Consider the following 288,358-nt stretch of genomic DNA (forward strand, 5'->3'; position numbering starts at 1 on the left):
GATTTTCCTTGGTTTAATAATGCGGTTAATAGGGAGCGAGTTGGGCCTTCATCTGTCCTCACAACTGTGTTCAAATCGCAGGTGGGAACACCACTGGCAACTCAAGTCTTCCAAGCCGTATGGGAAGGAGAAATTAACAATTACTCTTCATTGCACATTAATTTCACACTTAATCATGTCATCACTCTGGAGTTTAAATTTCAGTCCTTACTTTGATGTTTTTTTTTTTCTTTCACAAATCCCTTCCACGTCCAAAAGAAATTGTGAAGAAGGGTCTATACAGTTGGCTTGTCTGCTATCACTCTCACAGTTTAACTGCTGATGCCTATTTTACAATATTCATTCAATCAATTTACTATATATCTGCTCACATTTATGTACTAAACCTTTATTTAAGACACGGTTTTGAGGTGGGAGAGCCTTCTACTACACTCAGTCAAAATGCACCGTGAAGAAAAATAAACCCACTAAATATAAAATGTTTCTTGTGAAACATAGACTGTGGACATGTTGCTTAATTTCAACTGTCTGCAATCTTTCCATCATATATGTGTTTGTAGATCACACGTGTTTGCACGGCATTGGCTGAAGAAATGTGTGCATTCTACCATTTTGTGTGCAAAGTTGATCTCCAAACAAAGTAGAACATGTTTCCCTCTGTGGAAACATAATTATATTGAAAAGAAGAGCTTACGGAGAGAAACAGAAGGGGTACTGAGTGATGCTGCCAAATGCTTTGAGGGCCACCTGTCCATAAATATATAAATAGAGACACAATCCCCATTTGTTTGTGAGGCAAACTAAGAAGGTTCATGCTTTCCAGTGAAATATTGTGCCTTCCCGTTAAACAAAGTATTACCTCTTCCAGGGCATCATTTGTTCTCACCTTTTTTTTGCGTGGTGCACGGTGACAAGTTGGAATGCACACGAGGTCAACTCCTGAATCTTGATTATGCTGTTTTTATTCCCCTGCGCCCAAGCCATTGATTTGTACATCTAGTTTACCTTGTTTTCTTATCCATTTGTGACATTCTACAACGGCCCCCATCGAAAAAAGTGTCATATAAATAAATTACAGCTCGGGATGTATGCATTAAATAATTTTATAAATGAACTTTAAAAAGGAGGCAGCGGGGGTGGGGTGATGGGGGGGGGGGGGGGCTAGCGCGGACTTGGTTTACCGCGGCTGGTCCCCGGGATCATTTTGATCGTGTTGTCATGTGTAATGAAGCAGGGCCCCATCATTAATCAAAGGAACCGATCGGATAAGTAATTTAGGCAATAGTACTTACCACAGGACACGCTGGTCACTGAGAATGCATGGAAATACCCAGAGATCAATAGCGCTCCCCCGGACTCCAGCAGTCGAAAATCAGTTTCTAATTTGGCATATTAGAAACATAATAGCAGTTATGGGCCTCATTCACGGAGGAACAGGGAGGTTAATTAACACAATGCACTTGAAGTTTGAAGCGCTCGGGCTCGTGCTCTGGCTTTAATTACCAGAGTAAAATTAAATGCTCATTTCGCGTATTGAACAACATCAGGCATGAACACAGCAGATACTGGGAAGCGTCCTGGTGCCGTGTACAAAGAGCAGAGAAAACAGGAAAATGCAGGTACAGCACATGCTCCAATGCCCATTTTAAGGCCTGTTAATGAATCACACTGACCCTACACTTTTTTTATAGTTAGTATCATTTATTTACTAATCACACATCCTTATTGTGTGTGACTTACAGTAGCTATTGTCATACTTGTATTTTTCATGCAAATAAAATTCAACAAAATATTTGATATAAAATCAGAAAACCACACTCAGGAGTACCACATCAGTGCCCAAAAGGTGAAGTAAAGCTCTACCCAAAGTGAAACATTGCACAGTGTAATATTTTGCTCTTACTGAGTCAGTGCGTGTGTGTGTGCGTGTTCGTGTGTGTGAATGTGTTCGTGCATGTGTGTCTGTTTGTGTCTGTGTATGTATGTGCATGCGGGTGTACATGTGCCTCTTTGTGACTGTGACTGTGCCTGTGTTTGTGTGTGTGTGCACGTGCGCATGTGTGTGTGTGAATCCTTCATCTGCAAACACACTGTGAACACAGAGGGAAATGCAGAGTGTTTTTCAGTATGTTCAGCGTGTGTTGCGGGGGAAATATCTGACACCAGCTGATGCGTAGCAATGCCGTTCACCCACCATAACTAGCTGTGCGATTTATTGATAGCGCGCAGAAGTGACAGAAGCCGCATGGTGGGAGGTGTCATGTTGGCAGACAGCCTGTGAGGAGGACGAAGGAAGGAAGGAAGGAAGGGAGGGAGGAAGGAGGGAAGGGATCTTCTCGCTGGCACGCTCCGCACTGGCCCGCCGGCGTCAAAGTCAGCCGACGCTCCCGCCTCCACCTCGGGACTCGTGCTCCGAAAAACCTCCCCGGTTTTCCAGGAAAACTGTCTGGAATGTGTTGATTCTTCCCCGTGATCATTGTCAAGAATGGTTGAAAGCTTTTTAATTGGAGAGGGCGAGGCGGGTCTGCCGGGCTTAATGTATGGCACAGTCAAATCTTATAACGACCTCTCCAGGGACCCGCATCTCGCGAGCGCTTTTAATAGACAGGTGATTTTTTTTAACGCGGCGTTTGAGGCGCGTTATATTCAAATGAGGGAGTTGCGGGAAGGTAGCGCTCATTTGGTGATAAGACGTTTTTAACGCGCTTGATTGAGATTACTGTCAGCCTCCGCTGCGAGCGCTCCCGTCTGTGATGAAAACCCTCATTTTAATAAGGAGCCGCTGGATCACCCATCACCTGTCACGCGTCAGAACTGTACAGGGTCTTATAAAATACGTCTGATAGACTATTATGCTGCTTTAGCTTTACTTTTAATGCCATATACTGTATATATATATATATATACTGTATATTTAAAAAAAAAAAGTATTTACATATGTATATAATTCTCTTTACACTCTCTTTCTCTATATATAAAATGCATTGCTAAAAACCCTCAACATTCATTTTACAACAGTACTAATTATGTGTAATTTTTCATGCGCGGGCTTTAGTGTGAGAGGCCGAGATTACAAGGCGAAGTTGTGTGCCGGGACGATGATGCAGGATCTTTTCATTTGTTCTCATTACAGCGGTTGTCATATTGTTTCCTTAACTGATTCAGGTTGGCTGGGCGCACGCGGCCGGCTCCTCGCTCGAGCCCGGGCCTTGCTCAAGTTTCCAGGGGCCAGTAGGAAGCAGTAGGACCCAATTTGTGAGGGAGATAATGAGGGGAGGGGGAGAGCACGTCCCAGGGTGGCGGGGGGCGCTCACGTGCTGCCGTGCACTTTCGGACGGAGACTCGCGATCGTCAGGTATGTCTCAAAAGTCAGATCTGTATTTCCTGTTTTGTTTTCCCCCAACAACGATGTGACTCCCGTCTAACTTAACCCCCCTCCCCACCCCATCCCACCCCACCCCACCCCCCCCCCCGTATCCCAAACATGTCAGACTGGGTACATTTGTTATTGTGACTGGTCCACCGTGACAATTGGTGGTCTACGTGTCGGTAATGGTGTTTGCTTGTTAGGCGCTGGAGACAAGCTATTTATGGAAAGAGAAAATGGAGATTAATAAACAACGTAAACATCATAAAACCTCATTATAAATGGACAAGGTGAAGGGACATTTAATAGAAACGTTCGTGCATCGGCGTTCCACATTGCGTGCGGTTGTCAAAAACAATTAATCAAAATGCTAAACCTGCAAACGGCGATGCGAATGTGACTTTAACCACCCGAGATCCCGGCTCGCGTCATCTCTGCACACGTCAAAAAGCACACGGCGAACGATCCGCTCGGCGGCGTGGCTCTTGTTTAAAGGCCGCAGGTAGCGGCAGGGCCTGTCATTTGCGTGGGGTGCCATTCTGAACAAATTCGATATCTCTGTCATTGTCTCCTTTTACAATTATACCCTCACCGCACGACAGCACGAGGAGATGACGGCTGCAACATTTATCATGATTAGGTGTAATTAATAAACCTGAAGCGTTCATTAAGCAAAATGCTTTAAAACTAATTCCACTTAATGAAGAGCATGGTGTGACAGCCCGGGTGATTTATGCCAGGTGGGGGAAGTGACAGTATTTATTTGAAGACACCGGGTTTCCACCCTCCCCTCACCCCCTCACCCCCCCGGCTGAAAGTTTCCCCGGCCAGGCGCCGGGCCTGCTCTGTCTGCAGGGTATTGACAGGTCTGACAGGACTTTGATTATCCAGTCAGCGGGAGTCTGAGTCCTGTCACCTGTCAGGTGTGAGCGACCTGCCGCTGGGCTGATGAAACAATCGAGGGGAGACGGGCCTGAGCGGGGGAGGGAGGAGGGGACCGGGGTCATCAGGCACATGACAATAAGCAGCCTCCGCGCACGCAGAGGAGCCCGCTATGAAGTTCGGCGCGCCGCTGATTAAGATCCCCCGCCCCCCCACCGCCCCCGCCCGCACCCCGCACCCCCCACACCACCCCTTCGTCCGCTCGCAGAGATCCACCCTGCCGCTGTAAAAGCGTGCATGCTAACGCGCTAGGGCGCTTCGGGCTGTGGTACACAGTGAATACTGGCACTGCTAGGGGGTAGCAAGGAGTGCCTTGTGTGCCTAATGATGCCACTAGCTGTGCCAAAATTCACAGTATACCACCTTTTTTGCTAGCCTTATACGCTTAAATTCTTGTTACGTAAAAGCATATATGTGTAAGTCGCTCTGGATAAGAGCATCTGCTGAATGCCTGTAATGTAATGTCATTCTTTAAATGCAGATTTTTTTAAAGAGTAAACATTTCATTTTCAAAACTTTGAAAGATCCTAATTGCACTTTTAACTGTATTATATCAAACAATATAGATACATTTCTTAAAAGGAGAGTTCGTTGCATATTATATTTTGTAAGATGCTGCCCTTTGTTCTCATTTTAGTATGAATACAACAACATATATGCACTTTTATCAGACATTAGAATTACTCTTAGTGAAATGAATGGAAAGACATTTTTCTATTCCTCTTCAGCTTACTGAAATGATAATCACCCATGATGCATTTCTTTCTCTGTTGCCCACAACAATGCAAATACCACACACTGCAGTCCAGGGCAGTGGGAGAAATAAAATAATGGATCATTTCATTGAGTAAAATTTAATGGAATATCGATGTTGTCCCCGCGATATGAATGGCTTATATATAAGTCCAGGACCACTGTGGACACGTACCATAAAACCACATAGTGCACTTCGGCTTTCCAGACGTGCTACAGAGGGAGTAAAAGTGGAACACCCATTCAGATCAGGAGCTCATTACTGGTATGAAGGGTCACATTACATCATTATATTTTGCCATTTAGCAGACACTCTCATGCGGAGTGACTCACACAGCTTTGATTTTACATACCATCCATTTATATTGGGGGATATTTATTGAGGAAATTCAGGTTAAGTACTTTGCTCAAGGGTACAACGACAGTGCCTCACATGGGAGCCAAACCTACAACCTCCTGACTTACAGGCCCAGTTCCATAATCATTATGCTACGCTACTACGCGTTAATGTGTTTCAGTAACTTGGGAACTTCCTGATGAGATGTCTAGAAAAGATGGTGAATTTTTTTTCACATGCACCGTGGGTATAGTCAATTCAAGGTTTCGGTAAACGTATAGAAATTTCCTTCATCTTATTAAAAAAAAAATCATTCATAGTTTATAAAATTTAAATGAATTTTAAGGTGAAAGGTGAACATTGCCTATGTCTTGTTGACTAGCAATTATTACTTTATTTATTGTAGTTATAATCTTCATTTAAGATTGGATATATTATACTATCAATCTTTAAATTAAGGGTTATCACCTATCAAATTCCCATACTTCATGTATCAGTAACTTGCTAGCAAAGTAACACAAGCTAGCTCACTAAACTAAGTGCATTAACTGGCCATACATACCAATGACTCAATGTTATGGACCACATTTTTTAAATGCTGAATTTGGACAGATGTTTGGACAAGTGAAGCAGCACGCTAAAATACAATTCCCACTTTGTGAAACACAGTGTGTACCTACAGCACAAAAAGTGGGGATTTTGTTTCATTCAAAAGCACATCCAGGACAAGTTTATGAAACAAATACAGTTTTATAAGTAAGCCATCAAATCACTGTATAACAGCTTCAATTAATCAGTAATTATTTGTAATTAAGAATAACCTTTTTGTGTAATCAGGCATTTCACTTCTTAAGGAAGAACTGTGTTTGCATCTGTGAAATGTGACATTTGCAGTGTTCTGCTGTTTTCATTCTGGCAGCGCTACCATTGATTTGAGTTGTAGGAGCTGTTGCTGCTCGTTTCAGATCTGTCAAGTCTGGCTCTGAAGCAAACAAGGTCCCGCCTTCCAAGGAGTAGAAGTTCTTAATCATCCACTCTTAAATGTGCAAATCAGGACTGACACCCGGATCTGCCCTATCAGCTGCAGACCTGACTGACATATCACAAAAGGCAATTATGAGATGATTATAATCAATTAACAGCGGTGTGTATGACTACACTCTTAATCAAGGAGCCAGTAGCCTCGACAGAGATTAAATAGGCTGGATGTTAACTACATGTTTGCTGGAGGGTAAAGTTGGTTCTCTCATATCCTAAGACCACAATAAATATTCAATGTCTGCCTGTCAGATGCTCCCCGTTGCCCTTTATCGTTCAATTTCTTTCATTTTACTTATTATGTTAACTTCGTGGAAGAAATGTAGTCATATACTGGGCCTGTTTAACACCAGAAAGGCCAGAGGCAACACCATCAGGTGTTTGGACTTCAATAAAATTGCACAAATGCAATACACTCCTCCTTCCACAACTTTTCCTAAACATCTGGGCTTAAAATAGCTGTGTTTTTTAGAAAGAAAAAAAAATACATTAATCATTAAAGAAATACAGGCAATTTTCTTCTCAAACACCCCCCACCAGACAATGGGTAAAGTGCTGGTACCCAGGCGTGAATGGGCTGCTCTCTACTCCGGCACTATTCAGCACCTGAACGACCAACGTTTTGATTTGTTTGATCAAGTGCTATCGAAACAAATTTTGTGTGCCTGCAAGGTTCCTTGACATGTTTTCCCTTAGCCTATATAAGAAAACCACTATAATTCAGAAATAAAAATGTTGTAGTGGATACAGTTGTGTCCTAAATAGTTTTGCAACATATGGTTTCATAATCTTTATGAAATTAGGTCGCTGTGGGTGCAGACATTGATGCTGTAATGCTGGATCAACCTGATGCCACTGGGCGTCAGGCTTGGCAGTAGAAGGTAATAAAAACCATGGCCTTTCTAGTGTTAAGGCACAGATGACATAGAACGCACTCCTGTGGATATATAAACACAGAGGGCGTGGATCATGACTCCAGGCTGGAGGAGGCCTGTTGGCAAATTCTGACAGACCAGGACGATATGATTGGCTGAGCTGCTTTGGCAGGACAGGGTTCGCAGGCGACAGTTTTGGGACCGGCCCCTGGACAGAGCCGGCCCCTGCGCTCGCGCGCGTGTGGCTGGACGAGCCGTCAGTCGAGAGAGTGAGAAGGCGCTCGGGTGACACGCGCGGCCCCCGGATAAATGATGGCCTGTGCTGGAAGTACATGTTTCTCAAGGACCTCTGATGGGCAGCGATAATAAAAGTGATGTCGGCCCACGGAGAAGTGTTTTCTCTTCCCCTCCCCTGTCATAATCTCAGCCCTCCCCAGCCTATTATCCCGCTCTCCGCGCAGACGGAGCCGGAATGGCTCGGAGGGAGCCCAGCGGTTATCGCGTGCTGCATATTTCGCTCGCCATGAATATTGAATCGCCCGCAATTTGTCAGTTCTCCGCGGCAACGGCATGTAAATATGGTCAAGCGCAAGTCGCCCTCCCCTCCCCAGTGCAGTGTTCGCCCTACGCGGCTTTAGCATTATGCGGCTACTGAGGTCATCTTATGGGAGTAACACGATGCAGATCAAACAGGGGAATAGAAAGAGGCCTACCTTTATTCCACTTTGTCACTGGATTTTACACTGTAAGACTCTGCCTACAATTTGTATGTATTGTTTGTATTGATGTTACTGTGAGATAATGAGAGACAATATTTGTGTTTTTCAGCTGTATCTGCATGAACATTCTTAGGTATGTCATATCTTTGTGTGTGTGTCTGTGTGTGTTTGTGTGCGCGTGCATGTTTGCGTGTGGGTGCGTGTATGCGGGTGCATGTGTTTGTGTGTGTGTGTGCGTGCGTGTGTGTTTGTGTGTGTGTGTGTGTGTGTGTGTGCGTGTGTGTGTATGTGTATGTGTTTGTGTGCATGTGTATGTGTGCGTGTCAGTGTGTGTGAGTAACCTGAGAGAGGGATGAGGCAGCTCCGCAGTGCCAGGAGAGAGGGTGTCTCTGGGGGAACAGAAACAGGTCAGTGGACGGGAGGAGGGAGGGGAGCTCAGCGCCGGTCCAAACCCGTGGAGGATAGTGCTGGCAGAGCTGGGCTCAGAGAGGGGCTGTGTGGGACCACGAGCCAAATGTGTTGACTCTCCTCTGATACACGCAGGTCAAAAATCCCATTGTGGCTCTTTTACAGAGGGCAAAGTTCTCCTTAAACACCAAATCAAAGCATGACAGAAGGCTCGCTGCCACTGTGCATGTTTGTGCAGATATTAGCAAGCTTTGCCAGTTTCCATTCTCTCGCTCTCTGTCTCTCTCTCTCTCGCCCCCCCTCTCTACCTCTCTCCCTCTCCCTGTGAGTATGTATATGCATGTAAAGCAGAAGTGTGTGTTTTAAATATTAATCAAAGAACAGAATGTGCAAATGGATGTAGAGCTAAATATATTAGCCATCATTGTCTTGTAATTGATTTTCTGTAAATGCAAAACAAAACGTAATTTGAGGCCTGGAATGGTGACACACACGCACACACACACACACACACGCACACACACATACATACACATACAACAGGGTGTATGCAATCCATGTGTTTCAGTTTCACTTTGTGCTTCTAATAAAATGATAGATTCACGGTGGATAGCAGATTTCATAAACCCTGTGCCTGGCAAATTCCTATTGCTGACACGAATGCAGCTCTGTAATTGTCATTAATATCACTTAAAATGGGGGATTGAAAAAATAATTAAATGTGATCCATTTCTGGAGAGGGACAAAATAAATAACACTAGCTCTCATTATTAAGTTTTAGATAAAGCCAAACCAACCGGCTGCTTGTCTAAAACACAAAAACAAAATCCAAATGGAAAACGGAAACACAAATTTTCAGTTATTAGCATTTTTTCAATTATGTATAAGACAGAGATATGCACATTAAAGATGAAACTAAAACACTCATTAAATTTACATAGAATGGCATCTGAACAGTGTGTATATAAATAGTTTAATGGAATCTGATAAAACTGCATTAAAAATCAAGAGCTGGAGTATCTGTGTTCACAGAAAAAAAAACACTTTATCTAGCTGAATCACCCTTCAAAACAAAAATTAATTTAATTGACTTTTAATTAATCCCCTTGATATTTGCATCAGCGAATCTTAGCAACAGGTGTTCTTTTTGAAGTGTTGCATTATTAAACAGGTATTAAAATGGTTGGTGATTAAGGTGTTATTTCTCTGCTACTACATCTGATGAGAAAGTTAAATGTAAGGTGTAGGTTGGCTTTTAGATTGCTCAGTGGATAGTTGTTTTCCCCAGTGGTACATTACATGGGAAAAGGGAGATGCGGGATTACCTTTGGAGATATAAAGGCGAGCTTAAGAGTGCCACTAATTTGGTGTTAATTCTCCGCAGCTATATGAATGTGGAAGCATTATCTACCCTCTGAGGTTTCTGTGTTAAAATAAAGGCAAGCAACCCGAGCAATGAAAGACTTATGCACTGAGCGTTGTCTGTGCTGCTTCAAAACCTCCTCATTTTCTGTTTTTGGGGCAGAGAATTCTAGCGTTAGCCTCTGGCTGTTGTCGTGTGTGTGGAACAGAACGACTCCAGGCAGAGGCCGCATGTCTACACACACTAACCCCACCCTCTAACGTGAACCAAGCCGAGAAGACAAACGAATGACAAAATGCCGAACCGTGGACAGAGCGAGGATCTGGAAAACGAAATGTAACCCTTCTGATGTTTCAGAGCAAAGACAAACACATATTTCTGGAGGGAAGGGAGTGGCCTGCTCTCAGTAAAGGATAGGAAGGTGGTGGTGGGGGGGGGAACACGGTTGAGAATGCACCGCGGCATATTGAGTGAGGGAGCCGGAGAGCTGGAGCTTTGACAGACACGTCTCAGCCGGGCTGACAGCTCTGTCAATAGCCCGGGGACAGCCGGCTGATTGGCAGCTAGCAGGTGGCGGCTGAATGAAGTTGTCAGCCGGGCTGCTGATCAGCTGCGCGTCGCCGTAACGACGGGGGAAGGCTGCACAGCTGCCCAAGGTGATCTCTTGTTTTACAAGGGAAACATTACAGAACACCCACTGTTCCCGCGCGCGCCAGCTTACCACCGGGAGCCCCGCGCCGGGAGGCGTCTTTACAGCGCCTTTCATACCCGCGGGAGAGGGACGCCACCTCGCCCGCTCTAACGGAGCGCTTGTCTCTTCTCCCCTTGTTCCGTAAAATCCAGAATCAAAGACAAATTTGCATGGAGAGAAGAGAGAGAGAGAGAGAGAGAGAGAGGAGAGAGAGAGAGAGAGAGAAGAGAGAGAGAGAAGAGAGAGAGAGAGAGAGAGAGAGAGAGAGAGAGAAGAGAGAAGAGAGAGAGAGAGAGAGAGAGGAGAGAGAGAGAGAGAGGAGGAGAGAGAGAGAGAGAGAGAGAGAGAGGAGAGAGAGAGAGGAGAGAGAGAGAGAGAGAGAGAGAGAGAGAGAGAGAGAGAGAGAGAGAGAGAGAGAGAGAGAGAGAGAGAGAGAGAGAGAGAGAGAGAGAGAGAGAGAGAGAGTGAGAGAGAGAGAGAGAGAGAGAGAGAGAGAGAGAGAGAGAGAGAGAGAGAGAGAGAGAGAGAGAGAGAGAGAGAGAGAGAGAGAGAGAGAGAGAGAGGGAGAGAGAGATGCCTAACGTACCGCAGTAGGGCCGGTGCTGAAAAGCCCACATTCAGCGCAATAACGCAAGGCAGGAGCTGAGCGTTGGAGATCTTACAGTACCATTCCCTCAGTTTAGCTCTGCAGAAATGCCTCGCATGGCGGTATCGTTTACGACAGAACATCCTGTCGGACAGTTCTCTGTAAGGAAGATTTTTGGTTTAATTTAGTAGGCTAATGATGCTACCATTCTTCAGGTTTTAGCATGCTACAACATCATTAATAAAGAGATGTGTTTCACAAGCTTGTGTCAAATTGCTTTTTAAAACAATTAAACTGTTTTATCGTTTGTTCCTGCCGTAAATTGATGTTTTGATACGCAAGCGGGAAACAGACTTTTTTCTAATGACAGTAATTGGGACTGCAAACTTGAATTTCATGTCTGCCTCTATTAGATGAGTTAACTAGTTTCATAATGAGTGCATAATTACATATTAATTATCGGTACTTAAGAAAATCTTAGAGTTACATCTGTTTTAATTACTGTGTGTAATCATATGATAGGGGATGTGCCTAGCTCTGTATGCAAATTGTCCCGTGTTTTCAGCTTTATGTAGAGATTCATGCAGTACAGAAGGAGCTGAGTGTTTATTTCTGAGAGGGTGAGGACAAACAGAAATATTTTGTTGGATTTGGTTAGGATTTCTTTCACAATGGCATTCATTTAAGAAATGTCTTTATAATGGTAAGTGATAATGACAGGCTCTCACAATTGTCAACTATATGGCTTGTTATTATTATTTTTAAATACAGAAGACCTGGCCAGCGGAATGTGTTTCTGCTTTCTGAGAAATAATGTAGTATATTTATAGAGCTGGGGCTTTCAATGACAGACAAAAAATGGCATGGCAGTCATTCTGTAGCACATACATGTCCCAATCCACAAAATGTCTGACATTTGATTTTTCCCAGATTCAACTGAGCATATTTGGCCAAGAACATCTGCACAGTTAAGGATACATTGGCAACTATGATAAAAATGAATGCTAATTCAAGTCATCCTGTAGCAAACAGAAATTGTAAGTGTTGTACAGAATGGGCAATGTTTCTTTCTCATACAAATATCTGAGGATGTGAAGAGGAAAATAAATAACATATCAGGACAAAAATGATGTAACATTGTTGATACTTGATTCTGATACTTGTATTTCTGTTCATTGTATTGTTTACTTTATTCCATGTGTGTATGGTAAATAGGTTATGTGAAATATTTATGTTCTGGATATCAATTGCATGATTAAAAAATAAAATAACAGAAAACTATGTAGGCTATATTTAGATAAATCCTAGAGTTTGAACAGTGTTAATAGCTTATTTTTAAGGCACAGCTTGTCTGAAAAAAAGGTGTCTTTCTTTTCTTACTTTGACACAACTTCCATGTATGTATGTCCTAATGTGCCCCAATGATATTCAACAATGACAACATTCGTTTTCAAAAATACACTACATGGCCAAGAGTATCTGGACACCTGACATCCGACGTCGCATCTAAAATTATGGCCATTAATATGGAGGTGATCCACCATTTTCAGCTATAACAACCTCCACTCTTCTGGGAACATTTTATACTAGAAGAGCATTAGTGAGGTCGAGCAATGATTGGGCAATTAGGACTGGCTCGCAGTTGGCTTTCCAACTGATCCCAAAGGTGTTGGATGGGGTTGAGGTCAGAGCTCTGTGCAGGCCAGTCAAGGTCTTCCATACCAAGACCATTTCTATATGGACCGCACTGTGTGCACAGTGCATTGTCATTCTTAAACAGGCCTTCCCCAAATTTTTGCCACAAAGTTCAAAGCACAGAATTGTCTAAAACATGATTGCATTACAATTTGCCTTCACTGGAACTAAGGGGCTTAGCCCAAACCATGAAAACAACCCCAGGCCAAGGGGTGTCCAGATGGTCATATAGTGTATATGAGGAGCAGGTCCGTGCACCTGCCCCTCAAAAGGTCTCTGCAAAGCCCTTATGAGGACAACATATTTTCTAAAGAGTAATAACTAGCAGGGTAAGTATATGATTAAGGTAGTAGTACATTTATGTAGTAAATGTAAAACCCTTTCACAAGCGTACCCAGCATGCACAATGCCATCCAGAATCAGATAGTATGGATAAGCATACACATTTGTGCCATATACAGGAACACACACACACACACACGCACACACACACACACACACACACATATATATATATATATATAAACTAGGGTTAGCCTAATTGCCAAGGAGTGCCCATATCAAACAGACAAAGCATTGTTGCATTAAGTGGGTGATTTATGCACTGCTCTTTTAAGCAAAAATCCATGGAATCTTGTTTTTATCCAAAGGAAATGCCATCTCTTTGAAGTTCCAACTGTTTTTTTTTCTTCCCTTTTTTAATTGAATGCACGGCTACAAAATCATGATCTTGCTGCAGTGCTTGAAGCCTACATAGCCCCCATGATGCCAAGTGCCTAATGACCCATCTTTATTTAGCTGCCTGTAACTGAATTCAGATAGTTTCAGAGCTTTTCTCAGCCAATGTCTCTTCTCTGATGTTTTGTATTGTCTTAAAAAAATGCAATACATCCACATATCCACAATGTTATTTTCATTCATTATAAAGCATGAATTATATTTCATTATAAATTATAAATGCCATTAGATTCCTTTTTTTAATCACCCAGTTTACCATACAGTCCTGCTGGAAGGTACAACGATCACAAGCGTATTATTAAACACTCAAGCTTGCAGTATATGAAATAGCACAGAGGTATACCCATATGTGAGGGACATGCCTAATATCATCAGCTCTTTTAAACGCTCTGTGGTTGGCAGTAATAAGTGTGCTCAGTAGGAGATTTTCAGCCTTTTTTTTGTCTGAAAAACAGTGCGTTTTGTTTTTACCGTTTACACAGAATAAGATCCTGATCGAATAATAAGGGTGAAATCTGGCATCATTACCTCATCACCCCACCCTGTTACAGAACGCCACAGAGAAGTAGCATGCTGTGGAGTGTTGAGTCAACCCTCTTTTTGCAATAATTAACAAGTTTCCCCTCTTATTTCATGTCCATTAGCAGACTCTACTGCTCTCCAAAGGAATGGTCATTATCACAAACAGAAATAGGAACATAAATTTTCTGTTAATGAAAATGTCAATTAGTGGCCGGGTCTATCACAGGGGAAGCTGTTGTGACCGGGACCAGCCGACTGTCTCGTGTCTGGGGCTCGGAACGGCACCCACAGATCCCTCCTTTAACCCACAGTGCGACACACGGACACACACGCACACGGCAGAATCTGCAGATACATACGCAACCTTACACTGCTCACACTGTACCAGTGCACTTGCACATACACGCGCGCACACAAAAGAATGCGAATCCGTGCAAAAGTAAACAATCAAAAGCATTTTTCAAACAGCACCCAACATACATTTCACCTTTTAACAACAGTGCCCTTTAGAATTGAATTCATTACAGGTTTCGCATATTTCTTGTTTACGCAGCTAAACCTCAATGTCTAAATGCAGTTTCTTCTCCTGACTGTCTTAATATCCAGCATCTGCCTACGCATCCCAAATCTAGCAATCAGTCTATTTACTGAATCAAAGCGCTCACAAAGTAAAGCCTAAGCTTTGTCTGTCAGTCACCTACAATATTCAGATGAGTCTTTCAGCCACAGGCGAGATGTAAGGTGCAGCTCAGAGCTGAGGGGGTCACAGTTTACATTGAGGAAGTGACAGAGAGATGTCCAATTGCATGACCAGCACACAATTAGCTGCTATAATTCAATTGACCCCCTGAACCCCCACAATAATCTCCGACCATTAGGCGAACGGTTATTGCTACATAACTGAAATCCATATAAAACCAATGACTGATCTGATTTTAAACTCTAGTCAGCCTGCGCAACACGCCCATTCATTTCTCCATTGTAGTTCACATATTAAATATGCATATTCAATATTCAGGGATTTAATTATGAGCCTTGCATTACATCAAGGGAAACGAAGAGCAATAACTTTAGAAACAGGAACAAACTCATTATTCATCTCTTTTATCCCTGAGCCGTTTGCATCCTTTGCCGTCTCTATCTGGACAACCATTTTGATATTTTTATTCACGTATTTTGGACCATTAATCAAATGGGGATTGCAGCCAAACACAATCTATAGTGTATCTTCTCCAGGGCTTGGATCAATCTGAAGCGCTCGCTGGCGCGACATCATATCCTGAGTGCTATGTTCAAAAAAATGATTACCATTACCTTGCTCTTGCCTCTGGAGGGGTGATAGGGGAAATAAATGCCAGCACTCCCCCTCAAAGATGCACCTAAAATGGCAGGAATAAAAAAGACTGATGCGCACCTAAACGTCAATAAAATAAGGATGTATTTAACTGCATTTGAAATTCTTAGTAGCATCCCCTCATGTTTCTGTGCTTAGGGTCTTGCGCCCTTTTAAAGCAAAGGCACATAAATCATTTTTGTTTTCCTCCAAGAAACAGTCACCAAACGTGCACAAATGAAACTAGTTTAGCTGAACATGAGTGTCACGGCTTGATTACCCACATTCCATCATACTGATGTAATATTAAAATGAAATCAATAATAATAATAATAATAATAATAATAATAATAATAATAATAATAATTGTATTATGTATAGCCTTTATGTGCCCAGTTGTGCTAGGCAACTGCACAACTGGGCAAAGATGTATGAGGTTCTTTTTTTTTTTTTTTTTTAGTAAAGCACGGACACTGTTTACTTTGCTCCATGTCTTGTAGTAAAAAGGGTAGTAAGTGTAAGAAAGGTACTAGAGGGACATGTCAAGGCCTTCTCCCGACATATATCCTGTTGTGGATCACAGTTCAATATTCAATTGAACAGATAACAATCAACAACACACAGGGTGCTCAGTCTCGCAGCGTTCCAGCCGCTGTCAGAGTCTAAATGCCAGTGGCTGATGTATTGATGGACAACTATGGGGTGGAACAGACTGCGGGGGAGGGGTGATGAGGTGGAGGCGATAGATGGCGGTTTGCCCGCTATTTGGGAGGGGAGGGACATGCGCGTGTTTACCTTCAGACCCAGGTCGTTTAGTGCAGCGCTGACATTTTTCCCCCTTTTCTCATGCCTCATTATTTCTGCGGATGTGCTCCTCGCCATAGGACAAACACCTTTGTTTTCATGTGCCTAATATTTGCATGATTTTTTTTCTCGTTTATTTATATATGTTTTTTTCTTCTCCTTTTTTTTTTACACGGTGAGGGCGTTGCTGAATGAACACACACTACTCTTCTATGGGAAAACACGTGGCTAATGGTTGTTTTTTATTAAGCTTTGTTCCGCTGCAAGGAAATAAACCCGGAGTATTAATGGGGGTATAATTATATATTTAAAATGGTTTTCCCTTGTGCAGTTATACAGATTGGATGCCAGTAAAGTCACAAACTGCAACATTCTACTCCATTACATCTGCAATGATTAGAGATGGTCTGAACATCTGGCATATAATCTGTGATAGAAAACAGCATTCTACACTTTAATGGATATCTGGAGGCTAGACATATCTGATATTTTATCTCCAACTGTTAACTCTTTGAAGCCTGGTGCAAAGTCATTTGTATTTCAAAACAGGGCTCTCTGTTTCCACTTAATTTTAATCATGCAATTACATTTTACTGTTTTTACAGTTACATTTAACAGGAGCAGACTCTCTGTGAAAAACCAGACCAAGCCAAAAATGTGATATCAAAAAAAAAAAAAAGAATGTAAAAAAACACACACACACACACACACACACACACAAATGTTGTTCCCCATTTGCATTTATTTTATGATTCATAAATATTTCTGCAGGATGTACAATATGAATGCTTTTCCGCATTTTGGATTGTGTAAAAAAAATTCCCATTTCTAAAAGCATTTATACTGGAGGTGCGTTTTGGTGGAGTATGCTGCGCATATGCATTTTTGATAATTTGTCTAAATAAAAAGATTCTGTGTGGAGAGCCTGGCCCTCACAACGGTAGGGGCTGTACAGACAGAAGGGAGCGGGGCTGCTCTGGCCTGGTGTTTAGACACGCTCGGCACCGAGGGCTTTGTGTATTTCAGGCTTAATCTGCGATATCTAAAGGCAGTATTTTACCAGGATATAGAAGAAGAACAGTGCCAAGTCTATTAGCACACAGTTGCTAGATTAAGCTCTGGAGCCGCAGAAAGCAGAACCAAATAAATCGCCACTCGCCGCTCCGTCGTTGTGGAAACTGAGCCATTGTCACCCTTTTGTGCATCTTTTTTAGCTTGATTTTCCGTCTTTTAAACAATTTGGTTAAGTATGAGTAGGCAGGGATTTTTATTTTTATTTTTTCTGTAAACTGATTGGCACTGACTTTCATTGTAAAAAATAAGATGATTTTCCTCAGTGCTTGCAAAGGGAATGTAACTGCCCCGAGCAAAAACCCAGCCAGCGCCAGGGCCCTTGGCTTTCTACAGGGACCACAGACAATGCACCATAGAGTACGCACCGCATAAGCACACACACACACTCTCTCTCACACACGCGGACACACACGCACACACACATACACGCACACACACATGCACACGCTCTCTCACTCACACACACACACACGTATGCATACGCTCACACACACACACACACACACTCTCTCTCTCTCTCTCTCTCACACACACACGCACACACACACACACACAGCGAGAGGCAAAGGAGACGCGTAGCTATCATCTCCCCTCTTACCTAGTGAACCGTGGCCTTGTACCAGAGACATCCAAGGAAACGTTGAAACTCCACACCATGGGCAGTAATTAAGTCTGATTGGGAGAAGTGCTGTACCTGTAAAATTATATGCCACTGGTGAAAGGATGAAGTAATTAAACAGGCCTGTAACACGACTCTCCCCTGCTGAGCGTGTTTTAAGACGCGGGACGTGTGTAGGAAAATGCCAGTGTTTGGTGATTTTTAAAGACTATAATTGGGGAGACTGCAGGCCCAGTGACGGCCTCGCCAGGCCGTGACAAAATAGCCGTAATTAGGTGGCGCTGGCATCTGAGAGGGCTCATAATTAACTGTAATAAAGACGTGGAGAGTAAGGGCTCCCGAGTACCTGCGGGGCGTCTCCGACGGAACAATCGGCTCCACCGCCAAAGAACAAAAGGGGCCTCCGAGGTCTCCCCCTCTGACCAAACAAACCGCGCTCATCAGCGGGTCCCCCGGCCAGCGGACCCCTCGCAGGGCCGCGGGGCTTTCCTCCGTTTCAGGGGCTTTCTGAGGGTTACGGTGGCGTTCGCATCCGAATCCCGCGTTAGCCCGTGGATTCAGGGCTTAACTCCACCGCGCAAATCCTAACGGCACGTGGTTTGTGAGGACAAAAAAAAAAAAAAAAAACCTCCTTTTGATTAGAATGCAGTCATCATGATGGGGGGGGCAATTTCCCCTCCCACAGTGTAGAATGCCCACGTGTGTAAACACATATAGACCACGCCATTCAAATTTAGATAAAAATGGCAATTGCTTGCTAATATTTTGCAGTAATAAATACTGATGATTTGAATAACGTGTCCAACACGCGCAAAATTTAGGGGACGTGCGCGGTGCCCGTTCTTATTTTATGTCCGTGAAGGAGATGCGGAGCTCTTGCTCGAGGACTGCTTTCATGGGAGCGCTTCCTTGCCAGTGTGTGGAGCTCACATTCCGAATGTAAAATGGTTCTGAATCAAAGTGGCCTTCTGCCTTTCCTTATGCCTCAAACCACAGTTTTATATTCACATATGCCATTGAATTTGAAGACAGCCCTTCGAAATGCAGTTGCATATCAGAACATGCCCCCAGACAAGAAGATGCAAAGAAATAATTATTTGTTTAGTTAATATTGATATCGAAGTGTCACAAAAACTGTCAGATGCTGTTATTAATATTATGACAAAAATATTTCAGTATGTAATACATTTATAGCAGGATTGCCGTATTGCGTGACTTGTACTGAATTATTGAATGTTAAATTAGTAACAGAATAATACCTGTGTTTCACATCTTTGCATTTTTATGTTTTTTTTCAGAATTTGGTACTTACTTTATTGACCCTTATGTCTAAACTTACTTGTACATGAGAGTGATTTTGAGTAACAATAAAAATAAATCCCAGTAGCACAATGGAATTAAAATCAAAGGCAATGTATAGTCAAACAATAAATCAGTTATATTTCCTCTCATTTTCTAATACAAAAAGATATTCTTATTGTCACAAAGAGAGAAAGTCACCTGCGAGACAATATTAGACTCTACAGTAAAGAGCCGGTACAGATGGCAGAGTGATTTTTTCTCCCTAATTATATATATTTCATTAACCCTCGCTTTCAGAAACATAATGAGGTGCAGGGGAGGAGGATGGCTGAAGGTAGGAGCAGAACCCCACACAGCGGATAACCCTTTCATTACCCGCCGGTCGTCACCTCGCGTTAGCGCTCAGGCCCAGGAAGTGACACGGGAAACGCGGCGCAGCGCAATTAGAGGCAGCCTCTAAAGTTCGGGCCCCTCCCGTCCCAAAAAGTGACTCCCCTGCCCGAGCTTTGGAAGTGCGGGTGATTGATCTGTGGGCTAATTGGGCTTGCGCGTGATGTATGGCCGGGCGGACGTGGGCCTGTCGGAGCTGGTGCCTGCGTGGCTGCTTCGGGTTCGGGTTCCCCCCGCCAGCGACGCCTCATATCTGCCCGGGTGGGCCCTGCCTCGCAGCGGGGCGCGCTGACGTTTCGGGACCGGGGGGCACAGGATGTCACTGAGCTGCAACATGTGAGAACCGTTCTGAAAATAGTGCTCGGAAAAACCTGTCTGTCCTGTGTCCATGTCATAGGATCATTAATTGAATTTGTACACCTTTTAGGTTTTCTTTCTTGCGTACATGGAATACCCATTGTAGCTTTGTAGGACTGAACAGGGTTTTGCCAGGAATGTTAGGCTACATTGAGTGGATTTGGAGGATAGGCTTTGAGGGCATAAACAGAATCATCATTCATGTTTTGGGGTACACTTAATAAATGTGTTCTGCAGACATTAAAACATGCCGCGCATTTCTAAATAATGAAACTTTTTAGTGTCTTTTCTAGTTGGTCTGATGATAAATTCCAAACTTTTCAGAAAATGGGTGAAAATAGATTAATTTCATTCAAATAAATGAATATTTACAGACATAAATATGTTTGCCTCATTACTATGCTTATGGTGTGTACAAGTTAACGATTTGGCTGAAAAAACCATCTTAGAACTGATAAGGTTATTTGTATTATCCAGGTATTTTTTAATGCATTCCTTCAATTTTGAATACTCCTCTTGGTACCATTCAGAAAGATAAAATGTTGAACTGTGTACCATTTCATTAACGCTAGCAAGAGGTTGTAAATAAAAAAGGGAGGGTTTTGAGGGTCTTGTCTGGACCAATCTGTGGCAGAGAGGGAGAGAGGGAAAGAGGGAGAGAGAGAGGGAGAGAGCGTGTGTGTGTGTTTGTGTTTGTGTGCGTGGGGGGGAGTGGGGAGTGGGTATCCTCGCTCTGTTTGCACCATAATGTTAGTGGAAATTAATTTTCAAAGAGTGATGAAAAAGAAGTATTGAATATTATTTTAATTTGGAAAGTATGAGCATGTTACTTCCGAGATGTTCAACCAAAGGAGCGTCAGCCCCATATTACCAGTCCTCGCTGTTTATAAATATGAGCTTGGGATCGTATTATAAGTCTTATTTTTTCATGTTCTCGTAATTACCCATAAATTGATAAAACCTGACGGCGAGGGTTTATTACTTGCGATACAAACCTCAAAACTTTATAAGAAAAAATATGGAGGGGCCCGCAATACAGAACAATCTCTCGATAATTAACAGTAAGATAAACAAAACATAAATTTCTATATTGCATTTATTTGGACTACCACTCAAATATGCGTGAACCATGCTATTTTAATTAAAAGATAAATCTGTGTGACAGTCTGCCTCAGAGTTAATTATTCAGTATAGTATAATAAAAATAAAACCCATTAAACATGCCCTGCACTGTATTTCTCCATTAACAGTAAAAAGTGCCCGCACTGGGAACAACATTTCAAATTCTGTTTTTCTCTTCCGTTTTTTTCTCTGCCATTCGTTCCCTTTTTTCACATTCCGATCTTTCTTCTCAGATATTTGATTTGAGTGGTAGATGACATGATTCCTGTTGTGGAAAGAAATGCATGGGACCCTTTTTTATTGATGTAAAATTTTAACGGTCATATTTATATTAGGCTTCCATTAATAAGCCTTAGCGATCACTTTGTTACAGGTGGCGCTCATAACTGTTTATGAAGGATATTTTATTTGCTTTTTTATGCTACTTGTTTGTCATATGCGAGAGACATAATGCAGCTTAATTTCACACAGTAAATCCTCATTTTTTGAGTGATACAGGTGTCTTTGTTTTACTGCGTGTCTTGGAATTATACATTGCCAGATTTAATTTAACTTTTAGTGCATTACATCTTTAGGGATAAAAAAATAAAGGCAAGCTATCAAAATGATCGCCGACGCGCAGTCCATTACTGATTGTGTTTGCTGTGGAAATATTTTGCTTAGTGTAGAGATGTGAAATCAATATTAAACATGCTGCTGCTCAGAACAGGCTGGCGCTAAGACGCCTGACATGGCCTCACCATGACAACAGGATGCCTCCATTTTGCGCGCAGATTTTTTTTTTAAGGCCACGTCACATCCGGCTCTTCGACCGCTCCATTACAAAACTGTGGTCAGAAGCTGTACGACCGCCATGTGGCAGCAGGTCTAATGACCGCAGAGAGGTTAAACCACAGAGAAGACGAATACCGCGCATTTGTAGATTTTTCTGAGCACAGGTGCAGACACTTTGCCTAAATGCAGCCGGTAAGGACAGTGTTGAAAATTAGATCTTGTTTTTTCCCCAGAGGTAGGGGTTTTATCGCGTAAAACATTGGATAAAACCACACTGCTTCAAAGACATCGGACCCCTAACAGCAGAAAGAAAACAGTCGCTGTTGAAATAAACACAAATTCTTTAATATCTCTATGCCAGAGTAATGTTCAACAGATGTATAATAATAAATAATGACCAAGAATAATCCTTAAATACAAAGTCATCTACTTTTTATAAGCATAGCAACAAAACCCTCTACTCTTCTCTTCTCCTCCAAGATAGAACTATTCTTTGTGTAGGAATGTAGACATTATCATGACCAGGTATCACACACTACAGAACTTCACAGAGGAAAAAAGGTCGACTTAATTTATTATTCAATTTTTTTTTATTTTCTCAGAAGCGCAATGATTTTGAGTTTCTGGTGTCTTGGAACCACTTCGTCTGTCAGCTGCTTGTGTTATGGCTAACAAATATTCTGGAGGATGGGGGCTCGGATATAGGGGTCATCTGGGCTTTGGGAAGGACACAGTAGCACCGGACCATATGTTATTGACAAACACTTCACAAAGAACAGGGGGAAAAAAGCTTCCAGTGTCACAAACAGAATTATTGCCTGTCATATCTGAAAATGCTCAAAATACACAGAGGAAAATACTGAAAAAGTGCGAGAAATGGAATGTGAGTATATATATATTTTTTATATTCTATTTTTATTTTATTTTTTTTACTTAATTTATATCTATTATACTGAAGGCGGCATGAACGTACTCACACACACACACACACGAAAAGCAAGCGACTGACACAGTCACCAAAACACAGTAGTGCAGTTTAAATCCTAAATCTTCCTACAGTCATAAAGTACTTTTATTTATATCATTGTGTTCCCTAGGAAGGGCTCGTACATACAGTTGCATTAAAATGATCAACTGGATTTAAGTAAGGCAGTGAGAACTATGCTAGAAACAAACAGCTTGCTACACGCCTGATAGAGCCTAATTACGGAGCGATCTGGTTTGAACAGGAACTGCACATTTAAACGGAACCGCACACCAGCACTGTCCTCCTCGATGGCACGACATGTGAACAAGCAGTTTCTGCTGCTCCTCTTCGCCTGAGTTTTCCTCCTCTTTTCTCAGGGTTACGATTCAGATTTTATTTACACTGATTGCAGAACAGTATTTGTGTAAACTACTTTAGGCAGAAGTGAAAGTTTTAAGGCCCTGGGGCTTTTGTGAACACTCCCTGACTGCGTGGGAAGATATTGATTTTCTTTAAGTTTGACATTTTTTTTTCTTTTTCAGAAGACATCAATACCCTTTTCCACCAATACAATAAAAGCACCATATTCTCAGTTCTTTCTTATTTTTCTATTATCTTCAACAACAGGGAGACCAGTGAAGGTCAAGTAGATAAGCTTGATTTTTAGATGAGCTTGATTTCAAAAGGTCTAAATATTTTGTGTATTTTTTTTCCCAAGACGACTTTTGAAAACAATATCAAAATGTATGCCAGCAAAAGAGGGCTTTCACAAAATCTACTTGTGGAACTTGTCAGTGAAAGTAAAATTGGAAATCCACTCTGTACAAAAGCAAACATTTTGTACAAAATGTGGAACAAAGTCATGTTTTACAAAAACAAAGATGAAAGCCATAAGGGGGTTTGTATTAGAGACACAGAGCAGGAGTAATTATCTGTCTGTTAGCTGCTTCATAAGAGCTCAGTTAGGAAGATAGTCCCACCACGTGTCTTAATAAACATAAAACTGACGATGCTTCGGTTATTTACTTCTTAGGAATTTAGAGTGTAACTCTTTACTATGGCAGAAACATTCCACCTCCTGACTAAAGCCCCTTTGAGTCATAAAGTCTGTCTTGTTTGTGCTCTGTACAGTGTTTATATACAGTACAGTAGACCATAACCTACTAAAGACCAATAAAAAAACAAAACCCAACAACAACAACAACAACAACAAAAACTACTTAGTTATCACACATAAAGAAAAAAGTGGGGGGAAAAAAGTGCACATTATATTTCCCTCCGTACAGAAAAAGCGATCGAAGGAATTGATAAAACTGCACGACGCATCTCCGAACGTTAATGGATTTACTCCGGTGTACGGGTCATTCAGACGGGAGTGTTTTTTATTTTTATCTTAAAGAGAGGATCTGCCGTGATGCGTGCGAGCTGATGGACGCGGGGTCCGGGCTGACCCCTCGGTTCGGCGGGCCAGCTAAGGTTTCTCCTGCAGTGCAGCCGCGGCGGCGGCCGAATTGATTTCCTCTGTGGTGACAGCCCCAGTCAGGCGGGCACCACACCGGTGCGCCCGCCGCCCTCAGCACCACGCTCGGCGAATGGCAGAACTCGGTGTCATGTTCTAAAGGTGTTTTCGATGCTGAAACACAACAGGGCCTTTCCATCTTCTGGCCATCGCTAAATCGTTTATGCGTATCATTTTTCTGGTAAAAGCATTATTTTTGGGGACAAAAATCACTATAAAGATTTAATGTCTTTTTTTTTAATAGCATCCTTTTGCTATTTTTCATGTAACTAAAAAAAAAAGAAATCCCCTCCCCCCCTTTCCCACATAAATCTTCCCACAATGCTCTCTATCTTCGCGATTATTTTGGCTGATGTGGTTAAGCATTGCAACATCCAAACGTATATCGGTCTCCGCCTCCTGTGCATTTGTTGTGTTACTGTAAAATACGTTGGAATAAATATTTTGGAATGTGCACCGATGTGTTATCTCCTCCAGCGCCACCCTGGCGGTCGTCTCCACCCCCGGCTCCACCCCTGACTTGCCTCGGCTGTTTCAGCAGCTGTGGAGTCACTGCTGCGGTTGTGGCCGCGGTGCGGTCAGCCCCGGGCGCTGGGGGTCCCTGGGGCGGAGCGGGGCGGCGGGGTTCCCTTCCTCGGAGCCCCCCGGGGGGTCGGAGTCCACGCGGGAGCGTTTGAAGCGCCGGTCGGGGTACTGGCTGTTGTCGAACGGCATGCGGTGGACGCACAGCACGTGGGTCTTCAGGTTCCCTTTCTGAGACGCGCTGTAGGGGCAGTATCTGCACTGGAAAGGCCTCTGACCTGCAGGAGGAAGAGCACACAGCACTCCTCATCAAGCCCATCTCACACCTAACAAGCGACCACGCATCCTGCCACATTACCGCAGTTATCTGCTCACAGCTCCATTTTTAAATGTACTCGTCTTTCAGTTACATTACGTTTTATTCACTATTATTCAGTATCGTTAAACGTAAGCTTTCTGTGGCTATAGACAAATAAATATGACAAACCATTATTATACCAGCATTGAAATTCCAAAAGTATTTTTTCTTTTATTTTCTTGCAATACACAGAATTTCAACAACAATATAACTGAAAAGTTAAATAAAAAAAAAAACAAAGCAGCACACGATTGAATGAGTTAGGACAACAGTTGATTTTTATTTGGATTTTAAGACAGTTAATTTGGGCAGACTTTAACTGAATTAGCAGGAGGTTTGAAACAGATACTCTGGAGGCGCAATACTAGAGAGAGGAGGTGATTTAACAATAAAGGTGAGAAGAGGCATGACACGTGAATCCAGGCAATGATTTTTTTGGACCCACTGCAGTCACAGGATTTATAATCGCTCCCCGTTAAACGCTCTCATGCGAGCTTTCGTTTCTCTCCAGCTTTTAGAAATTACAATGTCTGCACGGGGCCGTACAGCAACGGCACACAAAAGGGATTGTTGCGAGTTTTAGGTTTAGATGTTCCAGTTGTCTGAATTTTTAGATAAGCAAGGCAACTGCGCACAATGGAGAGCTTTTATTCATGTGCGGTTTAATTTCACACCCTTTTACATTATGTTAAGTCCAAGAAGCAGATTTCCTCATCCCATTTTACACTTAAAGAGAATGAATGTGGCTCCAACAAGTCAGCTTTGCGGCGGCATTTAAAGTAAACACCGAGCCCGTTCATTTGTATTGTCACGGCGAGGTACAGCTGAGGTAAAGAGAACATCCATTTTTAATTCCATATGAATAATATATAAATATCTCCACAGGCGAGCGCGGGTCAGAGACGGGAAGGAGAGGCGCAAGTACGGCGCATTGTTTACCCAAGACAAACTCGAGGAAACTAGCTCGCCACCTCCGCCGCGCTCTTCCCGCGTGCGGTCGCAGGGAACGCGTCCATGCATCACCAAATAATACCGTATTTGATATTCGCCGTACCTCCAAACCGAACGGCAAAAGCAACGTAGAGGCTGTGGAGGGATGAAGACAAGAGACACTGCATTGCAGACCTCCACGCTGGGCTCAGCTCACGTGCGGAGGGAGAGTGGCAGCACATCGAGGCAAACCAGACTACTTATTAGAACCGTGGGTACAGACAGCTGAACACGACCATGACGTCAAGTGCCCAAAGCTTCCTGGGGTTACGAATTCCTTTACGTCTGGAGAACTGAGCGTTTGCGTGCTGTCGATAAAGAAGACTGACTCAATGCATTTAAACTGCGTAACGTAGCGAGTGCACTTTTTATTCCTCTATTATTTTAGATTTTATGAAAAATACAATTAAGTGATAAAATGAAGTCCCAACATCACGAAATATATATCCAAGTAGCTTCAGATAAGCTTTTAATGCATCAATCGTCTGAGAGCTTTTTGGTGCATTGCTTTAAAATCCCTCTCAACGCAAATGGACAGTAACTTGTATTGTCAAGACAAGAGACAAATGACAGTATTCCCGGTAACTTTGACCGTGATCCAAATGGAATCATATAAAAGGCTTTTTATTTTATTTAGAGGGACTACAATTGTATGAATGCAGGGGGGAAAAAAACACTACGTATTGTACGTTTCTTTTCCAGTGAATTTGAAAGCTCTTTATCAATTGATGAAAAAAAGAGCCTCCCTACCCCCACCGTTCCTGTGTTTGCGCAGAGCCTTCTTAAAATGAAAGGTGTCAGCTCGAGCTTCGTGTCCCTGCCCTGATTGTGAGTGTTGGCCAGAGGACTGACAGATGCCTGTGACCAGCTGCACTGGAGCATGCTAAAGTTTCCTGTCTAATCCACTTAGTTAACCACGGCCACGGGAATCAAAACGCTCGGCTTCATACGGCCCGGCCGACGGCACCGCAGCCCTTTAGAAGTTATTGCCTTTCCTTCGGGCACAATGGGGGTGCGCGTCTCCTGCGAGAACCCCCTTTTGAGCACCCCCAGGTATGACATCAGCCGTGCCCGCATCTTGCTTGGTGCTGCCATGGCGATGGGGATTTATTTACATTTACGCGCGGGGCGCCTCCCCGCGATGGGCCGGCAGGTACGGGGCTGACGCCGGTGGTGCAGGCTGGCTTCTCTCTGCCGCATTTCAACACTGCACCAGGTCATTGTTGCCGAGGTGCTGAGTGACACGAAACAGACTGGGAACTGTGTGGTGCACTCCCTTTTCCTTCTTTTTTTTTCTCTTTCTCTTTCTCTCCCTTGCTCTCTTTCTCTCATTCTCACCCTCTCTCGCTCTCGCTCTCGAGTGGCCAATGGCCATTCGAAACCAAACAAAAAGCATTACCGGGAAAAATAATTATTTGTCCCATTTTCATTTGTGTGGGATTATCTCAGCCTCCTAATTAACCCCTGAAGGCCCTGTGCATGTAGATCTGAGGCTCATGGGGGGAGGGGGGGAGGGAGGGTTGGTAATACGACATCACTTCCTCAAACGGCCCACTGTACCCTTACAGCTTGTATTGCAGCAACCTTTTCAACTCTCCCTCCTCCACGCCTTGTAAGAGAGCAGAAAGGACAGGGAGTCATGCGGCTCCCTCTCCCCCTCGCCAGCAGTCGCAACAGCTGTGAAGCATTCTTTCTTCACACAGCCGCTAAAAGAGATGTGGTGGATTTCGCCCGTGGCACGTCGGTGGGAGAGGAGGTTTCTGAAGAGTCGTGCTGGATTTTGCCCCCGGCACAGCGCTGAGAAGCGCTTTCTGGCCCCTTCAGGGCCCAGCTCAGCAGAGGAAGCGCAAAGAAGGAGAGACAGTTCCCTTTCTGAACGCCCTCATCACCCCCCCTACCCCCTCCCCCGTATCACCCTTCCTCTGCTGGCTAAAAGTTCCCGGCGCAGCGGCATCGGCGGAACAGCCCACACTGCCTCCCCCTGGCGGCTCCCCCTCTCACTCGCAGGCGCACACGCGGGCGAGCGGGCGGGCGAGCGAGCGCGCGGGCCGCTCACACACCGCGCCGCCTTGGCAGCAGTTCAGAATGCCTCTTATATAAATTCCATCTGATGCCAGCGCTACCATCTGTGAGCGAGCGAGCCTCACCTACGTCTGCCGGCGAAAGCCACCCTCCCCGAGCGTGACGAGGGAGGAAGGAGGCAGAGAGAGAGAGAGAGAGAGAGAGAGAGAGAGGGAAAGGGGCGGGGGCGGGGGTTGGGGAGGGTGGAGGGAGAATGAGAGAGTGAGTGCGAGAGAGAGGGGAGAGGGGAGAGGGAGAGAGAGAGAGAGAGAGGGGGAAAAAATTGATTAATTTGCAGAATGCTTGTGATTTGCTCATATATTATTATAACGGCTCATCAGCACATGACAAATCCCCGGGCCGGCGCGGCAGAGGAGGCTGCTCAGTTTCAGCAGTTTTTGTGTGTGTGCGCTGGCACCTGACAGACTGCAGAGCCTCTAATGACTCTCAGATGCTCACAAACAGTAATTCTATCTTCAGAATAAGAGGAAAAAGCTGCAGGGGGAAAAAATAGGGGGCAGTTAGTCTGTTTCATTTCCGTCCCGCGCGCTATTAGGGGTTAACCCCTGACAAGCAAGTCTGCTGCCTCCAACTCGCGGGGAGGGGGCACCCCCGGTCCTTGTTTCTAAAACGGGCCTCTGCGTTTGTGTGGGGAAACGCGTGCTGAAAATGCCACACGCTCCGTGCGGTTCAAGGTTCCCCGGTTATAGAGGAAACAGAGGATGCCGTTTATAACCCTACTGGTACTAACAGATGCTGAGGCTAAGACTAAGAGAGCGCTAATGTAGCTTAGCGCAAGTGTAATTGTGAGCGTGGACTTTCAGAGCAAAAAATGAAATTATAACGGATATTATAAACTAAATTAAATTGAGAGTATTGTTTTTATAAGATATTTTCCAAGCATTTTACCACTAAGGTTATTTTGCCCATTAAATATATTCCTTGTCTTCTTAACAAATACATTTTTCACATCATTGGAAGATTAGCTTGCTTATTTTAAGCAGAACATTTCTCAAATCCTGCTTATTTTTCTTATTATTTACAGTGCATTTTCACAGTGCGCCTACAGTGTGGTGATATTTCAAAGCAGTGGCTAATTAACCCATGTAATGAGGTTTAACCCATGGCTGGATGGACAGGTGACTGAATACGGCTATCAAACACCATACAGCATCATGCACCATACGGCTATCAAACACCATACAGCATCATGCACCATGATCCTCAAACACCTACAGCCTGCACCAACCACAACACACCACACACACACACACACACACACACACACACACACCACACACACACACACACACACACACACACACACGCACACACACACACACACACACACACCCACACACACACACACACACACACACACACAGAAGGTGTAAGCAATAAAATGTGATGCACCATCTGTCGGCCAATAATAACCTGCAAGTTGTAAAGGCTGAGAGATTACTCAGCAAACAGCACTTCCAAACCCAAATCCCTCCTCAACATTAGTGCTCAGTTCTCACAGTCCTTGCGATTTCAGGCAAGGGCCCACCCTTACCTGTAAGGGTCAGGCAAGGGCCCACCCTTACCTGTAAGGGTCAGGCAAGGGCCCACCCTTACCTGTAGGTCAGGCAAGGGCCCACCCTTACCTGTAAGGGTCAGGCAAGGGCCCACCCTTACCTGTAAGGGTCAGGCAAGGACCCACCCTCAGAGGTAAGGGTTAGGCAAGGACTCACCCTCACAGGTAAGGGTCAGGCAAGGACCCACCCTCACAGGTAAGGGTCAGGCAAGTACCCACCCTTACAGGTAAGGGTCAGGCATGGCCCGACCCTTAAAGACAGGAGACTTGAATATTGCCTACAACCACACAACCACACAAAGATAAAAAAATTATACAATACGGTTTTGAGCCAAAATGATCCTTGTGTGTAAATATATCTCTTAAAACAGAGTACCCAATTTCTTCTTGTAGTTTAAAAAAATAAAAATATTATTTTTAAAAAAAGACTATTTTCACGCTGCATTAAAAGACAGTGGGTTGTAGTTTTGGGAATACAAATGCTGGTCTATTTCTTTGGTTAACTAGAAAACCAACATATAAATAACACCACGGAATTCATTTCTTTGTTTAATCAAAGAAAGCCAAAATCTACACGGGGGATGAAATCCCATGCTAATTACTGAACTAGATTATTAATTGCTATACCAGAAGGACCTGTTAATAAATACTCAAAATAGCTTTTGTAAACAGTACTGCCTGATTACAGAGGTGCAGAAGTAGTTCCCATTGTTTTTCTGTACTCTGTTTTCTTTCATACATAAGGGCCTGTGCGTACAGTATAACCCCCGCTGGGCTTCCTATAACTTCCATTGTGTTTAATGGTGGAAGAAAATGCCTATGAACAGGACAAAGGAACAGACCTCCAAATCAGGCTTCATGTCATTTGAATTAAATAAATACAAAGAATCTACACATACACGAACGGAATCACGCAGCTAGCAGTCATGTATGTAAACTTCAAAAGACTGTTCATTTTCTTTCTTTGTGAGCAAAGGTAAGCAACCCTTAAGCTGGAGGAAGTACATCGGTGCTTTGTTGGGTTGTCTCTCCGAGGTGTTGCAGTGTTAAGTAGGGTTCTATATGTTGGGCAGTTGATGCTGTTATTTAAAGTATGCGTGCGTCGGTATAAGATATTACGCCTCAAACGTAGGCATGTTTGCGTTCCCTGTTTCCTTTCTGTGCTGTTACTCCGTGCTCCCTCTGGTCTGTTTACCTCTCTCCCCGACACGTAGTTAGTACGCCGTACGCATTTTCCGTGATGCGCGCATGCAGATGATGGTGGACGTGAGCTCGACGCCTCTGTCCGTGCGTACTCAGAGCGCCGCGGCCCTGAAGGGGTCCCTCCCCGCTCCGTCATTAGCCGAAAGGGCCGAGAGTCCTGGGTAAAGTGCAGTATATTTATCATGCGATGGAAGTGATGTGGCAGGTGGTCTCAGCAGGACCTGGAGGACTCGTCCGAGGTTGGAGCTCCGGTCTGGGGATGGAAAGTTCATGAGCGTTCATTTTTACCCCTGCTCCCAGCCACCCCCGCCCCCTTCCCCCCGTCCCAGCAGAACACAGGAAGGCACGGAGTACTGCTGACCTGTCAGACCACACTGATAATAAATGCCATATTGGTTGTGCTTGGGTGTGAGCGCCATAGAAAGACAGAGAGAGAGAGCGCTAGAAGGAGTGAGAGGGAGCAAGAGAGAGTGGGAGAGGTAGAGAGAGAGATGGAGGGAGGGAGAGACAGAGAGAGAGAGAGAGAGAGTTAGGGAGCAAGAGGGAGACAGAGAGAGAGAGAGAGAGAAGGAATGAGAGGGAGAGAGAAAGAAAGAGAGAGAGAGAGGGGGAGTGAGAGAGCGAGAGAGAGAGAGATTCCACTTCTACCCTGCCAGTGTTAATGACCCAGCTTTGCAAACCTTGTAACCCCCTTCTCCGATTCCACTATAAACAACCAATTTTAAACGTAAAGTCTATACTTATCACAGCAAACTTCAGAACTGTAAGGGCCTTGAAGGACAGGGTTAAAAGGTATTGTTAAAATCGGTTAAGCACTTAAGATCTTAGGTAAAAAACCACAAAGCAAGCGCTTTGGAAGTACAGACAGTGTCATGTTGCCCTACCACAGACCAGGTGCTACTCAAGGACTTAAAGCCAATTAAAGGAGAGGCAAAAGAACAGATAGTAACCAGCAGATAAACAAAAGAGTTCATATGGACAATTGAAAATGAGAGATAGGGTATCATTTTTAGGCTGACCTGTTCATATTGAATGCATAAATATTAGTACTGTATGTCAAGAAGGTAAAGGCTTTCAGTTATTAGGTGGAACTTATATTTTATGAAAGAACACTTCTCTGTGACTGGACTGGATTAATTATCCAGTACATATAATTAGGTTTGCACCTCTAAATGGTCTGCAAAATCCTGAGATTTCATTGTAATTAAACCTTTGAAGTTGCACAAATGTACAGACACACACACACATCCACACACGCACGCACACACACACACACCTGGTAAGTCATACAGTAGAAACAATATCCCATTCCAGTCGTCTTGCTTTCTCTCTCTCTCCCTCCCTCCCTCTCTCTCTCTCTCTCTCTCTCTAAAGGCCCTATTTGTCTGCTTTAAGTGAAATCACTCAATTCTCAAAAGTCAGTGGAGGACTTTGGGAGGGGGAGGGCCACCTCCAAATAAGTTCCATTAATCAAAACCCAGAGTCTAATGTAACTAATATTTTACAATTAGAGGAGACAAGACGGAGCTAAAAGCCATCTATCTCTCTTACACCACATGATCATCGATTCATAATCCGGAGCCTGCAAGTAGCACAAAGATGCATTCACCAAGAAGGGGAGGGGAGAAGAGGCTAGAGGAGGAGAGGAGGGGTTGAGGGGGGGTGGGGGGGTGTGGATGTGGGCTTTGAGTGTGTGTGCATGCGGGGGGCTGGGGGGGGTCGGTGTTGAAGCCGGAGATAATGAACATGATGAGACAGAAAGCTGAGAGAGCCGGGGCAGGGATGACAGAGCAGCTCAATGGTGACAGATGACACAGGGCTGAGCACTGATACCTGACAGACAGCGAATGATGACTGCAGCTCTTTCCCACCGCTGCAATCCCCACAATTATCTCCGAGGGGCAGCGGGGCCACAAAGGCAGGCCGGCCGGGCCCCATAATGCCCCACTGTGACCCCCGGTCACGGCGCCAGGGCTCTACCCATACGCCCTCCCTCTCTCTGTCTCTCTCACTCCCTCTCTCTTTCTCTCTGTCTCTCTCTCTCCATTTATGCCGTTTTATCTTTCAAGCCTCATCCTCTGCTCGTCTTGCTTTCTTTTAAACACCTGCTTTCACCTGTGGCCACAAAACCCTGGACCACCGTCCTCTCTCTCTCTCTGTTCCATCTCTCTCTACCAATTCCCTTTCTCTCCATCTATTCCCTCTCTCCACCTATTCCTTGTTTTTCTACCCATTCCCCATCTCTACCTATTCTCTCTCTACCGGTCTCTCTCTACCTTTTCCCTCTCTACCGGTTCTCTCTCTGCCTATTCCCCCTCTCCATGGCTATTCCAGCCCTCTCTCGCATCTCTACCTTTTCCCTCTCCTTTTTATTTTTATTTAAATTTCAAGATGCATTGTTGTGTATTTACTGAGTGTGCAGTGCATATTTACTCTGTTTTTAGGAGTGTGTTGTGTGCATACACAATGTTGTTAGGAGCATACAGAGTGTATGTATACTCTGTGGTTAAGAGTGTGTGTACAGTCTGTTGTTAGGAGTGTGTTGTGTGTATATACTCGGTCGTTATAAGTGCGCAAGGTACATACTCTGCGTTGGCATTTCTATGAAAGTGAGGAAAACACTGTTTTCTGACTTTCTAAGACTGCCATCTTCAGGACTAAACATCATTTTAGCGTACATCTTACAATAGCATTATGAGAACACAAGAATTATATTTTACATTTTTTCACAATGATTATATTGGAGGCTTCTTCAATTCCACGACCCTTTTAGAGGATTTCTTTCCCTCTGGCAGTAATACGAGTCACAGAAAGTGACATGTGTACACAGTGCCTCCTATACACAATATGCCTGGCCCATATTAACAAACCACGCCATCATTTTCAGCCAGTACAGATGCACATTGCGGTTGAATTCATTGCGAATAATGTCAATGAAGTCGTTCTACACGGCAGTCAGTATTACAGGGTGAAGTCAATGCGTGACCCCCAGTTTGTCCCTTTTCAAATCCAATAAACTCAATAGGAACCACATTATGTTCATGGCATTATGGGCTGGTACAATTAATTTTTCATCAAAATAAGAGCGTAAAGTTGCACAAAGCTCCCTTTATATTGCGCCACCAAATGAATACTGAGCGTCGGATAGTTTGCAAAACATTTTTATTGTCCACTGGTGTCATTACCGAGGCCGTTATATGCACACAGGCAGCAGCCGAATGGCTTCGTGACAAGACTATTTCACCACACGGACCTGTGGATCTCTCACAAATGCATGCATCAAACTCTCCAATGCAAATCACCGCCGTCGCTATGAATTTGTGAAAACGCATGCCTTGTAGACACAGGGGACGCGTGCGGTACAGTCAAATGGCTGTACCTGGAATATTTGCCTCCCGCATTAACATTCATGCAAAACCTAAACGGCGCGAGCAGTCAGTCCACTAGGGTGAATAAGCTGGTCTTTATCGCCCTCTGGTGGGCGACAGCAGTCAGTGCAGTGCAGGACCTGCAATATGGAGGGAAAATTAAGTACAGCTGAACAAATGAGCGTGAGGACAGGTTCAACTAGAGGTCACCATCTGCCCAGTTACAACTGTTGGCACACACGAACTGAGCTGCACTGTCATCTTAAACGCATCAATCGATGTACATATTGCCTGAAAATATGGCGCGTAGGAGAGAAAGGAGACGGCCATGCAACGCGGGCTTCGAGAAAAATAAACAGGAAATAATGATGAGGCTCCGGCCTTGACACGGGAAGGGCAGAGATGCATAGGGGACCATCAGAGAAAAATGTGAATGAAATATTTTTCCTTAGTAATGCATAATCATTCACTGAAATTGTGATTGCCTTCATTTGCAAATAATTATCCTCATTGTTATAGTGGGTTTAGAAAGTGGCACAGAGGCAGCAATAGAAACACAGCCTTCAAATAGTACACACACACACATGCATCTACACGCGCACACACACACATTCATACACACGCACGCATACGCGCACATGCAGGCACACACTCAAACTCACACACATGCACAATTCTTGTTGATTGACAAAGTTGAGTGACACTTCTCATTTGCAAATTGCACCGCATTTACAATTTTTTGCTGGTAAATGTGCTGCTGGGAGTACACTGCTGACAGAAATACTGGAAACGTGACTACGTTTTCAACATTGGAGTTTTATTAGGAACAGATTCTCACATGTGCCCTACATCTGGTCTGGTGTATTCGATTCCTTTAAAAAATTAGTCCAGCGTTAACCTTGCACGGTTCCTTTCAATTTGACGGCACTTAGATCAACTTCAGGTTAAAGGGAACATGGTTCCCATCAGCACAAGTCAGATCAGACGTCAATCCATCACGGGGGACTGAATTAAATCTAAAATGCTTCCCATGAAAAAGGCACTTAAGACACTGAGATAGTGGATGGAAAAATATTCAAAAAACACTGTGGAAGAAACATTGTGTTTTCAATGGGAACATAGGCTTGTCTTTTTAAAGAATTGATACAATTCTCTTCCTGTCACAGTTGAAGCTTATGTTACCCGTCAGCGTAGCTGTACTGAGCGGCTTCAGTCAAATCCCTTAAATCACTCTTGGAAAGGTGACACTGTCCTTGGCTTCTGCGTCCAATAGCTTCTGTGTATTTTTGGCTGCGTAGTGCCTTTGTTGAGGGGACTGCTAGAGAGAGAGAAAAAAATCCTTCTCTTTGACAGCTAAATGTCTCTGTTCAATCACGGCCATTACCTGGTGCACAGCAGTTCAGTGACTAAACACATTGCTGGCACTAATAAGGCACAAAAAGGATAAATTAAAGCTGTGACAGCTGAGGCAGCTGTGACAGCTGATGTGTCAGCACAATGCATTGGCAGGTTGTGAGCAATGGCAAAGCTTACCACCTGTACAGTCATTCTCATTCACATAAATTAATTTCTTCTCCAGAAATAGGTCTGCAAAAAAACTGCACATTTTAGATTCACTTAACCCTAAAACTACAAAAACAAAAAAAAAATTCTCTGCTTACCTTTATGTAAATACGATTCAAATTATAAAATATCCAAACTAATTTTTTTTTTCTCCTACATAACAGAAGCACAGAATAATGGTTTGTGACACCAGCACCGGAAATGTTCATAACATGGATGCAGCAGGGAGGAGACAGACGGACAGACAGCGGCACGGAGGGGGGGGGGGGGGGGACCAACTATTTGCCAACGCTGAAATAACAGCAGACAGTGTCTGACTTTAACAGGTTTTGGAATTAACAATACATTAGCCCAAGGGCAGAGCAGCACTGAGAGGAACACCATAACTTGTAATATTAGCTGTCATGGTCCAGGCCCGTTATGTGTTACAGAGACACTTGGGTAGCCCCTCCAGCGGGTTTCTTGTATAGCACTTAACAGAGAAGTGAGGGAGAAGGGAAAAAGATACATCATTTATATTGCTCATCTTTCAGCTCCATATAACAAGTGCTTCACCAACAACAACAGTGAAGGCAAGTGCTCTCTGTCCGGCACTGATCTTCTGATACACACAGGTGGGGGGGGGGCGTAGGGTTGGGGGCAGGGTGCTGGTGCCATGCTCAGCAGGGCCACGTCAGGGGCGCATTTAAACGGTGCGTGGGAAAAGCAGTTAAGGCAGCGATGAATGTAAGTACAATAAATATATGTTTGAAAATGGGCACGATAGCATGAGGCCATTCATTTGTATCTCGTCTTCTTCTTGCTACTGCACGGAGAACCCTCTAGGCTTTAAGGTGACTCAAGTTCATGGGTCAACTATCCACAGCCACGGAGTCTCCTGGTTTTTACCTTAAAATCATCAGTTTACATCCGGGAAACAACATGAGGTGAATTAACTTTAATAAACTACTAGCTAAAGTAACAACAAAAAGCAGGACACCATGTGGCACTCCAGGACCAGGGTCCCTTGTTGTATTGTGAAGTGGTGAGGTAACGATAGGTATAGGTGGAAATACGGGTAAAATCTTTCTGTTCACACTGTTACTCTTGTGAAGGGAAACAGTAAAAACACCAGGGAGAAACAGTGCCAGAGGTGTTTCCTTTTGACTGTCACCTCTCTCGACTACACTTCAGGAATTTAATGACCTCAGTGTCATCTGCGAGATACGAGTAAAGGACAGAATGTGTGAATTAAATCTATGACACAGAGAACACTGGTCTCTCAGAATGCAATGATCTGTTCACTGCAAACATAGAAATGTGTGCCTCTGCTGACCCCTGGTGGTTAATAAAAATTACAGCAGCGATAGTGTATCGCTGTATTGTTTTGTACACTTTGAAAATGAAAGCCTCTCATGCCTATATGCACACAGGCACACACATAAATATATGTAAACCCGTGCTTATATTTAATTTGCATATTACATATTAAATAATTAAAAGAACATATTTTGCCAAGACAGAGACATTGTTTGAATACATATTATTTTATTACAAGTACAGTTCAGTAGTTACAAAAAGAAGCATCCGATGGACTTGCACTGGCATGAGAAAACAGCAAATAAAGGTTTCAGCTCACAAGACAAACTGGAATGCGTAATGCACTTATACTCCTTCAGTAAAACCCAGACACACGAGCAACCCCCCCCCCCCCCCCCCCCCCCAGGGACAGAACAGAGAGCAGGCTGCCGAAGCAGGGTGGGGTGTGGGGCGGGGAGCGGTCCAGACATGCATGTGGAGCGGGGAGCCAATCAGAATCCTATGATACACAACCACATTTTGTGCCTCTGATTGGGAAAGTGGCCTAATCTCACAGTTCTCTGCCAGGAACATAGGCGCCCCATGCTCCACACTTTTCTTCAGAGATCCTGATCATGTGATTTCTGATTTAAGAGTTTGGATTTGCCGCTGGCAGAACAGCGGGCAAGCAAAAAGTCAAACAAGGGTCTGATTCGGACATTACTGGGAGGGGATTAATGGGCCTAAACACTATAGAGCTTAACTTTCATCGAGGCATCTTGCTTCAGGACAGACAGATGAGCCATCAAGGTGACAATGTGCATTACTCAACACATTTACCAAATAGTCATTATCAAAGCCATGTAATAGTTAAATTTGAATATGTAAATAGATATAGACTGTACAAACGGCAGAAAATTGTCAGGGGACACAGAGAACAGAGACACATTTCACAATGTCGAGGGGCACAAACGCACAACTTATTTTTACTTAGATTCATTTGTATTGTATAGATTTGATGCACCCGATACTTTATGATACCATCACAGTGCAAAAAAACTGTCGGGGGAAAAAAAGGGAAATCGTCTATACTAACTGACTTATGTATATATGGGTATATGTTCGCAGCACATGAAAAGATTGTCAATCTTTTTTTCCAATGTAGAAGGCAAAAAGTACAGTACTTGAAAAGTAATTCATTCTAAAGCCTACATCTAAAACAGCTAGCTTTGTAGATGCAACAGTGTATGACTGTATCTAAGGCTAGACAATAATTTCTTTTTTTGTTTTTTTTTGTTCATTTTTTAAGTAAATACATCAAACCATTTCAGTAGTCAGTAACACTTTGCGACATTGATAGGTGGCAGTATTTTATAAACATTTGCAACACTAGAGTCCTTGGAGTTAACAAGATAGATGTTAAGAAGGAAAATCCTGTATTTTTTGTTATTCATCTTAGAATTCTATATATCTATCTATTTTGGACAAGATATTGTAAACTAGTTATTACGGTCACTTCATCGTTTTGCATTTCACATTCACTATTTTTTTAACTCTTCTTTTACATTTAGATCTTTGATAATCTACAGAGTCAACATTTGAACAAACAGTGGACAATATGAACAGTTACTACCTAGACTTAACTCCTGTTTCTGTTAGTAAGAGAGAGTGGGGGAGAAGAGTCTCGTCTTATCTTTCAATCATTATTACACTCTCGCTGATTTGACCCCCCCTCCCCCAAAATTAAATTACGGCTGACCAACAGTGGCCCTCTGCACATTACCACACCTTGTTCATATCTTGTCACTGGGATACTGTAACAGTGACTAGCTCTGTAAACAACTAGATTGTCAACTAACAGCATGTACGCATGTGTTGCCAGGGGTATGGACAGTGTGGGCACTGGTGGGTGTGTGTGGTGGGGGAATGGCCCACTCAGCTTGGTCCAGAGTGTGCTTGGTCTACGTTCTGCTTTTCAGGACACAGCGTGTCCCTCACACGGCAAAATTGTCCTTGGGCTCTCGGGACATTGCACAGCGGTGAATGAAGCGGGCTTTTTTGACCTTAACAGGACGCGTCCAGTGAGATTCAGTCTTTCGAAGGTAGTGATGTAATGCGCCTCCTTGGCTCCTCCTCACGAGAAGGCGGAGCCCGGTGCCAGTCAGCGAGAGCGACGTTCAGAGGTTCCGCCCGGGAGAAAACGTCCAGGGGAACAGGGATGGGACCCTGGGTGGGCGGGTGAAAGCGGCTTGCCTGCCTCTCAGGGAAAAAAGAGGGCGGGGCCGAAAAAAAGGGGCGGGCTCAGCGCGCAGACAGCGAATGTCGGTGTCTCCGTCCACAGTCCAGTGTCTGATTAAACTGTACATCCAGCGCCCAGCCCGCTCGGCCCCGGGGCAGCTTGCTTAGCCAAGCGCAGGTCCTCCTCCTCGTCTCGTACACTTTCCTTTGTTATTATTGTGTTTTCTTTTTATAACAGAGTCTTTGATAAAGTTTTGCTCCTCAGTCGGTTGGGTGACTTGTGTGAGAGAGCCCCCCCACCACACCCACCCCACCCCACCCCCGCCGCCAAACCCCCCCTCCAGCCAGACAGAGCGCGGGCCGGGAGCCGTCGTTCTTGGAGCCGGGCCCTTAGTCTTTAAGACAGTCCTCCTGCATCTCACTGTCAGATAGGTTACATTCCTGGGCCAGCGTGGGGGCCAGCGTGGGGGCCAGCGTGGGGGCCAGTGCGCGAGGCCCTTCCTCCTCTCTTACCCACTGACGAACTACAGTTCAGAGAAAAGATTCAGATTAACAACTACTGCGCTCTGGCTTCAGGTAGCCTAGCAGACACACCACACACACATTCTACAGTGGTTCCAGTGGAAAACCTTTTCTTTCCAAAAATTTGGTTCAACAACATTTTATTCTTTAAGTGTAACAACAACTGGGCAGGAATCGTGTTAAATAAACAACATTTTTCTCTGGAAGCAAAAGCTTGGTTACAAAAATTAAATTTTCTATCATACTGCAAATAGTAAGATTACTAAATAGCATTTATATACATTTGTTTTGTTCCAATTTGAAATGTAAGCCACAATGATATGATACCATTAGCTATGAGATGAAGTCAAGTGAAGGTGGTTGAAGGGCAATTTTGCACATTCAGTCATAAATACTAACAACGAGTACACAATAATTACATTATTTTCAGCCTCTATTTCCAAGCAAGTTTAGTCGCTAGAATGTCTATCAGTGGTAAAATGATGAAAACCCCTACGAACCACAGAATGCAATTAGAATGAAATTTTCCATCTTAAATAGTAAAAATAGCTTATTTGCAATTATGTTGAGCAAGAAAGAAATCTAATGTACATAATATAAATCGTGTTCCCCCTCACAGTTTAATTTCTTCAACAATTTATGCGAGAATTATTTGGCAATAAAGTATATAGACTGCATTTCCATGTCATGTTCTTTTAGAAATGCCTTTATGAAACTGACAAATGGAAATTAAAACATGCAGTTATTTGAGTGTGCTCTTGCAAGGGCGATATTGAAATGAAACAGTGAGACAATGTAAAGTTAATAAGGGAAAAATATAAATAAATACATTTGCCTAGATTTTCCTCAGAGCAATAAAGCGTATGCTACTCGGTCTCCACGAAGCGCACAATCAGAGAAGCAGTTTTATTTCACAGCAAAACACGCATCTCTAACTGGTCCACTTTAATCTAATATGCTGAACTGTTTTGAAATACAGGCAAAAATAATAAAAAGGAGTGGAAACCTCTTTTGCCCTCATGCGATTTAAGTGTGATGAATTCTTAAGGATGTTACATTGACTTGTAGCTGAGCAAGGCTTGCAATTTTCACTAACTCACACTTAAACACATCCTATAGTAGACTTGCTCTTAAATTATAAACATCTCAGTGGAATGGAGTCGATCACGACAATTATGCGTGCAAAACTACTAAAGATACTGATCCACTTTAAAAATAGCCACAAATGGTTCTTTAAGACAATGTACAGAATTTAACACTAGATGGCGCAATAAGCTTCAGATTAGTGAAAAAAATAAAATAAAATCGAGGAATGATCCTGTAATAATTGCAGTTTATAAAACAGGTAAAATCTATGCGTTTTCCCCACAAAATAATCTCCACTGTTTTAAAAGTAAGTGGTGCCAGTGGTCTCTGTGTTTTGGCACTTTAGTAGTAGTAGTTTCTCACAGTACAAAACACTTATCACAGCAACATATTTGTATCTCGGAATGAGATTTGCATCTCCAAACAACATTTAATTACTTGTGGTTTTTTATTTCACTTTTTTCTAGTCCATGCATATTTATTGTACTTTCTTTCAAAATAAACTTTGAATGGAAAGTTAGTGATTAAATCGCACATTTGCTTTTCACTGTTCATTAACTAAGCCACCTGGAATGTTATTATTTTGATTTGCCATTTCTTCTCCCCAAACAACTGCCACTGTGATCAAGAGACTGCTGGGCAAACTTTATAGAGTTATTTTCCTCCCTTTTTTCATTTCCTATTAGCATACTGAGCATATGTACCAGCAAGTTCCAAGGACCTCTTTAGTATTCCACAGATGTACACTGCTTTATAACAATAATTGATTCCTCTTTAATGTTATTGAGCCTGCCATACTAGGTCAATTAGTTTAGAAATATGGTCAACAAAATGCTTATAGAGATGTTGTATAGTGTAAGAACCAGATTCTGTAATATATAACAACTGTTAAAACAACATAGGGTGTGTGTGTGTGTGTGTGTGTGTGTGTATGTATGTATGTATGTATGTATATATATATATATATATATATATATATATATATAATACTACATCAGTCATATGGATGCCATTATTCATATATATATATATATATATATATATATATATATATATATATATATATATATGAATTTGAATTGGTCACAGTTCATTTACTTTCAATGGTATGGCAGTTTACAAGCAAAAATACATAAGATCCACTGTGAAACAATATACAAGTGCTGTGAGCAAATATAATAATGAGAAAACATACGTTACTTGCACAAATGTACAAATGTGGGGAGTGCTTGTGGTTTTGAAGATACGGTTATTTACCACACATAAAAATGAAACATTTTTGAGCGCCCTCTACTGGCACAGTGGGAGAACGCACATACTGTCTGAAGTGGATTGTCAGAGCAGTCCCCAGAAAGCAAAGACATATGGTAAGAGGAAACATAGCTCCAGGATCCATCTTATGTTAATATAGGCGTCATGCTTAACAGAGTAGATAAATGAGTACATTTTTACAGAACAATGGCCTGCACAAGGTGTAGACCAGGTTATTTTTTTCACGGGGGGGGCTCATCTGCCCTGACACTTTCCCTCATCGTTCCAACTCCCCATGTCTTCACTATATGCCCTCAGACTCCTCTAGAAGCAGAAATGGCAGCCTATCAGAGTGCTCTCTCCCCAGGAGACAGTATTACCCCTCACAGCGATGTCTCCATTTGGAGCCGTTTTGGGAATCACAACTTTTTGGTGAGTTTATAAGCGAGGGATTGTGATCTGTGATTTGGGTTGCCGACTGAAAAAGCAGAAAGGGAAGATGAAGTGATCTATCCCCAGTTTCCATGAGGGAACAACAAGGCTAGTCTTATTGCGTAGAAATGTAATACTCTTGCCCACCTCTTGTGCTTGCAGAATAAACTGCTACACGAGGTGTCTTTGAGGCTTTTGTTCTTCCTCAGGCATCCGGTGAGGCTAAAAAAGTGTTGTTTTTGGCAAGGTAAAGCTCATTGTACATCCAGTATTTATAGATATGTAAATATGAACAGTACACATTGCCTGAACACGAGGAAGTGCACTGAAAATATTTTTAGAAGGTTTTAATGAATACAGGATGTTTATGAATACCATTTGCTGCAACTCACAAAGGCTGGAAGAATTTTACCCCCTCAAAGCAGAACTCACAAAAAAAGCCAGACTGCTGAATGTTTCCGTAGAAATTCACAACAGAACGTGTGTCTCTGGATTCTGCACTTCTCCAATGCAAATTCTGTTGAAATACTAGCATATGCAAAATGTAGTGGAACAAAAAGTAGGTCCACTATCCTCAGTGTGGTCTTCTGTTATAAAAATATGAATATCTACTTCTTTTTAAGTTTGGATGAAAATAATTGAAATAATAACATCAGAACCTCGTACAGGAATTGCTCTGTATTCTCACTCAAATGATTTTGTTCCCAATATTGGCATTTAAGGGTGCTGAAAAGATGATAATAATATCCTTGGATGCTGGTGCTCAGTTGGGAGCTTGTTTGTTGAGAAAAGCTGATTATTTTGCAAAAGACCTTTTACACCAACAGTCAAATACATTTTGCTTGGGTCTTATTTATTAGTGTTATTTCTCAGAAATTCTAACATATTACATTGAATTTCTGTAAATATGACAAAATTCTATACTACACCAAATTTATTCTGATGTGTGGAAGTAGGAATATACATTTTCATATTCAGATTTCCTAAAATGTTAGGCCTACTTATTCTAAATTTTTGACCAAATGTTTCAGGCAACTACACAGCTATCCATCTGAACGTCAGATGACTTTTAGCTATGGGACTTTTAGAGTTCACCGAAAATAGTACTCCCAGAGTGAGATGGTTGAGTAAATGCTGGTAAATTGTATGGAATATCTTTTAACAACCATGTTGTGTGTAGCCAAGGACTGAGAGCTAAAGAACAGTTTCTACACATCTAGAAACAACCCCTATTACAGTGCATGTACCAAGTGTAAGAGGAATGAGATAATGGTGTGCAAAGCTATGCACATGTGTAAAAAATGTGTTTGGCAGCCATATTTAGCAGTACTCCGAACCGAAGACGATGAAAAGTATGATGCACATCAAAACACTATCAGTGACAAATGTTCCTAAATTTACGTTCAGCGACACTATTGTGTAAAAGCTGTTTTTGAGACCGGTTTAAGGGACCTAGATTCATGACAAGCAGGGAACGAATACCCGATATTCATGCCTGATGAATGTACCAAACAGAATCCAAACCGCTTTGGATAAGAGCATCTACTAAATATCTAAATGTATATGCGCGTGTAAAATGTCAAAAGAGTGAGTTTAGCAATAAGGTAACAACATTAAATAAAAATATATTTAGTGACCCTCTGTAGTAAAGACTGCTCAAAGCAACAGTTGATATTTGGCACATATTTTTCCAAAAGTTGTACAAAGAATGTAGCTTTCGGCTGCAAAAAAAAAAGAAAGAAAAAAAAAGAATCACATGAATATGTTTGAGTAATCTCTCGTGTCACCATCACCGATCTTCCCAGTATGGGGAACTTATCAGATCGATTTTCCGGTCATACTCACTATGTCTGGGTGTGGCCAGGAAATCAGAACAATCGCCACCACACTACCCTGCCTGTTCAGCATTGTCTGATGAATGGGCCAACTGTGAGCTGAAGGACTGAATGTTGAGAAAACGGTGCAGCTTGTAAAAGATACATTCAATGGCCATATTGGGTATGAACTTTGAACTTTGGCAAAAAGCACTTCATGGACATCTACAGGCAATTTACGAATTGTGTAAAATTTTAACAGAATGAGAAGACTTTTCTAAAAAAAAAAAAAAAAAAAAAACTGCAGCAAAACATAATGTTTTGGCCACTGTGGCTTGAAAGCACCTTTTCATGTTCCAAAACAACTTTTCTGCAAACTCGTCACGGTGCACGGCATTTTTTTTTTATAAAAGATCCTACAGATCTATCTGTTTAAAAGGAGGAAATACAAACAAAAGCAAAAGTAAAACAGAACTGGGGAAAAAAGAAGGATGTGTCTTGGGAACACAGGAAGCGCTACACAGAAGCCGGAGTAATTCTCCAATGCACGTGCGCGGGGCAGCCCAGCCAGTTTGCACAACGGGGCAGACTGACTTTTCGGGTGAACTTGACCCTTTGACCTCCGAGGCACAGCCGTGTTTGTAGAAGCAGGAGGGTGGCTGGCCACTGTTGCCCCCAGACAAGCTCATGCCCCTTTCTCCCACAAACTACTTCAATCAACTTCTTTGGGCCCTGCTAATGAATAGTGCCTTTGCCCTGCCAAACCCCGCCCCCGGCTCCTCTTAAACCTCTTCCCATTCTTCCCTCCGTCTTGTTCCCACAGCCCCGGACTGCCTGTCATGACAGCTTAAATAAAACCCAGCATTAATGATAGGAAATGGCATTTGATTTCCATTTGATCTCCTAATCATTTCTGCTGAAATGATAATTAGCACCAGAATCACCACCCCCCAACCCCCACCCCCCAACCTCCACAAAAAAAGCAAAACAAAATAAAAGAACCCCTCTGCACAAAACTATTTCTCAGTCACCACAAGGTATTTATCCAAGCCCATACATTCAGGCCCAGCAAATACATTTTTAAAACACCCCCACCCCCCCATCTGTTGGCGACTGCACTCCCTGATTCTTTTCAGCTGACATAATCCAGATTGATTCGTTCAGCAGATAGAACTCCGGCCACTTCTGCCCTTTATAGAGGGAACATAATACCGGCCTTTATTCTGTAACAATGTAACATAATGGCGCTGGAATGTGCAAAATGACTGCATCTTAAATTACTGTGACACACAAGGGTCCAACACAAGCTGTGGTTTAATGCAAAAAAACATTAAGCGCAGATTACCAAAGTGCTCCTGCATTCGCAAGGTCAAACCAAGGCCATTTAAAATATATTTTAAAGAAAGGCATAGATTTTGATTGCTGCTGCGCAATATCAGTGAGTCGTTTTTAAAAAAAATCCTCATTCCCTATTTTTTAAAGAGCCTTTTGTGTGGCAACAGGAGGAGATGAGGTCATTTGGCTCATCAGCTCTCATTTGGATGTGAATCATTCATTTTTTTAGTGTTCTTGAAGTTAGCTGGATCGTGTTTATATAAGAGATATACACATTTGCTCATTTTGTGCTGCTCTTAAATGCAATTCTAGCAGGAGTGTTAAAAACAAGGTTGATGTATACATCCACACATACAGTATAGATTTGTGTGTGTGCCTGTAGATATACAGTATATGATATAAAATCAGCGGAACATACAAGACTCAAACCTACATACAGCATATTACATGTCCCACTAGGTAAACACTCCACTTTTCGAAATGCTAACTCTCGTGTACTATATGGGTAAAGTTTTTTGCTCTGCGATGTAGCAGTCGAAATAACAATATTCAGAAGCCCTCGCAAGCATGTCTTGTCTTAATTGTCTGTACTAATCTCACAGCTCTCTGTTCTCCCAAGTGTGTCGTATTATTCACACATGCATTTCGCGACTACTGTATCTAGTTACTAATTCCATGTGGCGTCGGGCTGCAATGGGAACACGGGCGGCGCTTGAAGACGCTGAAGCTCTCTGTCATCCTGGGACATCGTCTCCACCGCACGAGGAAACGATGCTGTCAGTCACTTTAGAGGGGAATGAGAGGGAACAGAGTGTGCCTTTTATCCCCTTTTCTGGGACCTGTCACTGTACCCGGCAGGTTTAATACAACTAAAGTCACACAAGGTGGTACAGACACCTCGCATTTCGACAAAGCGCTTTCTGAAAGCGAACTAGGTAGAGGGTTCCACGCGAAGGAAACGTGTTCTGGTTGCAGCGCGCTCTTTGCGGGTTTGTGACTGGAGGTTATAATAGAAAGAAAACCTGAAGAGACATCAGAGCAGCGTACTTTTAAATACATTACCACAGGAAAGATGCACGCTGTAGGCCTAACTTGTTCGGTTGAACAACTTAATGTAAAAGTTAAATAAAGACAAAATAAAGACAAAATGAACGATGCATTATGCAATGAAACCGTATGCATAAACAAGCCTTGTACCGTTCTAAAAAGAAAGATAAAAAAAGCAAATGAATTATTTTATACCCAAAACTCATGTAACCGGGGAGATAAGTTGAAAGAATGACTTCAAATATAGCGAGGCTCTCCTTAATACCAGTGACTGATGTTTTGAATGAATTCAAACAATGCAAAGATCTCAAGTTGTTTGGACATTAAGTTGCGCTGTCTCTCCTCCTCTGTTGATCTTTCCAGATGAAGGATTTTCTCCGTCAACATGCGAAAATGGAAAATCCCGAGCACCTGGCTCTGTTTTTAATGTGCTTTAGCTGCCTCTGGTCTCAGATGATTCAAAGTTCCTGGTAAAACATCTGCTACTTGCACTTACTGGGTCTCAATTAAGATAGCGTATTCTGAGAGCACATTTCTTCTCTTTTTTCCGTTTCCAATATTACAATATATTTATGTGCTGCCTGAACTAGAAGAGAAAGGTTTATTGTCTGTGAGACACACGCCATAGAATAACTAAATCCACAATTTAAGATGCAGATGTATTAGCATTCCTGATAAAATAGACAAAAAACAGTGGTATGATTATGTAAATTAAAGCAGGATTTCCGCTTACTGGATGCATCTCCATCCCATTCTAATTTAAAATCTCCCATTAAAATATTCTCTGGGGAGTCCAAGGGTTGCTTAACAGGATAATTATGACAGACAAAGCTTCCAGGTTCCTGTTTAATACCAGGCAGCCAGAATTTCAGAGACTGGATGTACCTTCAGCCAAAGCAGTCAGTTCCATTCTCAATACTGCTTCCACATATAGCTTTACCATACTACCCTGCTCGCAAGTATAAAATCATAGAGCTGTTGGAAATACATGCATGATCTCTATTAAACGTTGATTTATGCTGTCGCACCCCTGATGTACAGAGTATGAAGTCTGCCAAAGACAATAGGTTAGCACATTAAATTGTATTGAAATTCAGTAAGATGCATACATGTAATTGTCCTGGAGGTAATGTGAAATTTCCAGGTCACATCAGGACGGTTTAAAAACAGCATTAGAACAGTGTGTCCTGAGGAAAGGAGACATATGAGGGAGAGATATATCCACTCACTCCCAGGAAGACCAAAGAGCCAGTGTTTACAAGCAGACCTCAGTTCCATCTACAGATGGGTGATAAAGGAAAAACCAATATAAAGATTCTTAGTAAGGCGTTGGCCCACCAGAAGCCGCCAGAACAGTTTCAACTCCGCATCTCCACACCCCGCACAGTGAAACCGAGGTTGTGTCCACCTTCACTTCCCGGCCTTGTGTGTTTTCGGACTAATTTACGAGTCGCGAGTGTGCGTATGCGCTAGGAGCGCCATCGCGGGCGGCGGAGGGAGCGCGAGCGGCAGCCTCTCCGGCAGGAACGCCGCGTCTCCGGATCGGGCGGGCTGATTTAAGCTGCACCTGAGATGGGCTCTGACGTGACATTTCAGGGCTGTCTGCGCTGTTGCGGCGCCCTCGGCTAGTCAGGCCCGCCAGGAGGCCAAGAGCGCTGTTAGCCCACACACAGTGTGGTCCGGCTACAGAGGCGAGCGCGGGGGCGGCACGGGCCCCTGGTACTGTCTTTGCCTCTCTCTCCCCGCCCCCACCCGATCGCCCTCAAAATAATGTTAACCTCAAGAGACGCCACAGCATCTTAACTGGCCTGCACACACTGTTCACACACACGCACACACAGATACACACACACACACACACCTAGGCACAACAATCTGTATCCTTCATCATCAGTGCGAGAAAACTGTTCCACATACACCCACAGAAACTCAATAGAAATGCCTGTGTCCCAGATTGTAAGATAATAAATTAGATTTGAGAGCAAACCAGATCTTAGCCATCTTGAAGCAACAATACATATAAGATATACCAGTATGTGGCATAAGTCTTTAAAAAAATGACTGATTCTTAAAGGAAAGTGTGGATATTTTAACAATGAAAACACACAGGTCCAAATCTTACAAATGTGAGATAAGCAACGTGAGTAAGTCCCAAATTAAACATAAGACATTTTTGATTCAGATATGGTTTACATGTAAGCCATGCAGTTACTGTATATATTATTATTATATTATTTACATACTTGCCTTTTAACAGTAAAGCACTGTTAGTGAACATAATGTCAAACTATTCGTGCACTAGGGTGTGTAGTTACAGCCACTCTCCCATGTCTTGACACAGCTATAAACATTTTGTGAGAGATCAGAACTGCTCCTCAAAAACCAATATCTGATCTGAATGACAAAATGAAGAGTTTCCATACACCTTAATGCAAATAGAGAGGGGAAAAAAAGTAAAACTAAAGCGCATCTTCAAAAAATGTAAAATGTAATCAGTATGCATGGTAAATCCTGTTTTGAAGACACATGTCCCATTAAAGTTTCCATATAAAATATATCTCTGAACAAGCCCCTAGTGCAAATGTATGAGAACGATTACTTGAATGTATTGTAGTTTTATGTAAACATTTCTTTTCTCTTGGATATACCACTGTATACCAATAGGACTAAAACCAGGTGTGTTTCAGTGTAGATGTTAAAGAGAAGGCTGTTACATCTCCAAGATCAAGCATTTGTCCTTGAGTGAAAATACATAAACTAATAAATAAATGGATAAATATGTTTTTATTAGTGAGGCCTGAGTTTGTTAGTGAGCAGACATGGTACTAGAATAAGAATTACAGAATGTAAGCAGTGAGAGCATGTCAAAGGAGAGGAAGATGGGCTGGACCATTTTCACTTTGTGCACCACCTATGAAAGCCATTTAATTCAAAATACAGACAGATAGCTAATTATGGAACACGGAGAACACATTGCTCCTTGTGGTGTGTCACAAATGGCAACTTCATGACAGCTCTTTCAAGCTGTTCAGCTTCTCCTGTAAAGCTAAAGCCCTTGATTTCTCAACATGTATGGCTCACGTCCATTAGGCTACGTTATGTTTGAGTCATAATGATACACAGTGCACGAGATGGCTGTCAAGCTTTAGGCATTTGGGCAGGCTGTACAGTATCAGAGCCTGATTATTATTATTATTATTATTATTATTATTATATTATTATTATTATTATTATTATTATTAGTAGTAGTAGTAGTAGTAGTAGTACTGGCAGCAGCAACAATTGTAGTAGTAGTATAAGTAGTTTAAATTAAATTTGTTTAAATTAAATTTGTAAATGTTTAAAATATTTGTTTCTTACATCAAATTGTACAGTACATGTGGTGCTTTTTTTAAACCAATGAAAAATAAAACATTTTTAAAAATCAAGCTGGCTGAAGTAAATTAAACGTAAGAACATCATTAGATTAAACAGATTCTTAAATTCAGTTAACAACATTTCTCCGATTTATCAGCAGATTGTGGATTGCGTTGGCCCAGGAATGCTAACCAATCCAAGATTCTGCAATTCAGGCACTACTTTCTTCAGCTGAATCCCCTTTGCCCTTACACGATCAGTATCACAATCCTGCCAAGATTCTTGCATTTGGAACTGTAGACAAAATAGGAAACAAAAATGAAAAGAAAAATACCTCTACAGTATTCATATTTCATGAAAAAAAAATCTCGAACTATTCCAGTAATTACGGCATTTTGTTCACTTTCTGTAGATTTCTTTTTTTGGCTGCCACATCAATAATATATTTTTTTTTAGTTTCAGTCTATCCTTCCTTTTTTCCCAAGCCTGTGAAACTTCAGAGATGTGAACAATTACCCGTTTCTAATATAAAACCAGTGAAATATACCTGGGATTATAAGCCATTGACAAATAACCTTGCTGATAGATGTGAACTAGATTTTGTTCAAAGCACTCCGTCAGCCTCAAAAGAGATTAGCAGTTCTTATCAGGTCAATGATGTCGCCGGGGAAATGTGTTTAAAGTCACATTGATTTATTGAAAGGTTCCCCAATAAGGAGACGTTTTCAGCTCAAAGCCCGGTGTGTGCGGTGAGATCCGGGGGCCGCGGCGAGCTGGCGAGGCGCTGGAAGAGAATCGCATTTAGCAAAGTAAATTGTGAGATCTCGTTTGATGGGCGAGATAACAGCCTTTCCCCCCCCCCCCTCTCTGCCTTCCTTGGACTACCGTAGCACGCCGCACGTCCCTCTCAAAACGGCGACCGTCGAGCGCCGCGAAACAAAAAGAGGAACTGACAACAGCAAATAATAACGCTCTTTTGTTCGCGTGAGTGAAAGTGCGTCAAAGGCGTTCGTTTTTACAATATTACCTTCTTAAAAGTAACTGGAAAACTTTAAAGGGGAGAGTCTGTGGGAACAGCAGGACGACACAGACTGAAGCTGAATGGTCTCATTTGGAGGAAATGGATAATGGAGGAGTCTCTGGCATGTCACTCTTCTCTTCTGTCAGCAGAACATTGTTAACCCCTCTCTCGCTCCCTCTCTCTCTCCCCCTCGCCCGCTCGCCTGCTGCCTCGTTTCCACGCCGAGGTCTCGCAGATTCTGGGAAGCGATCCCAAAAATTCTCCACTTCAAAAAGCCCCTGATAGCGCCTGCTGGAGGCCTTTCGATCCTGAGAAATCTCTTCACCCAACCCAACCTGAGTCTCTCAGAAGGATACGGGAAATTAAATATATTCCAAATTAGAGGCTTTGTTAGGGAGTTCTCATTCAGGCCTCTAACCTTGGAATGTGAGAGCAGCAGCAACAGCAGTGAGGTGCTTGCCAAATGTACTCCATTAACCACATTATAAGCCCCATTGAGCAAGGATTAGCCTACCCTGTATATAATGTTAAACAACAATGGGTCAAAGTTATTTTTCTGTAACCTAAGATATTTTCAATTAAATAAGATTTTTCAAAAATTAATTACGGTCATGAAGCAGCGGCCTGTGATAGCAGGAAATCACGCTAACGGTTGCATTTATTCCCCAACTCCAGCGGCCAGCCGGGCATGCAGACAGCACAATGAGCACTTGTTCAAATGAAAGGCCTTTATGCGTTTCGCCTGTAACTGTACGGCATGCACAGATAAAGAGATAATAAATGGATCGATACATATTATACAGAATAAAATCAGGGGACGATGACAAGATGGACGACATGTCTCCGTTTCTTTTTCCTGTAACGGAATGAGGAGATGAGGGGCATCACTGGTGAGTCGGAACCGAAGAGCTGGAGGTTCAGTAGAGTACAATGGCCGCATTACATTGCAATCTAAAGCATGGAGCCAATGCACTCCTTAACATCTGTACCACACAGATTAGGCAAAAGCCAACATTAAAAATATATTGGAAAACAATGTTTGTTACATACCGTATATGGGTTATCAGCATTAGGCAGGACAGAGCCTTAACTCTATGGATTGGCTTGGGTTGGGGGGGAGGGAGAGGGGGGCCTCGGAATCGTGAAGAGCAAAACATGATTCGGGGCTCCTGAACAAACAGCACTGCTCCCTCAAACCATGCCAGCGAAAACGGGGATCAAACACGCGAGAGGCTCGGGCGAAATGATATCGACAGAATGTCAAACACAGCGATGGCCGGAGCGGGGGGGCTTTACACACATCCCTCAGCCTGTCCGTCATCAAGCTGGAATACTGTTTTAATCTATAATAACAAGGCGGGCAGACCGGGGGAAGCACAATCGCAATAGGCCCGGCTCTGTGGGAAACCTGTTCCACGAGCAGAGCCAGAAAACAGTAAACGGGGCACAGCTTCTCATGCCTTTGCTTCCTGGGGCACTGTGGGAATTTGTGTCTATATGCTACAGCCAGACTACAGTGTGATGGATCTGTGGGTATGAACCCTCACTGAGACAAACATCCTTGTATTCTTGAAAAAGGCAATTAGCTTGAACTGCCACAGAATTATGAAACAGTAGAACAGGGAAGTCTTAGAAGATAATTCATACTATATTTTGTACTGTAAAACTGTATCTGCTAATTATACATGTAATATATTGCTGAGGCTTCAAATAAATAAAAATACAATTAAATTAAGCTTCATCTTACTTGTTAAGAATAAATATATGGTCTATCATGCTCCATCTGACTGATACGTTTCAGTAATTTTTTCCATAGACACCCAAAACATAAAATTAATAATAGTATGTACAGCACTGTATTTTGGGTTTGTTATTTTACTCCCCCCTCAATAATTTACTAACCCAAAAACCACCTATGGAATGTAAACATTTGAGGTTAAATCTGTACTCATTCATACATAAGTGACAGATAAAACTCTATCTGTTCAATCTGAATATACAGTTTGTCAGGAAATAAATGTAAGGTTTGAATTCAGGAATAAGGCCTTTTTGCAAGATTGCATCTGAATAAACCACTTAATGTTCAGGAATGGCCTCTAGGTGGTGCTAGTCTTTTATGTGTGTGGGTATATTTTTACAAGACAATAAAAACATTAATTTGCCCTGAAATCATTTTTGACATAAATGTAAAATGGTGCCCATTCGAACTCAGTAATGAAGCATGGTGCATTTCTGCAGCTCCTAATTTGACTAGTTAAATGACTCCATTACGTGTCTAACAGACAGAGGCCAATCATTTCTGGTCAGTTGATGCTCACTTACCCGCATCATTTTTGCTCAGAAAATATTAAGTCCCATATCTGCTTTTCTTTTGTCTTGCCTTTTTAACCATCTGATTGCTCACAGAAAAAGGGAAATGGGAAAGAGGCACTCCGGCCATCCGAACTTGCCAGTGCGCGGCATACGTTCGCGTCCTGATCACACCCTTAATTACACATTCGGGATAAATGAGCAAACTCATCCGCTAATAAATAAATAAATGCACAAACAAACAAATAAATAAATAAGCGTACCTCATGTCTGTTCGCGAGATGGGGAATTTCATGTGGATTCGTGTAATCATAACCTTGTCAAAGAATTGGATTTTCAGCTTTTAGAGAAAACAAATTATTAAAGGACATTGAATTATTAAAGAGCTGGCTGTCTATCAGTGTCACTTAACACATGTAGACGGCAAAATGCTTTCCTACCAGCTCCTGTTTGGACATCTGTTTAAAAAATGAGTGCCCCCCTCCCAACCCGTCCTTGTGCAATTGAAATTAATTAATTTGTTTGTTTGTTTATGGCAGAGACAACTTCTGTGTAACACCCCGCCTTTCTCTTTTAATGATCACCCTATGAGACTGCTATGCGCTCAGTTTCACTGAGGATGACATGTCGCTACTCGTTGGATAATAGATACAGAAGATCCTTTACTTCTCTGGGACGGAACTACACTGCAATTTACAACCGCCGTTCCTTCAGCAAAACACCCCAATTCACTCACTCTTATCTCGGTAATTGACACGTTGCTGTGTGAAAAAGTGAAGGGTTTCAAATCACGGCGTTTGAAATTCCAGTGTATACATCACAGGGTAATAACTCCTCATATTAAACAAAATATTTGTAAATCTGATATTGTTAGATGTTTTTATTTATTTATTTGATATTCATCTACCCACTGGATTCGGCATTGATCAATCCACTTTTTTTGTTTTACTTCAAATATAGTTTTTCACAGCGTATGTTTGAGAGGAGGTAATTGGTTGCGCACATCAGTGTGTTAATGACTTGAATATGAGGACAGGAGACTGAAAAGGCATAGCATTCATAGAACATTGCCCTCGTACACCTGAGTAAATGAAATTGACTTACAGTAGCACCGGAACATATCCAGGTTTATAAATGGGAAATGTGTAATAGATAAGCTATGAGAGTCACCCCAGATAAGGGCACCTGCTTAGTAAATTCATAGTAATGTAATTATGCAATATCACAGGTGTGGATTAGGTGATGGACTTATGGAAGTCAAGGCCAGGGCAGTGTTAAGGCCAACTGCAAACTGCTAATCCACACCTATGTGGGTCATCCCTAATGTACTCTGTGTGCAGACACCAGGACAGAATCTTCCTGGGATTAGCACATTGCCTTGCAGAGAAAGAGTCACCCTCTCAGAAAGATATAGTTAATATTTAGCACTTAGCACTCTTATCCAGAGCAAATTCAAAAGTAGAGAGTATCAGTACTGGTCTCAGCAATTAAAAAGTGATATTAACAAGAAAATACAGATCATCAATATGTGAAAATATAGCTTGGTGAGTACATGGTTATATACCACCGTACACAGAATAAATAGCGGGGGGGAAAAAACCAAAAAAAAAAAACAATAATCATAAAAAAGAAAGTCATCAGTTAAAGGCTGTTATCGTGTAATTTAAAAGCCCATATTTGGTCAGGGCATTACAGTGATGACAGGTGGGGTTGAAACCTCAGGACTTCCTTAACCCCTCTCCTACCCTACCCAAACCTGGCTTTGGGAGGGCAGGGCCATGATTGTGACAGCACTAGCCTGCTCACACCATGTTGCCCCCAGGCACTGTCTCCCAGCATGAGTACTGACAGCTGCTCACACACTACCATGTATGACAACAAAGCATATAGTATGTCTCACAGAAAAAAGGTTTCATGTAATTGCTAATTATGTAGCCTGAGCTCCAAGACTAAGGATTGAAGAGCTAACTATGATACTTTATGTTATCACTTGTATCTTTATAAAGTTAATCTGAAAAGTGAAAAATGGTTAAGAAATAACATTCCTACAAGTTAATGCACAAACTGGAGTACCTTATTCAGGGGGACAGTCAATCAACGCATGAAGAAATTTAATTAGTAGTTAGATGCAATAGTTCTTTGGTCAATTTAAAACAACAACAAAAAAATTGACCAAAGAACTACTGCCTTTAACTTGCTAAGGGTAAATCTGCTCTGCATTTTTCTTTGAGTAAAACAGTCCTGTTCCACTCCGAAAGTGTGATGCTGTCCCATTGTGATCTAAATGGGGGGGACTAATATCCCACCAGACACCCACAGGTCACATGTTAAACACATATTTGCAGAAAACATACTCCGCTTTAATGTCCCTGGATTGGACATTGTGAACAGATCGCTGAGCTTTCATGTTACTGTATCCCTTCTCCACCACCCCCCCACCCCCTCCCCCTTCTAGCGGCATTTTTGACTGTTGATCCTCCCAAAAAGGACAGATCAAATATTCCACTTGAGTTGCAACCTTCCGCTGTGGTGCAGATACGATTGGGGATGACGGAGGGGCCTGGTTTGAAGTCCTAACTGACAGCATTACTTTGATATCCTCACTCTCAGTATATCACCAAAGACGTACAGAAAAGAAGAGGGAGAGGGGGAGAAAAAAAAAATGAAGAGATGAACAAAAGCATCTGTGGAGTGGTCAGAGCCAGCGGCATCTTGAGTCGGCAGCTTTTGAAGTTCACTTCCCCCGCCCGTTTCCCCGCCTCTGGTCTATGGTAGTACCCACTGGCGACACACTAGATGGTGCTGGTCCAAAAAACACTTCAAGTCAGGAAAGGAGAGTCCTTTTGACTGAAATGAATCTAAACATATGAATCCAGACTATATTATTATTAATATATTGTGTTGGACTTTATTTACAGCAGTGCATTTTGCTAGTTAAATATGCAAAAATCCAAATCCAAGTAACTGCTTTTCAAAATGTATATTTCTGCAAATAATTTTCTAAAATCTGTAAAGGTGAGACTGTTCATAGTGCTCCATGGCAAATGTGAAGTGCAACAGAAGACACACAGGACACAATTAATCCAGCATGCACAGCACAGCGATACGACGCTCCAGATGTCCCTCTGCTGCGGACGCGAGAGAGTTAACCTGCATTTTTAATGTCTCCGTATAAACAGATTTTGTTGCTGCTTAAAGTGGGCTCAAAATTAAAGCATATCATTTTACACACATATTGCATGCATATTACCCAGACACAGCTGTGCGCGCCCTGCTCTTAAGAGCCGCGTGATTAAGTTAGGGGATATCAGATAAGATTTAAACCTCTCTACGACTGGGCTGCTTTTGGGGCGAGGAGGACCGCTTGCTTTGTCCCGGTAAGTTATTAAATGGCAAAATGACATTATTTTCTAAGTGTATGTGTAATTATTACCACACACCTGTGGCTCCTGCCTTCCCCGACAGGAGAAGGAGTGGAAAAGAGAGAGATGTCGTTCTGCGCTGCGGGGGTCCTCATTTAAAAAGAAAAACACAAAGACGGATAATCAGCGCCTGCCTGCCACTCCCGGTGCTCTGGTATTCTAATAATTTACACAAACTGAGCGATAGTCAAAATCACCTAATGTATGCAAATCATTAAGCAGTTGGAAGGGAATTGTTCAAATCTGTGTTTTTATATCATACATTCGGCTCGAGTGGACAGCATTTGCTTTAAGCAGTGCGACCCCGACAAAAAATGTCATTTGATATCATCGAATGAGCCTCCTCTCAAAAACATGTACAGCATAATAGAATGACATCTTCTGAATAAGAAGTTGTCATATTTTTTTCCCCAAGCATTGATTATTACACATTGAGTGGAAAGACTCGGCGATTCAGGTTGTCCAATTATGAAGGATAGTGCCTAATTAAGTTCAGTAGCGCTGAAATGAAAGTCTAGCTCATGTATGACCACGGAAGATAAAAACAGGCCATCCTTAGACAGAAAACACATGAAATAGCACTCAAAGACAAAGGAAATTACCTATTAAAGATAGAAAAATGATCTTCCTCTGCCCTTGTTCCAAAAAATGACTCACAATGTTGTAATTGTTTACCTCTGACACCGACTGTAATTCCTCTCTGTCTCGTTGTAACAGAATATTCTAGCATCTCTCACAAGAGCCATGCATATTTTCCACTTAATGGGGCACTGCAGCCCAAAACTTCAGCAAGCTGTCTCAATGGGATTTTATCTCACTTTTAGTTGTTGTGGAGAAAAAGAGGAAAACATACAATAATGAATAATAAATGAAAAAAATGAATAGCAATGCACTGTGTACAGATTTCTTCAGGTCTTTAGTTGCATCATGCCATTTCATTTTGTTATCAATCTGTGAATTGTCTTGGATGTTCAAACACAACTTTTTTTGTTGTGGGTGACTTCTCAAGAATGCACCATGCTTCACTGTGCACTGTGCAAGAGAGCCTGAATTGAAATCTAATCATGTCACGGTTTTACTCTCTCCTGCATGCTTCGAGTGGATCTGAAAGTATGAAAATAGCTGTGTTTTTGGTGGAGCATTTAATAAAAAGCAGATGGCCGCCGATGTAGGGCCTTGCTGTGTTGGTGACATGCCTTTAATATTTTAGAGTGGGCTTGCTGTAAATGCAGAAGCAGCTGTTTCCTCCTGTTATAAATTTTGAGTTCTAATGCATGATTGACAACTATTGGATTTAGTGTAAATTACAGGAATGAATATGAATGTGATGGCCGACCGACGTTAATGTATTCATCTTCATCTAAGGGTTCACTGCATTTCCTTTTTAACCGCAGAACCACAGCCTGTGTATACGGCATCTACCTGTTTCAGCTATTAAGTGCTAATATTTAAAAGTACATGAATATTTCAAAAGCTGTTGATAGAAAGGAAAGGGGGATCAAGTTATATTTGTATGTGTTTGCTTAGCTGCTATCCGTTTAGTTTTAATGTCAGAAGCGAGCGTTATTCCCTTGGCACTTACAGTAGAGGTGATTGTCATCAATTCGCATCTTGGCATTTAACCACCTGCTTCAAACGCAAGTATTTGAAATGCAAATAAACCGCATATGCCCAGACAAATTAGAAAATATGGGGAATAAATACTTTTGAAGTCATAACTTTTTACCATTTTCCATCGGGGAGTTGCACTGTCAAACGTTCTTTTTCTTGAAAAGGCAATGCCCGACAGATAATGCTTTTCCGTAGGAAACTGCATAATACTAACTGATTATATATTTATTTATATTTCTTCCACAAAGCAAAGCAAGAAAAAAAAGTCTTACAATGTGCTATTCTTATGTCTCTCAAGTGTATTCTATTTACTTTTTCCTGGGGGGAGAGACATAATTTACAAGATTTATTTTCTCCTTGTCGCTATTGCTAGTTCTATATCAATAACCATACATCATATTTAACTCCAACTCCATCTCATATTGATATTTGTCTATAATCATTACATTTCTTCAATGTGCTTTGTCTTCCTGTAGCAGTTCTTGGGTGTGTATGTCCAATTCTGCAGCCTCTGCAGTTCAGCTAAATTTAACTTTGTTATGACAGTGTGTCCAGTAATGGAAGGCCAGGAACTGAATGACTCTTGTGACCTGATGATATTAAGGGGAACAGCTTTTTAATGAATGAAGCGCATCATTTTTCATAAGGAGTCTATTTAGACATGATCATGTTTCACTAACTGAATCAAGGCGTTACTTGGCCCCACAATTTTCCTTTTTTTAATTTTTATTTTTTTTTCTTCACTTTTTAATGTTTCCATGCAGATGAGCCTTAAGTAAATAATTAGGACCAGAGAGTTAATCCAGCAGATGGGGAGTCAGCAAATGTTCCCACATTGTTTCATCATTACAACATTTAGAGATAAAACAAGAGACTTCAAACGAGTCGCTTTCCCAAATATCAGGTAAACAACCGCACTTTGGCAAAAAAAAACTTCTACCTTCCCAACAGTTTGTTCCTACTTTTGATAAACTTGCTGAATGCCGTCTTTTCCTTCTTCAAATTAACAAGCGGCTTTCCTTTTGTCAGTAGAAGAAAAAGTGCTGAGTGCAAAACAGATTCATTAGTGTTAAAAGCCCCCCCCCCCCATCACATGCCACACCTTGCAGCTTATTGATTTGGTTAAATTACAGCCTGACGTGATTAAGACATGGCTATACCAGTAGGGTTCTCTCCTTGAATTGCCTGTCATTCCCACTGACAAAAGGAATATGAACAGATGCAGAAAATGATGCTGCGCTGTTGCTGCGATTGTTCGCCGGCCTGTCAACAAAAGATGACAGGGCTCCTGACAAGGTGTTACCTAATTGTGTTTTAAGATGGGATGACACCTCGTCTTCTTCTGATATGTCCCTTAATGCAATTAAACATCCTAAAAAATGGGGGGGGGGGGGGTGGCAACAGACTACCTGCGGAGGGCCCGCATTGCAAATGAGAACATAATAAGAACATCACAAGGAGAGGAAATTGTCTCCGGGATGACAACAACATTAAAAAGTCCAGTAATTATAAATGTATCTTCTTTTGTCAAAGCAGCCGTTACATTGAGGTTTGTTGCCCCCCACAATGCGAGCAATCCATCTCAGAGAAAAATGATCCAAAAAATGAATTAATAAATAAATAAATAAAAGTTTTACTGTTGTCAAGGACATCCAGTTGTCCGGCATTAGATGCATGCTTGGACGAGAGGCTACAGAGGAAGGGAAAAAAATTGAAATAAACCCAACTCCCATCTGATGACCAGCTTGTCCATAATACTGAATTCGTCTTTTTGCCAAGTTCTAGCATAGAGAAAGCGTAACTCCAAATATTAAAGATTCCCAGTCATTTGTCTAATGTTGGACAGAAAAATGGAAACTTCTGTGCTATGAAAATCCTGATAATTTGGTGCTTTTACGCCTTTTTACTAAAAATTACAATGTGACCAAATAAAAATGCTAGGGAAATAAAACAAGACTACATGGAAAAGTGGCATTCGTCTTTAAAATTCCTTAAACAATTAGAGGACAGATGATGTCGCCATCTTGAGATCATTTGTCATCTGTCAGCCTCCTATGACCTTGCAACAAACAGAAAAAAAGCCTGATACCATCTTTACTGAGAAGAAGAACATTGTTTTAGTAATAAAAGAGACATTTTGCCTTAACATTTGCACAGTCAGTTAAAGAGAGCAAACATGAAAATCCATTATAGAACGGCACTTAAAAGTGTGACCAATCCTTGTTTAGTCAATTGGAAGCAAAGTCTGAATATGATGTTTGTCTGTTGCTGGCTACAGCATACAGATCAGCCAGGATTTTATGATGGAAAGGGAGATTTTGTCGTCTTTTTTTATTTTTTAGGAGGATTGGTGGGGGAGGGGAGGAGAGGGCCACTGCAGCCAAGCTCTGCTTATCTGTTCTCCTCTCTCCTTTTTCTCCTTAACAAAAGCATTAATGTGCAAAGCAATATGCCGTCCCATTGTTCTGTGTTTAAAAGCTTAAAGAATGGGTTTGTAGAACTGGCAAAAACTAGTAGTTCAGAGCTTGTCAAAATCATGTTTTCAGCGAGAGGAAAACAAGGCACAAAGGGTGATAAAATGTGGTTAATAAGAGTGGTTTTCCAGAATGTGCTGGGATGAGGTTTCACATTAAAAAAGATTTATCTTAAAGTATGGTGTTAATCCGTCGCTTAATCCCTCAACCCTTTTCCTACAGAGTCTAATAAAAACTATAAACCATAAAGTTTCTACAATTTCTGGAAACTGGTGCATGCTGGGATTTATTTTACAAGAATTTTTATCCTATGAATCATAGACAGAACACAGGCGAACACATCCTCCACAGGCGAGCTTAACATTCAGGACACATAATTAAACAAGGAAGAGGGGGAGAAACACATACAGTATCTTCGTTATGTGATCATTTTAAGAAGAAAATACCAGTTTCTTGCAACCTTGCAGCTGTCAAGTACTTCTAGAACTATCTAAAATATCTGTGATCATATATTATATGAATTATGCAAAATATTTATCACATAGAGAACTTAAAGTCGGTTAATGCTAAATTCATACTGCTAAGACCGGTATTGCCTCATAGACTATCATTACAATATCAAGTAAAATTAATATAGATTTATAGTTACAAGAGCATAGTTTTATAGTTAAAGGTTATGGTCAAGGACCATATCATTATAATTATCATACAATCATTAATGAGAGTTTAATCAAAATATTATTCCTATAATAAATGCACAAATAATCTCCCCTTCACATCACACTACACCTCCCTGCAAGCTGCTTTAATACTAAAACATATGGACTTATGTAGACACCAGCCCATCACATAAATATTTTATTCAGATCACTCTCTCTCTTTCTCTGTATGTGTGTGTGTGTGTGTGTATGTGTGAATGTGTGCGCGCATGCGTGTGCGAGTGTGTGTGTGTGTGTGTAATGTAATGTTTTGTTGTTCTTGTTTTTTTTTCTCTCCGGTTTTAATTAAATCTTGCTTGGAATCCTTCGAGAAAGCTAATCATGTCGGCATATCAAACTTGGATTTAGCCAGCTTAAAGACAAAAAATGGAAAGGAAAAAAAAAACATAAAACACGGTAAAACAGCATCTGACAGCAAACAAAACATACAGACACAGACATGTGAATATTAAAAACTTTGCTATTGGTATAGCTTTGAACTGCAACCAAAAAGTTCAGGAATCGCAGAACCCTGTGAACTTTTTAAAAGTCTGATTTATTCAAACGTAAATAGTACGCTGTGTGTGTGTGAAGTAAAAAGGATCAAGGGCCAGTTATTAGATTTGTCAGGAACAAAAGCCCTACTGTTGGAGACAGTGAAAGCTCCACAGTAACTGTACCTTTCAAAACTAATATGTAACCATATCTGTTTTAAAAGGCTGATTCATATTACTGCAAATGCATGAGAAAGTTGTTCCCATCTCCGACCCCACGAAACTTGACTCTCATCTTAATGAGCTTCAATTGGAATGTGGCCTTTGTGAAAAGTATTACATTTGAAAAGATGGAACATTAAATTTTGTAATGATGTAAAACATCTTCAGTTTCTGACAGGACAGTGGTGCTTATTGTGCTTTATGGTCGCCGTGGTGACTCAAAGGTCATTGCGTATATGACTCCACGGACAAGGGCAGCACTGAATGAAAATTAGGTTATATGTGATCAACTAAGTTATTAATCAGATTAAAATGGATTCTCTTTGCTTCCTATTTAACAAGGCTTTGGGAGAGAGAATACAAATGAGCTAAGAGGAGAGAGAGAGAGAGAGAGAGAGACAGAGAGAGAGAGAGAGAGAGAGAATGCTGTTTATTTATTCCGATAACCGATGGAATATTAATTTATATCTGAAATGATGAGATTTATCAGAAAAGCAGGCTTTAAAAAAAGCACGTCTACATGGTTATATGTGTCCTTGGATTTTACCAGTCCTCATTGTCCCCTGTGGTGCTTCATCCAGGTAACCTTTCTAATCCTGATTAAATTACTGTAATTAAAGCAGCAGCTATTCCTCCCCCATTATTCCCTAATAAACAATGCACCACTCCAAATCCAGTCTACGGGATTTACACGAAACATCGCAAAAGCACGTGCTATTATACATCTGTAAAGAAGGCTTAAGTACATTTTCTTAACAACTAATGGCATGATATTGTGGGCTTATTCCTGATTTTGTTTATTTATTTTCCCTTTTCCCGAGAACTTTTCTCTCCCTCTGATGTGTTCTATCAAACGCAAACGCAGCCGAGCGAGATGTGAGTTCCCGATCATGCTTCGGTCGCTCTCTTCCCGCTGAGCGCCAACAGGGATGAGAAAGATTCAACTTATTTGTCTTTAATTGTTACCTTTCAAAAGATACCACTGCTGTTACTACCTCCATACTGTTATTTTTTATTACCATCAACACGTAAGCTACCATTGAAGTTGGAAAAAAAAAAGGTAAGGCAGAACTAAGCCGACACAGTTTCCTTTTTTATTTTTTTATGTTCACAATCTACCTCTCTTTTTTTCACAGAAGTTCCAGCATTTGCTCTCATTAAGTGCTATCCGGCAGTGTAAGTACAGTTATTATGTTTGTGTGCATGTGTCGCATACTGTACCTGTGTGCTCATAAGAAATGTTATTTTATCAGTATAACCCCTCTGAGACCGTCTCCTTACATCTAACGCTGCCTTGGGAGAGAGCAGTGCAGCACTAAGAGGAACATCACAAATTGCACAGAGCCTATGTCTACGGGAAAGAATAAAGCACGTGCTAGAATAACAAGCACGGATGCAAAATTCACCCACTAACAACATGTTAGGTTTTCAGGCCAATGTGTGCATTACTTACACTTGGAGTACACAAATCTTAACACACAAAACGCTCGCTAAAATACAGCAGAATATAGCACAGCCATAGAAAGTGCAGTGAATTCTGTTTATTCTTTTAAAAGGGACGAGTTTCAGGCGGGATTATTCCTGTACATAATATAATGAATAGAATAATTGTTGTGTACTTAATGGCGTCTGATACCTGCCCCCCACCTTTTCAGCAGTAATGTAATACTACATTCAGTGCATTCTCAGTGCTTTATGAGGATTGTATCATCATGCTGAGAGAGAGAGAGAGAGAGAGAGAGAGAGGGAGAGATGAGAAAAGCAAGCATAGCCTTTCAATGGTTTTCACAACAGAAAAAAGTTGATATTAGGAAATTAGAAATGGAAAAATATTTTTAGAGACTCCACAGCTGCTCCTGCACGAGCAACAAGTACCATTCAGTGGGGCTGACAACAGCTATTACAATTAATTGCTCTTTGAAACCAGTATTTGCACTGGTGAGTGACAAGGTGTGAATTCACCTCAGTCAAAGTTAAAATGGTAATATCGCGAACGTGAAATAGCACGTCATCTCCTCATCTCACACAATCCACTCAGCGCACAAAAGAGTATCTGCAACGCCGTCTGGCACCTGCAAAAAAAAAAAAATCTTCAAAGAAGACGTTCACGACAAGTTCTAATAACGGGGAGGTTCTGTGGGAGAAGCACCCGGAGTGGCAGCGTGTAGGAGCGCCGTGGAAGAAAACGTGGTAGGAGTAACCTTCTGCGGAGGAGAGTGGCATACGAATAACATAAGACTTTCGGCGGTTGACCTATGGAGGGAGCGGCTTCTTCACTCATGTAGTTAATCGTCCTGAACTCCAAACACCACAATCGCTCTCGTGGCGAAGGTGTGTAATCGCACTGCCTGGAGGACACAGGGAGTTTTGAACATAAGTAAAAGATGTAAAGAGATGCCATTTTGTGTCTTGGTGAGGAGATTCATGTGTGCTTATACCCCTGCCCATGCTGGCCCTATAGCAAATTGAAGCCCTTCTGCACATTTGCGCTAGGCATTCTCTGGCATGAGCATGTGCACCTCCGCCATCATCGGCCTGGTGTTGTGTGGATCCCTACTCCACCCACAGAAACGCCAAAATATTAACAGTAATTATCAACCTCAAGAAGATCATATTATTTGCAACTAACCATCCTTCTCAAACTGCATGCATTTTATCTCAACGGCCAATGAAAACAGTGGAGAGAAAAAAATTTAAGATTGCACTGTTCTGACGAAACACAGCTATCTCTACTGTCCCTTCCTTCCCTCTGTTTGTCTTTAATTGCTTTCATTTTTTTGTGGGAAATTTGTGGCTGTGATACTTGCTGTACAAGAAATTAAAAACTAGGAGAGGTAAATGTGTGTGTGTGCATGTGTGTGTGTGTGTGCATGTGTGTGTGTGTGTGTCTGCGCGTGTGCGTGTGTGTCTGTGTGTGTGTGTAAGTGGGGGGGGCTCAGTGGAGAAGCTGTTTGAACTGGAAGCGCTTTGGTTTGTTCTCAATGGAGAAAGTAAAAGAACCTAATGCAGACTGTAATCCGGTACATCTGTGAGTTCCCCGAGTCTGGTCTAGGCACCATATGTTTTTAATTATCATAATAGCTTTAAAGAACCTGTACAGAGGGAGCCACACATATGAGCCTTTTATTGCTGTGGTCTGTAATTTAAACAGTTTTACCAGAGAAGCCCGGCTACGGGGAGGCTGACAGGACCAGAAGTATGAGAGCCCTCTGTCTGACCTCTGAGAGCCCGGGTTCAAGTCCCACACAGCGAGGGTGGACATTAAATCTCTCCTTCTTGACAGAGGTAATTGGCCACCGGTGACATGAACACCACTAGAACTAAGTAGACAATCCCAAAAATCTCCCACGAGCATAGACCAGCAGACCAAAGTTGTCAAAGACCGTTGTACTGGGGCTAAAAATACCAGGCAGGCCTGAATACATTTACGTTTTTTTTTTTTTACATGGTTTATGTTCCTGACACAGGCAATCTGTGTTCACTGTTTCAATTTCTTTCTGTTTTTTTCTCTCTCTCCCTCCTCTTTCTCCTCCCATTCTGAGAGCTTGGCATCAGAGGCTCCCGCACGCTGCACGGTGAACATACTGTGCCGCATTTGCGGGGCTTTGTAAATTGATAAATCCGAGGTCCGTGTGGAAAATGTGCACTCTTTTTTTTTTTTTTTTTTCCAGGAAAAATTAAAATGGGCTGCTGCTCTCCTGACAGGCGAACAAACAAACAAACAAACAAGCGGGGAGCTTCCCTGCACTGCCAGCAGGTGGTGTCATGCCCTAATGAAACACCTGCACAAAAGGGGGAGGCTCTTTCACCCAATTTGTGCATGATTTGTGCCCCGGTACACCCCCCCCCCCCTCAAGAAAATATCAGTGCCATTCTCCAATGGCTCTTGGATACATTGGGCTCACGTTGGATACACCTTTAATCTCTGTCTGGCCACGGTGTTTGCCCGCCTCGCCCCCCTCCACTGCCCGTGCCCAACGCGGTGAAGGGCGCGGCTCTGATGTGGACAGCGGCACTGGAATGTTGGGTCTGGGTGGGAAAGGGCGAGCCGGGACCGATCTCCCGCCTTCACGCGGCACGACATGGCAGTCTGCGGACAGCCCCGCTTCACTCACGGGGAAGAGGAGCGAACGCCACGCGACGGGATGGTCTGCCCCTCTTTTTGAGACACCACTCCGTCGCGTGGGCCATAGAGCACGTCCCCCTCCAGCTCACGCCAATCTCAAACGCGTACGAATCTGTGAGCGGAGACGAGCAGCCTAGTTTGGATTCCTGCTGTGTCACTCGCGGATGTCACATTTCAGTCTGCGGCGGTATCCGTGCTACGCCGTTCGGCATAATTCTGGGTTCATTTGTGCAAGCTCTTGAGCAACCAACAAGCCATTTTCACTATGCTAATTCCGCGGGAGCAGATAGAACACGATAAGCGTTTACCTAGCAAACAACAACAAAAGCAGAGCACACAGAGTGCGGCCCCGCGGATGCGGCAGGGGCGCCGAGCGAACGCAAGCGTGCGGGAGGAGCGGGCGATGCAGTCGCGCGCGCTTCTGAGAGGTGCTTCACGCCAAAGGAACGCAGAGCTGCCGGAGAACGCACAGCCCTCGCCGGGCTGCCAGTGTCAGCCATCCGGAGAGAGCCGCACAATGCTGGCACCGCGGGCCTCTCCCGCAGTTCACTTTCCCCACCAACACGTCCCATATTTCCCCCAAAGCTGCAGCGAATGCTTCAGGACCATTACTTGCCAGTTGGGCTCTGGTCGTTGCCACAGAGGTCTCCGGCAATGGGGAGGGGGCTGAGTGCTGCGCAGATGTATCCGAACCAGTGGGCATTGCTACTCATGGAGAAGAGTACACTGTCGACTAGCTACAATACACGTAAACATTTTGTGAAGGCAGTGGACACTTACAGGGTAACTGCACGCAATTGTCAATTAATTCATAAAAATGTAGCATAACAAGGGGATGTTCAAACTCATATTTGAACCAAGCACAGATAAAGGACGTTCTACGTATCGAACCGTGAACGGACTGTGCTATCGGAAACAGGTTTTGTTAGAGTAAGTGGCCGTTTCAGCTGCTGTTGTTCCCACTCTTGACAGGACGCCATTAACTGTATCTGGGGTTAAGCATTGCCTGAATGCAGTCCCCCCCCCGCGCGAGGGCGGAAGCCATCCGAATTACCTCCCCGCCTAAAATACAGTAACTGCCTTCCTGCGACACCGACGGCCTCACCTGTAGGAGGCTGACAATCGCTCTAATGGCCGGCAGAGTCATCAATCCTGACGCAGCCGGCGAATCCCACGCAGCAGCAGAGGAGCTTAAGTGTGTGGCCCCGGCGCAAGGCTCCTCCCCCCTCAGAAGCATGCTAATGAAGTGAGCCACTTTAAAGCAGCGCTCCTCCAGCACAGATGCTCGCTCCGCCAAATTCAGGGGAGAATTTAGATATTAATGATTTATGCTTTATTTGCATACAAACCTAATGCAACCCCACTTCAGATAATCGTATTTCGCCCGTTCTGAATTGAATTTTCGGACTGTGCACGTTCCGCCCCCCATGATGTTCGATAATGCGTTTCGAATGAATCCCTATAGGTGATCCTTCCATAAGGAATTTATGAAATGGAGGATGTAAGTGGACCTGGTTTTTTAGGGAAGAGTCTCAGCTGTGTCTGTATTTATTTTTTAAAGCATAGCCTAGGAGGCCGTGTAATACGTGTGTTCTAAATGCTAATGCTGTGAACTCCTCTTTATTTAGGTGTATCTGAAAATGCTTCATTTGTATGTTGTCTGTAAATTGTATATCTCTTAAATAATAATAATAATAATAAGAACAAAAACAAGAACAACAACAACAACAAATAAAATAATAACACAACAAAAATAATAATAACAATAATAATAATAATAATAATAATGCTTAATCTGTCTGTATATCATATATAAAACCACCTCTACATGTAAAAAAAAATAAAAAAAATAAAAAAATATAGTTGATGACTACTATCTACGATCTACTTTTGCACTTTACAATTCTTTACTCCCATATTGTGTTTTCTACTGCCCAGCTGGCAACATGGAGTATTAAAAAAAAAAAAAAAGATTTTCTTTGTGTGTTCTTGTCATCTCATTGTGAAATAAGATGAAGGAGCTCTTGTCCACAGCGGAGATTACAGAACAATGTGGTAGCGGTCCACTGTGGTAAACTGTTAGAAGTTAATTCACAGCTGGACTTCATAAACTCACTGTATAGTTTCTGCGCTGTGTAACAAATCCAAACGGCTTGTTTTAGAGCACTCTGACTCCATCAAAGTAAATGCTCACGGTGAAAGCAAGACTGCACTCCTACTCGCCACTGACACCTGCATTAATATGCTCCATCTCTCAGGCTTAAGCAGGTTTCTGTGTCAGCCCGTTAAAGGATCTAACTTACCCGTTCTGCACCCTAATACCCTAACTGACTGAATCTAGACCATACATGCTTCTCAAAACCTGGACATTCTGCAAAGCCACGTCTATTTTGATTTGACTAGAGAAGGCGTACAAAAAACCGAAATACTGTGTGATTAAGGAGAACAATCAAATGTGAGTTAGGCGTCTAGCTGTTGAAACAAATCGCATTTGGTCAAGGGTCGCATTAAATTCTACTTTTTTGATATTATAAGTAAAGTGTTGTCTCTGGTATTCCACCATTTTTCTTTAATTACAGTTTCCTTTTTTATGTTTTGGTGGCAGTGTGATTCAAAATAACAACACTGAAGTAAAGCGGCTACTGATAATGTATTTTCTAATTTAATTTACACTAGTTCACTGAAGAGCTTGCCTCTTTGCTTAGAATTCCATTAATTGTTGATTAGCTTTTGACCTCTAGGCAGCAAACAGCTAAATAACAGAAAAATAAGAAGAAAAAAAAAGTCTGAATGGATTTTTTAAATCTTAAATTATTTTGCGTTTATATCAGATGCTTCACGCACGTATGGTTAATAATTAATTCAGTGGCACACATATGCACACGTTCTGTCTACAGTATATATGTGTGGGTGTTCAAAATGGACAATCCTGTAGCTATAGAACCCTTATCCAATTACAGAATTATGTGTTAAAAAAACATAAACAGAACTCATGCAGGGGAATGAGAACTCTATCTAGCACACTGACATGAAAATTTGACTTAATTCATCCTTCCTTCCTGGATGTCCACCCCTTTGGCAATACGATATAGACATTTCATAGTTTGGATGGCTGTATTGCTTTCAAATAATAGTTCAGATACTACATTAATATATAAATTGCATGTACATTTCAGTATTTAACAGACCCTCATATCCAGAGTGGCTTACACAGATAAATTTATGTACAACACATTTATACAACTGGGTATTTACTGAAGTAATTCAGGGTAAGTACCTTGCTGAAGGGTGCAACAGCAGTACCACTCAAACCTTTGAGTTACAAGCTCAATTCCCTAACCATGATACTGTCAAGGCCTAAGGTAGTTTCACTCTTAAATACTACTTTCACAGTGATGCCTGTTGGAGGTACTACTGATTAGTACTGGAATGTGGGGTGTAACTGTAGTTCTTAAATCTGATAAAAGCAATGCATCACTATCCGGAAGTGCTGAACAAGACCACTGGTTTCCTTGAATATATAGGTTTTCGTCTCCAATGTAATAGAACTGAAATGGTGAACTTCTGGCCAAACATCTTATTAAAGAAACCCTAAACTGTAAATCAAGCATAAGCTAAATACGGCAATTCTAGATGTACACGCATATTATTTATTAATGAATATTAATATATTCAGCCTCATAACATCAGCATTATTATGTTTTGTTGACTGAGCATTTCATGCTCATTAAACAAAAAATTCAGGGGATCATGTGATTAAAAGTATTCAGGAGTGATGTCATTGCTCAGTGAAAAGAAAATCTGTTAAAGAGTAGACATTTCCATAAATGCAATCTATGACCCGATCTAATATATTTACTTCAAGTCTGAAATGACCAATGGGAAGCTACAGTTCTATAGTGAAAGGTCATGATGAATATGAATAACTTGACCAAAAAATAAAGTTGCGACCGGATTTTGAAATGAGCGTTCTCATTTAAAATAAATCCAAAAAATTATAGATAATTTTCTTTTAAAACTAGCAATGCTGTGGAAAACAAAACAAATAAAGTGAAGTTTGTATTTTCTCACTTACCTTTGGCTACTGTCCACTCTAGTGCTTTTCTGCGCTGCGCTAGCTATTCTACAGACACTACAATTTGTGGTGTTTTTTTTCAGCTTTCCTTTATCACCAAAACTCAAAAAGAGCTCTCAGAAACATTGGCTCTCAAGGAGCTCCCATAACCTTAACAGAATCATGAAAGATGACAGTTCATTTTTCACAGAGCCATACATCTTTCGGCATTATAAAATAATGGGCTTTCGGGACAAGGCTTTATGAAACCTAAGATAGTTAAATGTGGTGCTTGAGAAGACACGGGGAGCAGAGATCCCGTTCTTCTGGAGACAGGATTATTCGTATCCATCCCTGGAAACTACGGCCGCAGTAATATAAACTAGTAATAAAGATTAATCTGTTGCACCTCACAAGTTGAATAGCTTCAAAACTTGCTTGAAATAAGGTTGAAATAACTTTAAGGCACATTTGTGCTTTGTATGTGCGCATGTACGCGTGTGCACGCACACGACCGTGCGTGTGCGTGTCCGCGTGGGTGTTTGCACGCGTGTCGCGTGGAAAATGTCGGGGGCGATGTGAGCGGACGCGGGGGCTGCGGGATCAAAAGCATGCCGCGCGGGGCACAGTCACTCACCGGGCATGTCTGGTCTCTTGATTCCGCTGGCGTTGTTTGAGCTGTTTCCAAGGCCGTTGAAGGCTGCGAGGTTCTCTGTGCTGTAGGCCCTCAGGACGGACAGCATGTTCATCTGCTGCTCAAGATGGGCCGGTTCCGGTTTCAGCAGCCCCGGGGGGACTCCTTGAGATGAAAGCAGGCTCAGGCCCTGCCACTGCTTCTCCAGGAGCGGGGGCTGAGGGGGCATGCCGGGCCCCAGTATCTGGGAGTCCTTTGTCGCCGGCTCGCTCTGCATCCGCTCACCTCCGCCGCTCCTGCCCTCTTCATCCTCGGCCTCCATCTCCTCTTCTTCCTCCTCGTCCTCCTCCTCCTCCTCCTCCTCCTCCGCCTCCTCCTCCTCCTCGTCCTCATCCTCGTCCGAACCTGGCCTGTCGGCGGCGGGCTCTGTGCTGTGGTCTGCCACCCCACCGTCGCTCTCGGGCGGGTCCGGCTCTTCGGACACTTCCATCTCTCTGCCGGACACCTTGTCGGCCAGCTCGCCGGCGTCTTCTCCCAGCTTCAGGCTGCCCGCGTCGGAGGGCTGGTCCCGCGGCTCGTGCGGTTCTGGGCAGGGGCCGCCGAAGCCCTGCGGCCCCGGGCCCCCGCTGCCAGGGCCGTCGTACATGCCGAACTGCTTGAAGAAGTTGCTCTGAAAGCCGCTGGCGTTGGCGGGGTCCATGTGGTTCGACCAGGCCGCGCTCTTCTGCTCCCCCGCGGCTTCCTTGCCCGTCTCTTGCTGGGTCATCCTGTCCGCGTGCAGGCCTTGCTTGGTGGACAGGCTCTCGCTGCCAGGGTGGAGGGTGGCGGGAGCCAGCCTGGCTTTGCTCGCGGAGGAAGGCTCCCCCATTTGTTCCCTGCTCATGCCTTTCATGTCCAAGATGCCGCTCTCCTTGCGCTTGGCTTTTCCCAGGTGGTTGGCCTGCAAGTGGAGAGCCATCAGTTCGACGGAGGAAGTGGTGAAGGAGCAGAAGAGGCAGCCGTGCCAGGCCACGTTGTCTTGGATGGTGACGGAGGAGCCCGGCAGGGAGGCGGAATCTGGCCTGACGGACAGATCGAGCGGCTCGTACTGGGACTTCTCAGGTTTGCCTTCGGAAGGCTTGGCATCTGCTTTCTCCTCGCCGTTCTCGCCTCGCTTGGCTTTGGCCTCGCCGCTCTCCAGTCCCAAATGCTGCGGCTTGTCCCTCGCTTCCTTGTCCTTCTTCAGGGAGCTGAGGACGAAGCTGTCCATGAAGGCCTGCAGGGAGCCCTGGAAGTTCACCCCGTTGCCCGCCATGCTCTGGTAGGCCCTGCCCAGGTCCGAGAAGCTCGCCGGCCCATCGCCGGACGGTGCATCAGGGCCCTTTAGGCCCTCAGGCTGGCTTTCGGGGGCTGCGCCCAGGCCGTGCCCGTGCCCGTGCCCGTGCCCGTGTCCGTGTCCGTGCCCGTGTCCATGCCCAGGCCGGTCCCGGTCTCTGGACGACAGCATCCCTGGCGGCACCCATTGGTGGGGCATCAGCTGACCGCCTCTGAAGTCCACTCCGCCAGGCATGCCCTTGAAGACCCCACGGAGGACATCGGGTCTGATGAAGACGCCGCCCTTGGCATGCTCGTCCTTGTTTTCGGGGAGGGGGTGTCCAGAGGAGGGTCCCCCACCGTTCTGCCGCTCCCGGTGGTGGCGCTCCAGGTGGTACTTCAGCGAGGCCGACTGCGTGCCCGCGTAGTCGCAGTGCGGGCACCTGTATGGTTTCTCACCTGTCAGGGCAACAGAAACGAAACAGCACAGCCAAAGTCAAATGAGAGCCTGGAGCAACATTTCACGCTCGCTGACAACAGAACAGCACTCAGACTCATTTTTGAGATGTCAACTGAATATGGTTTTCAGCTTAAACCAGCTCTTGCAAAGTAAGTTATCACTCATGTCAACACAATGCAATTCATTCACCATATGGTGCTTTCAGACCAATGAACAGATAATATTTTCAACGGACAGCAAAACTGTCTCGATATTATCTCTGTTTGCATGGGGGGGGTGTGATGCGGGCCTCCTCCTGGCCTTGTTCGCTGTCAGGCTCTACCTTGGCAACGAGGCAGTGATTTCTTGGACATTCTCTATTTGCAGTTTATCTTGGGAAACATAAATCACATCCTACAGAAGCTATATATTCTCTGTGGTATAGAAGTATAACCATTATAAAAAAAAGAGATAATAAAACCCCCAAAATAATACTGACTATGAATGTAAGACACAGATATAAAATGCATAGAGCATACAATAGACCACATAATAACACTCCGTCAATAGCATGTACATAAACAATACATACATATATATATATATATATATATATATATATATATATATATATATATATATATATATATATAATTTTGGTGTAACAAATATCTCTCCCCAGAGGCTGATTTCTGTTATAAAATAGGCCTCAGGGATCTTGTACATATAAAAAGGACAGTACATTTTGTGATTTAAAAATACTCCCCAGTAGCCTATGTATTGACATGAAACGCATCCTGCTAGCAATTACAATAGGCGTATAATTAAAGCCAGCTGTATAATCAATAAAAAATAAACAAAAAGGCTAAGCCTTTTTTAAAATGTATGAAAGTACCCTAAATAAATGTTCTAGTTGGGGCTACAGCTGGGTAGAAGATGGGAACAGAATCTAAAATTAAAGGATGTTTGTCAAGTATTGTGTGTATATATAGCTATAAAACGTGTTTAGATTATACACATGGAAACCATTTTTTAAACTGAAAAAATGTTGCATTGTTACGCAAGACTGAATTGAATGATTTAAGTCTTGCTCTGCAGTAAATCATGGATATAATTAGCAAATGGCATACTGCTCAAGTAATTTATCATTATTTGGAGGGCACCATTCCAGAAAAGATTCAAAGATCTGCAGACCTACTGCATTGTTCCTAAATAAAGGTCTACAAATATAAATTCAATATCATAATAATACCAGCCAAACCAGTCGGGAGAACACTTTTGCACAGGAATGCATATTGAACTGGTATTTAAAATAAAACATGCAAGATGAGTTTTTAACCCAATAAGGGCTTAGCCCCCAGGTGGGAAATGAGGCGCTGGTTGATTAAATAAGGAAACCTCTCTCCAAATGATCATCTCCAATTCCTTTAATAAGACAAAATGTTCTTTTGGCAACAATCAAAACATAAAATAAAAGAAAATAAAATAAAATAGTGAAAGAAAATAAGAGAGATCGGCTTTTGTGGGATTGGTAATAATCAGATGCTTGGATGAGAAGCCACGCAAACACACACACACACACATACACGCACACACACACAAGCTACACATCTTGGGGGTGCAGATGGGTTGAAATATTATATATAAATCCCAGCACAATCTAAACAAACCTTGAAGAGTAATCAATATCTATATTGCTGGGAGTGTGCGGCGTGCGGTTTGTGGACCATTTGGGCCCAGTAAGACATCTGCTCCATCATGCGTCAGGGCCACGCGTGACATCTGGGGAATTTACTGTATTCTGCCTTGCAACATTACACACAATTTACTGTTAAAGGTCATTATGCACCCGTTAATCCACTTTTAATTGATATTCGAACAAACAGGAGAACCTCAGAGAAACTTAATGGACTGTTGAAGCACCAAGGTAGAGAAGTGCTTATTTTTCATTGTTAACAAAAGTTTGACAAAACTTTTTTTCTTTTACATTATTTTTTTTTTCTGTTACTTCTTCACATTTTACATTTCTTGACATAACGAAAGGGGAGGGGGGAGTTAAATGAGCATTAATGGACAATATAAATAAACTCTAAGTAATTTATTCTCCTTAAGAATTACATATCATGTGAGCATCTGGTTCTGAGTGGCAAATGGAAAAAAAGGTTCCAAAATAAAAAGCATCCTAGCATTTCTCAGCATCCTAAGAATTCAGTTTTTCATTATATTTAATTTTTAACCACTAGTCCACTGCCTAATATCAAGTATTGTTGCTGTTCCTTCATGAAGTAGTCCAGTTTAAACACTTTCATTTGGATTCTTGTAATGTGTTACTGCATCGTAGAAACCGCTCAGAATAAACACTGAGGCACACCAAGAATGCAGTGAGAACAGTTAATAGATACGGCAAAATTTATGATTCATTTCCACTCGACTTTATACACTCAAGGAAGAACCAAGTTTGTAAACCATTCGGAAGTCATAGAGAGATAAAGCTGGAAGTTTTTCTTTCCTCTTTCAAAAGCTTATTGACTGTGCTGAAGCCGCAACTGGTCAGGAACTGCTGAAGAGCCAACTTCATCTATCAGATTTACAACTGATCAGAGCTCCTGTTCTCCTAAGCTGGGGAGTGGCTGTTTGTGTAGTTTGGCTAATGTAACCTTATAAAAACTGTCGCAGTAAAAGGATCATACAAGTACGCATCAAATCGCACGTGCCCCCCTTTGTGGAGGTTGGGAAAAACTTTCAAATGATTTTGTAAAAGTTACACACGCACACCGCAGAGTGAAGAGTTTTTTTTTTTTTTTAAACACAGCTGCTTACTGCTAAATACAGCCTTGTCCAGAAGGGGACAATCTGTGTCTCTAATTGCTGTCACTGAAGCCTAGATTCATTATGTGACTTTCCCATTAAAATGTGAGCATTAATTTGTATAATGAAATATCACCCACTGCAGTGTTCATTAACTGTGCCCCACACTGTATACTGCACATTGTTAGCTACCTAGAAACTGTAGTTAATTTCACTAATGGATATTTTCCCACTCAGTGTTCGAGAGGAAATTAATACTGTAACATTAGCTCTTTAACTTTTGGAGAAATTTAAATTCACTTCATTCCTTTCAACAAAATGTTAGCGAGTCATTAATCTAGTATTTTTATTTTACAATAGAGGCCTGTTTTGTAAGCAATATGATTGTAGTTTTCTAAGAGGTTTGAGATACATCACACTTTATTTCAATTACATTTTTTTTTTCAAGGAAGTAAATCTGACTAAGGTGTTCCCATATCACACACATGAGAGAGGCAATTATGATCCAATCTTGCGGAGGGCTACCATCTAGTTTCAAGGCACCTAGAGTGTTTGGGAGCCACTGCATAATGTATAGTACATGTCATTTATGCTACGTGAAATTTAGTTTTCACATTCTAACTGTGGCAAGTCTTATTAGAAAGTAAGGGCTGCAGTGTGGCTTTGTCCTCTTGGTAGAATATGGCCCTTAATGGCCCCTTACTGTATAGTACCAACCTCAAGCAGGTATAATTCCTATTCAAATCATTAGGAAACATTTTCGCCTTAAAGAGTCACTGCTTGTTGCCCTTCCCCTATACGTATGTAGTGAGAGAAGCAGTGATGCTAAGGCATCGCAGCCCAGCTCCTGTTGACATGAGCATTCTGTGTCAGCAAAAAAAATCCTAATTATTTCAGTGTAGTGCAAGCCTCTATGACACTCCTGTATTAATTCCCTTTCAAAGCAGAGGTATGTGCTCATTACTTAGAGGGCAGAGGCTGTTTGGGTGGTCCACTTGTTCAGAGCAGGCAAAAAAAAAACAAAAAAAATGGAAATGATTTCCAAGCAACAGGAGATCTTGAGTTTTGAGCTTCGGAAATAGTCAGATATACATGCAAAGTCATTTACGCTGCTTGGGATTTTTAAAAAGTCTACACTAAAGATTTTTCAAATGCCAAAGGCTGGCTATTAAACCTTCCTTTTGAGAACACATTCAGAAACAGCTGCTGATAAATATATCACATTTTTAAGAGACCAACAATCCCCCAAGGGACTACAATATTCATTTTCACATTTTATCCATCCGGCAGCCAAACTAGAGGTCTTACAGGACAGACTGAACTGCAAACATAAAAATAAGGTTAAGGTATCCCTAATTTAAATAGATGGTACGCAAGAACTGCTTCCTGATTTACATCTTCAGTAAAGCCGTGCTGTTTTTGATAATACACTGCATTTATATTCTGCAGCAGACTCCAGATACTGTCAATCACTCTCTGTTCCTCGCTGGTTCGAGGAAAGCCAGCCCCTTTTTAAGTAGTTTAACAGTTAGTTTGTGTACCAGAGCATTCAAATCAATTGACAGGATTACAGTTTCAGAGTACTCTACGTAAATGGTGACAATATGGGTTTACTGTGGAGAATCACTGTAGTTGTCCTAACCCAAGGTGGCTTGCGTTTCCTTGTTTCAAAATGAGTGCATTTTACAGTACACTGGTTCAACGGCAGTGTCCCAGTGGGATTTGAACTCGGAACCCTTGAGCTAAATAAATTCTAGCAAAAAAGGAGACGTTGCAATAAAGTTAATTTTAGGTGTGTTGCACATCTATGTGAATAATGTACTGGGCAGACGTCCTTATCCAGGGCACTCTCCCAGTGTTCACTCAGCACTGGCGTGTCCGGATGTTTACTGGGGGCGTTTGGAGCAGCTTTCATGGATTCAGCAGTGTCCACATCATTACTCTGCCCCGGCACACCCTCAACCTTGCAGCAAGGCAGGGGGAGACGCAACATGGCTATTGCGGGGGACAGTGTGCGGGGAACCAGAAACAGGGCCGAGAAAGGATTAGCCCAGGGAAGGGGGAGGGGTTTCCTTTTCTAGTAGCGTAACCACTCCACGCCCCATAAATAATCCTCCACACACCATACTCGAGGCCCAACATGGCCAGACTGTGGCATACCTGTATGGATCCTCAGGTGGACCTTGAGGTGGTGAGATGTTCTGAAGGTCTTTCCGCAGTAAGGGCAGTCCTTCATGGCGGAGCCCAGGGCCCTGTCTCGGTGCTGGGAGGTGGGCGGCTGGACCCCGGCCGACGGCTTTCCGGCTTCATCCCCGGCGTCTGCAACGACACAGGGCACGCACGGTCAGAGCCGCCACCACCACCACGGACCTCGGGGAGGGTCCTCGACATCGCGCGTCGGGGAAGCGTTCCTTTCTTTCCCTCTATTTTCTTCCTCCCTCCGAATCTGCTAACGCTACACAAAGTCAAACACATCAATGGGACTGCACAGCTATTTCTCCCACCCATTTTCGACCTGACAGAATGCTGACAGCCCGTAAGCTTTCAGGTCTCCTTTTCATATCGCCCCAGTCCTCCCCCCTGTACTCTCTTCATCTTTTATCCTCACTATCATCGTCTTCGGGTAGCATATGGTGAATTGTACTGAAATGAACAATACAAGAAAAGAAATGGCTGTCTCAGCAGAGGCCGAGCGTGCTGTAGGGCCCTGACTTTGATAGGTGACGTTTCCTCCGCCGGCGAGATGAAAAGGCGATGACTTGAGGCCCCGCCCACTCTGAACTGTTACTCATTCAGACGTGTGACAAGTCCAACAAACTTGCATCTGGAATTAGTCAATTAACCCATGTAAGGAATATGCCAACTGAAAGAGATCGTGCACAAAACATTTTTTTGTTCTTTTTTTTCCGTGGCAATGCCAGTACAAGAAGATTTTCTTAAAGCAAAGTATTCCACTTGTAGTATTCACAGGTTCATGTTATACCATATGCAAACTAGGAGTGATCTTATAAATCGCAGAACTGACAGCACAGAAACCAGAATAACTGTCTTGTTTGAAATGTCCCCCTCAATGCGCTAAACAGAGTGTTATGGCGTGAAGAATTTGTTGAAATTGTACAAGCCTACAGTATGAAGAAAGTATGTGTGCCACCCCTCCTTACCCACCCCCGGCCAGGCCAGTAAAACAGTAACTGGCCCTCATCCACTGCTTGTGTTGCCAGTCAGTCAGCACATGACCCACGACAACACAAATAAGGTTAAAAATGTTATTTTTCTAAGGCACATGATATGGTATGTGGGGGGGAGACACTTCTGAATCAAGCAACCCACTCAAGCAACTATTTTACAGACTCATAAGCTTCTCTTCCAGTAATCTCCCCCACTCTCTTTCTCTCGCTCTCTCTCATAAAAGAACAAAATTAAGATTTAAGAAGCAAAGAAAAAAAAACACAATCAGCATCTGCATATTAATTGTTGTGACTGAGCTGATTCTCGTGATCTTTATGATCTAATACTTCATCTCTCACCCTGGTTCACTTTGTATAGTCTCTCACATGTACCTACTTCATTATAGCCTCTCATACTCCCCTACCCCACTCTGTGTACCCTCTCATACTCCCCTACCCCACTCTGTGTACCCTCTCATACTCCCCTACCCCACTCTGTATACTCTCTCATACTCCCCTACCCACTTGGTACCTCTCATACTCCCCTACCCCACTCTGTATACCCTCTCATACTCCCCTACCCCACTCTGTGTACCCTCTCATACTCCCCTACCCCACTCTGTATACCCTCTCATACTCCCCTACCCCACTCTGTATACCGTCTCATACCCCCCTACCGCACTGTGTATACCCTCTCATACTCCCCTACCCCACTCTGTATACCATCTCATACTCCCCTACCGCACTCAGTATACCCCTCATACTCCCCTACTCCACTCTGTATATCGTCTCATACTCCCCTACCGCACTCTGTATACCCTCTCATACTCCCCTACCGCACTGTGTATACCCTCTCATACTCCCCTACCCCACTATGTATACTATCTCATACTCCCCTACCCCACTATGTATACCCTCTCATACTCCCCTACCCCACTATGTATACCATCTCATACCCCCCTACCCCACTATGTATACTATCTCATACTCCCCTACCGCACTCTGCTCCTCTACCGCACTGTGTATACCCTCTCATACTCCCCTACCGCACTCTGTATACCCTCTCGTACTCCTCTACCGCACTGTGTATACCCTCTCATACTCCCCTACTCCACTCTGTGTACCTTCTCATACTCCCCTACCCCACTATGTATACCTTCTCATACTCCCCTACCCCACTATGTATACTATCTCATACTCCCCTACCGCACTCCGTATATCCTCTCATACTCACCTACCCCACTCTGTATACCCTCTCATACTCCCCTACCCCACTCTGTATACCCTCTCATACTCCCCTATCCCACTCTGTATACCGACTCATACCCCCTACCACACTCTGTATACCTCTCATACTCCCCTACCCCACTATGTATATCCTCTCATACTCCCCTACCCCACTCTGTATACCCTCATACTCCCCTACCCCACTCTGTATACCCTCTCATACTCCCCTACCCCATCTGATACCCTCATACTCCCTACCCACTAGTATACATCTCATACCCCTACGCACTCGTATTCCTCTCATACTCACCTACCCCACTCTGTATACCCTCTCATACTCCCCTACCCCACTCTGTATACCCTCTCATACTCCCCTATCCCACTCTGTATACCCTCATACTCCCCTACCCCACTCTGCATACCCACTCAGACACCCCATACTACACTCCACATTACCTCAACACACCCCTACAACACCCTAAAATACCCTCAAACACACCCTTTTTCACTCTGATACCTGTTCCTACACTCTCCATAACCCACACTGAGCCTGGGGTTCAGTGTTCCCAACACTCTCCATAACCCACACTGAGCCTGGGGTTCAATGTTCCCAACACTCTCAATAACCCACACTGAGCCTGGGGTTCAGTGTTCCCAACACTCTCCATAACCCACACTGAGCCTGGGGTTCAGTGTTCCCAACACTCTCCATAACCCACACTGAGCCTGGGGTTCAGTGTTCCCAACACTCTCCATAACCCACACTGAGCCTGGGGTTCAGTGTTCCCAACACTCTCCATAACCCACACTGAGCCTGGGGTTCAGTGTTCCCAACACTCTCCATAACCCACACTGAGCCTGGGGTTCAGTGTTCCCAACACTCTCCATAATCACACTGAGCCTGGGGTTCAGTGTCCCAACACTCTCCATAACCCACACTGAGCCTGGGGTTCAGTGTTCCCAACACTCTCCATAACCCACACTGAGCCTGGGGTTCAGTGTTCCCAACACTCTCCAAACCCACATGAGCGGGGTTCAGTGTTCCCAACACTTCCCTAACCACACTGAGCCTGGGGTTCAGTGTTCCCAACACTCTCCATAACCCACACTGAGCCTGGGGTTCAGTGTTCCCACACCCTAACCACATGAGCCTGGGGTCGGTTCCAACTCTCCATAACCCACACTGAGCCTGGGGTTCAGTGTTCCCAACACTCTCCATAACCCACACTGAGCCTGGGGTTCAGTGTTCCCAACACTCTCCATAACCCACACTGAGCCTGGGGTTCAGTGTTCCCAACACTCTCCATAACCCACACTGAGCCTGGGTTTAGTGTTCCACACTCTCCATAACCCACACTGAGCCTGGGGTTCAGTGTTCCCAACACTCTCCATAACCCACACTGAGCCTGGGGTTCAGCGTTCCCAACATCTCCAAACCACACTGAGCCTGGGTCAGTGTTCCACACTTCCAAACCCACATGAGCTGGGGTTCAGAGTTCGCTGCCCCTCCGATGTGCCTTAACCAACTGGCTGATGCCCTCTGTTACATCACAGAGATAGCACGGATCCCGTGCGATTGTGGGCCCAACCCTCCAAACACCCACACCCTCGTGCCGTACAGTGTTCTTTTCCTTTAGAGATTGGCAGGAGAGTCAGAGCTGGTGACGGCCTGCCTGCATCTCTGCCTTTAATCAGCTGACTGATCCGGGGCTTTTAATGTGGCCGTTCCAATTACTGTAAAAGTCATCCTGTACCATATAACCACAAATATTGACAGTTTATTGCACAACACATTTATGACATTTGAAGGTCACCCCGCACATTATACATTGTCTTTTCCAGAAGTGTCTGGGATGGAGAGACGCACAACATCCCTGCAACTATAACTATTCTCTGTTTTTTATAATTTATTTAATTTATAGAAAAAAAAGAAGAAGAATCTATGAGGCACGCAGCATTTAAATAATTGTCACCAGCAGCTGGGCACTTGTAAAAGCCTGAAACTATAACTCTTATTGCTCTCCTTCATAAATGTTTATAAAATGGCACCATATACTGGTATACAGCCAGTGCTTTACTTTCAGGTTTTATGGCTTACATGGCAAACTGTTCAAGGAATAGGTGAACATATCCTGGTATATGTAAGGGTATAATCGGTTTGAGATTTTGGCTTATTTTATTTTGTCAACAATATTTCATTTTTCCATTAGAAGTGTTTTATGATTAAAGAGGAAAATGCATTGAATCTCCCGCAATAATGTACAAAATATTAGATGCTACTACTGCTACTACTACTATAACTACTACTACTAATAATAATTATAATAATAATAAGAAAAAGAAGAAGAAGAAGAATCATAATAATGTGGTTCAGGCAGCCTAACTTCTGTTTAATAATACATGATAAAAAATATCAAAGAATATAATTGGCATCATATCTATAAATGATTTATCACTTTTCAATTTCAGGCACAATAAACATGGTTAGTCTCATCTCCTGCTCTTTTATGGCCTTACCCAAATGTAGTGTAACATTACAGAAGGAAGAATGAAGATGAAATTGTAGTAAAGTCATACAAGCCATCTGGGAGGAGGATAAACATCAGTCACCCTGGCGACTGTCTGGAACAGTACCGTCGTGTCAAGGAGAGCAGAGCTGGTGTGACACAATACACACATCTGAGGACCCACCCAAAAACAAGCATACCTGTGTGTATGTGTGCGCGTGTGTGTGCCTGTGCGTGTGTGTGTGCGCGTGTGTGTGTGTATGTATATTGACGTGTGTCTGCTTGTGCGTACATTTATGTGCGCATTTAACTGAGTGTGTATGCGTGTGTGCACGTGCATGCATATGTATTCACAAGTGTGTGTGTGCATGCATGTGTAAGCATGTGTGTGTGTGTGTTTGTGTGTGTGTGTGTGCGTGCGTCTTCTTGTGTGTGTCTCCTAAGAGACAGACGAGAGTGAGAGGGATCCTCTCCAGACAGACCACACCCTATTCCCATTAATGGCTGAAGGAAAAAAAAATAACAAAGAAACACAACAACAAGCAAAAAAAAAAAAAAAAAAAGGCCTCTCCCTTAATGGTGCCCTTGCAATCACACTTCCGAGCTAAATTGTTCTGTGGTTTTGATTACTGTGATATCACACACAGGGAATAAAAAAAATAATCATAAAACACAAGATGTTTCCATTATTATAATGCATCACGTGCTCTGACAAGCGACTGGCCTCTCCGTGCAGAAAGAAGAAAATGTGAAAGAAATGTTTGGTTTAAAAAAAGAAAAGAAAGTAAAATGTGATGACATCATTTGAAAGGCATTAGCTTTTAAAAATGCACCCTGAGGGAATTCATTTCCTTACTCCGGAGCAACATAACACCATCCGGCTGATGCGCTGTTCTCTTTTTTATTTGGACGGGTGCCATCTTTGTGAACGCCTGGTTCATGCAAGTTAATCAATTTGAGGTTTAGTTACACTGCTGAGGCTAGCATTCTACGGACTGCTAGAAAGTAATTTGAACTTGCAGAATTTATTAACCAAACACCAATTATCATTAAACACCATTGCATTATCCCTGCTTTTACTACCTGACAAGAACTGCTTAATGAAATTTTAGATTAAAGTTATTTAGTGGTTGATTTATTGTACAGAACTCCTGGTACAGCCCTGTGTACAGATGCTGGTAGATGCACTTTTTTTTTTTTTTTTTTTTTTAAAGAAAGGCATACACAAGAGACCCGGAACCCTCTATGGTATCACGGCAACCAATGCAGCCAAGAGGAAACATTTAAATCTCTCTCACTCCCTTTTTTTAAATGAGCACCATGTATAATACTAGGACTTGGGCAGGGGGTGACTATGACCTGTGTGGCAAAAAAAATAAAAAATAAATAAAAATAGAAAATAAAAACCCTGTTTACTGCATAATGCTTGCAAGATGAAACAGCCACAAAATGTGTTAGATATAAGGCTTGTGAGTAAACAGGGGCACCAGATGTTCTTTGATGTTAATAATGGCATTTATTATTAATATTAATTAGACTGCATTCAGCAATACATTTGGGCCATTTCCAAGTCAATTAAGCAAAATGGCATTCGGGAGATGTTGAGAACGACATTTTAAGGCAGGTGTTCGGCGGTCCCCTAATAAAACATTTTCACAGCTACTGAAAAACAACCATTTCAAGCTGAATTTTCCTTTGTCTGCAGTGAAGCTATGTTATCTTGCTCCAAGCATTGCTGAAATGTTCATAATGCTTTTTTATTTATTTATTGAGGTTTAAAAAGAGAAATAAAAAAAGGATTGCTCTATATTTCATTTATTGTGTTTAAATTGGACATGATAAAAGATCTGCATTTTCATGTCAGCACACACAGTGGTTTAAAAAAGATGCACTTTGCTATATGTATGGATGAAGGACAATTTATGTCATTTGTACACAGGTATACAGGCACAACAAAAAAAGATATGTATATATGTGTGTGTGTGTGTGTGTGTGTGTGTATAGAAATCAAACGACATTCATGATTCACAAGGCAAAAATGAAATGCAAAATAATATTCAGCACTAAATACTAGTCTTTGCATTCTCCATTAAAAAATAAATAAGAAATAAAAAATGTAATTCCACACATACAATGAGCACATGCGGTTGCAAAACAGAGGGTATATGTGTGTTCTCTGTGCCCTTTTTCCCTCTATCATGTAAAAATCTAGACCTTGAAAGGGTTGTTGCACCTCCAGTGAGCTCCAATTTGGCACAAGTTTTTTTAAGCTCTGCAACACACAGCCCCATACAATGGTACATTAACAATCTGTGCATTCATTTATCAGCGGGCGCGTTTTGGACTGTGTATTTATGGCACGGTGCACTTTTCATAGCTGAAAATTAATGAACATACCTCTCCTTGCAACAAACATGCACCTGTGCTGCGCAGATAGTAATCAGAAACATTCATTTTTATTAGCACGGCCGCGAGTAAAACTGCTATTATACAACAAAAAAACAAAAAGAGAGAGATGCTTTTTTTCTGCCTGTTTATAACGTGGAAGGATTGCACACAGGTTTTATTTTTTATTTTTTTGAACTGAAATCAGTTTTCAAATTTATTAAACATGTTAGTTTAATGAAGAGGGCAGCAGAAAAATAAGAGGAATTAGCTTTGTTTTCGTGCATTATTATTATTATTATTATTATTATTATTATTATTATTATTATTATTAATAATAATTTTCCTGCCAAGACAATCTGTACCAGACTTCTAAGCCCACTACCTCCACCAACGCCATTCAGTTACACTATGCCATTCATTAAAAGCATTAAACAATGTATTAGGCGTAAATAAAACATTAACCTCAGCTCTACTCTAAGGCTCAGTGTGCGCACCATAGGTCATCCATTTACCACAAATCTATGGCATGCATTTTTATTGATGCATATGGTCTCGCAAAACAAAAGGCGACGGGACCGTTTTGCTCTCAGTCGTGCAGAGAATACCCTGGTGTATAATTGCGAAAGATGGCGCAGCCAAACAGTCGATGTATAAATGATGATAACAACAATGGACGCTCTCCTCCTTCTTCAGCAAATGACAGAAGGAGCACCTCACTGTCTTTAAAGAGACTGGCTCTGCTGAGCTCCCCAGTCAGGAATGGTGCCATAAGTTTGCTGGCACCGGTCCATCTTTGTTTTCTTTGTGAAATCTGTTTCAAGCTTCAAAGATGTTACAAAGGAAAAAAAAGAGGCTAAAGAAGCACTGAGGTCTCACTAACTTTATTATTCTGCCACCTGATCACAGTTATGAGTAAAAGAAAAGGCTGTGACTTGGGTGATAATGCCAGGGCTCCTCTGTCTCAGGCAGACAGGGTGGGCAATGTGCTTCCATTGGGCCGTTCTACAGGGAGTTTGGATCTCTAGGATGTAAAGTTTAGGGGTGTTATTTGGTAAATATTAATCATGTCCCCTGTTCGGAAGAGATTGACTGCTCATCATCAGAGAGAGCTGGGAAATCTGCGAAGGAATATTGTGTTCTGTTGATTCAAATTAGAGAGAGAGAAAGAGAGCAAAACAGAAAGAGAGAAAAAGAAAGAGAGAGTATAATATACTAAATCATACATATGTCAAGTAATCATCGCCAAATATCCAAAAATATATGCTTATCTTACAGCCAACTTATATGAGAGGCTGTGCCTTTAATACGCATTATGATAGAAAAAAAATCTCAAGGCTAACATTGATTTCCTATTTCTTACGAGAACAAGGTAAACTAAAGGGGCCCTACAACCTGTAAAACAAATTTAAGATTGTGATGCTTAGATGCATAGCACGCAGGCAACATCATTATTCCTGCCGTCGTCATTATGCTGATATTAATAACAATAATACAAATGTAATTGTACATAATAAGGTAAGTCATTAGCATGAGGAGACACACTTGCAATTCTCCCTCAATCAATATCTCAATTACAAAAATGTGCAATGAATAAAGACTTTTTGAATATATGGACAATCAATATTAAATAAGAGAAGGTTATTCAAGCCGCCTACATTCACTTGGGTTACATTATTTGGTTTTTCCTGAATTGGTCGAAAATAAAATAAATATATTTTTTTAAAAAGCTGCCCAAAAAGCTCTTTCCTCTCGTTCTTTCTTGAACATTGTTTTTGGGAGAAGAAAAGTAAAGATCTAAGGCTAGATATTTAATGTCTGAGCAGTTCAATCAGGATGTATTAAAAGCTGTGATTTGTGAAGTGGCTTTAAATACAGGTCCTCACCAGTCCTCACTCATTGCCCCTGTTTTCCTTGCTTAGCTACCCTTAGAGCTAAATAATACACAGAAAAACAACCCTGCAGTATTGTGATATTAACATCATAAAATGCTCTTTGCTTGGAAATGAAAGAAAATCAATAAAATTGTTTAAAAAAAAATTGTTACTCTCACTTCCCCCACACCCCACCCCTTTCCCCACTTCACACTTCTAGGTTTACAACGCAGATGGGAAGGATTTCACCCCATATACATATTCCTATTAAAAAGCACGCTCCACTCCACTCCCACAATGTTAATTTGTTATGAAGGTCATTGACAGAGAATAATAATCACCATTGGGGATCTAACAATTTGCCATTTCAGAACATTGCTACGCTGATGACTCAACTATTAATAGACTCCTTCTTATATGACTAAAAACTATTCTGCTATTTTCTCAAAAAAAAAACCCTTATGTCTTCTTCTTGGTGTCACATCTTTTATCTGAAGAAGATATCTGACATTTGGTGCAAATTAATGTGAACCTAAACCCCAAAGAAATTTCCATCATGACTGGATATTGGAAAATTAAATAATAATGTTTCAGCTAGAAGGGTGAATAACTTTCTTTTTTCTACTTCTTTTAATGACACTGCTTTCAGACAACGCCTCCAATGAGCTAACATTCCAGCAATAACTAGGATTCTACTGTAAAGATCCAACACACCAAAAATGTTTACAACTAAACAATACCAGTTTACTTAAAACTAATTTACTCTGAGCCACAGCCTTGCTGTGGCATTCAAACATATGTGTCTGTTTTTGTCAGTGAACAAAATAATTCAAGCTTAAGCTATTTTTATCTGGCTTTAAGCGTTTGTTCTTTTAAGTGATCAGCATTTATAGAATCACAAATGGAAGTTTGAGTCCTTTATCTACAGAGGCTCAAAATCTCAGTACTAATTACAAATTAATCTGGATCTGTACATCTGCAATATGAGGGCAATAATTTGTAACGCTAGGCACTATCTTATATACTTATAAATACCCAAGCATACGGAGCAGGCAAAAAGCAAGAACTAATGAAGATGCACTGTTCTATCTATATACACTGTACTACACTAATATCAAGGTTAAGGATTGCGATTATTAATAATTTATAATTAACTTCCTAAAATGAGTATTCCAAGTTTGTCTTCAATATACCAGGCCTTGGATACAGGGTGCTGTTAAGGAGAAGCTCATTCATGTTGTCTGTCAAGTAGTTTATCCTGCTACAAAGGGGGGCCACCATATAGTATACAACATATACACAGGCATTTTAAGTACACAGAATGGAAACTACCAGGTTTGTCAGTAAGTGTCAGAATTCTATCCAGGCAAATCTTTGTAGCCTGATAAGATTTAACAGTAGGGGTTCAACCCAGTCTAGCCTTGCAGTGTTGCATATGTCAGAGAATAATGTGTTCTGCTAAACTTGTATATTCCACAAACAGCATGACACTGCAGCTATCGTTGTCATATATTTAGTACAAATGTGGGCATTTCTGGAACTACGAGCAAAATAAAATTGCATGTTTCCCTACCGCATGAAGCTCAGTATCTAATAAATGTCACCCATTTCAATGGTACAGTAAGTGAGTAATCAACACATTGGGCTGAACCTCAGACAGGAAAAGGTGGCCTGGTGATTCTTCGCATCCCCGCAAATTTAAATTTGTTAGCTCCCACTGACAGTGTCGCCAGGCTGAGGTCTGATTGGCTAAGCTGCTGTTTGTGTGTGATCCCCAACTCATGGAGCAGTGCGGTACACTAACCCCCCACCCCCACCCCATGGCCCCCTACACCCTGGCAGGATGACTGTGGGTACCTTGACTGGCGTTAACTGCTTGTGGCATGAGAGGAGGAAATAGATCATTAAATGGAATTAGCTGAGCCACCCTCATAGGAACCCAGTGCTGTTTTCAATCAGATCGTTTCCTTTTAAAGGAACCAGAATCTCTGCACATTACCGCCATTAAATTGGACTTTAGTTACATACCCTGTTTCTGTGGTAGTGTTTAAATCTCCTTTATCCCTATAAAGTGAAAAGGGCAGACATTTTGTGATGAAGTAAATGCTTCAAAGGTTGTCCAAAGAAGTATTGCCTTACCCTTTAAACAGACATTCACTTTTTGCTCTCTCTGTCTCTCTGTACACACAAACAGACGCACCAGCATGTCTAAATATGAAGACATTCAGTGAGCTCCATAATGTTTGGGACAAAAACTTTTTTTCATGATTTGGCTCTGTACTCCACAGATTTCTATTTGTAATTAACATGTGGTTAAAGAACACATTTACAAAATGCATGTTCAACTGGATTCAGATCGAGTGAATAAATTGGCCAGTCAAGAATGTTCCCGTTTTTAGCTTTGAAAACTCCTTGGTTGCTTTAGCAGTATGTTTGGGATCATTGTCTTGCTGTAAGATAAAGTGTTGTCCGATGAGTTTTGAGGCATTTGGTTGATAAGGTGCTTCTCTACAGTTCAGAATTCATTCTGCTGCAGCTATCAGCAGCTACATCATCAATAATGACATGCGAGCCAGTATTTGTGGCAGCTACACATGCCAAAACTCCCACCACCATGTTTCAGAGATGAAGGGGGCACTTCGGATTTTGGGCCGTTCCATTTGGCCTCTACACTTTGGTCTTACCATCACTCAGATACAAGTGAATCTTGGTCTCATCTGTCCAAAAGACCTGTATTTTCAGAACAATGCAGGCTATTTTACGTACTTCTAAGCAAATTGTAACCTGCCCATCCAATTTGTGCAGATAACTAGTGGTTTGCATCTTGCAGTGTAGCCTCCGTAGTTCTGTTTGTGAAGTCTTCTGCAGACAGTAGTCATTGACAATTCCACACCTATCTCCTGAAGAGTGTTTCTGATCTGTCAGACAGGTGTTTGGGGATTTTTCTTTATTATGATGTCAATTCTTCAGTCATCAACAGTAGAGGTCTTCCTTAGGCTACCAGGCTCTTTGTGATTACTGAGCTCACCAGCGCTTTCTTTCTTTTTAATGATGTTCCAAACTGTTGATTTTGGTAAGCCTAAGGTTTTGCCTATGTCTCTGGCTGTTTTTTATTTATTTATTTATTTCATTTTTTTCTTATTTCCCAGACTCATAATGGCTTCCTTGACTTTCATTAGCACAACTCTGGTCCTCATGCTGACAAACTCCCAATAACAGACTCCAGAGGCAATCAAAAGCTTAGAATCAAGACTAGATACTGAAAGCTCTCTTATACCTGCATCAAGAAAACAACTGAACATGCCTGACGAATCAGAAACAATGGTGCAGTCATTTGTCCCAAAGATTATGGTGCCCTGAAATGGGGGGACTATGTAGAAAAAGTGCTGTAATGTATATATGGTGAAACCACAATGTATAAAAACACCTTCTAATAAAAGCTGAGAATCTGCACTTTACTCACATGAGAACTGTTTGATTACAAATCTAAAATTGTGGAATACAGAGCCAAATCAAGAAAACATGTCTTTGTCCCAAACATTACGGAGAGCACACACAAATACAAAAACATGCATGCACATGCATGCACAAAGACACACACACACACACACACTAACAAAGGAAAAAAGGGAAATGCTATTGCAGCAAATACGCACAAGTAATATGAATGATTCAAAACATTAAGCAATGGCAGAAAAGAGATATGCACGAGACACGTTTGGCAAGCACAAAATGCACATGTGACTCCTCATTGCTTTCAAAAGAACAACAGAAATGTGAATATCGAAATATCAAGCTAAAAATCTACGAAACCTTATTTAAATAAAGGTTTTCATTAACGGCACAATGTTTTGACTGAAAGCACGATAATTGCCTTTTGCTGTTGTTGTTGTCAGCGTTGGTGATGCCAGGTTTGAATTTCTTTAAACTGTTAAATGATTATTATATCAACCTAGGGGATAACACCACTATGCAAACAAAGAGGAAAAAATAGAAAGGGGGGAAAAAAGTATGGAAATAAACTGACAGCAGATGTAAGTAATAAAATCAATCCAGAAAGATCACAGCATTCGGTAATGACTGAAGCTGTAAGACCAATCCTCTAATAGTCCTTGATGGATAACTGTATGAAAAAGATACATAATTTTTTGACTTGCCATTTACACAGCATTGCACCTGAAAGCAGAGCAGAATAATAGACAGTTTAAAATGTCAAGGAACTAACTAAGAAAGAGGGTGGATCGGTCTGCAGAATCTCAATTAGAAAAGGGAGCTAATAACAATGGCTGTTCTGAGCGAGAGGAGAAGAACTGTCTTCGGAAACATTTACTTCCCGAAAAATACTTCTGTCCAATTAGACCCGTGGTTGGAGTTGACCAGTCAGACACAAAATACATCTAGTTATGAAACCCATCATAAGTATATTCTCTGTCTCGAAATGCATGTATAGGATTTACCTATCTATCCCACTGCAGACCTGCATATTGAGTGGAAGCCAGGAGCACATGATTGTGCTAATTAATCTGCCATTGTGGGCAGGGGAACAGCTGCAGTGGTCTCGCGGATACGTTGTCAAAGGAAAACAATGCAATGTTAAGCTTCCGACTGAATCTTCCATTACAAAGGAGGTCTAACACAAGCTAAATTCATAAATCCACAGATCAATTTTTACCAGCACTAATGTCTGACCTTTAAAGGGAAAGGTTTTTACATACTTAATTTCAGCTTGAAATATGGTCAGATATGTGATACCTAGGATTTCAGCCAACTGCTGGGCTGGGAAAACAAACAGATTGGGAGAGAGGAAGGTGGGAGCTGGAAGACTTGATCTTTTAAACAGAGCGCTGCAGAAACAGCACTGGGATTCACCGCATGGGCACTGCTATTTCCAAAACAATACTTCTAACGAGATTAGGTTGGCTCCATCGATCACTCTTATGTGGCTTTAATTTGGGGATACACCAGTCCAAATCCGTGAAACAGTTTCCGATACGGCAAATGTCCCCGAAAGACGCTCTCTAGGGCAACGGTACCCTTGGGGGGAAGGGGTGTCAGGTGGCGAGGTGAGGTTTCTTAGCATTCCGCTTCATAATCAACTGTGCTAGAATTTGGGATTTTGTGTAGCTTTACAGTCAGCCAAGTGTCTAAGTTTGCCGAGGAAAACACTGATCTGAGATGATTGAGTCACACACAGCATGCTCTCCACATTGCTGTGATAGTTAATAAGCAACCTGATAACAATTCTTCAGTGTTCTAGAAAAACTGAGAAAGATGCAACACATGGTGGAGGGATCTGAAATATGTAATTTGATTTTCCAAATCAAAACAATCACGAACCAGCCCCGTTGTACATATTAAATTTTGCCTATGGGTGGGGTTAGCGGATGAATTAGCCTTGTGATAATGCAGGGTCTTTGACTATTACCTAATAATTACAGGATTAAAAGTTAATTTATTCCTGCTCATAACCAATAAAGCTCTTAAATGCAATCCATATTTCCTTAATGTGGAGGTTAGAAAATAGCATAAAATAAAATATTGGGTCAGAATTAGAGCTGGAAGGTTAGAGGAAGAAAAAAATATTCGACACTAAATGAAACTATTTTCATTACTGTTGAGATATTCAGATTTGAAGACTTCAGTAATCTCCATTAAGCAGTCTGTTAAAGACAGATAAACATGGCTATGATGAATAAGTAGATAAATATATAATGAATGAAACAGTAGCAGGGGTAAAATCTATGGGCTGTTTTTTCATCAAGCAGAAGACAATGCCGAAAACACATCGCGAAATGGAGTCTGACGAGCGAAAGGAAAATTTCGGAGGATTTGCAAACGATGGCTCCTGAAGATTGAGAAATACTCAAAACAGCACAATCCTAGAGACGTGAGCACGGTTTGTGGCGGGGGAACCTGCTGTCAGCGTGGGCCCCTCCAAGAACCCCACAGCCTGGCATTACATTCAAAGGAAAACATCGCAAAGAGACGGCGAGTATAAAAACTATAAAAACGAAACAAAGAAAAAAATAAATATCACAAATAGCTCTGACACTCAGCTGCTGAAAACTGCACTTCCTGCAAAGGTCACATGACCCTGTTCTTTACAGGCCCTGAAGGAGAAAAGAAGATTGAGCGATTTCGCGGAGTAGGTGACCACTTCCAAGTCGGCATCCTGTACGGATGCGTAGCCACAACACTTGTGCAAAACAACCAGATGGCCCCTCTTACAGCACGGTGCCCCTGAAATAGTGGTGCTGCTGGGATTTGTGAGACGTGGGGTGCAACACCCACAACTTCTCTGTCAGTGCCAGGACACGGATACAGACGCTTTTTCTTTTTTTTTTTCCCTCTGTCCTCCTGTCTGTTCTCATGCTGAAAAAGATCTCGTGGATCATTTGGGAGAATGTATTCAAATAAACGCAGCAAATTGTTTTTTCTTGAATATATCCACGTGAATCGATGAAATGTTTACATTGCTCCAAAATTCTGAATTTCTCACCATCTTGAATGAAATTTTTTTTTTAAAAAGCTTGCAGATGGCAAGTTGTGACAAATTGCTGATTCAACCACAAAAGTGTTACACTGTTAACTAACCTGCTGAACAGTATTCAGCAGAAGGTTCAACTTCTGCTACCGAGCAGGTGAACAAAAAATGACAGTGCCCCAATGTTCTCTGAACGTTGCTGTAGCATTTTTGTTTCGCAATGCTGCAGTAATGGGGGGAATTAAGGTTTCGTCAGCATGCTATCATATTAAAAGCTGTATTTTGAGTTGTTGAGAATTCTATAATTCAGCTGATCGTTCTAAAAAAATTGCGGTTTAGCACAGAATGGCGACACAGGAGATATACCCGCCTTTCTGGAGCCGCATGATGTCTCACCACGACTAAAAATACAACTTTACCAAAATAGACTTCATTGACATGGTGCCATTATCAGAATGTGAACAGCTTGATTCTTATGAATAAAATCCAAAACCTCCAAACTTTTAACATTTTTCTTTCTCTAAAGTTGAAGGTTTTTACCCCTTTTTTCCCCCAAACATTTCCACAGTGCAACGCAATCCTCTGTTCCTGAAGACCCGCAGAAATGCTTGAAATGTGAAGGGGAGCTCAGAACCTCACACAATAGGATTTCCTGTCTCCCAGAATCCTCTTCCCATTGAGTCTCATCTCTGTGTCTAATAGGAAATACCTGATCCTGGACGGAGGAGGACTGTGCAAGCGCGATTACACATCACCTGTGGTGGCCGCCAGGGGATGTGGCATTTTGTGCTCCCGCAGATCAACCGGGACTTAGCCTGAGTCTTGGGTGAGAAGCGCTCCCACTGCCCCCCTTAAAGATTGTGTTAAACCACTGTTGCCCCTCCTGTGATCTGCCAAACTTTTTGAGATGGTTGAGGCCTACTCTGCTCTACACCGTAACATCCCGCTTTGGTAAATCAAATCAGTCATACGCATAGAGAAATAGTAGGAGAAACTCTGATGACTCTCTAGCCATTCATACTGCAGCAGCTCCTCTCTGTGTGTTCTCTAATTTCCTCACTGCGCGTCAGCGAACTCTCAGCATATAGCACATTAGAGGGGAAAAAGGGATACAGTCAACACGTGTTAAAAGACTGACCTGAAGTCCCTTTTTAAATCAGAATCCGTTATTTAGGACAATAAGGGTGATACATTTAAATCTGTTAAATATTAACAGAGTTTATGTTCACCAGCTTTTAAATGGCTTTAAATAAATTGTTTTCTTTCCAAGTTTGAAATAAACAGTACACGGTAGCAACATCAATTGTGGAAATGTTTATTGAAGATGCAATGCTGTATGCTTAACCAATATGCAAAAAGGCACAGATGCAAGGCTTTGCAGCTTTCTTCAATTCTCCCTCCGTGCATAAAACGCTTTTGGTATTTGTACACCAACTGTGTTAACAGCTCTTTTCACATGTAAGTTAAAATAAAATAGCATATGCTCTTAACAAAAACAAAAGGTGCGAACTAAATTGAGATTGTGCCATATCTTACAAAACAAACACTTAGCTTGTTACCAAGACAACTAAAACAATATAATTCCCACAGCATCGTCGGTGTTAGCGCTTCGTGCTCATTACGTTGACATTCTCTTCTGGATATTCAATGAGTAAACGGCAAAGATCAGGACCCCAACCTTTTCATATTATCAATGCCCTGCCTTCATCCTGCTAAATAAAGGCAGCGCAGTATCCACGTGGGCGACGTGAACATGTAATTGTGAAGTAAGCACTACAGGACCAATTGTAATCTGAGCTACGGCTCACCCAAGTTTCGCATTCCAGCAATGCTAAACGAATTCAGCTCCAAACCTAATTAATCCACAAAGGTTTCATGACTTAATCCCCAAAGTCAAGGGGGTTATTGTCCTCACAAATGAGGTCAATGTTTTTCCCCGAGGAAAAAAGGGAAAAACGGCAGAGAAAGTGCTCTCTTTATGCATGTCCAGAACTAATACTGGAACACAGGATGCCGCATGCAAATGGGGTTACAGGAATGCGTTGCTCCGTAGCGGAACCGCTGCCTGCCGTTTCCCCGCGTGTGTGTGAGAGATTACCTCAGGATCTTTCCTCTTTACGGAAAGGCCGAGCGCACGCTCCCACATCGCGGCAGTGCGTCGCCTGTCCGTCGCGAGGCCCGGGCGTGTACGGCCCACAGGCCCCGACAGAGACGCGCGAGTGCAGGCCGACCTAGCGGCCGAATCAGAAAGGGCCGGGCCAATCAGGCGTGGGCACGCCCCTTGCCCGACAGACAGAAAAGGGACCGGTGAAAAAAGGCGGAGGGACAAAAACGTGCTCGGGGGCCGGCCGCGAGCCGAACGGGGCGGGGCCGGAGAGACTCGGGGCCTAGACGGGAGAGCGTCGGTGTGGCCCCGCCCTCTTCCTTCTCCTCTGCTCTGAAGCCACCCCTCCACCCCCGCCCCCATCCTCCACCCTCTCCTGTGAATTCTACAGCCACAGGACCCTGGCAGTGTAGACTCTACGCAGTCCTGTGTGATTAATTAACAATTCAGCTCTATTTCTGCTTTGAAACAATATGTGTTTACGCGCTTTCGGGTGGCACGCTGTCGCTGCACAAGCCGGTGGCCGGCGCATGGCAGCAGCCCGTTGTTAAGCAGCTTGCGAGCGCGAGCGGAGTGCAGTGTCACTTCCTCCGAGCATCCCCAGGGATGATGTCGGGAGAAACAGGGGCAGTTTGGGAGGGCTGCGGCGGGCGACCTTTGCCGCGGCGAGGGCAAACCGTGTTCGTATCTCACCAGAAGACCAGCCAATCTGGGATGGTGAGCGCACAGCAGAGGATTCAACAGCTTGGAAAAATCTGCTAATAACGCACAGCTCAAAAAAAAATAAATAATTCTTAAGGACTGAACATACTGTAAAGGCACGATTTCAAATTGGCAAAAGCACTTAGAACAAAGAGTGTCTTCTTCTTCCCACACTGGTCTCATTGAATAGAGGACTCCATACGAACTGTACATACAACACTGTCTCATTAGCAAACCCTCAGTCACAGATTATTATCCATAATTACGAGCACTCAAATACGTCTTTTAAAAAAATTACAACAAGAACATAGACTTGTTTCTGCCATTTTCACTTCAAAGTTATTGCAAGCTGGAAGAATAAAGAAGGTTTACATTTTCATCCCTAATGCTATAGTAGGATTCATACACTCCACCGATAGTGAAGTCATTTTTATTTTTGATGCATATTTTACAAATCAGTCAGTTTGCAGATTTTATCACAAAGGTTATTGCTTTTTGAGAGCATGTCTGAAAATCCTTTTTTATTCCAGTTTAAATATCCCGAAAATAAAATGAAGTCAGTGAAAAGAAATGGGTGATATGGATAAAAGACTCATTAGTGAAACCAGGTTTACCTAATTTTATGCTAATTTTCTATTTCCTGAAAGCGAAACCCAAATGTACAAAGTAGATTCTGGTCACAATATTACATTATCTATAAAGCATGCTGAAAAAAGAAGTTCCTGGGTTCTTTAGAGCAGAACTAATATCCTTGAATAGGACATCAGACCCGAATCACCCCCTGCTCCCCTTGACTTTACAGTAAAATGCATAGGAAGAGTTTGCAAAAATTCATGTGAATCTGTATGAATGATGTGGGCGCCCCACTTCAAATACAGGGTGGCTTTGTGAATGGATCCAATTGAATTAGTACAGAGGGATGACTTGGTTAAAGACTTGATTAAGGCCTATTTGTAGGAGAGGGACAGAGGGTCCCTTTCCTGCACATTCGAGTAGGGGCAGAGTCCTTCTGTAGAGGATATACAGAGGAGAAAAAAGATTTTTTTAAAAACAACAACACAATTGTTTATTGATTTTATAATAGGCTTAGCGCAAAAGAAATAAACTAGGGGTCAGCATGTCCAACAAAGCCAGCTGCCCGACAAACAGGGTTTACACAAAGGCAACAGGGCTTGTGTTCAAATATCAGGCTATCATCGCCCCCCGTTCCCACAGAATATTGCTAACCACATTGTTATCCTTCCTTTAGCTCCATCCACCTAATCAGTGCAATAGAAAGCAGAGCACGGCTTTAAAAACCAACCAGGGAAAAAAACACTATATATCCGCACTTCCACGTTTTAATGGATCAATTTTTGTATTTTTCACCATAGCAATCGGAAGAATAGAGAGTGGCAGGCAGAAGAAAAAATAAATAAAAGATTTTAAAAATGGCAAAGTTGCTTGGCTTCTTAAATGCAGAGTCAGGTTTGAGTCCACACTGGTGGAGCACGAACACCACATCATCAATCAGACTGCTTTGAGAATAGCACCTTGAAGACCGGTCATTTAACAGTGTGTCTGCCCGGGGAGCTAACCACCGCGGCCAATCAGGGCCATCCCGTTAAATGCTCCAAGAATCGATAATTTAGTGTCAGTACGCAGCGCCGGTTAACGACAGTGCATGAGAACATTCTTTTTTTTCCAACTTCAATTCCCATTTGTATTTACCCAGACTAAGCCCCGGTTCAGTTCCTGTGCCGACAGAGAGGATGCGTAAATACACAGCGTGTATAGGCTGATATATGGATGATAACACTAATTAGCTCATTTTGTTTGGGGCACAACACTCATTAAAAACCCAGAGGGGCCATTACCGTTACTGTCCCTCCAAAACGATGTTACCGCTATATTAATCTTTCCTGCTCGCATTTAATAGCAACTGTTTTCAGGTTGGTTGAGGAAAGATTTGTGTTTTCACTTTTCTCCCCCACTCTCTCCCTCTTACTCACCAATTACAATGTGCAACATCCATTCACAGCCGCACAATAGTGCTGGTGAGGGTTCGGGATTCATTGAGACACAACGCTTGCTGACAATATGTCAAGCTTTAAGCAAATTAGTAACAGCAAGGTGGCTGTATTAAGGCCCCTTATAGCTCTAGCTGTCCATTATTACAGAACATAGAACAGAACATAGGAATTTTCTGGTATTCGTTATTATAACACAAATGAATATATATTGCTATATAAATAAAAATAAATAAAATGTTGCTTTTAGAAACAGATTTATTTATTTATTGATTTTATCAACATCAGTACATTGTCCAGCCATCGTACGAAATGAGCTGGAAAACAATGACAGAGCAACTAGGGTAAATTTTAGCATTACATATGTCATTTAAATACACGTAATATCCACAACGAGGATGTTATCCTGCTAAATCAATATTCCTCAGGAAACCAGGCCAAAGCTCCAAAAGCTAAATTGCTAATATCGCGTACAACGCTGACATATTACTTCCAGTATGTTTCAATATCCCAGCTTTAAAAATATCTCTGCGAGCCTGATATTGCGAGAGCGGGGAGATACATCACTCTGCCATTTGCCTACGGAGCGGCGCTGAACAATCCTTGGAGCTCCGAGCTCCGGCAGAACTTTGTACCATATGGTTGGTGAGAGATTTCCTCCCTCTTTCCCCCTGCCTCTCTCTGACAGCTGGATATCTAATAACAGGGGACAAGATGTTTGGCAGCTGCAGGCTGAGAGCAAGGCTTTGATGCTGCTCGCAACTAATGCAAACTTTCTACAGGTAGGCAAGGGGGATTAGACGTATAGCTTTTGAATATATAAAGGTGTGTCGGGGAGGGGCCAAGAGCTTCTGGGAGCACATTAAAGCACGCAGCTGGCGAGTACAAAAGGGAGTTTTTTTTGTGTTTTGTTTCGCTCAAAACGAATGTGCTTTCATTGCGATAAAAAGCATCTTTTGGATACGCCTATCAGATGTTGGGGTTTTTTTTTTTTGCTTTGTTGAGATTCTGAGGAATACGGTAAATTACGGTTTTCGGTAATTTCAGAATTGTACGGGTGGATGTATCGAAGGTGAGTGGCACAATATTGCGATGTACTCTGCGATTTTATCGCAACCTGTTCCCCCATCAATAAAGAAACAATAAAAATCCAAGGAAGGCTAATGTAGACTATGTAGAATGTGTCTGCAAATGCCATGTATAAGCCAAAGGGCCACATTAGATCATGCACTCGAAGCAGAGACCCAAGGGAGTTTCTATTCCAGGCTTAAATGCTGTGCTAGACACTCCAGCTTGTAGGTAAAAGGTGAGCACTAGATACTCCTCAGTTTATAGGTAAATGGCAAGCGTAGATGGGCTGAATGGCCGGTGCTTGTCCTTATTTTATGTTCTTAGTACCCATAAATAATCAATAACCCTCTCTTTTTTCCCCCAGTAAGAGGGTAAGGCCACGCCTCATACTAAATCAAAACAATTGCCCACCGATTAACAATGAAGTTAACGATGGCTATCCTATCTCTGTCCCTTGGTCCTGCTGTCGACAACAGTAAGCTGACCGGACAGGGGTTTGATTTAAAGAGGGTCTTACTGTAGGGTGTACATGGATGTACTGGAGCCACCAGAGATCGTTTGATAAACACGCGCCCCAGGCCAACATCCTGAAAGTGGGCCCTCTACCCTGCCTCGGCCATGCACACTGCCGCCCCCTCGCACGCCCTCAAAGCGCTCGTTCGCCAGTCAGGGGAGTGGGGGGGGTGGGGCTACACGTCTCGCTATTACACAGCAATAGCTGACTTTTCAGGGACGATTGGCTGAGGTAGGGCGGGGGGTGGCTGCGGGGGGGAGGTGGGCTGGCGCGCGGCAGAGCGGGGATTATGTAACGCGGTGAGCCGAAGCCGCGCCGCGCCGCCGGCAGTAGGCCCCGCGCGCCCCGGCTTTGCCGTAGCCGCTTTCCCCAAAGCCGGAGAAGAGCGCGGGGCTCTGACGCGCGCACACGGCCGAAAGCCGCCGCGCAAATCTCCCGCAAACACGGAGCCCGGCGCGCGGCGCGGCGCGCGGCGCATCCAGGGAGGTAAGCCGCCTCCTCTCCGCCGGAGAGCCAGGGCTTGGGAGGGGGCTGGAGGGGATATGTATGAGCACAGCGCGCATAAGCACAGCCGAACAGCAAATCCACTCTAAGGAGCCGGGCTCGGTGGAAGCACAGAACATTCCTCCCCCGCTCATCCGTCATCTCTCAGCGGATATATCATCCTCAGAGACGTCCACCTCAGACGTCCCCACGCTCCCCACTGCCCAGAGAACATGAACTAGGAAAGGCATCAAATGAATACGATCACAAGGGCAAAAAAAAAAGTCACCATTTTTTAATTCCGAAAAGTTATCGCAAGATTTAAAGGGGATTCTTTTGGCAATTAGTGTTTTAAAATTGCCCGCAAAATTTTATCCCAACGGCTTGTCTTGTGGGATTTTAAAATGGATAATTTGGCCTGCTACAAAAGTTGACAGGTTAAAATGGTTCCCTCTTTTCAGTGAAGCAGTTTGCCACAAAGAAGACAGAGGGGTAGGGGTAGGAGACAAGGAATAAGCATTTTTAATCCCATTTTTTTTATTATCCTAAAATATCAAACACAAATAAATGTATGTATGAATGACTCCTACAATTGTGTTTTAATTTCACTCTTAAAAAAATTATATGGACACACACATACATACACACATACATATACAGGGACAAATACAAAATATGAGCACCAAAAGCATAATCGATATGTGTAATTTATGGTAAATATCTGCTTTGTATTTTCTGAGGGATTCTACTTTTTTTCTTTTCATACATTTAGAACTAATACCCAAATCACAGCTCCCCAACTCCCCTGCCTATTTTTTCCATTACTGTTAAAAGACAAAATACATAAAAGGAATAAAAAAATCTGTGAATGAGCTCATTTTCTGCTCTTACTCTCCTGACAGTCTGCCCCACATCGCCAAAACCCCCAAATCCTCTCCTCATATTTGTGTTGGAAATAACATAACTCTCATTTGCTGTGGTCCATTTTGCTAGTCAGTGCCTTCTCAGTTGGCAAGTGCGAAGTAATTTGGGGGAAAAGGGTTGCTGGAACACCAGGAATTCAGCGTAGAAAGAGGATTTCCCTGCTAATGTATATTAAAAAAAAGCTTTATTTTTTTCTGTTTTTTCTTGAAATACTGTTTCCTGCCACAAGACGGAAGGCTTTTTTTCCCTCTACGGCTTTCTCTTTCTGCCTCCATCTCTCTCCTCTTTCACTACCCTTTCTCTCTCCCCATCCTTTCCTCCTCTCTCCAATCCATCTCTCCCTCCCTCCCTCCCTCCCTCTCCCTCTTTCTCTCTGTGAGCAGTAAGCCAACTTCTCACTCCTCCCTTCCCAGCCCCCTGTTGCTGCCTGCTACCCTGAGCCGTGGTGTAAAGTTTGGCTGGAGCCGAGAGGAGCAGCTGGGCCAGGCTAACAGGGAATGATAATGACCTCAGAAATCTGCTGTTAGCTCGACAACAATAGGGTGCTCAGTCTAGTGGAAAATTGTGTTCATCAGCTAGCTCTGCTCACTTACTAATTGACATTGCCAAATATTTTAAGAACAATTGGAATGCACAGGCAAAAAAAAAATGGAGATCTTAATCCCTGGACTTAAATTTTTTTTCTTCCTTTTCCCCCCCCTCTTTGATTAGGAGATGAGTATCGCTAAAAAACTGAGGCAAACTTTTCATGTCATTATCTTCCTCATGTCAGGGCCCTGATGTTCGCACAAAAGGCTTTTTTATGTAGTCTGTCAATGGGGTTAGGAACAAGGGTAGAATGGAAACACATAGCTAAGTAATGAATGTCCCTTTGCCTTGCCCAATGATGGCTACCAAGAATAAAAAATATAAAAAAGCTCTGTAACTGCTTATTTAATTGTCCTTTACATTTGTGTGAATCAACTTGACTATTTGGATAAATGTCACTTGGATGAATGTTTTTTGTTCTTATTTTGCATTTCCCCTGCCCGTTGCAGTTTGTGTCTGTGTGTGTGTGTGTGTGTGTCTGTGTATGCGTGAGTGTGTGTGCGTGAGTGTGAGTGTGAGTGTGTGTGTGTGTGTGTGGGTGTGTGTGTGTGTGTGTGTCTGTGTATGCGTGTGTGTATGTGCGTGAGTGTGTGTGTGTGTGTGTGTGTGTGTGTGTGCGTGCGTGAGGGTGTGTGTGTGGGGGGGGGCTGCATGAGTGGGTGTGAGTGCGTGCGTGTGTGTGGGTGTGCATGCATGTGTGCGTGTGTTTGTGTGTGTGTGTGTGCTTGTGTTCATGCATGTCTTCTGTCATGGTATCATATGGCTGGTCTTCCATATTTAATGAGAAAAAGGTCAATATATTCGGTTGCTCTTTCACATGGGAACAACCTCAATCATCTCTCAAGTTAACTTGTTCAAACAACACACAACTGCACATTTGCATGTCAACATCTTTAGTCTGAAAACACCCATTCGTTTTGGAGGAGTCGGAGAGATGGATACGAATTGGCAGATTGCAATCAGCAGAAATAAAGGTGTACCTGCTGCATGTGACATTTTCCTTCACTCTCCATTTTTTATTAATGGGGAAAATGACTGCTGGATGAAAATTTAGGATTGTGAACATAATTTATAGGTCACCTACTGGATGCGTGCTTGTGACAGTTTGTCCAAGTAAACATAGTCTCTGGTGTTTTCTTTCTTTTTTTACACTTACTTAGTTTTCCAGAAAAAAGAAAAAAGCATCATTCCCAGGTCCAGTAGGATTTAAATGATGACTTTAAGGTGAACAAGCGCTTTTCAGAGAGCATGCATCAGTGCCCATTAATAGGTCAGGGTCATTAAACACACATGGGTCCGGTTTGGTGGCAACAGCAGAGCATGCATGCCAGATGAACCCCTCATCCTAAAAGGGTACAACCCTCCAAATATATTTCTTAATTGCCACTTGGCCCCCTTTCAATGCTTTTATGAAGCACTGCGAGAGGGGATCAAATGTGAGACACCTCCATTTTAGCAACGACACTTTCTCTGACAGTCAAAGAGATATTATGTTGATGTATTTCAAATATTAATATTCAAGCAGCCTGCCTACCCCAGTAAGGCAGCCTTCTGTTATGGAAAGATAAATATTATGTTTTAATTATAAAAACATAAAACAGAAATGGGGACGAGTAAAAAAAAAAAAAGGAAGAAAGAAAAAACTGTGGCCGTGCCAAGGAGGCTTGTTCAGGAGAAAGGTAAGCAATGTTTTGGCAAAGACTCGGAATTAAAAACCGGTCGGTATAATGGATGCAGTTTACCCTCGCTCACACACTACAGTATACGTCTCTCCATCAGTTACATATCAAAGTGAGGGAATTCTAATGAGATCATTAAGACATTAAAGAGATAAACAGATAAATGTTTCATAAGAACTGCCCGGTGACAGATGCAGGAACACTGTGAATAAAAATAACAATCCTGTTACACTTTCAAAGAAACTTATTGGAATTCTGCTGCATTAAAATACAAGTAACCTGAAAGCAAGCAAATTACCATTAAAGGTAATATTTGCAAATTGTGAATGAAAGAATAAGAGAGAGGGATAGTGAGGGAGAACAGAAAAGAGGGAAATAAAATGAGCTCAAGGGGGAAATAAATGGGCCTTTTATATTATGCACGTGTATACTAAGATATTATTAATTCCACATGTATGCAAGGCTTGTCAATCAATACCTAGCACAGACAATTAGCACATGGATGAGACTTTGAAAATTAAAGACATCGCAGCCCTGACCTACTATACTATATGAGGCGCTGTAATAAATTTGATTAATATAAAAGAACAGCTTTTTAAATTTTATGACAGCAAAATGGCATGACAGATTGAAGCGAATGGCTTCAAAAGAGTAGGTAAATCACAGGTTAGTAAAAGCAGGTTTTCAGATTCAAAAGCAGTAATGGAAGTCAATTATACAGAAAGACACTGACATAATTCATCCAGATATGTTCCTAATTAGCTGGAAAAATACACAGAAGACTGTCCTCATTTCAAAGCATTGACACAAAACACTGTAGCAGAAAAAGCACATTCAGTGAATCCTTACTGAAAAACCAAGACTCTGATCTCTCAATCAGATACATGTTTATGTCCACATCCCAGAGAATCTTTTGAAGAAATCAACTTGTGGCCCTCTTCCTTGTTAATCAAGAGAGCAACTCTAAAATGTATCAGAATTTTCTCAGTGGCGTATGCATTGTCTTGGGCTTTAAAATGCTTTTATTGTCTCAACATGCATACACAGAAAACTGCTTCCCCAGGGTACTTGATATTTGTCAAGGGGGTAGCTTCCATGTGCCATATTTAGGGGGAAAAATAGAATAAGCTATTTCCGCAAGCATTAAAATCCAACCATTATTTATAAAACACTCCTTTTGTGTGATATGAATAGCCTGGTTTTCACAAACCTGAATGTCTGTTAACCACAATCATGACAAACAGAGGAAACTAGTATTATGTCGTTCCACAAAGTTACAGCTATGGTCATTTTTCTTTAATTACACAGAAATGACAATGCAACAGTCGTCTGAATGTGTAATTACGCTCATTGTAATTATGTAATTAGATGGATATCCATGCCTTATAACCTGAGGCATCACAAAGGAAATCCAATTTTAGTTTGTATGGAGCAAGTATTTTGCCTTCATGTTTGAAAGCTGCAAAGACCCTGAGATATGCAACTAATCCTCCTCATGTTAAAAGGTGCTTCCTCTTAAGGATATTCAGACGGGGGGGATGCTCAGGGAAAAGCCAGTGGTCGGACAGCCAGAGGAGAGGGGCTCTGGCTGCCAGTCTGAGGTGGCCAGGCGCTTTCGGAAGGGTCAAAGGCCTCTCTTCCAGCGGTTGATCTGGGACTCCAGCCCTCTGCAGCCAGTCGGTGACTCGCAGCACAAACACATTTTCTGGTTCGCCGCTGCTATTTTCACATGTTCACTGATTCAAACATCCTTTCACACGTACAACAAGCAGCTGCATACCACGTGCTTGCCACCCCTTGCTAACTCAGCCCCCCAGTCCTACACCCCTGCCACGACCGTCTGACGGTGCCGGTGACCCGGCTAGCTCCCTTTAGAGGGGGCAAGTGCATTTTAAATAGTCCCCAAGCATCCCAATCCCCCCTTTCCAGAGTATTACACCAGGTTACAATGGCCTCTGTTCTGCGATTCATTGTAAGCCGTTGTTTAAGATCTGTTCTGAGAAGGCTGAGGCTCAAAGGCCTCTCATAATGAATTCAGGAATACTATCAAGTTTGAAGCCCCTTGTTTATAAAGCCAAATTCATAGTGGAGAATTTGAAAGTACAATAGTTTCTTTTTTGAGGAAAACCAATCTTGCATTAAGAAAAGAAATAATGAAAAAAAATGTAATAAAGAATCAGAGAGAGGCCTGAAATGGGAAATGAAAATGAGGCGTATTTAAGGTTTATTACTGAGGAACAGAGCAAGAGAAGTTCTTTAAAGGAAATTCTGTTGCTGCGATTTTTTCCCCCCCCTTTAAACAAATATGGTGTTAAAGAGAAAAGACTTGGTTTTGACCTTCCTTCACAGTTGAGATGTTATTGTTGATTACTGTAATTCACGTTTAATTCTGTCAAAATTGCACTGGGTGGGTGGCAGGAGGACCTTCCAATTCATTTGTGCAAAAAAATAAAAAATAAAAAAAGCCCATCTCTCTGGGAAAAAGACATCGAGTAAATTCAGCAAATGACAAGTAACTGTGAGGCACCGTTTACCACATCCTGTTCATTTTCAAAACAACAACAAATACCACCTTTTTTCTCTTGAGGTGAAGGCTCAGTTTCTTTGCTAATTAAACTTCCCGTAGACTCCAAATATGACTGATAATGTGCAGCACGGGCACTCCATTTCTGCACCGTTGATGTAGGCTACATTATTTCATAATTATGGCCCACAGTCACTTTGTTCTACCCATGCAGCAGAAATGATAAAATAGTTGTAACGTTATTGCTTTTAAATCAAGGCGGCGAGTCGATTCCTCACGCACAGTCTGCAGGTGTGTGCGACTGCTCGGGCAGGCTGAATGGATTTCTTCTCTTGAGCGCGAACACACATGAATCCTCTTAATTCTCTCTGATTTGTAGTCTCTGCTCGGAGAATGAATCAAACTCAGCCTGTGCCACTCTTCTCCAGCAGAGGGGAGCCCTCAAGGTCAACTTTAAGGCACATTAGCGACGGCGGCGGGGGGCTGGCAGGGTGCCCACTCGCCCGCCTGCCCGCCCACCTGAACTGTGGCTAAACGCGGGGATTTCAGCTTGTGATCACACTCAATCACCTCACTCAGGGGAACGGGGAACACAGTCAGATCTACACAAACAGCCAATGAAACTCTACCTCTTTACAACGTGGGTCTGTTTTCACGCAGACAGAGGGAGGAAGCGTGTCGTTATAAGTCTTCTAACTCCTGTGTGCTACTCCTTTTCATAGTCGTATTTTTAAAAACATGTTAAACCAGCAGTGCTTAAGCTTTACATGTTGCAAAAAATATTTGAAACCACTGGTCTAAATATTTTGGTATAAGATTTAACCAAATCTTTATATGATACTTAGATATCACTTGATTACAACATATTTAACACATCATGGCTACAGCAATATATGGTTGCTTATTCCTCGTGTTAATTTTCATATAATAAAAATTAAAATAATATTCTAAATTTAAGGTAATAATAATAATAATAATGATGATAATAATAATAATAATGAATTGTTAATGTTGTTAATGCTGTTGTTGTTTTGCTGTCATAAGCTTACATTTCAAATAAGAAATTTCTAAATGCCATAAGCTGAATTTGAGCAATTCAAAGTACTTGAGAAAGAATAAAGAAAATAAAACTTCCTGCTTTACAATTCAGAAGATAATTACTTCCGTACTATGTCTCCCCCCTCTCTCTCTCTTGAATACTGTTTAGGTTTAATAGTCTGTATAAGAAAATAGGTTTTATCTCCGTCTCATTTTCATTAATTCCTAATTGGGGTGGGGGGGTTGTCTGTTATTATTTCTTAGATTAAAATAAACATAGCCAATTCCATGTTCAAACCCATTGCACTACATGGAGAAGATAAGGATTCAGTGGTACAGTGTATGAATAAACAACTTCTGTAATGTTGAAATTAAGTTGCTTAGAGCCTGTAGCTAAGCCAGTTTTTCCTTCAACTTAAAAGCATATTTCACTCCGCAAATGAAGTTAGCTTTTTTTGACCTGCTTTATATGTATATCTTTAATTAGTGTCTTGTTTAGCTTAAACCAACTGATTATCACAAAGTCATGACCCAATTAACAGGCACACTGCTTAGCTGTAGACTTCTACCCCGAGGAAGGAGAAAGTTACCTTTAAAAGTTCTGTAATCATTAGCAATAGCCTATTTAAATCCTGGTAAACATACACTTTATCTATCCAGCTTTTGGCCCTTCTGCTTTGGCAGGTTCACTGTCTCTCATTTTAAAAATGTTTTAATTACTTGTAAAGTGTCCTGCTGCTACCATACTTTAGTTGTGTTCCAGGGAAAGAGCTCTCTAGGCTCATATGTAATATTCCAATGGCTCTGAGAAAACATTACATGTATTTCTGTTATCCAAGCATGGCCTCTGTATTAGAAAATTTTAAGGAGAAAGCTGGAACTACTGAAGTTGATACTGTTTGATGGATATTTGACGCTAAGTATCAAGTATCCTCCTGTTCTGAAGTCACCAGTCTGATTCAATCTCATCTAGTTTCCAGTGTGGATGGTGTTCCTGTGCTTTATGGCCATGCCCATAGGTGGATGTTAACTGGCTCATCCATAGAATTAGGTGAGGTCCAGGTACCCAGATATGCCTAGGTTTAAGCCTCAGTGCATGGGTGCCAGCATGCCATCGGGGGCAAGTGGTGAGCCCACAGCGGGCACAGAGCAGACACAAGGCACTCAAGCGAGAGGAGGCTATACTTGCACCTTCTCAAACAATAGCGGGCAAGAAATACCTCTCAGATCCCTCTGCGTGCAGATCCAGACCTCACTGTTCTAATGTATGCCTTTATGGAAACAAGCCACTCCTTTAGTAATTGATGCCTTATTTAGGTGTAACCCACTAAGCTACATACAACAGCACAGTGAGTTTTCTTACATTTTCAGAAATATATTTTTTCCTTTCTTCTTTCATGTGAGTGGCAGCGATGATATATATCGAAGGTAAACCCTTATGAGTGTATTCTTTTTTGAAATATCTGAATGTTTAAAATAGTTTTTGTATCTGCATAATAGCTGTCCTAAAACAATGAATATGAAAAACACATATATTCCTGAGTCACTTTGGAGTAAAATGCGCATCATTTAAGCCATGATTATGAAGACCAGATGTTGTTACACTGTATTACGGAAAGAAAGCCACAAGAATCACCACTGACATACGATGTGAAAGGTGTGGCCAGTAATGAGCGAGCTTACCTGAGGATGGAGAGGAGGGGTGTGGGCTGTCCTCTTGGGCGCTCCCAGTCTGCGAAAGGCCTCCCCCGGCCCCGCTCTCCTCGGTGACGTTGGAGGAGCCCGGAGTGGTGGATCGGCTGATGGACTGGGACTCCGGGTCGCTGGCCGAGCCGCGGCGCTCGTCCAGGCACACGCCGTGCTGGATCCCCTCGTCCCCGGTCCGCCGCTCCTTGCCGTGCACGCGGGAGTGGACCACCATCTGGTGGTAAGTTCTAAAGACCCGGCCACAGTCGGGACACTCGGTGGGCTTCTCCTTCACGTTGGCCAGGCCGAACTCGAGGCCGCCGTGGGACATGAACTCCCGGTGGCCGTCGAAGCTGCCGTCGTCCTTGCAGGGAAGCATGGCGGCCCCCTTGGCCCCCTGCATGGCCTCGGCGTGCAGCTTCTGCTTGGAGCCGTCGGAGCCCATCAGCGAGTACTCATGCTTCTCTTTCGCGAAGACCATGGCCGCGTTGGCCAGGTCTTCATCCTGGCCGTGAGGCACGTGATGCTGTTCTTTGGGCATGAACGCCCGATCCATAGCCATACCACGCGCCATGATCTGCCAGGCCTGGTAGCTGTTGAGGGGGTCCATCTCCGCCACCTTCGCTGCAGCCTGCAGGCGTTCCATGCAGCTGGACTTCAGTGGGGGCACCAGGTTCAAACAGCCCAGCAAAGAGCGCTTCTCTCCTTCGCCTAAGCCATGGCCCATGCCCGAAACGGGAGCCAGCAGTTTCCCTAACATCTCCTTCTCCTTCATGGCAATCCCCGCTTTTGTGAGCATCTGGTGCTGTTCGGACAGACTCGCCTTGTCAGGTGAGAGGAAGCCACTCTGCAGGCAGGAGATGTACCTGGAGTAAAGGTTGGCGTGGGCTTCCTGCGCCATGTTATTCATGCTGACAGACACCTCAGAGTCGCTCGGAGGCTTGTTCTTGATAGCCAGTTTGTTCAGGTGGACCTTCATGTGGTTCTTCAGAAACCAGGGCTCCTTGAAGCGCCGGCCGCAGATCTGGCAGCAGTGCTCGAAGGAGTCTTTGTGCTTGCGCATGTGCCCCTTGAGGAACCAGGCCTGGCTGAAGACCTGACTGCACACCTCGCAGCGGAACTCGTTGGCGGGTTTCTCCCCATTGCTGCTGGAGCCCTGTCCCTGGGCCGACTCGGCGGTGATGTGGGCTTTCTCCACGTGGGCGATGAGGTCCTCCTCCTGGGAGGCGGCAAAATCACAAAGCGTGCACTTGTAGGGCTTGTGCAGGATGCGGATGTGGCGCTCCAGCTCCTCCCGCTTCTTGAACTTGCCTTTGCAGAAGGTGCAGCGAAAGCCAGTGGGTGGGGCGGCCTGCTCGTCCTGGGCGGGGGCCGGCTTTGGGGAGGGTGACGGCTGGGCCAAGCTCTCCGTGGTCCCCAGGCTGGTGGGAGTGAGGAGGCCGAGGGCGGAGGTGGGCTGCTGCTGCTGGGCCTGTGTGGGGAGGTGCTGGTGCTGGAGGCCTTGGGGTGGCTGCTTCATGTCCAGCCGTGGCTGCAGGAGGCTGTTTCTCATCTGCTTGTCCCTCAGGATGGCCCTCTCCTCCAGCTCGTGCAGGAGCCGGTTCTCCTCGCGCACCCGGCCGCGGCCCTTGCCCAGGTTGCCCAGCTTGTGCGTGCGCAGGTGGATCTTCAGGTTGCCCTTCTGCGCCGCCCGGTGGTCACAATAGGGGCACTTGAAGGGCTTCTCGCCCGTGTGCGTGCGCATGTGCAGCGAGAGGATGCTGTTGAAGCGGAAGCGCTTGCCGCACAGGGGGCACGGGTACTTCCTGTTCTTGCGGGCATCGTCCTCGATGTCATTCATCTGAGACATGATGCCGAGGTTCTGCCCGTTGAGGAACTGCTGGAGATCCACCCTTCCGTTCATAGTCAGAGTGCTGGCGTCGATGTCACGATTGAGCTGATTGGCGAGCAGGGCCATCTGGCTGCTGATTGGCTGGCTGGCTAGAGCTGCGTGACTCTTCTCGTCGAGCGGGGTGGCTGCCTTCTCTTCGGGGATCTGCTGTCTGTTTTGGAGATCGGGAAAGGCATGGCCAAGCTGAGTGGTCAGCTGGTGCAGTTTCTGACTGATTGGATAGCGGCCGTTGAGAACAGTGTTGCTGAGATGGGCGTCAGCTTCAGGTACAGCTGAAGACACTCCAAGGCACAAGCTAGACTCCTCCATCCTGAGGGCAAGAATAAAAGAGCACAGTCAAATCACTTGTACATACAAGAGTAATGGCCAGACCAGCAATGCACTTTGACCATGAAACTCTTTTTAGGCTAACTACTTGTCCCTTTTAATTTCACTCTCTAAAACCCATAATGCTTTGTAATAACGAAAGGAACAGCCTGTCTAATAATAAAGAAAGTACATTTTGGCATGAACGTTAGCCTGAATCCATTCAGTAACACCTCAAGGAAATGAACTTTCTGAAAATCTACCAATTTGTGCTCCCCATGCAAACCCATATAATTTCATGTTTTTCACCTACATTGGGTAGATGTGCCCAAAAAACAGGCCTTACAAGTTTGGCACAAGGTAGTTCCTTCTGCATTGTGCGAGTAACAAAAAGTTTATGTTGCACCTGCGGATTAGTTACTCTTCCATTCAGCATTGACAAATGCAGGCAAATATCGCATAATCATCCCAGTGTATTTGCCCTTCCTCTTATTTCTGAGACCTGAGGATTCCCCAGAAAACTGACACACTGTACAGTTTACACCAGACATTACAATAAGTCCAGCACTTGGTGATTATGTTTATATTTTATTTCTCCCCAGAGAGCAGTATGTACATGCAGGAAATTTCTAGAACTTTCCCAAACTGTATTATAATTTTGGATGCAATCATTTCCCTGTAAACATGCTGAGCGCTACATAATTAAACGTATTCGGCCCAACCTATCAAAATTATTTCAATTACACGCCTTAATGAAACAGCACTGCCATTGTCATGGAGCTGCTGGTATACAACAATTATGATATTAACAATAGCACTTAAAACCAAGGGGGCGACTTGAGTAAACACATGCTCTTATCTTGGTGCTGTGACACTTGTCTTGGACTAATTTCCATTAAAAGACACATTATGTTCGATGAGCATCATACTGAGCATTTTCTTCTCTCATAAGGCTTCCCAGTAACAGAAAATAAATGTCGGAGTTACTGGAAAGGTTCACGTGTCTCTGAAGTCTCGAAGCCATTACATATGGTCGCAAAAATGCATCACACTGTACAAGCTACTAAATACATTAACAAACTTTATTGTCTCCACTGGCCATAGCTAGCAATTATATCTGCTCTCTTAAGAAGGATAAGGCCACTTTTTTTCTCCTGCAACCAAGGGGTCAAACCTTGGAAACAATAAAATGAGTTTTGCTTTGGTCAACAAAAAATCGTATAATATCTCATTAAGCCGATTAGTACGCTGCCTAGTAACAGGCCTAGGTGCTATAGCACATGATTATAATCATAAAAATCCGTCTGTGTTTGCAACCAAGCAGTAACTGCTCGTTATATTAGTTTTAAGGAGGGAACGACTAGCAGCTTAGGGAGACTGCTCCTGTGTCCGGTGCCATTCCAGACATCCTTCACACATGGGACAATGTGTCAAATCCCGGAGGCACCCGGCTTTGTCCCGGAATCTCCCCCCCCCCTCCGGGAAGATTATGGCGATACGGCCCCTGCCCAGTTAAGGCCGAGCACTCTGGGAAAGCCGTTTCCTGCCCCACCAGGGACACGCGCCCCACACTGCTGCAGAGAACCCACAGCCTCTGGACGTTAATAAACTTTTTACACGTTACAGATCAGCACACATCCCGCTTCGCCCACAGGAGGAGCCTTTTTTTAAACACGGTCTGGATGGCGACGGTGGTCTGCTAAAGCACTCTGGTCTCTGGGGCGAAAGGGGTGGCAGCAGCGAGTGGCGCCTCCGCCGCTAATTGTTTATCAGAGCCATACATCAAGTAAGCAGGGTCCCAGCACATGGGCGAAACACAAAATGAGACCTCCGGAACGTTCTCAGGGCTGCTCGTCCCCAGCGATAAATATTGCTGCCAAGCTGAATCGAGGCTTTTGCCCACAGGCTGCAAACCACCCCCCCCCCCCCACCCTTCCCTCACCCGCGCCCCAGAACACTGGCCGCTGTAGGCCGAGGGGTCTGTCCTTTTTATCTCAGGGTGATCAACACACAGCCAGCCAGATTTCGGCATTCCGACAAACCACGACACGCAAACATTTCGGCGGTGGGCAGTAGGAGCGGAACGCACATTTGCTGACGCGCACTTTACAGTAATTTAGACATTTCTCCTCCCACATTGCATTTTGTGGGGGGTTTGGCAGGGATGGGAAGGGCTTTTCTTACAATATGCATAAAACATTATGATCATTTCCAATTATGCAAACCACATTCTTGATAGGGCTATTTTTGAAAGACTGCTTTTGTCTCGCTCCACCTACTCTCATAAACCGCCAGATATCGACTGAATAAAAACATCCAGTCTAATTGTAAGCATGTACTGTATAGGCCTGTGTTTGTTCATTTCCTAAAAATATACATTGTAAGTGTATTTGCAAATGTGCTCACAAACTATAACGTATACGTTTACATTCACTACAAAGTGAAGCATAACACTGACCAAAGGATTAAACTTTAAATGGAGACCTCTTTTCGAGACTGTCGGGACTCCTTTCTACATGTCATGGAGTCCAAGGACACTGCTTTGCATCTGCATTGGTCCCCACACCAGCAAACACACTTATCAAGCCAATGCGGCTGTGATACTGTTACAGTGTTATTACATCACTGCAACTCTAGAGACACACTGTGAGAACTCAATGGGCCTCGCTCACAAACTTTTCTTAAATTCCTACTTTTATTCGTAGAAATAACCTACAAAAAACCAACATGGGACTCATGAAACACACACAGACAAAATGAATTGAATGCGCTCCCAACTAGGTTATTATTGCAAACGAAAATGGAAACTAAGACAAAAACTAGGTGTGAAAAAATGATCACAAACTGAAATAAAGATAGAAATGAGACTTAGGAGAAAAAACTCAAACTAAATGAGGAAAAACTAAAATTTGACAAAAACAAGCAAGCCCACTCTTAAAACGAACAAAAAACTAAACTGAAATATAAATCAAAATTGAAAACTAAATAAAAATAAAAACCGGTGAAAATTATTAGATTATTCAATAGGTTAGTTAAAGTAATTGATTTCAATAGCCTATTTGGACCTATAATTGTTGGACTGTAACTACTTAAATTTACTTAAGTAAAAAATAAATAATGAAGCATTCTAAATAGAAACCCCTTCTGTGCATATGCCTTAATGCCTGTTTCCAAACACACAGATTTTATCTAATTCAATACAAGAAATCCAAGATAAGTAAAAAATACAAGAATACTGAAATGTTTGTATAAACTTTCTTAAGCACGGTTTACAATAAAATCTGACCGTACACATGTTTTTTGAATTAATCCCATTGGGTTAGTTGGGTCAACAGTAAAAAATGAACTCTTGGTTATGAATGCAAGACATGCAAGACTGTTTAAGTATTCAGAAGAATGAACACTTGTTTTCAGTCATCATTACCTTTCTGGTGGAATAAGAGGAAATTAATTTTGTGACTGCAGCAACAGACCAACATATAGTACCTATTTCAGGCAGGTAGAGCTGAGACCCCTTCATCTCACTACTGACAATAATTACTAATTTGGGGGCTATTTTACCGATTTCTGCTTATTTCTTCCCACAATGTGATTACTACTTTCATCTTAAACAAGTAAACATGACAGGAATGAGGAAAAATCAAAGGATATATCCATGCAATTTTTTTTCAGTTTTCACATGTATGCAAATCAGAATAGGATGCCCCCCTAACCCCCCCCCACACACACACACACACGTACACCCGTGCACATACACACACACACACACACACACACACACACACTCACCATCTTAAATATATTTCTGACTATAAAGGACCAGGATATGGTTAATTATTTCTATCTCTCTCTTCCTCTCTCTCTCTCATGCACGCATGCACACACGCAGGCACGCACACACACACCACCTGCAAAAGCATGCACATAGGCCTACAGACAGGCACACATACATCAGCACGTTCACTTTCCACAAAATGACTGTCACAATAAAATGCATAAAAACTTGAGCTCCACCATTCAACTTAGTCATTTATCTGATAATGAATTTTCTTATAAAAAAGAGAAATTAACAGGAATATCAGTATGTCCCCACTTGAACAAGCACAGCAATAAGCTTAATTATTGTAGCTGAAACTAAAAAGTTCCAGCGCACAAATTTTGTCTTTCACTTTGAAATATGAATACTCGAAAAGAGTACAAGAAAGACTTTTTCAAGCAGACAGAACAGCCTTTGTCAGCGTGACTTCATACCATTAATTTAAAAACCAGCAGTGTCTTATTTTTATTTTTTTAAAAGACACCGATAACTGCTGACATATGCCAGCCAAGGTAACGCTTTCTGTTTCCTACCGTTTCAGTCAGGAGTGCAACTGGCTCCTTTTCCCACGTCAGAAGCATTTAATCAGGGTCCCTGCACAGCACTGTAGGCCATGCAGACAAGCATCGGTGAACTGCCTCAGTACCTCTCTCTAAAATGTCTCTTTCCGACGAGAGGGCTAGACTGAAGCTTGTTTTCGCGGCCTCACTCTACCTGTCACATGTAACATTTGCCCAGCGTCAACGATGCACTTTTATAAATATCACCGTTGGAGTGAAGTTTCTTAAAGCCACCAGGACTTCCTATTCTACTTTCAGTGAGGCAGCGGTGCTCGTCTTAACAGTTTGTGGTTAATATTCACCGTTTCAAGCAACGTGACAAACAACCAAATTTTGCAAATTGTTCTGCAACACAGCTTTGATAGCTGTGGTTACATATAACACTTTGAGCATAACGGCATTATAAGTGTCTATCTTCAAAGAGTAATAGATGGGAAACTAGCAGGTTTTCATTTTGCAGATAACCAGCATGCACCTGTGCTTGTTATTTTTAATCTAAGTTTCATAAAACATGCAGTGACAAAAATGTGCATGTGCTGTTTCTAGAAAAATGACAGCCTGATCCAAAATAACTGATGTGCCTTGCATGGGTCAGACTTATGAATACTTTTGCAAAGTTAGAAGCAATAATTGCTGTGTCTTCAAAATGGCAAAACATGAAATGAAAAACCATTAGTTATGCTCTACTTTGTCATTTTGGGCATGTATTGACCAGAAATGATTGACTAATTAGAATGCAATACCTCATTAATTACTATGAAGAAAGTCATCATTATTAATAAATCAATTATTATTTACTAACTGTGAAAAATTCAATCTTATCAGCTTCAAATCATTAATGAGTCCTGGCCACAACAAATTAATGAGCAAAACAATGCCATAAACACTGGAATGTCAGTCATATATTCTACATTTTATGGGTGCAGATATGCTTTAATAAAATGCTTGCAATACATTAAAATATGGTTAGTAGAAGAACTATAAGATAAGTGTATGAAACACCAAAAAGAAACTCTCCATGGAAAATAAATACATATAGCATTTAATGTCTCCAATATAGATATATTCTTTGTTGCCCTTATTCTTTAGTTATGCTTGGCCATCTGAATAAACGCAACAAAATGATACTATTAATGAGATAAAGTAACTTTTCACTGACTGTACTGGATTGTTAGTGTCAGTAATGAGTAGAAAAGTGGCAATTGCTTGCACTTATTACCAAATGAAACAAACAGTGTCCTTGTCAGTGGTTTCAAAAGCAAACTCATCTTCAATCACCAAGGCACCAGACTCACAGGAACATCTCAATGAATGTGGGAAAAAAAGTTGGACTGCTTCAAAATCGGACCAGATTATGTCTGGACAACCAAGAAGAAGCAAAAACACATGAATGCACTGTAACTGACAAATATCTCCCTGGTATAGTCCTCAAAAGCCTGGCAGGGCTCGTCTTTCCCCTCCAATCTCTGCGTCAGACAATATGTCATTGAAAGGACTTAAGAGGACTGTCAACAGGTAGTTCAGCTTTCAGCTCATCTCCACAGATCAGTATGAGGCAAAAATGTGGCTTTTCATCCCCGCATCTGACAGGCCAACGGGCGAGCCGGGGAGCCAGGGAGCCAGATCAATGGGGAACAGGCACATTCCCACAGTCCATTGTCCCACTCAGCTGCGTCATCAGGTCTCCACAACTCACGTCTTTATGCTAAAAAAACCCAGCTCGTCACAATGCCAGGCAGATGTGAGCTTTCTGTGTAATGGTAACAGTATGGAGGAAGTCATTTTTCTGCCTCTTGTTTTATGATGTGCAGTAAGTGGAAGACGAATTGTTGAACATTTGCGAACCAGATTTGCTTTGCAAAGTGACGATGAACTGGGTATATGTGAGAAGGAACTTACAGTATGAACTGGGTTGGAAATTAAAACAAAACCATGAGCACCTACATAAAACACACGGAGAAGTTTCCTCTCTCAGAACATTCAATGCTTCGGAATTATGTGGTACATGATTGAACATTGCCCCCGCCCCCTCCCGATCCCCTCATCTCGGGTTCCGTGTGTCAGAAAACAGGGGCAATTCTTCATTGCAGACTACAATGGTGACGGTCATGTCACTAATCATGCAAGGCTTTGCTACAGCAGCAAAGGCCCCAAAAACAATGGCCATACTGTTGCTCTCCATGTAGGGTCCACCAAGGCTTACATCACTCTGCGCTTCAACCTCCATGTGAATTATGTGTACTGTACAGCAAAGACAAAGACTACGAAAAAGAAGAAGAATAACAAGCTAATCTGTGGGAAGAACACCACATCTGTGGAGTGATTTTGTTTGTTTCACAGTGAAGTAAGGGTGGAATAGTAGCTGTTTGTTTTATAATGGCATAAAGCACTGAACATTCAAAAAATCTCAGAACGTGGCTAAATTAAATCACTATCACAACAACCTTAACAAATTGTGTGGAGCTGTTACTGATAAATAAAATAAAAAAATATTTTAAAGTGTTTTCTTTGAACTCGGTGTTAATACAACCCCAAATAACTAAATATCAAAATTAATTACTGTTTACCTCTTCTTGTGGTAGTACTGCACTTATGATTTTGCATAATGGCTTGAACAAGAGACTTGTTGTGACAGGAGGTAAAATCAAAGCAGGACGCAATGGAGACAAGGTTCAATTTAGTTGGTGAATCCTTTAATTGTTGTGCAGCTAATTAAAAAAAGATTCTTACACTCATGCTATTTACCGTCACTTGTATGCATACATTGAAAATTAAATTGTGCCTTCAAGCGATGAGAAGTAAAGGGAACAAATCTGGTGCTACTTCAACATACTTACTAGCTTTTCACAACTGGAGACTGTAGTTTTGAATTTTCAAGGAACAAATATATAGCTAATTAGAGCTACTCATTATGGAAAGCAAGTCATATAATTATTTTACATTATGCTGCCTTTAATTAAATGATTATTCAATGTCTCCTGAAAATATCTTCTTTTTCCACTGGAAGATAAGAACAGACAATAAACAGGTAGGGAACCACATGTTCCTGAATGAAAAGTAGTTCTGTCATAGTAAATGGGCTTTTTAAATATTGAACTACTGCATGTCTTTTTAATACAGGATCTTAAATCTTCTTTATTCTGTCACTTTGATAAACTTGCAAGCTAATCTGTGGACTTCATGCGAAGAAACTTTAAGTTCTGTAAGCTGCTCAGTCACGGCAGTTATGCAACTCACTGTATGTCCAAAGAGCAGTTTAAAGACAGCGTACATCCTGTTTAAGTAAGCAACTAATCTTATCAAACCCATCAGGAAGTCAGACTTGACTGGAATTGCTCTCAATTCTTAGCATACGTTACAATGTCATTATTTTCCCCACCACTGTTGTTTGCAGCTGTTAGTGCCGCTTAGGATAACTGTTTCTCTCTCTTCTTCATGGTGTGGATCAAGCTGTTAGCCATAACAGTCTAATGTGGCTCTTAAAAGTGAAAGAGGGAAAAGAAGAGTGGGGCCTACTAATAGTAGGACATATTTATTATGCACTAACTGAAGTGAAGAAATCTGGTTGGAAGGGAACTCTCAGGAGAAAGGGTGGGGGACCTAAGGGAGATCAGGCCACATGTTTATTTATTGTAGTTTATCGGAAATGGGGGGGCAACTGTTCCTTGCAGGATGATGCGTGCCGTGGAGTGCCCAGGGAGGAAAGCACTCCATTAGGCCTGCCAACCATCCGCCCTGATGCAAATGCATTATGGGCCGGAGGGCTCTGATTAGGAAACACACCAACATTGGTCAGCTGTCTGAAATGCACTTAAAAAAAAACAAGCTATGCCAGAAAGTTAACCCTCCTTTCTAACCTTACCTTAACCTTCACACTAGACAGGTGCCTATATGTTCTGTAATATAATCTATATTATTCACCACAATAGAACATATTTTTTACTACACAAAATACTTTTGATGCAATTCACATTAACCGATATGAACCTTATTAGCAGTTATAAGGGCTACAATTCCTAGAACACATAAGCCGCATTATGAGGGGTGTCAGCGAAGACAGTTTTGGCCAGCCATCGGATTCCTGATGTCTTTCTACAAGTTACCCTTGGGTTTCTGTTTTGGCCTCCTGTCTGCATTTTTAGCATTTCTCCCCGGCCTTCTGACCTTGAGGATGATAACTTATTCATCTCATTCAGATAAAGCCGCTACAACTGACATCAACAAAGGGGAAAAATGTGAAAAAAAGAGAAAGTACACAATGTCCACGACCCCAAAAACACTGCATCCACCAGGTTTGTGTCAGGAAGTCCTGTGATTTCAGAGAAGCACACTCATTTTATGTCGTACGACATGATTAGTAATTAAAGATATCTCGTCCTCCTTCTGGTTTTGGTGCATTCAGCTGATGCTTTAACCTTGTTAACATGTTGCTTAAACACAACCAGTTCTACCGTGGTAAACATATTTGCTTACTATCGTCTCTTCATGAACACATCAGCATAGGTCATAGCCTCCGTGGATTATTCTTCAAACGGTAACAATGTAGAACTCTAAGGCCTGTTCAGCGTGATACACAAATGCTAACATTTCACCATTCATCTAAAGAATGGTGCAAACTGGTCACCACAGCAGCCAGCTGTCCTCTTGTCATCCATTCTATACAAAATCTTCTGTTGTGAAAAAACACACCTTTTAAAACACCACAATAAGCATGTGCTATCAAAGGCCTAGAATAATTTTACAGTGGAACACTCATTAGGCGTATTACCATAAGAGGAATAATAGTCAGTACTTAGGCACCTGCCTCGTGGAAACGTGCTGCGTGCGACCCATCCTTTCCCTTCTTATAATACCAGCCGCTCAATCACTGCTGTCCTACAGCTGAAATCTCTTCTTACGGGAGGGGGGGGAGCGGGGGGGCTGGGGGGGCAGTGACAGGAAGGCAAACAACGCGCCGCCCGCTATCGCGGCTAACGGCTCGACGGGGCCACTTGACGGAACGGCGCGGGGAGCTCAGCGGCTCCGGGGGGGCAGGTTACGGGCGACCCCCTCCCTCGGGGGGGTGGTGGGGAGTCCGACGCCCACGACCCGGCCGACATGGCCCCCGTAGGTGGGGGGGGGGGACGAGGGGGGGGGCTTTAATCTTCCTGCCCCCGCCATCTCGGCGGAGCGCGCTGTTTGTTTGCGGATCCTCCTCCCGCCACATCTTCCCCCCTGCATCTGATTAAGTTAACAATGTGCCCTTATTTGCATGCTGATTTCCAGCCCTCTCTATACAGCTGCTCCTAAAAGCTGGTCTAGCTCTCAGTAATATGATAGCACAGCAGTCAGTTAAATGCAATCTTTGTCAGGCCCAGGTGTGCTCTTGACTTTGTTCTAATTCGTTCCAAGCTTCTCTTTTTTTCTTCTCTTTAAACATCCCCGTAGCTTTTATAAGGTTTTATTATAATCAAATCTAGAGCAAAAATCGCTGTCTTTTTTTCATTAATTATAGACTGAAACTGATGTGAATGTATTCAGTGAGCATCTTCAAAATAGGTTGGCATACAGTTTTCTATTCTTATCGCATTTAAATGTCAACATGGTGCAAAGCTCTACAAATTAGTTCAGGCAGACTTCAACCCGCATTTAACATTTAAATCTCCATTCTGTAAGCCAAAAGTAAGATTTAAATCATTTTACACGCACTTAAAAAGACACTGTTATGACTTTCAGACTTCTCATTTTAATACAGATATTATTACGAACCTTTTCCTGTGAACACAGTTGCCAGTAAAAGTGATATTGTGAAAACAGAAACAATGCATTAGCTTTCATGCATTATATATCCCCGTCTTTCAGTAAAAGATCCAGGTTTTCAGAGCCTCTCCATATAACCTCAGATCACATTAATGAATCAAAGTGGTGGTCAGTTCAACAGCATGTCTTTTTTTTCCCCCCAAACTATCCCCAAGAAATAATGTTTTTTTTTTTTTTAATCTAGGAGCACCATCAAATCCTCACAGACTACAATGAAGCAAAGTAATCTAAAATGTATTTATTCACATTCGTAGTCTGCGAGTGCAAATTCAACATATTTAAAGGAAATAAACATGTTACGGGATATTTCGTACGCTGTAAGGGGAAATCAGTTAAGATTTACAATTAAACTGCAGTGGACTGCAGTTAAATGTTTAATGGCCTTGATTTAGTGTGTATAGTTAGGCCAGCGCCGTACTATATCAGATTGCATTCTTAGCACACAGAACTGCAGAGACAGACTGTGCTCCTGTGACAGCCTAGTGTCCCACACAGAGGGTGTGCTTGTACCTTAAGCGGTTTCACGCCACAAAAACCGGCCCTGACCCTACGAGCTGCCCAGAGACAGCCCTGCATCCAGGAGCACCCTGCAGGAGCAGTTGCCTTTTGAGAGCGTGATATACGGGGCATGCCTCATTAAACCTTCCCCCTATCTGAATATTCCAGTCACTGCAGTGACGTACTGCGTGATTGGACACCACAGCGGAAACAAGCAAGGCCTTCTCCCCGCTGAAATCCCCAAACCGCAATCACATTCCCACCCCTGTGCCCATGCCTGTGCTCCTCAAGCCTTACACCACCCACCACCCCCCTCCCCCCCAAATGGTCACATGCACCGCTAGTGAGGCCACGCCCTTACAGCCAATTTTCTCTGCTCTGTGCTGCGACAACCAAGGCAGCTGGGACGCCAGATTATCCAGAAAACCGGCAGTCTCCCCTTCCCACCCAAGCCCTATTACATTACATTTAGTCATTTAACAGGTGCTCTTATCCACACCAACTTACATAAATGCATACATATAGGTCTAGGCAATTAACAGTTCCGATCAGCATCAGCGTTGCAACTGCTAGTAGCTGTTAATACATGATCTAATAACATAAAGTTGTATGCCAAAGTAGGCACAAGAGGGGGATGGAGAATGTAGCATTATTAAGGAGCAAACGGGTATATAGCTTTAGATTTAGCATAGGCACGGCTCCATTCTCACTCGTATAATCAGCCCCTTCCACAGATCTGGAATGCCCAGATCCTCTCCCTGTTGGCAACCTGCAAACTTGAGTCCTCTTTCTTCAAGCCCCAGCTTGCTCACCCTCCGTTCACACTCCCGCACAGATTGTGCCCTTTCACACTGGACCCATCTGTCTGCAAAGACAGGCCAAGGGGCAATACATTTGGCTTCTCGAACAAGACACTATCTGATTCAGTGTATCTGATCTAGTCTCTCAAGTCTTTACAGTCCAGCGCCGACAGTGAAGCATTCTGTTAGCGTGAAAAGGACATTTTACACCAAAGCCTACATGTTTCAGGGAGCAGTCACATCACCCTATAGACTACATTGCTGTAGATACCCTTTTCTGTTTAACCAAGATCACATTCACTGAAACATGCTAATAGATCATTTTTCCATTTAAAAGAGAGTAACGGAAAAGCAAATGTTCTATGAATTTGCCTTTTATCGGGTAGTTGAAATGTCACGGTATTATATATCCTTTTAGGCACAGAAAAATCCTGAAGGATTTAATTGACTAGAGTAAAAGTGAGCTTAAGTCAAGTGAAAGAGCAAGATGAAGATTAATATAATTCATTACCAGATAAACAGGACGCAATTGCTTACATCAAATTGGCCAGAACCAAAGATTCTCAAAGTTTAAACACATTTGTTCACAGTATAATTATCGATGTGAACTGTACATGGATTCATTTCACAGTGCTTGTGTGTGCACTTCTGTGTGTGTGTGTGCTGGTGTGGATGCGGGGAAGAGAGTAAGTTATAAATTTAGTTAATCAGGAAAGTTTTCAAACAGCGCTCTCATGCACTCTGCCCCATCTCTCGTCATATAAGGAAATACAATATGACTCCCTCTGTTGCGAGCGTGAAATTTGTAACTTCTCAAAGTGGGTGATAGCAGGGACCTCGCAGCAAAGACGGTATTATTATTTACAACTGCCTGGTGAATTCAAATATTTATCAAACAGAAAGAATAGAGACTCTCCCTATCCCAGGGTAGTAATTTACCAATTATTTTGAGTACCTGCTGACAGGTATGTGTAACAGCCTTCTACTTTCCTATCGGTTTCTTGCTTCGCTTTTCCCACAGTGGGGAAAAGTGCGACATTCCGGGCACGACTAAGGGGAGGGTGGGGGAATAGATGTGTGTTCATTATTCAGCTCAAACACTTTGATTGTTGAAATAGTTCAGCGTGATCGAGCACCAGAAGTGAGTCGACTGAACACCAGCTAAGCTGCATGCAGCTGTTTTAACTGAGCTCAAACACGGTGTCAGAAATCTCTCAGACACCAAACACGGGAAACGCAGGGAAGAAAGTAAAAAGCAAACAAAACAAAAAACAAACGACGACAACAAAAAACACATACGGTAATAGCTCATTAAAGCATTAAAAAGACAGCGTCAACAGCATACCTACCACTAACTGTCAATCTGCATTCGATCTTCCAAGTGTAGGCTATTTGCAAAGAAAAAAAAATGCCCCTCAACCTTCGTGCACTACATCTCCCCTACAGTCACAACTGCTGTTGTTGCATCACCTACAGCTTGTCAAAATTTAGTTTATGACATATCACTTATAAATTAGGGACAGGAAAAATGGACTAAATTCCTTGATCTTCAGGAAATAAGCTGTCTTAACCAGCAGATGTATCAGTGGAGGATATGTAGTGTAATTCAATTAGGCGGTGCATGTGTAAAGACGGTCTCTCTGAATGTTACAGGGCCCGGCTGAGGAGCCGGGGCCACAGGGGCCATCAATCGCTCCACAAGTCCAGGCCTTTGCTGGCTCCCCTGCAAACAGGAGAGGGAATTGCATGTCACCAGAGCCTCCGTAAATAAATGGAAACGACTCATCTACGGAGCTGGTCACATCAAGGAGGCACTTCACAGCCACAGTACCGCTCTCTGTGTGAAAAGAGTTTTTCATGCTTTTTTTGTAAATAAAATGTTTGCTCTAAAAAGAGCAGGCCGAGGGGATCTGAATACCCATCCAGATTTTATCTGATGTTGCTTTTTCTCCAATGCAACAAAAGCACTTGAATTAAATATATTATTTGTACAAGTCCATGTTTTCAGATATATATGTATGTGTGTGTGTGTGTGTGTGCGTGCATCTGTGAGATAAAGCATGTCAATACGCACACACACACACACACACACACACATACAGTGTGTGTGTGTGGAGAGGAGAACAATCACAACAAAACAAAACATTTCTCAAATCAGACTTTGGGCCCTATAATATACCAACTTGGCCCATATGACCAAAACTCATAGTTATTCTGTAAGCACACACTAACAGCAACTGGATTTATAAAGCTGACTTCAATTTATATGAGTAAAGGGGCAACAGAGCCGGGAGCAGTGGATGGCTTAGTCTACAACACAGATGGAGAGTTCAGCACTAGGATAGGTCATGGCTCATGGAACACTTTGTTACAACTAGATCTACCAGAACTACACTGCAATGTACATTTCAAACCCTTCACTGACTCGGTGCATCTTGTACGATCGTATCTTCTATACACAATTTGATATTAATTAAAACCCCACACCATGTCTAAACCCTTCACATTTCGAGAGGCTGGTACTCCCACATGTTTTTCCCAGCAACGCTAAGACGTATCTGCGTGCTTACGGCTTTCTCCGTCGTATATAACGACAACAGGAATTACATCAGGATACGAGCGTGTGAGGCTGGCTGGAACAATTCAGTCGGAAAAGTAAAGCAACACATTAACCTCCTTTAATTGTCTTTAATTACAATGAAGTTTGAACACTGTAACATAGTCTATAAATATATCACTATTCCCATGTGCTATTCAAGTTACAGTGCCTAATAGTAGATATATGCCTCTGAAAAAAAAATGCTGTAAACTTGAACCGTAATACAGAAATTGGGACATGCCATACGTCCTTCTGTGCATTTTGGGATCTGGGAGTAATTCAATTGGATAATACCACAAAATTATATCGGAAAAAAAGAGGAAAAGAAGAAAAAAAATCACATTTGAAAGAGAAGAACACACCAGGGAATATTTGATGAATCCAGGTCTTAAGGGTGTACCAGTGAGTAAAATAAGGTTGAACCTCAATAGGATCTACATCCAGGGCAGAACCGCAATAAAAGTAGAAAGATGACAGAGAAAACGATCTGTAATTAGGACAAACAGCACTAAAAGCAAGTTCAAAGATAATTGTTTTGGAGGGATATGTGACTTGGTGTGAAAAATCCCATGGCAGCTAGCGTGTGTGTGTGTGTGTGTGTGTGTGTGTGTGCATGCATCTGTGAGAGAGAGAGAGAGAGAGAGAGACAGACAGAGAGAGAGAGAGAGAGACAGAGAGAGAGAGAGAGAGAGAGAGAGAGAGAGAAAAGACAGTGATAGAGTAAGAGAAAGAAAGAGGGAGCACAGCCCAAAGTGAGACAGGGGGTGAGCGAAAGACGATGAAGGTGAAATGTGCCACTGGCATAAAAAAAAGAGAAAGAACAAAGACGACCCACTGAGTGAGCACCGATCCATCATAAGACCGGCCATAAAAACAACAAGTGTCACCAACGCGCTTATCCCCTCGCACGTCTGCGCACAAAGAGCACTATTGTTGTCTTCCTTCACAACACGGGGCTTTGATGGATTCAACTTGGAAAAAAGAAAGAGGAAGATGAAAAAGACAAAGAAGAGAGATGAGGGGGCAAAAAAAACGGGCTTAAACAAAGATATGAATAAAATTAAAAGAAGTTTGGGAGATGGGCCCGGGACTCCGCTGCGATCCCCTGTGACGCAGCATTGAGGACGGGAGGGACGCCTCACGCGCGGGCCTCGCTGGGGCCCAGGGCACTCAATGAGGGCCAAAGGCACCACACACACACGTTGGATCAGCCTTCATACGGGTGACTCTGGACTGTACCGGACTCACCATTCTACATTATACCTTCTGAGGCCAGTCTGTCCAGCTGGGGTTTGACTCAACAAACTGAAGCAAAGCATGGCGCTCGTGAACTACAGCAGCAAATCCCCACCTGAGATTTGAACACTCTTTGAGCTACTGTCCCAAAGTACAGGACGTGGATATGTCTGCTGAATATGGCCCACAAGCCTCCAAACAGATACACAAATTATGGAGTGAACGGGATGTTCTTCTGGTTTATCTCCAGAATTCTGCAAGCAAACACAATACACAATCTGCTGTAAGGATATTGGGCCCATCTTAACTGGTATTGTTTCAGATACTGGGTTCATGCATTATAAACAGTTGTCAGTGACAATGCCTTTAAACACACACACACGCACGCACGCGCACACACACACACACACACACACACAGTGTGGCTTTTTTCAGTCCATTGTCATGTGCTCTTGCCATTCTTCTCGTCTGTGAAACATTAGCATATTTGTGTTTCAGTAGTTTCAGTTGAGGGCTAAAAATACACCCACTAACACACAGATGAGCAAAGAATACAAGAGACAGAAAACATTTGTCCTTCAGCCTTAGCCATGTTATTCCATTTCCCCAGTCCATGCCAATAATACTTTGGAATAAACGGATATGTGAATTTCCCCCATTGTGTTAAAAAATCTGCTTCTAAATTTAGTTTATTTTGTTTTACTCAGGGTAATTGTTAAATGTTCTACATTGCTTTAGATGAACACACGCTGTGTGTGAGTGTGTGTGTGTGTATACATATATATATATATATATGTATTTGTATTTTTCATCATTTTTTATAATGTAATGTCATTCTGAATTCTGGAACACACCTGTACAAACTAACCTCATGCTTCATTGCAAAGTTCTTTTGTTAATAAAACAGGAATATCAGTTGTTAAATCAGAGGGCTAATTTCCTGTTATTCTCATTATAAATCATTAGAAATATGTTCATATTTAAAGCAGTTTTTTTTAAAAAAAAGCAATACACAGGCTACTGTTCATTAATCATGCTTAGCTAAAGACAAATAAATTAATTCATGTTTATTAATACAACCTCAGAGAAAACAATAATCATTACATTATTAAAAAGTTATTAATAAAGTATTTATCAGCAACTGAACTTAAGGGGCTGAGGGTTAGGTATGATAGTTCACAGTCTGCAGCCAAAGAGCCCAGGGCAAATGCTTCTTATAATTTGGTGGGGTAACAAGGGGGTAACGGGGGTGGGGGGGGGGGGTGAAGCCATGGATTTTTCCCTTTTTTTAACAAAATACTCTGCTGATTTGTTAATCAAAGCAACACAAATATTCGCTCTATTTATTGAACGAATGCAATTTTCCCAAAATGCCCTTCCCAGTTACAGCGTAATTAAATTGTGCCTTTAGTGAAAACGGAGGGTAGTGCTCCAATTAGTTCCGTTTTAACGTCGGAGAATGGAAACGGGCACGCCGAAGGCATCCGCGGGCCCTAAAAGGAGACGCGGAGCGCAGCGCTTCACGGGGGGCCGCGTCAGGAGGGGCCCGGGAGCTCCGCGATTCGCGGAGGGCGACGTCGGGAGGGCGAACCGAGGGGCTCACGTCTCCCGGCCAGCGCAAGCGTCCGGGTCACAGCCACAACAGAGAGTGAGCCTGCTAGAGAATCCCCCTCTTTGTTTGTGACAGAGACCCGCGGAAATCGGGCGCGACTCGTTTCTTCCCCGGCAGTTGTGCTAGTGTGAATCGCATCCCATCTGTTTTTAAAGGAAATAAATTCCATTAGGAAACACCTAAGCAGCCACTAAGCGCACAAATTGAATCGACAAACGAAATTACTTATTTTTAGTTAACCAAATTGCACTTTCGCGGAGGAGCGAAATAGATTTTGCAGCAAAATGCCATCCGTCTACCTGTCGATTTATCTATCTTTTCCCAATCAATCGGCCTTACTTATATGCATATTCTATACGGCTGCTTTTTATGGTTATCATATGAGCGCGTGTCAATAGAAAATAACATTGAGGCCTAGGGCTGGTGTTCTATCAAATCTTTGACGCATGGGCCAAGTCAAGTAAGGTCCACACTGTAACCTTGCTGCATGGTCTCTTATCTGACCTTAGCGACCACCAATAACTGCCAATCTGTCATCTGTTTTTAATTTGAAATTTAAAAACTGAGTTAATCTGAGCCTAAAAAGAAATCCAGACAGCCTTTTTAGTTTACACTGCGTGTATGTAATGTGCTCACAAGCTTGTGTGAATGTGTGTGCGTTTGAACTCTGTGTAAACCTGTGTGTGTCCATGTCTCTCTGTGTGAAAACTTGCATGTGTATGCGCATATGTGCTTGCGTGCATGCATGTGTGTGTACACGTGTGCATGCGCGCATGTGTGTGCGCGCAAATCTGGGATGCTTAGATAGCGCTGAAATGTCCTGCGCCACATTATGTCTCCTCCACCTACATAAAACAAAAGCTTCTCCTGAAAGCCGCCATTAAAATAAAAAATAAATATGAAAACAAATAAAGCAAAGAATAATGCATGAGGAAGAGGAAGAGCAGGATCGTGCTTTCGACGTCCTCCGCTCTGCGCCCCCCACCCCCACCACGCTCCAATCCACCACCCCCCCCCACCCCCTCCCCCCGTTCGCTCGGCCCCGGGTTTGGATGCAGCCGACGCGGGAGAGATCCATTTTGTGTTCAGTTAAACACTGATTTCATCATCTGGGTAAAACACATAACTTAAAAACGAAATCAAATATTAAAAATGACAGCCTATATAAGTGCGGTGAGTGAGTTAGGGTCACGGAGGGAGGGAGGCGCAGGCGAGTTGTCAGGCACTATCTGTCAGAGTGAATTAGAAACAATCAGGGGAGACTGAAAGGGAAGGTGATTGTTATTAAGCAGCAGGGCTGTGAGCAAGCTACCCAGATGTGGTCATGCATATAAAGAACAGGAAACCAGCAGTTTAATTCAGGAAGCTCTGGCGTACAGGCCAGCACAAAGGATAAAAGTCCTTTGTCGCTAATAAGCTGGAAGTTACTTTGATAACAGCCAGGGTTAGGCGTCAGAATAAAGCACATTTCTTTCACCAGAACCTCACCGTTAATATCTCAGGAATATAATGGAAAGGAAAAAAATCAGGGGCGAAGCAGAGATAAGTCGACCTTAACATATAAAGGGACAAGATGCCTATACCCATATATCAATTATTCTCACGATCATGAGGAGATGATTTGACTGCGGGTAGAGCCCCCAGTCTTCCCGCACCCCCTCCCCCCCTCGCTCCTTGGCGGTGCCTTTTTCAAATGCAGACGTGCGTGGTTTTGATAGGACTCCATACGGCCCGCTATCTGTCAAGGGCTTTCGGGTTTCCTCTGAGACACGGACATGCCTCTCAGATTGCTGCCACTGACGACGGGGGATATTTACAATATGTTTTCAAAGAGAGCGAGCTTGATTTGAACGATAGGAAGAGACGTTAATCTCCACAGATATGGTCTTAAAGGCACATTCGTTTTGACACCAAAGCCCCTCCCGACCACAGAAACCGTCCTGATGAATCCTCAGCTGCATCAAGGATGAAGACTATTTATATATGTAAAAAATACTGTACTGGAGAGTTTAAACACCTGGCATTTGCTTAATATGAACACACCTCTGAACGCACTGCATTGCGTAGACTATTTTTACACTTTTGTGTGTTTTCAAACATCATTTCCAACATGAAATGCATGGCTTCTTATATAGAAATACTGGGAAAAAATACAACAATCAAGCCATAGAGAAAAATCTGAAGCACCTCATGTTGAGACAGCATATTGAAGCAGTCAGTTTAAAAATGGCATGCAATACTTTTTACACATACAAAAAAACAGTATATGTTTTTATCTGTATATAGCATATATGTGTGTGGCTACTGATGCCAGCAAAATCTCTCTCAGAAATGGGCTTGAATGTGAATGTGTGTTCACACTTACCATTATGTTACCACTTATCATCCACTATTCAGAGGTTGATTTAATGGGTTATCTAACACATACAAAAATATTTAATTGGAAGATTATACTTGCCCATCATGAGAATTTTTTTAACTGTTTAAAATGTTAGTATCCACTTAAAACACTTTGAAAGTGAAGTTCTTTTGTGAGGTTCATTTGATTGCCATTTTCTCAGCAGTCCTTTGGAGAATTACCTTTGTTTTGATATTTTGTGTGATTCTATAATAATGCCAACTTTGAAACAAAGGGGAATGGATAGGGTTCTCTGTTCTTTTATGTCAAATTTAAGCCTTTTTAGTTTCTTATAGTCTGAGCTGTGACAAGCGGACTGTGGGTTAAAAATGCTAAACAATCCCTTGGGATATTACAACATACTCCCAAGGGTACAATAACATATTGTTACAGGGGAGAGGGAGAGAGATGGAGGGAGGGAGGGAGGGAGGGAGAGAGAGAGAGAGAGAGAGAGAGAGAGAGAGAGAGAGAGAGAGAGAGAGAGAGAGAGAGAGAGAGAGAGAGAGAGAGAGAGAGAGAGAGAGAGAGAGAGAGAGAGAGAGAGAGAGAGAGAGATACTAAAAGGGAAAATGAATTGGTCAGACAGCAACAACAGACTGCTGGGCGAGATGTCCCTGGGTGCTGCTGTGTGCTGAAGAAGAGAGCCCCTGTCCTGCAGGGCAGGTCTAAGATTTCAGCGCGATTAGATTGTGAGGGATATGGAGATGTTCTAAGGCAGCATTAGTAATTAATCACACAGAGGCAAGGGATTACCACTTTCACTGTCTGGGCATAGGATTTCACATTTCATCTGCTCAGTGACATTATTATTATTATTATTATTATTATTATTATTATTATTATCATTATTATTAATAATAATAATAATAATAATGATAATAATAAATAAAATAATAAGAATACTCTGGGTTTAAGAGGCAAATCCTTTCCTTTGAAGGGATTGTTACTCAACATATAATGAGCTTCATTTCTCTGCCAATGTCTGTAAAGCTCAACATGTTCCACTGCTATAGGAGGGGGATCCACTAAAAATGAACAACCTACACTTAAAACCGCCCTTAGACAGATTTCCTTTTTTGTGCTATGAATAAATTCAGTATGTCCCGGACATGAAAATGTCAAATACCTAAAATACACCTAGGCTAAATAGCGTATTAATTTTTAATGCCCGCTCATCCTATGCTGCTATTCTCATATCTACCCTGTCTGCCAACAGCTGTTGCAGTCTCCCTCATTGGGAATTTATCATCTATCCATAAGAATGGGGAGTAACGTTCTTAAGGCACAGATCTGCTTCATCTACATCTCAAAACCTTTCCCCATAGCTTGTCTTCCTTTTTTGTTGAGGTGTTGGTTTGTGGGAGCATTTCACACTTTTACAAGTTTAAAAACAACCCTTTTGGCACAACACATAACTGGTCACAGCCATGACTTTGAATTAAGATGTGACTATTTCTGTAGTCCTTAAACTACTGACATCACATTAACAGATTTAGATTATTTCTGGGGAGAATCATGCCATGTGAGTATGTGAACAAATTAGAATTGCACTAAAAAATCACTGCAATGTAAGGAGAGATCGGTGCTCAGGACACAGTCAGCAAGGCCAGGAATCTTGTGGCCCTTCTTACCTTAACACACCAACTGCATACTTGTGTGAGGCCAGTCAGGGTAAAGAGACAGGTTAGAGTGCCCAGGCAGCCCAGTGTGGATGGCACTGAGGGGTGGCTAAGAGGGGGTCCTGGTTCCCTGCTATTAAAGAAAGGGAGCGAGAGATAGAGAGAGAGGGAGAGGGAGAGAGAGAGAGAGAGAGAGGGAGAGAGAGAGAGAGAGAGAGAGAGAGGGAGAGAGGGAGGGAAGGGGGGGAGGGGGCAGAGAGATGATGTCAAGTGAAATGTAACAAATTCACTGAATTGCAGCAATACGCAGAGGTCAAGGAAATTCAACTGAAAAGGTTAAAGATGAAATCAGACTCCCGCCATGCAGCGGGATGAAAATCTATCCCCCAAAGCAAGGCCACTGGTGACGCGCTGCAGACAAGAAGCTAAATACTGCAGAGCACTGTGGGATCTTTCATTTTCATCCGATCAATAAGGGCTTATATTTATCAGGATTCCAAGCAGCTGCCACTACTGACAGCCCCCACTTTATTCTCTCACTTCTCGGCGCACTAAATCAGCCTCGTCCAGCAGACAGAAGACGCGGGGCCTTCGCTGCTATTTACACCTCCAGTCACAATTCCATTAAGGGCTCCTTTTTTTGTTACAGAAACACGGGCTCTTATTGCTATATTGGCAGACGCGGCCGGCTCTCTTACGGCCTTTCATTCCCGCTGGCGGACCGGTTTCCACGCCGAAGTCGCGCATCGACTCGGGCGCCGCCCTTCCAAACGCTTCCGCGCCCCGTCACATATTTAAGATGTTTTCTTTTGTTCGGCCTTCGCGGCGAACGAGTGGGGGAAAAAAAGGCAGAGGATATATAAAGAGAAGAGCTAAAATTGCTCCATCTCTAATCATCTGTACAACAATATTTGCTATCAGGCATTCTAAATAGATTATCACTGGTCCATCTGTGTCATTATTGATTTATAAGGCTTTAAGCTGCTTTAGAAAGGGAAGCTTTCCCACAATAGTACAAGGATTCTTGTAGAAATCAGAGGCGTAGTAACACAAAAATGATTCGCTTTTGCCATACCTCTCTTTAAAAGGCACCTGGAGACATTTTATCACATAAAAACAGAAGAAAACGCTTTGGTGGGATACATCACATACTAAGTGATCTATGTTTGAAAGGCCATGTACTATGCCAACATGTCCAAGCAGCTACTTTACATATAATTCACTTGCATATGTCTATTAACCCAGGAAATGTAAAATGCAACTAAAACTCCAAACAGATATGTGCTACACGGTAACTGGAAAGTAACCCACAGAGTTTTTTATTCTGAGAGAACAGCCATAGGTGCCATTTCTAGATGCTCGATACAAGAAATTAACATACAGTAGGATGGGTTCAGGCCCTAGTAACTACAACTAGTACTATGAATGTGCAATTTTGTGTTTTTCTTTTTTACAGCGAGTTTGGGAGGAGGGGAGGAAATGGGAAGAAAAAAAACACAAAAACAAGGGACATCATTAACATATGAATACTATATGCAAATGGTTAGGGAAGAGCAGATGTTGGTGCATTTAATTGACCTATATGTGAATTGCATCCAAACCTTTAACTCTGTTAGTACACTGGTGCACAGTAGTTGTGCTTCCAGTTACAGACATACACGACAACACAAACAAAAAACTGAGAGAGAGAGAGAGAGAGAGAGAGAGAGAGAGAGACAGAGAGAGAGAGAGGAGAAAGAGAGAGAGGAACAGAAAGAAGGAGATAGAGAGAAAGAGAGAGAGAAAGGAGAGGAAGTGTCTGGAGAGAGAGAGAGTGGCACTTGACAGGGGTGTTGTCAGGGCTCAGAAGAAGCCCAAACGAGGTCGCTGTCACCGTCATTCCTGTCATGTGCGTTCGCCTCATTATCGATGACATCATCATGTGGCTGTGTAAATCGATCACTTAATAGCATCTGGAGAATGCTGCATTGTGCGGTGCGTTAAAAAAAACTGTATTTATTCCTTTCTTCCTTCTCCTCCTCCTTTTTTCTTCCCTTTTCATTCCCTTTCCTCTCTGTCCCTTACCCGTCTGTATGGTAGAAATACCATACGTCTTAAGCTGAAATGTTTGCATGAGTGAATCATGAGAGACACAGATGCTATTTCAATCTGGGTGCTTTTATTTCCCCCTTCTTCTTCTGGGGAATGTCATTAAATTGTATTAAATAGCCTTTTGTCCAGAGGGCAAGGACCACCCGATATATGATAATGTATTAATGCCCCCGTGTTCTAGCCACTGAGCTGAAACATTTTAGGTCTGACAGAGGCGGCACAGCCATGGAGGACCATTGTGTGTGCACAGCTCGCTAACAACTGTGACACATACTAATAGAAACATACCTAATAAATTACAAGCTTTCAGGCTCTGGCAAGCTGACATTTTCTCTGCGAGCAGGACAATTTTATATTTGCTGCGCAGAAACCAAATTGCATCACACGGAGATGCCAGCGGATTAGCATAAAAATTAACACTTAAATTTCAGCTTATTGTCAACCCCTTTCCTTCTTCTCCTGCCACACAACAATCAATTCCTCTTATAAATCTGATTAGATTTCATGATGCTTATTATTCTAGGCATGTCCCTACACAGCATTCGCAAGCTTGAAGACTATTTGTTTAAATAGAATTAAGAAGCAGATAAATCTATAGGTGTCTCTCTCTAGCTCTCTTTCTCCCTTCCTGCCTCCCTCTCTCTCTCGCTCTCCCTCCCTCCTCTTAGTACCATCCTTCATCCGTTTCTCACACTGTAACATCGACAATTGATTACAAACACTAATTAACATACAAGAACGAAACTTGCAGTGTTTTACATTTAGATGATTTATTATTTACATATTTACCCAGAGCACCCTGTGTTTGCCATCCTCTCGTTTGCACTCGTATCAAGACACGCCACAGTATACGAAAATTGAAAAAAATAAATCTCAATAATACAAACCTGAAAATTTTGATACCATTTTGAATGGAAATCAAAAATGCTAAATTATATATTTGTTTAATGGGTGGCACTGGGCAAAAATCGAGAACTATTGATGGGAATCAGGCCATTTCTATTTGCTATTTTATCACATATACTACGCTTTTGTGTTTCTCTAGTAGCAGCTATGACTAAACAATAGTGATTCATTTCTAACATCAAATACCACTCTGTGTTTTATCAGTATGTTCGCAATCATCCTGAGGATAAAAGTAAAATCAAAATTCAATAGAGAATTTAATTATATACTGGTTACGGTTTTATCATTTTTCATATCAAATCAAGTAATCTTATAAACGACAAGACAAATATCCTATATTCATACTGAGTGAATATCCTTGCTTGGGTGTATATTTTATCCCCATACAGGAAATACCAATACTCTCTGCAAATGCATCCATTCTTTCTTAAGAGTTGTACTATATTTCTGATAGCATTAAGGTTTGCAAGAAAAAATAATAATGGAACTGCAAGAAAATTATTTCATTTTGGAAGGAGGTCTTCGGAAATTCTCTGCTACAGCAATTAAATCATCCTTAATATACCACGTTTGCAAACATCGTACGCACAGTAAACCCGCTGCATGCTGTGGTGGCTTGTGGGATTTTTCTATTTCTTTTTTTTTTTGTTTAGACAAATGGCATTTTATCCCATCCAGATGTCTTTAAGCACACTTTATCCAGCAATACTCTACAATCCAAGAAAAAAAAAATGTATCTAAACATGTATTCATAACCGAATTCCTCCCATGACCTTAAAATTGCCAAACACAGTTATTTCATGCATCCTACGCGAGTCAATTTTAAGGTAAGTTAATGTTAATCAGAAACAAAGGTTAGAGCTGTGGGTGTAATGTGATTAACTTTCGATGGCGTTCCCGTATTCAGCGAGCGTGTTTTGGGGGGCTCCAAGTGGAATGCGAGGCCCGCTTTTTTTTTTTTTTTCTTTCTTTCTATTTTTTTTTTTCTTCCGCTAGCGCGTTTAGCGTGAGCGTTGCCCACACGCAAGCAGCCAATGGAGCTGTACAGGGGCCGGGTGTTTAATAACTTGGTTAATGGAGCTGGATGGGCTGCCGTCCGCGATCCTCAGTGCAGGAGGAAGGCTGGGGAGGGAGAGAGAGCCAGTGATGTTATAAGTGGATAACAACAGCCCCTGCTATGCACCAGCAGAGGCATGGAATAATTTAAACCAGCCTAACCCCTATTCTTATGTTAACAGGGTGAAATGAAATGGGCCACCCAGTACTAAAAAACGTGGATCTGTGCTCTAGGAAAAATAATCTATCCTCACCTCCCTCCCCCCCATTTTTTTTCCCTTTTCTGATGTAACATATCACTGTTACTCTACATATAAGAGCTGTCTCAACTTCTATCCATACGTTTACTGCACTTTTGAATGTATTACTTTTCACACACTGTAAGAATAATAAATCGGGTGCTTAACTAAGCTATTTTCTGTCTGCAAAGCAGTACAATAGCGGGAGAGAGTTTTGAAAGTCTTTAAATTCAGAGTAAACATGGAGCCCTTTGTTGATGGTATAGCATTTTCCCCTAGCCTATTTTGTTTTTTCTTAAAACAAAACATCCTCTTCCAACATCTGAGAAGCACACCTCGCTGCTATTTTATAGGTTAAATCCCGCTGTATAGAAAGCAGTATCTTATAGCAGAGGTTTATTTTTATGAGTGTGCATAATTAACACAGCATGTCCTATCTTTCAGCCATCTAAGCTTTATTTAAACAACTTTTATTGTGAAATGTTTGCATTCTCAGCATTGGTGGCCCACACACAGATTATTATTTCATACCTCTTTAGGACATTCTGAAAAGTTTACACTCCGAGCAGTTATTGTTTTTGATTACAGCACTTTTTGGATGAACCCAACCCCCACCCCAACTCTCCATCTACCCCCTAACCCCACTGAGAACTGCTAAAAACATGTTTACAGAATCCAGTTGTAAACCTGCACTGGAAAAAAAACTGCAGCTTTTTTTTTTTACATATGATTTATATCATCAGGACTAAACAGTTTGTGCTAGACTGAGTCAGTCTGTTTAATTTTGCTGCGAGGGCCCCAGTTTTTTGTTCTGCGCTTTTTTTGTTGTTTTTCAGCAACGGGTTGCGGAATCTAAAATAAGTTAAGTGAGATGAAGACAAAATGTTTACATCTCATCACTCTGGCCGAGAAGCTGCTGCAGCAGCAGCCAGTAAACTCCAACGCTTTATAAATTACATTAGCGTTTTACTGTCCCATTAAACAGGAGACCATTAGGTGACCCTCACTGAAAAGTAGCGCAAAGGTCTATTGGAATCTGTCAGTCACAATATGCAAGAGCGTACGCATACACGTTGAGAAAACTTAAGCACTGGCTTCACAGTGTCCGGGTACAGATCAGGCTAAAGGTGCTCTGCAATGTGGATAGAGAGCACTACGCGAGTTGCGAGTGGACTCTTATAAGGTTTGAGTGACAGGGTTGACTTTAACTGGAGAGAAGGCAGACCACTGTCACATGGAGGAAGCATTTGTTAAAAGGGCTGGCCCACACCTGGCATACATTCTGTACTACAAGTGTCACAGGGTTTTCCCAGTAGGGTAATATTCTATTCGTAAAATCTGGGAAAAGAACTGAGATAAGAAAATTCTCATTGGCTCAATCTCCAGCAGAGGAACATCAATTGACTGTAGAAAATGTTAACAGTAAGGGTTAGTAACATATTTAAGACGTTCTGTCTGATTTCTCCAGTCTTAAATCTATGAAATCTCTATATTCAATTATATCAAAAAATTCTCTGGGTTTGAGTTTATTTTAATTCCTGCGGGGGGAATATGAATAATAAATTTAGGGGAAAATATGTCATTTACCTTTCACAGAGAAGTCAAAACCATAATATGTCCCAATTTACATTCTCTAATCCAATTTTTTATCCGTATAAAACATGAAGAGATCACTTGGATTAACCTTTTCTTTACAGGTTAGTTGTAAATGCTTACTTTTATGCCAATATGCATTATGTGCTGTATGAATCAGATGTACTTAAATTACCTAATGATTTCAAAAGTAACCACGTCTTTTATAGCAGTGATGTTAGCCTTTGCTAACCATTCACATGCAATATGCAACAAGAGGAACTTGGCATGAGTTTTCAGTGCCCTGTTGAGGGAAGTCTATGACACCCTTTCCTGGGTCCTGGGGCACACTCATCCAGACCTGAGAAAACCTATTTCGGCTGATAAATCTGAAAAGTAGTATCATTCAGTCTCTCGGCACTGCTGACAAGAGAGCACAGTTTGGTATCGAGCAGATGGGAGCTCTAAAGCCAGGCCTGTCATCTTTTGATTAAGAAAAGGAAATGATTTCACTTAAAAAATATCCCCCCCCTCCTCACGTTTCTGTACTTTCACACCCACCCCCCTGTTCTTTCCACTGCATCCTGTTCTATACACACTTGCTACAGTGGACATTGCAGTTACGCTGTTACCTTAGCAAACAATTTCCTCACCTGAAAATCTTAGCAGTGTCGTGACTGTTGATGTCATATATACCTTCACTATTGTCCTCAGAGTATACAACTTACCCTGATTATTTTAAACAAAAATTCTATTTTAAAATGAAATGAAGCACAAAAAAGCCAGGCTTCCACATTCTCAACAGCGTTCCTCAACTTGAGTTCAGTGCTGTGCCGGTTCACTGCACCATGGCATGCTAAAGAGGGATAGGTCGGTGGGAGTGGAAGAGAGTCCTCTGACTGATATGGCCAGATACACCGCCTGTATTCAACAGCTAGAGAAATAATAATATACATACATATACAGTGCAGTCTGTACGTATCTGGACAGTGACACAATTTTTGTTGTTTGGGTTCTCAACTCCAGCAAATTAGATTTGAAATGAAGCGATGGATATGAGGTTAAAGGGCAGATTGTCAGCTTGAATGAGAGGGTATTTACATCCATATAGTGAACTACGTAGAAATTACACCCCTATTTATGCACAGTCGCACCCCCCCCCCCCTTTGGAGAAGACCAAAAGTAACTGGACAATTGGCAGCTCAGCTGTTTCTTGGCCAGGTGTATTGTTGCATCATTAGTTCCTGCACAAGAAAACCAACAGAAGGCTGTTCTAGGTGCGCCATTTGCATTTTGAGTTTGTTGCTATTGTGTCTCAATATGAAATAAAAATGTCTATAAATAACATTTGTGTTCACAAAGTATGTACTGCACACTTAGCATAATGCATGCTGTTTAGTGCGCAAAGGATTTTTAGTACGCAATGGGCAGTATGCTAAAAGTAGCCTCCATACTGTTTTCCAATCTTACTGTGAAACTGTCGCAAGATGCTCTGCCCGTGCTCATGTGTTGTTTTTGTTGTTGAAGGAAATTGTCAGCGAAGTTGCACCTTGTTTTCAAAGCGAAGCTGCACGTCATATATACATGGGACCAAAATGGTTGTACTACCTGTAAAGTATGCTCCTGAATATACTCCGCAAAATGCCAGAAATAAGTATATTATCCTGAGATACACTACATTTAGAGAACATTTCACCTACTTAACAACTTTCTCAACCAGCGTACTCAACATGTATACTCAATTGCAAGCAAATGTGCTGATTCGGAAAAGACCCCAGTGCAATCCTTTCATGTCCGGTCTAAGTCCCACCCTCTGTAGTCTGCCGAACGCTAATGTTCGAGATGCCCCAACAGTCAGGACCAAACAGACCCCCGAAGGCACCAGATCTTGGCCCTGCGTGGCGTCCTGCAGGCGTGTTTGCGGACAGTCTCCTTGGCGACGTAAATGGATAGAGGCGAAGCATGCATCGGGAACGGTGCTGTTTTAATTTGAGCGGGGAAAACAGATCGAAGGGAACACCTGGCTGGTGTTGAGCAAGCACTATTCCACCAGAGTCGGTTGCACTGAAACAGGAACCGCCGCATGGATTCATATCGCCGATGCTTCGATCCACACAGCCCGCAAGCCGGCCATCGAGCTGCCATTCCTACTCCTGCCGGTCGCACCTTGTCAGTTCTCGACTGTTGCCATTGTCAGCATTTTTTACTGTCGGCAATGCCGAGTGCGCCGCAAGCAGCTACCCCGACGGCGGCAAAACGCCTTGAGAAGGAGTCGCTCGCCGAAAAGCCAAGTTTAACTGATCGAAAGGCATTCGTTTCCCACAGTGCAACTGTGCAATGTTAATTAATTACCCTCGTACTGACTCTGTGACTAAGCAGCGAGGAAGTAAAACTGCGAGCACGGAGGCCCGCTCTGCGTCCCTGTAGACGGCGAGTGGACAGTGCCACTGTGGGTTTTCTGAGTGGATCCACCTTGGACGCCGTTTCTCTGGAGAGCAGCGGGCTGCATGCTGCACACACTGGCTGCGCTCTGACACCGAGCCCATGCACGAGAGCGCTATCGATTGAACCTGGCTCCACTGCACTCTCACTGGTGTCATTCAAACCCTCTCAATTTTTAATCACTTGTTCAACACCAGACCCAGTCCCCCCCCATGGGGCCCCCAACATTCAGCATCAAATCTGAACGTGCACACACACACACACACACACAAAATATCTGTTCCATCTCTTTATATAGACCCCCCCCCCCCCCCGTTCCATTTGACCTTGCACAACAATATTCATTACATCATTAGGTTACCTCTTCATTAACTTTTCATCATTTATGGAGGTGCTTTATCAAATGGTATCTTTTGTTGTGCTGCAAATATAGAGCTACAGAGGTACAGGAACATTCACTCTTTTATTGGGGTACCCCAGACAATGTCACACATAATACTGCTGTGTCCTTTTGCTGTTATTTGAAACCAGGACCCCACAATTCACAACATACAATTCATAGTAAAGAGCATTGAAGGACTACTGCATGAATGGCCTCAATGAAGCACATGCTAATCATACAAAATGATGACATTTTTACTAAGAAAGAACATCTGACTAATGAGAAGCCCAAAAAAGAATTATTAAATAGAAAGAAGAATCAATAAAGATTTTTTCCTTTTGGGCCAAATTATATCTATCGTCATAAAATGTTGAACAATATAGCTTTCACACAGGCTCTAGTTGAGGTGCTAGATAGTGTTAATGTAACACTAAGACTGTAATTTTCTTGACTTTGTTTCCACTGTCTTATAGGCATAATTCCATTTGAGTCATTATGAAAATCTTGGATGTATGTGTGCGCTCTTTACTTTTAAAAGGCTAAGAGACATTCTGTTCTGAGTGCCTGGTCACATTCTGTCATCAGTGATTTGCAAGCACAACCACAGATTCCCTTTAAAAAGTTTGGCCACTGACCATTTTTGTCAATTATCATTGGAAAGGCACAATGCGCAGTTTCAACACTTGGCCTTGACAGCATGTGTGATGTACTGTATCTTGGATAACTGGTGATAGCCCTTTGTCTGCACATTTCCTTTCAAATTTATAGATTAATATGTATTGATAAAGCTGAAATGTGTGCATAGTTCTATCCAGTCATCGCTTCCTCTGCTGTGCCCTTACTGCTCCCACACCCTCGGTCTTCCCCGATTGCTACAACCTTGTCGAGAGTTGCAAAAGACACACTCTAAAACGAATTTAAGTCTACAGAATGTCCTTACCTCATTCAGCAATTATAAAAGGCTGATACACTGGGAGTCAAGAATTTCATTGAAAAAAGAAACCCTCTTGAGATCTGCTCATACGCTAATAATATAACTTAAAACTAGTGGGGAAAAAGCTTTATGTGCAAAATGCAAATGGAAAAGGAGAACACAATGTAATTTAAACTGGGCCAGCCAGGAATGGATTTATCTTACCAATAGTAATCTCATTTTTCCCTCGTTTTTCTCCTCCTCTTTTTTAGAACTGGACCTTTATAATATTAACTTGGAAAAGCAAGAGTGTATATCTTGCATTATCCATGTCCTTTGGTGTAAGGGTACCAGCCGTCATAATCATTTCAGAGAGCTATTCTGAGGCCACTGCTGGTTGGAGTGTCCCCAACACACTGATCCAGTCTCCAAAGTCTCTCGCTCCAAGCCAACAGCAAAAACCCTTGCTCTGTAAGAATGGCTTTACGAAGAAACAAAACCCAAACCTGCATACATTGAAACAGTGAAATGCGTATATTTGGGAGGCAACAGAATGGCCTGTGCTCTGTGAAAGACATGTAACAAAACTACTGTCAAGGACACGATACTACCCCTTTTTTTAACTGTAAAAATAAGGCACTTGACTGATAAAGAGTTGACGTGTATCCAGTTTTTTTTTTTCCTCCCATCAGAGCCTTAATCACTAAATGATTAATGTGCAACATTTGGAGGCATGGATGCACATATGCCTAAAAAAGACATTCCATGAAGTCCGCAATGGAAAGAAGAAAAAAATAAAATAAATAAATGAGCACGGCGCTCACACACACACAAAGCCCGGCTCGTCTGATATTATTTAGGGAGACTCATATTTTCCAAGCAGCTGCATAGCTGAAAAGAGGTGTGCTGATATATTGTAATCACTTTTTAGCCTGGCTGATTATCGCATCAAATGGTCTGCGGAATAATTTGTTGTTTTAACACAGAATTGCTCAGTAGAACAGAACAAAACTGTCCTCCTCCAAGATCTGTGTTCATCCTACCCCCATAGATAGTAATCAGCAAGAGCAAAAATATTCCGTCCAAACTTTTTTCTGGTAGTATTATTATTTGTTTGGTCTTTTTTTGGCTTCTCTGTCATTCAAACCTTTTACCCCAGGCTTCAGAATGCACTAAGGACATCCTAGAGGTGATGTACAGTGGACCTCCTGCAACTGAAAAGGCATCTTCTAACATTGTTGAAAGTTACCACAAAGCATTTTTAAAATATTGTCTTTCTCTCCAGAACTAATGCCTTTTTCTGCACGTGTTGAATTTCAATAATTGAGAAAAGCAATGTTTAACATGCTTGGTAGATTTTTTAAAAATGTATACCTTCAATTAATAATGCATCTCTTTTATGATTGCCCCTTTGCTCCTCTGATTCTGATGTGCTGCATTCAAGTGGCAGAGACGTTTTATTTTTAGTTCTTGAAAGAGAACAGAAACGCAGTGTCCCAGGCACAAAACGGTGAAACAGGGTAATATGATTTGTGTAGCTAACTGGGCTTTGTGAGGGTAGGGGTATCCTTCATTCCTGATGTCTTTTCAAATGCCCAGCGTTTTCTCTTTGCTCTACTACTTCTTTAAGAGATTGAAGTGGTGTACAGGCCGGCTCTGAAGATTACTCCAGCTCTGGTCTACAGGACTCCTGGCCCAGTCAGGAGGCATAATCCATTAGAATATTGGAAACTTCGGCAGAATTCAGATTGAATCTGTGTAATAATGACAGAGCACATCATCCAACAGGCCCGCTAAGCTCCGCTCTAAAATAGTTGGGTCTACTTTGACGTATGATATTACTGTCATTTTTCAGAAAGGAAACATTACAGCGTGTTTCCCTTCGCTGTCTGCATTCGACGTATGTCAGGATCTCAAGGGGTGATTACACGAGACTATATACAGTATACAGATATATAGATAGATATGTGGTGTCATCTTGTCAGTTATGTAAATTCACTGGCCCATGGCTGGCTGAGCATGTCTCTCTTTGTCCAGATACAAATTTTCTGTATGAGCGTACGTTATATCATTTGCGATTCAAATATTTTTTAAAAGCAATAACTAAAAGCAATGAGTTGACCTGCCCCCTCACCCCCGGGGTGGTTACATAACTCAAATACAACTTACTGTGCTGTTCACCCCACTGTACTGAATAATCCGACATTTTTTTGTTCACTTACCTCCACCCCTCTAACAATCATAAGTCTTCCCACTGGACATATTTTAAAGAAAAGCAATCTGCCCGATGTTAATCTCCCATCTCTATTTTACAGATTACCGGCTCCAGTGTGAAAGCAGTAAACCTCGCGCTTTCATGGCAGAGCTCTTCCTCCTCTTACAGCTCCTGCTGTGGCTCATAAAGTCCCTTTTCCTTACAGCACGCTACTTGAGACTGGTGGTCCGGTGAACACGGGGGGTTACAAAGGGAGATGTTCATTATGTTAAAAAAAAAAAGAACAAGAGGAGTAACAGGGCATGGCATTCTAGCAAACTGCCCCATAACTAACAAAGGCTCTTTAAAACCCTGGTTTCAGTCTTAAAATATGGCAAGCACCTGTTAGTAGGGTTAAGAAGGGACAATAAAATCATAGGCATAGCCTGCAAAGAATTAATTTAAAGTTTCAGATATCTACATATGAAGAAAATCTGGATGTGTCATTTTCATTCCTCCAGTTCCAAAAGAATATAATTTGAAACAGCTTCCTGAAGATCAACCCCTTTCCCCCCCCGATTTTTTTTTTTAATAACATGAACATTCAAACTATTTTATTCACGTAAGAGGAATCGTTGAATGAGAGTCTTTATATATGTATTTCAGTTGGTATCACTCTTGCTTCAGATTCCTCATGTCTGAGATATATACCGTATCCTCTGCCAACGTTTCAGGCTCTCACAATATAAATTAGCAATGCAACAAGATTTGTAACGCTGGCACAATCAGCACTGAATGCATAAGCAAATCAGCCATTTTTGTCGCTCAGCCATGCAAGCGTTGCCTTGTTAAAGATGCCTAATAATATAGAAATTGATCTTTCTATTCGTCTAGCTCTCAAATGGAAGTGTTGCTACAGTATTGTCACATTCCCTTTTTTCTTTTTCTTTTTCTTTTTTTTTTGCTTCTTCCAATTGCCGAGCCCTGTGCTAAAATCTACTAGTGTCACAGTTGAGTAGACCCTCTAATCGAGATTAGTTAAAATGGTTAGAAGGGAACAGATGTCAGAATGTGTCGACTGCCAGAAAGATTGAACAAAGCCAATCACAGCCCTCCTGTCCAAAGGCAATAAAGAGAAGACCTAAAAACAACCCCTGACATTAATACTGAATGCAGCACACGTGGCCTCAAGGAGGGCCTCAGCCACTGACGACCCGATTTTGTTTAAACGGATCCCTCAGAAGATTGCTGGAGATGTGGAAAGTATACAGTGACTTTACAAAATGGCACTGAAACACAATCTGCACCATTCATGAGATATCTCACAAAGAAAGAAATAAATAAAACCTCCTCTCCTATGTGCTAAATATGCCTTCAAAGATGAGGTCACTTTTTGAATCAACCAAAACAGATTTTGGAATGCAAGCTGTCATCCTTCTTATTCCTCTTAAGCTCTCCAATGAGGGTTTTCTTTTTTTTTTTAGTAGTAGTCACATGCTAAAATTAATTTATACTGCATCGCTAAGTTCATTAAATTCCAGTCATTTATAACCCTTCCTCACAGGGAAGAGTGGCTGAGTTCAGTGCTCAGACATGCTGTGGACACAATCACGAGCTTGGATAGGAAAACAATACTCATGCATGGTATAAACAAGCCATTTCAATTGTTCTGGAAAAAATGAGTCATACAGAGGCATATTCAGCAGATTAAAATGAGATGGGATAGAAAAGGCCTGTGAAAATGGCTTAGCTACTGTGTACAGTCTCAAATACCATACCCTTAACAAGTTTATGGAAAATTACAACCCAAAAATGATTTCTGCTATGAATTTCTGCAGTACAGAATTTGATTTTTTTTCCATGGATCACAATACAGCCTTTGACTATATTTAGCAAATTAAGCATTTTCTTTGTTTCCCAATAAAACATTCAGTTATATTTTAGATTTCCGACAGCTATTAAAGGATTAAAAACTGTGTTTTTTGTTATTTTGTTTTTTTTTAATACAGACCTCATAGTTGTTAAAACTAAGCAAAACCCTAAACAATTTTAGCTGCTCATTCCACAGCTGTGCACAGGCAATAGATGTTAATTTTCTCATTTTCCCATCAAAACTGAAATCCCGGAAATGCACGCCCTGACCACCTCCACTCTTTTGTCACACCCTTTTGGGAGGTGAAAATTTAAAACCCACACACATCCCAGTGGCCATTTCTAAGCACAGTTATGGGCATTCGTCTTTACCAATGAGGTTTCCAACATTCATTCAACGGAGGGTGAACAAAGCATTTGCTTAAAAAAATACTAGTTGAAGCCAAGCAAACCATTCTGAAGTAGAACCAAGCTAACACAGTCGAAAGGTCAAAGAGTTAGTTGACATGACATGTTTTGCTTTACGTCTGCATCCATCAAATTCCATGTATTAATGTCTGATTAGCTGGCCACTCACTCCAAAGAATCTTTGGTTTTGAGAATTACCTGTAGAGGTTTCTGACAAAGAAGACTAGCAGTGAATGACAGCTGTGGCACTAAGAACTGCATAGTCAACAGTGTGTTACAGGACATTGAGACTAGCTTAATGGAATCAACAGTGTTGACATGGTATAGAGTGAAAATGACTGAGTAAATAAATAAATAAATAAATAAATAAATACATTTGTGTATTCATTCGATACAATAAGTGCCATCGTTATAAACAGTAAGCTTCAAATGGTGTATTTTAAGCTATTCAAATTAAATTTATATTCATGTTCACACTTTGAAATGATCTATTCAGTGACTGAAGACATTTTATTTTAGCCGTTTGATATGATACACAGGCATGCACACATACAGTCCTTTTTTCCCTAAATTAGCTACTAAGAAGTTAGGCATCATGTGGTTTACCAAATCTGCCTGGAAAATTGTTTTTGACAATATTCCGATAACTAGGCTAATTTTTGTCTCAAATAACAGGGAACTGTAACAGAGACTGTGGTGCACATATTATCAACCTTATTACGAACTATTCCAACGATGCAGTTTAATTATAAATATAGGTTCATCCTACACCGAGGTTAATGGCCCGTTCATTTCATCTGTTGTCCTATGTCCTGTTGTCTCACCAATGTTTTATTTTTGGACCAAAACTACTCAGCTGATATCATCAAAACATTTACTACAGTGGTCTCCTGCAGTAAGAGGACGAATTGGACACAAGGACAGCTACTATGGATATCCATAAATTAATTGTGGATATCCATTATTGAATTATGGAATTAAATACAAAACTTCCAACAATGATCCTGAACTCAACAAAACATCACCCTAACAGATCTGTGTTCAATATTACCCTTTCAGGGACAATGTGTTTTTCTTTCCAAAAGCGCTAATCTTAGGTGATCAGTAGACTTTTCAATTTTACAGATTCTTGAATTTACAAATCTAGCTTTTGCTTAAAGTTAAAGAAGCAATGGCAGTTCCCCACCACTCTTGGGTTCAACATTACAGCTCAACCTACTTCCCCAAGACCAGTGGTCCACTTGGTTCACATAAAGCGCCCTTGGCGAAGCAGAACCCCTCTCTGAAACGTCAGACATCGGAAGCTGGGTCTAGTATTGATGCGCGAGACACGCAGAGTGAACAATGAATCGTGGGAGTAGCGCACAAAGACGCGCTATCTGCAATATGTCACATTTCCCTGGAAATCCATCCCATCGTGGAAAGGCCTGCTAGGGTTAATATCAAAAGGAGCACTGGCGGAGATTTCACAGATGGACGCAGGGCTATGGTGACTGGCAATTTAAACGACTCTTTAGAAATGTCTATGTTCTAAAACTGGTGATGTCTCATCAACTGCTGAAAATCCAATCAAGCATGTTTGTCATGACACACAGAAGAGAATAAAAAAGAGAGAATAGAAGGGGGGGAAAAAAACACCAGATGCCTTGATGGAACAGATTGCTTGGGAACAACCTTTTGGTGGCACTCTTTGGCAAGGGTGCACAAGCTGAAGATCCCTTTCCAGACATAACTGAGAATTTCCATCATCACCTGTCACCTGCGACCGTCACACAACATGACAAGGCCATGGTGAATTTAGCGAACTAGCCAGTGTTTCCTTTCACATTGCTGTCCTTAGTCTGATTCTTTTAAAACCCAAGGATGGAAAGTAACACCACAGTTAAAGTGAAATCTGCAACCAATTAGATGCTTGACCTGGCAAGCACAGTATCACATGAGTGAGTGGAATGTAAACTTGACTACTGCACTTGAAAGTCACTGCTGACAGGGTGCTTTGAGTGAACGGTACCTTGTTAAATTGGGGAGGGGGCACCAGTGAGTGAAGGTAGGTAGAGTTTGGCTGAGTCAACCGTTGTTGGGGTAAACTTTTGAAAAGTAAAGTTTTGAGTGGAGCGAAATGGAGGAGAGAATGTATGATTAGTGCTTTGTGAGTAGGGATTTGGGTGATTGTCAGTGACTGGTGGTTTGGATGTTGATGTGTGTTCAGTGTTGGTGGCTGACTGTTGGTGTGTGTGTTGGTGTGTGTGTTGGCGATTGAGTGGTGGTTCCGCTGCAGGATAGCGAGAGGTGATTGACGTGCTGGTGACTGGGGGGGGTGGGGGGGGGGGGGGGATGGTGTTGGGCTAGAGAAGCTCATCAAGAACTTCTGAAAGAGGGATATTGCAGCTTCCTGAAATCTGTTAGGCTGTACCAGAGATTCACATATTATGTCCATGACAGCACAAGGTCTGAGCTGGTATAAACATCCAACCCCCCCGGGATTTACGTCAGGCCCTGCCCCCCATGATGACTCCCAGGCTCGGCCTGCTGCTCCCCCGACCGGGAGCAGGAGTGGCTGGGCTGGGCGGAGGGACCGAGCCCGGTCCCTGGTCGCCATCCATCACCTTATCTGCAGTCAGATCTCGGTCGCTTAATGAGCCATGGGCTCCTTACACGTGTCGACGCTCCACAAAATAAGATCCATTTACCAACACTGCGGTGAACAAGCAGAGGGGAACGCGTGTTCCGCCTGCCGCTGCCCCCAAATCACCTGCCTCCCCACCGAAGACCCCCCTCTCCAAACTCTAGAGTGCAACAGGGTGGGTCGCCTCTATCGCTGTACACAGTGAGATCTAGGCATGGGGGGTATGCGGCTGACACAGAGTCAAACACTGGTTGGCTTAGGCAACCCTTCTTGGGAAACAGAGAGGAAAGGGGATTTATATCCCACCTGCAGGATGGACAGGACATGTATGGGAACATGTATCCTGTAAGCAGATAAACGTACAGTATGTTACCTGTTCCCCAGAGAACACTCAAATCTTTAATGTGTAGATAATAAGCAGGCATTAATACAGTAAATAATCATAAGAGTTCATAAACTGGGCCAGCCTAGACTCTTTCATAAGCAATCTTTGTTATCTGAAGCTGTCCTCTCATCTTGCTCCAAGTATCAGTCTTTTTGTATACTGTTAAGTGCCCCCACCACACACACACACACACACACACATACACACCCACTAATGACATTTGTATTCACATACAGTGGGATACATTGAAGGGTCCCCTTTCATCGACCTATATGCAGGCCAGAGATTTCAGCCCAGTGTCACAACTTTGCACAATTACGCTTAGTTAAATATGACGCAGGCTGCAGAAAATTTCCGCGGACAAAAGAAATGAAGAGGCGACGTCCTCGTCGGTGAAAAGAATGCATCAGATAATGAGAGATTTATTTTACCAACCAGCTCTCTGTGTGCTGTGCCGCGATGATACGCCTGTTTTCCTCCGGCCCATTATCTGTGCACTTGAACCCTGGATAACAATGAGTTCACAGAGATTGAGAAGTGCTGGGCTTTAATTGTATGTATTTAGTCACGCAAACAGAAGCAATGGCCTGAGAATGGCTAGTTAGCCAATGACATCATTTAGCTTTAGAATTGACTCATTGGAGCCATTACAAATTTGCCCTGCAATATCTACTCAGTGAGGCTACCGGGGGGGAAATTCACAGCCGAAACTACTTCACATTTTATGCCTGTGTGTGCATGTGTGTGTGTGTGTGTGCGTCTGTGTGTCTGTGTGTGTGTGTGTGGGCTCTTTCCCGAAACTTTTTATAAAGGCAGAAATAAAGAGGCCTCAAGGTGTCCCCTGTGTGTTCTTTTTAAAAAGATGCAGTTAAATAACCTGTGGTTAATGTTACTTTTTTGTGTGGTGGGGGGGTCGTGTCAATCAATCGTCCACGTCGGCAGCATACAGCCGATGATCGCATCATCACGTTAGTTTGCCTGACTTGCTCGGCACAAAGAAGGTGGGAACATGTTCTCAAGCAGGGCTGTCAGCACTTGAAAAATCAATCACCATCTGGGCTCATTTTCTGAAAGGGAAAGAAAAAACAGCCCCTGTTTAGGAACAAACCAGAAACACATCAGATGGTAAACGTTGCAAGGAACATGCTACCAAATCGAACCATAACGTTCCCGCAACGTTTCAGGGACATTGGAGATAAGTCATTGATAGAAAAGCTACAACCTTACAGCAGCATTGTGAGAATGTTATGCATTAACTAAGTACAAGGTCACATAAAGCCAACACTGATAAGATTGGTATTTCTGTTTGACTGGACTTCTGATTGAGGGTTCAGGTTTGTTTCGCGGGTTTGACACACTGCTGTTTATTGAAATTTCTAATGCAGTTTTTATTTGTTTGTTGCGACTACGTTCCTTTTGCCGCTGTTGTTGTTTTAAATAGGAAAACCCAGATCATGAAGATAGTGCCTTCTTTTACAGTACGCGGCACAAAGCTCCAGATTTGGAGAAAGTCGAGGTTGACATGATTTTTGCTGCAGCGCTGCTTCTTTTCAATAGCACAGCTGTGTGAAAAATACCAGTTAAAGAGTGTGCTGAGGCAGCAAAACCATTTAATACTCAACAAACAGTTATCTAAGCCCATGTCCAATAACTAGACACCACTGTAATGTGACCTACATACTAAGTGAATAAGAATTTTTACATCAGGGAGGGGGTGGATGAACAACATTCATTCAGCTGACAGTAATTAAATAGCAAGTATTCCCTCTCACTGCCCTTTTGCCTCTGTGAACTAAGAAAGTATAATGTATCAGAACATATTGTCCTCACTTAAGAGTTCCACCTTCTTTTCTTTCCTGACTGCATTAATTAAATGATGAGATGTTTTTTTTTTTTTTTTTTTTAAACTGGTTTAGAACAAATTGGAATGGGCCGTGAATGGACGTAAGGAAAACGCTGTGGGGGGGAAGCTGAGTGAGCTTCCCAGGCTGCCGAAAACCAGCCACATGAAGGTGATCTGGAGAGAAAAAAGGGGGGGTGAGGAGGTGGGGTGGGGTGGGGGTCGGGGGGGGGTTTGATGTGTCTCGCTTGTTTGCTGGGCCCCCACCAGCCCTCCTCTCTTTAAGATAAATCGAGAAGTGAAACTCAGGCACGCTTCAGATCAGGTAGACCAATCCAGAGGAATGGCAGAAGAAAAATATGATGAAAGGACAAACAGCACTTTGTATCAGTGGCCTCCCAGAACAAAGCGGCCTCCATATTAATACACTGTCAAGCACTTGCAACCCTCCAAATTTGAGAGGGCGACTTTATAAAGAAAGTGCAAAGTCAGTAAAGAAAAAAAGTTCCCCCAATTAGTTTAATGGGGAAACCAGTCCTTGGCATTCAGGGTGGCGCACCAATGTCTCTAGTCAGGAATAATCATAACGTTCCAACAAATGCCTACTTAGATTTATTTTTCTCTTCCTGAACATATCAATATTCTCTTTGTTGGTATCTATAGAGAATAAGCTTAAATATTTTTGATCATCTGTCTTTCCGATGAAACTGCTTTTGTTGTTGTTGTCGTCGCTGCTCTGAAAAAGCAGTTGACTGGGAGAGTTAGGGAGCCAAAATGAAAAAAGGATTGGTTACACTGACGTAACATACACATTTCAGACAAAAAAGAGAGCTCAATTTAGACACAAGTGTCAACATTACTACGGGGGGAAAAAAGCCTTAAATAATGAAAACGATCTCTTCAGAGAAAGGCGATATACTCTGCTCCAATTTGACATATTCATTTTAAAAATAGCTGGTGATGATTCAGCCATTCGGCTGCTTTTCAATTCCCGAAAAACAGGATTTTGTTTTCATAAAACAACAACAAAAAAAGAAGGGAGAAAATGTGTGCGGATCAATTACCACACCTCAGGGGTGTCTTAATTGAATTCTATTCTACAGCTGCCACAGATTTCACTGGTTGTAGGTGTCTCGTTCATTTGCATAAATGTGCCTCGAATTTGCAGCCGAAAAGAAGCTGCGGGTCAAAACCGTACCGGAACAACGGATAAACTGTCACTGTTTAAATCGGGATTAGGAAAATCTTCGGGTAAATCCACGAGGTTACTACGCTTTCTCACACAAAGTTACTCCATCACCAGTGGGACCCCATTGTTGGGGGGGGGGGGGGGGTGAATGCCTGCTTTGCAAAGAAAAAAAGGAAAAACTAGAGACGCCACCAAATATCCAACCTGCAATTTTACATGCTTTGTAATACGGTTAATTTAATTAGGCATTGCTCGGTACGTGCTTTTTATTTTTTCCCTTGCTCTTTCTTTATTGTAATGGTATCTAAGGAATCTCATTTCTTCACAGGAGTACATGAGAAAAAAAGGGTACTTCACCAGGTTTTCACTTCCATGATCTCTTTGTCTATAACTGCTGTTAAATCGCAGTTCTATTTTCATCCAGAAATTTTAAGCTTCAATGTGTAAAACCAGTCTCCATTCAGATAAGCTCTTTTGTGGATCTTTAAATACACCCCAATGTGTCCTTTAACAAGAAAGTACTCTCCTTTTTTTGCTTTAAGTTTAGGTTTCTAGTTGATCCGTGGGTGGTTTCTGCACTAAACCGTTCTTGCTATTCAACTCTATAGCTACAATAAAAATTCATCAGGATTAAAATGACCTCACAAGTAAAATTAAAGTTCCTAAAGTACACAATGGCAGTATCTTTTTTTACACGTTCCTCAGCCTTGGGAACGGAATTGTTTCCTGACAAAGTGTTCCTGCCTTGACAATAGCCACCTTTCAGCCAGGCAGAAGGACGGCCTTTATATCTCAAGAAAGAAACTTATTTCACACATCAATCAAAGAAAACGGACTCAAAAAGAGTGCTCCTTCAAAACCTCAAACCATCGAAACGGGTTTATAGTAATCTTACTTACTGGACTCTTTCAATAACATTTTAAAATGAGAGGTAATAAAAATAAAAAGGTAATAAAAATATATATCTTCTCCCCTTAAAAAAAAAAAAAACATCTAAGTACTTATGTCATTGTATCATGAGCAGGATTTGTGGTTTGATTTCAACAAACTCACTTCATACTGCCTTGCAAAAGCCAGCCAATCAGGTCATGAGAAGAAAAAGTCACAGCTTGCATGTCAATGAGGAGAAATGGCACAGAATTTCCCAAGATGTCCACCACCAATGACAAATGTCAGCAGCACAGTCCAGTATGCAATTACTACCAAGAATGGATACAAGTACATGCACATATACTGTGAATTGTACATTACGTGCAAGCTGGATATAAATACACATAAATCCGCAAACACAATGTCGCAGTGCAATAAAGCCTGTACATAAATGTGTGGATGTGTGTGTCTGTATTTCACTTTTTAAATGGTGTGTGTATGCATTTACGTATGCATATGTGTTTGCTTCTGTACGATCCTGTACATGTGTGCAAACTGAGGCAGAAGAGGCATTGCTGATAATCATACAGAAAATTAATTGGATGTCATTGCTGGTAATTCAAATTGTGTTTGACCACCACAACCTAGATATAAAATAAATATAAATATAGTTTTCCTGACAGCTGTATTAATGGGCCTCCTAAAGGGTTTTTTATAGGTCAGTACCTGGACATTCCAAAGCCCATTATGAGAGAGAGAGAGAGACAGAGGGAGAGAGAGAGAAAGAGAGTGCCCAGCTACTGCCCCATCCATTATAACCTGCAGTGAAAGAGCACAGATACTACAACACAGAAACAAAAAAGTCCTCACGTGAAATAATGCAAATAACCACATCTTTATATATTCCATCTTATCAGTGCTTTGAACTTAGGGTAGTGGGTGGCTTGGGTTTTGGGAAACTGAGGGGAAAAAAAACTTCATTTTTTAAAAAAGAAGTTCTTCTTCCTTATTCTCAAATTGGGATGTATTGAATTGTGGAATTGGGGACAGGGCTGACTTGGATAGTGATGTGACACGGTATTATGATAAACCTAATTAGATCATCATAATAGCTTTAGGGCCCCAAGTTGTACAGTTTGTACAGTATGTTGCCCGTGTACGTGTTCTGTTTTACTCTTACTCCCAGTTTTAAGTATATACTATATTTCCCTTGACAGATGATCCTTTTGGAATATGTTCCCCTGATTGCGGGCTCTGTGTGTGTATGTGTGTGTGTGTGTGTGTGTGCCTGCGCTACGGTCCTCCGGCCTACGGTATCATGCTAAGCAGACCTCGTCCCCCCTCTGTCCATAACCACAGAATAAGAGAGCCTTTTTTTTTTTTCAAAACATATTCAGCTGGGATACATTTCCATTCAGACACATGCAGACATCGGGTCACAATGTGCTGGTGTTACAGAGGGACATCTGTCTTTTTCAACACCTGGAGGGCATTCTTAAATGGAAGAATCTGGTCATTATATGGTATTAACCTCATTAGAAAACACTCTTTAGAACCTCAAAGATAAAATTGATTTAGAGCTGCCATTTCCACCACTGGCCTCAATCAATTGTTAAACTACCCCTTTTATGACCACGAACCTGTTCCCCTTTCTCCTCTTTTTAAAGCAAAGAGTGAATTACATTAAAACAGCTCTGTATCTCTCACACTACCGCAGCGGTCAATGCTGAAAAATGCTCTCGATAAGCCAATATATCTCTGATGCTCACAATAAAGAAGGAAGCAATCCTACATGTTTCGTTTTTCAGTTTGAAACATGTAGTACATATGCAGTTTCACTGAATATGTACAGTATTTATTTCACATGTGCGGATAGTTTTCATTAACATATTCTCTTTCCCTGTGATGGATGCATTTCGGGCACATGTACAGTACATTTGAATATGACACAGTGCACACAATGGTGGACACGTCAATAATCCACCCATCTCCGCGCAGCTTTCTCTCCTCTATTGAGGGAATTGATCCGCGAGTAGAAAGTGAAACCGTAGCTCCCTTCCACACGTTTGATGTATAAATAAAACATGCGGCCTTTTGTTTCGGTTCAGTCTCCAGCATAGTCTTGCACTTCCTGCAGATTTTAGCACAATTTGCAGCATGTTGCTGTGAGCGAGGTAGTGGGAGTTATCATTTATAGGTACACCGCCGATTTCACAAACTTTCCAGCGTGCGTTTATTAGCCTGACTGCAACTACTGCGAGGAATCGTGTGACAAAATGACGCGAGCTTTAAATAATTGAAACTTTTTTTTTTCATAAAGCTTCGCTTCATATTCGTATGCATGCCGAATATCTCGCCACTCTCCTCTGAATTATAGCGCAGACATTTGATGTCATCGTCTGAATTTGGAAAAAAAAATAAACGCAATCACACTACTGCATTTATGTGTGAGCCCTTACAGGCTTGCTCGGTTTTTAATATAAATAGATACAAATCAAAGTGTTGGGAGCTTGCTGCAGACCTTCAGTATCCACAGATGAGCGCTACATTGTATCCACACCTCCTCAACATATTTATGTGGTGATAGAGAAGACATTTCAGCAGCTCTGGTAGAAATAGCGACTAGGTGAACTAACCTCACGGGGCGGGCCCGTCGAGTCCCCCCTCTGACCTGCCCGTCAGCTGGGCTCCGCCCCCTCACCTCACCCCTCTCCTGGGTCTCAGTTCACCGGTGCTGCCGTGATCATCCGGCGGCCCCAGACAGAGGAAGGAGAGCTGCAGTGTAACTTTAAGAAACTGACCCGCCTTTGCCATAACAGCACTTAAGAGATTAAAGAGGAATTAGCTTATGCTATGGCCAGCGCCGGCTCCTTTGTATTCAAACGGCCAGCGATGATGTGCGGCAGAGCTGAGGTGGCCATCTGTGATCCGCATCATCATCGTCATCATCATCATCATTGTCATCATCATCATCATCACGGCACAGACTGAATCATGTGTAATACAGGAGTGGTGCCACCGCGTACAAATGCTGAGGCAGGACTTTAGAGCATGTGTCTCGCTCCCTCTCTCCCTCCCTCCCTCACTCACTCACTCACTCCCCCTCTCCACGTGAAGGCCTGACTCACTCTTTAAGAGCCTGCTCTGTCCCAGTCTGTCCTGTCAAAGGAGCTAAGCACCCCCACCCCCACCCCCCACCCCCTCGCCCAAAGGGTTTCCCTTGTTAAAAGAGGCAGGGGGCGTGGGGGAGACGGTGAGCGTTCAGCCACCTGCCCTGCCATAACCCCGTCTGATATCCCTCTTAACCTCTGACCCTGCGCGGATCTGCGCGGCCCGCTAGCTCTCTCCCTCGTCGGCTCCCACAGGGATCGCACCGATACAGCCGGGCTTACAGACGGCGAGCGAGCTGGGCCGCCGCGCGCTGCGCCTAGTCAGGGCTCTCTCTGTCACTCACCCCGCAGCTACTTCCCTCTTCTTAACCCCATCGCCGCTAAAGAGCCTGCAGCAGCTCCATACACACAGGAGAGGAGTCTGGAATGACCCTGAAAAAACCCTCACGCATGCAGCGATATCCTGGTATGACCCTGTAACAGGCTTATCCCAGCTAACACATTAAGGTTCTCATAATGTTGCCCTCACATGCAGAAATGCCTCTGGGGTAACCCTTTAATAACAGCATCTCCACTGACTCACAGCGTTAGCATTGGCTTTTTTTCATTCATGCAGAAAAACACTTTTCAGTAAATTGACCACTGATTGGTTTAGACCAGAATGTCAGATTTGTGGTAGTGTACTATTAGTTGGATTGCTTTGACAGTTGAGAAACACGTTGCTGTTTACTGTACAGGCACATATTATTTAGTAATTTGCACTGAACTCTGCACTAATCTATGTACTAATGCGTTGGACAAGGGCATCTGCCAATAACCAAATGACAAATTATTTGAAAGGTCTGTGATAACTTTTCTAAAAATCACATTTTATGTTTCATTAAAATCATCATCCAGAATGTAATAACAGTTCAATTCAGTGTATTCTGGGGACCATCCCATTATGGTAAAGATAAATATAACTAGCACATTTTTGACCGTGCTGAAATTATAACTGTGAAAACACATCCAAAAATGTACAGCAGTAGTCCTCTATCACACTTTCTGAAAGGCATGAGAAATGTGCAAACAAGAGAGAGTAAACCTAAAAAAAGTCGGTACGATGAAATAGAAGCCCGTTGAGGCCACTGTGTAACATACATGTAATCATACTACAATATCCACCTGCCCTCGTGATCAACATTAATGCGAGCAACGTAGTTAAATATGAAGAAGCCTGAGTTTAGCAATGCAACATTGCCATGGAAAATATATATTTTTTGATTCCAAGAGAGGAAAAGGTCAGTCGTTGCACAGCAAAGGACATTATTCCAGCTAACTGCTAGCATCCTGTAGCCCTTTTTGTTAATGTTCAATATGACTTTTGAAAAGGGATCTAACAGCATTTAATCACATCATTTGATTGTTTGTAAAAAATTTTTTTAAAAAGAAATCCTTGACTTCAGCACCTTGCATGACTGAGAGTGAGTAAAGGTTGTAAAATTGTGAAACTGTTCTTGTTTCAGGTCTCCAAGATATTTATAAGATGCCATTTCCTTCTATGCTGCCCAAAAACAAATAAAAGTTGATTTCAAAACAATTAGAAAATTGTTAAAATCACAAGGTCAACTTTTAATGCAGTCATGGTCATCTTGGCATAATTTGTCACTTCTCCCCCAAACATAATCAATTATTTGTAATGATGACATCAAAGATATACTGAATATGTTAGTGGACCGTACATTAAACAATATTTATCCAAAATAATTATACTTCTAATCATTGGACTTGATGTTTACTGATCGTCATTCACATCAGGAATCCACTGTAAATGAAGAGTCGCGTTCTTCAAACTAAAAACAAAGAATTTTGCGCACAAATGTTTACATTCTGTTAAAACCTGCAACAGGAAGCAGTCATTGGGGATTTTATTCTGCAGCTCCAATAGCTCTCCCAGCCCTTATTTGTGGGCGCTGAGCATCCTATCACAATGGTGGCTCAACTAACGTATAACATTTCATCCTCACATTCAGAAAAGTGCCTGATATAACATGGAGCTCACAACTTTCCCTGACTTCACAAGTTCTTCAAAATTTACATCTTTTGTCATATTCACTGTGAATTTAATCAGACAGCGGCCAAAGCAGCAATATACGCACCAGCTTTTCTCATTATTTTTGTTTGTTTGTCAGCCTTTATTTATTTATCCCTTTTCCTAACAAAGAAACAAAAAACCAATGTTCCTAAAAGCTATAACTTGGATAATATCAAGGATATGTATTTGGGACTTGTCTCGGTGATTACAGCTATCAGCATTGAAGAGCGCTGAATGTTGCTGTGGTTTCAGAAATGCCCCACAAATATCACACTGAGAAAGAATGCATCGCTTCATATTGCTCGGGTTTTTGCCTTTTAAAAGTAGGAAAAGGCTAAATGACAATGCTGAAAAAATTGATATCGCTTATACAGTGCTACTCAAAGGACAGAAGGAATAACTCCCCACAAAGGATTTATTAAGAGAGAACCAATTTTGATTGGACGTGTTGACAGCTATGTGTCCTGTGGTTTGACACAGGTTTGAGCCCCATATACCTCACTTTGCGCACTAGTCCCGTGATGAATCAAATTCACATCCGATATTGTTCTTGCTGCTACTTCCATCTGATGTTAATTTGACACAGTAGAGAGAACTTGGCCCACAACACCAAGCAATCAAGAATCACAAGCACAGACGTATACACACGCAGCCACACACAGCTCACGCCGATTCACGCGTAAATACACCCCACAAACATACATGCACACAAAGAAACAGACACACGCACAGTTCAAGAAATGTAAAGATTAGTGTGCAAAGACCCACACAATTTGGTCAAGCGTGAACACACGTGCAAGCACACACAGGCACACACGCACACATGCACACACACGAGCACACACACACACACACACACACACACACATGCACACACGCACACACTGAGATTAGTCATGTGTAAATAGTCGCCCATGTTTGGAGAGACCACCTGTTCATTCTGGACGGAAAAGAAGCCCTGGCAAACCATGAGAAGGGTTAACACTTTTTCGGGGGGTGGGGGGGTGGGGGGTACTGTTGGCACCCCAGACTGGGACGTGCCCCCACACTGTGTAGACCGGATAAGGCAGTTCGGCTTGGCGGGATGGAAGCCCACTCCTGGACCGCTCCGCGTCTTCCCAAACACTCCCAAATCCACCAGTAGCTCTGCGGGGAGCCAGCATGCTCCTCAATAACGTTCGCCTTCGCTTTGCTCAAAGAGGCGAACATTTGATTGATTCATCACAACTCTGTTTGATTTCATGCATTATATTTCCGTGTTTCCCATACCAATATTACAAGTATTAGTATTACATTCCTACTTTCTTTCTCACACACACACACACACACACACAGATATATAGCATATATTTAATAAATACAATATCACATACAATATTATATTAAAATTGAAATGGATATGTTACTGTGATCCTTTACCTTCTTGAAATAGTATTGTACATCTGAGCATAGAGAACGATGTTTAATTAATAGAGAATAACTTGTGCGACTGACCACATAACAACTTTGCAGGTATCACGCATTGCAGGCATATTTAACTTAATCAAGCCTAAAATTGTTCATTTGATTAAACCTGACATTAGAAAATTCTTGCTGATCTCTCGCATTGAGACCAGACAAAATCAGCAGCAACCAAAATGACAGAGTGACACACAAGGCTGCTGGAATACTGTTTGGCTCAATAAGCTATTGATGAGGCCTAGAAACAGTCTTTAAAAGCTGCGGTAGCAGTCAATCGGTAGCCTATATTCCTGTTTAGCAGAGAGAAAGCTCATGGTGTGTATAAGCTATATATATATCAACAGTTTATAAAGAGGACAGAAACAGCCTTGCTTGAAACAGCAAAACAAATTGTACACATAAGTCAGTAAAGATGAAATTGTTACGGAAGAGTTGGTGATATCTCTTTAGAGAAGAGACCCACACATTTATAGATGAGAGAAAGCCACTGGTAGAACACCACAGCCAGCACAACCACTGACCCAAGGTCAATCATAACCACATCAACCGGTCTGACTCAATAAAAAAATCAACCACCAAATAAAACAGCGGCACTCTCAGGAACATTCTGTGATCTCTTGAGAAGTGAAGACTCCTGATAATGAAGAAGGAGCTTCTTGCTCCCGCTCTTTAATGCCCTTAAATATGCGTTTGAGTATCAAAACTGTAATCGTGTACATCAAAGGCAGCCCTTCTGAGGAAACGGGGAGCCCCGTTCGACAATGAAAGCAAACCAACAGCTGCTACCTACATGTGGACGAGAAGTGCTGCGTATTCCCGCCGCCAGTACAAAGTCTCTGCCATCAAACTCACTGAAACTCTCGCGACGCAAAATATGAAACGCCACAAAAAATCTTAATCACCTCATGAGAAAATAGTAATTTTGTCTTTCAGCTGAAAAAAAGGAAAAATGTTATAAGAAGCTATGAATTTGGTGGAGCTGAATAGGATGTTGGTACATGTTTTACTAAAGGAAATATAATGGTACACTATTATTAGATCACATTAATCATTACTGTGCCAAAGGCACTGACAGCGGCACTGAAAAGGATTGAAAACGTTGGTAATGGATATAAATTACCCATTGTGTGATAAAAGGATTTTTTACTAAGAAGGTAGGAATAAAACAGAAAGCTTGTGAAGCCTGTGTATAAAATATGAAATAATACAGGTTATCTGGGCGGAATTGAAATCCATGTAGAATCAGATACGGAGAAGGAGCCTTAAGTTAGAGTGATATAAAAAATATATATATAAAAAATGAAAAGATTAAATTGGACTCGGATGACGGGGGGGCACGGTAATGGGAGTGGTGAAGTGGGAGGGCCGATTTGACAGAGCTCTGTCATACGGGACGCGATAATGAGTCACATCTCTCTCATTCAGTTATTTATTGCCGACTTGGCTCACAAACAAAAGATCAATAATTTTGAGCAAATCTAATGTTGTCCCTGGAGCTAATGGGGCAGTCCATCAACCCAGGCATCTGTACATTGGAAATGAACCACTATTCTTTCCCATGTTTATTTTGAATTGAACAGTATGTACGCTTGCTACCGTGCACTGTGACATCATTCATACATCACTTGTGTGTTCTTGACCATGCAGACCACATGCCTCACAGTTCACTTTTCAAATATGTTGATTATATGTAAAGGCACTACTGGAAGAATGTCTATAGGCAGAAAGTATGAGATGGCTGCCCACTACAAAAGAGTTTTTTCTTTATGTAAAGGCATCATTTATGACCTCGGCGAACGTCGGAATAAACAACACACAAGCAAACCAATTCACCTGGAGTGTACCTACAGCCATACGACACTTAAAAATATTAAAACAAAAAAATCTCAACACAATGTGACACACTGATTAAATGCTGCAACCTACAATCCATTTATAGCGATGCACACACAAAGATCAACCACTCACACACACGTTTACATGTAAAACCGTACACACAACAAAAGTACAACACCCAAACCAAAACAGGCAGGCAGGCAGGCAGGCAGGCACAAGTGCGCACACATACACACAAACACAGACACACACACACACACACACCTCAAACACTGCACACATCTCCCTCCTGTACTCCCACGCCCCTCATTATTTAAGGGGAGACCTGAGTGCTACAGGTGTGCATGTGGGGAGGTGTCCACACAAGAAAAAACAACAAACACGGGCACAGGATGCTAGGAGAGCTGCTGTGATGTTCTTGAGGGCAACAGCCTCTCCTCAGAGAACCTTTGAGCGAATTCCCCCTCCCGCAGTCACAGGCCCCACATACAAAACCTTTTTAACAGCTCATCTTGCACAGGCAATATTAAAATTCACATTAATACCTAGGGATCCTATTAAGTAGATTTTTGTCTTCTTTCACACTGTGTTTGTAACAATTTTGAAGACACCAGTGTGTTTATAATAAGTGGCATTTCCCACAGTTTTTCTCACACATATCACTAGTCCGTTACACCGGGTTCCACTCCATCACCTTTGTCTTCCATAACACAAATATTGATCATAACTTCAGGTGTTTTCCTTTTGGAATTTTAATTGATATGAGGAGATGATTTGAGATGTGAACGTGTAGAGAGAGAGACAGACACTGCATTAATGATGCGCTCACAGGTTTGCCTTCTTTCTTCAAGAAAAGCATCTGAGAAAATCACAAAAATAACAGATCATTAGCACTAACGCCGAGAGTAAAGAAGCAGTCGTGTACCGCACGTGCTAAGAATGGCAGTGACGTGGAAGGACAGCGAGTCTCATCTGACAGAGATGACTCTCAAAATAATCTATTATTTGCACTCCTTAAATTCTGTAAAACCTAAAAAACTGTTCACCCCTCTCTCTGAGTCAAGCGCAGGTAAAGTGATTCTCTGCCTTTCCAAATTCAAATTGCATTTGAACAGTAAACTACCTGTATGGCTTCTAAAGTTCACACAGAGAGAATTCCCGTACTGTAATTACGGTAAGTTGTTCTTGCAAAAAGTACACTTACTCGCAAAGAGCACATTTACTTAAAAGTTGTGTCATACACAAATGATTTTCCTGGAGCTTTCATTGCTTCCTGCACTGCATATGGGATACTCATCGGTTTTTTCATCTCAGTATCAAGCATGCATTGGTGAAATTACAGGCTCTCCCGAACAGAGAAATGTCATTTTTTCTAAATACATATAAAAGCAAAAAAGTTAGTTTCTTCCTCAAGTATATCATGATTTTGATCCCATGGCCTCTTTCCAAATCCCTACCATTGTGCTGCGATGCGACACATCATTTGTATTGATGCAATATTAAATTCAAATATCGCATGTCAAAAAGGGAAACATGACAGATCATAGCTGAACTGAATTATTTAGGTGTAATGCACACCATGGTATTGCTCTGCACCCTGTTCTAGTGCATGTCAAAGCAGGGGTAGATACTGGTTGCATTTCAAAGTTTAAAAAAATAATTTTTTTATAGACTATCATTAGTCATCTGAGATGACACAACGCACACATCACACATATCCAGTGAAATGTGTCACCTCAAACCACCAAATAAAATCCGTGACAGAGCTTCTGAGGAGTTTCTTTTGTTTCTCATTTCAACAAAGTAGAGTACATTATCAGATTGCACTATACTGCTGCTTAGGGCTGTAAAACATGGTTAAAAAAGTGATAGCCTCAGCTTTGTCTTCTACTTTGACTTGGGCCTGTGTCAAAACAACCGCAACCTAGACGCAAAGCAGTACCCTCGTCACAGACCAGAGAGATTTATTAAATGTTTTCCCCTTCATAAAATTGATACCCTTTTTAGATATGCCCTAAGTGACACACATTACACACCCCCTTGGTATTGCATCGAAGCCAGTGTTAATGTATTTAAAGTTCCTGAATTTACAACGGCAGTTACGTGACCGAGACCAGATAAAAGCTTATGGTGATACAAGGCCCGACTCCCCATGGAGATAATGAGGACCTTACTTGCAAAGTTGGCAAAGCTTTCCCGAAGAGCGAGAGCATCAAGACTCGACTGAACTGAAATTCTGAGATATTCCCCTTATCAGCACAAAAAGAACAGCAGTGGCGGAGACCGCCCTCAAAATTAAACTCTTTTATTGCCGTCACATCTTGACTTACGGCGCGTGTTCACTCAACGCTAAATACCGTTGAGGGAGCGAGTGCGATTTTGATTACGAGTAAAGATGTGATCATCTGAGCATTCGAGACATGGTGCATTGAGACGTTCCATACACTGACTGATCATTAAGCACTCCAGATTATCCAAGAAACTGCTACAGTACCTACAGAGGGTCTACATGCTCCGCCCCATGAGGTTACTCAGGCCGTTTAGTGTTGCTTTAAATCTGGAGTGCGTAGACAGGGGGTATACAGATCTGTTTATTCTTTCAGATGAATATATTTCCTTGTTTTTTGAGTGGGGGGAAATCCATTCATGGCAATACCAGATACCGGGTTCTAACCGGAAAATCCAGACACCGGACCTGTGACCCGCCACGAGTCATGACCGCCATTAGCGTCCCAGTCGCGTATTAACAAACAAATCCATGTGCACATTAACAGTGGCGAAAATTCAATTTGCGCTCTTTGTCTGCCGCTGCCTTACCCTAACGATGGTCTTTTTTAAACAACAGAGCACCGAGGAGTCGTTAGGGCTCTCTCTTCATTACTTCAAAAAACCAATCATTAGACACCAGAGTATATACGTAATTAGAAAATCACTTCCTTTGCAATCCTGGCTAAGTAGTTTACATACTGTAATTACAGGGACAAAATCAATTTTTAATCATTTCACTGATTGGGCTCATCAGCTCAGTGGGAACATTGTATCCTGCTTGTTGTGCAAAAGCAACATCTGGGCTAAAACAATTACCCTTTTGTGTTCCAAACTATTCAAAAAGGCTTTCTACAAAAACCACTGCTGCCATGAAGCCGGATTTCAGCCATCATTTTGCCCTTGACTGGTTTACAGTACACCGTATTAAGAGCATGATAAATCAATGCGCAGTAATAAACCGCTCTCAAGAAAAGCAACATATTGCTTTTTCCAACACCTTTTTAATCCAGTCAGGGGGGAAAAGTAGATTTTGTTATTTTTTTCCAAGAGAAATATGACTTGTTTAATACTGGGTGTTGTTTTCAGATGACAATTAAAGAGGTATTTAACAACGAACGTACTATGTTTACAAAGCTAGACTCGAAAGCTCCTTCTAATTTTTGTTATGTCGAAAGATTAGTGGAATACTTGCATGGTAACAACAATACCAACGTCACACCGCTTAAAGAATTGTGTATTTTTATTGAGATGAAAGCCTTTGTAATTCTTCCCATTCTTCACAGCATGATGAAAGACTTTGTATTCGTAGCGGCAACAGAAAAGGTCAATCTATTTTGATCCTAACTTTCCCATTCTTCGAAAACTATGAGGAGATCCAATTTTGAAAAATCAGTTAATGCATTGATCAAGTGCGGTGTATGCAAATTCTATTCACTTCTGTTTTTGCTGATCGATAAGGTTAATTAAAATATTCATTTTACTGCACTTTAGAGTACTGTTGGAATAATCACCCTCAGAAATCATTATACTGTCCCTCCATCTCCATGGAAATAACTAGCGCCGAAAGGACTATAAATTTGGAAATCCAATTGGCCGTGAGTACAGGCGCACACATAATATATGACAGCAAAGACAGTGCACAGGTGTGTCATCAGATATAACCAGGCTTCCCGAAGAACGGAATGCAGAAATCAACCGGCTAAGTACAGTACAGCAGAAGCTAGGCTTTAGCAGTGCCACGTAGACGTTCTTTGCATCAATCATCACCGATAACCAGTGGCCTGCATCTGAAAATCCACAGGCATTAATTGAGGGTTGTCTCGCGTGGCTCTCTCAGATCTGCCGTGTGTGGTTTGTTGTAGTTGTAGTGTACGGATTAATAATGGACGCTTTTTGAAATTATTATTATTCCCAAAATGGTCTTTTGTGATTTGCTTTGAAGGGGGAAGCGTTTGGAAGTGCAGCCTGCAACGGGGGCCGCTCATTTAGAAAGCTTTCCAATTATACAATTAGTGGGGAATGTAGGGCAGAATCCTCCATGTTCCGATCAGTGCGACCCTGGAAAACGAGAAGCTTTTCTCCCTCGCTAGTCATGTACAAAAAAAAAAACATATCGGCAAGGCCTGTGGCAGTGCCAACCCCGGGAGGACCGAGAGAACACACATCACGTAAGAGGAAAATGGCCATAAACCACAGCATTGTATGAGCAATTCACCTGATAACAAAAAATGTTATGCTAACAGCTAAGGCATCTGGGTCTCCTCTACAAATGCTATGACTTGGAATCAACGGGAGGATATTTTTTTTTTTTTTTTTTACATTTATTTCTGCAGTTGGCTGACTGGTTGGCTTAAATAGCCCATGCCCAAAAGGCCCAATTATGTGACTGATTGTGTTTTTAAGGTGAAGTGATTTTTTATTGTTTGTCCTTTGAATTGTCCTCCTACTATGCGGTGGCACTAACCGTAATATTTTAATATGAAAAAAAGTCTAAGTACCATCTGTTTGCCCGTGGATTTTCAGTAATCGCTCTTTACTGATTACTCTGATGACTATATGAACCTCTTAAATAATTATCCTGCAATGAAAAATGTTAAATAATTATTATCATTAACTCCACCACTACTGCACCTACTCCAGCAAATGCAGTGGTAACAGTGAAAAACAAAATGTGTCTATTCTGCCCATCCTTAGTAATTATTATTAGGAATTAAACCATTATTAAAGAGCAGGGAACTGGATACATGTATTCAAAGTCTGAACCCGTGGCCAGAGTAAAACAGAATTTAAAAACCGCTTGATATCTCTACGGTTACAATAATGGAACAGTGGGAATGAAAACGTGCTAAAATATCTGCCTGCACGAATGCACACTGTGGTCACTTTTTTTTCTGGTACCAAATCTCATTCAGTGATAGTGTATGTTGAGCGAAGATTGATTGCATAAAAGGGATGCATTTGTGCTCGTGTGAGAATGTGTTAGGATGAGCATGTGTTTGTGAGCCATCCAATATGACTCATATCATTCGCACTTACTATTCCTTAAGTCTAAACACATGCCGAAAAATGTAACATCAATTTGGTGGATAAACCGTTGCCAACGCATTAAAAAAAATGCGCAAATATTTAAAATTAATTGCCAGGGTTATTATAAAATATTATTTTGAAATATGAGATTAAATATTATTTTATACAATAAAGCATATTTCCACAGTAAAATTGCACTCATACTAGTGCTCAAAAGGAAAAAGAAAAACAAATCCATATTTTCTAACTAAGAAAAATAAACTATCTTGAAATTGAACAGCAATACCCTGGGTGTGCCTTTCAATAAAACCAAACATGCTGAGAATGAAGGCAGCCGATAATTTGACTTTAATTTCTAAGCACTGTAGGCTATGTAAGACATCTGTAGTATAGGTTGGGCTCCTTCGACGGTATTTTTTTAATAAAATGTTATAGCTTTTTGCTGCTTCCAGAGAAAAGGTTTTCATTGATTAGCACTTTATGACAATCAATTTTTACAAACCGGCTTGACCTCACACAGGACATTTGTGTGTTCTGAATTAAAAGAAAGCAAGCGTAGCAGAGAGAACGCGCCCGTGATTATTCAGAGGGGAGAGAGGGAAGGATCCTTCGTGTCGCCCCCCCCGCCAAAGTACCATCCGCAGCCCTCCTCCTCCTCCTCTGACGATTCCGAGCGGCGTTTTTTTTTTTTTTTTTTTCGAGACGGATCTCAAACTGCGGGCAGGCTTCATCAGCCGGGGCTGATGCAGACAGATAATTCACCAAACTGTCACATGATCTTCCATCAGTCTAAGAGATGGGAATATATTGCCACAAGCTCAGGGAATAATGGGTGCACCTGTTTACCATGTCACCTCTGTTTGCTAATTGTCTCCTTGAGCTACATTGGGAACTAAATGCGCCTCTGTTTTTGACAGGCGGCGTTTATTTAGAAATCACATTACTTCAAGCGCAATTGTTCTTTTGTCTGGATGAAAGTAAATGAAGTGTTGTGATTCAGATCCTGCTTCCTGATTAGGGAGGTGACAGAGCTCCGCAAAAAGTTCATACCCACTTGTTTACTCCGGCTTAAAGAGGAAAGATGACAGACATCTTTAATATCCTCCCGTTTAAATTATCAATTGACATGCCAGTAATCCATACCTGCAACCTCCCCAATCAAGTTTATACCTCTGAGAACAGAGGCAATTGCTTTTTCGAGGGGAAGACATGCCCCTGTAAACAAGGCAGACAAACCAGGATATTTGGCTCTATGGTTTCAATATAATTGCCACTTTGAAACTATGTCATCCCAACCATCGCAGCTTTGAAAATTAAACATCCATCCTCATCTTAATTATTAGCCCTTTTTCCCAAGCATTGTGTCTATTTCTAATTATCTGTGCAGTCATTTTGATCTCTGAAATGCAGCCAGTGATACTTTGGGACTGAAAAATATAAACATCACTGACTGCTAAAAGTGGGCCTGCATTGAAGGATTCAAATGGATAATACTAACATTGTGTGAAGTGCAGCGTTTCCCAGAAGACAGGGACAGCTTCTGATCACATAGCACTTCTGGGAAAAGAATATTGCACTGAATGTTTCGAACGTCTGTAGTTTAGCCTAGCCATGGTCAAGCAAACGGAATGCTATCCCACGGTCAAGCTACGTGAATGGTATCCCACCTCAGAACCTATCCGCACTGTGGCAGAAACATTATCCACCCAATACAGCATGCATTCCTATGTGTTGACTACTACCAAAAGTCTAGACCCAATACCGTGCAGTCCTTAGCTATGCCTGTGAACATAACAATGATCAAGGGCTTGCAATACTTCTGCAAACACAGTTGCTTTATTTATAATAACTAATTATTTTTTCCATTTTAAATTAAGGAAAGGTTATTTTTGAAACGCATATTCCCCCCTGATTCAATCTGATTTAGTCCCTTATGAATGCACCTTATTTTTCTTTCCAACTTTCCTGAATAGCCTGCATAAACATTTCTCATAGGACCCAATTCCGTGTAGCTGTAGCATAACCCAGTTGGTTATAACAGCATTTATTTATTATAAATGCCATTTTTAACTTATTTTTCTGTGTCATTTTGGCTAAACACTTGGAAATGTTTTTAAGTGTCCATTTCCTCTTTGCATTAGCAAGGATTTTTTTAGTGCATCCACTGTCAGGTTTTCAAACTACATTCTCAGAAAATATACACGCCTTCTTTGCCCTACCTCCCATTACTCTTCATTCCCCCCCGTCAAACACAGCTCTTCATCTTCCTCAGACACATACACACACACACACGCGCACACACACACAAAACGTAAATGACATACACACTCGGCAAATTAATCTAGAGCTCTAGCCTGAGAAAGATACGGACTTTATGAAAACCTTTAGAAAAACAATGCTGGGGGGGAGAAAAGAAGACAAAATGTTTTTATGCACGACACACATACACACACAGAGCAAATGAGTCATCGAATCCTACTTTAAAAGGATCCCACATATTGCAAGACAAATAAGCAGGCCGGCAGTATGTGAACTGCGCGTCCTTTCTCTTTAAAGTAATGCGTAACCTAGTAACTCAGCTGCAGCCGGCCTCCCGTACTGTCTACAGGGGCAGAATCAGGAGCACAGATGCAGGTCTCGAAGCAGGCCACCCCCGGAGCTTGCAAGGGAATTCCAATCACCACCGCTATTTCAATAGAGCGCCAAAAGAAACAGGCACAAAAAAAGCCACACTTGCCTTAAGTCACATTCTAAATTGGCTCCCAGGAGCTTTTACCCTACCTTGTTCACCAAAGGCATTGTGTATGTTTTCTGAGTGTTTAGCATATGCCGGGTAACCTGAGATCTCCAGCACGCACGCATTGTTACGAGGAGTTGTTTTTCCTAAAGTATTTCCCATCAGGAGCTTAATTAAATTCAAAACAGTTCACATATATCTATTATCTTGGATTTTTTGAATTCCTGCCGCATGCCCACATTACAGACATAAGATTGTCGTCGGAGAGAAACGGAGAGGGAGAGAGAGAGAGTTTTGAGCCATGTAAAATGAGCCCTCCTCCCATTTCTATTTAATCTTGATAAGAGAGTCTCAGGGTGTGCTACTTGCAGCATTTCCTCACTTTGAAGCACTTTAGAGGGGTTCCGAGCAGCCTGAAAGGGAACTGACCCCCCTCTTTCCACTCCACCCACCGCCGCGCGAGTCCCGCTACGAAACGAGCAGGCACTGCCGCTCTGCACCGTCACCTGAAACAAGGCGATGGAGCTGAAACTCCGTCTTTCGCAGGTCTGACTGCGGCGGCGGGGCACATTATGCCTGTAAGGGAAAAGGCACCGTCCGCAACGATCTTCCACACCCAGCGTAAGGACGGCCCCCCGGGTCAGAACGGGACAGATCTGTGCCGGTCCGCGAGACCCGCGGGACGGGGTAAAGAGGACTCTGCCGTGGAGGTGGTTTGAGGTCAAGTGCTCAGTGCTCTGCAACACTGGTCAAATTAGCTGAAATCTGTTATCTCTCTTTTAGGCATTATTATACTGTAAATACTGGGTAGACAGCAACAGCAGTTGTGTCATTACTGCTTATATAAGTTAAAATACACTTTTTCAGTTTAATTCCATTTTTTTTTTCAGTCCAGCGAGTTCAGCTGACACCAAAAGTATGTAACATCAAGGAGAAACTGTTTTCAAATCTAGGCCTTAAATGTTAAATTAGTTTATACAAAGTTGAACACCCATTCAAGAGGGTCACCCTTAAGACCCAAACTTCATAACCTGGATCCATACACCAGTCATAAATATGTGTTCTCAATGCGAAATGCATTTGAACAGAGAGAAATGGAGTGTAATATAAAGATGAGGTTTTATATACTAATGTGTCGCTGTGTGCAGGATACAAATAGTAAAGAGGCACAAGTAGATGTTAGCATCCATGGAGCAGATACACATAGTAAAGAGGCACAAGTAGCATCCATGGACCAGGTATACACTGAATGGGGTCAGTCAAGGAGCACAGGGGCTAGAATCTGACAAACTTGTAAAAGCAGTGGTCTTTTAACAGGGAGGTGTGAATGATTCTCTACACTCCATGTAAAAGTGTCGCACAGCGATCACACCTTGTACAGTCCAAACATTACACCTTTTTAAAGAGGCAAGGACACAAATGCATTCGCAAAATATAAATATTGTGAAAGATCAACCTTTATCATATTTACCTTTCTTGTCTCATTTGTTGATAGTGAGGCATTGAGGAGAAATAAAAAAATAAAAAATGAATGTATAAATAAAAACAACGTATAGGCCATGCAGGACATAAAGTGAGAAACGTTAAAATAATGGGGGGAAGCAGTGAAGTGTTGACTTAACAAAGGATCCCAGGAAAAAAACAATTTCCCCCCCGACAACCGCCTGGCAGACGAAGTTAACATTTTCACAGAAAATATTCCTTGCCTCCAATAGTCCGATGTAATTCATTTTCCATCTCTGTTCATTAATCATTGTTAAAATTAGTGATCCATTTCTTCCACTCTGCCATCTGCACTCAGCTTCGTTACAAACATGACACCTCCCCACATAATAAAACCTGACAACTACGAGGATGCCTTTCCAAATAGCTTTCTGCATATATGCACCTCTACAACTGATGCTGTTGTCAGAGAAAAGTAGGTTATTTAAGCAGAGATACCGCTTTAACAATCACCCCCCACACATGAAAACACACACACAGACAAAAACACACACACACACGCACACACAATGAAAAAACACATGCACAACATTCTATAATCACACCTCACTCTACTCCCACAGCACACACGAGCACACACACACACACACAAATGGAACATGTAAAAATCACACCTCATTAAACCGATGCACCACACACCCCAGTACACAAACACACTTAGACACACACTCGCATAATTCTCTTGCAGCGGGCTAAGTTATGGAATCCTGTTCCGAGACTCACAGAGCAAGGAAGGAACAACAACACACAATACCAAACGGGGAAACAAAGGGATTATTGTCGTGCCTTAATTTTGTGTTTGCGCGGGTGAGGCTTTTTTTTGCGCACGCTACACTGTGTGTTTTTCCACTTTAGTGTCTGCCCTCCTTCCTAGGTGTGCGAAACTGGAACGCAAGCGAAGATTTTAAAACTCCGGAAAAAAAACTCCTCGGACCCCGGGCCGGTACTTTGACTCCGTGTAAAAAAAAAACCTACAAACCTGGAGTGTGCTTCTAGGGGTGGCTCCGACAGAAAAACCCTTTGTTCTTTTTTTTTGTTTTTGTTTTTTTAAGAAAACGCCTCAGATGGATGAAAAAGTGGCCCTGCACACCGGAGCCCATCCGCTGGGGGAAGGGGGCCGAATAATGAGCCGTCTCTGCCAGATGATGCACATCTTAAAACACGCGGGCCCTCCGCAATCCCCGCATATCCAGCCCAGAAGTCACTGTTTGCCTTCCCCAGTCTTGCGCTCCGGTCCCCTCAGCCCCCTCCCCAGCCCCCATCAGCTAACAGGCACAAGATTCAGCCTCCCCTGTGAGGTGTCGCTGGAAGCCTGTGGCACAGTAAATTAATCTATATAATGCCCTGAAAGAGCTGGCTTTTTCACACTGCTTACTGCCAAGACCCCCGAAGAACAGAGGCTATGTAGTGATTCAGCTGCTCATACAATCCCCCCCCCCCCCGCCCTCCGCCGAGCTCACAGAACAAAGGCATGTGCGCAGCGCACGACATAATCATACAGCATATGCGAGCGCACGCCCGCACGCACACACATATACATACATACACACATACATGCACACAAGCACACTCATCATTCACATTTAAAAAGATACCTGTTCCAAAATCTGTGATCACAAAACTGTGTAAAGCACATAACCGTCTACTTTGTCAAGACAAGGGGGGTGATAACTTCTTTTACTTATGCTTGCTAATTTGGTTCTCTTTAATCAGTCCCCCCAACCACCACACACTCACACGCGCACACACGCACGCACATGCACGCGCATGCACTCACCCCCACACACACGCACGCATGCGCATACACACACACACACACACACACGCACACACACATGCCCGAATCTGAAGGCTGACATATTTAATTTCAGGTTCTCAGCACATCTGAATTACAGAAAACTGACGGGGATGGAGGCCAGGCCTCTCTGGGCTGATTAGCATCATTTAAGAAAGTGTTCTCTCCACTCGCTTCAGCAACCACCCGGCCTTCAACATGGAAGGGGGGGAGGGGGGCCTTTAGCATTGGAAGTCAATATCCAGTAATCTCATTTGAATTTAATATGGACAACCTGCACCATTCTGGTCATCTTATTCCCTTTTCTTTTTCTTTTTATTCCCTTTCCTTTTTCTTGTGACAGATGTATCTCTTCCTGACGTCCTGTTGATAAGTGTATACATACAGTGTTTAAAACAATGACCATTTTAAAGGTTTTAAAAAAATGATAGTAATAAAGGGGGAAACATTTTTTCTCAATTAGATAAGCCATGCAAATGGCTTAAAATTTTGTAAAGCTTTGCGAAAATCCTACTTATGGCTGCGATCCTGTGCCAAAAAGTTCATCTGGCCTGTAAATTTAAGCATGGATTACAAATATTCAAATCATGAGCTTACTGTTCAAATAAACATTTCCAACAGGGGGAAAGTTGCAAGCCATACACATTCAACATAATTCCTCCCCACCGCCCTGAAACCGTCACCCCCTCACTCCTAATAAAACAACACACAAAAGCAGAAACTAATGAAAAGGCTCCAACACGTTCTCTTTTGTCAAACTGAATAAACACTCATAATATGTCCTTTAATTAATGTAATTGTAACCACCTCTGCAATTACAGTCGTGAGGGCCAGGCAACTTATGATATCTCCGTGCGGGACAACAGAGCACTTTATTACAGTTTAAAGAAAAACGGCTTACGTTGGTCAGCTGCTCGCCACATGGTATAAATAATAGGACTGAAGTCACAATTATTTTGGCTTTATTAAGCCCCCGATCAGTGCTTTTATCAGGAACACATCTCACGGGACCCAACTACGAGGATCAGCCATGAAAGAGGAGCAGTTGGGGGGTGTGGGGGAATCGGGTTTCACTTAAGACCTTGACCTTGAACCTTGAACCCTCAACTGTCTTTTCAACATCGGCCATGTGCACCCACCTTGGAGGAGGAAGATAAATGGAGCTTTGTGATGACAGCCGGTGTTACCCTAGGATTAAAATAGCCCCTCGCACACCATGAGCCCTGCATTAAAGTCTTCCACATTTGCAAAATTGCAAACAGATGCAACTCAAGTACCTGCAAATAATCTGCCAAGACCAATTTCAAAAGGGAGATTTCAAAATATGTGGAAGTCATTAGGACGAGTATTATTTTTGCGATGAATAGGCGCCAGGAGTGTCTCAAGAAGCAGATGGGCGCTACTTTTAGTTATAAAAAAGGGGCAACTTGTTATTCCAGCATAAATGAAGATATATAACTTGTATGAAACAATTACTATAAAACATTGAAGTTTCAAAAGCAACAGAGAATGTCAAATCTCCTTTTTTGTTCTGCATACAATCTTTCATCTTCTGTAAGTGTTTTCTTTCTCTCAACAGATGAGAAATGAGACAAAGAGATCTAACACCGGTGTTTAAAAACAAAAAAGAATTATGGCTTTTTTATCTGTATCTGAAAAGGTGTTTTTGAATTTAAATGCGCTGCTGTTGCTAATTTATTTTTATTTTGGTTAGCAGTTGCATATGAAGTTTCCAACTCTTTCCAAAGACACGCTTTAACTCTAGCTTTAAAATGTGAAAATACAGTATGGCACAGTCTAATTAAAGATGAGTTAACCAGAGAAAAGCAACAAACTTCATTAGAATGCACATCAAACAGACGGCAAGTGCTATTCCGCGTGCATCTTTAAGGGAGAAAAAGGAATAATAAATTAAAATGTTTTACTCTCACATTTGCCATCACTGATCTCTCGCTTTCTTATTTCAAAAAATGATATTAAATAAAATCTGATTAGCGAGATGAAAGGTTTTTGTTCTCACAAGCCGAGTGACAGTTTAGCCCCAAAATTTATCTAAATCGTGGCCTTGAAACAATGAGCATTCAATTGCCTTCTTCATAACTGCAAAAGTAGGAAGTGGGCATTCCACCCACAACAAACATGTTCTATTTTTGTATTCTGGGGACACAATCAAGCATGGGTGAATTCAAGGAATGCGGAATATTGAACAATTTCTCTCAGCCACCCATATTATTCTTTCCTGTCTCATTGTAGCTGGCAAAAGAAAATTCTGTAATTGAGTAGTACAGAACATGTGCCCTCCCTGCTCGAAGATGACAGATGGATTATAAAAACTTCAAAGGCGAGCATTTGGAGCACCAGGGGAGAGATAGTAGGTATTTGAACTATCATTCTTTACCCAGGAGACAATGGCAGTGTGACATGGCGCATACATCAAGGAATACTGCAACCAGATAGACATAATCTGTCTTTTCACTATATATTTAACATCCTGTTATGAGCAAGTTTCAGCCAAGCAAAAAATAAGGAGGAAGAAAGTAAGTGGAAGCCTTCTATGCACTGGCTCTAGGGTACCAAGGCTTAATTTTGCTTTTTTTGTGATTATTATTATTTCTTCTTTTTGTATATGTTGGTTTACTGCTGGTGTTGCAATTGCATCACTTTTTCTTGTTCCATAAGGAAATGACAGGGTTTTCCTGGATTACGGTGTTACTGTGTATTTAAAAAAAAAAACGATTTTAAATGCAACCCCACAACCTTCAACAAACAGAATTGTCTGCTTGCCACTAAACTGCAGCGTAAAAGCAGATGATTGAAGGAGCAGGTGGATAGCTTTCCCCAACTACTAAGATTATCGGAGCAAACTAGACAAACAACCATCTGTTTGTCTTTTGAAAACATGGTAGCAGTCCACAAAGGTAACTACTTTGGATTTACAATGCATTGATGTACGAATATCTCCAAATGAATTAACAGGACCTTCAAAAACACTACCACTTTTTTTTTTTTTTTTAACTATAAAACAGTGTTTTCAAATAGAGTGTTAAACCCCACCAACTGAAGCCCATCTTCCTCCAACCTCACAGAATAGAGGCCCTCAGGAGAGGATGTAGAAATTCATTGGGGATGTCCATATGAGGAACAAGGTGAGACTCCCAGTCAGGACCCCTGCACACTCAGACTCACACACTCACACACACAGACACACGCACATACGCACACGCACACACAGACACGTGCACACGCACTCACACACAGACACACACACACACACACACGGGCCGACCCCACCCCACGCACAGTGGGTCCGATAGGGGCTAATCAGGTCTGACCTCCGCAGTCACACCATTTAACCCCAGTCGCTCAGTTCTTTCCCTGCCAAAGTGTGCCCAGCTTTAGTCATGTTGATATAAATTCCTCCGAGGCCCGCCCGGCTTCTTTGGGCCACGGGCTAGAGCACGCTAAATCTGGGGGGACAGTGGAAGTGCACCTTGCAACCTGCTGACCACAAGGCTTGTTTGGTTTGTACGATTTTCATCATTTACCTTTTCGATCTATTATTTTTAGGCATTTTGCTTTTTGAGCACTGAGCCCTGGCCATGCATTCAAATGGATGCCTTTGACTTGACTTATCTAGGATAATGTCTCCAGCTTGACCTTGCATCTACCAATAACTCCATTGCCCAGAAATCAACCACATGGTGACCACTGCTTATCCCATCAATGCTAAGGTGCTGTATAATGGATTCCAATGTAATCCCAATAGTCATCTGTTTTCTCACAACCTCATCACAAAAGACGAATTGCAGCAGAGGTACACAGAATTTTCGAACTATAAAGACTACTGGTGTTACACTTTTGAAACTGCCAGCAACGCAATGGCTTGTATATGACCAGCGATTAACAGAGAAGTAACTGCAATTAAACCCATACTTCATTATGCATTGCATTCCAAAACAAAGTACAAGACTTCCATAAAATTAGCCAGAGCCTTGATCTGCCAAAACTTTAATTATTTGATTTGATTGCTCAAGACTTACAGAGAGATAATCGGATTTCCATGGAACCATTTTAAATAATTGCAGTTAGTTTGCGATAATGAATGGTCACAAATAGTGTTCAATTTGTACAGCCCTGTTTGGTGGACACATAGGAGAACCTACCATGAGCAGGCCCTCACTCTCTTCTCAAAGCCACAAGGCCAAAGCAGAAGTGTGAATTTTCCATTCTCAATGCTAACTATGCTGTTTGACAGAAACTGTATAAAAATGAAGCTAAACCTTTACAATTAAGATCACTTTCCAGATTAAGCACAACAACAAAAGCTCAGAGAACAACCGCCTCCAGAAAGGGAAACTGGATGAAACGGAAAATAAGGAGAGGCGTGACCTGTGGCTCCACGCAAACACGAGCCGTCCCCCTATCAAATAATGTCCACAGCAGGAAAGAGACCCCCAGAGGATGTATTCCAAGGGCCTGAGCTATAATGGGGCCACACACCAAAAGAGCAACCGTCAAAGTCCCACTAAGAAACCAAGCAAACACACATGAGCAACATGTACAGGCCCCCCTTTTGCCCCCAAACTGGGCACATGTTTATTATTATTATTATTATTATTATTATTATTAGTATTATTATTATTATTATTATTATTATTATTATTATTATTATTAATAATAATAATAATAATAATAATAATAATAATAATAATAATCCATCCATTATCTATTCCTGCTTAGTCAGGGTCACGGGGGTGCTGGAGCCTATTCCAGCATGCAATGGGTGAGAGGCTGGAAATAATAATAATAATATTATTATATTATTATAATAATAATAATAATAATAATAATAATAATAAAACCACAATAACAACAACAACAACATCTAGGATCTACCAAAACATTCCTCATTGTTCTATTTTGTTTACCTGGAAAAAAAAAATTCTACATCAGTACTTTCACATAAACATAAAAAAGTAGTTTTTGTCTTTTACCCACATAATACTTTTTTATAATTTATTTTTTCAGCAGATGCCCCCATTTATATTTTATCGTTTATTTTCTTAGCTGATGCCCTTGTCTAAGTTCAATAAATCTCAAAACTGTGCATATTATCCAAGGGCATTATATTGCTACCCTTCACTGCAGCTTCTTATGAGCTAATGCTATTTGGATGAAACACTTTGCTTGAGGGAACAACAGCCCACCTGGGATTCAAACTTTAAACCTTCCGGCTACCTGTCCGGCCCCATTCTGCTACTCCTCATAGCTCCCTATTAGAGACCGAGAGGACATAAGTCCCCTGAAGTAACAGCCACTCCAGCACAAAGAGTGAAGTACAGGTTTTCCAACAGGTAGAATTTAGATTCTACTAGTAATCTGTAGGACTGCTTCCCTACAATCATTGTGAATGCTAAAGTTGTGTTTTAGCATATATAGGATTCAATATTTAGGGGCTTGCTGATAACTGTCAAACAACAGAGGGCTTCTTCCTTTCTTTAGACTGTTTTTTCCTATGCTATGTCATTTTGACAAATAATGAGAGAGATTTTAATTGCAGAAGTCAGAATTAAATTGTTCCCATTCATTTGACAGAGAATAGGTTTATTTTGGCACCAGAAAATAGGCTGAAGAGTTGCACAGGCTGTATTTGGAATCCCTGTTGAAAGGGCAGGGATTCCAAAAGGCAGGACATTAGAAAAAAATTGTGCATGAAAGCATTCTTCAAATTTTATGTTGTCAGGCTAAGACAAATAATGGGATCTAACAGATAGTTGGAAGAATGAGATGGAGGTCTGGGCTCCACTGCATGTTCTGCACTAACTGTACTTCAGTGAGGTTACCAGAAGGTAGTCTGCAATAACCAGACCATCAGTGATGTTCTGGGTACACGGTTTGGACTAGCATGGTCTTACATAACCATAAATAAGGACATATCCTGGTGACTCAATGGTAGTAATACTGAAAGCAAAATATTATCTTCCTCCATATTGACTTTGGAGTTTGAAAGGTGTAACGTCAAAGCCATCGGGCAGAAGAGTGCCAGGTCAACGAGCACACTGCATGTAGAGATGTCTGATTTCACCTTGTATTAGGACAAGGATATCACACTTGAGACTCTTTTTTCCCCACTCGCTCTTACTTGGTGCCTTATTAAACAACACTAATAAATGAACGATGAAGTAATGCAGAATTATGAGATGTACTCCAGTTCATATATCTACTTCTCAACTCAACAAAAACGGGGTGTATCAATGCTGAGAAGATGTAGAAAATAGGTATATTGCAATTTCATTGTTTGAGCGCACAGATTTTTTTGTTGTTTTGTTTGTTTCACCACATGAAATCCAAACAAGCAAGTAGGAGGCTGTTGAAAGAATTTGCTGTATGTATTTAAGTGCATGAATCTACATCATGTACTTTGTTATGTTTCTTTGATGGTATTTATTTATTATAAAGAATATATATATATATATATCGTAACTCTGACCAAATGTGAGATAGCAGACCAGGTATGGATGGAGTATGGGATTTTCTGCCCACATGGGTTTCACTGATCTAAGCAGACAATCAGAACGTTTGAAAGGACGAGGCTAAACAAGCAATAACCTACTGTCCCTCTTCCTAGCAATTACAACTGGTACGAGAGACGCGTGACAAACGCAAACGTTGGAGACGATCAAGACAAAGAGAAAGAAAAGATTTGAGAATATCATAAGAAATAGGAGAGCTCTAAGAGGAAGAAAAGACATGCACTGTATGAGCGCATCTTACGGCTTAAAAGGTGTGTAAAGGAAGCTGGGTGTCTGGGGACTCCTCTGAAAAGGCCCTTTTAAAATTCAGCTCCATAATAATGCAGATAAATAAAGACAAATTCCCCAAAGTAAATACTATTTAGTTCAAACCTTGAGTTGTGGTTAAAGGTATTTCACACATAACTGACAAATATCCCTGTGCAGCTTGGGTTCTCCTGTTCTAGACACCTGTGCATGTAATCTACTGGGGAAAGGAAGAAGGAAGGGAGGGAGGGAGGTGGCTCATAAGAGAAATGCCAGATAATAAAAATAAACTTTTGATTTACAGTAGTCCTTAGCATATATTTTTATAATCATTTATTCTATTGAAATATTCTAATGAATAAAAAGAAACCGCAACAATAACAGAGGGGTAACCAGTTATAAATAATGAGTTAAGCGCCTTTTTACAGAAATAATGAATTAAGCTTCTTTTTGTGAGAGTTTTCTTATTCTCCCAGGTACACTGCTGACCTTCAGTCCTTACCTTTGCGTGTGAACTTCACGCAGTCAAAACTGTACACCAGTCTGTAGGCAGGTAAATTACAGGCTTTAGCAGCCATGTAAGTAAATACAGTTTTTCATCCGCATATGTACACTATGGCGGCAAATTTTTTTTTTTTTGTGTGTGTGTGTGTGTGTGTGTGTGTGTTTTTTGTGAACTCTTCTCTTCGGAGTATGCAATGACGTTTTGGAACATGAGTATTAATATACCAAAGAACCCCTTTCCCCATGTCTTCTTTTTCAGATCTAGTGTAAAAATATGAAAATATATATATATATTTTTTTTTAAATGCAAAAAAAAGTTCAAATTCAGTTCTCTGGATATTGGGGAAGATGTGTATGTGCCAGACAAATAACAAGCAAAGGCTCATTTTTAGAAGATTGTTAAATGATCTGTACTTTCAAATGGCATTCTTGTGCCGTCAACGCAGCTGGTAAGACTAAGTTTTACCTTCAAAGGGGGATTTTTGTTCAAATCTTTTAAATGCTGACTTAGTGTTAGTTTCCTGCAGTCTTGGAAGAATCATTTCTTTCACCATAGCATTCCATCTATGTATTCAAACAAAGCATTGCTAGACCCATTTTTTTAAAGGACGAAGTTAAGTTGTATATTAAAGTTGATTTCTATTTCTATTTTCAAGGGATAAATAACAGAGAAAATTCCTCTATGCTTGCAGGCTTTAATATCTTAGTATTTCACATGAAAAATTGTCAAATTGCTCGATTCGTGGGCAAAATTGCTTTTATGAAGTTATGTTTACTGAACTAGCTAACTGGCTAACTTTATATTTTTTTACGTGACGATCATACTGCAAATGTATATAGAAGCAAATACAACTCTTTGTTCAAGTAAATTAAAAGATGACCCCAAAATGAATTACCACTCATAAACTAAACCTGTTAATCCACAAGAATGCTTTGAAATAATCAATACAATGGCCCAGCCATAAATAAAGTACAAATAAAAACGAAAGATGCAAAAAAAAAAAAAAGAATAAATAAATACGTGCAGATGCAACTTAATCACACGTCTCTCGTCGTGCTTCCAAACGGTGAGGAGCGTGAAGCGGCGTAATGCAGCGGTGGAGTCGAGCGGTCTGTCTCAATGTGTCCCACCTGCCTTCATCGGCAGGGACACGCAGATCCCCAACAGCTTATTCAGAGCAGACCACAGATACAATTAAGTGCATCATCTCTCTCTCTCTCTCTCTCTCTCTCTCTCTCTCTCTCTCTTTTTTTTTACACTATCAAGCTCCCTCTCTGGTTAGGAGACGGTAATTCACAGGGCCTGATCTGTCTCCGAGCAGAAAGACGCCAATGCTATCATTATCAGCCAAATCAACCAGCCGTTAAATGGTGGAATCAGGAGACATTTGCTCTCTCTCCACTATCGCAGTGACATCATTACTGAAAGAATCAACAGCAGGAGCTGCCAGTCCGCAGGGGGCAGAAAAACAATACAGCAGCTATAGCCCAGGCATCTCATAATGGCATTAAATAGGGGGCATCCGAAATAACGCAGGCCTACAGTACCTGGAATAAGCAGGCCGCTCTCAGCACCTTCCAGAAAACCACGCTAAAACTTTCCCCCAGTACACAAACCCTCAGGAAAAGACGCTTTGCAATTATGGATCAATGGCAGCTCTATGCCAGTGCTTGATGTATTTTTTTTTTCTGCCACTCTAACATTACAGTTAATACCCACCTTCAAAATGCTTTGACACATGATCCACACTTAAATATCTGGAGTAATGTCACAGAGGTGTTTTTGGATACCCCTCGTATCCTCTCTTGATGAAAAATAATCACCATTTTGTTAATATCCATTTTTAACCTCTGAGCCTGATTAACACTCAGTCCCTGGTAACAAAGCTCTCGTGCTATGGCGATCCTGAACGCCTCCATGGATGCAATGTAATTTTCAAAAAAAAAAAAAAAAAATCCTCCCCCCCTTTCCCTTTTAAATCACTGCTCCTTCAAACACAGCCAAACTGCAGGACAAATAACATTTCATTTACTATGACACTCACATTTAATTGAAAAAGGCACTATCAGCTTTTTAACCTTCACCTGCTGAAAACAGGGAAAAAGCAAGCACGGTTTAATTAACCAATAAAACAAAACATCCCCCATGCTCTAAACAAGCCTGGGAATGAAAGCAGGAGAGGACTGAACTCTTGATATGTTCCCGGTTTAATACACACACACACACACACACACACACATACACAAATACTCAAATAAAAGCATGTTGGCTTAAACAAATCACAAAGTCAGCAATCGTATACCTAAAATCCAACCTGTAAAGATTAGAAATTGTCAAAATATTTGTGACGGAGGAATTCCAGCAGTTGAGCGCACTGTTATTCTACAAAAGACCCATCTTCCTTGTGTAACAAGTATATGAAATGAGTGTAGACAGAAAACCTAAAATCCCCCAGGCTAAAAAAATCCTGCTATTGTAGTAATAACCCGTGAGGCCGGGCTGGGAATGTGCTGCTTTCACAGGCACTTCTCATCCTATTTGTAGCTGTGCCATTGATGTACTGTGTGCAGGTCACTTACTTTGCAATAAGTTAAAACCCTTTTAAAAGCCAGCAGAACTTCTGGACCAAATACTCGGGTTTGCCTGTAATGTTTTTTCCCCCCTCTTTTCTTTCTTTCCTCTTTTTGTTCCACAAGGCAAGTTTCATTAAAGATCCAATTATGCAAATGAGGTCCAGGAGAGGCAGTTGAATATGCAGTATAATAGTGTACTGTAATAGTTCAATACAATATACTGCACCGGGCAGATTTACGAGGCAACATAACTGCTACGCCTCCATCCTTTCGAGAAAACCTCTTGATCATAATTAAAGGTACAGTGTCCTAATTTCCAACAGCCATCTTGCTGGGGCCTCTAACTAGTGAACCAATCCATGCTAATGGCAAAGGGTTGGTTGCCACCCAAAACAAGTTCTTGCAGCCCAGACACAAAAGGCATTAAACCCCACAGCTGACTGGGGATATTTAAGAACACTGACAAATGCCACTACCAGCCCCTGCTCTGATTAAATTTTCTGCAGCACTGCAGATATTTACCACTATTTTCAAAGAGTCTAGAGAACGTGCAAGAATACAATGTGCATGCTTCAAACTCGATGAGTGATGGGTGGTTGCCTATTTGCGTAAATCTCTTGTCTGAAACTGACATGGTTGTAATTTTGTGCTCCTCAAAAGATCAAAGCAAGTTATCTAGACACAATGCATTGCATATTTAAATCCAAATTGGCCACTTTAACAAAGACAAAAAAAATGTCGTATGCAGACTAAAGGCATTTTATTACTGTGAGACTACTTGTTTCAAAGGACAAATAAAGAAAAAAAAAATATTAGAATGGGTGAGAGAAATCCATCTTTGTAAAATACCATCAATCAAAGGAAAATTGCGTCCTGGAGTTACAAAATCACTCATGTAGAAAAATGGCAAGGCCAGGCTGCTCAGTGCTCATCTTTCTCAAGGCTGTGCAAACGGTTCCAACTTAACACATTCAATTATTGAATATAAACATCAACCTGAATCTCCAGGTTTGAGATCCATATTGATCCTGCTGTAAACTCCGGGGGGGGGGGGGGGGGGGCAGAGAAACAGAAAGAGAGAAGAGAGAGAGAGAGAGAGAGAGAGAGAGAAAGACATACACTGAGACAGAAAGACAGAGAGTCAGAGAGAGAGACAGAGAGAAAGAGACAGAGAGACAGAGATTTCTGTTCCCTGAACTCCCTCTTTGGAAGGGAATTAAGGAAAAACTGCAAGGGCACAAAACATCTGTTCATTTCTGTTATCCTCTTCTACAAGTCTGTTGTAGGGAAGTGTCTAATACACACCTTGTTCTTCACAGCTTTTAAAGGGGTAAATAGATTAGCAGGACTCCTTTTCTTGAGAATCTAAACTCGGAAACCTACACTGGTTGCCCACAAGAACGAACTAGTGAGGCATTGAGCATCTTGACATAGTTAGGTGGACTCCTATTTTGGACGTTTTTTTTTTTTTTTTAAACACTATCCTTAAGCTTAGTCACCACCAATTCACTGTTCACTTCCTCCTTAATTTCTGCCCTAGCATTATGCATTTATACAAAATGGCATCAGATTTATAGTTTCTTAAAATAAAAAGTATTCGCCAGAGAATAAGGCCCAGTAATTACCTTTATTACAATTAAAAATGATATCGCACCACGTTTATGTCACAGACACACACATTTTTTTACAACACACACACACACACACACACATTGCTATCCTAAAAAGTGCAATGAGTCAGACTGTTTTTGTGAATGCGAGACAAAAAGAGAAGAAATTGCAGAGCGGTATTTATCAGATTTAAGGACAATGCACTGTAAATTTAAAAAAAACCATCATACAAACATTTAACTCACAGTGAGGATATTAATGAAAATAAATGTACCTTATTGCAGATATTTCTTCCCTGGAAATTAATTTTATAAAAACATCAAACAAGAAATTGAAAATGAATTCCTGCTTTACATTTCCTTCTACCTTGTGTTAAACTCTTAAATGAACTTGGATTAAAGGCAGTTCGAAGCAGAGGATCGTGCAAACATGGATACAAATGTTTAAAGTGCTACTTTAAACAGTATGCGGTCAAAGTAAATGTTCCCAAAAAATGCTTAAATGATCCTAATGTCATTTTCTCAGACAGAGAATGAACCAACACCACCACTCAGACCATTAAAGCGCCCCACCCATCAGTATGGGACCTCACTCTATATACATTATAACTTTTTAAAATAGGGAAATAGTTGCTAAGTAACCACTTGGTGCACCTCAAATGAAACCTCTAATGCAAGAAGATCAAAACATTCTGAAATTATTTTAAACACCTGCATCCTCAGTCTTTGAGGAACATAGTGTCGTCATAATTCCTGCATTTCAACTCACTTGATTCCTGCAGCCCATTACTAAATGAAGAATCTGTGTGGTATTATTTTCCTCCACAATTCCACTCATTATCTGCGCAGCCATAATGCTAAAATAAAGTTGTGAGTGCTTGTCCTGAGAGGCGTTCTGTCCTGTCTTGCGTGGCACCACGGCTAACCTTTCCCATGAAGGTCGCCGTAGCTTCCTAGCTTCCATCTCACATACAAACAGCCACGCCATATTTTGGATGCCCCATGCCTAAGAGACACCGAGGGTGAGGAGGGACACCCCTTGGTCACAGGGGTAAAAGCCTTAGCCCTTTGAGCCGGGGGGGGGGGCTCAACTACACATATCAATTAATACCTAATCGCCAGCGTTCCCTGCCATACTGTCCCACAGAGCCCCAGCTAGGCCTCTGCATCTGGAAGACAATTTCAACCAATTAAAGGCTGGAGAATCAGTAAAGTGTGGAATGGCTGTTTGATGGAGGCTGCACACTGGCTCCACTTGACTGGGTGCAGATTGACAGCACTGAGAAAAAGCGTAGATGCAACACATAGCCTCCTTTCGTCTTGTCAGAGACACACACTTCCCTCACTGCTCAGTGGCTGGCACCCCAGTTTCAGGAGCCCATGAGCACGGCAGATAAACACTAGATTTTCAGATTCACTGCTAAACTGTTCGATGTGTAGGCCATAAACCAGACTAAATAATTCCAGTTTCACATTACAGCCAGGTTCTGCAAGGGAATGAATGTTTTGGGGTATTTAGACAGGTGCACTTTTTGAGTTGCAAAAATAATTAAGGTCAGAACATCGGAGAAAAAAAACTTATCTTGCTTAAAAAACACGCCTGGTCATGTCCAACGGCAAACAGATTTGTTACAAAAATTGACTGGCATTGCAATTAAAGCAACAATCACACAATGACATTAATCATTTGAATAATCTTAGTTTGGTATGCAAAATTACACAATGTAACAACAATGTTAACATTCCTTTTCTTTTATAACTGATATTCAAAAATAATTTAAATTGCAATAAATATAATGACACAGATGAAATGATTATATTTTTATTGCATTTTTTATTTTTGTTTTTATGGAATCATATTTTCTTTAACTTCAAGCACAGCAACTACTGGCCATATCATTTGATTTGAAATAAAACTACATAATATATACATTTGCAATCACACACTGCACTATATTCTGTATCATCAATCTTCCCATTATCTTTTAGATAGATGCATATTCAGTCAGTTCTGTGGCCTCTTCAAAATCAAGTGCACACCATATTTTCATTCTACAAAATATGATGCATTTAAGTTGATTAAGAACATGCAATTGTTTGTGTGCAGTGCTCAGAACATAAAGGGTCAAGGGTGCCATTTTTAGCTTTTCAAACTCAAGTGACTCTTTTCCATCGCAATTCCAACTCAAATAAGAAATGAGGGGAGCTGACAAAAATGTCTACGCCCAGACACTATTGCAGACATAATATCCGCCTAACAAATACCGTTAAACAATGACTACCATTTGCATACATCTGCACGCTCACTATTCGTAATTTTCCTTTCACAGAGAATATAAGGAAAAAACTGTTTTCTAATTTCAACTTCGCGGAAGATGCAAAAAGATTTTTTTTTTAAATATATATATATAGGCCAATGTGTGCATTGTTTAATATTTCAAACAGTGATATCCCCTTGCAACCACTGGGTCCTTCTGAGGTAGACTACTATTAAGTCACCTCGCACATCAAGAAGAGGTTATTCTTGGTAAGGATGTGTCCCTAAAACTAACTCAAGGTGAGAATGCGCTGTAGAACGAGACACCTGCATCTCACACAGGAGTTTAGAATGGCGGCAGTTTAACGATGTCACTTGTGTATATTTTCTGATCACTGCAACAGATTTGAGCAAGTAAATCTAGTTTTTTTTTTATCGTATTTAGCGTTTAACAAAATCTTAAGATTGACGTCTATCCGACATAAGACTTTTTCTGACAATGTTCCATCGTTGAACAAACTTGCTGATAACAGAGGCTAGAACATTAGAAGCTGGGCTCGTATTTTAGACTATTTGTATTTTGCAATCAAGTCGAATGAAGTTGCCCTCATGATTCCTTTTGCAATAGCGTTATTATCGGGCTACTAGTAGGCTATGTGGTTCGTTTTAAAACCTCAAACTCACCCTTAGTTCTGTTGAACATATCATTTCACATTCAATGAATACCGCAAGCTTTGAAAACGCTTGCCGTTTCTAACCGTATCCCTGTAACTTTACACAGACAAAATGCATTATTTCCCCAAGGACTACATTTGCAACTGTCGTTAAATCTGCCCTCTCTGTAGCAATATGCTTGTTGTTTCCTGATAAAAGGTTTTAAAGCCTGATATGACATTTACTTCTTAGCTGTTGAATGCCATCATAACGTTCCTGAAAGCATAATGCGGGTCTTCTGTTCATACGAGGTCGATCACAGCACAAAATGGCAGGTCTCTCAGGCACTTCCATCTCACAAGTTTTGACACTTGGCATGCACCAGATAACTTTGATCCTAATTCTTCAGCAATCCGTATTCAGGTTAGTTGAAATCCTGAACAGAACCCCTTGGGGTGTAGCGGGAAAGTTTGCAAAGAAGATTCTAAAGAGGAAAGTTTTATCCCCCGGTTAAGCAGCGGCAGCTATCTGATATCACATCACACTTAAACTGGGAATGTTCCCTTTCATTTCAGTCTTTAGCGGTGTTAATGAAATATTTAACTCTGCAAGAAGTAAAGGTTGTAAAATGACACGGAAAATATAATCGAAGATTTCTTGGGAGTAAGTTCTACAGCGCCGTTCAATGGCTTCCCGGATGCTTTCATTATGTTGGTGCTTTCTCCCCTGACAGCCCCGCATGCAAACGTCACTGCTGTGGATATTAAATTGTACTGTATTCTTTAAATTACAAAAATAAAAAATATATATACATTTTTTTAAATCAGGCCCCTCTGTGATTTCATGAGAGAAACAAAAAAGTCAAAACTGACTTTAAAAAGCACAACGTCTCCCTTTAAACCCTCTCGAATTACTGAAACTACAGCTTTAGCACTTCTTACCTTAAAATTTAAGCAATGCGTTGAAGAAACTCCTGCATGTAAACGCTGCGTTTTGAAAGAGTGTGTTCATTGAATAATGAAGCATGTCCATAAGATTGACTTGGTCATTTTCTTGCGCTGAAGGGGGAAAAGTGCGGCTCGGACCTGTTACGATTGTCCTCTCCACAATCCCACTCTATAGAGCTGTTCCGCACGCATCCCGAGTAGAGAGCGTTTTATTTTATTCGGTTTCTTTTCGGGATAAATGTGTTCATTGATACTGATCACCCAGCATCACAAGACATTTCCATCTTTCAGCTTGGACTCCCCCTATCTGGTAGGTGAAATGCATTGTACCGTTAAAAAAGCACTCCATTGTCGTGCTCGGCGTAATTCGCAGCAACTAGATAGGTCTTGCGGCATTCGATTTTGATGAGCCAAAAGCTCAGCCCTTGATAAAATAACCTAGTACATAAAATAATCTCTAATCGCCCATTTCCCCTGCGTTGCAACTGAGAAAAATTACCACAGCGCTGTCTGTTCCTGACCTTGAGCTCCCGTAAACACTATTATTAAAATCTGTCTATTCTCTAAGAACCCACTCACATTGTCAGTCTTGTTATTCTGAGACGCCGCGTATAATTGGCTTTGATACCTGCCGTCTCAAAAAATACTAATCATCCCTGTCTGAGAAAAGATATATTATAGTTACAATACGATTGCTTACCTTTTCGAATAACTATTTCAAGTCTGTTTTCTTCCAAAAAACTCCAGGATAAATCTGTGTAGACAGCGCGCGCGTCCCAAGCATCAGTCACTGCTCTAGCGCTTAAGAGAAGTAATCAGCGATAAAATGACGTTGATCTGCACTGTAACCTTGTGGCGTATTTAATGTAAATAAGCCAGTTATGTTGCCAGTCGTATGCACACAAACGCGAAGGGTCCAGTGATGAGCTTTTTGCGTTCCCCGACGAAAAAGCTTTATTCTAACACCATGCTATATTGAAACAATAGGGAAAAGGCGAATCTGCTTACAAACGTGATTTTAATTAATATCGTAGCGGGCTATTAAAATGAACATGCTACACTTAAAGACGAGAAAATATGTAATGGGAGTCGCGCTCGCTTGTAGGTTCTTACCAACGTGGAAATAAAGAAGGTGTTTTGATGGGAAGTTCGATGTGGTCGTCAAACTTTTTTCTTTTTTTCCCCCTGAACTTCAGAAGCGTTTTGTTCGGAAAGCAATGTGCAGGTCGACCGTACACGCAACAAAATGCTCGGATGTGGATGGTTTGATAGGTTATGTTTCTATAGAAAAAAAGAAGCTGAATAATGCAATTATAAATTCAGTGTCCCAGAGTTGACAAAAGCTAGTGCTTCAATAGAGTCTTTGTTGTGGGATTATATAATGATTAGTGTAATTATGGGAAAAGGCTTGGTTATAATAAAAAAAGTATCAAAATACGCCGACCGGCAGGTTGTTTTAAAGAATATAGGCTACTCGCATGTGACATTTGGACGGCGAAAAGAAACAAGGAACATTTGAAAGGTTGACAAAGAAGAAAGTAGTGATGCGCATGATTAGAGCCAATGCAGACGGATTGATTATTCAAAATGTCGAGCCATGGGGACACTTTACACATTGATTCAGGTAAAACTAGATTCTCAATACATCAGGACTGAAATTAGTTCCCTGGGGGTTCGCTGACAACCGCGGGTTTACATATAATACATGCAGTAAAACTCATTCTCCTCATGCGCCAGGGACAGTTTGCCACCGTAACTTACCTCAAGCAAAATATACACTACACTACTTTTCCTTTTTATACTAGTATATTATCCCATTTTTCTCTCGTTACATAAAAAAGACTCAGCTCTTGCATTTTTAATTTAATTCCATCTTATAAAAAGACCACCTAACAGAGAGGCCAATTAGGGGTGATTATTTTATTACTTAAACTTGTGCAATATGTCTTGCAACTCTGTCCGCAAGAATATGAAGATTAATTAAAACCCCAGAAGAGGAGACCCAAGTGTCGTTTATTTTCTTTCCAGAAAGGACATACTTTAAAAAGGAAAAAGGAGTCCACCGGCGTTATTCACGATGAAATCAGATTCCCATGCCTCCCCTTAAACGTTTAGGAATTCAGCCTGCATTTTCCAGTTTGATGTGTATGAAATTCTTTTTTGAACAAATTCCAAAATAAAAGTTTGTCTCTAAAGAAATTAGCATAACCATCCCATCAATAATATCGCTATCTCTATGGGAATGATAACTAAAGCAGTAGGGGTGTCCCTTTTTTCAATTCTTCATGGATCAACTGCGCATTTTCAGTTTTCTTTTGAACTTGTTATAGCAAGTCAAGTGATTCTTTATCGGTGACAGGCTTGACAAAGAGACTGGGATGGGAAAGCAGGTCAAAAGGAAGTTGCCATATGGACTTAAACATGCAAATTTAAACAATATATTAGGGAGATATCCAATATGCAAGCAAACAGTGCTACAATGCTGGGTGACGTTTTTGCCTATGTAGAGAAGGAGCGAACACTTTGGCGTGAAAGTATAGTTACGAATATATGCATTTTGTTTGGGATTTCAAAAGAAACTGTTTTATATATTCTGATTCAAATGAAATGGAAATGATGAAATCTGAGAGTATAAATAACAAAGGCGAAGTATCATTTATAGAATGTCGCTTGTATTATTGGTCCAAATTTTAATTATACAATTTGAAACAATAGTTAGACTAATCACTCGTTATGTATGTGAAGCAAACGGTTAACGAGGTCTTGTATCCTGTTATTGTCTTGGTTTTCTCAGGGAAATCATTCCATACAGAATAATAAAAATACAGTTCTCTGAAAACGCCTGTGCAGCTCATGCACGTGACTCTCTGAAGACCTTGGCTTATAGCAACAGGTGATCCCAAGATGAAGAACTTGAAAAACCTGACACGATTATGGTTAATAAGCGAACGTTCGCTGACATAATTTCCTTTCACTGCACTAATTGCAGGTGGATACAAATTAAATGTGTCCTTAAAAAGTTGATATTAAAGTTTAATATATGTATATGTGTGTGTGTGTGTGTGTGTGTGTGTGTACAAGTTTCACGTAGAAAACTGTGATCAACACAAAAGATTTATACAGTTTGTGTTTTACAACTGTTATCATTTCTATCCTGCTCTTTTTTTCTTAAATGGGCCCTAGGATATAGAATAAATATTCACATTGACCATAAGTTACTTCTTTTTTATTTTTTTCATTTCAGATGCATACTGTATTTTAGGTTATTTTTTCAATTTCATTTGTAAGTTGTCCTGATCTCTGCATCTAATCCAAGTTAAAAACACAGCTAATCAATAATAATAATAAATAAAACACCAACAGGAACACAAAGGCAGCATTGAATGTGTCAGGATGCACTGATGATTAAAACTGAAGATGGTTCTGCTTTTGACCCAATACTGGAAGCAATCCAAGAAATCATGCTTCAAAACAGACACGCCACTGTTCACTTTCAAATGAATTAAGATGTTATTCCGTTAGGCCCTTTCTTGTGTACTTTCGGATATACGTAGCTAAGGAAGCACCAGCCAGGGCCATCGACAGGACGGCATGACTTACTTTTACCTCTCGCTTCTGTGAACAACAAACATAAAATGTTCTAAAAACCGTTCTGCAACATCCCAGAAATGCAAACACATTGCAGCAGCATTACACCAATGCTGAGACAACTTTAGGGATAGAATGGACAAAATGTGAAGTGACAGGCTGTGCACAGTTTATATGTGATTTGAAGGGGAACCCATCTGTTTTTATATCAGGTTCCCAAAGGGCTCCTAAGGGCTAATCATTTCCAGTCCTTTTGCCAAAAAATTAAAATAGCTAATATAATTGTGAATGAGATTTAAAAACATTGTTGTCTAAGCTGGCAAAAGTATATATAAAGAAAATCTCAAGGCTTTTTCTGTCAGGTCACTTCTATCAAACCATACTGGCCAAACTACAAGCACGCTAACTGATGATTATGCTCTATTTCTATATTTTCAAAAATGCACTTAACGCAAACTACTTGTACATGTTGTTTACTTTTGTACTTTGCTTGAATGTCTGACTTTTCACATATAACTATTTCAAGATTGAACAAGGACTTAAAAGTATGACTGAAATTTATATTTACAGATGAATTCTCAAGTTGTCAACATCTTATTAAAATGTGGACAGTTGGGGTGCTGTGTGTCCCATTTCATATGCTGTAGTTCAAAAAATGCCTTGGCATACAGGCAAAACTGGCCTCAAGCTCAATGAATGCTGAAAGCTGAGTATTTGATCTATTACTGATAACTGGATGGATGCTAATATAAATGATCTGAATCAAAACCTCAGCAGGAAAAATATCTAAATGAAAACATCTGACTTGAATTAATTGCTTACAATGTTTAGCACACGGTACATAATGACTACTGTATGCTTAAAATATCCCCAAATTGATGCTTCTATATCTTACTAAAAGAAGTTACTGTGAGTCTGACAATTCACCACGATGACAGCAACTTCACAAACAATGTTGAAGAAAGCTCTAATTGTCATGCAGGAACAATTAACAATTAGACGTTTAGTTTGTAATTGTGCTCTGCATTTGTGTTTGGTTTGGGAACACATATAAACACATGCATGCATACATACACACATGCATACAGGCACACACACACAGACACACACACACACTCACATACATGCAATTACATTTCAAACAAATTTACTATGACCCAGTTAGCAAGTCAAACAAAAAGTCAAGGAACAAACTCTTAACATCCAAATGGGTTTACAGTCTCAAAATGTCCAGGCTATTCTAAGGACAGCCTGGACCACCACCAATGCCAGGCCTTGCCCAGTTCTTCATGCTCTTCCATGGCTCAACCAAAGTCCATATTTCTAGTGAACACACTTATTGTACTATTACCGATCAATTGGTTTCTAATCACAATAATGAGTTGGCTGCCGTTCATGACGGGGTGCTAACGGCCTCCATGGGAGCATTAACGAGGCTCCGTTATGCCGTGGGCCGTTAACTACCTACAGCCGCCAGTTAATGGCTCCAAATGGCCTCCTTGGTGGATATTAGGATGTAATTAGAACCTTCAGACCTCTGGTGCTTTCACCGGTGGACATACTCGTGTCTTTCTTTCTTTTCTTGTTTTTCATTTTTGTTGTTGTTGTGTACTGTGGTCAGGTGTCTGCTTCAGTGAAAACTCACAGCTGTCAGTCAGAGCCACTGTAGGCAGTTTGGAGAGCCTGCCCTGAAGATACGAAATCCAAGGTGTATGACTGAACTCTGGTCCCACCTATCCTGTCTTCCTGTCTTGTGTGGTAAAGTGCACATAATGTGTGTTAAGTGTTAAGCACTGCCACACCATGGGTGTTGTGATACACTCGCCTTTAACTGTGAGTCAGGGCATACGTTAAGGCATATGTAGACTGAGTATGGATATTTGATCATATCATGTCATCCCCATAAATCATAGCGTGTAAAATCATGACTAAAAAATCTAAACGGAAAGAAATGGTCATTGTTGTCGAGCATGTCACAGAAAAGGGAGTACAGTGATGTGAAAAAGAAAGTAACCACTCTTTCAATTCTATGGTTTTACCTATTAGGAAAAAAATAACCTTCATCTAGACCTCACCAAGTCCTAACAGTAAATCTAACCTCATGTGAATCATACCACACAAATTCTGCTTCATTATTTACTCAACCAAAAGCCAACATGCAGAAGCCATGTGTGGAAAAAGTAAGAGCACTGCTTTCAAATCAATTAAGAAGGTAATTAGAACCAGGTGCCGCTAATCAAGTGCACACGATTAGCTGATCATCAGGAAGTCCTGCCACCTGTATATAAAAGCAGAAACTTTGACAATGTGGTCTGGTCTCTGGAGCATTCATGTTTGTGTTAACACAGCATGCCAAGGACAACAGATCTCTGTGATGATCTCAGAGGAGCCATTGTTTTGGCATTGGAAGGGTTATAAACAATATGGGTCTAAATAATATGAAGTCCATTATTGCACAGTGAGAAAGATCATTCTCAAACAGAGAACATTCAAGAAAGCTGCCACTCTACCCAGGAATGGGCATCCCAGCAAATTCACCCTACAACCAGACCGCATGTTTTGATAGATTACAAAGTGCCTTAAAGGATCTATTGGCCACTGTCAACACGATAAATGTTAGAAACTCCACCACTGGGAAAAGATTGAAAAAGTATGGCTTTCACAGGAAGGTAGCCTTCTTTCCAAAAAGAACATTGCAGCAAGGCCTTGGTTCATTGTAGAACACTGTCCTCTGGACAGACACGACCAAGGTGGAGATGTTTTGCCATTATGCACAAAGCCATGTTTGGCAAAAACCAAACACTGCTTTATCACCACAAGAGAAGCTCATGTCAACTGTCAAGTCTGGTGGTCGAGAGGTGATGGTGTGGCACTGTTTTGCAGCCACATGACCTGGATGCCTCATAATCACTGAATTTACCATAAATACCTCTATATACTGGAGCCTTACAGAGGAAAATGTGAGACCATCTGTCCAACAGCTAAAGCTTAGCCAAAAGTGGATCATGCAACAGGACAATGAGCCTAAGCCCAAAAGCAGCTCTATGACTGAATCAGAGTTTTGGAATGGCCAAGTCAAAGTCCAGACCCCATCCCCATTAAGATGTTGTGGCAGGACCTTTAGAGAGCTGTCCATCAACAAATGCCCTCAAAAAGCATGAGCCGAAGAAGTTTTGTAAGAAGGAGTGGGCCAAGTTTCCTCCAGTGCAATGAAAAGACTGGAACTCATACAAAAAATGATTACTGTACTTCAATTTATTGCTGCTAAAGGGGATGGTACAAGCTCCTTAATCATGGGCTGCACTTTTTCACAGAAGGCTTCTGCATGTTGGCTTATTTTTGGCCGAATAAATGATGACAAACTAAAATCTGTTGTGTTATTAGTCACATGAGATTAATTAATCAACTAAAGTGGTAACCAACCTTGTTCCTGGAGATCTACTATCCTGTAGGTTCTCATTTCAACCGTAATTCGGCATGCCTGACTACTAATTAGCAGCTCAACAAAGATCTCTTGCTGTTGAATGAGGTGTGCTTTGTTAGGATTAGAGTGAACATTCAGGAACAGGGTTGGTTACCACTGATCTTCTAGTTAAGGATTAGTTCTGCCCTAATATGTATAACCATAAAATTGATGGGTGTATTTTCTTTTTCACACCACTGTATCTGAGGTTACTATTAGCAATTTCTGCCATTTTAAATTTATTGTAAAATTACCCTCAAACTAGACATACTCCCTTTCTCAACAGAGCAATCTACTGCACATTACTTTGATATACATGTCCATGTGAATAGAAAGGATTGTGGAGATATTGTGCTTGCTGTACTTTAGAAACAAGATGGAGGACATGCTGGCCTTTGCTCATGAACACGATCAAGCACAAAATGAGAAAGTAACTACTATAGCTGAAACATGGGGAAAAACTGAAGAAAGAGGGAAAATATCAAGCTATGTGATGCAAGCAAAAATTCCTATGGGCCTTAAAGGCAAGGTGAAAGCCAGCCTTAAATATAATGTTCCATGGAAAAGTCAGTGATTGGCCTTAACATGTCGTGCTGAAGCTAACAGCACATGATTCTGATGGCAGGAACATAATCCTAATCTTTGTCTGTAACTGCCACAAAGGCTTGGAGACTAGGTCTTTCATAACCTCTCTATTTGCTTGGAGATTTGTTGCTTCCATACAATAACTGACATAAGAAGAACCAGCAGTTTTACAATGGCAAACTCCTGGGCTGATATTCGCATACAGAGTAGTAAATGTTAGAGGCTAATATGTGAATGTAAAAACTGCAGAGCAGAGCTACCACAAGATGCCAACAAATATACTGCTCTGAGGAAATGTCAGGGATTCTACAGACTTATCACCATTTCCTAAGCTCTGGGTGTCATGTTGTTAAAGTGGCCGCTTTGCATGGGTTTTGTATGTCATGGGTTTGAGTCATTGCTCATCCCCTCCAAATTATCATGTTTTCATTTGCTATATGTCAAAAGAAAATATTTACTTGTTCTTTCATGTCAGGCTGAAGAATCTCTCACACAAATGCTTGCTTTTACCTCTATCAGTCTTGGATAAAAAAATATATTAAACAGAGATTTTGAAATGAGATTAAATGGCAGAGCAAGTTGTCCTTGCGGGCTTTACATGTCAACCGTACTGCAGGACAGATGCAAAGAGGATCATTTCCATTGCATCTTTTTACGCAGCCGAGTCAGTAACATTCTCAGAACATTTCTGTAACATTACAGCAGTATTTTCACTGCATGCGTCCCAACGTTAGCTGCAGTGGTGCTGAGCCTGACGTCATCTGTTAGAAAGACATGTTCACCACAATCAGGAGCAGGATTATTTTAAACCACGGTTCCCCCTATTCAATCCAATTATAACAGGGTTGATGTTTACGCCAAAAATAGCCGTTCTTTGGAAAGGGCAGCCTTATTTGGGGGAGTCCAGCAGAGTACCACTTGGCTACCATACTGTGAGTAGAGAAAATGAAGATCAAGTTTCCACAGCAAGGTTGAGAAGCAGCAAGCAGTAAGAGTAGAGACATTGGAAATGGCAATTCCGACTCATAAATTAAAAAAAAGAGAGGTGGGGGGACCACACCGGACATACTAAATTAAGAAAAGGGCACACCTATGAATATCCATTCTATGTAATGGCATTCCCAAGAAGAAAGATTTACAGATCACTTAATGTGCCAGAGTCTTCTGCATAAAAGTATATACAAAGGTTAATATTGCAATAATATCTTTCTGGAGGGCATTGTAATCATTAGCTCTCCAGAGGCATCAATTAGAAGCACTTTATAGCAGGTAATGACTGAAATTCCGGTACAAAATGACATTATTATTATTATCATCATCTATAATTTTAGTCTAGATATACAAGACAAAAATGAAACAGAAGTTCAACAGGAGGTAGTCTTAAGAAAAAAAGAAGTGACTTTCTTCATGTCAGACATCCGTCTTTGTTTTATGTGGTCAAACTGACGGACTAATGTTCCCCGACTGCTGTGATGTCAATTGGGCTTGCCATTGCCTTTGTGCTGCTGATTTATGTTTTATGATTAGGGTATTTCCAAAAGCAGATCTGTGTTTCCTCAAAACTGTGCCTTAATTTCTATTCACAATTTTACCTACAAAATTCCCAGAATCAGAATCTTCTGAATGCAAAGTCCATTGACACCAATCAACTTCGATGTTGAAGCAAGACTGAGCACTGACATAAAGAAAGCGTCAAATATCAAAATCATTTCTGACTGCTGGTATTTGCATGCCAGACATGCACTTCCATTGCAATATCCACTCTTTATTCAGACGACTTGTTAGAAAATGTTCAGACATCCGGAAAGTTGTTGAGTGACCTTTGAGCCTCACTCCAAACATTTATAATGAGGATTTCTCTGTTACTGACCCTCTCATCAACATTATGAATAATTCAGAATTATACTCTTAGTTGTACAGGACACAAGGAAAAGCACACAGACCTCTGACTTTTGAGTTAGCCGTTTTATATTTAATAAGCACAGAGAATGCTTGGGGGCTCCTTTTCAGAATTACTTAATTGGATGCTTGTAACATCCATCATATCATTGTCATCCCCTTGACCTTTCATGTAGGTTATTCATAAAAAGAAGATCGGTTTGTTTTCTGTGGATCTGTGTGCCATACCACCCCCCCCCACCCCCCTACATTCCCCATTTCAAATGTGTTGCTCAAACATTGTAAAAACAAAAACCATTATAACTTCAAGTCACCAAAATAATTCACTCATATGGAACTTGATGGTGACTGCAATCTTTTTCCCTTGAGACTTGCAGTCACATAATTATTGCTATCCAGACAATTAGACATGGTAATGTTTCTGGAAGCCCCCATGCCTCCACATCCCCCCCCCCCCCCCCCCAGTGTGAGCTCACAGACTTCATGACATATCACTGGAAAGTGTCTCCTGTAATTGACAAAGTGTTGTGAGACTGAAAGCATGGAAACTGGGCTTTAGGGCTCAGCTGAGAGGGTAGATTGCTCTTAAAATTATGTATTTGTTTCCACAGCCACTCCGCTATTTCTAATGGGGCTTTCCCAGGAGAAGCGGAAAGGTAGTGGTAAAGAAAAGAGAGGAGGGGGAGGGTGCGAGGGGGGAGGGGTCCAACCAAACGATTTCCACGGTTTCCCCGAAGGGGCGAAACGGACGAGCAGTGGAGTTTAAATAAATTGTGGTGCTTATAAGATTTTTATTGTAATTGTGTGATGTGAGGAAGAAAAAGAGCTATAGGTTAATTTCCTCAACCCCAGCACCCTGGGGACACTCCTAAAGCCAAAGCGAGTTCCCTTGTTGGTTTAAGGCTCAGCTCAAGAAGTAATGAAAGTTCTGAGTTCGGGGAGAGAAAAAAAAGATAAAATACAGGTGAGTTTCATCCCGGGGGGGACCCAATTACTGCCTCTAACCTTAGCTCATCTGCTTAAACCATTTACCGTCTTCTCACTATCAAGGCCATTTGCAATATTCACATTTATACACCATTTGTACTTTAAAAATGATGCATCAGTCATTATTAATGGAACACAGGCAGCACATAATCTTTGCAGACTTGGACAAATGTATCCCATTGATATTTATGTATATTTTACAGTGATATAGCCATATAAGGCACATGGAGTGAGATATCAGCTTACCCGAGGCTGGAAGAAATTTAAGATAAAGGATATTTAATATCCAGTTCACATCATAAGACAAAGCTATATAAAAGTACTTGAGGTTTCATAGCAGGTAATTCCTGCGTCTTTGTCTAAACACACTTTCATGGACTTTAACTTTAATAATATAAATTGAGGGTCACAGATAAACGCACCTTAATGGCTTAAATCTGAAGATTACCAGTACATCCTGTCTGGATATTAATGCTTTGAGGAGGTTTTTTCCAAAGGTGTTATCTCAAAGAAAAAATCCTTTTTTTTTTCTCTTCGCATTTTGTCACATTGTGTTAGAATCAAACTGGTTATATTCTGGGTGGCTATAATCACAGTCTGAAGCAAATATGCATGTACATTATTAGGAACAACATTACGCTGCTGGCTTGGGTTATAGGAAACATTACCAGCGCTTACTGTGTGTCTGAATGATAATGAGCATTCAAATAATAACCTATATCATTTAGACTGAAATATGAATTTAAAATACAGCCTGCCATTTATGAAGGCAATGTATTCTTGAGAACATTCAGGTCTCCCTGCATATCCATTTAAAAAGAAAATAAATATCCATAGCTTTTTTTCACGTGGTAGAGGTCTATTGTCCTCATAATGAGCTGGCTGATGCATTTTTTAACAATGCAATATATGTTGCTGGGTTGGATTTAGGTAAAATAATTTATGACAAGATATTTTTAAATTTACTTAAAATATCAATAAAAATAGTATTTTCTATTAAATTTGCATGAGGTGTCACATAAAAAAAGCTTATGTAAAAATCTTACAACAGCACAGATAAACATGAAAGAGGAAAAACAAGGCATTTCAGCAAAACTATTCACCTTGGGCAAGTGTGACCCACTCTGAGGAGGAGACATCATAAGTGTAGCCCACTGTGAGGAGGAGACAACATCATACTAAGCATTACTAAGCATACTTTGACCTACACTTCTCTCAAAGGTTTGCATCTTGTCAAGACTTTGCAACAAATGGGTCAATTTGGATTCCACATAATGGACCAAGGGTTTCCTAGCAATTTTCATGAGCACATGAGCATTTTTGGAGTAATGGTATTAGGCATAATGGCATGGTATTAGCCCCCCCCCCAATTCATATACAATGAGCTCCACAATGATTGGGACAAAGCCATATTTTCTTTCTTTTTTTATTTAGCTTTCTACTCCATAATCTTTGTAATCAAACTATTCATATCTGGTTAAAGTGCACATTTGCAGTTTTTATTAAAGGGTATTTTAATAAAAGCATAGAATCAAGACTAGATACTGATAGCTCACGTCCCAAACATTATGAGTTCCTGAACTGGGGGGACTATGTGTGGTTGTTTCTACATGGTGAAACCCAAATGTATAAAAAATATCCTGTTACAAAATCTGAGAATATGCACTTTAACTATTTGTGCATTATTTGATTGCAAATCTAAAATTGTGGAGTACACAGCCAAATCAAGAAGAAATATGTCATTGTCCCACATATTATGGAGCTCACTGTATATGCATGGATACAGCCAAACAAGAAACCAATAAAACATTTGTTTTGATCCATTGTCTCAGTTTGTGGGGGTATCTTTACCTTTCTAAAAGATGGAAAATATTTCTTCAGTAAAGGAATTAAAAGGTCTTCTCAGTATCCACTGCTAGTCAGCCAGACATGAGTAGGTTTCGTCCCACAGCACAAAGTACTGATGTCATCTGCACACAGTGGTTCTGGGAATCAGTCATCTATTTTATCTACATCATATGTTATTGCAAGAGGACAATCATGAAGTTGATCACCCTGTGTCTTTTTTGTTTTTTCTTCAAGGAAATTTAGGCATCATCAGATTAGTTATAGCATAATAGAAAAAGAAGCTCTTGTGCTTTTAGAAGCACTTAAATATCTTAAAGTATACCTTGCCTCCACCTTAATCCGCATTATGGTCTACACAGACCACAACGCCCTTGTTTTTGTTCAACGGATGTCCAATTCAAACAATTGGCTCATGTGTTGGTCTTTAATTGTACAAGGTTTCAATTTGGAGATAATGCATAAGAAATGCACAAAACAATGTTGCTGACACGCTCAAACATTGTCATCCTTAAAAAAAAAACCCATGCCCTTGACTTTGTCTTAGGGGTGGGGCTGTTACGACCCGTCATAAGTTTGTGTTTACATTTATCTACGTCACTTCGTTCTTCCGGTTCGTCATAAGATTTATTGTTTCCGTCTCCGTTTAATCGACTAGAAAAAGCAGCTGTTTGCCACCAGTGGAAACTAGCTATTCAAACTTGTGCTTGGTGTGTTGTGCATAGTGATTGCTTCGTCTGACTTTGCATATTCAACCCTATTTTGTTTGATTCAGATTCCTGTCTAGCCTGTCTCTCGTTTGATCAAATCTGATTCTTGCCTTAGACCTTATAGTTGATTTGCCCCATGATTTTGTGTCTTTGACCATTCACTTGTATTCCATTCCGATTCTCGCCTAGCCCCTCTGCTTTGTTTGCCGATTGGATTTTGTGTTTGACCATTCGCTTGTTCTTGACCTCAACTCTCGTTTTGCCCTCTGCTTGCCATATACTGACTCCAGTTAGCTAGTTTGTTCCCAGCTGGACTACAAATCCTTCCATTTGGACACTAATTTTGCTTCATTATTTTTCCTTTGTTATTTTTGAAGGAACTCTTGGTTCTAAGACTACAGACTAATTGTCCTGATGTTCAGTATTCAAAGCCGTCCCATGCCCAGTACCCTACAAATACTAGCCAGGTTTTAGGTAATGCTGGATAGGCAGATAGGGATTGGTGTTATTGTCGGTCTGCAGTACCATTTTCCTTATCCACACTCGACTCATTTCCCTTATCCTACTTCCTGTTACAGTCTGACCCTAGACCAGCTGATATCACCTTATGCCACTTGGACATACTTATTGCTAAAACTCGTCAGATATTTAGTTGGTATAAAAACAATATTTATTTATTTCTTTTACAACTTACAATTCCAATCTATATAACCAACATGTACACTCTATCAAACAGTTGTTTCTCAGCCCACCATGCCAAAAGACCCCCTGTGTGACAGATTGAACTGATTCTAGTTCAGCCCAGGGGCTGCTATCCTGCTTTCATGACAATTTGTATGCCTAAGTGAATGACATTAATTTAAAATTAATATTAAGTAACGCTGTTCAGACTTGGTTTTATTTCTCCTTTGCCTGCCTGTATAAGTGCATCTACTATGGGCTACCACTAATACTGATAAGAATAATTAGCATTGTGCACACCTATTAACAAATAGGCATTGGAAAATATCTGCTTAAAAGCACAGAATTGCATGTATATCCTCCTTTAAATTGATAACTGAAAATGGTAACTCAATTTGTCTTGTATTATATTTTGCAGCATGACAACATATTGATATTGCATAAATTAAATAAAACCCTTGACTTGGTATTGCTGCAAACTGGTGTCCTTCCTTATGTATAATTGGAAAATGATGTGTTGTTATAAACGTTGCATGCTGTTGGGTAGCATTTTCAACTAAGAAGGGGATGATAGTAACCTGATCTGATAGAAAGCTTTGGACTGTGTATTTTGTCATTGGGTGTATCAATGTTTAAACATTTTTAGTTGTATTTTGAACTGAAGAATTCTAACAGTTGCTCTAATAAAAATGTCTGTCAAATGATTCAATTATATAAAAAGTAATCCTAATTATAATCATGGCATTCCCATAAAACACTCCTTGGTACAACCAACTAGATGGCAAATAACATTGTAGCAACATTAAGCCATTTCCACAATGTCACATCATAGTTAGGAGAAGTTAGTGTAATTTAATGAAATCTCTGCTTGGTTTAATTTGCATCAGAAACCAGTAAAGCATATCCAGCACTGTTAATCAATCTACCCTGTAAACTCATCAACTACAGATCACCTCAGCAGGTGAGTGCCTTGACAAGTAATCCTCTAAGAGAATTGGTCAATAGATCCCATGGCCCTCCAAGGTCTGGTGTAAAATCTGGACTGTGCCTGTGCCGACTGTGGCCGGCAGCCCCACAGCGCGATGCACATTTGGATCTAGCATGGCCCAGAATGACAGGATCTCATTACTCACCAGTGACCCCGGCACCCACAAGCTGCACATGAAGCGTCTTCCTCTGACTCATGTCTGTGTGAGCCCGATGTATGAACTGCAGTGTGATAAGAAATAGCAGCTGATATTACGGGCTTCGAGGAGAGCTTGTGCTCGTCTATACCCCCAAATCAAAGGCAAAGGTTGCAGCAACAAACACTGACAAAATATGACTGGAAAATCCAAATTGGGGATAAACAAGGGGGTAAAAGCATAAAAAAGAATGCTGTTGGGTTTTTTCTGAAATATGTTCGTTGGATCTTTTTTATGCTTCTACCTGCTTTATATCCCAATTTGGTTTCAACTTTGCAATTTGAAAAGTTGAGGGCGTAATGTAAAGATTTTAAAAGAATAATGAAAATAGTATGAAAAACATCCAGCAGCATGTAAATGCTTAGCCTTTAATCAAAACTCCACCACTCTGAATATATTCCAATTACCTACCACTTCATGGTAAGCAGTACAACCTCCAGTCTTTCAAAAGCACAGCCCTAGTCTGTTTCCATTCACTATGAATTGTTTTTGCAGATAGACGTTCAAAACAAACTCTGTAAGAATTGCCAACGTACGGCTGCAATATGCTAATGACGAAAGAGTGCCCGTTGAGAGGTGACTGAAAATGGCAGAATAAAATGAATATGCTTTATCAATCTTTTCATGTTGACTTGTTTACTGTAGAAAAAAATTAAGCTACTGTTAATTGAAAGGAAATTAATGTTGTGGCCACATCCGCCTCTGAAATGGAAGAATGCAAGCCTTAGAACAATGATAGCTTTTGTTTAAGACAGATTTCAGTTACGCAGGCTCATAAAGAAAGCCCCCCACTGATACAAATGAATTTCTTGGACATTTCTCCAAACAATTGCCTCTGCATCACCTGATTCAATCAAAAACATTTGCATTCTGTTTGCATCCATTGTGCTGTGAATCAGTAAACAAGTCAGAGGGCTGAAATTTGATGTGTTTTCATGGTCTCTCCTCTGTTGCTTACATTTTATTGAAAAATTGAAATTCAAAAGAATATCTGAATACGTGTCCATGTATATGTAAATTTTTTTTATTTTTTATAGGTTACTTGTATTTTTATGTTGAAGATGTTTCCTTCCATTACATCACAAGCACTTAGCAGATGGTCTTAACCAGAATGACTTACAGAAGTGGAGAACATCAGAAAGAAAATGTTAGAAAAGGTACCAATTGTATGAAACCTCCAGACCAGCTGAAGGTTGCCAGTCTCAACAAAGAATAACAGCAGTTTCCCAATACTTGCAGTAAACAGGAGAGCAAGAAAACTAAAAACAAAAAATTTAATTCAAAATTTGAGTCACCCAATAATTAAAATGTAAGATTAAGTCATGGCTAAAATGTACCATTTAGCTAAACTAGGCTTGGTAATTCTCTCCACAGTATAATAATAATAAAAGTAATTAAGGAAAAAGCTGTTGTTTAGTCACTATAGCTTATAAATTCATGTCTGCCACCAATGACATACCCAAAAAGTCTGGCAGAGATTAATGGTTGTGTATATGTCTTGATAACGCTCATTAACGAACAAGCTACTGTTTAGCCTACAAAATGTAATGCATATTAATATTTTATTGGTTAACTTCCTATTACGGTCATCATAGTAGTGTTATTGCATGCTAACTGTGCTACCATTCATAGAGGTAGCACAGTTAGCATGCAGCCAATAGATGTTGCTTAACATTTTTGTACTGAACAAACAGTGATGACATTTCTATAGATCATATCTAGCGATGGGTAAGATAGCCAAAAAATGATTTTCCCAAATCTGTAAACTATATATTACACCAAGGACTTTTGGGAGACCAAATAGTGTCTAGAAGTTTCACAAGATGCCTGCATTGAGGCTTGGGAAACTGAATGAAATCAGTATTTACGATATGTCGTTGCTTTACAAACACACCTGGACGGAGGGTTTGCTTTGCAATTTCACTGCATTGTCGGGCAACCCTGAGAAAGCTGAGGAAGCTTCTCGTGCACCTTAAAGGTACCTTGAGCAGATAATTTAGAGAAATAAAAAGGCGCCCACCGCTGTTTAAATTCATCCCAAGTGCAGCTACAGACAAGGTAGAATAGGAATCTATGAATGTGGACTTGAATCCAACACTCATTGTATCCTATTTCATCATCTCTGTAGCCGCACTGTAATGATCTCTCCCTTACCTACGTCATGTCCAAGTTTTTCACGTTTTTGAGTTGGTTGTGGCTAATGACATTACAAAATTGATTCCATCTGTAATTATGCAGTTTTTAACAACATTTAATAATGTGTGGTGCTCTTTCCCAGGACATTATTTCACTGGGGTGCTAACCTAAAAGTTGCAATTTCAAAGTTAATTTCAAAATGCTACATATTACATATTCCTCCTCATTGAAAGTGGTGTGATGGTTACATTACATTATTACTCTCTGTATATACAGTACAATGTCAGTGATAGGCCTGCTGGGCCATATATTAAAATGCACGTGCACACACAGGTATACAAACTGATATAAAGGGATGCAACTTACAAAGACTCCAGAGTAGTTAGCTAACTGAAGCATCTGCTCTTCTGCTGCATTTGTGCGCACACAAACACTTTTTAGCTAGTGATTTCTGTGATCTAATGTGGCCATGTTTGCATCATAGAACGTGGCTGGCGGACAACTGTGCATTCTGGGGTGGAAATTGGGAATACACAGCCCGTGTTGGGCGCGAAATTATGATTATTTAAAAAAACTAGCAAGCTAGCAATGAAAATTCTAGCTAAGTAAAGACAATCTAGCTAATGCTGTTGTTGGCTAGCTAGCTTTAGGGCAATTTCTCCCTATTAATTCTGACTAGGCCTATATTTTTCTGTAGTCTGAAGTAGTCTGTGTTTATGGTTTTTCTGTCTCCCTTTCCTGTTTTAGCAAGGCTGGAATCTAGCATCATCCCAAAAGGCTTGTGGATCATCCAGCTGCTTTCTTGCAAATATGAGACATTCATGTTTCTTTTGGTTAGCAGTGGTTTCGGCCTTGCTGCTTTCCCATGAAAGGTGTTATGAACACTGACCTTAGCTGAGGTGAGAGAGGCCTGAAGTTCTTTGGAAGTTCTTCTGGGATCTTTTACAACTTCCTGGATGATTTGTGGCTGCGCCCTTGGAGAAATTTTGGCCGGCCAGCCGGCCACTCTTGGGAAGATTCACCACTGTTTCGAGTGTTCTCCATTTGGAGATAATGGCTCTCACAGTAGTTTGGTAGAGTCTCAGAGTTTTAGAAATAGCTTTGTAACCCTTTCCAGACTGATATATTTCAACAACTTCCTTTTCCTCATGTCTTTTGGAATTTCCTTTGATTGTAGCATACACTGTAGTGTGCTTGTAGAAACGTAATGGTGACTACTTCACTTTGGTGGTAAGGTTCAATATGAGTGAGGTTAAGATTCAACAGGGCTGGCTGCAATCAAGCCTGGCTGTGTTCAGTCAGCTGAATCTAATTATCAATTAAATTTGGTTAATTGTTTGATTGAGTAACTAAGGGCACAAATACATTTTCACATGGGTGATATGGGTGTTTTTCATTGAACAAATAAAATAATAATTTTAGAAATGTGTTTTGTGTTCACTCAGTTTCCCTTTGTTTCATTTTACATTTTGTCTAAAGATCTGAAACCATTCAGCGTGACAAATATGCAATAGAAGAAAATGAGGAAGGGTACAAGTACTTTTTCATGGTACTGTACAAGATATCATTTTAAGTATACTTTTTGCTGTGCTTATGTTACAGTTTAGAGAAATGGGAATTTTATAAACCTTACTTATTATGTCATGTTAATATGTGGATTACGTCAGCAATCAGTCAGCCTTACTTTGGTGATCATGTCTGTAATGCATGATTTATTCAGCTGTCATTGATTAATTCAAGCCTTTTCCATTCACATTAGCTCCAATGGGGTATATACTAGTTAGATAAAATGTAAAGGCATAAATTAAATATTTCATACAGGTTGGCACAAAGTGGTAATTTGTTTTATTTGTAAAAATTAGCTCAAGTCTTATGTAGCCTGGTGTTCCCCAGTGTTCTGGCCAAATTCCCAGCCTCACTCCCTCAATCTGTCTATATAATCACTTTTCAGTATAACTGGAAAAATGCAACACCATATATGGTGATCATTCTGAGACAAAATGGTGGGTGTGCTATCACTCAGGTAGGTTCTACACTTGTACACACTGGTGGATGAGGTCAGTTAACCCTTCACTTTAAAGCACAGATCCATGAAGTACATCTATTGTTTTAAAAAATAAAAGTAACATTATATTTCTACTTCTACTACTACTAATAATAATAATCATAATAATCACTGTATGCCACACTAGAAGTGGGTGATTAATGTATGGCAGCAAATTTAAATAAATGCGCACTAATCAGAAGTATTTTATTTCTGAAAGTTTTATATAGCCTATGTAGTTTTCACATTTTTAGAATAGTGAAAACTATTGCAATTAAAACATTTTTTTTAAAGTATACTCACTAACACACTTTAAAAATGCTAAAATACTTAAACCAGCCAAGGCCTAATTTCCCCAAAAGACATTCATGTGCAAACTATTTGAGAATGGGCAGCATTGTAAACTGAAATGTCCCTAATAATAATAACCAGTCTATAGCTGAAAACTGCAAAAATACAACAGTGAAAAAAAAGATGATACCTAATGAAATGCATTATGAAAAAAAAAAATTGCAAACCCTAGGTTTATGTCAAAGAATGTAGTTAATGGCCATAAATTATAGCTACTGGGTATAAATGCCTATTCTGTTTATTTATTTATTTATTTATTTATTTAATAACTGTAGCCAGAAACAGAAAAAAGTCTGGTTTACACTGTCATCAATATCGTTTAATACGGTGATTTGTCATATAATAGAGTCTCACCTACTCTTAAACTGCTGCGGTCCCCATAGATTGCCTGCCAATTTTGTAGGGTTCCTCTCTCTCTTTCTCTCTCTCTCTATATATATATAAATATATATATATTATTTATTTATTTAATATTATTTTAATTGCATGCAGTAAGGTTCTGCAATGTTGGTTCTGAAAGTGCAGCAGGTTTTACAACTTTAGTAATAATATGAAAGTCAGAGAAATGCAGATTATAAGAGGATTTCGGAATTCATATGACTTTTCAGAAAATCGCGGGAAATAAAGACATCTTTAGATGGAAAAAAAAGCCAGGAGTGCATAAAGAATTACTCAAATCATATTCATCAACCCATCCATCTCTATATCTTATTTCATTTTTTGAGTAGTGTTGAGTGAACTGTGAATAGAGTGGTTACCGTTGTGTTCCAGGGACTGCGCCCAGTGGCCTCCCGCCCATCCCTCACAGGGGGCTGGTAGGCAGTGTGACACGCTGGTAGTGACAGCCGCAGAGACGCGGCGCTCCAGATGTGAGGTGAGGAATCCCGCCGAGGTCCCCTCCCCTCCCTCGCTGATTTACAGACACTTTACAGATCTGCAGTGGATGTGAGAGGAGGCTGGGGAATGGCGGCTGCAAAGATGATTGCATTGTTCTGCCAATTAATGACGGCGTGACTATTCATCTTCCTCCTTCTGCACTTATTGAGCCCTGTTTGTGTACAGTGCACATATCCTCAGGTCTGCTAGGGCAGGAGCCATTTTAAACGGTAAAAGGCAAAAGGCACAGACATACACTGTGTACAGTTAAGCACTTTGCATTATGTGCACTTCTGATATATATGTGTGTGTGTGTGTGTATGTATATATATATATATATATTAAAATGTGTTCACAAAAATATGTTTGTGCATGTCTGTATATTAATAAGGTGCAAATATAGATATATTTATTCATAATACACATGCTTGCCTTTGGACACGTGATGACATGGCATTAAGTGCCATGAATGTATAGCCATTTTGGTAATAATTATAAATATATTTATATATATATATAGTAGTTTTAAAGTTTGCTGAGTTAGTTGCTTTTCAGTTTGTGTGTGTGTGTGTGTGTGTGTGTGGTTGTTTGTTTGTGCACTTGTTTGCCTTTTCCTTTTGTCTGAATGAAGGCACAGTAAAATTTAGAAATGGGTGCTCTTAACAGAAAGACCCACTCATCAGAAGGCAGGGGGACGCTGATGAGGGTTCACACATAGGTGTGATGGCCCAGGCTCAAACAGGCCAAGGTCATGACCTGTTCCCCAAGAGAATAGGGTGGGTGTCTGCTCCCCCTAGAGGACAGGGCTGATAATCACAGCCCCCTGATACATGGTCTGCACTGAAGAGACAGAACCAAGCTGATCTACATAGTTCAGGTTCCAGGTGTTTTTATTTATTTTTTGTCATTCAGGCCCATGTCTGCTTGACCCACTGCCATCAGTAGTACAATCTTTTGCACAGCTGAGCTACAGGCAGAGCTGGTGGTCTGTATAACTGTGCATTTTCCATTTGTGATCAGTGTGGAAACACCTTCTGATCACAGAAAACTATTGTTAGCTATGATTTATTTTTTCTTTTGGAAAACACAGGAGAGACGCGGTGTTCTGGTATAAGAAACACAGCACTGCTAGTAGTCTCAACCCTCTCCAAGGAACCTACACGGTCAGTGTGTTCATGACAACCATAATACTGGTGATAATCACAGCTGTGTCACTGGAACCTGTGGTAACTGAGCACAGGTCTACTGAGCATGATGATCACTGCTTCATGATCTCTGTTCTCACTGGAACCTTTCTCTCAGTGGAACTGTTGGTATCAGAGGGTTTGATAGATGGAAGTGATGGAAGTCTGAATTTCCTGTGGAAGCCCAAGCACCCTTCAAAGTTGTAAAGCCACCAAACAGCTGCCTGGGTGGCCTGCGTGTCCAAAACAGAGCTAGCCTGATGCAGATAGCACCACCCTGCCTCTAAAACATAATGAATAAATAAAAATAAAATAAAAATGTATCAAATGCAAACACAACAAACAATTAATGGACGCTTGTGCTAAATTATTTCGCTGAATATGTTCAAACTGGTCTATTAACACAGATTTCATTGTAGGATTGTGTCTCGTATCCTGCCTAAATGCACTCCTCCCCAAGTGGTGCTACGCCTACACCCCACATTAAAATAAATATTCACCTTTCACTCCATAATGCGAGGGCTACAATTGAACAATTGAGAAAGCTTAAAAAATTTAAACTTGAGGATGAATAGCTCCCTTTGTATTTCCTGCCCTGTGTTTTATGTAACTGTCCATGAATACATGAATAAGCATATGGGGGAAAGTAGGTTAATATAATGTGCTTACATTGCTGCGAATAAATACCTTCAGTCTTTGTAAGAGAGAGAAAAAAATCTTTAATAGCGGTTCCACCACTGTGCAGTAGCATAATAACAGCAGAGACTATTTATTTTTAATTGATATGCCCTTTCTTACTATGAAAAGAACAATTATTTGAAGCACTGCACAGTACTCATAAGAACAGTAAGCTAAGACACAAAGAAGGGCCAAGTGTAAAATGAACAAGAAAATTCACCATTCTGCTATAAGCCTTAGAGAGCCGTTTGGGAAAGACACATTGACTCCACTGTTATAATTACAATGTGAAATGCAAGAAAATATAATATTTTGTATTTGTTGGATTTATGTGGTGTTACCAGTGATAACATATGTGCACAAGCATTAAAAGCCAAGCATTCATTTGAACTATATTAATATTTTAACTTTAGAATATTACTTTAGTCCATGAAGTTTTACTTCAAGCTAAGCTGCTTTCTTTTATTAAGAGGTATTCATGTTAGCAGATAATTGACGTTCTGAAAATGTAAATCTGACATTAAATTAAGAGGATATTTTTAAAGGTTACATAATTATTTGTTTGTATATAAATGTATGTACAGTATATGTATGTTAAAGATATGTGGTATTGTATTTTTGGTTACTGGGGCTGTAATCTAGAAATATGTAACATAACAATTCAACGTTCTGACAAATTTCATGGAATCAGTAGGTAGATGATTATAAATAGTTTATTTATATTTAAGTTTATTTTATTTTATTTCCTTTTTTCCAGAAAATGTAGGTGTACAATGTAAACCTGCTCAAAAACGGAGAATTCCGGAATAATAACCACAATGAGGGAAACCATTACTCTCTCATTGTTTCCCTACCTTTATATTTTCTATAATCCATTTTTGGGAAAGCAACTATTTAAGCTGCAGCAACCATTTAAAAGAAGGAAATGCATATAGAACAGTGATGTGATCTGAGTGTTCACTTTTTTAATGAAATAAATTATATATGGTATATTTTGTACAAAAGCAAATGCATTATACATTATCCTGTTGACTTCGGAATATTGTTTTTCTTCAGAGCAAAGTTTCTCTCTCTCTCTCCTCTCTCTCTCTCTCTCTAAGTTTATTTATTTATTTAATGTGAAATAGAAACTCGCTGCAGCAGAACATAAAAGCAATCAGTTTCTCAGACTTAACAAGAACCTGGTCCCATTCAATGAACTCAAAAACTATCAGACTAAAAACTATGCTCTACATCAGCAATTTTCTTCCTTAGCTCATACAGAAACAGAAAAGAGTCAGAGAGTGGGTGAAAAATATTCCTCATTATCATTATTCATTATTGTTTAGTCATTTAATAGATGCCCTGAAGCAGTATAGCAGTATATAACTAGTATATGTATAGCACATTAATTCAAGTACAGATAAATAAATCCTAACAGGTCATCATTAGTGACTGATTCATATGTAAACGTAGTGCAATCACAGCATAAAACATTATAAAATATTAAAAGCAGAAAGAGCAGGAACCTATTTTAGACCTTTGCAAGAAACAAAAAAAGGAAAACTTTTACAATTAAATATGATCAATGTAGATGCCTATTTGGAAGCAGAGGAGACAGAATCTCAGACGAGTTTGTTTGCCTGCCTCCTGGAAGCACAAATGTCAGCTTTGAACGGTTTGGGACTCCCCGCTAAGTATTTGGCGAGCTCGGATTCAGACTGGTCACATCTTCTGGACATTTGGCATTCCAGGCGTGTGCTCAGACCAACAGAGTAGCATACCACTACAGCACCTTAATAGCTTATTTATTAAACAAAACATTTTATATATATATATATATATATATATATATATATATATATAGATAGATAGATAGATTTTTGTTTGCATGTGTACACATTTTCTATTATGTATTTTATTTTACTGAGGCTATATTTGGCACAAAATACAAAAAACCCTCCACCCTCCTCCTATCGCTATGGATCGATTTAACCCTTTTGAAGTAACACTAGCGCAATCTGCTGTAGTGTTGGAGGAATTTTTTCCTCAATGAGCAGAAACTCATTAAGTGCTTCAGTTTATCTAACTAAAAAAAAAGGAAAAAAAACTGCCTTAAATCATAATGCAAAAAGCTTAGTCAAAAAATGTTGACACTAACCCTCAAAAAGGGGCACTGCTGAAAAGTAGCAGGTATTGTTTCGAAAATAGGCTAGATGTCACTGAGGAGCCAGTGGTACAGTGGGGCCTGACAATACAGCTAAACTGCTTTGGCAGGAGATGACAGGCAAATTTCTAAAGAAATAAACATAAGTACACATACAGTGCGCACACAGCACTCTTGTTGCTGCTTAACAATATCCCTGTTTTTATTTTAATCCCGAATCCTTCCATGATTAAGGGAACGGACGCGGGGCGTGGGAGGGAGGGTGTCTTTTTAGCGGGCGTTTTATTTTAAGCTATTACCACTATTACAATGCGAACCCATCCCCCTATGGATTTGCATTATGTATTCTGCCAGCGCTTACTAAAGAGAAGTCCTCACAGAATAAGCTAATCCCCTCCGAAAGGGGACAAACAGCGCTGACATGACTTTGCGGAGGGACGATGTCGCGCGCTCAAAGTTTTCGATTTCGAAAAAGCGCTCCCTGTTTTTTTTTTTTTTTCCTTCTCCCCCCTCGAAACTCTCGACCGACTGCAACAGTCAGACCGCATGCAAAGTATTCATCAGACGGAGGGGAAGCGAGATTACATCAAACCCAAAGATGTGCCCTTATTATCCTTCCAGGGGGAGACTGAGCTGGCTGACACTGAGGGTGATGGAGAGAAAGGGAAGAGGGAAGAGAGAGAGCAGAACACTCATTATCCCAAACCTCCACTTCCCCTCACTCTCGCCGCAACCGCCTTTGTTTGTGTTTTTGCCTTTTTGTTGTTTTTACTTATTTATAACACCCTGCGCGTCCCCCCAGTGAAGATGCAGAGCGGTGCAGTTTATGTCTGATTTAGAAAATACGCCCTCGCCAATCAAGCCTGTCACACGCTTTTCTCCTCCGTGCTTTCGTCTCTCTCTCTCTCTCTCTCTCTTTTGGAGTTTTTGGTGAGGAGGGCAGCACATTTGCTCTGATTCACAGTCAGCGTTACTCGCCTGAGCGTGCCATCAGGTTTGATGTTCCTGACTGCGTTAGCCAGCTTCATCATAGCAGGCTTCTGTCGAAGCGCTGTACTACGAGGTTCTCCTGTCTTCTTTTTTTTTCTTTCTGCAATGACAGCAAGGACCAGCGTCCCCGATGTTCACCTCACACCAAGACCCCTTTTCTTTCTTAACAGCACCGCTCTAATGACCATTATGGCAACAAAAAAAGGAAAAGGCAGAGATGAAATATATTTTGACTGTTTTATAAAAAACAATCTGACGCAAAGTAATATTCATCTTCAATGAATCCAATATTCTTTTGGAATGATATTAGATGGTATCTATTATATCTTCCATTGTGTTCCCATCTGCCCTTTTCAGGATCTAAATTATGTGCATTAGTACGTAAATGGGCTAATGCCTGTCTGTATTTAGTGGGCTACATGCCGTGAATATATTCTCTGCTTCAAGAAGTAATTGGTAATTACAGTGGTCATTTAGGCAATCACTGTCTCGGCGAGATTCATGTCATTCTTAAAAATAACTAGCTCTTAACCTTTGACAGAATTCTACAGAAACTGTTCATCATCTCCTCCGCTTTGATTCATTTCGCACACGCACACACACACACACACACACACGCATGCACACACACACACAAACCTGTATCAATAAAACTGATGCTTTTACATTTGTTAACCAGACAATTTGCCTCACTCATCAAAATCCTGCCTAATATCAGGTAACGGTGTGCTCCCAATCTCATTAGTTTCATTTTATAAACAATTAGACAACAGCGTACACAGGTCATTTGTGCTCACTCTCTCTCTACCTCTACCTCTCTCTCTCTCTCTCTCTCTCACACACACACACACACACTCTTAGCCTGATCTCTTTTCTCCCTCATTTTATCTCCATGCCCTGTAATGCCAGTGATCTCTCCCTCCACTCGTCCGCATCCTCACTAGCACTCTGTTTCTGCAGTTGAAGCGACCTTGTTCACATGTTAGTGATGTTCATGCATAATGAAACATCACGCCCAGAAACTCCAGTCAACTTGCCTATTGTCTGTGAAAACCAGCATGGTTTCAGCATTAGGGATACAAATGCTGCCCCCTGCACTTAAGATTTTCACTATGTTTATCCCAGGCTGCCACATACTTTGCATTTTTACCAGGCCGAATGTGAGATCATTTGGAGGTTATGACATAACTTTCAGTGACAAGCAGATGGGGTATTTTTAAGACCGTGCCAGAATGTGAGTATTTCATAAATGCTGTTTATCACTCGAACAGGGAACATTTTAAAATTAAATAACAGTGCAATAAAAGACACAGAATGAAAGTGCAGCTACAATGAAGCATTTTGTGATGTCATCTCCAGACGACAGCAGCGGATAGAATAAAGAAAACCCTAAAATATGATCTTAAGGGTCCTTCTATCAACTGCAGACAATGTCTATGCTTGTCACCCTTTAACTTGTGAATAATATTACCATCAAATTCCTGTACAAAATGTTTCAGAAGCCTTACATAGAACGACACACAGTGTTGTATATTCACATATCTATCATGCATACTTTCATGACCCTATGACTATTTAAGCTGGAGTGTTCAGAAGTTAAAAGGTGCACATCATTCAAATCTGTCTGTTCTGACTGCATTATTCCACATTGTTTCGCTCAACCAAATAAAGGAGCTGGAATAACATTCTTGAATAGCTTTCATTAGCACATTTGTTCATTTCTACTATCATTAACGCAATTTGCCATGTTGTAACCACATCAGTGATAGATTACTCTTTTAAGGCACATTTTATGTTTATCTGCAATCCTAGGGAAACAGAGGAAAATTACACTAGAAATATCAAACATCAGTGAGCTGATTACTACCAGTTTGTAGAAATACGCCACTTGGCTCTTCATGTCACCATCACAGCGCCATGATGTAATCAAACTTAAAAATTTACAGGACTTCACTTCCATAAAACAATCTGAAAAACATGTCACAGTTGTACATTATTGAACCAGATACACCATGTAGAACAGAAACATCATAGAATGCCAAAAATGCATAATCTTAAAAGCATACCATGCAGGATTTTTTAGAAAGAAGTCTCCTCCGTCTCTAACCCCACCCACTCACTCCGAGTACCCAACTTCAGTCGTCTAGCTACCTACCATAGTTAGCTGGATAGCTAGCGGTAACATTACTTACAGGTCCAATAGAAAACAAGGCAACTCCATCCCCTGTCTGTGAGGAAATTTGGAGTTTTGTGGTCTAAAGCAAAATGCATTACAAGTGACTCCAAAGCAGCTTGGACAGCAACGAAATGCTTTACTGCACAAAAACCTGTCCAATGAAATACAATGAAAAAAGCAAAATATCCCTTTAAATTGGATTTTGGAAGGATGAGGTCTACCTACTCCTATCCAAAGGCTGCTGAGGAATGTCTGTCCAGTGGCCTCTTAAGCCTCAAGAGCCTGTAAGACTTTGTGCTGTAAGAAATCCCATCAGATTCTTGAATGGACTGCTTATTCTGAAGAGCTGGCCATCGCAAGACTTGAGACAACTACGGATCACCTTTTACAGGGTTGAGTAATTTTAATTTATTTTTTTTCCTTATGAATTGTGTAGCACTGTATGGCAATCTGTAAATAAAAAGTGAGTGACAGATAGATGATGTGGTATGACATCTCCATAGTGACACAGCAGTACATATCCTGTTAAAACACCTTGATTAATTAATGTAGTAAAAATAGTTAAAGTTAGCATCTAGTGTTTTCGATCCTCATTCAAACATTGTAGTAAATAGATCATTAACCAGCTAGTTGAATTTTATCAATCAGCCATCTTAATTTTCTGATATGATGAATGGCTTACAAAACAATGGACATGGCTGACTCTCTATCTCTATCTTTTACTGCCAGCAATTTGGCCACAACACTTTCCTGATACAGACATACTAACAGGTGCATTAATGTGTCTTAGCTGGCCTGATCAGTTCTCCAGATTCTTCTAAAAAACATGTCCTGGTCTGCCACTGTGCAGATACAGGTATGCTTCTGTCTTCTGAGCCTAAATGGTGGAAGAAAAAATAAAAGGCATATTGAGGTACAATTGTCCTATGGATGTAAATGTGGTTGTTATTTTAGGCATCTGACACACACTGTGGGATTGGTTCCAGAAGGACCACTTCACATTTACACTGAAAATTGCAGGTGTTCCATCCATTCAATTTATATTCTTTAAATAGAAAATATTGGAATGTATTCATTTGTGGTATAGAGGAGAGGATAACTGAAAACATGCTTCTGATGGCACAAATGAGTTGAACACTAAAATGCTGCTCAATGTATAATAATTTAAGGTATTTTACTAATACAAACTATAGATACAGTCCATCCATAGATCACTTATAGCTCCCTACACGCAAGATGGTAGTTGCTTCATCTGGTTGTGAAAATTGCCACCCTCCATTTTAATTCAATATAATTCCCGCTTGTCGTGGTAAATTCAGTGTTATTAATGATATACTTTGTAACATACATATTTATTTTCAAATGTAGGCCCCATTTGCAACAGTAGCAATTTATTACAGAAAAAGTTTTTAAAAGTAAACATTTGCAGAATGCGAGCTCAAACCGCAGCTCAGTATGCTACAAAATTAGATGAGCGATGAAGATTGACACCCCGTTTTTATTTCTTGCCTGAACTTCTTGTACCCACAGTGCAACGAGAACCTTGAGCCGCGTGTCTATATTCGCTGGCAGCCTGTGCAACTCAGTAAAATGAATTTGCTGTGATGTATGTGGCAGCTGTGTGACTGATGTGGAAGCAGTATAGCTGAAACATTTATACGCATCAATATTCATTTTCCTCTAAAACTCGCAATATTTTTACTGCGCCGAACAAATACGCAATTACGGATGGTAAAAAAAATAAAATAAAAATCCAGAATTGTGGTGGCATTTGCCGCATCGGTTCCCGTCCATGACAGTAAATAAAAATGTGGACACGGAAGTCTCAGATGTCCCACGGTCTGTATCTGAGGATGATAAGGACAGAGGGGATACCTCATGTGCCTTTGTCATCTCTTTGGAAGATGATATTAAGATGGCGTAAGATAATGTTAGCACTTGTCAGAATGTCTCCACGTTTGAAAAGGTCATTCTTAAAGTCAGCCCTACATGAGTCCAGTATGTCTGTGGAAATAAGAAAAAAATAAATAATGGCAATGTGCATATCCTGCGTTGCCTGGAAGTAACATAACAAAATGCCCATTGTGGTGATAATAATCACATTAACTATAAGGGCATTAAAATGATGAGTTTTTATTATAAAATTTGCTTGTGTGAAGTTGGGCTTATTAATTTTTTTTTCGGCCCCAGAAATAAAACCCACCAAGCCAAACAGACCAGGCATACCACACTCAGGACAATAATGATGCTCCCAGACAACGCTCACAGCCCCTGTCAAACCATATATCAATGTGGGCGTAATAATTCAGAATGCAGTATGCAGATATACATACGGGCGTTAACATATCGCATCAAATTAATTAGAGGCTCCACTGACAGTATTGACAACCAATTCGAGCACATTAAATTGAGAGAGATCTGCTCCAGCATCGCTAGGAGCCGGGCATTTTATCATAGCCGTGTGGTTCTGGAATTTATCAAGATTCCCCACTGAGTGGAGAAATATTAGAGGGACAGAAATGTGCCAACTCAAACTTGCATCAAAAGCATATCGACCACGCGGCTGAAACAGTATTTCCATGCGCTCGGTCCTTTGAATTGCTAAAATCAGCTTGGCAAAAGAAGCGGCACCATAAAATTCAGCTGTGGTTTTCTTTCAGCCAAAGCGCTTTTCTTTTGTGAAAAAAAAAGCCTAGGTCTTAGCTGCCCGAGAGTATGGGGAAATGCATGGGTCCATCTGGCACCCAAAGAGGAGGCTTTGTCGGGTTTGATCCAAGACACACTGCTGCAGAAGGGTCCCCTCCACAACACCTGCAAAATACCTTTTTACCCAGCCAGCGCCTGACTGCATCCTAGCATTGTTCGCCACATGGACACACTCTCCTCCCTTTGCCCTTGCAAAAACTTCCACTCTTTTACACTTTGACAAAAACAAGCATGCAGAAATGTATTTTTGGGCTTGCTGTTGCGAGAGAGGGAGGGGTGAGAGAGAGAGAGAGAAGGGCAGAAGGGGGGGGGGCAGCTCCATTATTTACCTCAGGACACATCATGCTTGGCTGCTCTTAGTTAGAGAGAAAAAGGACATTTTGCTTATCACCCGCACCCAATTTGCTGCTGATGTCGATGCGTTCTCAATTGATTCGTATGACATAGTCAGAAAATACCATACCGTTTAAGGCCCTTAGCCACTAGAAAAGGTTGACTTTCACTTCAGATATTATTTTTGGTGTATTAGACCTTGAAAACAAACATCACATGACCCTGAAATTGATTTAATGCATCGAATCTTACAATCACCTTTAATGAAAATGTGAATGTGTTTTTATTTACAGTATCCTACGAACAAATCATTTGAAAGCTTTTAAACTCACAAAATAGAATCCACTAAAAAGAATACTATCCAAAAAATGGCCCTTTCAAAGTCTCTAATAAGATGATAATATATAAAATGCTTTTGTCCTGATAATTAGTACTTTACAAGCAGTTGTAAATACATGGCAAAGGTGACAGTGTACCCTTCGATAGAACACTGCCATGACTGTGCAAGCACTATGATGGGAGCCAGTCACATTATTCATTCAACATCTCCAAAGGAGAAAAAATCTATTCACAGGGACAAAGGCTACCTCCACCAAAGGCTAGACCCTTTTACAGGACAGGCATTATACAAGTGAGCTAAATGTAAGAAAATTTAAAATATACATGAGTAGGGTATGCACACAAAAAATTGCATGTAAGTTACAAGCACATCACACCTTCAGAACAATTCCCCATCTTCTTACAAGACAGATTTATTTGTGAGTCTCAAAGTGCTTTGGTGCCATGTATATGACCCAATCATATTCAGACCTTGAATAAATTTTGATATATTTTTCTTCATCCTTCTTTTTTCAAGAGGGTAGAAGACTAATTATTCTCTGCTTTGCCATAAATCCATGGCCCACGGAGGAGGAAAAAAAACCCGGAACACTAGTATCAGGTGTTCCCTCAGCAGAGGTCAAGTTTATTGTCTATCTGATAAAAGGAAGACCACGGCGGACAATGGTGTTCATGTAGTGGTAGGCTTTAAGTACAATGAAGCATTTCAAAGCGCTATTCAGGGCAGTAAATTCCTGAACATGGAATGTGGTGCGAGTGGTAATACTGCCACACTACCAGGTCACCCACATAGCAGGTAGAAGAGGATGTCTTAATGGCTCTCGGGCTCTGCTTACTGCTTGGTTTCTAGTTACGGATCTTACAGCAGTCTTTCACACTGACACCTGCTGTACCTGAGACATGTAAGCTGGGAGGAAAACGGAACACTAAACTGGATGGTGGTGGTGGTGGTGGTGGGGGGGGGGGGGGTTGAAAACCGACTGAAATTCTTCACGCTAAGAAAAATAGTGAAAACCTTAGGTCGTGACAGTCCGACACCATTAGAGCCCACACTTGTATAGGAAAGCTGCACATTTAGAGGTCCGATGGCATGCATCAATCAGTTTAAACACTGGGATTTTTGCAGCTTCTTATCCGTCTAAATAAAACTACGCCTCCAGCTCGCCACTCTGGGGATGCATGTTATCGAGGAATCCTCAAAATTCGCTTTCCTCAGCCCATAACTGGCCAAGGCTGCATTGAAGGACTGCTCACAGAGGCGCTGGTGGCCTCTTTCAACAGGACACACGCAGCACATGGCTCTTAGTGGAGATTTTTAAGAAGTCAAAGACTCCTCGCATGTATTCCATGATAAAACAGTCTCAGGCGTAAAAAGTTACAAACTTTATGCAAAGAAATAAATTAGTTTTTCTTTTTTTTCTGGACTTACCAGGGCTTCAGCTGTGTGATCTGTTGCTGGATGGGCTAATCTGCCATCTCTGTAGATTCCTCCAGCTGCCACCCCTGGACCCAGACCCAGAAAAAAAGCAAAGGGGGGGGGGGGGGGACAAGAGAGATTAATGATCGGACACATTAGCAGGCGGAAAATGGACAACACGTTTCCCAAAATTCACGGTGATCTCCACGTGTCCCGTGAAAATAAAAGAGGATGCTCCTGGGCCTTCACAAACAGAATTAGATTTAACCCCTTTTTATTTCTCCTTTGATGCAAAAGACAAAACTCTGGCTTTTGTAATAAAAGGAGCACTTGAGAAGGGACATGCAATCTGCTGCTGACATTGACTGTGTTTGCCTTGAAGGGTGGCGTCTTTCACCAAAAGATCCCAGTTTTCAGGGAAAATCTGCCAGAGCTTACACATGGAAGCCAATGCATGAACTTTCAATCAGGGATTAGCCGGATTTTCCTATGTGGATCTTCTTTTGTAAATTTGGCCAGCGTTGCCTCTATCGTTGGCAATGGGAACGTAAATAGAATATGATCCTTGGGCCAAGGGATTGCCTTGCTTATTTCAAAGACAGACTTCAAAAGGGGCCATTTAGCCCTCTCCATGAGTGTGATGTTGTAGGGGTTTGAAGTTTTGTCCATATGACAGACCACCAGAAACTTCTCTTTAGTAGGCACATCACAATTGTGCACTTTGTGATTGGGCCAGAAGGAGGGGAGCAAAAACAACAAACAAACACAAAAAAACTGAGGGCAGAATTAAAAGCCTAATAAAACTATTTGTAGACAGGCCCTCGATCCATCCATCCCCATATCTTCTATCCTGCCCCTTCTCAAGCCATTATCCCACACAGAAGTCCACGTCCAAGATATAGATGTTAATCCAAGCTTACCACACTGGCTCGTCAGATAAGGGGGTTGTATGTTGCAGTAGCATAAGATTCCCATGCAATAATGTCATTCTTAGTGTGGCCACCAGCCACCAAAAAGTTGGACTGAAGTCAGCCGGAATGGTGCTTTATGAACATACACAAGAAACCCAGAAAGACTCAGTCTTACAAGAACATTTTTTTATCTTAAATACAATGAGTGAATAAGCCACCCAGTCACTTTTTTCCAATTTATTATTATTTTTTAATCAACTGGACTCTCCATTGCAAGACCACGGGGCTGTAACCAACCAATAAATGCAGAGGGTGCTCCTGATATAGCTGGAACATGCTAGTTTCATATTACTACAACACCACCAAGATTTTTAAGAGTAAATAGGGCACACAACCTGAGGTGAGGTGGAGATGCGTTTTTGGTCAGGCCTGAATGAGACCATAGGTCTATGAACCAGGTGGCAGCTGCATTGTATTCTTTCGGAGACACAGTGTGAAGACACATGAAAGACACACCTCACCGCGAGTGGGAGAGCTTCACAATCTCAGGGGTTTAGTACTGGAGGGCTTTCCAGCAGGTAGAGGACTTCCCACTGGAGACCCTGTTTGCCTGAAGAAGGGTGCAGGCGAGTCTGGTGCATGCACTCAAATTTCACAGCCTCCCCAAAGAGCTTTCCTTCTAAGGCTCAGATAAGGCTCCTCACAAGCAGTTAGTGACGGTGATGTGATCACAGCTGTGCACTCAGACAATCCCTGCATTCCTGGTGAGAAGAAGGCAGGGAAGAAAACACAGATCCTTATGAAGATCCATGTGATAGTATGATAAACCTAATATTTTCATGTACCGGGTTCCTGAAGCCTGAGGACTATGACAGTGATGCCACTCTGTGGTCATGCATTTGTACAATTATTGGCTCTGTTTTTGAGTTAGAATACACACCTGGTAAACAGGGTCTTTTTTAATTTACTGTAGGGAGGGTTATTTTTTCACAAATGCTTATAAGATCAAAGCTACAATTTATTTGTATGATTCCCGCCTCTTATCCGCCTTGGGGTGTGTTGGGGTGGACCCCAGGGGAATATGGTGTCATAAAACAGTGACACACATTCAGTCCAACTATCTGCTGCTCAGGGACCTCCCTCTCTAAATTCAGGTCTTCGAGTAGAGCACCAAGTGCGGAGGATTAGGTGTTCCGCATGAAATCCAGAGTAAATGGAGTCTTTGCTGTTTATTTTTATACTTTGCATTATAAATGAAAACTGTGGAATTTATTTTCTTTGTCTTCCTTGCTCCTGAAAATCAGATTCCCAAAGTCAAGTGTGACAGCCCTGCAACACAGGGCAGTTATAGAAATAAATAGTGCACCCCCTTGCCAGTATGATCCAACTTACAGTCATTTGCAAGACTTGAAATGCATCAAAATCCACATTATCGTACAAAGTCACTTCGGCAAGCAATGATTTTTATCCCAGCTTTAGAGATGCTGACACTGATGGTTTCTGTGAAAATTAAGGTTTATGTCTTACATGTAGGAGATACAGTTCTGGTAGGGTAATTTGCTTTAAACAATGCACAGCAGTAGCGTGCTGCATGTTTCCATCAGCTGGAGTAAGAGGTAGACCGTTTGAGAGTTCTGAAGGAAATTCTTGGTTCTCACATGAGTGTTTACCACATAGGCCTCTTTGTGCTGCTCTATCAAGTACTGATATTCATGTTTGCTAATTCAACCCTTCATTCCATTTCCTCCCTCACTTGACTGTGTTCTCATTCATTTCAATAAGCTTTATCAGAAACAAAATAAATACGCCACTAAATTACACGTGGCTTGTTTTCACATCAGTTACAAAACAAGACTATTTTCAGAAGAAATAAAAAGTTTCAGGGGAAATTCAATGGAAGATGCATAGCGTTCTAACTGTTTTCATGCCGTTGTCAGAATGGGTTTTTGTAGCAGTCTACCACACACAATTACAACAAAAAAGATGGCACGAGACGGAATAATGTCCAGCTAAAGTTACATTGGAACATGGAAGACCACATATTAAGGCAGTTTCAAAAATGCAATTCGTAATTGCCACTTTGTGTAGGCAAACTTTGTGTTAGGTGAACTAATTTTGAACTGAACACCATTCCCTCCCTCTCTCTCTCTCTCGAACAATGTCACAGAAACTCCCTAAACCCCTTGGTAATAGTGAATTTCATAGTTACACTAATTTGTCAGAGAGGCATAAGTTCACTATGACCTGCATTGATTTGCATCCAGTTGTTTACATAGTGTGTTGTCTCCTGTGAGCAGCATTGTTGCTTCAGTAAACACAGAAGATGGTGGGCAAGTGGTGCATTAGCAGCAGCAGAAGGAACTGCACTTGAAGCCCAATGCTAATGATGACTGCCCAGAGGCCAAATAATAAATGCTGAAAATCTTTGGGTCTGTACTCCAGCACACTGGATTTGAATTGAAACAATGAATATTAGGTTAAAGTGCAGAAGTTGTAATTTGAGGGTATTTACAGCCATACTGGGTGAACCCTGGAGGAACTGCAGCCGCTTTTCTACATACTACCCCCATTTTATGGGGACCAAATTTTTTCTTCACAACTGAAAATATTTTTTGGTCATTCACTACAGTGGATGATCTACCAGGTTGTCTGCTATCGCTGAGCTCACCAGTGCCTTTTTGCTTCCTAACAATGTATCAAACAGCTGATTTCGACACACCCAATGTTTCTGATTGATTTATTCAGATCTTTCACGTCTGCTTCACTGGCATTGAAACTTTGGTCTTAATGTTGATAGACAACAGCAACAAATGCAAATGCCACACCTGGAATCTACTCTAGACCTTTTGTCAGCTTTCTTAAGCATGTACTAATGATACAAGAACAGACAGCTGGCCAAGAAACAGCTGAGCTGCCAACTGTCCAATTACTTTTGGTGCCATATATAAAACTATATATACAAAGGGCTGTCATTCCAAAAAGCTTCACCCAATATGGATTTAAATACACTCATGTTAAAGCCAACAGTCTGAAATTCAACCTCATATTCATTGTTTCCTTTTTAATCCAATGTGTTGGTGCACTGAGCCAAAACAACAAAAAATGTGTCACTGTCCAAATACTTATGGACTGTGTGTACATAGAGCTAGAGGTACAGCTTGCAAAAAGAAAGGAGATTTAAAGACTTAAATGCATTCTGGTATACTACCCTAAATATCTTGTCATCCATTTTTGAGAATGGCAAAATATGCTATTTTACTGCTTCACAGTACTGGGTGATGAATTGTTGCCAAAGGCCCCTTAAAACTATACATGAGATGGTAGATGGGGAGCAAGAGAGTCATCCTGTGTCATATAAAGGTGGGGGCTAGAGTGTTTTTCTTATTCTCCCACTCTTTACCCAAGATGCCATTTGTGAGAGCGCGCTTTGCATCGTTACCTTAAACTCTCCATTAATCAATCCACCCTGCGTTATTATTTTAGTAAGTGCTGCAAAGATTGCTGAATAAAAAGAGATCTCTGTATGAAAAATACAAATGAAACCGCACTCATTGGACCTTAAAATGTTTTGATGGCTTTTCAGAAGTACATTATATTTACATAGGAACGTATCATTAACATCAACGGTGGACCAGAAACTAATGCAATACTACACTAAGCAACCTTGAGAATTTGATTACCACTATTGTGAGTTTTAAAAATGCTCCATTCTTAGGTTAAAACAAAAGACTGATACATTATTCTATGGCTTAAATTCAGCTGTCAAGTTGCACTGATGTATTTGACTACAGCAGCTAACATTTACATACCCTATATATAGCGAAGAGAGCTCTGCTGCGAATTATAATTGGGGTTTGAAACAAACATGCAACTGTTTGTGTTTCATTTCAAATTAGTCGCTGTAATTTCCAAAAGGACTGCAGGCATTGTTTGCTTTCCAAAGCCATGTGTTTCAGAGCACTTTTAATTCCTGTGTTATTGTTCTTGTGATAAAAGCATTTTTCTGGCAAGTGCTCTTAAATGGCAACGCATAATCTTAGCTCTTAGTTCATCTTTCCTACTGTATTATTCTCTCAATGGCATTTTTGGCCCACTCATTAGCACTAGGCACACTATTAGCTTTACCCCCATTTTCTGTTCATTTATTTTAATTTCCAGTTACCCTATTCTAACCCACAGCCTCCCTATATCAGCTGGAAGGTTTATACAGCATTTGTATTACTGAAGTTTACTACTAAATTTATGTTACCCTATTTACTGTGTAGTACAGTTAATCATATTTAAAACAATTAGATTTTTAAGCGTTTACCTTTCATAGATTGTCAACAGTAGAAATCTATGCATTTTTAAAAGTCAATAATTGGTGTGTTTCAAATATAACAATGAAGACTTTCATATCTAACAAAGATTCTGCTCTCTCAAAGAAACTAGTGGCAAATTGGAAATTATATTAATCTCTCACAACCAGTATAAGGCCACCTGATTTTCATCTCCTTATTTTGTATCCATCATCTGATCCTATTTTATGGTAAAGACACCAAGCTTCTACATGTAAGCACATCTGCTATATTTTGTTTGTTAGTTTTTTAAGCTGTACATTTTTTTCTGTCCTAAGTATGAATTCAAATTGTAACTGGGTAAAGGATATTTTTGTATAGTTTAAAAGCACGCATACATTCTGTATAAATTAAGTAATAGAATCTAATTTTCGAAATCACAATCAATATTTTTTAAAAGACAATATGATGTAAAACATGCAGTACTATGTAATGAAGCTTTATAAAATAGAAAGTAACTGTTCAGGTTCTTAGCTGGCAAAAGACTGCGAGGGACAGAGAATTAATAAGACCTAAGTTAAGTCTTAGAAGTTGGTTGCATAATTCTCTCGATCCAGGCAATCCCAAACATATTCAATTATGTTGAGGTCTGGACTCTGGGGTGGCCAGTCCATTGTTCTGATAGCACCAGCAGCCCAATCTTCTTAGCAGTGTGCTTGGTGGCATTATCTTGCTGTAGAATGGATTTGCTTTCAATCAAACGTTGTCTAGAGGGTACTGTGTGATATGTTAAGATTTGCTTGTATTTATCAGCATTCATGATGCCTTCAATCACCAACTCCATATGACGTTATACAACGCCAAACTTGCACTGATCCTCGCCCATGCTTGACTGATGGTTGAAGACATGGTTCCAAGAGTCTTTCATTGCTTCGGCAGTGTATATACTGCCATCCCAAATTTACACTCATCTCATCTTGAAAATCTCAAATATAGACTCCTCAGTCCATAAAACCTTACTTCATCTCAGGTATCCAATTTCGCTGTACTCGTGCAAATATTCTTCTCTTTTGTCCATATCTTTTTCTCAGTAGTGGCTCTTTGACAGCTACACATCCATAGCATTGAGTTGTCTTCTCCCAGTGGAAGGTTTGACAGTAACACCTGTGGATTTCTTCAGGTCTGCAGAAAGACAGTGCTTGATGTTTTTCCTCTTTCAAAGGAAAAAATTCTTGAGGTACTGTCTTTGTAATGATGATAATATTTCAGTGGTCTACCAGTTCTTGCATGGTTGTTCGGAGTCCCATTTACTCTTGCAATAAACTTTTGACCTCCAGTCTTGGAATACCTTGATTTTCATTTATTTTCTTTGGCTTTCACCTTCCTTGTGCAGTTGAATTAACTTTAACCATTTTAGATGCACATGACAAAAAAATCTGCAAGGCAGCTAAGGTGTGTTTGGATAGTTGTTTAATATTACGGTGCATTCACACCTACTTCATTTGGTGCATACCAATCAAATGCAAGTTTGGTCCTTTATGACAGGTGTGAAACCTCCACTCACACCCCGGTGTACACCAGATAAACTAACCATGGTTTGCTAGAAGCGGTGGTCTGGGTCCTCGTCCAAGTGAACATTGATGCAGTTCGTTGCTGGAGAGAACACAGTTCTAAGATGGTCCAAACCAAAAATGTGGTCCGGACCAAATTTGGGAAGGTGAACATTATATACAGACGAACGCTTGTGGGTTTATTTGGAGTGAAGAGGAGATCAAGTGCCTTCAACAAATATGGACTGACAATTGCACAAGGGAGCAGTTGGAGAAAGCCCATAAAATCTTGAGGTTGCATGCCTTTTAAGTAGACAATGTGGGGCGAAGAGTCGGTATAGGTAAAAATACAGGAGATGTTTGTTGCAGACCTAAAATGTTTCATAAAGCAATAGATTGAACTATTATTTCTGTCTCATTTTGTTTCCATTTTAGATGGTGATATGGCCGTGGCGGTGGGGTTGCTTACTTTCGTATCGGTAACCAAACCCTCAGTACACATGTGGGTTATTTCAAGTATAAACCGTGTAAATTGTATATTTTTATACAGTCTCTGGTGTAAACACAGGTATCGGATATGGGTCACTTTTCAAAGGAAATATAAACAGGTGGTCAAAACAGTGGATATAGGCAAAAAATTGGAACAGGGCATCAAGACCTGCAGTGCAAACGTAGCCTTAAGCCGCGTTTCCACCGCAGGAAGTTTACCCCGGAACTAGGAACCTTTTGAGGAACTCAGTGCGTTTCGACCGCAGGAACTAGGGTCAAAATTAAGTTCTGGGGACTTTATTTTACCCCCAAAAAAGTCCCTGCTCGGGGGGTAGTACTTTCCAAAATACCGGAACTTTTGGGGTGGGGCGCAAGCGCTGAAAATTTCTGATTGGTCGACAACTTGCAGTGTTTTATTTCAACCGCCATTTTTAAAAATCTGCAGCCGCAAACCGATTTATTTTCATAATAACTTGAAATCAAACTTGCATGTTATGCGGCGCAGTAGCCTACTTTTGGTTATAGCCTGCCAAAGTCTTGGAATTATAACATGTGTGCTCTTCTGTTCTTTTCTTGCTTTAGTATTCGTTTTATAAAATGTTAAGCATTCGTGCTGGGACAGCATATTACGTAAAACATTCAAACGGTTTCATTCGGTTGCTGAATATTTTCTTCCGGATTTTCTTTGTTAGCCCATTGTAATTGACTCAAAACGTTTGATACAGTTATGTGAGGTATGCGGTAGTTCTGCGTAATTTACATTGGTGATACAGTAAAAGCAAACTGGAAATCACCTTCCAGGGTAAAATAACAGGTTAATTCTAGTAATCGTCCCTTTTGCTTTTTCAGACTGCCGTAATTTTACTCTGCCATTCTTCAATTCCACAAAAAGACCAGGAAGACCATTGACTAATTTATGGTGCATGGTTCGCATCTGGAGGGCACACTTTGCTGCTCGGCTAGCAGTAACTTTGAAGGAAAGCAAACGGTGGCTGTACCACTGTTAATTTAAATTTTCACGCAAGTCCGAGTTTTCGTTCTATTTTTGTCATTTCGCGATTAGCCTATATGGAATTGACGATGAGAAAGTAATCAATTCAACAGCAAATTGTTTACGACGTGTGCATGTTTTCTGCTGTTGCTGCCAGTTATTTGTGGAATGTGAATGCATTCTGTCGCCTCGGATGTCAAGACATGAAAGTGAATGTTCGCATAAAAACATAATGAATGTGTTTGAGAGGATATATAAAACAGTTACAATCTGACTATTGGCCTGTTATGTCCTATTTGTTGCATAACAACGGTCCAAGTCCAACTACCAACAACAGTTTTGCTTGACAACGGTAAAATATGCCCAAACGGCCGTGGAAAAACATTTCAGTTTCAGGTGATTAAATCGATAAAAATCAATAAATACAAAAGTAACCATATATAGCCATTGTTGGTAACCCGTTGTATATGAGTGGAATAAACCCCTCCGGGCTGTCCCGGTTATTAAAAAATAATGTAGGCTACTTCGGTGGTAGTATGGGGTTACAGAAGAAATCATAGGACAGATGGACCGACGACGACCGTCGCTTTTTCATACATCAGTGGGCTAATTTGTCTAATCTTCGCGGGACTTTAGACCGTGGTGGAAACGCAGACAACAATGGGCTGAAGGAACCTTTTAGTTCCTTGAAAAGTAGTTCCTGGGACTAAAAGGGTACTTTTGGTGGAAACGCGGCTTTAGAGTCACTTATAAAGGCAAAGGGATCTAACATAACATTGGAATTGGTAGGATGGTAGACTTAACGTCATAGTACGGTGCACAGAAGAAAGACTGGGCAAATACTGACAGATTTTATATTATATGTTGTGGTGGAGGCTTTTCCGTAATTTTCTGTTAAATATATGTTTCCTACATTTTTATCTGACATTGAAAAAAAGATAATTTGCACAGAATGGCTGATTTGACTGGAAACTGTATAAACAAAAGGGTGGTCTATGACTTTTGTATTGCATGTATGTCACAGGAGGTCAGTCCATAGAGGACACGGAGGACCATCCTCCTCAAGAATTTGAAGGGGAAAATTAAATTTTAAAAAATCTATAAGAATAATTCTATAAATATAACAATGACCATCCATTGTTATACATTTCTAAGCATATAGGATACACAAAACCCCTTCTTAGTGTGCTCACCAGTGCTAACTGGTGTTCCAAATGGTTGGAACACCAGTTAGGACTGGTTTTGCCTAAGTCTGGGGCTGTTTTTTTCTTCTTCCTCATAATAGGTTCTTTGACTTTCATTGGCACAACTCATAAACTCAGTCCTCAGGTTGAGAAACGCAAATAACACACTCCAAAAGCCTGGAGTCAGTATCTAGAAGCCTAGATACTGAATCAAAAGTAGATACTGAAAGCTCTATTATATCTGCACGAAGGAAGAAATCAAATGCATCTGACTAATCATAAACACCTGTGAAGCCCCATTTGTCCCAAACATTATGGTGTCCTGAAATGGGGGAGGCTGTAAAAACGTCCTGTAATTTCTATATAATTTCTACATTTCTGTACCAAAATGTTTAAAAATACCCTTTAACAAAATTGATTACAGATCTAAAATTGTGGAATACAGAGGGAAATCAAGAAATCTTTGTCCCGAACATTATGGAGCTCACATAACCAATTAAACATGTTCTTTGTTGATTTTATTTCTGATACAATTAAACATTGTATCAATGTACAGGAAATGTTTAGACAAATAGCAGCTATAGTCAAATGAACCCCTATTTGTGTTTCACTATCTGTTTAAATGTATTTTTACATTCATTGTGAGATATTTAACATTGTTTTATCATACCCTAGAGATATTTTACACACTGATCTAATTAAAGTTACCATTTTGCCTAGTACCCTATTTAAAAAATCTATATTTTCTATATAATTATGAAATTATGCATTATTTAATATATAAACCCCAAAGCTCCATGAGAGTGGCTATAATTTTAATCAAAAAGAAAATGAATAGATTCCCTTTCTTAGTTCTGTTTATGAGCTTAATTGAAGAACTGGGTAAATCTAGATTATTTTCTGAGTTTCTGCCACAAAAATAAAAAAATGAAAATAAATTAGTATGAAAGCATGCATGAAATCTAGGTTTAAATCATTTACGAACCGTATAACAAAGTGACTGTGATTACACTGGCTAATGTTATCTCCCAACAACAAACTGAGCCAGTGTGTGTGGTGTTTGTGAGGTATGCATGTATGCACACACGCATGTATGCTGGTGTGTGTCTGTGTGTGCGGAGGGGGAGGGAAACTGTCTGAGTGCGCTGATCGGAGTCTGGAGCATCATTTCGATGGAATATTAGATGAAATCATATTATTTTCGGGAGCATTGTTACTAAAAGAACCCATTAAAATGCAAGCATGTATATTAAAAAGCAGTCCAGCCTTCTGACACGTTGTCGGTTTATGAATAAGTGTGCATATTGATTGGCAAAGGTGAAAAGCAGTGCCACACAATTATTTTAAAAAGAGCCTGTCAAATCACATGATTTAAAAGCCATTTTAAATGCCTGTCACTTGCATTCTTCCTATAAGACCTCTATGGCTTTTCAGGAAATAATCATTAAAATGTGCATGCATGTTGTAACTTTCAAGTTCAAAAGTTAGAAGCATGTACATGTGTGTACCCATGACTGTGGATAACAGTGCTAACAAATGACACATATTTCTCAAAACATAAGGAGTTTGCTGAAAGGGGACTGTTTTTAAAGAGAATAGCATTTGTCCAAATATAGCCCATTGCAGTAAATTTGATAATAAAGGACCAAACTCAATTTAATAGAAATTTGATTAGATAGTTATAGCTGAAGCTCCTATTTTTGCCACAGTAGTTAATTCAGCCTGTGCCCCTTTGAGTAATCAAGGCTGTAACAGAGCTACCCAAATCCAGGTCAATATATAGAAGAATGATATCCAGCCATGTGCCAAACTATTGACCTTGACAGAAAAGGCAGTCGAGAGAGAAGCTGGTTCGTCGTGTGTTTCTAAAAGCAACCAAAGTTTAGAGCTAAATGTCAAACAGACAGAGAGAACATTTCAATGTTTGCATCCTGAGCAGAAACAAGGATCCATTTAATAAAAATGGGAAAGAGAATATAAACTACCCTTTTGGATATAAAACTGTCATGTGATTGAGACGCAGGTCTTAGGGAAGAGTTGTTGCTTAGTGCTGGACCATGACAGGGATATAAAGTATGATAGTCAAAACCGTGATGCATTCTGTTTAACATAATCACTATTAAAATACAAAGGTAGCTATTTTTTTTCCCCCAAGTTTAATATGGAACACCAATGCAGCTCACTCCTCACATTCTTAAAGAGGAACACTGCTTCATGCCTGTACAGATGTTCTCGGTGTATCTTCAGTTTATTTAATAAATCACAACTAGTGTGCAAAACACATACATTTACATGCATTACAGAATTCTACGGCAATTAGACAAGAACCTGTAAAGTTATTCTATTCTGTTGTATTCTATTTTATTATATTCTAAGAGAGATCAGCAGAAACATGCGCCATCTTCTCTCAGAATAGCTAGAATGTAAAAGGAAGAACAAATCTGATAATTTTTGACTCTGCAAAGTGGATGCCCGTATTTAAGAAACACACCCTTTGTTAGCAGCAAACCATTGAACCAGCAAGCAGCCTTGTCTTCTGGGAATTAATTCATTACAAGAATGGCGTGAGCCAAACAGGAAGTGCATTTTGTGTTTTCAATGTGCTTTCCCCCAGCATCAATCATTCCGTGCAATTAGACCAATTCCCGCACAAATCTGAGCTTTCTGCAGAACTCAGCAACTAACAGCACAGACAGCTGTCTCTCACTGGTTCACACACACACACACACACACACACACAGTGGCACAGGTCTAAATGCCACCATGGGGAAGGAGGCCTGGCTGTGGGCAAATCTACTTTATTTACCTGTACCCTTTTCTAGGGTCTGAAGTGCCATTTGTTTTCCATGGCAACCAGATTATATTAGGTGAGTGATTATGGCTTATTAACACCAAATGCTGTTAGTATATTTTTTGTAAAATAATTTCGTGTGTCAACACTTTTCCTTTTAGCACCCTTTATTGGAAATTGCTTTGTACAGAGCAGAAGGCCGGAAGCCCGAAGCTTTCTTATAATAAAAGTATAATTATATATTAGACAATAGCCTCTCACATATTCTCTGTGCGAAGAGCAAGGGTCTGTGTGATATCAAGTAAAGGCATTCCAGTAATGAATAATAAAAATGCAGAGGTTTTGGTCCCCCCCTCCCCACAAACTACCCGTTTTTCTAATTCTAACTAATAAACCTGCTAGAATTAACATACACAATTGCTGTAATGAGGTATACAATTGGGGCTTTGACTTTTCCTCTCAATATTGACTGCTGTAGCCTTTAGCTCTCCTCTGCATTTAATACAATACTCCAGGCCAAAGTGATTGCTAAATTATTACCTTGTTGTTGAGGTATTCGTAATTAATATTAAAATTAAGGATTTAATTGCTGTTCAGTTGCATATTACAAGGGCTATATTCAAAAGCCTGTGCCTTCCCTTTTCTCCTACCATTTCATTTTTTTTTTTTACATGTCTCTGTCAGTCAATCCAGACACTGCATATCAGATGCGTTTGACATTCAATATCAAATTTACATTTTTGCCTTTTGTTTTTCAGTTAGTCTATCGTTTTAGAGCACAATCATTTTTAGCGATTCCTGTGGAGGAAACAACAGAGCACAGTATGTTTATGAAACACAGGGAAAACCTGTCTGGTTTTCGCTGCATTGAATGAGCAGGTGCAGAGATAGAAGATTACTGCCATAAACAAGGCTGGTCTTTATAATTTATCATTAATCTGCTTGCCTCTGCTCGCAGGTTCGCTCCTATTTTGCATGCTGATATCCACGTTATATTTCTTATCAGGGATTTGTTTATGCTTTTATCCTCGTCCTTAGTCCCCCTACCAACACCACTTATGCAGCATAAATGCTATCAGCACCAAGAAGACAGACAGACCATAGCCTCTGGAAGGAGGACAGACTATAGCCTCTGGAACCAAATGCGGGCCAGGGCAGTCGATGTAAAAACAGCGACAAAACAACAGGGGATGAAGTGAATGTAACAGACGATGTCTTGATACAACATTCTAAAGAACATCAACAACCTGATCAGCTATGCTTCATGTAATCTATATATTTCAAATAGCATTTTTTTTCATATTTTACAGATAACGAATAATTTTCTTCTTCAAATTAGACTTGGTAATTCAGAGTCCTTGTTTATTCACTGCAATTAACTAATGAAAAATATGTGCTGAAGTTATTGATTCATGACCATAATTGTTTAATTATTAATCAGCATAGTATTCTATTAGCATTTCTAATATTGCAGATGTTCATAAAGACGGCTTAAAAAGTCATAATGCAGGTTACAGTCTGTCATTTGAAACTGAGATGACGAAGTGTACTGTTGAGGCATACACACATGCACACACACACACATACACACACGTATACAGCCACTGTAATTGATTACCACTTCATACCTTTGGGTCAATACTCTTGTGGGAAGGTCTTCTGGTTAGTTCAATACTGAGATTATTTGAAAACATTTAAATGTTGCTGATGCAGAGTTTAACCCTGAACACTGGTCTGTTTGTATTCAGTAACTCTTGCAATGACGGTATACATTATATTGATCAGTGGCCAGCTTCAGATTTGCGGCAGAACACTAGGATTCATAGCAACTTTTAATATAAATTGCAGTGCCTCCCTGCTTGGTTCTCAAAAGTACAATGATGAATTTGGGCAATATCCATGGAAGGACTCTCTTACTAGGAGCCACACAGTACTTATGTGTTAGGTGCTACATGGCACAGTCATAACAGGGGCCATACACAAGTGTTAGTCGCTACGTTACAGTCATACCATCACTGCACCTCTTAATTACACAGACGCAACCGAGTGATTGCACTGCCTTCCTCGCATTAAGCCAAATATTAAAAAACTACAAAAACAAGTTCCAGTTTTTGCCCCACTTTTCATTTCCTTACATTTTTTTAAAGACAGCATTTTTGTCTTCCCCTTGAATTTCAGTAAAAAAAAACACAGGATTGATTAGCATTCAGCATATTAATTTGCATAGTTTTGCACGTTGATCACACTGAACGAACAGCAGCGAGTATGCCTTTGTGTGTGTGTGTGTGTGTGTGTGTGTGTGTGCATGCATTTCCCTTTTACTTGGGTGGGGGGGATTTTTCAAAGTACACCCCCAGAATTAATGTTCCACACCTGTGCACAGTGCGGCAGTCTTTATCGAGCATCACAGGTGCGCTACATTAATTGTGGGAGAAACCATTTTTTTGGGGGGCACCCTTTGGCAGTCAGTTTATAGCCAAATCAAGAATTCCAAGAACTGTTATAAAATACAGTAATTTACCATCCCCTGACCAGATTGCTGTCATTACTACTGCATTTGTATACAGCGCACAGATTTACATTTTCAAAGCAATGCCTTTCTTTTAAAATGGTGGTAAATGCTTCCTTGACTCCTTTCATAATTTCTGCTGCATTTAACCTCTAGCTTTTGCTCTGAATAAGAGTTTCTTGCGGTGATGTTTGCAGTATGCTAGTTCAGGAAGGACAAGCCAAGAGTCTATGCACACCTGCAGAGTGTAGAGGCCAAAGGCAAGAGACAACCCCCTGCAATGCAATTACTGCAGCTAAATATTCACCCCGGAGTCATTAGTATTTTCACCCAGAAAATGTTATTTAGGCTAATATTTAGGGGTCCCGATAAGCATAGAGTAAAGGAATTTGCACAATGTCCGTCAAAAGATAATAAAGGGCCCTTGCAGAGTTTTTATATGATGTGAAAAAAAAGAAACGACACAATAAAAGGTCAGTGCAGCCTTTCTGCTCACCCACTCGTGTGTTAATCTTGGTAATCATGCATGAATACCTCTCAAATGGTTTAAGGTAAAGAAGTAAAAACAATAGCCTGCCTCAGAGCTTCTACATAAAAATGTGTGTGGACATATTTTGACAGCCCTCATCAAAAAGCCCTGCCTGGTTACATTTAGCAGCGCCATGGCACAATGGAAAAAAACAGCTTCTTTTTTTTCCCCCTCCCGGCAGACGGCCATTTTGAACTCTGCAATTGACCTTCCTTGGCATCATTTACAATGACTCATATCAAAGACCCAAAGTGTTAAAGCTATAGCATATCCCTGAACACACTTGTCTGATAATAGCTTTAACTAGCGTAAATTGTCTGCTTCATTGGTATGAATATCATGACCTCCAGTCTCTGCGCTTTACCCATTGACAAAAGGGGTCACTTCTGCACAGTTGAAATGAAGCTCACCAGATACCGTTTGATTGGATTTGCTCTCAAGGCTTGTGATTGCAACAGAAATTCATTTTAAATGTAATCATAGTAAAGCCAGAACTTTCCTCCTTAATTATTTTTTTATTCTGTTTTGTTTATTTTTCTAAATCAGTGCAATATTAAAATCTTGCATTATCCTATACAAGAATTATCCTTTGCATAGACTGATAGTGTCTTTTTCATTCGAGGAAATACTCTCAGATTTCTCTCTATCATGCACACTCTCTCTCTCTCTGTCTCCTTCCTCTCTCAAGAAAAGCAGCCTTTAGTTCCACACAAAATGTGTTCATTCCAACATTTCAATAGATTGAGAGGGAAAGCATTAAAGTTAATCAGACCAACCACATTGTGGTTAAGACACGTTGGCTGGATTATGGATTACCATTAGCTGGATGGAAACCGATTCTTTCATTTAAATTCTGGGTTCCTCATCTTGCTAAAATTAAAAAGAGAACTAATACTTCTTGGAAAGATTTTTAATATGCACACTTACTTCCTCTTTAATCTAAATAAGCGACCGTCTCATGCCTTGCGAAATGATGTTAGGCAGGAACACCCACTGAGGAGTCGCAGATTTTCTTTGTTCGGCATTGACCCCTGACCTCTGGGAACACTGATACAAAGAAGACATTGCTCTGAGCAGACGGATTCCACATCCATGACCTGTGCTGTTGTTATTGGGATGTTAATGCAAAGTCCTTATCAGAATATTCAGGAAAACAGTGCCCTGAATGACTTAAAGATGAACAGGGAAGGCTGTATAAGATATACAGGTAATGAAAATCATACAAATTTATACTGTTACAATTGCTCAGTGAAAATAATTTTGATTAGCAAGTGAAAAAAAACGATGTGTAATTATTCAATTATATTACAATTATTCATGCCACTCATAATTATTTGAAATAAAATCCAGCAAATTATTATTATTATTATTATTATTATTATTATTACATTGCTGCTTCCCACGGCGTCCTGTTTTATTGAGGTTTACACATGTAAAATCAATGTCCATCCAAAGAAGCCAAAGCCAAAAGAACTCTCAGAAGAAAGAATATGGGTTGTTGACCTTCACAAGTCAGGAGATGTTTATAAACAAAAAAGCAATACCACATCTCACTATCTAGTCAATAATTAAGAACATCTAAAGCCACTGGAACAGTGTTAAACTTGCCGGATAGATACAATTTCAAGGGCCACAGTTGGAGATATACAAAACTTGCATCTTGAGGACACAAATCTGCCATCAGACACCACCTCCATGCCAATAGGCCTTTTGGAAGCATTGACAGAAAAACCTTCTGTTGAAAATCAACTAGTTCAGAGTCTGGGTAGTTCTTATCAAAGCTGTCCTTGTGTTCTGTTGTATTTGGCTTAAATTCATGATAATTATCCAGACATCTCAACAATTCTCTACGGCCCCTAAAGTGTGTTCTGGTACCTGCTTGGGATTGAACATGCAAACTCCAGTTGTGAGGTTTCAGAAGCCACACCATAAGGCTAGCCTAAATCAAACTTGCTTATCCAACCGAGAACCCAAAGCCTTTCCTAATAATAAAAGGACCTTACAAAGTGAAGATTCGTCTGATGCACAGTGCTATGACCATAATCCAGTGACCAAACTCATTATGGCATTAGTGGAGCTTTAGAAGAGACCTTTTTTGTGTAGTAAAACTATTTTAATCGTCATTGTGGTTGTGTGAAAAAAAACTATTTTACTGGGAATTTTCCCCTGCCTGCTTAGTTTCTGACATGATGGCTTGATCTATTGCTTGTTGCAGTGTCGCATTCGTCTTCTTAAGACAGGAAGTGTGTGTGTGTGTGTGTGTGTGTGTGTGTGTGAGCGCATTCGTGTGGTTTGTGGGGACGCTGCTTCCAGTTCTGTATGCATCTGCACTGGCGTTCCTGTCACCATGGGATGGTATATGTCAGCCTTGACTACACGCTGGCTCTACTATATCACCAGCACCAGGCAGCTCACTGCAGATAGCAGCAAATTGTTTCACTGACAATAAAACTGTGTCTCCATTAGGGGCCTGCTTTTCAGAACATTTTAAAGGAAGGGATCTTTGAACTTGTCGGAGAGCGAGGACGCGGGGTCTGTGTTGGCACGCGTGTGTGAATGCGTGTAGGCACGAGTGAGTTAAATGTAAACAGTCACGATCGCCCATAAGCGTGGTCATGCTCAGAGTCCATCCGGCTGATGTGCAGGTGTACAGGCAGCCTTCGGACAGACTGCTAGGCTAGTGTCTCCCGCTATCAATAGTTTTTCTGTCAACCCCCTTGCTCTACAAGGTCAGGCTGGTTTAATGGATTTAACGGGTTCACCTCCACGCCTCCCTCATTACATCAAACACCAGGTGATGGATATGCTGTAAAATAAAATCACTGAGTAACTGCAGTTTTGCTTAAACTGTAATTCAAACGAACCCGTCACAATCCTCCAACACTGTCGGCAAATTAGCATCTTTGTCAATTTTGTAGCATCATAATCGCCTGATTGTGAAGCCCTCTGCAAATTGCAGCCTGCTCTTTTTTTGTCGTTTTTACCATGTACAGGCATCGGTCATATAACAATGCACACTCATCCTAACCTTAATGCACCTTAACCATACCTACTTCTCACTTTATTTTCCAACATGCCCACCCCCATATATACTAAATTATTCACATCTCGCAGTATTTGATTTACCATGCCTTCGTTCACCCATTTTCTCTTTTTTTTACATTTCATTATGTTGTATGACTTTAGGCCCACTGGCTGGAAAATGACAATTATTTTGTTCCAGAAGCCCGCTATTAGAGACCTGAAGAATATGTGGTGTGTCAAGCAATACGGAGGGCGGCATGCACATTCTTGCAAATGGGCTAGTTTATAGCAGGATCATATGAAAAATAGCACTGTGGAGAGAGTGTAGAAAAATATCAGTCACAACAACTAATGTCTTTTAAATGTACCCTTACCTTTAGCAGGCCCAGTTAGAGAATTAAAGAAATATCTAATGGCAGTTGTTTGGCCTTTTCATAAATTCTGCATAACTATATATGAAGTCAAAAAAAAAAAAAACATGCACACACACACATATGCACGCACACACATACACACACACAACAGGCTAATAGAAAGGAATGAACTACTCAAGCATAAATTTGCTGTGAGAGATATGCTTGTTCTGATTGGAAAGGGCATCCGCTATCTGCAATATTGATAATACTTTTCAAATTTCATCTGCTTTTGTTTGCATTCTGTGCTGCCTGTTTAAACACACTGGGAATTATAATGAGTCCAAACACTATCTCTCAGTTTTCAAGGCTGAACATATAACTTTATCACAAAAATGATTCAAATTCTTTGGCAGGGGTGTAGCTTTTTCCATTAAAACCTCACTATCAGCCGCTGACAATAAACCCTGCTGTCGGTCCATGTCTGTCCGCATGTCGTGGCAGACAGCTGCGGTTGCAGTACATTCTGCCGACAAGGGACGCTTTTTCCACGCGCGCGTGCGGACGTATTCAGTGCGCTCGTGGGTTAGGGTTTGCATCACAGCCACGCAGCGCATGGAGAAGATAAGGAACCCAACAGGCCTGTGTGTCATGTACTGCGCTAACTGCAAGAATAATGCTTCCAAACATGCTTTATCAAGTCTATACATCACAGGCTATGCAGGCCCACCTGCCTACACCTTGTAACCAATTGAAAAGTAAGTGAGACCCGCAGATATGTCTTTGAGAGGCTCCTAATGGTCATTTGTCAATACCAACTGCCTTTTCTAATGATTTCACCATTTGCTCTTCTCTAGGTGCAATAACACACGTGTACAACCTTAGAGGGACGCAAGGAACATTCTTTTGAAAATCTATACATATTTGACCTTGCCATTATCCTTTAAAATTTACTTTATTGGAAAGCAACAAACTGTAATTTATCGGCATTTGAAAATTATATCCAAGGAAATATTTTGAACTGAAAGGAGTATTTAACAAATTCTTTAAGCATGCTAAAAAGTGCTTTCCCACACACATATATATATATTTCTTTTTTTCCCGAGACTATACTGTATATCCCCCTTATTAAAGTGCCCTTTAATCTTTTGTTTGCTCTATGAACACAGACCAAAATCAAATTTATCCATTTTTTTAGGAACAGGGCATCAAGTTCTGGATCCTCAAAAAGTCAAAGCTATGTTGGAGAAAGAGAACATTCAGTTGAATACAATCCATTTCAATAAAATTTTATCATACACATATACAAGACACTAAAAAAAAGGATAAAGAAATACTTGCTGGCTTTAGGATGGTAGTAAGTGGGACACTAATGAAATCATGTGTGGCTGTTGAAGGTGAAATGCAACTTGTGTTAAGAAATGCCTCTCTCTGTGTTCTTATTCCCTTGTTCCACTCTATTGGAAACTTTTTTTTTTTTTGGGGGGGGGGGGGGGGAGTAGCAGATGTTTATATAAAAGATGAAAAGTGGAACTGCAGGCCATGCCTCACAGTAAGTTACATGAAAAGCGTGATGTGAAAACAGTCCCAACAAACAGCTCAGACAGTCCTCTGAACAGCCAAGAGGGCAGGATCTGGGCAAGAAAAAAAGAGAAAATATTACATTAAACATGAGCGCATGAACCTTCGGATTCGGCGTATCAAATTCATCTCGCCGGCAATATCTAACACTGGGTTATCTCCGGCTCTTAACGCTAAAGTGAATGTCATATAGCCGGGAGGGGTCGGGACTTTGCCGGGGCACATTCGTTTTAAGCTGAAATCAGTCCTGCTTGATTGCTCTTTACAATCAAATATGATGTAATAATAGACCAGGCAGATATACTGTAATAAGAGAGTTAACCATGTATAAATCATAAGTCACATATCATGTATAATGAGTGTCGTCAGGGACAGAGGTATTATCGGGATCCTTCACACTAGAGAATTATGGATCTCTGGATAATCCTGACTCCCTCCCCCTCCCTGCTCCCCCCCCCCCCCAAACCCTTCTCAGGTTATTGCAGCTTTGACCCAGATTTCCAGAAAACTTCAATTAGCTCTAGATGCAGCACTGGGTGCTAACTGTGAAATGGTTGATCTGTGCGCAAACCCTGAAAAGCTAGCGCAATCCAAAGTCCCGCTTCAGAGACATCACTTTATCCTGCAGTTTTGACCCGTCTACATGGCATAACCAAACGCCCCTCGTGATGCAGCTTCAGTTCTGCAGAATTATGCACTCATTACTTTGGCAGTAAGCTTCCTCCCTGCACTGCTGCCATCTAAACCAACTGGCCCATCCATGGCTTAACAGTGTGAGATTTGTGTGTGCATGTGTGTGTGCGTTCGTGTGTTTAGAAGAATAAATTATTTAGAAGAATAATATCACAAGTGGTCAGACAGAAAGGCCATTATTGATATTTGATTATAAATACCTTTACAGTGCACCACTGCTAATTCTGTTTTTGAGCAACATTTCTTTCTTGTCACATAGTCCGACTGTTGAAACTCTTTTCCATTAATCTTTGCATAAAAGACTCACTGTTTCTTAGTGACACATGCCAGCCAAGGACAATACATCTCGGACTACAACAGCTTGATGACAAAACCTCAAAGGTGTTGAAGTTCATTGCACACATCAAAGGAGGGATTATGAATTCAATTTCCTTGTGGTTTAGACATGTGACCGTTTAGCACAACACTAAACTGGAGGGCACTGCATCTGACGTGAAGCCCCAGACAGAAACCCCCCCCCCATCGGCTATGGTGGCCAGTCACCTCGAGACTCGGGCCTCCCATCGAAGCGCGTGAAACCAGCAATGCGCATTGCGCAGCGGGGGACATATCAGCGCTTCTTTTGCTGCGGTTACAATCACACCTACGGTAGATTGACTGCGACTGCGGGCTTATTTTTTCCTTCATTTAAAATTTTTTTTATTGGATCCCCTGGGACACGTCAGTAATCATCAACCGTAACTTCCATGACAATCGTCCAGATGTCTTTGTCGTAGATGACACGGTGGGTAGAAGTGTCCCACATGACGGACGGGCGCGTCAGGAGCAGGCAGCTGAAGTACCTGTGCTGTCAAGTGGTGCTCGAGTAGATCCGTGGACACACAGGCGTGGGGGGAGGGGGGGTTTGGGTGGGTGGCGGGGTTGGGGAGGTGACCCATTATTGTCATTCAGGATGAAGAGAAGGCACAATGGCATGGATTAGACAAGTTTGCAGTGCGGGAGGGGAGGACGGAGACGGGAGGACGAGCAGCGATGCTGCATCTGCTGCCTGTTACGGCTCTCTATCTTCCTGTGGCTCTGTATCTTATTCATGCATGCACTTACGCGCGCTCACTGACTAGCAGGGACCATCCTCCTGGTGGGGGGGGGGGGGGGGGTTAAAAAACAAAACAAAAAAAATAATCTGGTTTTCTGGGAGAGTGAATCTTTTTTCCAAAGTAGGAATGAAGGGGGTGCGTGTTTTCACTTTATGCCTCTAGTATCCTGGTTAAAATTCTTTTAATTACTGACACAAAGCTGAGAAAGGCCACTAAACTGTCCGGAAACACGGAAGAGGCTTATCAGATGATGTGAAAGTACAAAGAGAAAGCATCTTTTCTATTTTAATAATAATCCCTTTTTCTCAGAGAAGCCCTGTTTTTTTTGTGAAGGATTGTGTGTAAAACACATTTGTGCATTGAGTGACAATGTGCATTCTCACATTATGCCCAGATGCAGAAAAGCATGGGCTGAGGAATGTCACAAAGACAAGGGGAATTGCCCCTACCATGGAGCATTTTCAGGGTCTGCAAATAAAAGGCGCTATATAAATTCAATTAAACATCATGGCATTATATCTTTTGGAGGAGGAAAACTGCACAATGTGTGCTGGGAATTGCAAAGACATTCTTCAGTGCCCCACAGTGTTGCTGCAATTACTGCATTAATAGGGAAATTTCTCACATGACAATTGTTCGATGGTTAAAAAAAATGAAACAAATAAAGAAATGAAATTCCATAAACCTCCAGTGCAGTGTCCCAGGCACTAGGATAAGACCCAAAAATGTTTTCAAAAATAATCACCAGCCCAACATGCGCTACTGTTTACACTGGGTGATGTTGTAGCTGCCCGCATCTCTGATAAACAAGAGGATGGAAAAACAGGAAATATCTTTTGCATATTATTTTAAGTAACTGTTCAAATTTCATTTCAGAATGGTAATCCACAAAACAAATATGTAGCAGAACATTTTAAAAAGGAGGCTCTGCTTCAATTTCCTATTGTGGTGTGTGTGTGTGTTGATTCTATGTGTCTGCTTGAATTGATTTGCACAGCTCTGCAGACAGTGGCTGAATGCTTAGACCAAGAATCCATAATTTCATATGATCTGATAGTTCTGCAGTATTAGATTGATTTTTTACAATGCTGATGTTAACAAACAACCCAAGTTACCTGCTTCCACGTTTCAGTGGCTCAAACAGCATTTTATTCAGGGTGGGGAAAAATTTGCATGTGGCTTTCGAGTGGGGGGTGGACTGTATTCTTCTCCTAGAATGTTAACATTCCATCTCATTGGCCGCGATTTCTTATGCTACAAGGTACACATCATCCTAACACAGGTCTGGGGCCATAATACAAATACACTGCCATCCTGGTAAGAACCATGGAGGTTTGATTTTCTGACATTATGCATAGATAATAAAATTCCAATGGATAATTCTCCTATGTTTTTCTTAGTCCCGGAAATGTAACAATATTAATCTCATGTTCTACTACCAGAAGTGCACTTTACAGCAAGTAAAACCAGGGCCACATTCAATCAGATGAGCCAAAGAAAGTTATGACTTTTCCTTCAGTTCAGACTTTGGATAGAATTAAATCCATTTCTTTAAACCTTTGCCCTAGTGTTTAAATAATGGCATGCATGCCTTACTAATTGCAAGACTGCTCTTTACGCAAAACATGTCTTTTTTTTTTTACTGGTGAAAAACGCTATTTTGTTTTGCAGTGTAGACAGCAGACGTGATGTAGCCCACACTGCCAAGATGTGACTTATGGAAATAGTGATATTTTACCACCTTGGAGAAGATGGGAAGAGTGGAGGAATGGGAATCTTTTGGAATGATGCAACACCTCTTTGGTCAGGACCTTGTTTCCCATTAGTTCACCCCCTCCCTCCTTTTTCCTCCGGCATCTGGAAGCAGAGTTTTGAGCGCCTGTCACAGATTCAAAGAAATACTTAGTAGCAGCCGGGTAGGCAATCACCTCCGTGGCAGGACTATAGGAAGAGAAAAAGAGAGGATTTTAAACACTTAAGAGCTTCTCCGCGATCCCTCTTCACCACTACCAACAGAAAACTCAGGTCTAAGCCTCGCTCCGGTATACCTGTAGGTCTATTTTAAGCAATTTCGCAACATGGGTTTGTCAGACAAGCCTGAAATCCCCCTTAATACTAGTTACCCCTGAAACATAGATCTTACTGTTTGGCTTTTAGCTTAGACAAGTTATTTTCTGCTCCCTTTGAAATAAAAAAGTAAATGTACTGACATTGACTTTACATTTTGAGCTCATTAAAGCCTTGGATCCTTCTCAGCTCTACCTGGATTTTTATACCACAGATAAACCAAATTAATATGAACCCACCAGGGCCAGCTAAATGCTTCTTGTTATCCAAAGCCCAGAGCTCTCAGAACTTATCAAGCGGCCACTGATAGCCTTTAAACTACCAAGGTGCATTGCTTTAATTAAAACTAGTAACAGTCCCAGAGAAAAAAAGGGGAAGAAACAGGGAATAACTCACTAATTTATCAGACCCTGGTCTTAATGTGCTTCTTTCTGAAAGGAAAAAAGCACAAGCCTTTTCCAGAACACATTCAAAATCGTGCGTTGGAACATTTTTCAATATACAGGCTGCCGTTCAGCAGAATATATAGTGCACCAAATGATATCTGTTCATGTAGCTCATTTTAAAATGCGAGCAACCTTCTTTTATAAATGATGCTAAATTTTAATAGATGTGCATTTCCATTCCTGTTTTTGGAACACAAGAGATGTATCTTTATAAAATCCAATACATTTTCCCAAAAGCACTGATAAAATGCAAACCCCCTCCAGCACTTAGAAATGCTTGACAACAGGGGAAACTGATTTCAATAGGATGTAAATCAATCAAAATTATATTGCTCTAAATTTATGCAATGCATCTTATGTTACTATAGTCATTTTAATGCAGACACATTTCCATACAATGTACACAAACACACACATGCAAAATACACATATCAGTACATCTACTGAAAGTGTTTTTCTTTCCAGCTATGGTTTTTTTTTTTTTTTTTTTTTTTTGGGAAGCTGGGGATAATACAATTCTTTTTTTCTTATTTCCTTACAATACATCATTCAGTTCTGCCTTTTGCCTGCATGAAATTCATTTTCTAATGGAAATATTTGTTTTGTAAATCAAATATGTATTATGCACAGAATGCAAAGCACAAATTAAATTATGTTAATGAAATGAAAGAGATATGAAATGCATATTTCATGGACAAAACATAACCCCAGCGAACAGCCATTTCTTGATAAAATCTTTAAACACAATCTCATTCGGAGAAAGACATATTGCTAAGGCAGATAGCACCTCATTAAAATGGTCTCCTTTAATATCAGTGCTTAGTATATATGGGATTGTAAATAACCACTGGGGATGAGGAACCAATAATGAAATACTGTCTTTAATAGCTTGCCATTGATGTCAGCATAAAAAGTGTAGTAGTGGGATATTGGAAATTGGGTGCACACTCACATATAGTCAAAAGCTGTAAATGATTGCATATTTAAATTGAGCTGACTAAGGCAAAGATGATATAGATATTAGTAATAGGCAGAAAATTATGCTGACCTTACATAATTTGACAAAAACACTGTTTTAAATTTTATATTGGTTACACTTAATGAATAATAGATTCTGTCGCTGTTGTTGCATAGATCATGATGTTAATAAAAGCGTAAGAAAGGGTCCACTGTGCTGAACGGACTAGCAAATAAACCAGACTGACTTTTCAGCAGAAATATATAAATATATAAAAACAGCGAGAGAGACATTCAAGTCCGGCTGATTTGATGATGAGGAGGCTTTTGACCTGGTAAATGCTTACCAATGCTAAATATCTTAATTGGCCCATAATAAACACTGACCTCCTGCTCCAAATAAATGAAGGGGATTTAAATGTAAATAATATCCCTTTTGAGAGGTGTCCATGCTTGAAATTTCTCTCCTTTAACAAAGATCAGTGTTGAAGGAGGGGGCCATGTTTTCACTGTGCAGACAAAGAATCTACAAGACAGGTGTTCTACCTCCTGACCTCTGCATTTGAACAGGTACCCAAACTTGCAACAGTCACTTTTTAAGATGTAATTACATTACGTTTATTTGCCAGACACTTTTATCGAAAGCGATGTACAAAACTGCATACCAAAGGTCATTGGAACAACTACAAAACACAGGTCCAATAAGGTACAATACTCATTTTGTACAGTTATTCATAGCCAAGAACACATAAAGTCCAGTTCACACAGTGAACATTTCTCTGACCTAACCTATGCTAAGTCAAACTAGTGGGCATTACATGCTACAACATCAGGACGATGATACAAAGTACAAGTGCTGGATGGGAGGTACATGTAGCATGAGTGGCACAGGAGGTACGTGTGTAGCATGAAAGATAATTCCATCTACCCGCTAACCGAAGGGCACACTGGGAATGCTGCGGATTTCGGCCTTAAGTCCACCGAGCGCTTTCATTGAGACAACAGCACGGATATTCCTAAGCACCGTTGAATGTCATCGCAAGGCTTTGTACAGTAGAAATAATCAGATTAACCATTCTAATGCGTTCTGATAATTGTCATTCGGCATTTCATCAAAGCGGAGGGTGGCAGGCGGGGCTAAAGAGGGGCCCCGGCAAAGGCTTCTCCTGGCTGAGCCGGAGCTGGAGGTGCAGAGGAGGAAGAGAACGTTGCGGGAGGTCACCGCACACCATCTCTTCCCATCAACCTCACATTACACACCTAATTTCTTTTCCCCCACCCCCCTCCCCCTTCCTGCTGGACGAGCTGTGCTCACACTTAGCACGCGCGGAGAACGGCTCACCGTTAAAGGGGTCCAGAGGGAGTGAGGCTGAAGCCAGGACAGCAGTGCACGATCCTGCTTTTAATTGCAGGTACGGCATTCTCATAAACGCCATGAGGCCTAGGATGAGATGTGTCACTCTTTCCTTTTTTGTGTTACCAAATACATTACAAAATGTGCTACTAATGTGATGGATACCATTGTTACACGAAGAATGTCAACAGTGTGGCCTTCCATCATACTGTGGTAACGCAGTGACGTTTAGCTGTATCCCATTCCAAAAAACACTTTGCGTCAGAGTGCTCCTACTCATGTACATACAGTGCAACAAAGATCACAGTTAAACCGCGTAACTGCAGCATGCCCAGGAATTTACATTTGGGGAAACAAATCACTGGGCACTGCTCATTTTACGAGGCCAGCAATGGGTGATCCCCATCCCTTGCTAAACATATCAAAAAAATAAAATAACATTTTTTTAAAAAGTAACTTTCATTTCTAAGTTGATACTCCATTTAATTTTGAACTATATAAGAAGACATAAGATTAGCTGAGAGGGATGTAGTTTTGGGAAGGAGAAGGGGTTGGCTGTGGGGATTCCTAAGGCATCCCCTCGTACAGAGTCTTTTTAATTTAATTGCCAAATGGTACAACCTGCACATTTTGAGGATTGTGCTATAAATGATTCAGTTTCAATTCACCCTTCAACCTTTTTCTACAAGACCAATTTAGTTGTATACATTTCATGTGTAAATATATGATCTCAAATTTGACGTCATCTTTTTAAACCAGGGGTTTTCAACCTTTTCTGATCCAGGGACCCTCAACCAGGTTCAAAGGCATCCAGGGGGCCCCCATCAAGTAAAAAAAAGGCTTTATATTTTGAAATATTTCCCCAAATCTATATATAGTCATTGCATATCATGCCTGGCCAGGGACCCCCTACAGTATCTTCAAGGCACCCCAGGGGTCCATGGACCCCCTGTTGAAAACCAAGGTTTGAAAACTGTAGCACAAAAACATACTACGAGCATAAAAAATGCTTACCATTTGATGGCAATCGCACATTATCACAAGAGCATTCCTGGTCTAAGAGTACTGCTGTCAGTCTGGAAAACCCCAGACACTAGCTAGTGACCTCATGCGCTTGTCTCTGCACTATATCCTGTGACAATAGTACAAATATACATACACACTAAAAGAATGACAAACCAGGAAAATATGTAATAATATCCACAAATTTAATGTTATATAGCAGTTAATGTTGTCAATGTAATTAGTAATAAGTGAAAAATGTAATATGTTAGCTGAAGATCTGTCTGGAATTCCCTTAAAAAGAGGTACAGTAATCTATCAAAGCATTAAAGAGAAATTCATTTAAATAGCTTCAGGAAATCCTTTTTCTTCTGAACATGCAATCTATTGCAGAATTTCTGTACCTGAACTTCCATATTAATAAAAAAACACAGATACATTTCACAATGTACTCTACATGGCCAAAAGTATGAGGACACCTGACATCCAACATCTCATCCAAATTATGGAAATTAATATGGAATTTGGTCCACGCTTTGCTGCTATAACAACCTCTACTCTTCTGGGAAGGCTTTACTAGATGCTGGAGCATTGCTGCAGGGATTTGTTTTCATTCAGCCAGAAGAGCATTAGTGAGGTTGGGCAGCGATTGGGCGATTAGGCCTGGCTTGCAGCTGACTTTCCAACTGATCCCAGAGGTTTTGGATGGGGTTAAGGTCTGGGCTCTGTGCAGGACAGTCAAGTTCTTTCACACCGTCTCGACAAAACCATGTCTCTATGGACCTCGCTGTAATTCCTTCACTGGAATTACAGTAAGGGGCCTAGCCTAACACATGAAAAACAGCCCCAGACTGAGGGGGGTCCAGATACTTTTGGTCATATATTGTATTAGTCAACACCTCTCGGTATCACTGATTTTAGTTTGGTGTTTAAATTTCCAAAATCTTAAGAGCTAACTAGCTATGTAGCTTGTTAAAGCTTGTGCAAGAGTTGGGGCAGGAGCATCCTTTGCATATGGCAAGGTATGTCAGTTGCCATACCTTAAATTCATGGTCAAAGTTTGGAACTTTCTTTTGCACGCTTCCTTTCCTCTAGATCAAAAAATGCTGCTCTTGACATTCACGATTTGTGTCATAAGCAATGCTAAGCTAAGCGTTCTGGCGGGATGATGCAAGTTTTTTTGCCAGTTTGGTAACGGAAAGGTAACTATGAATAAATAGCATTAGCTATGTGGTTAGTTAGCAACAAAACACAGCCCTATTATATGATTTATCTATAACAAGGGATACCTAACACATTTAATACTGCAAAGTTTAGAAACTATTCAATGGCTAGCTAAATGAATACAGCATTTGCTAGTGAATACACACTAAGTTAGCTATGGCTGTTCTCTCAGATTTAGCAGGGTCATAGTCAAATATTTTACTGTGGGCAAAATAAGGCAGAAAGCTACAGCAGCACTGGCATTCATGGGAAAACATAAACATAAATAACTGGACACCAAATGTTGTGTGGCGGTATTCAACTATAACTCAGAATAAAGGCAAAGCAATGCTTTTTTCCCCATGGCACTCAAGATTTCACCAGAACCGTATGCTTATTTAGCTTATGTTACACGCTCACAGTCAAAACAAAACAAAAAAAACATGAAAACTTGAAATGAGTTTGGCAGTTAAAATTGATGCTTTTGTTGGCTAAAGATACCATAGCCTATTTTGCATGTATTATGCATTTAGTATAAGTCTATGTGAGCCACATCAATCTGTTTTCCCAGCTGAATATCTCAATTAATTATTAATGGTTTTGCAAATCAATACAGACACCTCTTAACTCAAAACTGAATTTCACAATAGATACACATGCACACATACACAGCACATATCTTTTCCTGCATGGAAAAAGCACAATCCAATGTTTTAATACAACCTTCGTAGCGAGATGAGGTCTCCCCAACTGGGAAAAAATATAATCACAACCTGATATGGCAAAGGTATTACCAGCAAATTAATTCCCAGTACCTTCACCTGTTAAGCAATTCTGCATCAATTCTTTACCCTACTTACTTGCCAGCAAAACAGGCATGTATGTCAGAAAGCAATATCAATTATCATCTGTAATCAGCTTTATTATATGAAAGCAAAGGTATGAAAAGCTGAGCTAGTTCACTAAGTTAGGGATTTAGGGAGCTCACTAGTATACTAATATCAGTACGGTCGCTGACATCCATCAGGTTTTTTTATGTATTATAAGGTCGCACAGAAAACCAATAGGTAGCCAGCAAACTAGCAGGTGCAAATATATTGCTGGGTAGCTTGTTAGATGTATGCAACTGCAGTACCTGAAAAAAAATAAAATAAAAATGCATTTTTATAAAACAAGAGACAGAAAAAGAAATTAGATTTAGCATAATATGCAGTCTTAACAGGTATCAATTTATAATGTATCTTGCCACCACTTTGCAGCCAATGTATATAATCTGTGGGTGTGGTTTTATCAGGTTGAAGCCACTGCCTTCTACAAACCTGTATAAGTTATACATTCTCCAAAGAGACAGAAATAAACATTTTAACAAGAATCTGTGTACTTACATTTGTAGCAATTACATGTTGCTCTTTCAATAATTAGCTAAACCACATTATCCTTATCACTGCACTATTGTCTGAATTTGTATTTCAGTGCAAAATTTTCATTCTTACACCTATGTAAGTTGTCCATGTAATGCATCCAGCTAAGTATGCTGCATTGTAAAGCCTACCATAGCCATTCATGCTATGTAAATTTAGTTTATTTCAGTGTTCAATATCAAATCTATAGTCCGATGAGAAAGAAGGAATACATTTGAATATTTCTAAATGTTTAATGCAATAGTATTCGATATCCATTTTTGTCAGCTTTTGACTGAAATACATAAGTTGTTTTTTATTAAAGTTGAGTGTTGAGTGTTATTTTTAAACAGAAATGCATTTAACTAATGAAGAAGATCAGAGTCATACATGCATTCTGTCACTAAAGCCATTTTTATGTATCCTAAGCAAAGTTTCACTGCTACTTGAGAGAGAGAGAGAGAGAGAGAAAGAGAGAGAGACCTGAATATAATAAATGCAAACAAATTAGCTTTTTGTTACAAATTTCATCCTATTACCTCCCAAAAGTTTTTGGTTGTGAAAATGTGTGATGATTGCATGTTTGGGTTCCCAGGAGACTAAAGAAAAATGTGGTGGTTTTTTAAAAAGTCTTTTTTCAGTTTGTTCTTGCTTTTTTTTTAGTGTGAAACACTCTAGAGATCTGAAACATTTAATATGAAACAGTAAATGCTACACACTTTATAATACTACTTGTAATATTTGCCTAGTTTCAGTAAATACATATTTAGAATACTAACACATATTTGGTGAAACCATAATACATATTATTAAATGTTCTATATCCAGAGCGGGCTGCTGGCATACATGGCCTATGTGTTCATTTAGGGTCACAACCATAGCTGGACCACACTCTGGTTTGTTTTTTTATATATTTAATTACATTTTTATTGTACTCTTATTTATTTATTTATTTTGATTGTGCAGTATTCAGAGGGTGCAAATAGGTTTTCCAATGCAATTTGTTTTATTGTTCTTACGGCAGATCCTCGGTCCGCGATCACCAACAAATCCCCCCTGGTCTGCGATTGGTTTTCCCTAGTAACTTCCTGTTTAGGGCCACCAAAATCCTGGAGCCGGCTCAGGTACGGCATACCTAACTTTTAAAATAGACAAATAATAATAATAATTTTTAAGTAGAGTAAAAGTATTGTTTTTCCTCAAGAAAATATATTGATTATGAATTTAGAATTATAAATATATTTTACGGTCCATAAGACAGGCTGTGTTATGTTGGTCTTTGACATTTGATTCTGAAGACAGCTGTCCAAAAATCAAGAAACACTCTTCAGGAGGCAGGTGTGGATCTTTCAGTGACTACTGTCCACAGAAGTCTTCACAAACAGAAATACAGAGGCTACACTACAAGATGCTATCAGATATCTAGTGTTTAGGTTATGGCCTTAGAGAGAGAACATTGAATTGGATACAATATTAACAATATTATATTGTTTCTAAGAACGCAGCCTGCCCTCCCCTCCACAAATATCAAAGCAAACATGATTGGAACTGTGCGCTCTGACCTACTCTTGTACTTGTTGAGTCTCAAGTAGCCTTCTAATCTGCAAATGCCAACAGTGACTGTATGAAAGGAGGCAAAGCCTCCCAATACCCCTTTAATTCATTATCAAAGTTTACAAAGTCATTTCACAGGGTAGTGTGAAGCGAGGTGTGTTGTCTTTGACCAACAATAACTTGTGTTTTGTGCACAAATACAGGCACACATACACACACCTATGTGGGCAGGCAGTGCTCTCTACAATAACAAATTGTGCGGAGCTCTCACCTTAGGCCTGTCCAGAGTGGCAAAATACAGCCAGGAGTTTCCTGCCACTGCCATAGCACATAGTGTCACAGAGGCACACAAGCCTCTTTTTGACAGCTCACAAGGTGGAAAATTTAAATTTGTTTGCAAAAATATAAAATCAAATCATAAATGATTTACAAAAATCACTAGTGCCCAATTATCCAAGCATTCGCCAATAAACAAAGCTCTGATATACCATCAATAAAGCATGCAATAAACCATCAATAAAGCTCTTGTGCTCTGCAAAAACGAATAGTGAAGGTAGCTTAGTATGCAACAGAATAGCTAAAACAGAATTTCTGCTAGAAGGAAGGCATAAACTACGTTCGAAAGATGTAAAATGAACTTGAAGAAAATGAGACTAATGTTACTGTATTCTATTTACGTACATAAAAATCCTTGTTTCCAGGAGCTCCTGAAAACGCGTTCAGCTCAATGGAAATAATGCATCAACATTTCCTAGCCTGTACAAAGAGTAGATTGATTGCTTATGGCTCAGAGAGGGATTGTGGTGACGACACCTACATTTCTGTAATACTATCAGTTGCTATGTTACAGTTACTGGATTATAAAAAAAACACATAATAATCAGCCTGGGGTGGCAGTTTCAGGCCTTCTTTGTTGGACGGGACTATCCTGCCATTTCTTTTGTATCTCTCCTGGTTTTACCAAATGAGACAGGGTTTTTTTTTCATCAAAGGGCAAAGAGTCCAAGCTTTACAATGGTATAAGGGTTATAGTGCTGTACCTTGAATGACAGATAAAGGCAATAATTTAAGAGAATGTTATTGTTAGACAGTGGTGTCTAATTTCATGGATACTGGAGCACAAGGAATTAAAGTATTTTAATGAAAATACCTGTCTTATTCAGTCTTCTCAATAAATAAGGTATAAGCAAGTATACCTTACCTCAACATAGTTTCTTAGAAACATTGACACTACATTTGTTTGCCTTAAGCTAGACAGCAGTCTTTTCTAGGTCAGACTAAAGCTCTGCTTTTCATGCCAGTGACAAAGTCACGGCAAAGTTGACAGTAGTTAGTATACATGTGACAATTACAGAGAGAAATACTGATGTAAATCAGGAACAGTAGAGTCCCTAAAATCAACCTTTGAGAGACATTCGTTCGTATTAGAAGGGAACCTTACGGAACATCCATCACAATCGCTCTCTGTGCACTGCCAGGAAAATAAAAGTCAAATGATTACAAATCATCTCTGTATCCAAATGTTTTTCAGAAAAGTCTAAATGATCAACAGTTTCAAAAACTATCTATTAATCCAAGAACAACACACTAACCATCTTGCTCTTGTCAATACTCTTCAACAAATTACCTGTTACTCTACTTGAAAAACAGTATTTTGCATGACTTGAAAGCTAGAGTGATTATATCTTCTAATTACGACTAATCAGAAATGCATATAAATCAAGTATAGGTCTACATGAATGACTTTGACTGATCAATGCAAGTCTACATCCCCAGTATCCTTTGGGTAAAATCTAATTGTTTTCATTTGGACTTTGCCATTGTCTTCAGTCAAGTCAGGTGCTGTACCATTTTCACATAAAAGCCGTTACAAAATGTTTTCAATAGTATTTACACTGCTGTCAGGAGAAATGGATTGTAAGCCAAGACCTAAGATGGTTGAATGTAAACATACTTGTGACTGTCAGAGTGGGATGAGAAAGAGCATCTGATATTTCTGGACACTGATCATCTTTCATGTATTGGAATGTCACCTAGTGTATTTGAAATCCATGTCAACAAACCAGAGAATGAATGAGTCTACATAATTTATGCTCCATTTTTGTGGACAGTAACCATTTTAGGTTTCCTATGAACAATGCGAACCCACTTTTCTTCAACACCATGTTTCACATTTCCTTGCAGAGTGACTGGTAAAGGATTTCAGATTGCACATTTTAATATCCGCAGACATTTTCCAAAATAGAGGAACTGTAAATCTTGTTTGCATCCAATCCATTTCATGTTCTTATCTTGAATGAGATTTGGCTAGATTCTATAAATAATAATGAACTTTCATTCTGGTATATAATATAAAAAGATATGGTAATGATAGGAATGGTAGAAAGACTTTATTTATTTCATTAATTATTTATTTGGCAGATGCACATATCCAGGGCATGGCATCATGGCAAGGTATGGACCATGTAAATCACAGGAGGAAGAAGAAAGAAAGGTAAAGTCAAAGTGAATGAGCTTCAAGCTGACAAAAATTCAGTTGTACTGGAAAATAATATCATATATTATATGATATCAAGTCTATAAATGTTTATTTTAGCAACAAGCAGTACCTAATTACCCTTAATGGTAACAACATACATACATGCAGTTGTCTTTAGATACAGTGCCTTCGGAAAGTATTCAGACCTCTTTACTTTTTCCACATTTTGGTGATGAAATGTTTTGTGGTAGTGTCATTCAGATGTAGGACATTGTAACAATGACTACTTGGAGTTAACTACACAATTAAAGGTATGAATGCACATATGGACTTGTGTTTATTTTACTGTAGAAATGTTTGAGATTTTACACAATAGGATCTGTGGTAACTTTACTCCTTGTACTTGAGGGGAAAAAAACAGACCAAGGGAATAGAATAGGAGCATAATAAGCCCTCCCATTGCAGGCTAATTTTGGAAAAATCAAGAATTCAATAGAAAGTTAAAATGGGATCTGGGATAAGCAATTAACATTAGTCCTCAACTCTGTCTTTGAATCTCAGAAATGACAATGCGAAAGTTGAGACTCACACAAAATATGGTGAAAGAAAGAAGCGACCCTGGTAATTAACAGTTTTCCATAACTTTTTTTCAAGCTAATTAGAAAGTAGAATCCATTTAAAATAAGCATAAATGAACAACAATATCAAAAAGGGAGACGTTTCTACTCAAGGTAATATCCATATTAATTGAAAGCCATCAAATGCACCTGCTCTTGAGGAAATTGCTTCACTCTTGAAACTCCATTGAGACTTATGGCTATTCAAGACAGCATTAAGCCTACAAGTACAACATACCTATATATTTATTTAAATGGTTATGGTAACAAGTGAAACAATTCTGAATGTGAATATGGAAGAATATATTAGGGAGTCCTAAACCAGAGTCCTCTTAAAAAGGGAGTATTACTTGCATTAGTACAAGCATGGCTATTTTTTATTCTGCATCTTATTCAAGAATGCAGCAAAAGCTTGGACGGTACTGGAGGTCCAGAGTCCTGTGATACAACCACCACTCCTCATGGTGCTGAAGATCATCATTTAATGGTACTAACCAGAAACATATTTAGGAAGGACTACTATTGGCTCACTAGCAGCAATTGGCAAATTGCTAGTAAAACATGGGTGGAGTCCTGTTGGGTATAAAGTCATCTGTGGTGCCAAATGTACAATTCTCATCCTGACCCTTATGGCAGTATGGATGGGTTTACGATCAAAGGTGAATCAAGGAAGGCATTTAAAAATCAGAAAATGTGCGCATCTTCGTGCGTGAAGGTTCAGTCCTGGTGTCTGTGTTGGACAAGAAATTCAGAACCCTGCAGGCATTAAGAATTTGAAGTGTTTCCTGAGTGTCTACGAGTGATGCTCTAATAATGCGTCCACAACCTCCAGACCCATCAAGAGAGGTTTTTCCTCTGTTTAAAAAAAAAAAAAAAAAAAAAAACATGGCAAGTGATGGAAAGAGGCAGAGAACAAAACCACTCCACCTTGCATGTGACTGGTCCAATTGCCAGCGCTTCATCCAGCTGCAATTATATGGACTAATTAGAGTTCCACAATTTCTTGTTTGAAGTATAAAGAAACGACAATGGCGCACATATGAAAAGCTATAATGCAAAATGTAATGGTGGAAAAATCCCAACTAATCCAACACTGCCATGTGCCCCTATGATAAGATACAGTGCAGGCAATGTCCTCAATTTTTGCCTTTTTTATTTTATACCATCTGGCCTTCTCATCTCCTGCAAAAAAAGAAAAAGGAAACTAATTCATGTTCCGAGTCACCCGCATGATGAATAGCAGAGGTCCAGGTGCTACGGGTATAAAAAAGGGAGAGAGAGAGAGTGAGAAAGGGAGAGCTAGAGAGAGAAATTATATATGTATATCATTTTCTATTGTAAACAAGGCCCGCTTTAAATTCGCCCAATGATTACAGGCTCCCTGGTCCTCAATACCTTCTCCTTTACAATGTTAATAATTAGATATTTAATTAGGTATTCTAAATAGCTTCTGATGCGAGAGGGGGCTATAAATAGTGGTGGATGAAGAGGAGAGCTGAAAATGAAGGAGGGGAGAGAAAAGAGATGGGAGCTCTTTACTGCTGCCTTTTTGTATCATATGAAGGTCACAATACGATGTGATTGTTTGGCTCAGCGGCAGTGAATTATGCCACCTAGACAAGCTTTTAACCCGTGTTGCCTTCAGTCTCTGGGAGGCAGGGTGAGGCGCGATGTGCTCTCTCTTTAAACAGTTTTCTATTGAAGAGGATTCAATCACCATAATGAATCTGAGGCCAGACGGCAATCTTCTCCACAGAAAGAATTTCTAAAAGGTTATAGAATTTGTAAAATGAACAGCTTGGGGAAGTAAATGGCTGTGTGTGGGGGGAATCAATTATCCCAGGACACGCGGCAGTCATAATATTTAGTGCGCATCATTCACTGTCTTCAGGTAGTGTGAGGAGGTGCAACGGCAGCCTGGCGGTGTTCATTTTGGGAAAGGGTTGGGGGGGGGGGGGCGGGGTTGTTGGGGAGGCAGGGTGCAGTTTACGGGCTGCACCCATCCCCTCTGTGTAACACCTGGGAAGCACACTGCCGAATCGGTCAGAGAACTAGACACCCCTGACAGAAACATAATCATATGGTAGATTAGGTTAAGCGCTGCAAGACCAAACAATATTTCTGCACACATCTCCCAGGGTAACAGATTTATCAGTCTATCAGCCCCTCTCCTTGCCTGTGAAACATACACACGCTTTAATATATGTGTCCTCCAACAGCGTAGTGGAACTTTTACACACACATGCGCGCGCACACACACAAATACACACACAAGCGAGCAATCAGTGCACGTTCGTCCCCTTCCATTAGACAAAAGCTCTTGACAGTGTCTTCCGGGGGGTTCACTGTTTGTGTCAATGTGGGTGGAGTGTTGTTTTTCCATCAAAGCCAGTTCAGCACCTCCCATTTTCGCTACTTTCCCTGCAAATACATTCTGCCAATGTTGCTGTGACATTGTAGCCATATTGTCTCATTACAGACTGTTGTCTGTTAGCTTGACAGCCCTCAATACAAAGCAAAAAAAATAAATAAATACACTTCATGATAATGTTCATAAAGCCATAAAGTTCTTATGAGCTTTGATTGACAACAGCACGTTATTTAACCTTTTTTTTAATCAGACCTCATTTTGTCAATTTGGGGGAGGGGGGCAGGGTCATTGCTGTATTACAGGGGACAGTTCTGTTTTCTATAATGAACTCAATACATACAGTAAATATAGCTAACAGTTTGCTGGAGCTCACAGCACTGGCTCATCAGTGTCAGTCATGAAAGGTTCTGGGATAAATGGGCAGAGAAATCAAAGGGAGATTACATGGCTGACCATGTATCATCCTCAATATATTGAACATAGTCTTTGTGCAGATAGAGCGCTTATAAAAAGTGGTATTGTGCACAGCTGAAAGACTGTGTGGGTTCTCTGCATGACTAATCTGTCTCCCCGCATTATTTTATTCAATCTTCTCTGACTTTATGTCTTTGACATTTTTGCTACACTCAGTAAGTTTGAGTGAATGGACAATTTTAAAGATTTTAAAGGAATTTAGAGAAGCCATGTGCAGGAACAAAAAAAAGACTATCTCTTTGTTTCAATGCATAATTTATTGCAAAAAATGGTCTTTTGACTAATTCCAGCAGGCAGGGTAGTCTTGAGCACATTCTTTTAAACTCAGTATTGAAAGGCTTTTTGGATTTTTTATGGAAAACATTTGATAATGCCTCAAGGCCCCCTTTTCCTCTCCTACTCCAATTTCCCCCTCCTGTCTCCTCTTTAACTACAGAAGCAAGCGGATAGGCCCTTTTTTGGATAAATAAATATGATATTTATATTCCTGCTCGCTAAACTGCTACCAACAACAGTTCAGAGTCAATGAGCTACTTTTACATTCATGAGGATTACTGACATCCGCTTTGCATTTGATGCCAATCACACACAAGTAAGGTCAAAATAAGCAATGCCTTATACCTCTTAACAGCACCTCTCATCGTGCTTCCTGATGCTTCCAGGGACAATAAAAATCCGAAGGGAGGGCGGGAAAAAAACGTACACACTTGAGAAACATGCAAAAGGAAATATGATTGCTTGAATGGCATGTGGAGGTCACAGGTATTAAGAGATTAGCCTAAGTCGATCAACAATCATCATTTGAATACTTGATGATTAATTTATCCTATTAAATTGATTATAGTGGTTCGGAGGGCAGAGGTCAGCAGAACACTTGCTGACATATGGAAGAAGGCGGGTTTGTGCCGGACGGCACGGTTCTGTCACACCTGCTCCCTCGCACGTCCCACAAACCCCCGCCCCTCCAGGCACGCCTCCCTACCGGCGGGGTACCCAGGCTTGTCTGTGTCTCCCATCCTGGTGTTAATCTAAGCAGGTGTGTGCAAGGCTTGTGCAGCGTGTCAATCGGGCCACGGGGAACGTCGTACCTGCAGCTGTGAAATCAGGTTAGCGTGAGCGAGCGGGCCGAGGAAGTGCACCATGAAGTATGCCAATCGCGCTCTGAAAGCCGATACCAGCACCGAAGGGGGAATCACTCACACAGACAAGAAGCCTGTGGAGTAACATAAAAGGGGATGCTTGGTAGAGATTACTTAAGTTGATTTTTTTTTCTTTTTCCATTACAGATATTGTTTCTGTGTAAGGCAAAGGGGTGGACAGTTTTCAACCGCAAGGAGGGGGGGGAAAAGCCGTAAAACTGACACGGGGAGGAAAAGACAGAACTTTGGCTTTGTTTCAAAAGAACAAAGATTCTTCCCGAAGACTCTTTACTTTGAACTGTTACTGAGGCCTAAGCAAACGACACTTATCTACGACACTTCTTTCGCTTAGGAAGAAGTGCTGCTTGGTCATGGGAGGTTCATTTCCTAGTATAGCCACAGCAGGCAACTTCACACCAGTAAACCCCACTGTTTCATGCCACTCTCCTAACAATGACAAGACACAAAATAACGGACACGTGGAGTATGTAGGGCTTATTTCCAATAGTGCTGGGACACAATGAGTCTGTCATGTCTAATTATGTCTCTGCCAGAGTGGCCTTCATACTGAGGGAAAAGGCCATGGTCCAGGTTACTTCTGGCAAAGTACAATGTACACAGAAGCATAGCCTGCTTTTCCCAGCATGACATCACAAGTGGTGTATCATTTCGGTATTTGACCTTTGTGTAAGCTTTTGTGATCAAAAGATATTTCTCAATGACTCGAGCAAACGTCATAGCTGATCACACTATGATCTGTTCAGCATCTCCGTTTCTCTGGAACAGCACAGCTTGGATTAGACTAAACTGGCAAATTAAGTGTCACTTTATGGAACAGAAACAATTGTCACACGGTGCGCGTTGAGAGATTCGGTTCAACGTGAGAAACTCCTTTGAGACCTCTGTCCAGGTGTTACTTTCAAGTGATCACCCACCTGGCTTAGTGAAGATCTCTGAGACGTTGATTTAAACTCTACTTTAAGAACAATAAAGCCCAGACTGACTGATCAATGCTGCGCAGTTGTCTCTGCACATATATTATTTAAGGCTTTTTTTATTATTATTGTGAAAACGCTGCGCTCTAAGCTCTGTGTGATGGGCCCGTAAACAAATCTATTATTCGTGATGAATTGCATAATAATACCGGCATAATGCGTTTCCTTTGCAAAACTGTTTTGAGGTGCTGAACTGGAAAAAATGCCTTCTGTAAAATTTGAATAAACAAAAGAACAGGCAGGAGAAAATAATCAGTGCCAGTAGGGTTTGCTCTGCCGGAAACTGTAAAGAGCAACGTTTTGCCAATAGTTAATGAAACACTTCCTCCATCCATCAATCTCGCTCTACAGCACCAGCAGTGTCGTCTTCTCCTACTCCACACGAGGTAGCAGAATGAAGAGCTATGGGCTGGAACATCTCCTAGGTACTTCCTGTGTGATCCAGAGCTAAGGACTAGAGCTTTTTCAGCCTAACAGACGGCAGTGGGCCATAACCCTTGTCTTCTCGCTACCAGATGCAGAGTTGGGGAACAGAACCTCTCCCGCACATTTCCAGTTCAGCGATGAGCTAAGGACGATGATCTTTCTAGACTGACTGATTTCAGGGGCTGTGACCTCCCCATAGCTTTCTCTAGTCTGATAAAGGTCAGCAGGCCAGAACCTTGCCCTGCCAAAAATTATTGTTAGAAATACAGCGACTGAGGAAATGCAGTCAGATGTTACAATATTTGTCATATCTGGTTGTCATATACTTAATTTCTATCATGAAGTGCCATCCAGAAAAACATTCTTGCTCAATACAAGGTAGACATGGTATTCAAAGGGCACTTTAATGTGATATAAATCATTCATATACATTTTATTTAACTTTAATGTTAAAGAATTAAATCAGGAAGTGGAGATTAAATTTGAACTAATCGTCTTTTCCCAGTATACTGTGCATAATCAATACTTGAACTTTTACCATAAGGAATGCAAACAGCTACTTAACGAGTCCTGCAAAATGTGTGATTTGTTTTAGATTCCTTTTTTGTCACACACTGTCAGGCATTTACAGGTATAAATGCTTCCATTTTACATTAAGTATACATTGAAAGCATTGAAGCCTTTAAATGTTATATTTTTCTTCCCACCATCTAAAGGTCATTAATGCTTTGAACACTGACTTTTGATTTGTGTGTGAAATAATAGCCTTCAAAAAACAGTTTTGTAATTCATGCAATCTTCACATCTCTGCAAGCTGATCGGGAAAAAAAAAACATGAACTCCGAATACCCCTATACCAGCCATTTTAAACCAGCAGGTCATCAGATACTTTTTTAAACATCTTCAATATCCTTCATTGCACTCAAGAACTGTCTGAACCAGTCAAAAACGTATATAAAGCCAAAATAATATCATGAATTCCCTGGAGGTGAAGTACTCCTTTAAGACACTATAGTACAGTTACGATCTATTTGATTATACTGTACAACATGCATAACTGTCAAAAGATTCAAACAAAATGTCTGCTTTCTGAACCTGTTACCATCTTAATTTGATGTTCTGATACAGATTTTAATAGTTCTGAGTGCTGTCTGTTGGGCTGTGAGATGGGTAGGCAGCTGAGGCAAGTATATGGGCAGGGGTTACAGATAAATATCATTATTTGTATAATAACTATAATAAAAGCAACATATTTATCATTAAGTCTATGCCTATGCACTACAATTAATTTTTTCAGGGAAAATGTGATTTGAAATATAATAATGCACACTGACAGTTTATGTCTTCATTATGAATGTATTTTCTACAAGAATATTTCATAACTGCTCTTAAGCACTTGCAGACTCCACGTGGAGCCACATGAATCAGACTGATGTTCAAGGAAGGAAAAATTGCTTCAGAAGAGATTTTTAGCTCCACTGCTTTTGGGAAACAACCTGCTGAGACATATTAAGCATAGAACACCTAAACAGACTGTAGGCACTTTTTCAGAAAGCAAAATGGTATCATTTAACATCATCCAGCTGTATTATACTGGGTGGAGAAGAGCCAGAAGAGCCTGAACAATAAGAAAACATCCTTTTTAAAGAGATGCAATCTGCTCAATTTCAACAGATGACGAATTTACTCCATATTTACCATTCTGAACAATCTACATCAGTAGTGACATAACACCCCTTATTCCAATTTGAAATTATTGACTAAAGCACTGATGAATGTTTACATGGTGTTTATGGAGGTTCTATGGAAATGCTTGTCCATAAGATCCTAAAACCCACACAGCAATTCATTTTTGTCCTCTGTAGGGGACATAAGTCTCCTGCATAATTCTGGTTTTAATCTCATTCATATATTTTAGTATGCTGAAACTTACACTGTAAGAGACATTCAATATACATAAAATACATAATATTTTCACTGCAACATAATTTTCATCACCCACGATACTTGTATTATGTTAAAAAACTGAAATAAAATATTAACCTTTTATTTCTGCTGGGTTTCAGGAGGATAAGAAATAGTTGCATGAGGAGTTAATTCACTAAGATTTGCAAATAATGTTGGCAAAGAGCACCTTTTGATTTTGTTAAACATTAATACATAATTCACTCCACATGAATGATATTATTCTTTAAGAGTTTCTGGTAAACAATAATACAGGTCTCAGAAAGAAATTAAATGGATTACTGAATAACAAGCCAATATCATGCCCTGCTGACTGCAAAGCCATAGTGGTATCCAGGAGAGGAGGATTTCAGCAGGGCAACCTCTCATTGTTCACAAGTGATTCCTTTGAGTAACTGGGTAACTGAAGTCAATGGCTTTTCCAAGTTAATGGGCAGCAGTTTAGCACAGAGGAACTGGACTTGCAACTCTTGTGGGTGTAGGTTCGATGCCCTGTACGAGCATTGCCATTGTACCCTTAAGCAAGGTACTTAACCAAAATTTCTGTGTAGTAAATATGCAGCTGGAATTGTATGAAAAAAAAGAAAGCTGTCTATATTGCTCTGGACAAGAGCATCAAGAGCATCTGCTAAATGTCTAAAAATATAAAATGTAATGTAATTCTACATGACGCACACCATCTGGTTATTCGCGATTATTGACATAAGAATTTATGAATAGCTGTGCCGTGCATATGAAGGTGCTATGAAGGACTGTACATAGAAAGTGTTACCAAAATTGGCATTATAAAGCATTGGTTAAACTTTGTTTACAAAGGTGGCAGCATGAATCCCTCAAAATTTACATTTTAGGCTTTTAGCAGATGCTATTATCCAGAGAGACACAGCTTACATTCTTTATATAGAGGCCATTTATACAGCTGGGTATTAACCGTTTGTAGTGCCCCCTTTAACACAAGCCTGAAAATGTGATATCCAAATTAAAATGGCCACTATTCTTGAACCTGTTTGACTACAGGCTTAATCCTGGTCACTTCTGAATGGTAACCCTTGGGTTTTTGTCCCCCCTCCCAAGAGTCAGAATTACTCTAAAAATAACTGAAACAAAGTACATTACATTTCCAAAAGTATGTAGGCACCTGAACATCACACCCATATGTACTTGTTGAACATCTAATTCCAAAACCATGGGTATAAATATGGAGTTGGGGCCCACATTGCTGCTGTAACAGCCTCCACTCTTCTGGGAAGGCTTTCCAGTAGATTTGGAACGTGAATGTGGGGATTCGTTTCCATTCAGCCACAAGAGCATTAGTGAGATTTGGCACTGATGATGGGCATAAGGCTTGGCTTGCAGTTGGCATTCCAATTCATCCCAAAGGTGTTGGGATAGAGGTTAAGGCTCTGTGCAGGCCAGTCAAGTTCTTCTCCACCAAACCATTTCTTCATGGACCTTGCTTTGTGCATGGGAGCATTATCATACTGAAACAGGAAAGGGCCTTCCCCAAACTGTTGCTACAAAGTTGGAAGTGCACAATTAAATTTAATGCTACAGCATACAAATGTCATTGTATGCTGTAGCATTAAAATTTCCTTCCACTGGAAATAAGCATAGCCCAAACCATGAAAAACAGCCCAAGACCATTATTCCACCTCCACCAAACTTTACAGTTGGCACTATGCATTCCGCCAAACCCAGATTCTACCGTCAGACTTCCAGATAGTGAAGTGTGATTCATCACTTCAAAGAAGAGTGCTCCAGAGTCAAACGGTGGTGTGCTTTAAAACACTCCAGCCTACATTTGGCATTGTGCATGGTGATCTTAGGCTGAACAGTTCTTGTGCAGACATTGTTTCCAGAGGTAGTTTCGAACTCTGTAGTGAGTGTTGCAACCGAGGACAGATGATTTTACATGCTACACACTTCAGCACTTAATGGTCCCATTCTGTGAGCTTGTGTGGCCAACCGCTACACGGCTGAGCTGTTGCTGCTCCTATACATTTCCACTTTACAATAAAAGCACTTATAGTTGAATGGGCCAGCTCTAGCAGGGCACCAATTTGAAGAACTGACTTGTTGGAAAGGTGATATCCTATGACAGTGCCACGTTAAAAGTCACTGAGCTCTTCAGTACGACCCATTCTACTGCCAATGTTTGTTAATGGAGATTACACGGCTGTATGCTTGATGAATTTGATGCATTTTTCTTGAAAATGCTTGATGCTTGAAATCAGGGTAACACTGGCTGAAGGACTGAGACAGAATGGCCAATAAAGTGCTTGACTGTAACCTTACCCAGCAAGATTGTTAGCAAGACTTTGGATTTCAATCAGTAAGTTGTTGTGGCTAGCCATCTATAATTACTAGCTAGCTTTTCCATAAGTAGCTAGCTAATATTATGTCACAGTCAAGTGTAGGTGAATGCCTCTATAAAAAAATATTGATTGTCTATTTATTATTTTAACCAGCAGAAATGTTATAAACCACATTATAAATGTCCTTCTCACAATGAGTCACTTCTTCCATAAAATTCTGTAGCTAGCTAGCTCCTAGATGAAACTGTCAGATGACTTGGAAACTTCGGCTCTGAATTCTCACAGGGCGGCCGCTCTGGGGAATTGCTAAGTAAACAATGAACATTCTATCAATGTTTCTCCAAGTTAGCACTTGGGAATAAAAAGATATTATGGGTTAGAGAAAATGTGGCACAGCAGATATTGCAGCAGTGCCCCCTAAAATGACAGGCTAAAATGGGGGAAAACTCTGGTTCATCTCAGCCAAACAATAGACCATATCAGCTGGATAAACAATGTACATACAGTATCTCACCTTACCACAATGAGATGAGGACTTTACCCTTCGATGAAATCATGTCCAGCCAACTGGATAAGTAATGCATCTCAGTGCATCCTTCAGACAAGAGTATTTATGACACATTGGTGGAAAAAGAACAAACCCTGGATCTTGAAGATGGACATGTTGCATAATTAGAAATATTTGTTTAAACATAAAATGCTAACATGTCCACTGTTAAAAGATACTGCCTGTTTATTATATCAAAATCAAGAGGCTACTGCTTTCACAAAGCAACTTCTTCTCACAATGCAGTAGTGCCAGAAAGAATCACAGTAATTACAGAAAGCACACAGACACTGCTGGTCATGTATATGAAAGTGTGTGATTTCTAAGGATTAACCACCATTTTAGTCTCATTGATTCATAAGTAAAGCGCATTCACATACACACATGCACAACACACAGACACATAGATGCACATGGACGCATACGCAGACATGCAGACATATACATGCACACATGAACAGACACATACACAGAGAGATGTGTACACACAGACACACAAAGCGGATGGAAATATCAGTGCTGGATTTGGGGCAGATGAATCAGTGCATTGAAAAAAAAAAAAAAAAAAAAAGACCTTAGGAGACAAAAGGCATGCCTGCCCACTCCCTGTCACCACCCCTCTGCCTACACTGACATTAACAATTATGTTGTGTTGTGCCACAGTCAGTCAACAGCCTTTACACGACCGGGCGTCTCAGAGCGCTATGCAGAGCAAGTGAATTATGGTGTGGGGCGCAGCTCCGGAGAGCGAGTGCGCCAGCTATTACTCCATTAGAATTCCAGCAGGAATCCCAAATACAGTGCACAAGCTCACGTCCTGCTGAATCTTAATGTCACTGACAATTGGTGTGATAGATGTTATTTCTTTGATTTGGTTGCAGAACCAATCCCACGCGAGAGATGAGGATAATTACTGAACAGAGCAGAAAGACCTCTCTTCTTTCCCCTAGACAGTGACAGGACGCCTCAGATACCCAGTGAGCTGCAGGCGTCTCACTGTTGTTCTTTTTTCTAACCCAGGAATCCCACATCCTCACTTATCTAGGTGTCTGACCAAATACTGTTTAGCACCCATAATTTAAATTTATTTGTGGTCGCGCGCAAGAGCGCCTTGATGTGCCGAACAATTTAAATTTTTAATATTCCATTTAAATATATGGGCCACCTCTGAGGCAATTTCGCAATGCCAGAACTCTTTGATTTATGTGTTGGAAACAAAGGCGTTGCAGAATGCAGTTAATATCTGCTCTTACCCCCGTTATTGTTATCTTTAAACCATTTCACCTTAAGAAATAATCAATAAAAACAATTACAGGATCCTGAAGATCCCACAGACCACACCACGCTTTTAGCCTTGGTTACATTTTTTTTTTCTTTGCCTCGGTGACTCACAGAGCATAATATTTAATTACTGTATATAATTTATGCAGGTTATCAAAACTCTGAGAGCATCATTTAATGTACATATGTATAAAACTATTTCCTCTTTGTCTGGAGAGGAAGGAAATATCCTGTGCAGGCGCAGACAAAGATATTGGAGCCAGTGCAAATGTGAAATAAATAAACAGGGCGAATCTCTTCTTCAAGGGCCTAAATGAGATCTGTATAAAATAATTTAAAACGGCAATAGGACCATTTATCATGGCGAAAACCCTGCCCCTGGTCCTGGCTGCAGCGTCTTGTCACTTTCAGAGATCCATTACAGGGAAAAGTTTTTCTAGCGTCCCTGGGCTCCTGCTGCTGATAACAATGAGGTAAACCAATGCAGGTATACAGAACATCTGCATCCACTGCAGACTATTGCTTTGTCTGAGCGGCACGTCAAAATGGCTAACTTAACGCCCTTAACTATGACATGAATACAAGCATGAGTGATTTTTTTGACTAAAGTTAAGTTTTTTTGACCAGTGATCTTGCCAAAGTATGTTTATGAAGGGCAAACATTGTTTGAATCCAGGCTGGGCACCTTCCTCCGATGTTATTGCAAGGGATATGCAGTTCTATTTGAAACTACAAATTAAGAATCATAGTTAAATTTGTCATTATCAAAGAATGAGCAAAAACGGACTGTAGGTTTTGATCAGGTAGGTTAGACTCAGACTCATCATTTTAGGATACCCCAGATTCTACCTTTTCAATGATTTCTAAGGGTGAATTTCAGTGTGGGTGGTGGTTTCTGGATACAATACAGCAATCAACACCTTCGGCTTCCTATGATGCCTCACATCGCACACAATGTTTAGCAGTACCGCGCTTTGGAATCGACACATATACGGTATAACTAGAGTAAACAGCGTTCATTTTCACCAGGGCCCTCGTTCATTTGTTGGCTCCCACTTGTTTCCACAACACCGATAAACCCATTCACAGCATACTGCACAATATCTGTGAGCAGTGCATTTCAAGTGGCTGAGTAACTTCTTCATAAAGTCAATAAGAGAATGGGAAGAAAGAATGAGGGGGAAAAGCAGAAATGGTGGAGTGCTTCGGCGGTGCAGAGCAGCAGCTTTGTGAATTAAAGCCCAAGTGTCATGAAAAAATCAAATTTTAGATAAGCACCTAATTAAACTCAAGAGAACAGTTACAAAACTGGAAACACCTTTGATCCTTAAATGTGTTGGATATCTGGTAAAACAATGGAATATTCTGTCTTCCGGCAGAAAGGTATTTGGCATTATATTATAATCACAGAATAGCCCTTTTCTTTGAATGTGGGGGAAAATAGAAGGGAAGTCATTTTTTGCAGTATGCTAAACTAGCTAGTTAATTAAGTATATAAATGCAGGTAGCTTACTACAGTACTACTGTGCTTTTCAGCAATACGTTTAGCTGTTAACTGGCAGTCGGTTAGACAGTTGATTATAATCTACATTTATTTTAATCTACTTGCTATAGTGACTAAAGGTACAAATAAAAATCCATACACCTAATTATATTACTCAGAATAATTTCAATGTTTCTTTGTAAGCTAAGAAACTATGGTTTGTTATATTTCAAAAATAATTGATAGATAAAAATGGTTGTGGTGGTTGCCAGGGAAATGGCTAAACAATACATCAGTGTGTCAGGTAACAAGGTAACTTCTTTATAGCTAACCTTTGATGGCCATCCTCAACCTACAAGCTGAGTCACTTTTAGAATAACTTGTACTTAATGAGCCAACAAGCAAGATGCGTCATCTCCACATTCAAGGGTCAACTGTGATTAATCCTTGAAGCTCCCAGTGATTGTGGCAAAAAATATAAAGCTTCGAATCCACAAGCCAATGCTAGTTCACTATATTATTGTAGGTAAGTATCTAGCAAGCCATCTTGTCTAAGCAAAGATTGCTATACATGCAAGCCATACATCCCTGGGCAGTGAGAGGACAAGGCACGGATTTGCTTGACAACAACAATACCCATTTTTGATAGGTTAGGCGCGCTTCTCTGATCTATTAACACTACGCCCTTTTACATAAATGAAAAGCTACCTCACATTCAAGAACGATTCTTCTAATGTTTGTCATTAAGATTTTTACTGGAATAGAATTTGCACAGAACAGGTGTTGTGCTCCCCTTTTGTGTACATTCAATGCTCATGCCATAAGGGCTCAGATTGCAGTAGCAAAGTGAAAAGGCATGATTCCAAGACTTGTGTTCTGAGTACGGCTACAGAATGCCACATCTCCCTCACTAATGTTACATGAACACAAGATGGATGCATAATGCCCTGCTCCACAATGCTGAACAAATCTCCTTAGTATAAGACAGGTCAAGGAAAACACTCTCTGACTGCATGACCACTTCAGTCAATACGGTTTGTGCTATAAAAGCATCAACAAAAGCAAAGTGCATAGCGTACACTCCATACATCTGGTGAAAAGCAATAAAAATAATTAACAAATTAAAAATATCTATCTGTGGTCCAAATTATTGATGTTAAAAGGATAGCAAATTAATTCAAACTTTACTGTGTTTCCCAGAAACTACACAAGCATCAACTAAACCAAAATCCAAATCCCACAATGCTTTGCATCAATGTAATAGAAGAAATGACGAAAAAAGTGTGTGCAAAAGTACAAGGAAGACTTGGAATAAAGGATACAATGAATACAGGTCACATAGAACCGTACATAAAAATACACATATGTGCAAACAGCATGAACAAATATCTTGAAGATAAAAATTAATAGGTAAATAACAAGCCTATCATGCAGTCAGTAAATCACACCAAAATGTTGTTTCTTCTAGCTCTCATACCTACATAAAGAAGTTTCCACAATAGAGGCATGTGCGCTTATGATTAGTCAGGAGTGTATATGCGCTGGAAGTTTTAACATCACTAATGAGTGCTGCCTCAAAATGACACAGGACTTCATGAGGTTGTATTGTTTCTTACCAGTGTGTTCCTATCTTATGGTTTCCCATTCTTGACTTTCCTCTCCTCTTTCCCAAGCTTATCATGTGGCTTGTCTGATGTCAGGTCTATTCCCCTTTTTATGAAAATCCTTCCAGAGCAACCTTTTTACTTTCTAAACCCGTTTGAGCCAAACTACTGCAAAACTAGACTTTTGTATTACAGTAATTTAATTTTTTTAACAGTAAATACACTGAAAGCTGTTTGAAGCTGAAATACGTAACAGGGTTTGTTGGGTAGGTTTGGCCTTTAAACACTGCACCTTCCAGTAAGATGATGCATGTGTGAGTGTGCAGGCGACATGCGTGGTTATCTTTAAGTGTGACCTCACAAACGACGGTACAGTACTTTCATTATTTTTTCGCAATGGTAACGAGTACAGCTGTGCAACAAAACAAACACTACACAGCCATTACTATAATGTGGAGGTCTCCCTTCACTAATGCCTGCTGATGCCAGTGAGGTATCACAACTAATTAAGTCCAGATTTTACCAGTTGAACTTCCACGTTGACCGATCAGACCACTATGTTCTTTACAGTGAAGTAGTCAGGTTGCGTGAAACCTGCCAACAATGAAACACATTATTCAGCTTACATGGTTCTAGCTAAGACTGCAGTATGGAAAGCCCTAGACTCCCATCAGCACAATGGGTAAATTGCTACCAATGTAGGTTTAAACCCCTAGACCACAGGACAGAGCTGAAATGAGACTTCTTATCACACAGAGGAGGAGGAACTGTAGTAGTTATAATGCCGTTCTGGTCTTGAGGTTTAAACTATGGCCGCTGTAATTTGAAGGCGAAGACGCCAAACAGGAAGTGAGTCACATCTCTGCAATGCTTTGTCAAATTGATTCCAAACTTGGTACCCTTCTTTGCTAGGGGGTATAAGGGTTATGCAGCAAGTTACATGTAATTGGATCACTTACCAGGAAAAATATCGATATGCTGATTACTCTACAAGGAAAGAAGATATTTCAACCAAAATTGTTGTGGACCATTCAAGTAAAGGATCCTAACTGGGAAATCATATGTCCTTCGGGTCGGCCATTTTGTTTTCCGGTTGACTTGGATTTTGTCAAAAGCCCATTTAGACATATCCTCCTAGTCATCGCCCAATCTAGCTGGAATTGTGTGTCTGGTGTTTCTGGCTGAGTAATTAAAAGATACTTGCTCCATGAAACAATATTGCTGCAATATACCAACGATTTTAGAGGCCATATACGTATCTGCAACCCTTTTGTCTATCATCATTAAATTTGGTACACATGAGGCCTGGGGGCACACACCAAGTTTAGTGAAATTTGGTCCCTTGTGGGCGCTACACCAAAAAACGGGTTTAAATGTCAATTACTCCAAAATTAAAGCAGAAATTTAAACCAAATTTTGGGGGTAAAATGACAGTAATGGGTCAGAATTAAGCAACTGAAAGAACAGAGCATGGAGGCACTATAGTGCTTGGCCCCTTCATTGATGTTTAAAGCTATATTGTAGTTTTGCTTATCTGTAGTTAGCAGTCTTATTATGGCTAGTGCCAGTTTTATCCTGCTCTCCCTCCAAATTGAACACTTAGTGTGCCATTGACAAACTGGTAAAAAAGGGAGGGAACATTAAATCATTGATTTTTCTCTACCCTGCGAGTAGCTTGCTAGCTACGATAAAGAAGTGCAGTGCTTTCATATGTTTTAGTCCCTTAGCCTCAACATAACCAACCCTGGATGACGTTAGCCATGCAGCATAAATTATCATGGTGATACACCATGTTTAAGCATTGTGATCTTAGGTCTGAACTCCAGGTGTTGACAAGACAGAATGACTTTAGGGTATTGTATAGTGTATTACTAATGTTGTAGTAGAAAGTAGACATGTATGACATTTTGTATTATGGGCAGAAGAATGTCAACACTTGCATGATTTCGACGCAAATTTCATGGAAATTGAACTTCTACTGATGGTGTTTCTGTTGACAGCAATATTACACATCAATGTCCACAATGGCAGAGTATTTGTAATCTGCTCCATACATAGCATGCCAGTCCTGTACGTGGCAAATGGGCACACAAATGTCAGCTTTGATTCCAAGTCGCGATTTACTTCTACGAAAAAAGGGAATGGGCAAAATGACATTCTGTCTACAGCTTTAACCATACCGGCACAGCCACAGAGCTAATGCTAGACATATTGAAAACAATAAGAGAAATGCATTGTGGGATGAAACCCTTCCGTAGGAAGGTTTGCATATTCTCAGAAGGGGGCCTGAGCCCTGGACTGACAGGTCCCAGATGAGGCAACTGCAGAGACACTACCCACAGCCCTCTTTAATTTCCATTTATTTATTATTTCATTATTTCCTGTCACATAATTGTATTTATCATCTCATCCTCTAGGCGATCTGGATCCCATAACATGGCCTAATTATTGTACATGCTGCTCTCTCAACCCTTCAGCCGCCTCCTCTGCGGGCTTCAGATGTGTGGGACTGGCATCCTTTTATGGGGAGGAGGCTAGAAACAGTTACCTTGTGTCACATTATCTCACGCGCAAGTCTTAGGCGCTTTTGAAATGTATCGACCCACGAGCAGCCCGACTGACAGCACCCGCCATTCATGACATTCTGCTGACAAAAATAAATAAATAACAAACGAGGAGGCCCGAGCAGGAAATACCACTGCTTAAAGCCTTTTTTTTCTTCTTCTTCTTCTTCTGTGCTCTGAACCTCCCACCCTATGTCAAGCGCATACTGATAAGAGGGGAGATTGACAGCGTACATACCCGACGCAGCCCTCAAACACGCCGGAGCCAGAGTGCGGGGCCCGCGCGTGGTGGGAATGAGCCCTGTGATTTAGAGGAAGGGGGACTGAGAGCTGCGTGTGCTCTCTGCTGGTGACAGCGTCCTTACCGGGGTTAAACAGCCCCGTTTACCTTGATTTATAAGGGCTCACTTCCCTGAATAAAAATGGCCCGCGGGAAGAGGGAGGGCCTGGCCCAACAGGCGCTCGCTGCGAGAGAGGCCGCGGCAGCTGGGCGGGACTCCGGTCCCATTCTCTCCGCCACGGAGCGGGGCGCAAATTCCACACGTCCGCGACAAAATGTAGCCCGCATTCCATCATCGGCGCAGCTCCGCGGAAACACAAAGAGACCTTTCAGGGGGCTGTGGGTAAAAGTTGAAAAGTATGTCTAATTTTGGTCAAAGATCATTATGGAGTACAAAAGCCAGACTTCATTTTAAAACACGAAGACAATGACAAAGGCAAGCGCTTTATGCCAACCGTGATAAAACAAGACCGAGAACTACAAAGCTTCCCTTAAGAAAAAACAGAAAAGAGGAATTCTTGGATTGGAATCTGAAATGGTTCTAATGTACGCACGTCAATGTTTATTAATGCGACTGGCTAACTTGCGGAATGCAATATTTGAATTTAATATTAAGCAGCAAAAAAATAACTAAATGTTGATTTTTTTTCACCGTTCTAAGGGAAGCAAAAAATATACTGGAATTTGATACTACATGTTGATGAATGAGCAATACAATGTGTACTACTGCAAATATTTCATTAAAAAACAACTAATGGTAACTTAATGATCTTTATCAAATTTATTTTTAAATTATTTCTGCGCTGATCTTAAGGAGACATGTCAATCGAGATGGTCCGTAATTGCTAAAGCGAGCCTGGTGTTGTAAATGGATATTGGAGATTAGATCTCCCGACTGGAAAGCCATGTCATTTTCCTATTTTTCCTCATATTGATTTTGCCTCCTTTTCTTCTATCTTGGCCGGCGTTAACTCTTTCCTGTTCCTCGCTGTGCCGCGCGGCGTCCCCGCACGCCTCGTCGCCGCCCACAAAAGGGCTCTGTCCCTCCTCCCTCCGCGGAGCCCAACATGAGTGCTTTTCACAGTCATGCTTAATCACCTAATCAATAGTGAAGGCTACCAATTAGGGAGCCACTGGAAGCCTCTCATCTCGCCCTGGTCCCTGCCCCAGCGCTAACCTTCTTCCCCCCACCTGCTTTTATCACACACACACACACACACACACGTGCACACGCACGCACACACGCACACACACACACACACACCTATGGGCGCTCGATGGCGGCGAGCCCAATCCGAGCGTCGATCCTGTTTAAGAGGGGGCCCGCGGGGGACGCGCGGCTGGGGACGCACACTTCCGTCACACTCTCGCCCCACCCCGGGGCTGGCAGCGCCCGCGCCCAGCGCCAGGACCCCGGGTCCCTGACAGGGCGGGGGTTCTGGGGTGGCGTCTCTCTCTGCCCTCGGCCGTCCATCCCTCCCACGCACCCACACACGGACCCCGCCTGGCTGACCCGAGACCCGAGCCTCCCCTCTGCACAGAGGCGCTCGCAGGTCCGCTCGTCCCCATCGTCACTCCTTCCATTCCCCCCGCGGCTCCAACAATCCAATCCAGTAACGTTTCCCCCCCCACCCTCCTCTCTTCCCTTCCCTTCCCAGCAGCGTCGTGACAATGAAGAGGTCCTAAAGGTGGAGTGCTACAATTAAAACCCCTCCACAGTAATCTGCTCCTCTTATTTACCAAACAGCGAAAGGGCGTGCATGTGACTCGCGTGCCTGTTCTCGCCCCGAGAGACGGGCGAGAGAGGGTGGAGTGCACTGAGAGCTACCTGTCCTCCACTCGGGGGGACGTACTCCAGAAATAACAAAAACTCTCAGCGTGGAATAACTTCCCATCGCTTCTCGGCATTACTGTAACGTTGCTGGAACCTTCCAGAAAGACAGTGGGATTTAATTGTCATGGAATGGTATGAAAGGAATATTTTACTGTCACATAGTTGTTTTTAAAAGGCCTCTCTGATTTGCCCTTGGTAGAGGGAGGTAGCTGATTGGTAGGTGAGGCTGGTGGAGCGGTGGTAATTCTGTTAGAGGGCCAGGCGAGGGAGGCCCGTCGCCCTCCCAGACTTAGCCAAACATCAAGCTAATGAAAATAAATGGCTTATCAACCGCCAGACAAAGCTATTTCAGACATTCATCATTGCCTTCATAGATTTCTGAAATCCTATCAAGTCTGTCCCTCTCCTATTCTCAAATGAGCCTGGATCCACGCGCTGGAGCTCCAAACTTTGCCGCAGCTATTGTCATTAATTTCAGCCCATTCGGCTCTCCATTGGTTTAAAAGCATTATTTACTGGCTGTTTCCAACCGCGCTCCAATGTGTCAGCAACACCATTGATTTGATAAAAGAGGGAGGGATTGGACTGCTGTCTGTGCCAGATGTGATTTGCTGAAATTTAGTCATAAAGTTCCAAAAACAGCCTTGGATTCTTAACTGAAGGAGACATTTTTTATCCAAGCTACAGACATCAAAATGCAAAAGCAGATGATAAATACACGTGGAAGAAACTTGCGTAAAAAAAAAGAAGTAACATTCAATAAATGAAATGAACAGGTAATTATGCCGTATAGAAATGGACTCTGGTTTTTTGATGGGTTTGAGGATTGGTGTCAGTAATGTGAACCTGGTCTTTTAATGTGGACCACGACCTGAAAAATCTCATCAGGCCGCTAATGAGAAAGTGCCTTTAATGGCGCTACCTGTAATATCCAGCTGTGGCAAATCTCCGTGCAGCTGAGGCTGCCGTGGCCGCGGCGGAGGCAGATTGGCTGTCAGCGGCCGGTTCGCGGGAGAGACCTTTAGCGTTTGAAGTCATCATTCGGTGTCTATTCTCATCAGGGCGGCGGTGGACTGCAGCCAGGTTCCGGGTGGTCAGAGCTATCAGCGCTCGGAGCCCACGCCGTCACGCCGCGGACGTCCAAACGGCAACGCCGCGAGGCCCGAGAGTGACGGCGATGGAACATGACAGCCAGATAAACAGGTGCGCTGGGGGAGAGGAGGAGAGGCGCGCGCAGACATTCCGCGTTCGGCACGCGCGTGCGCCCACGACGGACCGACGGACGCCTCGCGCGCAAAACTCCACCGTCGCCCGTCTGAAGAACCTCCACTCGACAACGGGAACAGTCAGCATCGCGTGCCGTGTGTCGCCATTGAAGCTACAACTCCGTTCCCATTTTCTAGGTCGAGGATACACAGGAGTACAAAACTTGTACTTTTTTTTGTTGCCTTGATTAAGTAGGATGCTTTCATCAATCATAATTAAAAAGGATGGACTTCTGTGTCCCAGGGGCTGCGTGTGGCATGGGGGGGTCTCTCCACCCATCCCCACCCATCCCCACACTGCGGTCCTGCGACAGCGCCTCCTAGCGTCCGGCAGCGATCCGGAGACGAGGCGAACGGAGACGTGAAGCCTTCCGTTGACAGGACGAGAGATAAATCTTACATCCTAAGCAGTTCAGAATCCGAGACTCATTATTCTCCTAACTGCTAACATTAGTTTAACAACAGATGCAATCTGTTCTGATGCATTTAATATGTAAAGTGAGGATGGGGAAGTGACTGAAACCCAGGGAGATGGAGAGAGAGAGAGAGAGGGGGGGGGTAGGAAGAGGAGAGGAGAGAGGGAACAGGGGAGGAGAGGCAGTACGGCCCCGGCGTGCTGCACGCACCCTTCACCTCCAGTACGCTGGGAGTTCAGCTCTTTGATGGCTGCTTCTCGCCGGCCAGCAGCTTTGTCAGGGCTGCTAAGAGGAAACAGTGACTAATTACAGAATACGGTTAGTGGGAATGGGGCTTGAGGGACCCGCCCTTCTCTTCTAATGAGCTCTGGGCCTGACCTTGCGGAAACCGCCGCTCGACATAGAACGACGCCGGCCTCGTCTTGCACACACGCACACGGACACGGACACGGACACGCACGCCTCTCCGATGCGCAGACTCTCCGAAACCCCCGACCCTCCACGCCAAAACACACCCCACAGTTTCCATTTCAGGCCTGCCACTACTTAAAATGCACAAGAATTATGTACTTAAGTGATTTATACTTTCTAATCTGCATTCCCAAGCTTTGAGTGTAGGTTACACATTTCATAAAATAAATACATTAAAAAACTCATATCCTATTTTGTGTTTTTTCCATTCATTTTGTCTACTTTTCATTTGGCCTTCCATACATAGATTTGTACTGACATTCTCTGAGGGTACATTGCTTGCCATTAATTATCTCTGAAGAAAGATGAAATTACACAATAAAAAAGGCAGTGGAAGCCTGCATAGATATGTGGATCAAAAGCAATGATAAGTTTTTAGTTGTGCACCAACAGACAGAATTTTATATCTGAATAAGCAGGTAAGAAATGACCAAAAGTACATTAAACTGACTCTCCCTAGTCCTCACTTCTACACACTGTCAGGGCCTGTTCATAAAAACACACAACTCTTTCAGAACTTAATTAGAAGGATATTAAAAAATTTTAATGTGTCAATGTACCTAAAATTAAAAATGTGTTGTGCTGTCTTTGAGTAGGGACATGATTGCCAATTAATTTGCACTATTTATCCCCTGTACGCATGCACATATGTGTTTGTGTGCGTGCATGTATGTGTTATTAGAACCAGCTTGAAGATTCGAAATTATCAACAAAATATGTTTCTACACCGTATTGCATGGCTCTTAATAACTTGGGGCGCTTTTAGGATTTCTTACAGCCTTTTAAGCTTTAAAACATAAACAAAACCCCAAATATTTAAATAAATAGGCTAATTAATTCTATTTTGATTTGTCCTCAGTGACTGTTCCTTTGATGACACACTTGAGAGCTTGATTGACCACGACTGGGAAGGCACACTTGCATACAAACAAAACGGGTCCTCATAAGTCAGGCAATCTGCAGATCTCATTTTGACTCTGATTTTAGTCCTAGGTGGTTCCCGTTATCGGATATCTGGCGTTCCAATGTACAGCTGCTACTGGGTTTTGCCTGTGTGTCTTCCAACAGCATCACCGTAAATAACAGGAACAAAGATTTTTCTATTAAAGAGCCAAGTCATGCTGTGCCTGTAGTCAAAAGCAGATGAGCACAACTGCCTTCAATGGAAAAGCACTTCAGTAGATCTTACCGTCTCCACACTCACATACATTATTTTCTCTCTACTTTGAATTTGAACATGAAATGGTTTGAAATTTCAGCCATTTCAAATGTGTAATGCAAAATTTGTATTTAAATCATTTAGAATACTGACATTTTGAACATGTGCTCAAACGCAAGCACATGGACATTTAGTATTAAACACATTTATAAAGCATTTCCTCTTCCTGGTAAAGAGGGAACAGGATGTCGTTGCTCTCAGGAAATAAAATAAAAAAACACACCCTCCGTTACTACACCCTTCTCGCAATAGAACGTGTGTATCTCTGTCCAGTCTCAGTCAGACTGGTCAGATTCCACAGCCTGCCTTTACATCATTAGGGCCAATGTCATAATTTAGCAAAGTATATGCCCCTCCCTGTAACACTACCCACCATGGGCCTAAAAATTGCAACATGAGGGATTCACACAAACAAAAGAAAGAACCAGAAATCAAGTCTCAAAATAAAAAATTTTCCACTTATATTAATCAGCTTTCTCTGTATCAAACAGCAATGTGTTCAATTTTCCTCTTTTTCCCCCCCGCTCATAGCCTGGTGTGAGAGACGTTAGGATGGTAGAACTGCCGAACAGTTAATAGTACTACTGCAATAACAATAAAATGTCATCAATCTGCAGTGCCTCCTGCTTCTGTCACACCAAGTTTGTACAGATTAATGACATTACGCCCGAGTCGCAGTGCTCTTAAAGGGACAGCGTCCCCCACAAACAAACAAGACCTACAGCAAGAGGGGAGAGAAGGGGAGGGGCGGCTGCCACACTCGCCAGTCACCACACAGGAGGCAGATGGCTTTGTGGAGGTAGAGGGAGAGAGCCGCAGCCATCGGACGGACGGCTCCATGGATATTGGGGGGAAAACAGCCGACAGATGACTGTTCAATTAGACAGGGTACTTGAGAGAGAGAGAGAGAGAGAGAGAGAGAGAGAGCGAGCAAGAGAGAGAGAGAGAGAGAAAGAGCAAGCAAGAGGAGAGAGAGCAAGAGGGGAGAGAAAAAGAGAGAGAGGGGGCAAGCAAGAGAAGAGAGAGAGATGGAACCAGACATAAGCCACTTCAAGATCTTGTAACAAATCATTGTATATATGGCAAAAAAAGTGTATCTATATCCAAAGGTTTACAAAAAAAAAAGCTTCCACATTAAATCCCAACACATACACACACATACAACCACGTGCAGACAGTTGACAAAAACCACCACACATAAATGACAGGTTTTCAGATTGGTTTATTCGCACCCAACTCTACACAGGGAACAGAACCAGCAAAAAGCCCCAGTGTATGAGGCTAGTGCATACACACATACCAAATTCCACCAAAACTAACGTGATTGACCACCACCCCTACAATCAGCCTCGGGTTGTAGCGCTGTGGGCTAACGGTTGTGACGGTCACCGGTTTGTGTAAGAATGGGAGTCGGGTGCACCGCCGTCCTTTCCCCTTTCCGTTGGGAGTGAAGAGCGGTTGACGGAGGACGGAGAGAGGACTTGAACTCTCAGAGCCTTTCCTTCTCTCCTCCCCTCAGTCACACCATTTAGCTGTGCCTCGGAGAGGGCGAATTAAAGCACACTCGAGCGAGAGCCTGCTGGGTTTATTGCACACTCTGTAGTGCGTTTCTTACATTGTTCGGCCTCAACACGGCTATTCTTCCCAACAATAAAACCATTAGATTTTTATGATAAGGAATTAGGGCCTGGGAGTAATTGCAGCTAATGTTTTATAAAGAGCCCGAGCGAGTGGCAGATCGGAGGCAAAGAGGTCTTGCAGCAGGCCATCGGGAGAGACGTTCGTGAGACGGATCAATTAGGGAATTTTCTGTCGGCCCGAGGGGTTTGTGCCTTTACTTTCTACAATGGCACCCTACCACGCACAGGTTCAGTTTCACCCTTGGAAAAAAAAAATACACAAACAGATACAAAGTTAGAAATTCAAGAAATGAAGAGGCAAGAAAGAAGCAAACACTTTGGTGATCGTTCCGCTTAAAAGGACAGAGCGTCGGGGAGAACAAGCTGACGGCGCCTGGGTGGGATTTTACCCAGCCCCAGCCTTTTCTGCCTGAATGCGCCTTACGATGCCGCTGCTAACCTCAAACCCAGAGCGGCAGCAGGGGCAACAGCCGCAGCCCTCCCAATCCAACGATGTCATGCTTTACAGACCCACTCGCAGCAAGAGCATGAATGGAGCAAAAAAAATAAAAAAAACGGTTGCCTAGGAAACACTTCAGTCCTGGTAATTATTACTGTAACTATCTCTGCACACCCCACCTATAATAGAAATGGATCATAAATTATAATCACTGACTGGCAGCCTTCTGTTGGAGGGTGCTGCTCACTGCTGCCATCTCCTGGGCCACAGAAAAACTCAGGGAGTTCATTACTTCATTTGCATTTCACATAACTGTTCAAGCGGTCTTGTGGAGTACCCTTCCCTGTTGGTTCTCACTGTATTCCTTTCCTTGGCTTAACAGAAATAGTCTGAAAACAAATTCTTTACAGTATTTACCAAGACTGAAATAACACTGCTGTTTCGGGCTCATGGAAACATGGTATCTTTCTGGAACTCTTAGTCTTTAAATATTTAAGACAGGGAATTCCCTTGGTCATATCCTAAGTAATCAAAAAACAATTAAATATTCTTCCAGTTGAAAAAATGCTTTTTTGTTTGTTTATTTTAAAAATAATTCTGTGCAAAAAAAAAAAAAGTTTAGGGTTGTGCAGTACATGCGGAGGAAGTGCCCTACTTTTTATTTTCCGTTCAGCTACAAGGCAAATACACATACACACACACACACACACGCACAAACAAACACACACACATCATTGTTTTCCCATTAGAAACATGCAGCGAAAACTTCAGCATCATGATTATAAAAAGGCAAGTAAAAAATATTTGTGCATTTCAACTTTTAAAATGCTTTAGTGGATTGGATTTGGACAGCGCAGCAGGAACTGGCAAACAGACAGCACATCATGAGGTTACAGCAGGCTTAAATGTGGCTCATTGTAACAGAAAATTGCCTTAAATCAACTAAGTACAGCTGATTTTAATTCCGCTTTCTTTTTTCTGAAGTGGGAAGCATTCTTGATCTGAAGCGAGTGTACAACAGGGGTCTTAACCGCCATGCCAGCTTTCCCAATTACTGGCAAACTGCTGGGCCTTAAACCAGTTATCACATGTAAACATTTCCCTTCTCCCCTACGCTTTTCTCGGGCCACAAGTTTGGGGCTTAGACGGGATATCGTGACACATTTACCGCTGCACTTCCGCGCGCGCGACGAAGAGGATGTCTGTCAGACGCGCTACGCTACTGCCCAGCCAGAGAGCAGGAGAGCGACAGAGGGGACCCTAATGCTCTCTATTCACCAGGATTACCGTACCTCGGGCTCTGCCGGTTTGCCAAAGCCAGTCACTGTTCATAGAGACAATCTTATTATCGCAATCCAGACAGTATTCAGCTTTGGGTACTTGCCTTCTTTATGACAACGATACAGGCAGAAAACATCATAATTATAAACTTGACTTAAAATTAGTTTTTTTTGGGAAGCACTTTATCTTTTTACGCTAATCTTATCTTCTGAATGTCTTTGCAGTACCATAGGTCAACATTAGAAAATTAAATAAATGAATAACACGCATACAAGCATCATGGGTGCACTTCTGAAGACGTTATTTGGGTTTGGATGCACCCCTACAGCCAATTTACGTCTGGAAGAGAAAAGGGTCACAGTACATATCCACACCTATACTACAATACAACAATTAATTCTCTGAGGCAACAGGCAGTATAATAATAATAATAATAATAATATTCAAATACATATTTACCATGTGCATTTTCTCCCTTCAATTTACTTTCCATTTACTACTTTAATAATGAAACCTAGTTACTCCCTACAGTTGGCAGTCTGCTGTCAGGGAATGTTGACTAGGTTTCACTGTATGAACAGAAAACAGGACGAAGACTCACATCTCTCATCACTTTTAATCACTTCACATGCTTCACCGTAAATAAAACTCAACTTCAAATGAATATGCACTTTATACGAGAGCGTCTGCACCAAGCAAATCAACAATCAAATAACTCGCCAACATACCGTTTTTCAATATCCTCTACCACTTCACACGCAGGGGCAAACTTTCTTTCCCCAACTTACGAAAATAAAATGCATCCTTGCAAGATGCGGGGGGAAAGAAAACTGTTTACAGCAAAGGAGATATAAGCAAGGTCTCTATAATGCAATGCAAATCAGACAGAGCAATCTCATTAGAAGGTATTGACAGGCCACGTTAAACACGCAGAAACACACCTCCACACCTCCACGCCTCCACGCGGCCTCCTCCCCTTCGCAGGTTTCAAAGCAGCATGACAGACAGTGGAAATTATTTATCTGAGATCCTGAACTCATTGCGAGACTGTTTAAGTATTCACACTAACAAAGGGCAGTGGAATCTGAGCTCGGGCGCATTACGGCTGACAAGGCCTCGTGCTTACAGTACTCCGCCGCTTTTCAAAGCTTTTTTTCCGTCTTTTTGACCTTTAAGGCGGCTTAGGATCACAAAAACACTTCCAAACAGCTCTCTCTAATGGCCCCCTGCTCAAACAATCCGACGACTGCGCAGAGAAAGATGATTGATCTCAACCAAAATGGCTGCGGCGAAGACAAACGGCTCGACGCAGCGCCATGAATCATTAGATGAGTGCCAACGCATAAAGAGGTCAGATGGGTAAGCAAATCCCCACTCCACTCCACCCAAAAGAGAGCTGCATCCTGCTCAGAGGATACCAGTTTAAAAAAAAAAAATGTATTAGTAATATTAATAATAATAATAATAATAATAATAATAATAATAATAATAATAATAAAGCTATTTTGACACTGGCATCATTGTAACCTTTCAACAACAAGCACAGAACTGTACATGTACACAAGTATATTCAGTCACATTAATTCCATCAAAAAAACTTTCCTGCAATTCTTTTTGTCACTACAGAGTTGCAGTGTAGCTTGTGCTAGGAGGTCAAAGAGGTGAAACGGGTCTTTGTTCTGAACTTTGAACCGAAGCATGCTGCTCGACACGTACAACACGCCAGGTAATTAAAACCCTCTCGCATCAGAGATTTAACAGTCAGATAGGTGGAAATGAGGGTAGCGTGTAACTCAAGAACTCCAGTGACTTCACACCGAGCCACCCCGATCGCCGGAGCGGCAGCTCCACTGCAGCGGGGATTTGATACGGTTACCCTGCGATAACACGCGCCCCCCGCCCCGCTCCCCCGCGACTTATCCGCGCGATCGGGGCTCACGCGGAGCGCGGTGCGGCCTGCCGTCGCTGCGCCGTCCCGGTCGCCGCACACACCTCCGTCCTCTGAAAGCGGATTCGTCGAAAGGCCACCACCTTCAAAGGCGACGCCGCGGAGCTCCTTCCGCGGCGGCCGCCCGACTCCCGCCTCAGCGCCGGCCCGGGAGGCGGAGACCACGCGGCCCTCCCGCCTGACGCAACCCCAGCTGGTCTCCGCGCTCAGATGCACGCCTGGGATTGAGGTCTGAAGTCATTACACCCTGTAAATATTTACTGCCAACAGCAGGCTCCGCCACTTCGGCTGGAGCGTCCCGTGGCAAATAACGAGCGACACGGAAAATCTCCGCAAAAAAGTTCATTTATTTTGATCCCTTTCAGGTTTACAGCGCTGATCTTCTTAAACTACGGTACACCCATCTAAAAACTGCCAGCCATCGTGGAAGCACATGCAAATGAAAGATGCAGGCAAGGAATTGGGACAGGAGGCAAATGCCAAAGTCTCTTATGCTTACTGTACTGACAATCAAACTGGAACAAAAAATATGAAAGGCAATCCTAAGAATCTCTAAATAAACTATGGCCACTGACTTGCTGCTAAAGGCTCTTGGTGTGTTGAAAGTCCAGATAAGGAGGGAGGAGGCTCATCCTGGAACAGCAGGTCGAAAGCTTGTGGTTCCATCAGAAGCGAACAGACATATCACAGCCTCAAATTCAGGTGCATAATGGAGAGAGGCAGAACTTGCACACCTCATTTCTACCAAGAAATCTGTCAGTTCAAGAGAATGGCAAACAGCTGAAGTACAGAGAAGCAGACAAAGCAAGAGGAACCGGGTATTGAAAAGTGTGAGTGAGAAGGGGATGAATGTGTCCTGCTCTGCTTAAAGAGGCTCGTTATAAAATAAAAGCTGAAATGAGCTGGTGTACAGAACTATTACGGCTGCAGCCTGACGGCTTTCAATCTGGGTGGCATCCTCGGGTGCCTCACGGGCCCACCTCCGCCAGCGTCCTCAGTGGGATTGTGGGTAGCGTGGGAGGAGCAGTGTTCAGGTGAAACGGGCAAGCCAAGAGTCGTGTTCGACCACCGTTCCGGAAGCTTCCTTAAACACAAACAAAAAGGGAGAGAAGAGTCGCCCGTTTCAGTCAAGGCAAACGCAGCTCACTTCTCACGCACTTAATCCCTACAACAAGCTGCTATTGATAAACCCAGGCACTTTACGCACTTCAGCACTAAGTAGCACCGTTTCACAAGAGTTTTGACGAGAGGTAAAAAGGGCACGGTGCACCACCGACAGTGGCCCGTTTGGATTTCCCTCAGCGAAACCAGGGCCCCCCCCTCGCCTTCATTCTTTCCATAAGCAGTTATCATCAGGACTGTAGAACTCTTATGTGTTTTATCATGGGCCCCAAGTCACTTTATTACCATCTGCCTTTCATTAATCTGCAGCCCCCGCCTGAAACAAAGCTCGACATATAAAAATACACTACCGGTAATGTACGCTGACAAGAATGGAGGTGAAACATGGTTACTGCGGCAGTAAATATGCTGTGTTTATGGGGCTCGGGACAATGAGTGTCAGACACCTCCCTATGAGGTATGCGTGGTCCCATACTAAACAGGTTGGGTTTGAAAAAAAATCCTGGTGGGGTAAGTGTGCAGGTTGTGTAAGACGTGTGAGGTTTTTTGTTTGGCTTTACCTAACATCCAATGGGCGCGGTTTCATTTCGGATGGACGAGGTTGGCTCTTCCGGATGACCCCTGCCCTCCTCATCGTCATGGCGTGTCCGAACACCGGGTGCACCTCAGAGTTGGGTCCGGTCTCCTGTTTTATGTGATGCCGTACACGCCGTCCTCTCATTTTGGCATGTACCTTCCGCTCTCCATTCGCCACGCCCACAGACACCCTGCAGACACAGAGCAGGGGTCAGAGGTCAAGCGGCACGGTAACACTCGGAACTAACGCTGAAAAATGGAATCACGGTCGGCGGACAACCACGTTCACCTTGAGAACGGTTAGCGGTGATGCTCTGCGACATAATGAAAAACCAGGTGCGTAAAACAAATACCCAAACCCTGAATGTTAATGAATCGAGTGATTCCACAGAAAAGGTGTCTGCAGATACGCAGTGCGTAACCAGCGCAGCAGAAAGGTGATAACGGCTGCGGTGCTCTGCTTTTCCGAACGCGCTCTCTGGTGAGAGAGAGGCGACGGTGGCGCGCGGTGGCGGCGGGTGGGTCCCCTTTAAGACCCGACGCGGGGATGCAAGGAGCCCCACTCCCCTCCAGCTGAGAGCCAGGGCTGCACAGATGCAAACTCCCTCCTGACCGGCGCCTGCCAAGACGCGCTTCCGAGCCTTCGCCAGCTGGGAGCCTGCTGATGAGGCCAGCGCATCCATTTCCGTGGTAACTGTGCCCCCCCCACCCCCCTCACCCCCCAACCACCCCCACACCAACACACACTTCCCCCCACCGCACACACCAGGCGTGCCTAAACCCCCCTCCAAATGCACACCCAGTCTGCCTCTACTAGCCCTGACATCACACCACACAGGCACTGACAGAGACACCTTCACATCCTCGATCCATCAGTCAGTCTACGCAGGTGCACAGATGTCTTAACATCGCTAAAAGCACTTCATTCGGGTAAAAACAAAGTAAACAGACGTCTCTATATCCCTAAAAACACGCGAGTTAGAACAGTTCAGACGCCGAGTCTAAGCAACGACACAAACCCCTCGGCATGCTTAAACACTACATTCGCTTTAAAACACGTAAACACAGCCCGTCTCACATTCCGAAACATGAAACACAAATTCACATCCGTGACAGGAATACTGTCACAAGTCACAAGTGAGAAATGTCTATAACTGTAATGGGGGAAAATGGTGCCTTTGCACGACAACACAACAGAATAAGTTATGCTTAAAAATAAAAAAATAAAAATGAAGACTAGCATTTTTTTCCATAGGTGTTTATCTCAGGTCTGCAACTGATGAATCTCCTAGTCTGCCTTCTCCATGATATAATCCAATAATGAGCGAGTTGGGGAATAATGCTGTTTTATAAAGGAAGACAACGAGGGCTTATCAGGGGTGCTGGTAAATACATAATCTGCACAAAGCGCCCAGGCCAGAGCAAGGCACTGCTCAGGGCAGGGGTGGCACGAGGCAGGACGAACCGGAGCGAGGCGGAATGGAAGCGCTGGAACGTCTTCAGTCCACCGGCTGCCCGGTAGCCTTGCTGGGGGGGGGGGGGGGGGGTGTCTGCGGGAGAGCGGAGGCACTTGGCGAACAGGCGCGGCGGCGTTTTGAAAGGTTCGGGGACGCCAGCGTCTCCGGCGTTTCCGGGGTTTCGCGCGGCCGCCGCCGCAGCGGAGGCGGAACCCGCGAGCGGTGCCAGGGAGAGACAGGTGAGAGGGCGGCTGTGATCGGGAGCCAGGTGAGCTGCAGAATCAAAGCTGGCTGATGAGATGCTTGGCTGGCGTAGCAAACGCTGCATCAAGGAGGGATACCAGGAGAGCTACATCTCCTTATAACATCAGCTCAGTGCTTTTTTATTCTTGAACATTTCAAGTTAAAAAGCTAGTCAAGCACAAAAAAAGATCAGCAAAAATACCCCCTTCAGACTGATTTAGAAAGATATCTGAAGATTGGAACATTCATACAATATAAAAACAGTATCCACTGCATTATTTTATATAGTATTCCATCATTTATTTCAAGCCTTGTTCAGGCCCAGAATTTTTTCTCCATTAATAAATTATCATTGCTTCATTACAATTCAAATTAAACTGTAATTAAATTTAAATCCCCGCCACCACCCCCAACCTGAAAGACAGAATCAGAACACATACTTTAGCATTCCACAAATGGTCTTAAACAGGGAAAGCAGCAAGAGCGTCTCAAAACAATATCTCCTTTGGATAATTGGTGTAATAAGCTATATACAACAAAAACTACTCCAGACCCCATAAAATATCGAAAAACCTTTTTATTCAGTTGAAGGTGGATTTGGGTGCACATTCACGGAGAGTTCAATATAGAACTAAAAAGCAGCACACACTGCAACCCAGGCTGACCACACTGCACCATTTACCACTTCAACCACCAGAAACACAACTTCCTGTGATACATGGAGCATGTACTCATTTTAAATGGCGGATAAGAAGCGATATATTTCATTAAAGCAGAAGAGAAACTCTTCTTATGAGCAAACATGACTCAAATGTTTCCTCTTGCAATGCTTGTAGGGTTCTTATAAGAACCACACCATATTTCAATTGCTCCTCAAAGGCCTTAGTTTCAACAGCTAATGTGTGTGAATGGCATTTTCTTACAAACTTTACTCTGGATTTTCTAAAAGGCCAAATTGTTTTACAAAGTTTGAGATATAAAAGAATAAAAATGAAAAAAAGACAACCCTTTACGTCAAGAGCTTTAACAGAGTTCTGTGAAGGGAAAAGAAATCTAATCTTTGACTTCCAACTGTTTGCCCATGAGGAGATGTGGAGAACGACTGAGAGGTAGGAGGAGGAGGAAGAGAAGGAGGAGGAGGAGGAGGAGAGGGGGAGCGCTCACTGCTCCGCTCTGCCGTGCCTCGCAGAGTTGCTCAGACATCGCAGAGCACCGTTTAGCCTGCAGAGCCAGGAGATGAAAGTTATCGGAGCATCTGTCCCGTCCCCCCAGCTGTCTGAGCGGGGCTCGGGGGCACCCGCCCTGCCCCGTCTGATCAACGGCAACAGGCAGTCGCCACGGGCTTCATCCGCCCCCCCCCCATCAGCCCCCCATCCTCTCTCTCTCTCTCTCTCTCTCACTCTTCGCTCTCTAGGTCTCTCTCTCTCTCTCTAGCTCTCTCTCTCTAACTCTCTCTCTCCCTCCCCCTCTCCCATTCCCTCTCTCTCATCTCCAACTGCAGTG

General features: G+C 41.4%; 1 protein-coding gene and 1 long non-coding RNA gene across 11 annotated transcripts in view; both read right to left on the reverse strand.

The window, feature by feature from the left end:
- Positions 1–24,613: 24,613 nt before the first annotated feature.
- On the reverse strand, positions 24,614–189,388 carry znf536 (zinc finger protein 536). Of its 10 annotated transcripts, none has more exons than XM_064312510.1 (7): positions 188,825–189,215; positions 149,983–150,156; positions 132,016–132,136; positions 108,866–111,069; positions 78,063–78,221; positions 71,366–73,114; positions 24,614–25,095 (listed from the first exon to the last, which is right to left on the reverse strand). In XM_064312510.1, the coding sequence occupies exons 4-7, from the start codon at positions 111,066–111,068 to the stop codon at positions 24,845–24,847; spliced, it is 4,362 nt and encodes a 1,453-aa protein (XP_064168580.1). In that variant the 5' UTR covers position 111,069; positions 132,016–132,136; positions 149,983–150,156; positions 188,825–189,215; the 3' UTR covers positions 24,614–24,844. The 10 variants fall into 10 exon arrangements, with proteins under 10 accessions (XP_064168580.1, XP_064168579.1, XP_064168581.1 ...); XM_064312509.1 differs by lacking the exon at positions 188,825–189,215 and adding an exon at positions 188,119–188,422; XM_064312511.1 differs by lacking the exon at positions 188,825–189,215 and adding an exon at positions 155,625–155,962.
- A 94,398-nt stretch (positions 189,389–283,786) lies between these two features.
- Positions 283,787–288,358, reverse strand: part of LOC135241818 (uncharacterized) — a 31,317-nt gene continuing 26,745 nt past the window's right edge. Inside the window, exons 5-6 of the long non-coding RNA XR_010326124.1 lie at positions 285,140–285,346; positions 283,787–284,541 (exon numbers count right to left, since the gene is read on the reverse strand). This is a non-coding gene — a long non-coding RNA (uncharacterized LOC135241818). The remainder of the gene's footprint in view (positions 284,542–285,139; positions 285,347–288,358) is intronic.

The sequence above is a fragment of the Anguilla rostrata genome, chromosome 16, assembly GCF_018555375.3.
Source record: "Anguilla rostrata isolate EN2019 chromosome 16, ASM1855537v3, whole genome shotgun sequence".
In the NCBI taxonomy this organism is placed as follows: domain Eukaryota; kingdom Metazoa; phylum Chordata; class Actinopteri; order Anguilliformes; family Anguillidae; genus Anguilla; species Anguilla rostrata.

Bases quoted from the DNA above. Each gene is read 5' to 3' on its own strand.
- znf536 (XM_064312513.1), bottom strand. From the start codon at position 111,068: ATGGAGGAGTCTAGCTTGTGCCTTGGAGTGTCTTCAGCTGTACCTGAA. The intron at 78,222-108,865 runs GTAAGCTCGCTC...GTGTCGTTGCAG, and splicing joins CCCCTCCTCTCCATCCTCAG to ACGCCGGGGATGAAGCCGGA. The intron at 73,115-78,062 runs GTATGCCACAGT...TTGCCCTGACAG, and splicing joins CCACCTGAGGATCCATACAG to GTGAGAAACCATACAGGTGC.